Below are 233,519 nucleotides of genomic sequence, written 5' to 3'. Positions count from 1 at the left end.
AGTCAGAATTATGTTGAAATTAAAAAAAAAAAAATCCTGGAAACAGAAGGCAAAAGCTGAAATTTAGTAACTGTCACTAATGATTCCAGATTGGATTCTCTCATGCATAGCCTACTAAGCCAAATGAAGGTGCATAATAAAAAATGTCACTGAATTGAGAACGTTAATTTTTCAGGAGGTGTTGAGTTGGTAGTTGTCTTTTTTTATATATTTAGCTAGGAACACATATCAAAGCATGTCCTAAGTTATGTATAAATAACTACACCTTTCCTCCATGCAGAGAGAGCATGTCTTACAATTTGCACTTGTAAAATTTAGGATGACAGAATATATACAGTATAAAAAGCAGAATATGGAAGAAGGACTGTTTTGATTTTTAACATAAAAACTTCTGTCTACAGAAGAGAGAAAGAAACAGAGCTTTTTAGGGGCACTCCTAATTAAAGCAGGCCAAATAATAAAGTGTACAGAATTAGAAGTCCTTTTTACAAAGCAATAGAGAGAAAAGATTCAAAAATAATTCAAAAAGTATCCAGGAATACTTTTGGGATTGGATACTTTTGATGTCCTTGGGGGACATCAGTGGGAAATTTCTGGGTATGTCTACTTGGGGTTATTCCATTGGATTAGTTTAGTCATTCACTGAAATTACAGTAATTAAAGAGGTTAAACAGAAGTGCACACATACCACCTTTTTTTTTCCCCAGTCAAGGTGCTTTTCTCATTAATCATACAGTCTCTGTAGCTCTATGTCTATACATTAATAAATCCTCCAATATTCCATGAGGCTATTCCATTGGTTTTTTTCTAATGGTGAATCCCAGGATGCCTACCAGAAACTACAGAAATCTGGAAACTGGACTAAAAAGTAACAACTCCTGTGATTCCTGTGCTGGCATCTGCTGATTTTGCCAGCATCACCTTTGACCTGCTGACAGGCAGAGCAGGGGATGCTGCCGAGCATGTCCATCAGAGCGTACGCACATTGGCAGGAGGGCAGCTGATTGGTTTGGCAGTGCCATTTCATCAGGTTTCTGAGGACATGGCAATATTGTTAACAGAGAAGAAGAAAGAAAGAACTGAAAAGCAGTTTTTCTGGACCCGCTGCACATGATATGGGATGTACTTGTTGACTGAGCCAGCTAGCTGAGCTCCTGGGATAGGTGGTTGTCATACTACGACATGAAATAACTCACGCATGCACACTAAGATCAAAAGAGCAAAAGAAAGTAAGTTTTATTTCTGACTTTGCAATATATAGAATTCTAAAAGTGACAGTGGATTGGAGGACGAAATTGCTACTTCTCCAACCACACTAGTCAAACTAACAGTCTATTAATTTTCTCTTCTTATAAAGAAGAATGTAAAACGATTATTATTTACATGACAGTGCACGAGAAACTCTAGTAGAAATATGTAAACATCAGAAGGTAAAGAAAACTTTTTAAAGAATTTCAAAACTTTTAAAAGAACAAAGCAACAGTGGTGAAGCAAAACTCATATGTCTGAGCCTCCGAGCAGATTATCAGGAAAGTAAAGGAAACTCCTGAGAAATCTGTGTCCTAGAAGTCACCTAAGTGTTGCAGCACCAGAGCAGCAGCATGAAAGTTGTCCTCAGTGCAGAAGAAATAGGTTGCCCTTGCTCTTTGGGGTGCTGGCTGCCCCCACTTACTGCCTGTTAGTAGTTAACCAGGTTGGGGCTGGCAGATCAGCTTCTGGGCTTGTTGCCATGGAAGATTGAGATGTTTCTTTGAGCAGTGCTGCTCTACCAGGTGTATACACAGGAGGAACTGGCATCTCTTCAGAAAGCAGAGGAGAGAGATTTGTGTCCACTGATTTTTGGGAGCAACTTTTCTGCTTCATTTGCTCTGACAGTGCCTTCTCAATGTTTGGGTTAGTGACTCGTAGATGGAACTAAATGTAGCACCTGGGAAGGGCAGGACTGACCTCTGCAGTAGTCCATGCATATGCATGGCAGGGCATTAATGATTACTGCATCTATGCCTAGATTTACCTCAGACAACAGTAGAGTTTGAAAAAAAGAGTTCCCATGTAGCTGGCACAGACATTACTTAAAAACATGAAATGCTGCCACCCATTTCAAGGGCTAAAAAAGGAATAGAAAACTTGCTTGCTGATATTCTCGGTGAGAAAAGTAACATATGAAAAGGCAGAAAATACCTTGATGAGGCTTTTGGAAATGAAGCCTAAGGATGGCATGTAACTACACAGGCTGGCAGAGACAGTGGCAACAGAAGCTGCTCCTTAGTAGGCTGGACACTTCAGAGAAGTTCACTGTGATCTTCCCTTCTCCCTACATCTACTCTTGTTTTAAAATCCTAATTCAGCTATAAAAACCTTTCGTTCCACTTCCTCTGTGGGATGTGCCCATGGGGAGGACAGTGTGGGAATGCCATGGGAAACTACAGTTGTTTATCATAAGGCATTTCCCCAGAGTCCTCTGCACCCCAGTGCAAATGAGCACATGCCCATCACCTGTCAGTTTGTGGTTGTCATCTCCCCAAGTTCTGGAAAGTTCCCCATTCTCATTGTTTCTAATGGTTCCCTCTGTAAACCACTCCTTCCCTTTTCCCTCAATGGCCCAGTTTATGTTACCCCATCCCTGTTCCTCCCTTACACCCTCTTCCCACTGGATCATTTGTACCCTAGGCACTCCTTCCCTCCCCAGTTATATATTCTGGCCTCTCCTTCCCCAGGGCTCACGGAGTCTGCTCTACCTGAGTGTGGTTGTCTCCCTGCTCCTATTTCTGCCTCCCTACTCTGTTGATCAATCCTCAATAAACCTGCTTGGATTCCAGCAGCTCAAGAATCCTTCCATCTTCCTAGTGGGGATTTTAATTGCGCTATCCAGGCACCCATTGATCAGCCAACTGAGGGTCATCCCAGGGACTCGGTCTGGGGTATCCTATATTCCTCCACTTAAATGAATGAAAAAAGGCTCTTTATACAAATTCTGATCCCAATCCCACATATGTAAAACAAGATTAACTTGGTTGACTGTAATGGCATCAGTTGGGGCATACTTTACTGAAACCCATCAACAATTAGATCACTTGGCTTAAGTCAAATGCATAAATAACAAAGGTATTTCTAGTGCTTTCTCTGCAACCTGGTTTCATTTGGCTATTCCTGGAGTTAATGTTAGCCCTGAGTTCAAAAAGACCTGGATTTCACCCAGAGGTGTTCCATCAGCATAAATTTGGCCTAACTGATACCAGAATAAGCTCTACCATCTGAGTGAACCATGCAAATATCTTTCAAATGCAAGTTTGGGGCTTTCAGTGCACCTGTCTAGTACTCTGCTGAGGCTGAAAGGGAGCACATTTTACCAGTGATGGGAAAACAAGAAAAGGGAAACATACTTGCAATTCCAAAATAACTACATGGAAAAGCATTGCTTAGAAATAACTCCACACACATCCTTGCATATGTATCCTTTGTCTGTGAGCAGGGCTAACTTGTAGTGAACTCCTTGATGTGGGATTTTATTTTCAGACCACTGCAGACGGATTTTTTTTCAAAGCAACAGCTGTACTATTTACTGCATGCCACAGCTGTTTTTAGAAAGAATTGCCACAAAACATAATTTAAAAAGGACTTTCATGTAACACCCACAAACTTCTAAGTATCCTTACCAAATAGTACATATTTCTATCAAAAAGCTCTATTCCATTTTTCTAAAATAACAGTATTATTATATAATTCTTTACTTCAGTAGACATCAATGTTCTGTTTTTTTTCCTGTATATTAATGGGAAGGGAACAAGAGGTTGCTTTGAAGCTAGACTATCTTGTCTTTATCTGTTATACTTATCATGTAAAATAGATGCAGGCTACTGTCAGGTACTTGAGCAGCTTTCTGTGCACATTTTGAAACTGGTTTGCCCAGACAGCTGCATATGAAACAATGTGTGGGAAAATCAGGGCCCAAAACTCAACTAAAGACATATCTGGACCGCGGGCCCTACCATCTTTTTGACATAAAGCAGCATCGTTCTATTTTTAGTGGAGCCTGTATTTGTAGATAAGGGTGTGGCCATAGGGGTCCTCAAACTGCTATAGCTGAGAAATTTCATTTGGAAACTAGAATGGGAAAAATAATCTGATATCCAACTTCTTTTTGATTATACTGAATATTAGTATAATCATGAAATGTGAATCTAAAAGGTAAAAAACAGCTGATTAAAAAAAAAAAAAAAAGCTATGTCCTTTGTTTCCTACTCACAAGCATCTCTCTGTCCTGAATCCTGGGCTAGAAATCTCTTTCCATAGAAAGTTTTGCATGAGACCCAGTCTGGTAGCAAATCTGCCTTGTTCTCTGCACATGAACAAAATACACTCTTCTTAGTCTTTGTTATGACCATAAAGAAAAAAGGAAGTTATGCATTTAGACACTCAACATCCATTTTAACCCAGATCTAACTGTAATCCCTGATTATTCAATACCTTCAGATGTGTGCATGCAGCTTCTAATGGGTGAATTTATGCCAGTGCCATATTGAGCAGCACTGCATTTCCCTGCTGAATTGCTATGCCAGTTTTCAGCTGTTGAAAGGACACAATTTGAGGTTGAACATTCTCACTGTCTCTGTCTGTCTGGAGTGCCCAGAACTACAGTTTTTTGTGTGCTTTTCATGGTGAAGTATGGGCAGGCCACTGACTGCAAGAAAGTCCTCTGATTTTGTTCTTTTACACTGTTGTGTCCAAAAAAGTGACAAAATACAGAGGACTGAAATTAAATCAGATTCCTCTGCCTTTAGTTAATCAAAGCTGTAGATAGGCCTTGAAAAGGTTGGAAGGAATTCCAGCATCTTGTCCTCCTTTGTTTCATTTTTTGCAGATGTGCATGCCAGCTTTTTTTTTTCTTTTGAGATAAATGCAAGCAAATATATGTGCATATTATCTACAATGTTATTTTATATAACTCAGTATTTACCTATTGTTTATATACTGTATATAAACACACAGAGAATTTTCTAGCAGAAAAATTTAAGATGACAACTGAAAAGCTTCTTCTAGGAGAAACAGATATTTTCAAAGATGTGAAAGCACTATGTCAGGGAGCAAAGCTCTAAGCAATGTATGTCATTTTCTCACAGACCACTTTCCTTTTGTACTCCCTCCTTTGCCTTTATTGATGTTACTTCACCATAAAAAACAGTGCTCTAGGGTAGACCTCAGAGCCCCAGTTCCTACCAGCCTCTTCCTTCCTTATTCTCAGTAGCAGAAGCTACTTCAGGGTTACTTTGCAATCAAGAAAAGAAGTTTATACAATGCCCCAACTCTGCAGCTTTCAACTGTTCCTCATTTTTCCAGATTAGTGCCTTAATTAAGTCCAAATGTTTTTCATTTTCTCCCTTATGGTCCCTTCTGTGAAACCTGATGCTGGCCATGGACACTGTCCTCTTGTGACCTTTTCTCTTCCTGTTCCTGCTGCTGGCTGGCTTTTAAATTGTGAGCAATTGTAGGAGGGTGATGGTTGCACACTTTTTTGTCTCTTCACACACACAGGGGGCTGTTCACTCTGTTGCTAAAGTCAGAACCAGTCAGGGCTCCAACTTGCTTTTCCCCTTCTCTATGAGGCAGAAGAGAGTGAGAAGAAAACAAACAGATTTTTAGCTGGTGGATAAAGCCATTCATACCACCCACTTGAGTCACTCTCAATATAAACTTTTAATACAGTGCAACAGTAATTTATCACATTGCATAAAATGTATAAATGAGGTTTCTTAAGTCCAGCCATTGATTTAATGATGATTATTTTAAGGCAGCTGTCTTGCAAGTTTGGCCTGCAATTTCACGTGCATTATTTCAGCAAATCGCGTGGGTGCCTGTGAGGGCAGGAAGAGAGCTTAAAATATTCAACACAGAGGAAAGAGTTCAGCAGAATGGAAACACAGAAATTTTAACTGACTCATTTAGAAATTTACCTGTAACAACAAAGTAAAAATTTTGCCAATACAGTATGTCAACAGAGCTGAACTGAAGATAACGGAGGAAAATTAAATTAGCTAAGAATCTGGCCCAAGTGATAAAGGAAAGAGAAACTAAAGAAAACAAAGAAGGGCTTCATCTTTTTCTTGTGGCGTGAGTAGCCCCAGTTACTGGAACTACACTGATGCAAAATTGGTTTATGCAGCAGAAAAATCAAATCATATGTCAATTGGAATTGCGTGACTGATGGTAAACATAAAAATTAAGCATGAAAACCATGGTTAGAGACAAAACCATTGCAATGGGAAAAAGATTACAGTAGCACCCTCAACAGCATTTATCTGCAGGAAATAAAAACAATAACCTCTAACACTTATATTTTATTTTAAAACAAAGCAACAACATGTCTTGCTTCTCAAATAAAACTTTGTATCACTAACCTCATTTCTCCATGTAAGGTGTAATAGGATTTGTAGAAATCATGCAGATGTGTCCACAAAACCTGCAAGAGCCAGAAGATGAATGATGTACAGAAACAGTAATTGTTTATTTTATCCATGCAAGGTTTGTTCATTGTTCCCCTCAGGGAGGCAGATGTGCAGACTGTATGTGCTGAGTGAAATGAGTACCCCTTCCTTTTTGACACCTTTAAAATTATTAGAATTAAATCTATACTTTGCTAAGTGAAATGTTTCAATTTAATCAAACTCTGCTGTCATGACCATACTTACATTAAGAGTTTAAGAGCCCTACTTTGCCCTCAGCTAATCCCTCACATATGAGGTTTTCATGGTTAAATTGTCTCCTGTGTAAGTAATCAAGTACATATGAACTTTGCTGCTAGGGAAATTGAGCACAAGTCAAAATCTCTAAGAATGAATTGCTAAGAACAGCAGAGTTAAGGAAAGGAGGGGAGCTGGCCTCAGTCATCAGGTCCTCCTGATTCTCTCTCTTACCTTGCAACTCACTCCAGTGAAAATCTTAAAGATGAACAATTATCTGCTTCTGTAACAAGAAAATGCATTCAATCTGTGTGCTCCTGCTGCCACTCTTTCACTCTTCAAATCATTCTCATTATGATGTTTTGAAAGGCAAACACCCATTATCTCATATTAATGATGGTCCATGGAGTAAGATGCAAGACCTAAAGGACAGCATCACTGTATGTTTCCAAGTGTCTGGAAAGCGTGCCCAGCAAGAATAAAAAGCACAATAAAGGAACTTCCAGTTAAGAATTCTTTTTTATAGGATCACTGGAAAATGTTGCAATCAAAAATCAGGGAAAGCAAGTAGAAGAGTTCTAATTTTTAGGGACTTCAAATTTTAGGGAGAGCTATACTAGCCAAAGCAGGACTACTATGAATTTTAACACTAAAAATTCACAGAAAGAAGGTGGTAAAGAAGCAAGATTTAGGCCTTTGTGTGATGAACACACACATAAAGGGAGCATGTGAACAAATTGCAACATTGATTAATAAATCAGGCACAGTTCCATAAAAATTGAATAAATGCCTAAAAAGATAGCCAAGAGGTCATGTAGTCCACTGCTTTACCCACTAATAGGAACTATTTCTAGATGACTTCTGACAGTTTCCTCTCTTTCCTAAAAACCTCCATTGATGTAAAATCTGTGATGACCCTACTCACAAACAATATATACTAGCTTTCTACTACTTTACCACTGAAAGTATTACTTAATATTGAAATTAAATTTTTTTGCTATAATCTAATCCTATGGTTAAAAAAAACCTCTCATTTTATGAGACTTTTTATCTGTTTGAGAATAATTTTCATTTTCCATTACAGCTCCTTCCCCCTCTGTTTCTGTGTTGTTTATGCTGTGCAAGTATTTCATTTTAATTCCTTTGGCCATATTTTGCAAATAGCTTAACCAGTTTGTTCTCTTTTTACAGTGTCTATAGTTTCTCTCATGTGGAATAATACATGCTTAGCAACATTTTTGGAGGAATTTACAGCTGTCTTTGATGCCTATGTTCACTTAGCTGCCTGCTCTCTATTAGTTTATTGAAGCCTCCACACTTCTAGTCCATCATCCTCTTTCTTGCCTTTTCAAGAATCATACACCCTGTGACTCCAAGGTTACTCTTGCACATGTAATATTTCACCTTCACATTCTCACATCATTCTTTATTGCTTAGTTTCAAATCTGGAAAATCCTACACTTTCTTAAAACAAGAATTGCCAGTAATTCCAGGAACTCACTGGACATTGGCATTCTGTTGCATTCTTTCACTAAGGAATACCTGGATTGTTAAAATCCCTCATTGATATTATATCCTGTCCCTTGGCTGATTCTTCTTTTTGGACACAAAAAGCCTCAAGTCTTTCTTGTTTAATATTTTGCAATCCTTGCAATCAAAGCCTTCATATTCCTTCCCCCTTTTACCTCCTCAGAGATAGTAAATTCTTCCACATTCTGGATCTCCCAGCACAGCTGTGTACCCTTGAATGCAGGGCAGTTTATCTAATCTCTCCTGTCCTTCCAAGCAAGTTAATACTTCCTTTATTAATATTCCAGTCATGCCACCACTTCAGCACAATTCAAGAGTGTATTGGTGAAGGCAGTACCCATTAATAAGATAAAAAAGTCTTAGTGCCTTTAAGAAGATGCATTTGTTGGAAACCCCAAGGACTTAAAAAACTGAAAAAGAATTAGAGGAAGTCTTCTGAGGAAGAAAGGAACTCTGAGAAGAACAGGACAGAGCACAAAGAGTGCAGCATAACAACAGTTCACATCACTCACCTTGAGGCAGGAGCTAAAATGAGACTGGATGAGTGCTCTGAGAGACCTGAGAAACCACGAGTGGCTGTGCTTATTGGACACCACAACAGGGAACAACAGAAACATTCACTTATAAAGAGAGAACCCGAAGAAAATGAAGTAAGTATGTTAAGAAAGGAATATTTTCCACTACCTACAAGGAGAGAAATATTTGGAGACATGGCTTGTGCCAAATATTTTCCTCTGCTTGGTGCATCAGCAGGACTCTGGCAGGTGTCCTTAGGAAAACAGAGCACATGTTTGTGCACATTCTGCACCTCCTCTGGGAGACACTGTTTCTGCAGATGGCTGTTTGGGTTGTGTTTGGCACCCACAGTATTTCACAGGACAACACAGGGGAAAAAATGGTGGTGTTAAAGGGTGTTAAAGGGTATTAAAGTATTAAGTGATATTCTTACCTGGGGAAGGTGGTAGAAAAGCATGACCAAAAACTCTGAGTAGCCAGAGGTTTACCAAAATAACAACAGGAAATACTGTTAAGCAGAAATAACAGATCTGGGAGAAAAATTAGGATATGAGTAAGCCACTATAAAGCCATTTCTGACACATTTGCTTGAAGATGCAAGAATGCTGAGGACTGCATTCCCCAGCTGTCCCTGCCAGGCTGGGAGGTGCTGACTGCTCAAGTTATCCAGCTCCAAAAGCACCAGCGTGCTCCTATGGATAGAGGTGTCCTGTGGCTGTGGCCACAATGCCTTGTGGCAGGCAGCCCATGGTGGCTCACCAGGACCTGTGGCAGCTTGGCTAGCACATGGATGGTTTTAGGCAGTGGCTTTGGCTAGAGCATAGCTGTGCTCTGGCACATGTGAAGCCAGGGACCAGTAACTTAGGTGTAATGGACACAAACAAATGGTGTCACTGCAGTCATGTAGAGAAGGAGGCTTCAGCCTGAAATCAGGAGTGAAAAGTAACCATGGTCTGTAAAAAGCAGAGGCTGTTGGGCTGACCCTAAGCCATTGTCCCTAAAGACCTAATAAACTTCCTATAGGGATTTGAAACTCATTTTTGCAACTATATTTTTACTTTTGATTTAAAATCAAATGCAAATCTGGGAAAGATTTACAGTTGCCAATATATTTTCTGTACCACAAATAGTCAGAGTGCAAAAACTGGAATTAAATTTCCCCTAGGTCAGTCTGATAAAACAAAACAGTGCAGCCTTGGACAAAATGATTGTCAGGAGCTCCAGTGCATATTAGGCAAAGCACCATTATGCTTTTTTGTACACTCTTAATAAGCACAACTGATCTTTATTGGTGACAAGGTACTTGCTGGCAGTACTTTGTTCCTCTGAACTACTGGTGAGAACAGAAAGTGGTGAAATCCATGAGCAGTGGCCCATGTACAGCTTATTTTCTCACCCTGCTAAGATGGAGTTCTTGTTGTTTGGAAGTATTTTGTTTAAAGGTACTGAGCAGTGATTCCAAAGGCACCATAAAAAATGTGCTTAAAAGGATACGTGAAAGTCAACCAAGGGACTGAATAATCTAAGAGAAGGGCCAGGGATGTTTTATATTGGCCTTAAATAAACAGTGCCATTGTGGGAAGTTAAATATGGTAGCATCTGCCAAAAATACTACTAAAGCAAAAGAGCCTATGTTGGTAGCAAAAAAAATATCTCCCCCTCTCTCCTCTCCTGGCATGAAGCAGGCGTAGGTTTGTTTATGTTGGCTATATAAACTTCATTGCTCCAAGAGAATTATTCTCCATTCCTGAAATGGACTCATTTGAAGATATTAGAATTAAAAAAAGGACAATTTCATATAGTACTCACTGCACCTGAATGTTCTCCATTATCAGACATTGTGCTTGAGCTGACACAGAGACTTGAGGGGGGTGAGCGATGCAGAACTGGGATCCAATCAAGTCATATTTTTCAAGAGAGCCTCATACAGGCAGAGACCCCAGGAGGGTATGCCATTTGAGTCCCAGAACTTAGTACAAGCAAAACAAAAAGGTTTACAACCAACCTGAGAATATGAGACCTGGGGAGCACAATTTGTCCCCTAACTGAGTAAATACAGTAGCTGCATTTTACAACTCCAAATTCAAGAGGTCTTTCCTGCCTGAAAAAGTACCGGTGTGTGCTTAATATCCATTGAATACCTCTGTAATCTGAGCCTCAGCCAGTCCAATGGGCAGGTCACAGAGGAAAAATACCTTCAAAACACACAGAGATTTGCATGCAGAAGGACGGCACTCACGTGTCTAGAGAACCACAAAGGGCAGAAGAGGTACAAAGACTTTGCCTAATGCAACTGCAGCTGAACAGTGACTGGGAATCTGCTTCTTACATAAAGCGAAACTGCACAAACCACAATTTCTCCTCCCTGGGAGCGCAGAGAGCAGTGGAGCTCACCTCCTGCCTGCAGCCGAGTTTTTTCTCCATTTTCTGCAAAGAGAACATTACATTTAATCCAGCAGGGAGGTCCCCACTCAGGTCTCTTCCAAATGCTGCCTTTCAGCTTAATGTTTAATCATTCAAGCTTCCTTCATGCTTTTATGAATACAATATGAAAGGACTGGAAAAAGAACTGTTTGCCTCTAAGATTCATTGCCATCAGATAAAACTATGATATTTATGTAGTGTACTACACTAAAGAAAATTACTCAACTGGGCATTACTCTACTCTACAGTGCTGGCAGAAACTGTGAAAGAGACGTTAAATTTCTGGAACTGCTGTGAAAGACTGAAAAAAATTGTTATTTCAGTATCATGATAAGCAATATATGCATTGAAATTCTATTCCATAAAAGACTGTATACTAACATTCAATCAATAAGACCTTTTGTTTTCTGGTTGTTTTCCCCCCAGGGATTTTATTCAGGTCGTGTCTCAGAAATGAACAATGAGCATGTAAAATTTAAACTTTTACATGAAGTTGCTCAAGACCTGAGAAGACTGAGTGCATGTGGAGAAAAATGCAAAGGATCTTCTATTCTCCACTTAATCATGCTGGTTACATTTTTCTATAGTTCTGAATTGGAGATACACAAAAAGTAAACAGTATTTATAGCATAAGCACAATTCAGTTGCCATCCTTTATGCTTTCAAATGGAAGATGTAAAAATGCCACAGGCTGAAATTTTTATTCATGTAAATATGTATTTTTATGTTTCAAGTGTTTGTCAGGCCAGAAGAGTGTAAAAAATTGAATTTGACAGTTAATTTCTAATCACCTCCTTTATCATCCATTGCAGTGCTGTAATAAATCCTACTTCACCTCTCCCTTGGACTCTTTTTATTCTGATCACTGCGTTTCCATGGCTGTTGTTTTCATATCTCAACCTCCTTTTCTAGGCTCTAACTTGTGCTTCAGGATCCATCATCAGAGTTCCACTGTCTTGCAAAGCCCACAAACACCTAAAATTTAGAAATATTACATTAACAAAAGGAAAGGAGTCTGTAACTGGACTTTTCTCAATGAATTTAGTATATTTAGTGATGTATATCCTTTTACTATGTCATCTTCTGGCTTGAAAATGGTTAGCAACTAATAAAATAAGTTGATGAAATCTTTACAGGATCACTGTGTCCAGCAACAGCCCCCTGGGCCAAAAATGGCTTGGGAACAAGGGCAGCAAAGTTTTAATGGGAGGGAATGGAAATTCTACTTTGCATAAGAAGGCCAGAAGAACTTGACATATTTAGTGTAGCAAAACAAAAGCTGATACAGAATGTCATTGCTTTCTATAAATACACCAGGAGGTTAAACATCAAGGAAGGAAAAGATCTTTTGAAGATAAAGTAGAGTGTTGGCACAAGAACAAATGGGCATAAACTGCCCGTGAATGTATTTTAACTGGAAGCTGAAAGACATTATGTAGCCAGTTGAGCAATCAGCGCTGGGGAGAGCAGACTTCCAATGCAAGTTTGGGGGCACGAGAGGGTTCGTAAGATGGAGTGAGAACAGCTGAGGAAAGGCATTGTGTGATGTGGCCTGGGGCTAGCAGGGGACTGGGCTCCAAGACACAGGGGGTCCCTTACAGCCCTCTGTTCCTTTGTTTTAATTTTTCTCAAAGGTATTTGGAGATTCTGCATGGTGATGTCTCACAGCTGGTAAAGGATATGGCTCAGAGAAGAAAAAAGAAATAAGCAACATGTTTTAGCTCACCAGATGTATGCTATTACTTTATTCCCAATTCACAGGAAATGAACAATCACTTAGTACTGACAGGTACATACTGGAACTTACTATCTTTCTTTTAAACCTTAAAATAATGTACTACAGAAGTTTAGCATTAACCTTAAAGCAGATTTCACATTTTTGCCAAGGTTACTGTGATATCTTGTGAAACCTATGGGGGAAAACAGAAGAAGAAGGAGGCAGCAGGCAGAAATGATATAAATTGTTGCCAGAATGGCTGAAATGTTAGCAAGGTTAAAAAAAAAAAAACAAAAAACCTTATCATCCAAAGCTATTCTGCTCACAGAGAAACCTCTGTGAAAGGTCTCTTGGGAGCTGCAGACGGTTAGGTAGGTCTGATTTTCATTTGGGTGTAACCCAAATTACCTTCTTAATAGACAATTAGACAAGACAAAAGTAATGGTAAAAGCAGCAAGTGTCTCGCTGAATCAAAGGATTACAGTTTGTTAACTGCATTAAGTGGAAGGGGTTACAGCTATATAAGGGTAGGTCCTTTCAGGTCTAAGACAAGGTCAGTGTTGTTTACCAGGATGATTCAGTTTGGCTTTTTACATAACTTTTTTGTGTTTGCCTCTGAAGAGGTGAAGGTTAGGTATGATAGCAAGTAAAGAAAAACTCAGGCCAATACTTTCTAATGTTGCTAGAGATTTCAGCATGCCTTTGCTTAAAAACAGATAAGGCCGGGCACTCAAAGGCAGGCAAGTATCCAGCTCTATCAGCAGCCAGTTTGTCCAAAGGAGAAACCTGAATGGCATCTGAGAGCCAGCAGGCTGCTGCTCAGCGTGTCACTGTGCCCCCTTTCTGCTTTTCCACTGAGCGAGTCAATGCCAGAAGTGACATTGGAAAGTTTGGGTTTTCTCAGACACCCCTTGAACTGGCAAGTCAGGATGATTTCTAAATAGTAAATGGAAACAGAACAATTTAGATTGAAAGGATCTTCTGGATATCACCTTGCCCAACCTGCTCTTCAAACCATGGTTAATCTGCCCAGCTGAGGTTTGAGTATCTCTAAGAGCAGCTATCACAATCTCTCTGGGCAACCTGGCCATTGTTCAACTATTCTTACTGGGATTTTTCCTCTCGTTGTCCAACTGGAATTTCCTGTTCTTACATTTGTCTTGCCTGTTATCTTTCTGCAGCTTCAGGAAGAGTCAGTCCCATCCTTGTCTACAACCATTCCCTAGGTAATTGAAAACAACAGAAAGATTTCTCCTGATCATTTTCATCCCCCAGGCTCAGCAAAGCCAATTCTCTCAACTTCACTTTATTGCCTCTTGCTTCAGCCTCTTGAGCATCTTACTGGCCTTCTTCTGGACTCCGGCATGGATCAGTGTTTCTCTTGTACCAGGGCTCCCAAACTGGACACATCATTTCATACAAAGTCCCTTCCTTTAATCCCTTGATTTTACCCTTCCTGTTACAGCCCAATATGCAGAAGGACCTTTGTTCCCAGAGGGCACACTACTGACATGTTTAACCTGTTGCTCACCAGGACTGCCAGCTCCTTTCCTAGGGAGCCAGCACGAGTCTGGCTGTTCTGTGTTGGGTTTATTCAACCCAGGTGCAGTTTTTGTGCTTTCCTTTGTTGAACTGCGAGAGTTTTGTCATGGCCCATTTCTCCAGCCTGTCAATGTCCTCCTGAATGGTAGCTCTGCCCTCCAAAATACTGATCCCTCTCCTCTGTTCGATATTATCTGCAAATCTCCTGAGAGTGCATTGTAGATTATTGTCCAAGACACTAAGGAGTACATTAAACAGCATCAGCCCCCCTGCTAAGTCCAGTAAACTATTCAACTGGTTATCAGCTAGACTGAACTATTGGTTAATTTTCTTTGAGCCTGGAGATTCAGTCAGTTTATCACAGATCTTCAAGTCCAGCCATCTAGTCCATATCTCCCCACTTTGGCTACAAGGATGCTACAGGAAATAATCTCTGAAATATTGCTTAAATCAAGAGAAATGCCATCCATTTTCTTCCCCTCATGTACAGAGCCAGAGATCTTATCTCAGGAGGCAACCAGGCTATCACAATTTACCCTTAAACAATATAATTTGATTTTTATTCTGAATTTCATGTTTAAGTTCTGAAATTGCCACCTTTTCCAACATCCTCCCTCCAAAACTGTATCTCACACCCAGAATATCACTAATATGATTGGGTTTTATTCTTGAGGCAGGATCAGCAACCAACCCAACACTTTCAAATTTTTGTCACCAAGACTCAGAAGCTGTCCTGAAAATCATCCAGATCTTTGTTCATTAATCTTTTCCAACATGTTTAAAAATAAGGCTAAGCAGAGGCCCATGCCCTTCCTTTATTCATTCATTTTAGTGAGCCAGAATTAAAAGATACAGATAGGAAAGCTAACTTCATTTTCACTTTCCACCTCTATATTTTCCCCTGTGTGTACTTACATTTGTTTCACTAGAATCTATAAAGTCTATTTTCCTCCTTTTACATTGTGCTAGGAAGGATATAAATGGACTAGCACCCTTTTTTTTTTTGAGCTTATGCACATTCTCTTTTTTTTTTTTTTTTTTTTTTGGATGGATATTCACATGACTTTGGCTAAACTGAAGTCTTGCAAGTAACTGTAAGGCTGAACTATCTGCAGGTAATTTTTAGTACCGTCAGAGGAATGCAGTTAACTTCAACTCATCTCCAGTCTGAGTTGGTGCTGTTTGAAGTAGGTCTTCGTGTGGTGAACAGGAAGACTATGAGGGTTTTATTATAGTTGGCTTCCTTTACTGCATTAGCGTTTATATTTTCCCAGTAGAAATCCCCAAATTGAAAATATAGAGGTGTCAGCTAGCACCACTTTATTTAAGGTTGTGTCAACATTTCCTATAAACGTTGTTTTTCTAGGGTTTATAACTAGACCGTAAAAATGTGCTCAATGCAGAAACTTGGCATAGAGGTGTTCAGCCTGGGAGAGAATTTTCACAATTAAAAATTGAAAAGTCCACTCAGCTGGTTTTAACTAATATCCATGTAATTAAATGGAAATTAGTTGATTTAAAGATGCATTTTTACAGCATAATTCAAAGCAAACTTTTATTTAAAAGAATAAATTCACCAAGGGATTATTTCATTAATGTTATCTTGTTGCACTCAGTAATATTGAAAAAGTCAAAATTACTAAGGTATTGCACACTAGGAAATAGTGACTACATTTGCAAGTGTTGGTTTGTATAAGCCTCTTTGCTACACATAAGGAAATATTTTTAATCAGTGGGGCTAATAGTGCATAATATGATGTTTGCACAATATTTCCTATTATAAAATCACATTTTGACACATTGTCAAGTTTTAACCATTTGGGATGATATTATATATTCCAGGTGTATCCCTAAGGCAGAATTTTTTGAAAAAAAATTGTGAAGACAGTTTAGCAGATTCTGGGAACAAGAATTGAGAAAATATTTTGCTTTGTTCATATTACCAAAAAAAAAAAATTATAGCAAACTTTTTTTTCAAAAAGGCCCAGTTTTTCAGAAGTTTGTAGCAGTGCCTCAAAAGGCAGGAGTGGAGCAAAGTGGCCTTTTCTGTTGGGAAATGCCTGTTGCTCTTGTTACAGAAATCTCTCATTTAGGTCCAGTTAGAAACTTTTGGAATAAAACATACTTTGCCCATGCTAAGTAGAGACATTTTAATTTAGGAATTAATATCTCCATACCTCCCATCTTTAGGGCACACATACAAGTTTCTCAGGGCTGCTGGAGTGGATGAAAGAAGATGCTGTTTGTCCATGGACAGTGACTGTACATGTTCTGTCCCCGCACAGCTCCTGCCTGGCACAAAGCTGGTATGTGCATCATCTTCATCATCTTCACCCTGGGCTGAATATACTCCATTCAAAGTCAAAGAAAGTGGATTTCTCTAATTTTGGTTGCTCAAAGTAAAAGTCAGGGATGGGCTGAAAAATCCCTGCCAGCACTGAGGCAGTGTAAACAAGGAATTCTTTGGAGCAGCTGGAAAGAAGGCAAAAACTTGACTAAAGGAAAACAACAAACAGATGGTGGAACCAAAAAGCAGTTACTGGTTAGGAGTGGGAATTCACTGACCAAAGAGGGAGGGGTGTGACAGTGGTGGGGGTCTGGACTCCTCAGGTAAGAAGACTGAGGCTGAGAGTCAGGATCTGGGACTGTGGCAGATATTGAGAGAGAACTGGGCAAGAAAAAAAATTCTTCCTTGAGAATATATGAGCTTGTATCTCCAGTGTTCAGGCTAGGTCAAAGTTTTAGACACATACCTGAATTTCAGAGGATGAAATGTGAACTTTGAGTATGGATCCAAGCACTGCTCCAGATAGTAGCAAGTCCTGAATGGTGACTGGTAAATCCAAGAATTCATCATCTGGATGTTTTTCTCTTTTTCTAATACTTTAAAGACACTAAAACTGCATTATGGTATACTATCAGTGTCATTTTTACATATGCAGTTGATGTGACTGAAGTAAAGGTGTTCAGTCATCCCTGGGGAAGAGCTGCTCCCCACAGCTGGGGAGAGGACAGCATAGACTTCTAAGTGGAAACAGCAGAGGAGTGCTCGCAGGGCAGCCCCCTATAAAGTTCAAGGCAATGCTATGAATAGTCCTAGGGCTCTTGTTCCAGATGTAACCCAAAACTTGGTGTACTAAATGTCTTTCTTCTGAGCAAATAGCAGAACAATGGCAGAGTGAAAGATCTAAGAGAAACCTTTGGTGCTGAGCCCCCCGAGTTGGAAATACTATATATACCAATTAAATACAGCCTGGCTGTTTGAACTGCTGTGTTTTAGTAAGCAAGCAGTATATCACAGCAACACCTGAGGGTGCTGCTTTGATCACAGCCTGTCAGCATTTCCGCTGTGAACTTTGTTTATTAGAGGTAGGCTGCAAAAGATCTCTCTCTGCTGAAATTTCAGTGCAAAGTCTGTCCCAGTCATCAGTTAGGAGAATCAGGAGGATAGAAGCTCATGTAATAATGTCATACTCCTAGGTGGGATTTTCTTTCTAAATCTGAGGCTTTTCTCCTTTTCTGGAAACTAAAGTTTCTATGCCATCTTCAAGGTGCATTAATCCTTACTGCATACTGAAGAAGAAAATCAAACATCTGAATTATTGAGAGAGGTGCTTCAATGGCTGAAAAACTTCTCATCAAATTTTTATCCATTCATTTTGTACAGTTTTCAGGACACAAATGAAGCATTCCTCATTCCTGCTGGACTCCGAGGTGGTTAAACCACATCTAACTGAAATAAAAGACGGGGTGGGGGGAGAGAAGAGAAAGGAAGTGTCACATCCTCCGCTGTGAATAGCTAACACGCTCACAGCTATGCTGAGCCGAATGCTCAAATCCTTCATCTGCCTGCTTTGGAGCAGGCGCCTGGGATCGGGTGTCTCTGCTGCGCTCTGATCAGTGGGTCTCACTGCCGGGTCTCTCCCAGGCTCCCCCGCTGAAGCCGCTCTGCTTTGTATGAGCTGATTAAATATTCAGAGGATGGGAATGAAAAGGCCTCTGCGGCTTGGGGTGGGGGTGCTCATCCAGGAGGCCGGCTCCCAGTCCCCGTGCCAATGAATATTTAATCGCTTTGTACAAAGTGGAAGAGTTTCAAAAGGAATCCCTGAAAATCTGTAGCTTGGCAGCTCGGGTATTTAACCGAGAAAAGTCTTGGGTCAGAGCCCCTTTTCAGTATTGTGCGGGAGAAGGGATTTAGAAGTAAAACCCTGAGAAATGCTTTGGCCGCTACAGTCTTCAGGACACAGCTTCAGGGTCGTTGTGTGAGAGCTGGCTTAGGCAGTCAGAGGAGGGAGCGCTGTCCTTCCCAGCCCAATTAGCCACGTGTGCCCTGCTGGGCTCCGAGCGCTGCGATCCCTCCCAGGCAGCGTGCGAGGAGCGCAAGACGCCCGCACTGCACGGGGGGCTGAACTTCGCCATGGCCGTACAGCTAACCCTGAGCCCCTCGGTGGCTTTTGCACTGGGGCTGTCGCTCAGCAGTGGCGTGATTCACCTTCCTGAGCCATTCAGCGATTTCCTTGGAGGGCGGTGAGGTTGTGTGCTTGCTGCAGGTGAGGGGCTGCCAGCTGAGAGGACAGGCTCTGAGCAGGTTCTCCCTGATGGGGCTGGAGTTGTACTGTTGGACAGCTTCTACTGCTATGTTCTTGGCCTGTGGCTGCCCTTGGGAAAAGAAGAGATTTTAGAGAGCCTATCATCTTTTACTGCTACAATGTTCATGAGGAACAACAAAAAAGGTAGTCTGTTTTATGATCACAGCTCCCTTCACTACATATTTTTATAACTGCAAAGGAACAAGTAACTATGTTATTATAAACTGGAGTCCATTTGTAGTTTGTAACTATAGGTACATATATACATCAAGTAACATATACATAGGAGTGTATACATGCATCTCTGTCGATAAAATTCAGTGCTTGCACAGTCTGGAAGTGATCATGCCTGGCTATCAACAAAGCTGTCCTCCCCAGCACCCTGCCAAACATTGCCATGGCTTATCGTATCACTTCAGCAATCAAACAACAAATTCATTGTGGATGAAACCCCAGCCTGGATTCAGAGAAATATTTACAGATGTGCTTAACTTTCCATGAGTGAAATTCCACCCCTATTTAGTAACACACTTGATTTCAGCAAGATCCAGCTGCTGCTCCAGAGCTGACATCCCTGGCTGTGCTGGTCCTTCTCTGAAGCAGCCTGGGCACATCAGAATTACCTGCAGGTTATTGGGTTTTTATAGGAACTTGATGAAAAGAGGACTAGTTGTTTATTGTGCTGTGGGAGAGAGAAGCAGCAAGACCTGAATAAAGGACACCAGAGGGGCTCCCCGATCCTGGTGCTGGAGCCCACATTGCCCTGCCCTTCCTGCAGCACTAACCCTTCGGGCTGAGCTCCTCGGGAAACTGAGGCAAGCGCTGGACAGAGCTGCGGGAGGGCTCCTGGGCTTCCCAGGCTGCACGTGCTGAAGGGCCCGGCCTCTCTGCCCTCCCGCAGGGCTGCTGCACCCCCCAGAAACGTGACCTGGGGAAGCATCCTCATCTGCCTTCATCCCTCCTCTGCCGGGTCACGCTCCCAGTGTGAGAAGCCGCCCCAGCTTTGGAGTGAAACCGGACCCCGCACGCCCGGTGAAGGTGACCAGATGTCGTGGTTTCACCAGCAGCAGCGGCCCCCGGAGGGGAATCGCCCGCTCGCCGAAACGCCCCGCTCTGCCACCACCCCCCCGCGCAGATGGCCAACCTGGAAATCCCACCCCAGCGCTGCCGCGTGGGAGATGCCGATCGGCCAAATCTGCGGCTGTCAGCAAAAGACAAAACCTCTCCCAAGCCGTGCGGCTGGCGATAAAAGGGAGCGGGCACAGGAGCAGCCCCGCGGAGGCCCCTCGGGAACAATGGCAACCTTTCCGGGAGCCGGCGAGGCAAAGCTGGACAAAGGCTCACGCTGCCCCCAAACTCCAGCTGCTGCCTCAACACAAAACAAGGGGCTGCAAATTTGGTTTCTTTCATCTAAATCCTCTTAGGCGGTGCGAACGCGGAGAGCAGGCGAACACCCTCGCGTGTCACACTCCCTCCCTCGGCCGTCAGTGCACGCAGCCTCGAGTGCCGGGCGACAATTTAAGGTTTATTTGACTTTGTAGGAGCGGGGTGCTTTCCGTGATGGGAGCGAGCAGGGAAACGGGCAGCGAAGGGGCATGGAGAGTATTGACCAGAGAATTTGTGCCTGTCTTGCGCTGTTTTGCCTGGAAAAGGTTGAACTTTTCATATTCTGAAAAGCCAGATGAACAGCACAAGTCATTAGTCACCCAGGTATTTACAGTGTTTTTCCTATTTCCTTTCTCCCATGGCCTCTGTGGTCAGCAGTATAAAATTCCTAGGCACTCCCACCTAAACACAAGTTTCCTGTTTATGCTTTCAGTGGCTTTTATGTTTAGCTGTTAAAACCCGTTGTCTAAAGTACCATAAAACAATATGAACAGAGACTGCAGGTGAGCAAGCAGGGGGGAAAAAAGCAAAGCCATGGCAGGCTGCGCGGAGGCTGGTCTGGCCAGGGAAGCGGGGCTGGGGAACAAAGGAACAAAGCCCCGCGGTAGCCAGGCTGCCGCTGCCCGAGCGCCGCCGGATGCGCCCGCGCTGCCGCCGCTCTGCCGCGGCGACTCAGCCCGAGAGCTGCGCTGGCTGAGCTCCATCACCTCAAATCAGCTGAAAACACCTGATATTAACACTTCGGTGGGTCAGTGGGTAAAAGTCATTCAAGGTCTGCGTTACTGAATAACGTAGAGTTGTTTAATTTGAGTTATGACACTTCTTTTGAGTATTTTCATTACAGTAGCATTGCGCTCACGCTGCTCCTGTTTGGTCTGGCAGCATTTACATCATGTAAGTTCCTCCTTTAATGTAAGTAACGTCTGCTTCATCCTGAAACCTAGGAGAAAAGTTGTCAGCAAGAGCAACGCTGAGATTCTCTGGGGCTGCAGGAAGAGAGAAGCTCCAGCTGACCATCAACCTACCCCTGGAGCCACTGCGAATTCCTGCCCTGCCGCAAGCTTTCCTACACCTTGGTCAGACTGCACAAACATTTTAAAGTTATGCTGACATCAAGAACATCCAGTTTAAGACACTTTGTTGTGTCCACATGAGGTCATAATTTCTGAAGACACAAAATATGGTAGCCGTCACACCATAGATTTAGGTAGCTCTTCCCAGAGCCTTTAGGTAACTTTATACCCATAGCCATATCTATATTACAAGGTAATAATATATATTGATCAACACATTTTTATCAGCCTCTCAAATATGCCAACTGTTCAAAACAACATTATCATTGGCTTTTATTACCATTGAAATAAAAATGAATAATTATAAAAATACAAAATAGACCTTGACCCACCATAAAATTTGTAATTAAAACTAGCATGATTTCTGTGAAAAACTTTTATACACAGTAGCGTGATTTAAGGGCCTTTGTCAATATTAGCTTTGATTTTTTTTTTGGTTGATTTGGTTTACCCAAACACTTACAGCTATTTAAACATTGTTTTGTGTATTTAATTATATCATACATTATGTCATTTTTTTACTACAGACACCCTTGACATTTAATGTATTTAATCCAGTAATTAGTAAAGAATAATTAAGCTTTTACTACTATAACTGCTTTTCATGATCCTGTGTCTTCTAGAGCAAGATAGAGCAGGAGTAGCAAAGTTTATGTTTCAGATACTAAGATTTATTTGCTTTCAGGTTATACATCAGTAATTTCACGGTTTCTGTATACAAAGCAAGGACTGAGATGAAACAAAATGTTACAGAATCTATGTGTTCCCTTACAGCAATTAGCATGAGTGAATAATAGATCCACTGTGTTTAAAACCACAACATACACAGGGAGATGATTTTATGTGCATATATAATACATATAAATACTTATGATCTATATATTGCATAGGTTTTTGGTTTTTTGCTTAGTGAGACTACAAAGGGTCTAACATGTGTACAAAGGTTTCATATGCAATATATGTAACATCATTTCAACAGCTCTGTACTGGCAACTGTCTCATGAGTGATATGTCACTTCACAAGCTTTTTTAAATGCTCTTTTTGGAATACAGATGGTCTTATTTCCAAATATCATTAAATTTTCTCTGTTTGATGCACAGTGGAGCACTGGCCACTGTTCCTTTGTCTATGTTGAAGGTTTGATTTTTTTTTTATTTTTAGCCTAACTTTCAGGCCCTTCAGCAGCCATGCCATGGGAACAGTGTGCCTGGAGCATGGCACAGACTGAATATGTGTTTGCCCACAGTGGGCTTCCAGAGCATGTTTTAAGTGTGTGTTTCACCTGAAAGACATTGGGTTCATCACTCCACAAACAAAAAGAAAGCACAGGAAGAAGGGACTGCTAGGAGACTGGCTTTGGAAGTTGGCTCCTGGCCCAAACTAAGAGGCTGGTGTAGATGCACCAGTGTTCAGGTTTGGATCTTACTGTCATAGTTCCTTCAGATCTTCCATTTAAGTATGCAGACTTCAGAGCAGTGTGTTCCCAAATCTCGTCTTCTGACAACCTCTTTCCAGCCCTGTTCAAATGAGCTCCTTCCTTGCCTTCCCTGGAAGAAGTTTACATACTCTTCTCCTGGTCTCCAGCTGGCATCACTCTCTCCCACTGCAGAGAGGTGGGGGGGAAATTTGAATATTTGAAATATTTGAAAGCACCTCCCTGGCCTGGCTGTCGATGGAAAATTAACTTAGTTGCAAACCAAGCTAATTTGTAGATATGACAAAGCATTACAATAGGAGACACATGGGGGAAACAAAAAAGAGATGGGAAATCTTTGAAGAAGTCAACACAAAGGAAGTACTTTAATGTAGTCTTGATTCTGCAAATCACTTCGGTTTCATGCTCAACATCCCAGAGAGGCATCAGCACCTGGAGTGTGTGTAGGCAGAAGGTAGACAGGGAGATGACTCATTGGTGCAGGAACACGAGAGAGGAAGCCAGAGCATCATCTGTGGGAACCTTTGAAGGGAAAAGAAAGTGTCTCTGCTGACAGAAGGTTACAAATCTTCATGCTTGCTGCAATGTGTGCATCCGACCAACAGCATCATTCTAAGAGCAGCCAAGGAAGCATGAAGAGAAAAAACTGTTTTAAGAAAAGCAATCTGAAACCTGTATTTAATTATACAAGCAATAAAGCTTTTACCAGTGCTGAGGCAAAAACAGAGCTGGCAGAATGTGATCGTTACCTTGCTGCTACTTCTCAGGTGAAAGCAAGCAGAAGTTTCCAGCAGAGTACATTTTGTTTCCACTACAGGTTACAAGTGAGGACCTTCTTGTGGAGGTTTTCCACCCGTACCAGTGACAATGTGCAAGTGTGTAATTCACTGCTCAGTCTCTTAGAAGTATGGCATTCCCTTTCTCTTGTCACAGAAGTTCTAGTGCCAATAAAAATATAAAATAGGGCATAACAAATCTGTTATTCTTTTGTCAGGTCACTAACAGCTGTGTTCCTGAAAGCCAGAGAGTTTTCAGCAGCCCTGAGGGAGCCAGGCAGTCTCCAAGTTGGAAATGCAGGGGAGGAAGGAATGAGTGGGTTTCCTTCTCGAGTGCTCGGTCCAGATGGGGACCCTGTTCCTCATGGTGGTGCAGCTGCCTGTGGTGGCTCTTGCAGGCAGAGCTGTGTCTGCCCAGCTGCAGCTCCAGAGCTGAATTGTCCCAGGTGACTTGAGGCTGCCCTGCCAGTGTCTCACCTGGGCCATGGTGTCCCTGCTGTGGCCGTGCTCCCCTCCTGTGCCACCTGCATTTCTAGAAGCAGTCACTGCACTGCAAGGGGTTGTGCTGACCCAAGCAGATAGGGGAGAGGGAAAGCAGCATCTTCTCTCTGGCCCATATTCCCTGCCAGGATAGAGGTCACCCAAGAGAGGTTTCTGTAGGAGGGAGGAAAGAGGTGAGGGGCAACTCTTAAGGAGCAACCCAGCTCATGCTGCAGCCAAGACAACCCTTGCAGCCATGGAGGGAAAGCCACTGCCCCCATGCCCAGGCACCTTTATAAAGAGAGCATTCCCCCACTTCCTTCTGGTGCTGCATGAAATCCACATAAATTCAAAAAGTTTCCTCTCTCTTCTCTGGCTCATCACAGAGCTGGTCCTCACAGCACCACACCTGGAAATTCAACTTTAAAAGACAAGTGTTTTCTGTACCACTGACACTCAAAAATGGAATACCAATATGGGTCTGGACACAAATCTGATCTTCCCTGGAAATGCTTGGGCTGGGCCAAATTTAAACTGCAAAAAGTAAAATTGCTACATACATGCTCCCTGGCTCACGTAGACATGCTACTCTTTCCTCCCTGAATTTCACACATCTCTGATTAAAGAGGAAACCAGAAGTTCCACTGTTTGCTGTGATTATGGCTATTATATTTGCATTTGACTCAACTGATATTATGGGTGGTCCAGCTCATACACAAAGCTTGACTTGTTGTACCCTTGAACTACAGATGGGTGGATCTTCTGTAATGAGACTTGAAGCCAGGTGGACACAGATATAGATCACAGGCCAAGTTGGATTCAAATTTGCAGAGAGTCACAAGGCTTTCAGCAGACACGGACCAGTTTCTGCTTCCAGGTGGGAGTCAGACTAAACTCTGGCTTCATCTATTTTTTTGGAAATCCCAAAACAGAGCACAGCTTAGCAGTTTGAGAAAAGTTTGGCTTCATTCTTACAAATTTAATAGCAAAAAAATCCATGCAAAGGAAAACTGCACAAAATAGCTTCAAGAACCCCTGAAGCTAGGACTGTTGAGATTAATTTACTGTCCCAGATTACTTCCCTAGTGTAAGTACACAGTGATTTCTGCTGGTCGGCTCCCTTGAAGTCAGTAGGAGTTTTGTAACACGTTCCATTGCTGCAGTCACTTTCCATTATCCATGGGTGGCTTCTCTGTTGGCAGATAAGCTGCATCCTGGGCCTGAGCCAGCTGAGCCAACTCCGTGCAGCTCGGCTGAGATGGAGCTCTGAGCTCAGCTCTGGCCCTGCACACCTCTGGGTGACCACGGAGCAGACAGTGGAGCTGGCTGGTTTGATCTGCTCCGAGGGCAGGGAAAATTTCAAAGGATTGGGAAAGGGGAAGGACAGTGACAGAAAGCAGTAACAGGCTTCAAACAAATAGTTAAAGTCCTTCGAAAAACAGTTAATGTGGAATGGACCTATTTAGAATTCACTCTTCACTCACTATTGGCTGAGTTTTTCTAAGTGGAAGGAAAAGATCTGTCAGTACTTTTAAACCCCAAGGAACAGGGAAGGTATTGCAGAGTTGTACCTCCCTGTGGGCACCAGCCAGCCTCATCCTGCCTGGGGGAGAATGCTGCCTGCTCTCATGCCCACAGGCAGGCACTGCCCCCTCCTCCCCCCATTGATGGGTGTTGGCAGGCCAGACTCTGCTCCTGCATGGTTGCCTAATTTACACAAATGTACCAACCTCAGGCCTGAGCTTTCACTTGCAGTTCAGGCAGAACCCTCAGAGTAAAGAATTGATCCAACAGTGATGAATCTTGCTTAAACGAGCATTTTCTCCTTAGTCTCTTTCTGATGGAGAGAGGAGAAAGAAAATGAAGTGCAAACCCCATCTATTTACCAAGTCCTTGTTGATTCTAAACAGCTCTAATATGTACAGTTCTGCCTTTAAAGAGGACACCACATACACTATATATACACATTTATTTGCACACAGCCACAGGTTGCATGGGCAAGTTATCTGTGGAATGGTGTCTTGGAGCTCTACCAAGTCGAGGAGGAATGTAGCTACACAGATTGAGGGGAGTTCAGAGGAGATGTTTTGTTAGCTCATCCAGGAAAGAGTGCTAACATATACTTGGGATGCTGTGAACAGGGAAGGTTAAAAGACAGTAAGCACAGAAATAAAGGCACTCAACCCATGAAAAACATATTAAATAGTCCATTTAATAATTGGTCTTTATTTTTAAGCAACAAAACTGGTTTTTGTGGAAGTCCCCACTCCTAGCCTCAAGTCCCCTTGCTTTCAGAGATTTTGTGTGGCAAGGGAGCTGTCTGTAGCAGCACAGCATGGACATATCTTTCATGACTGGCACAAAGAACCTTACCCAACAATAACAGTCCCCCAACAATAACAGTGTAGTATCTTCTTCCCTCTGTAATTTTATATCACACAAGATTTCGCAAAGGTGGAAAACTGCTGTGAAAAATATCAACCCCTTTTAGCCAGTTTGGAAATTATGTGAATGCACAAAGTTCCCTGTGCTAGGACACCTTCTCTCATGCTGTATCCACTGAGCTTGCAGAAGCTCTCAATTGTTCCCCACTGAACTCAGAGCTGAAATGCCAGATCTGCACAAAGGTCCATTTTAGGGCCTGTTCTGGCTGTTTCTGTCTCTCAGCAATGGACAGCTGCTGACACTGGCTTCTCCTCAAATGCAACAGTGTGGTAAGAGAGGAAATCCATTCCATTTAGTTCAAAACAGGAGAAAGTGCCCCTAGAAGTGATCTGGAGTTGTCTTTGGGTCCTCCAGGTGCCACTGAAAGGAGCTCTCTCCCAGCACTATGCAGTACCCTCAGAGCTGTCGCTCCAGAGCTGTGTGGGGCCAGAGGAAAGGTTGGGACATGCCCAACACTCAGGCACACAGGTAGGCATGAGCCTTATGGGGCTTTCTTTGGTCAGGACTTCAGGTCTCATTCTGCAAGGCTACAAGAAACTCCAGTAGAAATTCTGAAATTACCTATGAGGAGCACATTGCTGCCCAAAAATACCCAAGAGAATACAGAGAGAGTGGCTTGGGGCCCTGTGGTGGTTTCAGCAGCAGAGCCTGGTGAAAAGCGGTGTTGAGCGTTTTTGCTCTACTGCTTTCTGTGCAGGGATGTGGGGACACCAAATTCTAAGAAAAAGGGTGAGACAGAAGTGTCCCCAAATCACAACAGCAAACGTCATTCTCACAATAGTTCTCCAAATTCAGTGGTTATAAAACAGAATGCAATAAATTCTGAGCAACCTCACTTGGCTGAGAGTGCATGGCTGATGTCAGATTTTTTGAATGGAAAGATTTAAATCACCTCAAGATGAAAACTGCATTAAGGATCAGAGAGCAGACAGAATCCCTGTCCTCTCCTCCTGAGCAGATTTCTCCTTGATATATGGCTCCCAAAGTATAAAGAGCAAGAAGTTGGCCAAGTAAAAATCAGCTCAAGGTGTGTGGGATGAGAGGTAAAAGAGTGTCAGACACAGATACTGCTGGAGATTTGGCAAGGTCTCATATCAAGCAGAGTGAAAATTTCAGACATCAGCAGTTTTGTCTAAACCCACTGTTTTGCATGTGGGTTTTACAAACCAAAGCTTGTACAACAGATGTCACAAAACGTCCCAAGACGTATCTAAGAGACAATTCACAAGCAGCTCCTGCCTTCCTAAACATTTTAGGGATTTAATCCGTAATCCAAGAGTTTGATCTCAGGCATGTAAATGTTTGAATTAAATGCTTGATTTGGATCTGGCTCCTCATTCTGTCTTATTTCTGCTTGGGTTTATTTGGAATACAAACCTTCAGAGTGTGGATGTGTCATCTATTTTGTTTCTGCTGACTTTGGCATGTGAACATATCCTGCTCATAAAGACGACGAAGCTGATCCCCACTGTGGCCAGCTGGATGTATCTCATAAGGGACTACCTCCTGTTGAAGTAAATTGTTTTTATTCCCCAAACAGAAGCCAGGAGATTTCCACAATATTGGAATGCCTGAAATCTCAAAAAAAACAGGTTGTCAGAGCACTACACATAGGGTCTGGGGAGTGGTGGCCTGCTGAATTAGCCTTCTCTAGTTATGCAGGACCCAGAAATTTGTACTGCATATAGGTTCATACTAACCAATAGTGACAAAATATGCCAGAACCCACAAAAGGAAAATAAAATAAAGTAAAATGAAATAAAATAAAATAAAATAAACCAAAACAAAACATCTTATTTTGTATGCATGGACCTGCTGCAAGGTGCTGGATCTGCCTAGATGTCTCACAGAATGATGTGCACACTGGTAACTGGAGAAATGTTCTTTTGGGTATGGTAAATGACAGCTATGCACAAACCCTGTGTACCCAGAAATAGAAAATGCCATACTGAATACATTTATTAGTTTTATTTCTGCCTGTACTGTTACTGTTTTATCCCAGCCATGTAGTTATTTCAGACGCTAACAGGGAACAGGCCACTTCAACCAAGGATATATGGAGAAGTGGGAAGAGACTGAAGCTCCAGCCTTGTTAGGTACTGCTGATTCTCAAAATACTCATATTCACAGACAAAACCTGCATGATCACCTTGGGGGGTGCCCGTGTGCTGTAACCCAGCTGTTGAATACTCCCCAAAACCCATGGAGGTGTGTGGAGCAGGAGCAGCTACACATAAAACCTACACAAGAAAGGCACTGAAAGTGGAGAAAACTATTCTGCTGTAATGTGACTTTTGGGAGTCTGAAAGGGAGCTAGGGTAGGTAGTGTAGCACAGGTCTACACCACAGCTCAGTGTGCATTAAAAGCAATATAACCACCCATCAAATCCACAGGCCAGTCAATGTATTAACATGTTCTCCTCTTTTAAATTTTTTTGCTGGATACAAAATGCTCTTGGCCCCTGATGGTAATGGCCTGGGGAGGAGACAAAGGCTTAAGCCCATGTACATGTAAACCTGTTCATCCCTCTGCTGCTTGGTGGCCTCACTAGCCATTAGAGGAGCTCAAACAAAGTCTGGACGAGTACAAAGGATCCAGATGAAATTTTACTTACCACGTATTTAAATAATTACTTCTATAGCAACATGATTCACTTTTCCTTCTTTGTAAAATCCCCCATGATGTACTCCTATCCACTATCTGTTCCAGAAGCCGTTGCATCCTCTTTTTAATGAGTATCAGATGCATCCTTGTAATTTGGACCAGCTTATCAAGTTCAGGCTTCTGCAACCCAACTCTTGGAAATATGTCTCACATTCATATGAAAATTACACTGAAATCAAAACCACCAAAGGAATTGGGCACAGTGGTCTAGCGCTATGTTTGGAACATGTGCTATTCAACCAAAAGCAGCCAAACAGAACCTTAACAGGTTTTGTTTGATGTTTAGTGGGAAGGTATGTGCCAGACTCAGCTGTTTCAATGTGTGCCCATACATTAAATGGCCCCATCTTTTCCTAATCTGCCAGATCCCACCTCCTCTTTGTCCTCTTCTTTGATTTCTTTGGAGTGAAGGTGTCAGTCCTATGGACTGGGGTCCTGGAAGCACAGAAACATCTGAAAACAAATAAGCCTTTCCTATCTCCATTTTGCATCTAAATTCCCCCTCTGCATTGAAGACCCACTGTGAATACAGACATATGTTTTTAAAGAGACACAGTTTTGTCTTGCTGATCACAACACAATTAGAAAGCTATTTGGCACATACAGGAACTTCTGTACTAATTTGGCACTATCCCATCCTACTACTGGCAGCATTGGTTTTGCTCCCTGTTGGCGACTCTCCTAGATGTCTTACAGCTCCTGGAAGCATCAGCCATGCCTATTCAGGGAATAAGCTGGCAGGATGCTGACACCTTGTGCAGTACATCCAGAGCAGTGTGGCTGTGTGATGTTGGCTCATTATCAGACTCCACCACTGGATCTTCTGAAGGGGTATGGCATTACAGAGACAGGTGCATGGTTTGTATTGTGAAAGCCAGCATGACATTTCCCATTAACTCAGCTTCAATTACAAGGTTTTATTTGAGTTACGCTTCAAAGTGGGGTCCTATGTCAATTCCTCATTAGCTTTTTTTCTTGAAGATCTTAAAAGAGAAAGTGTTTCCCCCTTTGGTCTCACTTGCTTTAATAGGAAAGGACACATCCATCTGCTGAGTTATGATGCTTCAGGTTTCAGAGGTTTCAGATATCCTTGTTGAAGATCCATGGGAATATGGGTCTCCCTAATGTAGTGCACTGTCTCCACCATTCTCGTCACTTTCATCAGTAATGAGAAAACACATATTGCTAGTTCCTGTGTGGCAATTCTGGAAGAGAAGAGCTCATAACCTTTACAAAAGAAATTTTTTCTCATGATTACTTGGCCAGTGACTACTTTCTTCTTGTTGTTTGGATATTTTAGCTGTCCCACTAAGTCAGGACTCCATGCCCTCCAAGCAAACACACATGCAAAACATGAAATAATCCAGTGTGGTGAAGCCTTTGCATGATCTACTACAGGACTGAGCTGTCCTCCTTGGTGCTATTGATCTTCATTCTCAGCAGTCCTTTGAAATCCAGCCTCCCTCCTGGTTTCCAGGGTTATTTGAGCTACTTTCAGAGGCTTTTCACTGCCTTTTTCAGAGTACCTTAGAAGAGGGGAATGTAAAGCTGCTTTCTCTTTCCTAACCCTTCCCTCTGTTTCCTCAGTCCCTCTGTGGTGTCAGTGGCTATTCGTGCCTCCTCGTGCCTATTGGAACCTCCATGCAGGTCTCATCAGCTCCAGAAGCCATTCTCAATGTTGTTCACACCAGTCACTCACATATCATGACCTATCAAAAAAAGTACAAATATTGTTGTTTTTTTTTTTTTTTTGCTTTTTTGAAACTTTGAGAGTCAGAGTTTCAATTTTGTTTATACAGTATGAGAAAAATTCACTTCCTTCTTTCAATGAAAACTTTGATTTTCACACAGTATTACTGCCAATGAGAAAGAACACAGCAAACAACACAGCAAACAGAGTTGTTTGAGGGGCTGCTGCTGCCTCTCTGGCTTCAATCCACTATGCCAGGCCACAGAAAACATTTTGGCTCTTAACATCATTTGCAGCCACTGTAACTTGTGCAGTGCAAATATGGCTTTTATAAAAGGCTGGTGTTTTTCTAATCCTGCAGAATACATTAAAAACTTTTTTCAGTGAATTCTACAGGTTTACTCTACCCTACTTATTCATGGTTCTCTTTGTCAGCTTTAAAAATGTCATCTCGTAAATGCAAGCTTCCCTTTTTCCTTGTTTTCAGGGACAGGCAGAACAAGAGCATCTGACTGGCAAAGATGTTGATCCCCTATGCTCATGAAAATGTGGGAGGAATTAGGTCCTTCCTGCAGATTTCACTACATTCTCCAGAAACTAAGCTTTCATTTAAAAACCTAATGAAGTTTAGCCCTTCTGGTAGCAAAGATAACCATGCTTTAGTTTGCATTTTGCAGGGGTTATCTTGTGTCAAAGCCAGAGAAACTACAACAGAGCCAGAGTTATGAGCTTCCTCTCTTTATCTTAAATGGGAACTAGGTGTAAAGCAATGTGTCAGGGATATTGGTGCACCACAGACCTGGAGACAGAGAAAAACTTTGCTGAAGAGAGGCTGTCTGAGGGGTTGATCCAGTCTGGATGGGGGGTTCCATGGGATTCTGCCATCTCCTGCCTCCTCTCCACTCCTTATTGCTCACTGTCACTGCTGTGCTGCAGTTTCTTCCCCCAGCCCTTCCTTTCATGGCTCCTTCAGGAGCCCTGACTAGCACTGTTTCAGTTTTCCATATGGGTTTATGCGCCCAGGCCACAAGTATGACAATAATTAACAATATGAGAGGCCAACAAGAGGCCATGATCCTTGGTGGAAAATGACAGAGGGGCAAATTTTGGCAGAAGTACTTGGAAACATCTTGAAAAGGAGCAGCAGGGTCAATGCTGATGAGGAGTCTGTGTGCTCAGACACCCCTTATGTCAACCCAAACCTTCCCATTCTCCCAGCTTTCAGTACATTGCCAGAAGGACTGGCTGGCTCCTAGACACAAATGACCAACTTCATCATCCTCAGCCCTTCTTCTCACTTGGGAGCCATGAATTATTCACAGGTTCTTTTAGCAGGTTCACATTGTACATGTGGCATCTGAAGTCACACACAGTAATGAGGCTGATGAGCCACCCCTGTGAGTGCACAAGTGGCTACACCTGCAGCCACGTCTGCACACCAGGGTAGGTACATTCTTATTCTCTTAATGCATCCCCTCACTGCAGCATCTCAGGCAGTTGGGTTTCTTTTTTTTTTTTGCTTCTGCTGCTTAGTGTCTTCACTGAGCTGTTCACAATAATGCTCAGGTCTCCTCTCCAGAGATTACAGTTAATTCAGAAGCCATCAGTGTGTCAGAGTAGTTTAAATTATTTCTTTCAAATGCATTACCTTTTAGTTCAAGTTCATCTGCCATCATGTTAGGACAACCACTGGTGGCATTGGAGTTGTCTGGTGTTTCAAACAATCCTTTGCAGATTTTTCTTTCTGATCAAGCTTTTATCCGCTGCGTATTTTGACATTTCATTGTTCACCAAATTCTTACTGTTATTAGGAAATGCAGTACTTAGGAAATCCACTGAAACTATGATCATAGTCTTAAGACATCTGTCTTCAGACATAAAAAAATCTATAAAAAACTAATGGGTACATTCCTTATCTCAAAGTCCATATTTTTCTGCTGTCTGCTGTAAACAGATCCTCATAGAAATGAAGGAAATCAGTGTCATGTGTGTACAATATAGTCACCTGCACATGGATAGATAAAAAATAGTCCTTACAGACATCCTTAGGGTGCTTCGCTCTGAATATTTTTCAGCCCCCGGCTTCAGACACTTATTTCCACTGCCAGCTTGTCTCTTTAGCAGTTGTTAATCCAGGACAAGATTTTGCCTCACCTTCCAGACTTCTTTCATATTCTCACAGGCAGAATCCTATCGGATGCTTTTCAACACTCTAAATAAATTATATCCATCATCTTGCTTTAATGTACTATTTTTTTTTTAAACTCAGAGAAGTCTATGAGTTTAGGAGAAGTATAATTTACTTCTATGTATGTCATGCTGGTATGTTCTTACCAAATTATAATGATTCTTGTGCTTTATTAATCTAATTATTTTCTCAAATTTCTACACACTAAAGTATTTGATCCAAAAATTATCCTTAGCCCCATTTTTAAATGTGGGCTCCATATTGAGCACTTCTGCCTGTGTTGGTGCCTGACTTTCTGCTTTATGTGGGGAAAATTATCTAAGCTTTTAATCACAAACTACCTTCAGATATTACAGTAACCTCAGCAGCTCTTGCAATTGACTGCAGCAGAGAAAGCAGCATACCTTGAAATGAGAACTTTCAACTTTTTTTTTTTAAAGATTGTTTTCAGATAACTATCTTATTACAAATCTCCTCCAGAGTTTTAACAAATCTTGTTATAATAATTCACTGGCTGTTATGCATAAGCTGCTGTGACACAGTCGTTTCCATGAATGACTTTATTGGGAATATTACTGCAAATGGAGGGAAAAAAAAGCTCTGTGGGAACTTAAACTCTACCAGCTAGACTACTGTACTTAGCTATGAGGACTGTTATTAACCCAGTTACAGAAACATTTACTTGAATAATGAATGAGCTATTACTGCATGCTGTAGGCTGTGAAAAAGAAAAGCTGAAAGTGTTCACACAGAACAGTGGAGGACAAACAATGAAAAAGGAAGAATTTTGTCAAATATTTAATTTTTCTTTCAGGTTAGTTTTGGAAAGGTATTGATTGACATCCGAGGACAGTGATCTTCTTCCCAAAGACTAAGATGAAAACAAGTCCATATGTGAAACTGCACCTTTGAGATGGTGGAAGGTAAATTAGCCCTCAGAAACAAAAGTCCTTATTTTTTCTTGCCTGCAGAAATAGACCCTCTTCCCCCTCCCTCACTTAATCCCACACAGCTCAAGGCAATTTTTTATCAAGCTGCCAGGCACACCACAGTCAGGCAGTGCCAAGGCACTTGCTGGGCAGTCCTGACCCCCACCAGGCTTGAGCTCCTGCTGCCTAGAAAGGTGCCCAGCTGCACCACAGCATCCCAGCTGGCCACAGAAAATGGCACAGAGGACACAGAGTCATTACAGAGCCAGTGTGAGGAGGGACCACTGTCCCTCTGGTCACACACCTCTCTGAGGCCTCAGGCCATTGGTGCTTCCATGCATGAAGCTGAGAGTCCCCCTGTGTACTTTATGGCCACCTCTCTGGACATTTCTGCAAGGTCTGGTTCTTTCAGCAGGGAAAAGGATTTATAGTTGGGGGTTCCATAGCCCAGACAAAGGACAAGGTGAGTAGAAGGTGAAGGAGGATAAAATGACACCTCCCCTTCTGGCTCCTTCCTTGCTTCCTTCTCGCTACCTTCTTGTCAAAAAAAAAAAAAAAAAAAAAAAAAAAAAAAAAAAAAAGAAAAAAAAAGTGAAACTATTTGAGTGCCTCGAGCTGAACTCAGAAACAGTTTCAGGGTTTTCAAAACCACATTTCCATGTAAATTTACTCTTCCTCCAAGAATTTCACCACCTTGTCCCTCACTCTTGGTTTTATTTTCTGACTGGTTATGGTGTGTTGAGAGGCCAGCAATAAGTCCATTGTTAACACTGCTCAGCCTTCTGTTTACTGGAAACAACTTTGTTCCTCTGTAGGGCTGCCCATGAACCATCTTAAGATGTTTCAAGCTCCTTGCAATCCTGTTTGAACCCTGCCTGCCTTTACTTTTTGACATATCTCCAATCATGTTATTAATACATTTTTTAATTACCTGTTTTTGTAGAATAGTATTTTGATTTAACATAACTGTTAAATTTTTCCCAAGTGAAAATGTACTGTCATTTGTTATTTTTCACTAGGCTGAATACACATGCTAGTTTTGTGCTGATCAGCTAGGAAAAAACTTCTCCAAACTTTAGGGGCATATGTAATTTATCCTTTCCCTATCCACATGGTAATAAAAAATCCTGTGTATTTCCTCATAAATTCACTGAATCTCTTGAAGGCAGACTGTTGGCAAAACAATGCAAAAAAACTTTTCCCTTTTTTCAATTTTTAAAAATTATTGTTATTTCTACAGCTACTTTTGCTGCAAGCATTTAATATTTGCAATCATTTTGTATTTCTTGTATTTTTTTCTGTGGGGCTGTTTATATTTCTTTTTGTGGATGCATGGAGGAGGGATTTTAATTTTCTGGAAGATATCTGGATGGCTCCAACCACCTGTTCAGTCTTTCTGCTTGGCCATCTGGCAGAGGGAGCTGCCGGGACCCAGCCTGTGTGTTCATACTCTGACAAACAGGGTCCCTGCTCTTCTCACAGTGGGAACCACCCTGCATGTCCCAGGGCCAACTTCAGCTTCATATTTACACTCTCAGAGCTCACTCCTGTGATGAAGCAGAGATGAGGATTCACCAACACAAGATCAGATGAGATGTGCATGGTGAGCTGAGGAGCTGCACTGCACATCACTGGGAATCACCTCATCTCTTTGAAACCTCTGCTTTAATAGACATTTTTATTGGCTTTGTCCCCCAAGGTTTTTTTCCTCATGTCTCCATTCATCTTGCCACCCATAAAAGAGTCCAGAGTTTGTACAGAGACACAAAAGTCATTTTAGTAAGACTAGATTGATTTCTACATTGCAGTCATGCCAACAAACAACACAGCTAATACAATGTCTGAGAATAAAGCATATTTGGACTGCTTTCATACTTTAATGAAAAGTATTTTCCACTGAGTATCAACACCAAACAACATTACCTAGAGATATGTTAATAATAGTTTTGTCACTTACTGGAAGATTAAGATTTCACAATTCTCACAGAAGCACAGCACTCGATGTAAATTCCTCTTAAACCTCAACAACAGTACTACAGAACTGATAATTTATTTATTTTAAAAATGTCAGCAGGGTATGACCACTGAGACGAAACATCTCATTTTCAAGAACATCTTCAGGGATGATGGCAAATTACAGGCACTCACAGCAACGCACGCGGCATCAGAGAGTACAGTGTATGATCAAATATGACAAATAGAGGACTGTTGGGTTTTTTTTATAAGCAGAACAATATATTTGCCTAAAAGACAGATAAATTGTGATAGAATGTAATATTCTGTACTACGGTGTTCTAGTTCAATGGCTCTGAATAACTGAATAAGGAATTTTGTTTAATTTTTATTTCACAAATTTAAACTCTCTCATTCTCACAGCTCTCAGTCTGTGTTAGTTATCAAACATGGTCTGATATTGCTCTAGACAGAGAAATAATAACCTAATAAACAGCTAAACAGTTTTATACAACTAGATTTTTTTCATTTCTCCCTCCCAGGGATACTATCTTCTTGCTGCTATTTTATATGAGATACTGCTGTGGGGTTTATATTTTCTTTCTTATGTAAAGTTGGTGGTTTTTTTCAAGAATTTTATCATCTGTTCATCTTGGTAATGCTGGTGTTTTTTTTTTTTTTTTTTAAGTCTCAGACTCTCCACTGTGTTACAAAAACTATATGGTGATCAAAACACCAATGAGACACATGAAGTTTCTTTTGCTGAAATAAAACCACAGATGGCTTTATAGAAAAAAAATCCACTTTCCATCAGAACAGCAGTGGTCTGGAAATTGCCCTATAAGTAAATATGCATCCAAAGATCACAGAAGATGAAGAAATATTTATGGGCTCAGTGTAAGATTTTCCTGCTTAAATATATCATGCTGTACTTTTTAATTCCTTTTTGCAATACTTTTTCTGTAGAAAGATGCCTTTAAAAAAATAATAAGAAAGAAGTTCCCAGTGCTGCACAATTCCCAGATACAGACACTACCACATGTTTTAAAGGCTTTAGGGTCAGACACTCACCTGGTTTAGGTCAGGATGGCCCTGCTGACTGCAGTGACAGCTCATATCAGGCGGGGCTTCAGCTTTCACGATTTCCATGAAGTCTCTGTAGAGTACAGTGGGTTACAGATTTAAATGCTTGTAGTTTTGTTGATTACACGAATGTTTCCTAAGAACCTGATGTTGAAACAAAATGTGTTTCTCTACAGAACAGATGTTTCTCCATGTTTAGACACTGCAGTAACCACAGCATGGGAAAAAAAACTTCATCTTTCTAAAGTCTCACTTGCCTCATGCGTGGGGCCTGGGCACAGCCTGCCCTGCTTCCAGCACATGCATCCTCCCTGAGCTCACACATTCTGTGGGTGTGCAGGACCAGGGCACAGGAGCCGGGACAGCAGCACAGGACCGGGGCTCAGGGTCAGCCCTCCCTGTACACCCCGACACCTGAGAACACACACAAAGCTGTGCTCACACACACTGACACAGCAGCCAGTCTTCAGAAGCTCCTGACTGCTCAGTTGTCACTCCTTCAATGGGAAGCTATTTTAATTTCTGGTGGCCAGGGCTGCCCTGAGGGAATGGCAGGTGCTGGCAGCAGTGCCCGGTGCCAGCGGGTCCCAGCCCAGTCCCACTGCAGCAGCTCCTGCCTCCTTCATTTGTCACCCAGGCAGACCAAAACTCCTGAACTGTAGTCAACCCAGCACTCAGCTGTGGCATAAATGACTCAAATGCTGGGATAGAAATCCAGGAAAGGATAGGACTCACCACTCTTCTGGGAAACTTCATGCTGTTTTACTGGGGGAAACGTTTCTTCCATGTTCCCCTAGACTCCCTTCACTGGGAGAGTTATTTAGTACTAAAAACTACTTCTTTACCACCTCCACTCCCTATCCCAAAACAGGAGCAATGATTACTACAGAATGTATTTATAATCCCTCCAGTGTTCTGCCCCTGCCATGGGCCTTGGAACATTCAGAGTAGCAGTAAGAAAGTCTCAGATTATTTTTACATCATTATGAATGGAACCAGTCTGTTATTTTCCTCTTCATCCTGTGCTACACAGGTTGCACCTTGGCCACTTATGAGCTTTGGCCTGCAGCCTCTGGAGTGCTGGTTCAGCATGAACTCCTGATGTTTTCCCTGCTGGGAAGCTTGAGATGATCATCTGCAATAGTCCTCACAGAAAGTGTAGGTTAAAAACCTGTTTCATGAGTATTTTGTGTCTCATGCCCATCCCATAGCAAGGTGAACCTTGTTCCCAGTTCTCCTTTCTGTCATGTGCAAACACAGAGCACTGATGGCTGAGAAAGCCTTTGGCTAGAACCTTAATTTCAAAGCAGAGGACTGACTGAGATAGTGTGTGTGCACCTGGGAACATGACAGGATCACAGTATGAGCTGTTTCCTCCAGCAGCCACCTGCAGCAATTGCCTCCTTCTCCAGCCATAGCCCACAATCCTTCAGCTGCAGCTTGAAACCTAAGCAGAGAAATCTGGGTACTCAGCAGAGCTGAAACACACACCACCATCTGCTACAGCTGCATCCCATGTCCCCCCAGTGAGCTGGGGTTTAAGGCTGAGTCCTGAACATGCAGGTGAAGAAAATACATTCCGGACAAACGTGTCAAAAGTTGGATCAGAAATCTATATCCCAAACAGGATAAAAGGCAAGAAGACAGATTTCTACTCCAGACTAGGCTAGACAGAGAGACGTAAGAAAGAGAATAAATCTGTACAAAAATTGGAAAGAGTACCAATATGAAAAAAAGAGACGAGCAGAGGTATTCTTAGCAGCGCCAAAAGAAAACTGAAAATGATCTTGCAAAGCTTGAGGCAAAGGAGCAAGAGCTTTTCAGCAGTGTAAAACATAAGGAAATAGAAGTGAGACACTGTGGATCCAGACTTTGCCTCAGTTTCCCACAGGGGTGATGAGTTTAATCATGGGAGGAAAAGACAAACGATGGTAAAAAGAGCTGGAAATCATGGTGGAAACAAAACTCAAGGAGTTGAATGCACTTGGTTCAGAGAAAGGGTATGATCTCATCCCTGCGTCCTGAAAAATACTGGCACAAAAAAAGGCAAGACGGGTGCTTCAGAAGGAAAACAAAGTACTCAGATTAATTCTAGACTCATTAGTCTGTCTCAGCAGTGTTCATGGTTTAAAACAGGTTCTGAAGAAAATCATAATTAAAGAAAAGTGATAACAGGAGTGATTTTAAGATAGCTTCTGCCAGAGTGCCTTAGATAAAACATTAAATTTATCTAATAAAGAAAATACTCCATACAAAGTCTCTGGGCTTTGCTAGGATATTTTACTATAGGTCACATGGAAATCCTTTCTTTAAACTGGAAAAGCTGGGGTCAGTTGGGAAAGTGAAAGGTGAGTAAAAAGCTGGCTTAGAGATAGGAGTGTGGAGGAAAAGGAGACAATGAGTAATCCTGCAAGAAATATGGGGCTGGAGGGAGGTTACTAGGAGAGACTCCTAAGTCCTAATATTTTGATAATGACCTTGTCAAAGCCATTAGAACTGTGCAGATGAATTAGCTGGTGACCTAATGTTAAGGAACATCATGAATACAGAGGAATAGTAGAAAACCATACAAAAGAAGAATTATATGGCCCTCGAGGCTAGAGTAAAGGGAAGGGATGAAATCCTACAGTACCAAAAGTGAGGTCATGCTCTTGGGAACAGAAGATCTTCATGCAGAACCAGTGCTAGCTTCCAGCTATGGAATTTGCTCAGTCATGCCAGCATAAAAAAAGTGTTATCTCTCATTGACTGGAGTGTTAAGGAGTCTCCAAAACATCTTTAAATTATGGAAAAAATTTATGAGCAAAGCAAGAGGAGGTGACATTTTACACTCTGCTCCAGGGTGAATGGCTGCCCCATCATCATCATCTTCATAAAATCCTCCTGTGAATGAAGCCTCACACACAGGTACGTGTGGGACAGCCACTGGAGCTCCCTGTGCTGGCCACTGGCTCCTGACCCCTGAGGTAGGGCAGCCTGTCACATTCTCTGGCTGGGCACCAGGCAGCCTCGGGCACAGGAGACTCGAGGGTGTCCAGGCTGCAAGGTCTGTCTTAACACAAGTTTCTCAACAGTCCTGTTCAGGAACAAGGGGTTTGGAGCAGGTTCAGAAACAACAGATGGTCAACCTCAAGGGACTGGTTTTGGAGGCAAGCACTCCCAAATCCCTCAGTAAGAAATAGCAGGAGCTTTTTTTTTTTTTTTAATGTGGACATGGCAATCTCCATTCCTTGGCACCTTTTTTTGGTCAGTTTTCATATGCCATGGAGGGCACTGGGCACAGATGACTTTTTGCAGAGCAGTTTCTCTTGAGGCCCTGTGAAGCCTCAAGGAGAAACACTAGCCAAAGAAAAAAAAAGCAGAAGCCAACTCTAAATTTGTTCCCTTGCCATGTTGCTCTGCCACCACAGACACAAGCGCTTGAATTCAGATCTCAGCATACATGCTTGCAAATTCACAAATGCATTTCCCTGAGCTAGAGGTACTTTGCATAAACTGAATGGAGGCAGTTTGGATTAACTTGGCTATAGATCCAGCACAGACACAGAATTTGGGTATTCTCACACAATAGAGGAAAAGGAGCCTCTTTTAGCTTGCTGAATAACTACTGACTAGTATTTTCAATAATCTTTACAAAGTGTCTGTAATTATTAAATCTGACTCTATAAGCAGTGGATAAAGACCTCTGAAAGTTTGAAATGGTAAATATTCTAAATATCAAGTTCTAGCAAGGTGTGCAGATAGCCAGTTCTGCATGTGAATAAGCTATTAAGGTGTTTATAAAAAGCCAGAAAATAACCTACCCAAAAAATCTCTCAGATCAGAGAAATAAATGTAGTGGCTATTTTTCAGCTTTGAAGGAAAGACCATCATAGGTCTATCCAATTTCCACATGTTAAGACCTCAAAATTACAGTCAAATATGACTTTGGAGTCAATACTGCTGCAATAAAAGGACTTGTCGATAAAAAATGCACAGAAAGAGTTTGTCTGAAAAACAGGAATTCTGATGACATGGTATCAGCAAGGAGCTTGGTAAAAATCCCAAACACATCTATAATACATGGGCTGAAATCATGGTTTAAATTTATTGTTCAATTACAGCTTCAGGCTCTTGGAGTTCGCTGCTGCCAAGAAATATATATGACATTAAATTATGGAATATTTTCTTAAATATTTTAATACATTTGAGTACTTGTAACATTTTATTTAAGCATATTATTCAGAGAACAGAAAACATTGCTCTTTCCTAATTAAAGGTGTGAGTCAGCAAGACCAATAAAATGCTTACTCCAGTGTTGGAGAAAACTCTGAAGAGGGAGAAAAATCCTATTAAAAAGTCCCCTATTATCCTGGCAGTGCCTGCCTGAGTGACATCTCAATGTATTTTTGCTGAGTTAAGCCTTACAAGGCCCATCCACTTATGGCACAAGATTTCATTTCACCATTAATTTATTTGATTTGTCAAGAGATTAATAGGCATGTGAGATGTTAGTTAAAATTTCAGAGCACCTTGTGAGGCTCTATCAGATAGAGGAAGGCTATTATTAGCAGGAGTGTAGATGCTATCTGAAGGGTGGAGTGTCACAAGGTGTGAGGTGGGACTGGTCACCTTAGTTGAGAAGGGCTGTGCAGACACAGGGCAGTGCCTTCCCACTGCTCTGGCCAATGACCCCAGCAGCAAATTATCAAAAAAGAACCAGATAAGAGACGGTATCCTAACTCCCAAAGAGTATTCTGTCAGGGTTTGAGGTGTTTTACTTCCTGTGACACCTGCAAGACACACTCAACCTTGTAGCTCTGTAGAAGTAGGAGGGTTAGCAGACTAAAAGTTTGGTCTCTCACTTCTAGGGTTGGACTCACACCTGAAGAGCTGAGCAGCTGGAGGCTTGGGCAGCTGCCTCTGGACAAGGCAGGTCTGCTCCTTAGTGCACTCATGATCTGTCATCCAGAGCAATGGAATCCAGTTTTCTTTCACCTTTTCTGTTCTTTGGAAACCACAGCAGACAAAGAATGCATCCAGGCCTCACCCCTGCACGCTTTCAACAGGCTCTGAAGCAAAATGTGAGAGGTAGGAAGAGCCCTTGGTCCTGTAACTCAGATGGAGCTCTGTAGAGCAGCAAAGGCAGTGCAGAGGATTACAAAAAGATTTTCACCTTTACTCTAGCTCTTCTAATTCCTGAATGGATCAATCATTAAAGAAGCTTTCATGATTTTTCAGATGGTTTCAAATGATTTGTGAGTATCCAACTTTCTCCACTGCATTCAAGAACCATTAAAGAGGCTGTCTCTGATCTGAGATTTGTTATGTAGGAATGCAGTATTTAAATGGGGATTACCCTCTCAGCTGCAAATTTTTAATAAAATTTCTAATAAAATTTCTAAATGACAACATTACTGTCATTAGTAATGAAGTAGATACAATTATTGCTAAGTGAACATTCGATACATATTAATAGCATCTCAGTCAAACATGCGAGAAAATTGCATTCCAGAATGTATCCTGCAGGGAACAATCTCTCACTGCCATGATGCCATATTCCCATGTTGTTCAAACCCATACAGTTAAAAGAATAATTCTGATAACTTCTGACAGGTTTGAGAGAAAAATATTTTCAACAGCCTTCCACAAATCAAGGGTCTTATCTCTTGTGAGTGAGGGGTAAATCCACGAAGGAGTTTGGCTACTGTAATGCTCTTCTACTCCACAGCCTTTCTGATACTCCCTGTCTCACTAAGTTTGTGAAGTGGGAACACTTCAAAACAGGAGATGAAGGTCAGAACCTCTTCAGACAATGACAGCATCTGAAATCAGATTTCTCATTCCTGGAAGGTCCTCCCAGCACTAAAAACCTGGTAAAACCAGGTGTCAAGAGATAACAGGGTCACCTGGTTCTCAAGCACTGCACAGCTGGGTGCTGAGCCTCTGGAGAAGGCTCCCATCTCTGGGCCATGCCTAGGCAGGGAATGGGGACATTCCCAGCCAGCTCTAATGGCACCTCTGCTCTTTCCTTTTGCCTTGGTTTAGGTATCTCCCTCAGAAGCCGAGAACTAACCCTTACATGCTCTCTCTAGGCTGCAAGCAGGCTGGATTTAACTCTTGCATCCTGTTCCTAGTCCCAGTCATCTTATTTTAAAGCATTGCCTAATTTGAATCAACTAAAATGGCTTTTTTTGGATGGCACCATAGTGCATCACTGAGCCCCACAGCCTTTCACATCCACCAGTGTCTCATCTGTGTTGTAAGAACTGAACTCAGCTCCTCTACCTACTTTCACAGGTTATTTAAACCAGAGCTATGCTCTTTAGTTGCAGTTACCTGCTCCTGCTAAGGCAGTAAGTGCCTGGTTGGTGTTCGAGGTCATCAGCCCCTGTGCACGAGCTTGTATCTCCTCTTGGCTTCAGGGAATAGTCTCTCCACTGTGAGGGTCACACACAGAGATGGTGATGCTCTTCTCCACCGCCATCCTTCCAGGAGATTTCTGAAGTGAAGCATTGCTACTGTGCAGATCTCCTGGAAACAGCTGTCTGCTGAAGTTTGCTGTGTCTTCAAATATTTAATGAAATCCTTATAGAAGCTGCGGCTGAAATTAAAGCTGAGGGAAGAGTCTGGTAGGATTTGAAAAGCCCAATTCAGTGAGAGCCATGAGAGCCTCTTGAAGCAAAGCCCTCTGAAGTGGTACAGTCATTGCTCTGGATGAACATATGTTTGCCTTGTCCCTGTAGGAGTGGAGCACATTCCCCACCAACACACAGTCTCGTTGTTCTGAAGATGGATTTTCTGAACATCAGCAGCTTGTCCAAATGCTAATCCTGAAACTATTGAAGCAATTCTCTAAAGACTATTATTTTTCCAATACATATTAGAGTGTTATTCTGAACACTGTTTTTCTTTTCATCTATCCACAAAACCTGCAAGAGATTTTCCTATTTAGGGCGTGAGTCTGCACCTTTGAATTTAGCAAGAATGTTGGTATTTAAATAATATAAATCCAGATTTTTTTAAAAACATGGTACATAAAATAGGACTTTTCCAACAGCCAGAACTTATAAACATCATGTATTTTCCCCTTTTTAAGGGGAGTGGCATAACAGTGTTGCCAGAAAAGAAATAATCCCTGCTCTCTTTCCATTTCTCTCTTGTACACACATATTTATATTGAATGTCAAGAAAATTACAGCATAAATTACCATAACTGAGAGTTTACAAATTGCCCAGAACTATAAAAATGTTGGACTGAAAACAGTCAGAAAGAGCTTCTGACTCTTGAGTACTGACCATGAGCACTACAGTGGAAGAAGACAGACATGTAGCTTGCAGTAAGAGACTGGCATTCTCTCTAGGGAACTCTCACTCTGTGACTGAAACCATCCCAGATAACACATATCCCAATGACAGCATTGTAGCCTTTGTGCATTGGTTCTTACCACATCCTGTGTCTCCTCTTTGCACTATGTCTTGCTTCCATTACATCTCTGTTTCCATCTTCAGACATCAACATTGCATGGGCGTAGTGTGGTTTTAGACTGCCCTTGTATGTCCTTCATTTCTTGCAGGGAATACCAACACATTTCTCCATAATGTATTTTCTCAAAAGTTTTATCTAAGACCAACATATTTATGTTGCAGATAACAGATCTGAATTTTTCAGAATCAGCATCAGCAGAATGTGTCAGAATAAGGCAGTGAATACCTTGGCATACCTGTATTCCTTTCCCCATACCTGCAGGAAAGGAGTGCCTTCAAGACACTGTGGCTCTAATTTACAAGTGGCTTTCAGAGCTTCTGTTTCACATGTAAAGCAATGACTCTCTTAATCCTGAATGTTTTCCTTTAGTCTTACAAATGTTGATAATTATTTGGAAATTAGAGCAGCAGCAGCAGCAAATTTTTATGGGAAAATTTTGTTCAGGATTTGCTTACTTCTTGAGGAATATATGTGCTAATGTGGTTGCTTTCCCATAGAACTCACAAGGAGGATTCTGCTTAAGAAACTAATAGTCTCTTCTAGAAGTAAATCTGCAGAGAGTAAAGTGACCCATGATGATTCATAATTTTCTGGGAATAAGCAACCCAAGACTGTGTCATCAGAATGGGAAAATATCATAAGCACAGCAGTTTTGCTAGCAGCCACCTGAGGTTAAATAACTTGCTTGAACATCATCCAGACATCCTGTCATGGATGTGAGGTCACCATGGCAAACGATAGATGATAATGTGTGAGTTCAAGGACATAGCTGAGTTTTATATACTTTGTTCCTGGGTCAAAAATATCTCTGTTCTTTATTGATCTTGTTATTATCCCAACACAAAATAGGGAAATAGCCAATACAATGTATTTCTCAGAAGAAAGGAGAAAAAAATGAGGAGCTTTCATGCTTTTTCTTAACTGAGCAGTTCAAACACCTCTGCAGATTTTCCTTTGAATTTACTGATTTTTTCCTTTGAGCTTTTTGCAGGTGGAAATTTTCCTGGGAAAAAACAGGCTCCTAAAGAGAAGTAACCGCATTGTTGCAACAGCTGAAACCTTGGAACTCTCCACAAACATTTTCACAGGCTGAAGGAGCAGCCAGGCAATAGGCGTTTTCAAATTGTTGCTATCTACCTTAAATCATCCAGAACAGCCCTGTGTATTCCCAGTTTTTGGCCCGAAGTGCAGGTTTCTTGGGCCCCCTGGAATAGCTCCAAATCCTGACTGAGATGACGGTGCCAAGGCCTTAAGTGCTGCAGCCCTGCTTCTATCGCTGTGCAGAGCCAGGGAAGAAAAGCGATCTGGGTCCTGCCAAGCAGACCACAAACGACTCGCTGAGCCCATTGTTGTTTTCTTTCCCTTAAAATAGGGGTTCTCTTCTTTTCCTGGCTGTGTTTTTTACCGGTATGTGATGCTGACTTGTTCCCGAATGTGAAAGGAGACCCGGGTGGGCTGGGAAACTGCAGGGGCCAGAGGTTTGTCTGGTGAAAGGGAAATCTCATGCTTCCTTTCCCAGCCCTGATGGAGCTGGCAGCCATCTCCAGTAGCAGGTAGATCACCACCCTCCTGGGGGCACACCCCACATCTGCAGTGTCCCAGGTTAGGCCAGTCCCAGGATTCCAGCTTGTTAGTGACCCCAGTGCCAGCAGCAGAAAAGGCTCTCCTGGGGTGCACATCCCTCCTGACTCATGCCTCATCCTGCTTTGCAGGACTCCTTGGAGTGCAAAAATGGCGTGGGCTCTGTCGGGCTGGAGGCAGCCAAAGAGAAGGAAAGCATCAGGGGCAGTAAATCAGTGCACGTTAAAAGTTAACGCCATCAGTCAAAAGCCTCAGAGATGGAACATTATCAATCTTTGAAAGTTATTATGCAGAAGCAAGCTGCTGAGTGCATCAATATTTTATAGATCTTAAACTATTGAACAGTTATTGGAGCTGAGATTTAATCTCTTTCAGCCTGACTTGAGAAAACAACAAAAAAGGGGGTCATAGTGAGAAAACAGGCATGAACTGGTATGATGAAACCTTGGAGTCTATCCAGAGAGTCCATTCTTCTCCCATACTGGTAATTGCTGTAATTCACTGACTTCAATGAAGTTACTTTTTATTGACACCCAAAATAAGCTGGGAAAAATATAATGCAAAGCTCTTGATTAATCTTTGGAAGGTTTGCAGTATTTGAACCTCATCATCTGTGTTGCAAGGTCATCTTCTGTGTGGTAAATATTTCTAGTGCCCTTCAACTGCAGATGTAGACTTTATTTTGTCATAAAACCAAAGGAACAGACTTGAGGGCCTTTAGATGTGCCCTAAAGTTCTTTCCACAAGAAAGGAAAATTTTCAAAGTTTTCCTGAAGGTGTGTTTTACACTGTAATTATGACCCTTTTCCTCTCCATAATAGCTTTATTTGCTGGGTAATTTTTGAGAAATATTGGGAAATGCCCCAGTGTGGCTTTCCAAGTGATAAGACAGAGCTTCTCCCAGCTGCACATAAAACCTCATGCATTTTTTCTCCTGCACAAACAAGGATGAACCCACTGAACTGCAATCTGGACTTTGCAGACCCTTTCCTTTTGTTTGTTTCCTGCAAACCCTTTACTTTTGTCTGTTTCCTGCATAGCATGGAAAGGACTTTGCTGATGGACTCTGGACAATTAAGATTTGCTGCCTGCCTCAGGAGCAGCTGCTGCAGCACTTCCACCCCCCACAGGTGCCCACCCCAGCTGCCTGCAGGAGGGTTCTGCCCAAGGACTCATCACAACGGGATCAGGGCCCTGGTGCTCTCAGGGTACGTGGCAGGTGGAAAGTGGAGCTGCCTCAAATGGAAACACAGAATCCACTGCTTTCCATCAAGTGGCCATGGTTTGCCCTCCCTGGAAAAGTCTCTCCTCCTTTCTGGGAAGGGAAGAACAAACCCTGCCAGGCCATGCTGTCAGAACCTCTGACTCTTCTCTGCCATGACTGAACACTGCACATGCTCATAGCACAGAAAATGGCCTGCCCTTAAGCACAGCCTGACAAAAGTATTTTCTTGCTTTCTCATTTTTGTTTTTTTTTTTTAATTGTTCAATTTTGGTTGGGTTTTTTCCCTAAATCTCTGTGTGAGACACAAAGATCTGCTTTCCTAGAGTCGCTTTATAAATTAGTTGATTGGCTTTGACCCTGAGGTAGAAAGGCAAACTTCTCTATTAATGTTAGAAAAGAGTCTCATTCAGGTTAAAGGGAGGCTAGTTTCTAGCTTCTCTTTCTACTGAATATTGCCACAGGTTTTCTAATGCAAAACACTGGAACAGATTTTTGAGGTAAAGGTTAATTTTTTTTTTTTTTAGGAAAAGTGTCCCTTTTTGTTACTTTTAAGGCTTATCAGCAGCCTTGGTCATACTAACGAGAGGTGCCCATGGAGCACTTGTACCAGCACTGACTGGAGAAACACTGGGCATGATTAGACTCTGTCTGTATGATAGCAGTGTAGCTTAGACCCCATTAAATTAAATTAGACTTCCTATTAAATTAAATTAGTCTTCTCTTTACTTCTTGGGCTTGTCTGACACAAAGAAAATGAATTGCTGTAATTTACATGCTGCTTTGGCTTGTACCATCTTTCAGCTGCTTGACATGTAAGATGCACACATTTAAATCCATGTAAAATAAAGTAAATTAAGGTGGATTGAAGGAAACACAGAACTATGCAAGATTTGGTGATTTGTGTGGGAATTTGTCCTACGAGTCTCAGTCTTGGCAAGGAGGGAAGCCTTAGTGGCTACAGCAGGATTCTCCATCCCTGCCCTTTGCTGCAGACCTAACCCTAGTGCCACTTCTGGGTTTCTTTGGTTTCTCTGAGGGATGTGAAATGGTTTTTATGGATTCTACCTCCCTTCATCATCCTCTCTTACTCCTACCCCTAAGGCAAACATGAAAAAACACTCCTTTTCCTACCTCCAAAGAAAAACTTGTAACATTTCAATCACTCATTAGAAATTTTTGTGCTTGTTTCCCTCCTGTGTATCAGTGAAGCTGGTTAAAAAAAGAGACTACTTCATTTTGACTTTCTGCCTGCCCAATATAACTCTCCTTTTATGCAACAGCACAGCATATTATTAAGAAATATTTACTGTATTTAAGCAACAGTTTCCAAGAGCAGCTGATATAGAAGCAATCTGTTAAACTTTAGGCTGTATTTTATTTTTAAAATTACTTCTTCACAATGCAAATTCTGACTCTGGAAATTTCTTTCTGATGCTTAATCAGCCCCTGGGAAACACTTGCAGCAGCTGTTCTTTTGAAGCTAGCACACCAGACCAAGCTCTGTGTTAGATAAAGAATGTTTCTCATATCTCCATTCAGAATAGTCAACATTTAAAAGCTCAGCTAGATATCTTCCAGCTTCAGCAGTGCTAGTGAGACTAGAGTCAGCCTGTGCCTTCAGCTTTTGTACTTTCAGACTTCCAGGACTTCAGGGGTTCAGTACTCTATCATACACCATTTGTAAATTTGCCTTCACCCAGGCAAGATAATGACTGGATTTTGTATTTTCTTGGCTTTTTCCTCACATTCTTTCTTTCTTCACTTTATTCTTTGCTCACAGACACCTGCTTGCTAATGTCTACATATTAGAGGGGAACATCTTATTTTCTCCATTCCACCTTGAATGTATTCAGAAACTGTTCTACATGATGCTGAAGTTCTAAAAAGCCTCAGACTTGGGCCAGAAGAAATTCTACATTGCTGAAATTTAGCTGCTGAAATTTAATCTGAGAATCCTGCTGAATTAAGCTGAAATAAGCTCAATATCAATGGTGTTGGAGGGAACTCAATTTTCTTCAGAACAAGTCCCTGTCTGTGTAGGGCACTCCTGGAAAGGTGCTACAGTTCTGCTCCAGGGAGCTGAAGGTACTGCTTACATTGCAGGATCCTTTCTATTATAAATTCTCTAAATCAGTGATTTTTCATAAGAAAACATTAATAAGGTACAAAAGATACATCAATATGCTAGCACAAAATAGAAGTACTTTGTTTCCTTGTATTGTGCTACACTCTTTCATTGTAAAATCATAGTTTGATTTTATCCAACACAAGGTTGATTTACCTTTTCTGCACGTAATGCAGATTTTTTTTCACATAAAGATGGCATTCAGTAATATTGATTTCTTACTGTTAAATATACTGTCATGTCAGAGGGCCATTATCAGCTCAGTGTGTCTTTATCAGAATGGGCCAACATTGTCAGTCCTAAATGCAGCGATATGAGTAAAACTAGTTTGCATTTTAGAAGTGCAGAGTGTAAAATCCTCTTCTGGTATTCACCTGGAGTGGAGATGTCCAGCAGAACAAGAGCTAAGGAAGTTTTAAGACTCTCCAGACTCGCGGCTGGGGGAGTTTCAAGACAGGTGGATGTAATAGGTTACAGATGCCATGAGATGTTAACTCCTGTCTTAGGCTGTTTGGCTGGGGAGCTGCAAGGTCTGCACTGCCTTGCTCATGCATGGTCCTGTAGATAACCAACAGCCCTGGCCCCTGCATGCTCAGAGCAGAACCAGAGCCCCTCTGTGTCTCCTCTACAGAGGAAGATAACAGCCATGGCTGGTGAGAGATGTCAGAGGCAGCAGAGGATGCCACAGGGATGATAAAATGGGGGTCATGACAGCCGGACACCAAAGCCTTTGACTGCATGGCAGGAGCTGTGAGGACACTCCTGGCTGTCCTGTGTGGTGGGGTGTGATCCCTATGCCCTCCCTGTCCTCAGTCCTGGACTCAGCTCAGCAGGAGTTATGCCATATAACATCTGCTGTTATTGTGACATCAAAGAGAAAATGAAAAAAGTAAAATAGGTACACAGCCCAAAATATATTATAGCCAGGTTAAAATGGTCAGTGAAAGGTTTTGTGTTTGACCACACATGTTCATAGAAGTTTGAGTAATAATGTGCCAACCTCAGGCCAAGAGGTTGATAGGAGGGGAGAGGATTGAAGAGCATAAAATGAGCGATCATGCACAGGTGGACAATGCAAAAGACAAGATCTCAGAGACTGCAAGTAATGAGAGAAAAATATATGACCTCAGAATTAAAGCATGAATTGAAGCACTGACATCTGGGAAATAAAGATCCACATAAATATGAGGTGGCAAATATGGAACAGTTTGTCCCATATCCTAAGAAACAATTTGCAAGTCTAATGAGTGGAGTCTTTTGTGTACTGCTACACATACTTTGGGCTCAGCAACTTATAAAGCACCTAAGAAGTCTTCCCTCAGATTTTTTTTTCCCTAATAAGACTTCAAAATATAGTCCAGCATATTTGTCACTCAGAGCTTTGGTATTATGATGTCATACACAGTTTAAGGAACTGAACCAAAGAAAGAAAGAAATTTAGTAATATATACTAATCCTGTAGTGTTTAGGACCTTGGCAAAAATATCATGGAATATGTGCTTTTCAAGGCTCCTGGCTTGGGCAAAGAAGCCCATGCATGTTCATGAAAGCTCTCTAAAAAAGCCTCAGGGTCACTGCAGCATGTGTTTTAAACTGTCTCTAGTCCCCAGTAATCTATTTTCTGGTTTCCTTCCAGGCCTCTTCATTGCTATCTCCACTTGCTGCAGAAATCGAGTACTTGTGTACGTGGGAGGTGTGGTGTAGCATGGATTTATCACGCCAAACAGAGCACTCCTTATTGGAGGCACACTGCTAATACCTCTGAAAGGCTACAGGGCCTGTTGGAAGGGCCTTAAATCATCTGCTGGTATTTATTTCAGCTCAAAGTTATGCATGCAACATAGTCATAAAAAAGGTGGCTCGATGAATCTTTCCTGCCCTGAACTTGCACGGCACCTTCCAGCTGACCTGCTCTGGCTCAGACACATGGCACAGGAGCTCTCCCATCCCTGTGTTCCTCCTTCCTCCTCTTCTCAGGGGAGGAAGAATGACAACAGGAAGCTCTCAGCTGCAAACCTGCTGTCAGTATCCTTGGAGATGTGTGGTGCCCTGGCAGGGGCCCAGTGGCTCAGCAGTGCCTGGCTGGCCCCTGCCCTCTCCTTGGCTCAGTCTTCCCGTGCAGGGACACCAGCCCCAGTGCTGGATCCCGCTGGCAGCCCCCAGCCGGGGCCCTGAGCAGCAGCACTGCCTTAGCTGAGCTCGAGGGGTTTGCTGTTCTCACCTCACACCACTGCCCAAAACAGTTGTTACATCTCAGCCCAGATGCTTCATTTCAAAGGCAAATGGTGATTCCTGTATACATTTGCTTTCTCAGCTTGTCAAGCACTTAAGTGCCTTTCATCTTGAAGTATCCTAAATGATAATATGCACTTATATAGCTTAAGCTCCTCTAATGAATGAGGTTCTTCATAAACACTTGGTAATTAGGTCTCACAACAGCCCAAGGAGCTGGGAACAACTCTTTGTGGTGGTGCAGAGGGATGAGCTGAGGCTGTGAGGAGACAAGCAGGGTTCAGGCTGTCAGCTCAACTCCCAGCTGAGGTGCTGGGAGCTGTGTCTGCACCGAGAACAGTTGCCTTTGTGTCCACGAGGAAAGAGCACAAAAACCGAACTTTTCCCCAGAAATTACTTCCCATATGAATGAGGATAGTGAAAACTGAATTGTTTCTGCTTCCTCAGTGCCTGCCCACTAGCTTTGTCCAGAGCCTGTGGGGACCCAGCCCAGCCCCTTGCCCCAGTGTTGATGCTGTTGGTGGTGGGACAGGGACCCTGGCACTGCTGCCAGGTCCTGCGGGGCAAAGGTGCCGGACTTGGTCATCACAGACTCCTGGGAAATTCACGCCCATTTTGACTAGGGAGTGACAAGAGCTTTCTAGGCAAGAATCAATTGGCTTCAGACATGTTCTTGAAGGAAACAACAGAGAGAAATGTTCATATAGCCAAAGGAGCATTTCTCATCAGAAAACATTCCAGCCAAAGGGAAAAGGAAAAGCTGTAAACAGGTCTGGCCAATGACTTCTCTTGCTCTGGCTGGTTTTTTTTACCTTTCTCAGCATTGGTGTCATCTGTCACTGGCAGCTTTGCTGTGGGAATTTCATTTCTCTCTATTTTGTAGCACTTTCAGCACAGAGACAATCAGGAGTTGTAAGTATCACAGTTCTAGCTTTCAGCTAAAGGAAAGGACCTCTTCTGCAAGGTCTTTCATTGTGTCTTCCACAGTGGCTCTTCCAAAGATACAATGAAATCTGCCTGCTTGAGTCAAAGAAATTGGCACTGCTCAGACACATGCAGCTGCTACTTTTCCTCTAGTGAGTTCTTATACAACTTTCAGATACTGAAGTACCCTTTGTGTGTGATCTTCCTATCTCTTTGCTGCTGCCACTTGTTTTTTAACCAATCCATAGGATTCACGCATCCTACTGAGGTATCGTACTGTAATGTTGTTGCCCTCCTCCTGTGATGCCCATGAAGACATAAATCAACACATTTCCCACTTTTCTGAGTCCTGAAGTTACCTGCTCCAGCAGTACAGCACTGTGTGTTTTGCCTTGCCAATGCAGTAAAACCAAGACAGCAATGAAGCATTATAGGAAAAATCTGTCTCTGGGCTTTTTCCAACTCTGCTGTGAGTTTGCTGGTGCTGTCAAGGTGTGTTTTTGATGACCTGTCCTGCCTGCCCTCCTGCCCCGTGGGGGTGGTCTCCTCTTGCTATTTGATTGTTCCTTGCTGCATCTTTCAATTCAGTTTGTGCTTTTTTTCTCATGCCAGCTCCCCCCTTCATCTGCTTCCCTCTGTGCTGAGGGTTTTCCTGCCCTCTCAGCCCTGCTCCCCATTTCTGTTCAGCTCAGCAAGCTCTGGGCCTGCCTCAGTCCCCAGCAGGAAGGGACACCAGCCCTGTCCTCTCAGCACACACTCAACAGCACTAATGTTTTCCTTTGCCTCCTTTCTCTCCCCTCCATCTCTCTTGAGGCAAGATCTGTCTTTCCTTACACCAGAGAGTGTGAGCAGAGAGAAACCAGACTCAAGGCAAAATTCCCATTAACTTCAGTGGGGGCAGGATTTCACCTCAAGTGTTTCATGTTCTGGGCACCGGACAACAACATGAAAGGACTCCACGCTTGTAAAACCTGAGAGGCCGTAGCCATTCAGGCCAGGAAAATGCAGATGCAGTTCCTGCTGCCCCCTCCAAGCCCCTATCCACAGCCACACTTGCTCCTCCAAGACCTCTGAAGGTCGTTAATCTCTCCTCTTAGCTGTTTATTGTTGCCATGTTGGCAGCTATTACTGAGTGAGGAGTTACCCCTGCACAGCCTGAGCTGGGCTCTGACTGTGGCTGCTGCTGTCCAACAGCACCTAGAGCCTTGTTGTCTTTCAAGTGTGCCCCCCTTCAGCCCAGCCTTCCCCATCTTGTTTGTGTTATTGCTACTGATGAGGCTTTTCAAGCTTCTTTGGCTGCATCAGTCATGCAGGCTCCTCTGGCTTCCTGGGACATCCATTTCCCCAGCACTCCTGCATCAAATCAGTGAATTCCTGAAATTTTGCTATGTCTGCCTTGCTCTCCACTTGCCTTCTGATGATCTGTCTTCAGTTTTACCTCCACTGCTGCCCTGAGTACCAGCTGGCGCCCATGAGCACCCTTGTGTCTCAGCAGATTGCCCCATGCCTCGGGGCTGGTCTGCCACTCAGGCACTGTCCACTTCCTATAGTGGCTTTAACCTCAGCCTCCTTTACTGCTGCCAGCCACAGATCTATCCCAGCATTGTGATGCTGACAGCCTGTTTGTCAGCTTACCCTGGGCTCTAGATTTTGCTACTCATTGGTCTCTTGCTGAGCTGGTGTTCTGTCCCTGGGAGGATTGCTGCAAGAGCATGGTATTTCCAAGCAGACATCTCTTCTTGTCTGTGCAGGTTTTGCTCCTGGCTCTTTACTGTCACTCCTGCCTTTCACTTATTTTGTAGGTACCCAGGGGAAGAGGTCTTGTGCTCAGATTCCCGTGGTATTGAATTATTTGAATTTTGCTGCAGTGCATTACAACCCACTGTCTGAGAAATGCACCTTGCATTTCATGATCTCTGTTCTTGCTTGAATGCCTTCCATCCAGCCCATTTTTTTAGAAAGAGAAGTAACAATTTAAGCATGGCCATGTAGCTAGTGCCTTTAAAATGGAACAAATCAGTTCTGACTCTGTTTTGGGCCTGGTATTTTCCTGACCTGATCGCTCAATGGTCACACTATTTGATGTACATCTGCTGAGCATCCTATTTTGGCAGCCAGAGATACTCACTGGCTTGCCTGAGTGTCCATCTCCTGGTGTCAGTCTGCTGGGACTGCTGCTCTGCCTATTGCTATGGGCACAGATGGTCTCTTACCAAGCAGCAACAGGGAGTTTCCTTGGCACTATTCCTTCTACAAGTGACCATGAGCTGCTCTATTCTCTACAGCAGCTGGAGCTCTTCAGTACTTTGTTAGATGCCTGGACATTTCCAACATGGTTTCATCATGTGTTTGTGAATACCATATGTGTTAAATACTATTTATTTTCCTCAGAGAAATGTAGCTTTGGGAGTTGTTTAAAGACAGTACCTTATTTTCCGCTGTAGTACTAAAGAAAAACAAAACAAAACAAAGTAATTTAGTTGCTTAGTGTAATTACATATGTCATCAGGACCTCTCTGGGATACTAGCACTGATCAAAACCTACAAGTTGAGTTAATGGACCTAAAGAAAACAGAGGAGAGAAACTCTTCTCTTGGTCTTGCTCTACCCAACAGTATGCTGGGACTCTGTCACCAAATGCCCAGGGCTGCTGAAATTTGCTCTGCTTTGTTCACAGTCGTCCTTCTGTGGCAGCAGGCTGGAGCTCTGGTTGTCCCACAGAGACTGAGGCTTCCAAGGTCTCCTCATTCCTGTCCCTAGGGCTTTCCAGAGGGAAGATAGGTGCTTGTCTGTCCAAAAGGTCAGAGTCCTACTTTTGCTGGGGCTTGTTGATCAGTGTCCTTCAGAAACCAATAGACATCAGATGCAGAGGATTAGCATCGGGCTAATTTTGCTCTAATGTTCTCCTCCTGATCGTTGTGCTGAGATTGCAGAATGCAGACACATGCTCCTACAGACTTCTTCTGTCACACAGCTCTGTCTGCAATACCCCCAAGATGCTGGTGCTGCAGCACCTCCCTGGCTGGCCAGATGCCCAGGGGCATTTCTGCCAAGTTTTACTTGCCAGGAGCTGTGTCGGCACTGCTAGGCAGCTGAACGGCTCGTCCATCTCAGTGAGCCCATTACTGCACCACAGGAGGGGCATGCTATTCCTACACTATAGGTATAATCCTGTTATTTAGCTATCATTTTCAATATTCAGTTCACCTGCTTTCAGTGGCAGATGCTGTGATTACCTGGGAGTTTTCTCCCTGCCACATGCAGCCCCAGACTCTGTGCTGGCACTGGAGGATGAGCGATGCCTGTTTCTGCAGACCTGCCTGTCCTTTATCACTGCCCTGTGAAAACAGATGATCTGCAGCTTGGCACTCATGGGTGCACCCTGTGGAGCAGGGCAGGGAGACCATCTCCAGCTTCAGCCACATCCTGGGCTCTCAGAGGCTGTGATTCCAGGAGGATTGTTTAGATACTGCCCAGAGTTCCACCCATTCTCTCTTCTCCACCAGAAGCTGTGGCTGATCCTAGTGACAACAGCTCTGTCTTAGCTGTCTCAACAGCCACTTTCATCACCTTACTGGTCACACAATGCATTTGTGATCCAGCTCTTGGTGGCTTTTCTCCACCTGATCCTGTTGTTCTGCAGTGCTCCATTCACCTGGCAGCACCCACAATCAGAATAGGGGTTTTTCCAGACAGTTCAGAAGAGGATTTCTCTGGTGTCCCATATCTGTTCTGTCCTTGTGTCCATTTTTACCCTGGGGCTGTTTTGTGGCCCTTGCTATTTTGAGGCATTTAACTATGGTTTAGAACTGTTTCTTTCACTGATCATTCCAGCAAGCTGGAAGCACATATTTCACAAATGACCCTGTCATTAACCAGGGAATATTTAGTCACCAAATTCATAGGTGATGCCAGATTTCTCATCTGCATAGTATAAATCTCAATTTTCCTCTTGGGTAGTCTCATCTGCCTGGAACAGGCCATTTGTCTGACACTGTTATCCCCTTGTTCTGTAGTTTGGATATTATTCTTTGCTGAAGTCTCATTCACTCCTTGTTATTTCCTGTGTCTGTTGAGAGCAAGAGCAAGATGTTGCTTGAATGCCTTTCAAGAGCAAGAAAGTAAATAAAAAAGCTTTACCTCCATTTTTGTCTTTTCATGGCTATGGCCATGGCTCTGTACAAGCATTCAGGTTTTGCCCCCACTTTCCTCCTACTCAGAGTACTCCTGACTCCCTACCTTCTTTATCTACTCTTGGAGTCTGTTTGTTAATCCTACAACCTACTAAGAGCACGTCTCAAGGCTGGGGCCAAAGCTGGGAAAATAAAGGCAGTGATATACAAAGTTGTTGCACCTGTGGCAAACATGGAGCCATGTGCACAGAGATTGACCTTTTGCTGCCTTCTCCAAAATATTCTGCCTTGCAGGCTGTTTTCCTCCCCCAGCTTCCAAGCAGGTTCATATATCCAATGTCTAGCTCAAGACCTCCTACCAGCATGACCTCCTACCTTGAAATCACTCATTTTATTAAAACATTCCTCCAAAGTAGTCTGGATCTGTTTCACAAACAGGGAACCGCAAATTCCAGAGTTTCAACTTTTTACTCAGGGGGGAAAATAAAAAAAAAAATTAAAAAAAAATCTTTATTTTGATGAAAGTAAGTGATAAGAAGAAGAGGAAGCTTTGGATGTTCAGGCAAAACAGCATATTCAAAAGTCAGACATTTCTGATTTCTAATATGAAACAAGGATAACAACATTTCCTTGGGCAGAGGGTGGGGGATGTTAGAGGGTGGAAGGGGTGGTAGGAAGGGAATGCTGGGACATCAAGAAATTTGGACTTTGTAAATATTTCATAGAGTAAAAGCTACTTCCATTAGGTTCTTCTGTTTACTTCATCTAGGCAACACAGGTGCTTGCAGATCCCACTCCACATGCATTGCATGTCTTGTATTAGGGCAGAACCTGGCTGTTATTTTGAATTAACAGAGTTCTGTCTGTCTTCTGTAATGAGGAGAAACCACAACTTCTTAGAAGCATATTTTGGAGAAGTAAATAAACAAGGAAGAAAGAAATTGTGACCTCTAAGGCAGTTCTAAAGTCTCAGTGGACAAGAAGACTGAATACCAAGTTTCTTTAATTTTTCTTATGCATTTTTCTAAGTCACAAAAAAAAATTTACAAATTTAAAATAAAAACTATCAATAACAAAAAGAAAGAAATGTGCTTGAGACTGAAGGATTTGTGTCAGCATCTGGACTTGGGGCTTGAAAACTAGGTGGCTGAGGTCATTCCACTTTATAAACCCAGCTTATGAACAGTATACACAGCCTATGAACAAGTGCAAAACCTGGAGTCACATAAACAGTGTATTTCATTCCTGAACATTGAAATAACAAAAAGGGCAGAGCCAAAGGGTTCCTTTCAGCATATGCACTTTAAATATATGTGGAGGGCCTATGTGGCACAGAAATAGCAACACTGAGAATACAGAAAATGAGACTGAGCAATATTTACATTACCTTTTTTTTTTTTTTTTAATGGGGTGAAGTGTTAAATTTGTTTAACAATAGGCTGTTGTGGTCAAGGATATGGGCTCCATCACCTTTCCAAAGCTCTCTGAACAATTAAAACTAATAAAATGTTTTCATAGAAACAAATTATTATTGTAATCTGAAGCCAGTTCTCCCAGTAAACATATTTACTTGTTAAAATAAATAAGAACACCCTTGCTTTATGGTCAAAACTGAAATAAAAAATTAAATAGACTGTTCCTTCAAATCTTTGGCACCCTTCTCTCTCATGCACCTTCTTGTCCTGGCCAGGAGGTCAGAGCTACCTAGCAGTGCACTGGGATTAATTGTGACAGCTCTGTTCCACCTATGACTCTATTAGCAAACCTGCTCTGATCTCAACCTGAAAATGGAGAGCTGTTTCTGCAGCCATGTGTTTGCCTTATGCTTTTTGGTTGAAATTAGCAATCACAGGAAGCTTAAGGGCAGCTCTACAAGCACCAAGTTCTTCACTGGCTCAAAACCCAAAGCCCCTGTCCCTCAAATCCAGTGGCATTTCTGAGACAGCTGGGTCTGAACACACCAGTGCAATGTTCTGCAACAGCCCAAGGGACAAGGAGCCTGCAGAGCTCTTAGGGGAGAAATAGCAAGAGGACCAGAAATCAAAGTGCCAATGCCTCAGCCCTCGCAGCTCCTGTGCTGCACAGGCTGGTTATCTCATTTCAGAGAGTACGCGGCAGAACTGCGGAGAATAAAGGATGTATGATGCAGATCAGAGGTCTGGAAAAGCATTCGTAGGGGGAACCTGCTGTGGCTAGGATTTTCAATTTCAGAAGTGAAATTATTCCTCTTTTATATGGCTATAATGCAAATCTGTGAAATTATGAATGGTTTGGGGGGGGGAGAGGAAACTAAATGCTATTTGTCACAACAGAATTAGAGACTGCCAAAGGGCTTAGCCAACAGTAAGTTTAAAGCAATCAAACATCAGCCCTTTTCCTTACAGTCCTTAATTACTCTCTGAAATCTGTTGTCACATTATATGGCTGAAATAATAGATCAGTGAAAAAATAAATAGCTTTGTCATTTGAAATTGAGCACTACCATAACTGGTATGTATATCTATGCATGATGAGACCAATGCTTCAAACTGAATTACTTTTGCAAAATTCCTTAAAACACTGTTATAAAATGGGAGGGTACTAGGAATCTCATTCTGTAGTTGCCCCTTTCTCCATGGAGCTCTAACATGTCATAAAACACACTTGGGACAGGACTAGGGGCTGAAGGGGCTGAGTCTGATCCAATTTCCTAGTTCCTGTGCTCTTAAGAGAGTTATGGGCAGTTGGCCAGGCAGTGTGAACATCTTCATGGTAGAACTCTGAATATAGAAACTACAGTCTTTGGTAGCTTGGAGCTGTGAGGAAGGAGTATAAAGGAAGTTCACACCAGCAGACCTGATTCCTGGGGACTTGGACACTATCCTTCATTGGGCATTTGCATTCAAACTCAGCTTAATTCACTAGTCTGAAGATGAAGGAACAGTGATGATGGTATCCTTTTGGGAGACACTTATGACCTTCACCTAGCTGATGACACAAACTTTTTCAAAGGCTGTGCCAATGATTTGCATGAATCACAGCACAAAATGTTTAGGTTTGTTCCACCAAAAATTCCCACAAGGCAATATTGATCTGAGATTGCCCTTAAAGTAAAAACCTGGCCATTTAGATTTAAAAGGTCTTTGTCAACTTTGGGAATAATAATTAGAAGCTCTTTTCCCTTCTCTGACCCATGTTTGTCTAGTTGCATAAAATAACTTTGAAACAGTGCTGTCTTTCTGTCAGGTCGGACCACAGCTCAGATAGCAGCAGTTCTGTGACAAATAAACCTCTCGGGAATCATGGACCAGAAAGCAAATGAGAGATCATAAATAGGCAATGGATGAAAGTGTGTTACCAAATTGTGATAACTTTCAATCCTGGTAGTGGCACCCAATGGACAGCCAGTGTGATTTCATGCTAGTCTGGGCCTGCAGATTTTACAGAGAGGGCCAACCTCTGCAAGGTAAGTTAACCTAATTTACATACAGTACTGTTAACTAGGGCCAAAGACAAAGCAGAAGAATGGAATGACTCAGAGAACTTTTAAGTAAAGAGAAAACCTTTGACATGTTGAGGACTAGTAGCAGTCAAAATCTGTTCTTAGCTGATGGCTATGCTAATTTCATGTCATACACAAATTGGACCAGCACAGCCCAGATAGCCTTGCCTTGGTATATGGACAAAACCAAGGACTTATGATGTCACAAAAGCCACAAGGCTTTATCTTGATTGCACTAGTTCTTTGGGCCAGGGCTGATGTCCTCATTGTGGGGCAGGGATGAAAAAGCTGGACCTCTGCTACGGTTTCTTGGTGCATGGGCAGAAAAACCTATTCTTGAGCATGCTCATTTCAGCTCAGTTGTACATGGCCCCTAAGTCCAGCAGGGGAAAAGCCTTGGGCAGAAAAATAAACACTGTTCAGTTAATTTTCTTCAAAATACCAATCTGTTTTGTGATCTCATACATTCATAGAAAAATTTCTGTAGGTTTTTCATACAATTTGTCACTTGAGACCTATATTTTCAGTCTTGAATCTTGCCAGTCATTTCAAGAGTTTCAGCACTGAGAAAAACATCTTATCTCCATAACATCACAACAAAGGAGTTACCTCTTCCAATTTCAGACTCAGTCTAACAATTTATCAGAGCAAATCTTTCATAAGATTTCTGAATGATTTATTTTTCCTGTCATGAAAGTATTTTCTTATTCACAGGTTCAACATTTCTGCTAATGTTGCATTTCAGACGCTATCTGCATGGTGGATGCTTCCACTACCTTTTTCCTTCATGCGTGGAAATTAGTGACAATAGGAACTTTAGCTATTTGTGCTTTTTCAAAAAAGGTACTTGTACAGAAAGAAATGCCCCCCTTTTTTTTTTTCCAGTGTAACCATGAACATACTTGCTTAATGTGTGTTTCTACTTTGCTCATAAAATGTATATGCCTTCCCTGGCCAGAAAAAACCCTGATGGAAGAAACTCTTCAGAAGGAAGGAGGTATATTACTGTAACTGTTGAGTTCTGTAAATGTGCAATGTACAATTTTGGCTCAATTTTTAAAATCTGAATAATATTTTAATTTTGCCTATTTTTCTCCCATAATCCTTGTTATGACAGCTTGCATATTTTAATATTATGATTTATTTCCTTCCCATTTCTTAATATTCTCCGGAGACAGCAAAACAGCTTGACTACCATTATACCCAAATATTTGATTGAATTGGTTGTTTCAGTGACCTAATCACCTAATTGCTGAGGTTTCATTTCTGTGATAGAAATTGTCAGCGAGTTTGGAAGATCAGTTTCATTGCTGGAGACTGGAAATAATCTCTTCCAAATTACATAAATAGTTGAACAATTCAGGCAAAATATGCCCTAAATGTACATCCAATGCAAACTTTGGCTTAAGCAAGTTGGAACATCATGTCTGTTTTTCTTTAAATTCATTTTTACAGAATACTAGGGGTCTACTTGAGTTATATTTTAAGATTAAGACATTATTAAAATTATACTTTTTGTGTGTATGCTCAAAGCCACATTTATGATTTTTTTCCCTGAGCGTAGTTTTATATTGCTTAGATTAAAGATAATGTTGCAAACTGCTCATTTTTAAACAGATGCAATCAATATCACAATCTTCCAACATCTGCAGTGCAGAAACAGAGACAACCTGGAGGGTTGAGGCTTTCCAAAAGGAAATATCATGAAATGAAAGTGAATTAATATTTGGAAACTACATCTCATATATTTGTCTTAAAGATGGATTCTAGATAAAATCTCATCAACTTTTCTATTGCTATTTAAATAAAGCATGTTCTTTAATGGTTAATAACAACATCACTCCAAATCTATGTATTAGTATATGCTGTATGTTTCAAATGGATTTTATAATTACTGGTTGGTGAGCATATATCAAACCTGGCAAACTAGACTAGTGCTCACTCAGCTCCTTGGTTTGGATGGAAAGAGACCCAAAACACGTTCTTGAAACTGAAGGAGAAAACCTGAGGTGTGGCACAGAGCAAGAGCAGAGAGCAGATGTGCTCCATAAAAAGGTCCTTTGCCTGCTCTTCTAGTAGTATTCGCTTTTTAACGCACTAATGTCTTTGGAAGTGGTAATTTCATGGCAAATCCAAGGATGTAAATACCCAAGTTATGTTCCAGCACTAACAGCAGAAAAAAGCCTTGTCATAGTGCCAGGAATTCTCTTGGAAACTTTGGGTGAGGACTTTGGGGAGGTAACTGCTGCTGAGGAGAAGGAGGAGGTTTGTGGCTCTGTGGCGAAGGCGCTGCTTCCCCAATGCCCACCAGCCTGGCCTTGGGGGCTGTAACATCAGACGTTCCCAGCAAAGCCACAGGGAGGGCATGGCAAACTCAGCGTCTGAACACGAGATCCTGACTTTAACAGCTCCGCTATTTATGGGGCTGTTTTCCATGTGACTGCTAGGAGATCAAAGGCTGGCCCAGTGGAAGGCAGCCTGGCTCCCTGTGCAGCCCTGGGCTGCAGTGGGTGGTGTGGGACGAGAGGCCTGGGTTCATACCCTGTGCGAGACGTGAAGGTGAGAGAAGAGTCAAGTCCTGAGAAAGAAGGCACACGTAGAAGTGGAGCAGACATTGCTACTCAGCATCACAGCACGTCTGGGGCTTGGTTATGTACCATGAAGAGCTGTCTGGGAGCTCAGCTGAGCTCTGCTGGCTGTGGGAGCAGTGGCAGTGCTACCTAGAGAAGTGCAAGGCACAGCACTTCTGAAACTCCACCTTTGGAATTAAACTCACTGCAGCATTAAAATTTCACAAAACATTTCAGGCTTTGACATAGTTTGACATAGGATTTTAGGGTGACCTTAAAAGGGTGAGGCTGGAGTCATGTGTCAGGCAGGTGGGTACTTCTCAAGATCCGCTGTGCAGCCCACTCTGTTGCTAAAAATCTAAACAATTATAACTTAGATACAGCCAAACAGATATTGGATTGTTCTCAGTTTTTGTGAAATAAATTCACTGCCAGACTGAGACATTGTATGCCAAGTTTCAGACTGGAGTGCATTTTATGGCTGAGTTATAAACCCCTGGAAGAAGGTTTGCAACGTAAATGCTGACACAGCCAGAGCTGTAACAGAGTGAACAGTATTGCAATGATATCTCATTTACCTCTAGCAAGGAGCATATAAGAAAAACTAAATAATGTATTCCTGCTGCTACAGATCATTTAATCAGTAAAACTTTTCTCTGATTTTATTTGGAAAGCTAAAACGACAAAGGTTGTGCATCATTTAAGCAAGAGTAACAACAGTCTGTATATTCCTCTGCACCACAAGATTTACATATGTGCATGTGATAAAACACATATTTATTTTAAATTTGTTAAAAACTATTTTACATAAAAGGAAAATTTAGAAAATTTGTTATGCTTTAGAAAAGCATAACAAAAAAGTAAGTAAAACTGCAGCAACTAATTGCAAATGACTGCAACCATCACAAAAGGCACATACAGGTGACTGCTGCACATGATTGAGGTACCCAAATAGTACCTGGTGCTGCCTTTTTTCCAGATATGAACAATTTACAGCAGAAACCCCAGAAATGCCCTGCTGTAGCACGACATCTGCTTAACTGAGCAGGAAAGACTTGCATTGAGCTAGCAAGTTGAAAATGGGAGGACAGTCATTCATAGGTAATCTGACAAGAGCAGTCTGGAAATTTTGGCCCCTGGCTGCCAGTCTCTGCCACGACCCACAGATGCAGCACATCTGTTGGGGATGTACATGCTGCAGAATTTGCTTGACCAAGTTGTCTCTAGGTTGGTCCTGTGTAAGAATCAGTGTCTGTGCCTTGGCATTCTGTACTGTGACCTCTCTGATGTCCATTACAGGGTGTGGTTTGGCAAGCTGCACTGCAGAATAAACCTTCTAATTCTGAGAAGTGGTTTTTCAGGCACCTCTGTCATTTCTGGATGAAATACATTCAGCCTGCTGGAGCAGACAACTAAGTCTAACCATGCAATGTACAATGTTTTCTCCTGTATTTTGTAAAACTGAAATTACTGAAATAATATTTCAGGAGAAGATTTTGCTCTCCTTTCTCCAGTGTGCTTTGGCAGTCCCCACGCAGTGAATAGTTTCTCCAACTTCAGAGGAATGCCTCTTGGATGAAGATAGGGCTCACAGTGAATTAAGCTGGCCTGCTGCTGCTGCAGGAATTCAGGAACATGCTTTTACACATTATACAGGAAAAATTACACAAATATCCAACAACAAATATATACTGTTGACATTGTATCCAAGAAAAACTATTGTATACAAGAAAGAATGTGTCTGTCTGGCACTAGCTGAAACAAGAACTGTCAAAAATTTGTGGTCTGGGCTCTTTTTAAGTCTTTGCATGATGAGACTGAGCACCAGTTTCTGAGCTTTTTCCCTGTATTGGTCCTCTTCCCTGTCCCCTCGCCAGCAGCTCTGCACAGTTTGCTGAGCATCCCCTTGAGCTCTGAGATTAGTGATACATCCTACATTTTTCTGCTTAGGCACAGAGATCAAATTGAAAAACTCAGACTGATTTTCTTTTTTGTAATTTGTTTATTTCTCTGCCTACAAAGCAAAGGCAGTCTTTTCTCTGTAATTTACCGTCCACCTCTTTTTCCACTAGGTTGGTTTGGTATTTCCTTTGCAAACCTCAATTGTTGGCATTAAAAACTTGGCCATTTCAACTCCACTGAACTAAAACTTGGCAAGCAGATTGTCAGCTAACATTTAATTTATTCTTCTAAAATATCTTGCTTTTTATGAGTAATCTATGACCAGTCTTTCTCCGTGCAATCCTCACAAAACTTCTAGGTCTCCTGAATCACTGGAAGCAACTGGCTTAAAAATGCTGCTGACTCCCCTCACAAACACATAAACCAGAGACTGCAGAGCCCAATTTCTGTACCAAAGTTGAGTTATCATTCTGTCTGTCTGTCTGTCTGTCTGCCTGCCTGCCTGCCTGCAGGTAGCCTATCTTAATGCTTCTCCATACCAGACCAAAGTCTCTTGGCAGGGAAGGTAGACAGTCCTCACTGAAGTCAGAAAGGCAGAGAGGCAAGAAGGAACAGAGTAAATCTCTCCTGGTGCAAGGTCTGGGCTCTGTCACCTCAGTGCTCTGGCAAGGTGTTTCCTGTTAGAAAAAGGAGCCACAGCATAAAGGAGTTTCTACTTCCAGTAATATACAGGAGACTGTACCAACTAATTAAAATGGTGGGGTTAGGGTGTAGAGAGGCCCAGATGAAGCACCATAGGAGCAAAGCTCATCCTAACCTGGAGCAGTAGCTTGAAGCCAGAGGAAGGAATAAGACAAAGAGGCTGTGTTGTAGGGCCAGGTGAGTTAGGAAGTGGGAAAAGCCCTTTTACCACTGCCTGTAAAGGTGAAAGTGTAAAGTGCACTTCAATGCTGATAGTCAGGAGTGAAGAAAGGTAGCTCTGAAAGCTCCCTGTGAGCACAGGGAGGAGCAGGTTTCACAGAATCACTGAATATTCTGAGTTGGAATGTACCCACAAAGATCATTAAGTCCAACTCTTACATGAACGGCCTGTTCAGGGATCAAACCCATGACCTCGGCATTCAGCATCCTGCTCTTACCAGTTGAGGTAATCTTAGTGATGAGAGACAGTCCTGACCTTTCCTGACCACCAGGACATCCTTCAATGTGTGGTGTCTCCAAGTGTGAGGTGACAGTCACTCAGCCCTTTTCCTGAATGGGTAAATCACAGAGGTATCCCAGCAGCATGGGGAGCTCACTTTATAGGGACAAACCCTCTTGTGGCCAGCCCTGCTGCCATGGTCAAGTGCAGCACATTTGTTCAGAGCTGGCTGGTAATTAAAACCTGATCCCAGGAAGAAAAAATATATATATATATATAGCCAGGAAAAATAAAATAAGTGCTTATTTGTCAAAAAATCATGGGTGGAGTAAGGTGGACCTGCTCAAAGGGGTATAGCTTAGCATGATAATGTTTAGATTTCTTCCTCAGAAAGCCATGGAAAGGCAGGTGCAGGTCCCATGTGCCCCATCTCTGACCTCATCACCTCATCAAGGCTATGGGGTTGGTGGGAGTTGGATTCACTTTGGAAGAGCAGTAAGAACAGGGGAAAAGCTTCTTGACCATGATCTTGACACAAGATTCCTGGGAAATGTAGCAGACACTACCTGATTCCTGGCAAATTGCACAAACAGGTAATAGGAGTTTTTAAAGGAAGGCCTTTTCTATAATTGTCCATTTTGAAGGGGAAGGAGGTAGTCAGAGCACTGTGGTTTAACTGCTGGGTAGCAGCTGCATTTTTGGTCTGCTAGCAATGAAAGGCTGCTTGGGTTCATGGTGCACCTTAAGCACTCCCTGATTGACATGGGAAAAACTGTTCAAAGCCTAGTATTCCAGGATGGATGGCATTATTTTTCTGAACTCAGTTGCAGGGTATTCTCTTGGGATAGGTGGCATACCATCTGACTCATCTGCTAGTAGGGTGTGCTGCTAAGTGACCACAAGTTAAATAAACTTGAATTCCTCAGTCATGACTGAGGGATAATGAGGAAAGTTCCCTTCAGCTCTGCAAGTAGCTTCTGCAGGTGTTGGACATCTGGAACTCCCTCAGCTCCCAAAATCTATTAACCGTGGAGAAGAGAACAGACTGAGTAGATTATTGTGGGTTTGGATGAAAAAAGAAATTAGAGACATTTCTGATGAACAAACACTGCTTGTAAGTGCTTGATACAATCTCTTTTCCCATGCTAAATGGCTTCTTTCTAGAAGTTACCACAAAGTCTTTGAATTTCTTGAAAATCATATAAGCAGAACAAGTCACCTGGTCAGGACAGTCCATATAAAACTGTCAAATAAATTCTCAGGTATGTGAGACATTTATTTCTTCATATGTCAGGAAAACAGAATACATGTATAAAGCCACATGATTCTGGAAAGATAACTTGTGCTGAAATTCAACAAAGTATGTTATTTTTAGTAGTTGCGGATCATAAGTGGACATTTTACAGAGAAACCTACAAAAGCTAGTTGTGCTTTCTGGTAGTAATTACCTCCCACAAATATGACTCACTTCTGCAGTTTAAATGCAATGGTTTAGTGTCCCAAAATCAACAGTTTTATAAATAAATCTCTGAATCACAGACTGAATGCCTGAAGTGTTTAAATATTTCTTACTGGCCTGGGAAGCAGTTTGCATTTAAGATTTTTCTTCATAACAAATTCCCAGTGAGAAGGACTGACACTGAAAGGGACTGAATACAGACAAAGTAGAAAGGGTGCAGTGATATAGGCTGCTCCAGAGGTCTGGAGAAGGATAGCATAAACTAAGTTTTCTCAGTCTTTAGTATTTCTGCTAACAAGAAGTGGGATTACCAAGGTAGATGTGAATACGACCCAGGATGGAATCAAATTTTCCTGTTTCACAGCATCCTCTTCTGTGGAAAGTGTACCAGGAGCTGGGGTCACCTTGCTCCATGCAGAACTGGGGGGACTATTTCAGGTCTCCTTGGGGTGCAGATCATCTCCATAAAAAATGAGGAATGACCATAAAAGAAGAGCCCTTTCCTCAAAAAGCCAGCAAGGTTAAAAAAGAAAATAATTTCACTTTCCAAGATTTTTGGATTTTATATTGTGAAAACAACAGTTAATACAATAGCTAATAACTCCAACTAACTTATAGTTAGGTTTTTTTTGTTTAAATGACATGAGGTTTTTCGCTTGGTTGCGCTCAGGTTTGCCTCCTGCCTGACGTTTAGCACAGAAGCGCTCCTGCGGGAGCGCGATCGCTGCCGTGGTGGCGCATCCACGGTCCCGCTGGGAATGTGCTGCACGGTCGAGGGAACAGAGCTGCATCACGCATCCTCTGTCCCGCCTGCTGCTGCTGCTGCTCGACATCAGCTTTCAGCTCTTTCTGGGTTCGCTTCCTGCTCTGCAGCTGTTCCCGCGGCCGCTCTGTCTGCCTGGAATTGGCAGGACACGGGGAAACACATCGGCTGTGCGGCAGCCAAGGGCCGGCCGCTGCCAGGGCGCGGGGCGGCCGCCGCCGGCGGCCGAGGCTCCCCCCGAGCCGGCTCCCCTCGCTCCCCTGCCTCCGCCAAGGACCGGGCGGGCCCGAGGCGGGGAAGGAAGGACCGGGCGCATCCCCGAGCGCCGCCGGAGCCGCCGCACGGAGCTCCCGCCGGGGCCGCGCTGGCAGCGCCTCCGCCGGGAGCAGCGCACGGAGCGCTGCAAAAGGGTGGAAAAAGGGAGAAAAAGAAGACCAGTCTCATCTGTGGAGCTTTACCCAAAGGAAAATGGGCTCTCTCAGAAAAAAAAAAAAAAAAAAAAAGGGAAAAAAGCATGATTTTTTTCATTGTGTCTTTTCGAGGATTCTTCTAGTTTCACTGCACATTAAAATCAGATTTCCCCCAGTTAAACAAGAAAAAAAGAGCAACCAACCGACCAGCCAACCAAAAAAACTCCAAACCCGCCCCTTCCCGAGCTGACATTGCCATACCAGCATGGCTTGCTTGACTAGAAGTGACCTAAATAATACTAATCTGATCAGATAGAAAAGCAGGAATATTTATACATGTACACGTGTTGAAAAGCCAGTTAACTTGGTAAACAAAACCACACAGAAGACAAGAAATGTAGCTATATGGTTGAAACCTATAAACCTTCTATCTTTATTTAATTGCAATCTGTCAGTTAAAATCACTACTGAATGTGGGCTTTCTATTGAGAAGTTATGTATCATAAGTGACAGCACAGAACATGCAGTCTTTTTCATTTATATTTAATTAGAGGAAAAAAATTACAGAGAAAAAGGAAAATGCAAGAGATCAGGAGGCTAAAGAAATAGGAGCTAAATAAAAGAGAGAAAGAAACAGGAACATTTTAGATGGATCATCCACTAACAATTAATCAAAGAAAAAGTTCAAGCCCAGAGTCTGCAGCCTTATCTTGGCTAAGGAGTCTCAATGTGATCTACAAAACAGCCCACTTATGAGTAAATGCATTCACCTCTTGGCTGACTCATCCTCAGACATTTGCCTTTCTCCTTTATTTATATTTCAGCTGCTACAAAATCTCTAATGCTTCTTCAAACCCACCTTTGTTGTACACACTGATCGCTGCTGTTTCTACTGCATGGCCACTCAGAGACCTGCTGTACCAGCCCCAAAAGCAGCAAATTCTCCACCTGAGAGTTTAAAAAATATTTTGGCAATAGGACAGTGAATTTATTTTCTGTCTCATGTTACCTCCAGCAACTGGAGAGTGATAACTTTCTCAGGTTCAGTTATGCCCATTTACATTTATTTTGTCTAGAAGTTGATGTTCCTCTGATATTATGCAAGCAAATATTAGAACAAAGCACATCATTACAATTATTGTGAGGATCCATTTTTGATGGCTGTGCACAATATAATCTAATAAATTGCATAAATTCCCTACAGTGATTCCCTGTGAGCTTCAGACTCTGTGTGTTTCCAGCCACTGCAACACTTGATTTCCACAGGCTGCCTGCCCTGGTGCAGTCAGCAGGCACACACTGCGTAAGACTTTCTGTTTTCATGCAATTTTAAAAAGTTCAAGGCCTCCTGGTTCTTCTGCTTAGAGTTCTACATTATTATTTTGCATAAAATACAAGTACCTTGAAGATAAGCAATAGATAAGGTGGCACCATTAACATAGACTTTTTTGCCTTTTTTTTTTTTCCCCAGAAAACATCAGGAAGGGGGACTGAGGTACTAGACAAGAGCAGAAACTTGAAAGTAGAAAGTGTGAGATCAAGAATTTCAACTAACAAGAAAAAAATTGAAACAACAGAGGAGCAAGATAAGCATGAACTTGCTGGCTGATCACAGGATTAATGCAGCCGAGACAGGATTGCCCTGATAAATTACAAACATGATTATAGGATGCAAAACATGATCATAAGATATAGAAAAGCACTGGCAGCACATAGGAAGAATTCAAGCCCTTGTCCAAGGCATTGGACACCTCTGCTGACATCTTTTGAATAACTAGGATGCTCACACAGAAAAATCAAAGTCAAATTGGGATAGGTGCAGAGTGAGGCTATGAGGTTAAGCATTTTATTTTATGAGTAAACTACCTTATGAGACTACAAAACCCATGGCCAAATAAAGCCAGAGAGGAGATATAATTGCTATCTTTAAATCTCTCCTATTCATGTTATTGATGCTAAGCAAAAAACAAACAAACAAACAAACAAACAAAAACCCAGAAAAAAACTAAAAAACAAAACAAAACTCCCCAACCCCCCAAAAAAACCACCGAAAAAAAAACCACAAACACATACAAAAAAAAAAAAAAAAAAAAAAAAAACCAAAAAAAAAAAAAAAAAACCAACCCAGGCACAGATCCAGAAATGAAATATATCTGCAGAACTAAATATGTTTGAAAACCCACACTGACTTCTGAACAACACTCAAGAGTGATGCAGGCACACCAGCCTTCCCAAGTCAGAGATCTGACTGGCCCAGTTAGCATAGAGATGGAGAGTAAGTAAGAAGAGTTGGCAGATTACTGGTGTCTGCTGTGCTCAAACTACCTCCATATCCCTGCCTATTCCTACCCCTTGGTCAGCTTTGCAGGGTCTGGAGCCATGGGGACACTTCAATAACTTGCAAATGCTGCCCATTTACTGCTGAGTCCCTCTCCCAGAGGGAAGCAGGTTTCTCTTCAATAGCTTGGGAAAAGGCTATTTATCCTATCTTTCATCCTGATTCTACAAGGTGGAAGTAAATGTGGCCTAAAATATAAACACCCCAAGGCTTAGCCCCTCAGGGAGCAGGGCTCACATACAGCCTCCCCTGCTGCTCTTGCCGAGGATAGCTGCTCTGTCATCCCCTCTGAGAACAAGCGAGCCGCCAAAGGTCACATTTCTCTTGAGGGACAGCGAGTTCCTGCGCAGGTTGTGCCCCAGGCATAACCAGGCACAGCCCCCTCTGTCCTCGCCCGCTCTCTCCTCCCTGCTGAGAGGCCAGGCCTAATTGAGTTCCTATTTTTGCCCTTGCTACAGAATGCCCGAAAAGGAAGAAAATTTTCTTCACAGTGAAAAGATGTTTCAAAGAGAAGAAATGCTGCCTGAGCTGCCTGAGCTCAGTGGCTCTTATGGTGCGCTCCCTATGCGTGTTCAGACTCTTGCTGTAGATGCTCCAAGGCTTTCCCCCGGAATAGTTTCTCTCAAATGCTCTGTGTAGTCACTTCTCTCCTGCTTGAGATCACAGCTGTGAAATGCTTCAAGTGGTGAGAGTGCTGTCCCATCTCTGGCTGCAGTGACAGTGGGGACAGCTACATAAGCCATGGAGGCAGGACGCTGGCACGTTGTCCTGAGAAAGCAGTTTGAAGCAGTGAGGAAAATGGAGTCTGATTAATGCATTTGCAGGGCAAAAAATGGACAGTGATTGTCCTTTGTTTCTCTGTTTGTGACTTTGCAATGTGGATTGATCACAGTGCTCTGAACTCAGCAGATTTTCTCCCTGCAAGCAGTGGGAAACATTGATGCTTTATTTACAAAGAACTGCTGGAAAGCCTGTTGCATACACGTATCAACAACTATTTGCTTGGATGGTTTTGATTTAATAAGGTTTTGAGAAGCATATGGAGAAAATTTCTGTTGTAGTGTGTTTGCTCTAGCAGTGAGCCAGGCTGATGGGGCAAGTTCTGAGGAGTTACAACGTGTCCAGGTGAAGTGGCTGCAGGGATGTGTATTTGTGTCTCTTTGTGAGCTCTGGGGCTTGTGGCTGGATTGTACCTTGATGAAAAATTCAGCCTGAATGTAGGCAAGGCTCTGAGTAGAACTTACATTTGCTAAAATGTTTTGCTCAAGGCCTTGAGTTTTATAACATTTTTTATGATATTTGCTCTTTGGAGCAATACCTACAATATGTTCATTTTCCTTTTACTCCAAGCTTCAGCAATCACCCTAAAATGGTGAAAATGGCTTTATGTAACATAGCACATCTGGCCTGGAAAAGGGCAGTTCAAATATTCTATATTTGGGTTGTGATCATTATTTTAATGTAGGTCTAGTGAGGGGATTTGAAGACAGATAATGTCTCTAAAATCTGAAAAAATTTACCTTGTCCTTTTATGGTGTTTGTTTTAACTGACCTTTCTTTATTTCCAGATTGTGGGAAAAGCCCTTCAGACTTGACACACAGAAGAAATATGGAATACAAGCGAGGTGTGTCTAGAGTCTGCAGGGACCCAATATACCCTGCACTAACTGTTAAACAAGTGTCAATTTGCATCCCTCGAACACCACAACATTTTGGCTACATTTGAATATCTGATTATTCACTCCTTTACAAATAGTTTCTAATTTTATGGTGTGCAGTAACGAGTCTGAACACACAAAAATCAGGTCACTGTTATTCAGATATCCTTTAATTCAAAATAACCCAGTACCTAATGCAATTCACTTTAAATAGTACATCCTCAAAATATTGTTTTAGAAGCTTCCTTAAAATTTGTTAAGGGGCTTTTCTGCTTCCCTATTGAAATTTACAGCGGTCTGTTCACCAAGGAAGAAACTAATCACAGTCCCAAATCTAAAAAGTCTCTACACACACAGTTAGCCAAAATGAAGTAAGATATACCTGTTAAGTCTTTGCAGGAACTGGATTCAGATAGCCATAAAAGAGAAGTTATAAAATCCAACTGTGTCATCCAAAGCACAGAGCAAACAGAAAAAGTCAGACCATTTAGTAACTTATCTCAATTTAATCAAGTTGCAAGCACATGAAGTGCACATTTGTCAGCCAGCACTGTGATTTTCAGATGGGAGGCAAACCTTCAGGATTATTCCAAACAGTTCTCACAAGTTATTTAAAAGTACATATGCATTATTTATAGCTAAAGTATTTCTCTTGTTTCACTTACAATGAAACTCACATTTGAACTCTTTATTGGCTTAAAAAGCATTATTCAACCTGGTTAAAGAACTTTCACAATGCAGACTGGAAAACACAGCACACTCATGGCAGGGCAGGTAAATATGAAGGACAAATGCATAGATAATGTGAAAGGCAACACTCACATTGGGAAACAAGGAGGAACTGAAAGAGAAAAGACTGGGAAGTAAGCAGAAGAGGAAAGGAGACAAGAATAAGCACTAACAACCTGAGTCAACACTAACAAGAAAAGACTCCCTGAAGGGAAGAGGTCCCTTCCTCATGACTTTTCTGTTTATTGATTCAAATGGAAGTAGATAGATACCACACTGTGGACCTGTTTTCTAATTAGCAAACAAACTGAAAGCTATAATTAAAATATCTGATTTAAAGAATGGTTGAAAAGCAACCTTACTCTTTTGACTATGACCTATTCAGTCTGCTTTGAGCTTTTTAGGAGTTCAGTATCAGAGTGGAACATATGGAAAAAAGTAACACCAGCACAGTTTTTTCTCATAAGCTAAATAATAGGGCATTGAGTAGGTAGATATCACATAAGTGGTAGACAAAACCTTGATTTAGATTCTAGAACTTGTAAACACCCTACACATTGCAATTTTTAGTTACTGGAAATCAGTATTATATCTTCAGTCAGGGAAAAAAAAAAAAAAAACCCAAACAAAAAATTCCCAGATAATTTTAGGGTACAGCAATGTGTCAAACTTACTCATCAAAAAAGTCACAGTTGACATTGCTTTTTCTTCCATGTCTTATATAGGAAGGATGCTTTCAGCACGCTGTAAATCAGTTGCATATCCAATATCATTAACCTTAACACAGTCTCCCAAGGTTTTGAAGCTCTGCAGTGTCCCTGGTCATGCTCACAGCTTGCAGCAATCACGACTAGGTTGCAGACATACTCCCACCAGATTTTCTGGATCCAATGAAGCCACAGAACATATGTGTTTGCACTGATCCCACGCTTAAGCTCACCACAGGAAAAGCTGCTCAGACTTGCTCTAAGCCTGCAGTTAAATGGAAGAAGACAGACAACTTCCAGGGCCTGACCCAATATCCACCAGTTTCTTGTGGAGACTTGGCAAAGACAGCATTAGCCTGTCTGTCAGGCCCCTTGGTGTTGGTGTCCAGCACACCCAGCTCTGAGAGCTGTTTCAAAACCAGGAGCAATGTGTCTTATTTAAAACCTGATGGTTTGTGAACTTACACTCCAAATACTCCAAATACTCCTGAACTTATACTCCAAATACTGCTAGTTTGTGAACTTATACCTCCATGTACTCCCATGGGAAAACAGTGAAGTATCAAACTCAATATCTAAAATTATTGACATACTGAGTAACCTGTAAAGGAAAACAAACACATCTCTCTAATCACAGCAACAAACAATTGGTATTGCTTCTGTGAACATTAATAAGGCCATTTATTTACCAGTAGTAATGCAAGTTTTACAACTTTTTATTGGTGACAGCAAAAAAATAATAGGGGGAGGATACAAGCACAATGAAGAACAGAAGAGATTTTCACTTTGGTAGAGCACTGAGGAAGCACATACCAGAGCCTCTGTGTATGTTACATCAATAATCTCCCTATTTGTTAGTGGTGAGCTGGATGCTAAAAAGAGACTTAACAGAGAATGGACCTAAGACACAGTGCTGTATGCCAAGTAATCTTCACTGACTAAGATCCCAAAATTATGTCATCTTTACATATCTTCAACATTATTATTATTATAGTTAAATATGTCAGTATCCAAAGAGCATCTGATAATACCTTCCAGAGAGACAGCTAGGAAGAATTCAGTGAGTCAGGTGGTCATGTTTTTGGTTTTACAGTGATGCTAAAGGCAAAATTCATTTATAAAAGGGAGAATAAAATCTACACTTTGAAGTTTTGCAAATACAGAGAATTTTACTGGTAAAACAGGGAAGGAAAATAACTCTACATTTCACCAGCTAAGCTCCACTAAAGGTAAAATTGCTGGGAGGTTACATATGTACATATTTCTTCTGCTTTTCAGCATTTTTACTGGTGGATCAATCGAGTGTTTCTTAGTGGTCTAATTCCATCCCTGCTTTGGAACGTGCTAGAGTAGATGGATCTTTTTTTTTTCTTTTTTTGGACATCCATGTGCTAAATTTGTACAAATAGCTACAACTTCTGAAGCTCTGCACAGAAAGCAGAAAAGACAACCCAATAAGATGGTGAGTACCAAATTTTAAATAAGCTTAAAATACAGGGCTTCTCTATATGGTCAAAATAATGTATTTTTGCTTAATTGCTTGATAGATACTGATGAAAAATTTTGCTGAACTTCTGACTTGAAAAAGTCAGGCTGCAGGATTTAGCCAGCAAAGGAAACTCCTGTCCAATCAGGTAAAATTTCAACCAATCAACAGCTGAAATTATAGCCAACTAAAACCTGCCTCTTATAATGGAAATCCCAGACATCAGTAATTGCAGGTCACCACCAGCTCTGTCTACAAATGAGTAATTTTATTTTCATCCATAGAAATGAATGGAGTTTAGGGGAAAAAACTCTTACCTATTAAATTCAAAATACAGGCTTCACTATTGCTCTGGTTTGGTCCAGCCAAGCAGCAACAGAATTCCCACCCGACTTGTTTGCTGTGGTTACACAGCCCTGTGTTATTTCCACTATCTCACACACTGAGCCAGAAGAACTTGGAAGATGAAAATACTTTTGCTTTCAAATATTTTCCTTTTAAAAGCAGAAAGCTAAGTGCAATTCTATGAATGCATTATTATTTTGGAAGCACTGCCGAAGTCAGGAAATTCCAAGTCAATGCTATATTATATTCATTGTGCAGATGTACCACTTTCTGTTCCTCTTTTCCTTGTTAAATATAACCTGTTATAGCGTATTTTTTATTACGGAACGTGCAGTGGGACAGTTTCTGCAGTAATGATGGAATCTCCACCCAGGGGAGATTAGTTACATCTGAAAGTGGATGGGCAAAAATGAAGAGTAAAAAATGGCTGAAAGCAAGCCACTGTGTGCCAGAAAATGGAGCTCATATTCCATAGGACTTTCACTTTGAGAGATTCAAGACACAGCTCATTTTCAGATAATTATCTGGGGTGTGTCCCTGATGTCTCACTAACCAGTAGCTTGGTTATTTTTTTTGTAACACTCTGTGTCAAAAAATTGTACTGAAAATTCTGGGAATTATTACGAATTCAAATATTTGGTAATTCTCTTGTTCTTTATGCTTCACTATTTTGGAGCAGTTGGAACTCAGGAATATAAAGTAATAGATATAATTTTATTATATTTTACATATATATATATATATATATATAAAATTATATAATATATATATATAATTCAAATGAGAAAACAAACAAAAAGCCACCAAAAAATCCCCTCAAAAAACAAAAATAAAAATCCAAACAAACCCTAAGAGTTCTCAAGCGACTTACACTGATTTACAGCCCCACCTGTTCTTCTCAGACATAGGTTATCCTCTTGCCTCAAGGCTCTGCCTAATTGAGGATCCTTAATTACCAGCTCATGCTGCAGGATGCCTTCCAACCCGACCTGGCTGCCTCGTTCTGCTAACAGGGTGCCAGTGGTGCTTTCCCTGGGGGATGCACAGGGGGGTCCCGGGGCTTGGGGCAGCAGCGCCAGGCAGGGGCACCCACCCGGCTGCCTGAGCCGCTCCGGAGGCTCTTGGCTGCCAAGTGCACACCAGGAGAGTTTCCAGAGAGCTCTGGCGTATGGCTCTGCTAACCAGGCAGGAATTAAATACTATAGAAGGCATTTGTGTTGCTTGCCATTTCATGCCTCGCTTTAAGCAGTCCTTTGACAACTAAGTTCTTTTGCTGGACTTTCTCCCCAAAGCACAGGTTTACTTCTCCTCCTGTCATTTCTCTCAGCTTTTCCAGGTATATGCCAGTGACACCCACTTCCAGCCATCCCTCTGCAGAGCTGGCTCCTGGCAATTTGCCTACCATTCATTTTTGGGCAACAGATTTATTTCAGCTGTGTCACTCCAAAAAAGGTCCACAACTGCTTTTTCATTTTTACTTCCTTGAAGGTCAACTACAGGCTAATTACCCTCAACAAATTGCATTGAATCAAGCTGATAATTATATAAATTGTTACAAAATACCAAATACACTGAAAACTAAAATTTGGATGCCATGTACATCAATTCAAGCAAGAAGAAATGGAGACCAAGCACCAGCAGTAGTGTGTAGAAGAAACAGAACACTGACGCTGGCAAATCTTACAGTAAGGCCTACCACAGACAGTTCTGTAGGTACTTAGTACTGACTAATTGATCACCCCAAAAATCCTGTGGATTACATCAGGGGGATTGATGCTGGGTCGATTCTGCAGCTGCAGTTCTTGGGTTCCATGAGTAATGGGGCCCTCCTTGTATATTCCTTGGGTATTCAAAAGAAGAGGCTATGGAAGCACTTCAGCCCTCCTCTTTCTTTCCTTCTCTAACTTCCTAAGATCCTCAGCTGTAATTAGGACTCCCAAGAGAGAATACGTATTGACTTATGCTGACTTGACTCAGCAGAATGTGGTGGAGCATCATCTCAAACCTCCCTCTGCTCACCTCAAAGAGCCCTGATTTCCAGGGAAGAGCTTCCCCAGCCTCTCTAAGTGCCTTCTGTAGATTCCCACTCTGGGAGCAGTTGGATAAGCAGTGCTGTCAGGTGAGGAGGGAACATGCTCCTGGTGATGGATGCATTGCCAGCAAGCAGAGCACTCACCACTGGTCAGATGGACCCTGTTTAGAAAACACGTGGTTAGAGCCTGACAGAGCAGCACTGAAAAATTCATAATGGAAAATGAAAACAAGGTGATTACCTTTAGCCTTGTGGAATGTGATCTAATTCCTAATGGGAGAGGCAAAGAAAAAAACCTGACACTGTTCAATGTATATCTTAACCTCTAAAATGTCCTAACATATAGTCAACATATATTAATTTTTGTGTTTTATTGTTATATTTAGCTGTGTCATTATTAAATCACTACACCCTCTTATTTTCTTCATAACCCTAAGCCAGTAATTTGTTAAACTCTTTGACTCTTTTTAGACAGGAAGGTTATACTCAGCATCTAACGGAGGAATTTAGCTTTTATCTGATACTGCTTTGCATCTTGCTTCAATATGTTTTGATTAAATATGGCAAGCTAAAATATTCTTTCTAATACTGGAATGATGTTTTTCTTTTAAAAGGATCCCAGATGGTCAGATAACAGAAGACAGGTCTGTTCACTGAAATTAATAGTAACTTAAGAATTGGAGATTACTAGTCCTTAATATCAAATAGCATCTTCTAAAGGGAAAAATAGGAAAATTACTGCTACATACTCAACCTGAAACTTGGTCATTCTTTTCCTTGTTAAATATAACCTGTTGTGCTGTATTTTTTATTATGGAATGTGCAGTGGGAATGCACATTCTCAGGCTAGGGATTGATGTCTTGATATTAATTGGTGTCTGTATTTCCTTTTTGAGATCATATCTTTAACTAGAACGTAGAAGGGTTCCACAAAGCCTGCTGATGGATTGTGGTCCAAGGAGCAGGAGTCTTCCCATGCCTTCAGGAAGTAAGGGATCTCTGTAATGAAACAGCATGCTCACCTTCCATACACGATCTAGGAGAATACAGGGAGAGCCATATGGCATGGCCTAAAATTAGATATAACTTAACATAGTACCTAATTTCAAGGCCACAGAGCCGACATCTGTTGGAACTGGGTGTAGCATGAAATGTCAAATGCAGATTTAGATCCAAGAAGGACTGCAAAAGGGAAGTGTTTTCGACATTCTTTTAATTGATGAAGAAAAGAGCTTTCTGATGAATTTGTTAAGATTCTGAGGGGGAAGAGCAAAAGGTTTGGAGAAACCTGTATTTTTTCCCATCAGGAAAGTGGAATAAAAAGTATCTGGAACTTTCCTGCTACCTACTCCTCCACGCTACTCCCCAGCAGAGATGTGTCCTCTTAGCTGGTAGTTAACAGTATAGTAGAAGTTGTTGGAACAAGAAAAGACCAAATGAATCCTCAAACACTTTTCTTGGTTAAGGAATTTTCCATTTTGGCTAGTTTCTCAAAGTGTTTGGGAAGACTACTCTGATGAATGAAATGCATCTGACATGATGTATGACCTTCCATATATTGTATAAGTCAAAATCACACCTAAGCATCTGCCCAGGACTGCCTTCCATGGAAATTCCAAGATCGTCTTCAGAGTAGGGCTTGCATAACCTGGATCATTAGGATTTGGAAACTATTTTGAACATGGAGGGAAGATACATTAACCCATTGCCAAGCGACACACCTTCTCAAGCTGCAGGAAGAAAGGGGTAATGCAGCTAACATATTATGGGATAAAATTAAACTCTGTGACTGAAAAGAGAAGATTTAATATTTCCATTCTGTAATGTTGCCATCCAGCTGGATATAGCTGCAGCAACTGAAAAGAACATTGATCCTACAACTGGAAACAGTAGCCTCTTCAGGCACTTCAAATAAATGGGAGGAGGGCTAGGTCTGCAGCTGCTGGCCCAGTGGAGCATTTTTAATTTGGACTACTGCTGTTTTCAGTTTGCTAATACATGGGGATTTGAACAGCAGCCTTGGCTGCAGTGGGAGTAATCTCCTGGGAAGGATGGGGCAGCCAGATGCGGGTATAACCAAGGGATCATGAATCTAGGCCAAACCCATGCCTTTGTGACCTTCCTAATCTTTAAAAATAGCTTTATGCATGTGTGTATATGTACAAAGAGATAAATTGTAGTAACAGATATACACTATAAATGTTATCTAAAATTATTTTGCATCTTTTTTAACATTCTGAAAGGTAAGAAAAACTAATGAAGAAAAGCACCTTGAGCTCTGGTGTAGTAGGACATGACAGACAGCACTGTGTAGCAAGCAAGTAAAAGAACACACAGCTGAACTTACATGAAATATTTCCATTTCATTTTATCCATGAGCTTTACTCTGGTACATTTGGTGATTCCTGGCTGGCTGGGTACTGTGTCTATATTTTCTTTTATGTATGAAGAACGGCCTGTTTGCTAAGTTTGGCATTTCAGACTAGGTAGTCACAGCAATGGACAGGTCTGTCTGTTTGCTTTTTTTTCTCTGATTTTGCCCAAGTCAACAGAAAGCACTATTCCCGAGGAAAAACAGGCTGGGAAAAAGGCACCAAAACAGTTTGCTTAGGATTCATACCAGCATGCATCAGTTTAAGGAGAATGGAGACCCAAGCAATGCATATGCCCTTAAAATGCAGTTACAGAGTCTGTAAAACAAATGTAGTGCATTACTGTTCAACAGAAAATGTGACTGTGATTTGACTCAGATTAAGACTAGGCTGTAGTTAGAATGTCTTGAAATAGAGTCTGAAAAATAGTTGCCCATAAGCTACCTGGCAAAGGGGAAATTAACAGGAGTTGCAAACATAATTTTTCAGACCTGCTGGAATAAACATTTAAGCAAGAAACAATGTCAACATAAAAACATTACAGAGCATATAAACACTATTTAGGAGCAGAGCATTATTTAGGAAGCAATCAGCAACTAAAGATAAAGCAGCCTAAGGTGAAAAATCCAAGGTAGGTACAGTCCTGGATTCATGGTGAAGAACACTATTGAAGTGAGTTTATCCATTTTGCAAATTAATGTAACACCAAAAATTAGCAATGAATTTTTTGACATTATTTAGAATAAACGGCATGGCACCAAAGTACTGTTGTTATTAATACAATTAAGCTAGCTTCTTCTGTCCTTCTCTGAAAGATGCTGCAATGATGAATCCAAATACATCTGGCTGCAGGAACAAACTTTGAACTTTAGAATTCCACATGTCTGCAGAATAAGGCCTCCACAGTTATTCTCTCTATGTTAAGACTGCCCAGATGTTTTATAAACATTTGTGTGGATATCAAATATTTATGGGGGGAAAAAGCAATTTTTTTTTCATTCCATAACAAATACTTTTTTCCCTTTGGTGTTCTGTGAGATATGATGCATTATATGAAAATCCACAGATGATGGCCTTGTTATGAAACAGTATCTAAATGTATTTGACAAAACAGACATCTGTTGCAGGTGAGACAACAAATTCTAGGACTTCTCACCCCACAAAACTGAGAGTGAAAATTAGAACAGAGGAATGAAGTAATTTCCAAAGCCCCAAATACCTAATGACAGGAATATTTACCTCGTTGATTGGACTGATGTCAGGACTAAGAGATGGGTTGGGATTCATCTCATTGTACTTACGTGCCTGTGAGATGTGCCAGGCTCTACTGACTAGATCCTCACTAACTACAAAGCAGCTGGAAGGAATAGCCCACAAGTAAATACTACGTGAGGCAGCTGAGTCCCACACATGGTCACCTTCCATGGTCACTAAACAGGAATCAGTCATCACCTGCAAGAATTCAACTGCTCAACTGAAGGCCTACCAACAGCTACTGAAATAGGTAGATAATCTTTTAAATAAAACAAAATTACCTAAAACAAATCAAATTCTCATTTTTTTTGCATCAGATAGTGATGCCTTGTGAGGGCTGACCTAGAATAGAGGTTAGACGGAGTTAAAGAATAAAGCAGGTATTTATTAAAAGGCCTCAATGGATACACCTTGGGCAGTACAAGAGCCCAGCCAGGGCTACACCCAAGATGAACACAAAATGGTCACAAAAAGTGGTGGACTGGTCACAAAGTCTCTCACTTTTATAAGTTCTGGTCCATTAGCATATTGGAGTTAATTGTCCAATTATAGCTTAGCTTATGAAGTTCCATCCTTGTTTTTCTCTCTTCAGTACACATTGTTTATGCTCTTGGGCCTGAAATTTGGATAATTTGTCCTTGGTCCCCACCTAGAGAAGGAATTGTTTTGTATACCTACTCTGTGAAGAGAGCTTACTATTCCCTAATATGAAGCTCAGGACTACACACTAAAGCAGTACAGAATCTGAGAAATAGAAAAGCTAAAACCTGAGGCATCAGTAGCTTTTTTGTATTTGCAAAACCATGGTCAGTCAAGATCTTGGAGACACCTACAAAGCTCTGAATTACTATTTTCAGCTTCTACCTAATTCTAGGTAGAATTCTATTCTTACTCAGGATTTTTCAGGTAAATTCTCTGGGCATGTGAAGAAGATCTGCTTCTGGTATTCCCTAATCTGCCTGATTCTTCACAGAACCTAACCACCTGCAGATCTTTAAACCTGGTTTTTCTGTACCTAACTGCTCTTCAGCAACCAATTTGGGCTTTTCAGAACAAGCCCAGCATGCACGAAACATTGGGTATGATCAATCTTTAATATGAAATCCCAGTAGTCACCAAGTTCCTGCAGGATATTAAAAACCAAGGTTCAATTATATTCTCTTTTAATAAAAATCTAAACCATTGTCACTCAGCAATGATGGAAATTCACCTTCCTAAAGAAAATTCAGATGGTCTTCACATGTACTGATGGACGTTTTTGGTTATGAAATACTTAGAATAATAATGGAACTAGAGAAATATTATAATCTAATGGCCATAACATTTATCTAAATGGTGTGGAGAGTGTTTTAAAGTTCTTAGCTTAAGATGACACAGGAGCTCTTGTCCCTTTTACAGTACTTAGTCATCAGTAAGAGAAAATGAAAGCTCTTCATAATATCTAAAGCCCAGGGATTTAAGATACTGCCCACCATAGATATCTCTGTTCAAATCTCCCCAGGAAGAACAGGGAACCTAATAAAGTGAATTTTCAAAGCATTTAGTTCATAGAAACCTGTGGACCACCTGTTCTTCTTTAATAATTGCTCTAACGCAGGCTTTTAATTCTTGGGGACAAAAAGACATTTTCTAGATGATCCCACATAAAGTCTTTTTAGAATTTTTTTTTTCCACAAGGGAAAACAGAAAACCTTATTATTTGGATGGATCCATACTAGGCTTTCCTTTTTGATAGCGCAACCCAAAATTCTTGATATGCATAGCCTTACATGAGTATCACAATCCCTGTCCAATTCTGTATCAACACATGATTATTCTTGCACTGAACGGCTGTTCCCTGCTCCAATACTCAACTCAGATATAATTACACTAGAATTTTACACAGCTCTGTAATTCCAATAAGTTTGGTCTATGCATCTGAGTTTCAAATATATTGCATTTTAATCTGAGTTTCAAACATATTGCATTTTAACACCATATGTTTGTAGCTATCAGACAAACCTTGCCAACCCTGAGAATCAGACCAACTATGCTGAGTGCACCAAAGCTTCACTTCACATTCCAGAAATTAACCATTGCAATATCTGTTTCTCCTTATGGTGTTGGCTGATGATTTGTTGAGGTCTCTTAAGCAAAATGAGACTTTCAACTGTATTTATTTGTTTGTTTTGTTAGACTCTCATACTTTTTTTTTCTGTTTTTCTTTATGTCAATTCTGTATATTCAGAAGACACACTGCAAGCTCCAGAACAACAGCTTTCCTTTTATGCATTAACAAACATTCCTTGGAGAAACATTATGCACTTAAAGTGAGGAAAAACAAGAAACGAGAGATAACAAATGAGTTACGCCTAACATTAGAATGTGTTTCAACTACTAAAACCCACAGATATAAATGAGGAGACTATGCAATGCAATGAAATAATTAAGAAATCAGTATTAAGTTGGGATTTAAGGAGCTGTACAGACATCATAACAAAGGGAATAACCCCAACAAGAGCCAAATGAGCAATTGCACCAAACTGTGAGACATCAAACAGCAAGAGGGCTGGGGAGCAGAACTAAATCAGAAATAGAGTGGAAGTTACAGAAGCAAACAAACATGACCCATATGTAAAAATATTCACAACACATTAGTGTTTAATTAGTATAAAGGATAAGAACACTTAGCAGAGTCATCATAAACAAAGATGAACGGAAAATGTGCTGCTATTAAAAGCAGGCAATCTAACTTTACTACAAGTGTAAGTTGATCAGTCACAACTTTAGATGTAATTTAAAAAAAAAAATTCTATTTTGAAGTAGAAAACAAAGTGTTGAAGTAGACATTCTTATCTGAAGTTCCAGGTATTTTGAAAACAAACAAAAAAACCCCACAACTGTTCACTATCCACCACTTCTACCCAAATTTTCATTCCAATTCCATTTTGAATACACGAGATTTGCCTTTTGGATGAAGAATGTGAAATGATCTTTTCAAGTTTTTTCTCAAATCATTTCTTGCTTGTGTGAAGGCTCTGAAGTAGAGATCACAATGAAAGCTAAAATTAGTATGAGAATGGAAGAGTAGGTCCTTGTTATGTTCTAATACATTCATTTTTTACAGCATACTAACCTGACATAGGTATCAGCACAGGTTAATTGCTTTCAAGAGAAAAACAATATGCAACAAGTAGGGCAAAGGGAGAGCAAGAGAAACAAAACGGGTTTGAAGGCCTTTGTGACCTTCACAAACACTTTTTCTTAATAAGGAAGATGTTAGAAAAGTCAGTTGCAAGTCTTTATAGTTATCTATAGCTGTGTACTTATTGATGATTTATGGCAGAGTTACACCCTCACACTTACATCTTTCAAGTGGATACAATCTCCCCAAGTTGTGCAAAGACGTGACAATTTATTAGACCTCATAAGCTTCAAGCTTTAAATGAACAAGTAAATTCATGGTAAAGTATGAAAACAGAAAATAAAATTATGAGATGAGGAAAGTGAAAAAAAGGTAATTTCCCATGATAAATATTTACAGTCTGCTCTAAATGAATGGGAAAATTTCAAGAAGCTTTACCATTTTTTGAGACTGTACAGCATCCCAGAGTACACCTTCAAAACTTATTAGGTTCATTTGGAAGCATAAATAGAAATTGTTAGACCATCTGAAAGGGCACTACACTTCTATGTTATTACCTCAACAATTAACATTTTATTCAAGATTAGTTCCTCAGCTGCAGCAAACTGTGTATTTCTGTGTCACTGTTCTCCTAACAAATCTTTCAACTACAGTTCCTATAGAGGAGTAAAAGTGCATTTAACAAAAATCTAAAAGAAAAAATCATCAACTGAAAAATAAATGGTAGGAACTGAGATTCCAAGAAATACGTGGAATTGAAAACAAAGTTTCACTAATGGAAATCAGAAAAAAAAAAGAAGATAAGAACCTCCACAAATCAGAAATGAAACAAGAAATAATACACAAGAAACGATACTGAGTTGTTTTCCGCTGTAATTCTCAATTCATTAAACTAAATGAACACCCTTAAATCTAGAATACTCAAGATACGATGTGAAATTTCATAAGCATCAATAAGGAGTAGGAATACAAACAAAGGATTGATTTGTTTTATTTAATGATACTTAAGAGATCATAAATCATAACACAACACACAGGAACATTTTTAAGATGGGAAAAACTGTCCGTAAGAATCATTACCTGTTTTTTTAAACACTCATACAACAGTGTGACTATGGAAGTATTTTAATTCTTGTCTTCAAACAATGGAAATAAATTTCAAAAAGGTGAAGTACAGCAGCTGTGCAATCTCATGTTTTAACTACAATATGCTTATTTAGCTTGTCTAAATTCCCATACACATTGCTACTAGAAATTATTATGGATGAACACTGTCTCAGAATTCCTCCTTTAAAGAGATATCTTCCCAAGACTGCCTCATTTAGGAGGATGCAGAAATATACCTCTTCTCTAAGATTTTGCAAATGAATACCTTAATTAATTCCTCCATCTTTGACTGACAAATCAGACTGAAAGCTGTGCACCATAATGGAAAACACAATTTTCCATTCTTGAAGCACAAACCAGTTTAAATTACATATACAACATGCTCACATACTGCAGAACATAACAAAGATAATAGAAATTTTAACTAGTTGCTTTGCATCCAGGATTAGAAGAATGTATTAGGTAAAAATTCTTTTACAGTGGCTGCACCCTTAATTTAGCACAGCAAATGATGGGAAATTTGTATACAAAGATGTGAAGTGCCCAGTTGCTCAGATTAAATACAACAAAGTTTAAAAATCAAACCCCAAAAACCCAACATGTCCATATATCTATTTATGTATCTATTTACTTTTCACAATTGGAGTTATCAATAACTTTATACAAAACATTAATCTCTGATTTTTTTCTTTAATTTTCTAGATCTCCCTGGTGTCAAAGATAATGTATACTAAGGTTGCTTTGGTTTTCTCTTCTCATTTATCCAAATTATAGCAGTGTACAGCTACCAATGTTCGTGCCAGTTTCAGTTCTGCTCTTCAGAAACTAATGGGCAGCAGGAGGTGTCACCAGTTTCTCCTAGCTGCTCGGAAACCTCAAGAGATTCAAGTTCAAACAGACACTGTGGCTCTTGGAAAGTGAGCACAACACCAGAAGACTGTTTCTCTTCGCATTCTGTTAGGAAATATAAATTGCCCAAAAGGAAGAGACAAGAATTCTTATCCAGAGGTGAAAAGTGACAAGACTCAATGAAAATAAGCTCTTCAAAGTTGCTTAAAGAGGGCCTGGAACTTTGTGTGGGCATGCAGGAGAATATTCCTACAAATGTACAAATATGTTTACAGATGTTATTCATAATTTGCAACTATCTTCTAAGAACATGACTAAATTTAAGGAAGTAAAAACTTTGCATGAAAACCTGCAATCATATTTTGGTTCATCCTCAAATTCATCCACAGAATGATAAAAAGCATCTAACAATTCCAAAACACCTTAAGCACTCATTTGCAAACAATTTCACAGCCACAGGTTATCTTCTGTGCAGAAACTTTACAAGTGGAGATGTTGAACTAAAAACAAAACTCTGCCTTAAAATTTGTAATTTGCTCACTCAAAATTTGAGCTGACAAGTTTCATTTTTATCTTACAGGTAGTTTCATGTTGCAGTTCTTAGCCACCCTCACATTTGGGCTTCAGTACTCCCAGCTGATGCCAAATCTAATGTTTTTGAATGGCTCCTGTTAGTCCATCAAGCACTTGGTACTGTTTGATTAGCTTCTTTCATCACCCTTAGGTAGATCCTTATTAAAACGTTGAGGTCAGCAGCCAACCATGACTGAGTAAAGACACGTATGTAAAAACAATACACCTAAACTTAAAGGATTTTTTGAGAACTAACAGACAAATGATTGGTACCTACAACCACTGTTTTCATATAAGTATGCAAAGCCAAGGCTTGGGGGTTTTTGAGGGTACAATTGATTAAGAAAATATCCCTTTGGATCTTTACCTAAATCTGCACCCATTTTAGCCCAATACTTCTTTTCTAAGCACTTCTGATTGTCCAGACTTTTGTGGGAGCTTCAGATGCAAGGTATGCCCATAAACTGGCAGTGTCCAATAGTTCATTTCCTATAGATGTGTTATGCTGCTTCCATGAAATGAGAACGTGAATTCTCATTCACAGAATGGGAATTCACAGAATATGAATACATCACATGTGGAATAGGACAATGGAGAACAGCTGAAGGCCTCAAGTTCTCTAATATATCAATTTCTTATTGAAAGTATCCCATTAAGAGAAATGCTTTCACTGAAATTTAATTTAATTACATTTAATTTCTTTAGATAAAAGAGTTCCCCAGAAGCACAGAACTATAAATTCTACAGAATCATGCCAAGATAAAGGAAAAAAAAAGTGAAATAAGGAAGCCTAGAAGCAAACTTAATAAATTATTTTATTGCCTGAAGTGAAAAGCAAGAGTAAATAAATAGCACAAATGTTTGGTGATTTTAATTTTTATATACATTAAATAAGTTTATTAAGTACAACAGAGATTGCTTATTAATTATCCATGAAAAATTCCTCTCTTCTTTTTATTCGTTACGGCACCGAATTTTATACCTCTCCTCCTCTTTGCAGAACCGGGAAGTGTGACTAAGGGAAGCCCGAGCGCGGCAGACTTCACGCACGGTGGGAGCGGCGTCACCGTGGTCCAGCTGCTGGTTCTCGCTCGGCCCTGTAAGAGCGGACGCCGGTGCCGGTGAGCCGCGGGCGCGCCGGCAGCGCTGCGCGCCCCGCCAGGTGCGGGCACGGCGGGCCGGGAGCGCGGCCCCGCGCCGGGACAGCCCCGCGGGGCGGGGGAGCCGGGCCGCGCCGCCGCGGCCCCGCCGCACCTGGGGGCGGCAGCCGGAGCCGCACCTGGCAGCGGGGCGGGCGCGGGGCCGGCCCCTCGGCGCGGCGCGGCGGGACTGCCCCGCGAGGATCCTCCTGCGCCGCCCCGGGGGCCGGCGACCACCGACACCCCCGGCCCGGCTCCGCCCCGCTCCGCGGGTCCCCCCGCGCTGCCGCCGGCGCGGGGGTCGGGGAGCCCGAGCCCCTCCGGGCGGCGCCGCCGCTCCCGGTACCTGCGGGCGTAACTTTTCCCCCGCCGCCGTTCAAATGCGCTGCCGTAAAGCGCCCGTCTCCCGTGGCAACAAGGTTCCGGGCGAGCGCTAGGTGTAGGAAGGTGATGTAAAAGTAAAACCACCCAGTGTCGTAAACCAGGTCCGGGGGGGAGGGGAGGGAGTGAGGGGGGCGGGCGGGGGAGGAGGTGACTGGAGCATTTAGACACCAGCGAGCGGATCATGGCGGATGGCCCCAGGTGTAAGCGCAGGAAGCAGCCGAACCCGCGCCGCAACAACGGTCAGTCACCCGCGGGGCAGCGCCGCGGCCGCGCTGGGGCGGCGGCGGGGCCGGGGCGGGGGCCGGGCACAGCCGTCCCGAGCGCGCAGAGGGGAGGTCGGGCGGACGCCAAAGTAATTCCCCCACCGCGGCTCGCCGGGAGCGCGGCTCCCTCCGCACCGTTATATCCGCTACCTGCAGCCTCCCTCGCCGCCGCCTCCCTCCTCCGCCTAGCGGTGCCTCCGCACTCCGCCGCTGTCCGGGACCGTTACACGCTGCTTCCCCCTCAAGCCCCGCGACCGCCCCGCCGCCGGCAGCGGGCTCGGGGGCCCCCGGCCGCGCCGCCGCCCTCCGGCCCGGGCGGGGACGCCGAGCCCCGCGGGGAGCGGCGGGAGAGCGGCCGCCGCCCGCCCGGCCGCGGCAGCCCCAACTCCGAAACTTGTTACCTGCGCGCTACCCCGGGCGGAGCGGGGCCTCCCCCCGGCCCCGCGGGCGGGATCGCCCCGCCGCCCGCCCGGGAGCGCCTCTGCCGCCCGCCGGAGTTTCCTCCCCGCTCGCCCGGCAGCTGGCCGGCTCCTCGCCCCCGGCCGGCGCTCGCCTTTCTTGGGGCGGCGGTGGGGGACGCCGGCCGTCCCCGAGGGGGCACACCCGGGAGCACATGCGGGGGAGGCACCGCCGCCGCAGCGGGCGGCGATTCGCGCGGGGGCAGCGCGGCCGCCCCGGGCCGGCGCCCCCGCTCCGCGCCCGCCCGCCCGCTCCGCGCCTCCCCGCCCCGCCGAGAGTTGGTGCCCGGCGGCGCCCCGCGGCCGCGCTGCCGCCCCGCCGGGCCGGTGGGGAAGGGAGGGCTGCGCCCGGGCGGCGGGGGCGGGCGGCGAAGTTTCTTCCCTTCCCTCTGGCTTCGGAGGTACCTGTTTGTATAATAATGGGTGGTAACGGTTTGGCCGGGGGCCCCCGCTCCGCTCTCCGTGCGTGTGTGACCAGCTGCTGCAGTCTATATAAGGAATTACATTTACATTTCAAGCTTAAGGGCTGCTGTGGGGTGGTGTTTTTTCCCCTTTGGTACGTGTGTTACTTTAAGATGCAATGGGAAGGTACACGGCGGGGGGAATAAAGGCTCGTAACACCCACTCTCTACTTATTTTCTGGAAAATGGAGAAGTAGTTCGGTCCTCGTAGCACGACTCTTCGGAATAGGATGTAGAGTAGGCGATTTTGTAACCCTCCTTGGCAATTTTAGGTTTTATGTGGCATTTCCTGTGCAGGGTCACAGATAGGAAGGCTTTGCCTGCGATCTGAGATGTTTTCATATGCAGTGAACGGTATCCGAAATAGATCGGAGACACGATCGGTGCTTCACCTCTCTAATCCTCACTGTTCGGGGCATAACGTGGTGATAAATGACGTCCTTTCCAGGGGCTAACGGGTTGGTTTGGTTGCGTTGAATTTAAAAAGGTTTTCTTATTTCTGCTGTCTGCGTTTGCTAGCAAGTATTCTTGTTTGCACGCTCATGTTATTAATTCCATGTCTTGGTGTAAATATTTATATTTGGCTCATGATTCGGCTGTGTTAAAGGTAAGTTTGGAAAGTGCTTTTCTCTTTACCTTATTAAAAATGTGGATGATCAGAGAAAGGGGCTTTTCTTGTTGCTGACGACAACATGTGTGACATGTGAGTCTGAACCACCCAGCGTCTGTGCAGGAGCTGTAAACATGTTTACCTGAACAGGAAAGAAAATGGATTTTTCTCTTAAAGATCCAGAGATATGAATACCATACTCTTAAAGCATATCAACAGATGACTTGAGAGAGAAATTTTCTGAAAACCTGGCTTTTGAAATCGACGGGGAAAAATAGATCCTTGATTGCTGCAGCAAATGGCAACTTGTGCAGGTAGAAAAAAAAGATGGTGTTTAGTTTTCTCCTGCATGCATGTCAGCCCCCTCCTGTCTGCTGCTTTCGTTCTCAAGGGAGGGATTTATTTACCACGCTTGCTGTCAGTGTTTTTCCTTTGTGCTTAATATTAGAAAACCAGATTTAAGGCTGTTTGGCACAAACCGTTTTGTCTGCAGCGTGTATCACTTGCAGAAAACAAAAGGTGTATAAGATGTGGTATCGTTCCAGGTATCTTTCATCTTCATCACTTTTGGACCTTTTTGCTGCACCCACTTTATTATAAAAAGCCTCTGAGTCTTTATCAGCTAGTTCTGTAATGTAAAATGCAGTGTGTCTTGGTTTAGGCTGGTTTTGGTTCCTTTTACTGAGGAATTAAAACCAACTTAAGTCATTGTGCATTGGAGCATCAGGATCGGTTAGATAATAGAATCTGGATAATAGAGATTTCTCAGCAGTGAGTTTATGTTTGACTTTCAAATATTTACTGAAGAAAATGCATAGAAAAAAATGTTAACCCTTTAACCTTTAAAATGAATAATTATGAGGCTTTTTTTTCCCAAAGTCGCAGAATGCACTTGGTTCTTATAGGTATCTTCTGTTAATGAGGAATGGGCAGAGGGGAGATGCATAAGCAACTGGCTTGTTTGTAGTATAAAAAATAAAAGCATTTTTATGCTGTTTCCTCTCCATGTTCCCACAGAATATGAGATTATTACAGAGAGATTGCACTAGACATCCAGTATGCCAGTTAATAATACTGGACTATGGCATTGAGTTATTATACTGTAAACTTTTCTTCTTTTTATCTCTTGTTAAACTTAACACAGCTATTCTTACACTGTAAACTTTTGCTTTTTCTTTTTTTCCTCTGCTTTCTCTCTGTGTTTGGGAGTCATTCTGGCACATTAACTCTCACTGGAAAGATAGTCTTATCATCTTAACTCTGGAGCTGGTTCCTTTTCTACCTTGTTTATTGGTCCCTACAGGAGGTCAGCAAAGAGCAGATTGGTGCTGCCATTAAAGCCTCCACTTACAAGGAAATCTGGCACTTCCTACCTGAAGGAAACTACCCTGTGTCATTGTCCTTAGTTCTGGCCAATACACAAACAACTTCTACAACAGAAGAGTTAACAAAGCGTTGAGATAATGTGATACAGCAGAAACACAAGCACTGGTTGGGAGTCTCTCATCCTATCTACTTCTTTCCCTTCTCTCTCTCTTTTGATAGAAAAATGAAGAGGAGGAAAGAGAGACACAGTTTGGGTATTTTTTGCTGGTCATCTACATAGACATGCTCTTGTGAGACTCCTGTCTAGACTTCAAACAGATTCAATATCAGCAAAGGTTTTCTTATTTTGAGTTGGTTTACAGTCAGGATTAGTTGCTTTCTTAGCTTCTCTCATGTATGTTATGGGTTTATCTTAGTTCTTATTAAACAGCAAAACTAAAAGTGACACATCTTGTTCTTCAGCAATGTTGTGAGATAAGTAAAACAAAATATTTAAAACTTTCCTTCCTAGAGTGTAAAAAGATATCAACCTAAAGTATAGATGTTCTGAAAATAATGCAAGTATGCCTTCAGGTTTTCAGATGCGTGTTTAATAGTAAAAAGAGGGAATATATGAATCTGGGTAAATTCTGCATGCTGTCAGGTACATGTGAGGAGAAGATGTAAGCCAGCCTTGGTCACAGTGAGTTCATTACTAAAAGGTTATGTGGACTGACTCGTTAGAGTGCTATTTCAGTTGTTTTACGGTTGGTTCTTCACTCTTTTTTTCTGTTAGGTAACAATTTCATATAAAGTTTTGCTACCAGCTAAGAACTGTAAGAAAACTGTGAGTCCCTTTGAATAAGGCAAAAGCACATTTCTTTTATCTCCAAGGTGTTAACTACCGGCAGGATGTCAGGTGCTAGTGACACTTGGGATACAACATTCCTGGTTGTGCCTGTCTTCTTTTGCCCACTTGCCTTTACTTTTTTGCTAGGTATCATGTTTTCACTCTAGTGTTAATTTAAGTGTGCAATTTGGGATTTTGAAATGTAGCCTGAGTTAAAATTCCAGGCACAGTGAACAGGTCTACGTGGACATTTGAATTAACTGTTTGAGACCAAGGAAACCTTCTCTCTTTAAACAAGTGGTACTTCTGTTTTAGTGTTAGCTACTGAAATATAATGCGAGTTCTCTTAAAAAGGTCGCTATTTCTTCATTTTTCTGTCAGCAATCAGTGCTTGTTATTTTAACATTTGTGAAGCATTTAGCATTTGTCTTAAGGTAATTAATTACTTGAGGCAATTGGGGTTTTTTTAAGGTAATTTGTTTCCTGAAACAATTTGCCTTGCCTGTAGGGCTCTGTACATGTGCTGCTGAAAGGGTTAATGAAAAGTAGCAAGAAGATGAAACTTTCCTTCTGTCATGGGCTTCCCACTCATAGAAATCACTCAATGTTATTAGTTAGAAGTCTAAGGATTTGACTTCTTTGAATTCAGTCCAAATTTTCTGTTGAATATTTTTAGTTACATCAGATAGACTCAGTTGGGAGGGGTTTCTGTGGACTTTGGGCTTTATGACAGATCCTGTTAATTGGTGTTACTGACTTTGGTTGGGCCCTTGCTCTCTGTAAGCAGCTCCTCTGTGGACAGAGCAGGAGGAAGGGGTTCTACAGCTGTTCCCTGCTTCCTTCCCCACTGAGACTCCAGTTGTGGTATTAACCTGTAATTTCTTCTTACAGAAGCTTTCCAGTGCTGGGGGGAGAGGCTGAAGTACTCTGAAATCAAAATATCACTGTAATGCCTTTCCTCATGTGGAAACATCTGTTTTAATAGAGTTTAAAATGCCAGTGAGGTATGGCAGACGCTTTTGACATGCATGGGACTCTGTATTACTATGGTAAAGAAATAAAATTAACTTCTATGAAACTTGGGTTGTAGGTTTTTTGCTTGGGGTTTTTTTAACTGATTTTTGATCAACTGCTCTCTATTGCAAAGCAACTGCTGAAACTACATTATTTTGCCAAATGCCTCTTAAGCATCCCTGAATTCTTAAGCATTCTAAATTCAGTCATTATTATTTACCAAAAATATAGGCTTATTGCTCTCAAGTCATTAGCTGTTTGTAGTCACTTCAAAACCATTTAACTAATTGATATTGCAAGTTGATTGGAGTAGGTGTGCTTTGTCAACTGTATACCCGATCTTTACCAGTACATACTGTGTCTCTGGAAATCTACCCATGATAGGTTTCAAATACCCAAAGCTAGAGGTTGAAACCCGAAAATTACTCTGTTTTTATGTAGGCTTTCACACCATATTTCAAAGTACAGTTCCAGATTAACTTTCAGCTGATTAACATCAATATTCCTGAATTTTTGGTGGTTGTTATCTACAGTTTTCAAGAGCACTCACAGATAGGATCTTTTCTGTTCTGGGCAAGTAAGCAGAACCCTGTCTTTCATTTGTGGTCTCAGAAACATTGGTGCTTCATTCTGGCCGCTATAATAGGCCTGTTATTTTTGAGAACTAAATTCTCAAGTGACTTACCCAAGGTCACACAGGAAGTCCATAGCAAGACTGAGTCCCAATCCATTTTTAATCCTCAGGACTGCCCTTGCATTTGGCTTGATCTAGAGCCTTAAAGGGAAAGAATAGTTTTGTCATTTGGTAGTTACTGTTCATTTCAGCTTAGTTGTTTAAGTTCTTTCATATTTATTGGAATATTTTTGCTTTCAGCAAAGAAGTGGCGAGATGCAAAACTAAATTGTCTTTAGCCATTTTTAGATGGCATTAAGATAGTATTTTCACTGGTGATGTTTCCTGTCTTCATAGTCTATGTAGTGATGTGCCAGAGAAGTAGAATGTTGTCTTCTGGTATTTTGTACTCCCAAATCTTAAATTCAGTGATGGAAGGGTAGGCAAAAATATATCACATCAGGAAGGAATTAGTTAAAGACTACACTGTTAACTTCAACACCCCTGCTGGGAGGTGGAGGGTTTTAAGGAGACTGCTTTCTTGGAGTTTAACATATGGGCAGAAAATATTTCATCAGGTGTTGGTTTTGTTGTGACAGTAAGGACTAGAGAAGAGTCTCAGTGTATTACCGGTATTTCTAATAATCGAAAATGGTGAGTAAATAAAAAAGCATCAGCCCTCCTCAAAACAAAACTTGCCCAGGAATGCATAAATATGTGCCAGGCCTGATAAGTTGGCTAAACTGGGACAAACACATGCAAGTCTAGGTTTTACCACCACAGCTGCTTGTCACAGGTGGAGCTGTGTGGGAAGTGGCTGTGGGTGCAGGTGGGTGCTGCTCCTGCCTGGGCAGTGTGAAGCAAAGGTGGGTATGAAGAGTGTTCTCATATCTTCATTTGTGAAGATGTGTGGTTAGCTCCAATCATGAGACACTGCAATACATCAATTAGGGTAGGGATTCTTTCCTGCTGAGGGAAATGCTGTTTGAAGTCTTTAGTAGTTAAAAAAAAAAAAAAATGGACAAACCCCCAAGCAAAGTTTGGAGAGCAGAGGGTTGTATGCATGCGTGCTGCAACGCGTGTATGAAGGAGTGTATGGAGTAGGCAGGGGTGTAGTCTGCTTCTCACTGAAGGTCTGATACCTGATTTGATGCACTTTACTGGCCTTCCAGGGAGGAATATATTTGGCTGCTGCATGAGAAGATCACAGTGGTAAATAGCTTTAAACTCAGTAGGCTGGGTGATGCCTTGAAATACTGGAATCGTTGTTGAGTTGTGTAGGGGGTTTCATGAGTGTATTGTTTTGTAACGCTTTCTATTTCCATGTTATGTTGGCAAGTTTTTTAAACCTTTTATGAGCCATTAACTCTAATACTCTGAGTTGATTCTTTAGCTAATTATTATGTATTTCTCAGTCTTGATTTGCTTTTCTGGTTCTCCAATTCCTTGCATCTTATTTTATAGTTGTTGGAAAGAGTAACAAAAGTTTGATATTTTAAAGAATTGTCCACAGTTGCAACTTTCTAATCTTTGTGACCATTTCTTTCAAGGAAAGACCAGAGTTGTTTCGTTTTTCCTATTGAGCTACAGTTTGTTTATTTAATAATTTATCTCTTTTTTGCATAGATAAGTAGTATTCCTGAGTGACAGTCAAGGAGAATGGGAAGCCCAGTCAAGACCAGTGAGACTTGATGGATAAAATGCTGATTCCAGTTAAATGCAGCATAGTTTTATAAGTCTATTTCAGTACTTTTGAGAAAAAAATACTACTTCCATCACACAGTATGTAAGCACCTTTCAGGCAGTAAAAATGTATGTACTGAATTTTCCTGTATCTTGGCCTATACATCCAATTCCTTGTGAGAGTACCCGGCAGCTTACATTAATGTGTTAGCAGGATAGGCGATGGTAGAGTAGAAAGAAGAAACGTATTAAATTTTTATCTGTGGAGTAGCGAGGCAGGATTCAGATGTTTCAGGTGGATAGTGCTGAACATATTAACCATGTTTCTTTAGACTTGTACATTTGTCCTCAGAAAGGACAATAGAGAATAAAGGAGGCCTTTTTACTTTGCCTCACTCTGATTGTCTGAGATGCCATTACTGTAATGTAACTATATATTTTATTTTAACATGCCTTTTCAAAGCAACAGAAGTTAACTAAAAATATGCTTTCTCATTTTTGAGAAGTCAGTACTGTTTGAAAGCAGCCTGTTTCAGTTCTCTCCTTTTCAGCTGTCATTCCCAGCTGTCACAATCTCCTTGATGTGAGGACTTTACCCCTGTTGTTTAAAAGCAGTTTGGTTAACAGCTGCTGTCACCCAAAGGTTAAAACCTGAAAATGGGCATCCTTTATTGGTTTCCTTACAAATATTTGCTTTCTGTTTGATAGAATCTTTCTTGTTGCTCTCCCTTCAATGTGTTCCATTGTTCCTATTTTTGGAGAACTGTGTAAAGCAAATGAACATGTCTAATGATGACTGTATTCTTAATTATAACTGAAAAAGAGAGTGAAAAAAATTCTTTGCTGTGATGACATTGCATCCTGCTCAGTTAGGATCTGTGAATATGAGTAGCAGTTGTTCTTCAGTGAAAGGACATGTAAAATTACTTCTCTAAACACCAAGAACTCTCCGTGATATGGGAGTGTATCAGGAGGAAAAGAAACAACTGTTCCTTAACTAACTGCATAGTAATCTGTACTTCTTCTGATGCAGATATCCTCTCTTTCTGCAGCTCCTCTGTTCTTTAGCTTCTCACAGGTCAAGTGATAGATCGGGAACACTGAGGAGCTGGCAAGATCATTGGAGATAAATTAGTTATAAACCTTGCCATTCACCATGATTCTGAGAGTGGTTTTCATGGACAGCACTAGAAGTAAAGGGGTTAAGAGTCTGATATGGCAGAGAGTATTTTTACCTATGAACTACTGTGCCTGTCCTTGTTAGGATCAAATTCTAGTTGGGCCAGTGATGCTAGAGAACACCTTCAGTTACTGTGATATAGAATGTTTTCATTATTCCAGCAAATATCCCTTTCCCAATTCTGTTTGATAGGCAGCTGACAGACAGTGAGGGCAATTTTCTGTTCTATTTTGTAGGCATCCATCCACAGATGGGTATGTGGAAGAAAGCAAAATGATATTGCAAAATATCACAGATGTGGCATGATTTGAAAAAGGCCTGGGCAAATCTATTAGGTCAAAAGGACAACCTAAAGAATAGAGAAAGCAGGTCTTAACTACAAGACATAAGTTAATTTTTGTTGAACTGGTAGGTCCCTAAAGAAGCAGGTTGGGCTTTTTATTTGTTTGTTTTCCTAACACCTTCCTCCTTACATAGGGTAACATAATTTTTTATTAATGCCCAGAAGCATCAGGGAGATGAGTTGTCCCTTTTCCTAAGATGCACTTTTCTTCAAACAGTTTTTCTTAATGCCTTGAGGTATTTTTGCCTCGTGTGCTTCTAGGTATGTATCAGATTTTCCTTCTTCACATCACCTAGTCCATTTTATCATTCCTCTTAAGTTCCTGTAAGCTATCTACTGTAAGTCATGTTAAGTCTTAGACTGGAAAAGGAGATAGTGTTCAGAATCTGTAACCCGTTTAATCTTCCATCCTGTTTTGTTTATATCTTTCCATAGCCTTTCCTTTTCTTCATAGAATTCCTGGCACAGCTATTTGGTTAAGTCAAGCAAAATAGAACCAGTCACACACTACTGGATTCATTCTTATGCTGCTGTTCACAGGAAGAGCCTAGGTACAGTTTGCCTGGTAAAGAGCATGAGGTGGTGAATAAGGGCTTTGAAGCAGATTTGGAGCTGTAATGACTGGCTTCCTTCCCTGCTGCTGTCCCTTCCCCTTCCTTGCTAAGCATTTTCATTTGAAATACTAAGGTGTGGTCATCAGGCATATCTGTTCTCAACTTCCAGTAATTTTTTGCTCACTGCTGAGCTGTACCATAATTACATATGCAAATGTAGTATTTTTCCCCCCTTCTTACCTTGTACATGTGGGAGAGGAAGATAAGGTTGCAGAGTATCATTGGGGATGTGCTGCCGTTGAGGAGATGCTGCAGATGGCTGCAGAAGGAGACAAGTACTTGACCTGCAGGACAAGGCTCAGTAGGGGATTTCAGAACTTCCATGTCTGAAAGGCAACAAGAAAACAGTATTCTTGCCAACTTTAAACTTTAGATGGGAGCAGATTGTAGGATGACTTGTTATAACAACCTATTTTGATAGATTCTAGCTGCTGAGTGCTGAAAGTAAATTTGCATTTCCAGTGCAGATTTGTTTTGTAGACATATCTATATCTACATCTATATATATGTGTGTGTATCTGTAGTTATATCCAATAATTTAATATATTAGACTGGCCTGAATGCTCCCAGTAGTAACACAAGATAGACTTCTGTTCATAAGTGTTGTAATGATAGTAAAACCACAGAAACTAATTCTATGTAACAAACTATTCTGACAACTTCTGACCTTCATGGTAAGGCTTACCTTGTACATTTTCCAGATTTGGAATTGACAGATATACTGTATTCCTGGAACACTAAATATGATTTTGAGCAAATATTGGAAGATAGAATAGGTTCTGTAGTGTAATCAAAATCTTGGGAGACTTTCTGCACAATAGTGAAATAATACCTTAGAAATGAGAAGCAGAATTTAATTGGTAGTTGTGGCTTAGGAAAAGGGAAATAGTTCCAGTGACACATCATGCAGTATAACATGCCATAGTTCTCTCTGTTTCACCACGTGATTAATCACGCCTGCATAGTTCATGTGGTAGTTACATCATGGAGTCAAACACCTTAGAAAGATGAGCCTGGCTTTTACCTCAGCATATGAGTGAATAAAACTAGTGGCAGACTTTCTGTTTCTGTGAACTAAGCCAGTTCACACAAGGAGAATTTTAGCTTTCCGGCTGTAAAGGATACAAATAGACTTAGTTGAATGAAAATCATGACACACAGCAGAGGTTTATGATCCTGACAGAAATTCTTACAAGATGTTTGATGCAAACTGTTGTCTGTGAATCTGATGCTTCAAAAAATGTTTTTGGCAGTACTGCTTGTGACAGTGCTAAGATGCTTTCCTTCAGAAGTGAAATAAAATAAGGTGGTTAAGAACTCCAGCAAATATAGGCATTTTCTTTTAGTATGAAGTTGCAAGCCTTCTCCATTTATTTATGTCACGTGACTGTAAAAAAAAATTTAAAAGCTCCTTGTTATGCAGTACTGTACGCAAATCAGTTTAATTGCATTTGCTTTTTCATATGTATGGTGTCACAATAATTTGGCGTATAGAAAATGTATACAACTCTTTAAAAAAGAGCGAGTTCTTTTCTGAGCCAGAAAGAAAACAGAAGTGCTGAAATCTGAAGCTTGTCAAATATCTTGTTCTAATAGTTTACAGTTGCCTATATTTAACTCTTATTTAATCTTCCTAACTTTTGACAATATTTTCAAGCATTTTGAAGGTCTTGTGTAGCAAATTCTCAGAATAAAAGTGTTTGACTTTTCAGAGGTTCCAAGGTGCTTGCTTACTAAGTAAAGTCTTCCAGGTTTGTGCCTTAAAGTATCTTAATAGGATTCTAATGAAGCTTTTTATCCCTTAAATATTTCCCCAACCTGTCTACCTTTAAAGAATTTGTATGTCTTCCTTCAAGCACAGTTTAAGTAGGACTGTCAATCCAATGCGTGTCTTGTTCATTCTTGGGTCTACTGTTGGAACACTTTGTAGCTGAAGTGTGTGCGCGCATGTGCAGCTGCATGAGCTGTTGTCCTGCCTTTTCCTTTTGTCTGTCAAGCTTCTGGCTGATAGCAGATTAGCCATCTGAATGTGGGCAGCAGAGAGTAATGGGCTGTACAGAATGCCTGGGGCTTCTTGCATACAATAAAATGACTCCATTATAAAGCAAAAAATGACAAGCCTGCCATGGAGGATGTCTGTACTGGAGATGGAGAGAGTAGCCTTTGGTTGTGATCATGTTATTGGGTATAAAATAAACTTAATTTTTTTCAACTGTCAAAAGTATTCCTAGGTGCTTTACAGAGCAGTGCTGACAGTTCTAGCAGGAAAATACTTATGAGCTAAATTGGTGATGTACTATTTGCTATTCCTGATTGCTCTATATGTGTGGGGGAGGGAAGGGAGTAACAGCATGATGGCTCAGTTTCATTTTCATCATGCAAGTGTGTGTGGTTTTTTCCTTTCTTTTAATTTTTTTTATCTGTAATGTTTTGCTTAGTTACAGGATTACATAATCTGCCCTGCAGAAGTGTGTTAGGTTTATTAAGTCTTTTGGAAGATGTGCTAATACAGATTTGAAGGAAATTGGGCCAGGAGCATGGCTGAGACACAGGGAATCCAGATGCTGGAGGAGGACATGAAATATAAAGCTGTAGAGAGTTGGCTCAAGTAGACAAATGAGGCTATGTACAGAAGCATAGTAGCAGGAAAACTAATGAGGAATCTTATCAAGTTTTTTTTGGCAGCTATACTTACCCATTGTAAGAATACGGTGTTAGATAATCAAGAGGATTTTTCAACAGCTTACTGCGTCAGTAGGCAGTAGTGGCTGCTTGTGCACTTGTAACTTCCAGTTATAGCTTTCAAGGAGATTGTTTGTTTTATGACATTCAAGCTCTAAAAGGTACTGTCCCCCATAAAAAAAAACAGGTGCAGTATATTAATTGATGCTAAATAGAAGATCTTCCTGGTTTGCATCTGCTCAGGAAATTAAGACAGCTTCTGATATATATGAGCTTCCAAACTAACTGGCAAGTCAGGATAAAAACCATTTGGTATATAGAATATGGATATATTGTTAAAACATGGAAAACTTGTCCTAAAATACTTAATTAAACAAACCTCTTAACTGACATTTGGTGTAGTTTGTCTTGCTTGTTGTGGTCTGTTCAATATGTTGCTGTGGTTACAACTGAAATGGACTCTGGAAATCTATGCTTTAGCAGCAAAATGTATGAATTGCAACTTTTAATACGTAAAATGGGAATACTGTTTGAACAAGCTTTATTTTTCTCATTCTGTTAGCTGCTGCCGGGTCTCCTTGTGACTGTTCTGTATGTGGGTACTGTTTGTTGTAAGGATTGTGTCCTTCAGCTACGTGTTACACACCAACTTTCCCCAGTCTCTTGGATTGATTTGCCTTAAGCAAAAACCCTTCCTAAAAATTTCTGCTCCCTTCCTCTCCTCCAATAAAGTCTGCTGCCCATTGCCTCCTCCACCCTCTCCCAAGGAAAAAGGAAACAACCAAAACTGATAATACCATAGAGCTCCACAAATGCTGCTCCCTTGACAGCAGAATTAGTTCTCTTTACATACATTTTTATTTTGCATTCAGAATTTATTCTACAATAATATGTTATTTTTATGGTGCTGAAGACTGTAGCTACTTAGCAAGGAAGCTGGTGATAAAACGAAAGCTTAGTTAACTACCTCTCACAATGGGTAGTCTGTAACTGGTGACAAATACAATACATTCCAGACTAATTTGAGAGATCTGTGGGGTTTTTCTTGTCTCCTCTTTCCTTGCCCCATGTGATTGCTGTGGTTTACAGTAGGAAGCCACTAGTTTCTGCAGTCACAGATGGAAAGGGAGGTGTATTCACTGGTAAGTGATGTAAAGACATCTGAGTAAGAATAAGAAAGTGAACTCTTAGGGGGGAAGGAGTTAGCTGCATATTTTACAAATCTTTCAACATCTGTGACTAAACTGGCACTCTTGAACGCAGTATGTTGCACATTAATGCAGCTTAGGAGAGTTGCATTTATGAATATGAATAAAAAGATCTAGACCTGTTCTTGTCTTTTGTAGGGTTTTCATAGTTACGTGTTGGACTGAGAAGGGTATTGCCTTCGACTGATCAGGCTGGCATGGCTACAGTGTTGTGCTGTGGCTGGTTTTCAGGACAGATACAGGAAATTGCAGAAGAGCAGAGTGGCAGAACAGCTGAAAGTTCTTCACTTAACCAGAAGAAAATGTGGAAAATGGGGGTTTCATTATGTTAAAAGTATTTAGGTACAGAAAAAATATTCTTTTGGTGGATAGTTTTACTTGTGGTTTTCGATGTTGTTTAAGGTGTAATGGTGGCACAGCTGACTCAAACACCGTATTATGAGGAAAGTTTGCAGATATGAAAGGATCTGTGCTAATATATTCCAAACATCTATAAAAGAAGTCTTGTGATGGGGTATATACCACTGAGGGATGGGGTGTGTGAAACCCAGTGTCCTTGCTTCCTAGAGTTGAATGATTGCTCTTCATTAGTGGCAAGTGATATGGTATGTCAGTCTGTCTGACCAAACAGTACACTGTTTCTAAATGTCCCTTGCAGACAAATTCACTTAAATCAGGACTTTTTGAGGACTTTGAGTCCTGCTAGTACCTGTTAGTTTGGAAGTCAACATTTGGTTAACTACTAAATACACTAGTAAAGTATAGTCCTAGTATTAATAAACAGGATTATCCCTCAGTTATAACAGTCTTTAGGTTGATGCTTAAGATCTCTTGGTAATTTTTTGTTGGTAAATACTAGAACAGCGGATTGGAATCCTGAGTTTAGGATGTGATAATTAAGAGCACCTGCTGCAGAGTTATGAAGTGGCATGTGGCAGAAACTTGTAAATCCATGCTTTTCAGGTTTACAAGGTAACCAGTTCAGAATATTTGTTGCTAGATTTACCTCAAACTACAACATATTCTAAAACTATGCAAACAGGTTGTCTTTTGCTGATTGGAGTAAGGAGGATGCGTAAAGGGCTTAGTGTCTCCTCTGTAAAGTAGCTAGTGTACAAACTATGAATCTACAGAAGGCCTTGTGCAAATAAAAGTGCAATGCTTGTCACAAAATGAGATGCTTAGAAAATACAGGCCTGGAAGGTGCCTTCTTGTATCCTTCACCTTGTGTCCTCCCCTCAGTTTTCCTGTTGTGGGTCCTGGGGCCAGCCCTTGCCTTAAGCTATGACACACACAGTGCTATGAAAATGTGGAAGCTCACAGGTTCACAGTGATTTACTCCCTACTTCAGCCTAGAACCATGCAGTTTACCTGTCTTTTGTCTATTGCTTTTCTTAGGTAGAGTGGATTTGTTTCTGCAGTAGACAAGTTAGGGTATGTGAAATATTGTTTGTTGCCATCTTTTCTATGTGTTGTAGGCCCTGTGTGGATCCTGGTGACTCCAGCAAATATGAAGAAGAGTCTTTTAGATGTGCTGTATAGACAGATGTTGTAAAGCCTCATGTTTTTCTCCTTATTCTGGAATTGAGTAGTTCTTAAAAAAAGTTAAATGAGTCAGTGCAATGTTCTCGTTCCTGGATGAAGTAGCGAATCCTGTCATGCTTATCTAGTTGTCCAAGAGCATCAAGATTTGAAGATGTGCAGAGCTACAGTGTATTTTTGCCTCTATTCTTCCCCCTCTTCCAAGCAAGACTGTTTTAGAGATGGGAAAAAATGCTACCAAAAAAGCCAAATCTATGTCTTTCAGCTTAAATAGGGCTTATGATTATCTCTGCTGTAATAATAGGTGGTTTAGGTTTCTTGGAGCAAATAATGCAGTTCTGGAAAACCTATGTGATTATTAGAGAGTACTTCAGTGGGCAGTCTCTGATACAGTTGGGAACTCTTTAATTTGGGTAACTTGCAGAGACTGAAATGCAATCCTCAGCTGATCAGCCTGTAGCATATGAGAACAAGGAGTGTCAAGTTCTGTTTTGGAGGAAACATGTATTCAAAATCATTCAGGTTCATTCACATTGCTTGCCCTTAGATTTCCTTTTGATGTTGGCTCGAAATGGAGTTCTGGAAAACCATGCAGCCAAAAGCATGTTGATATTACTGCCTTGGGTGTTGTTGATGAGACTAAGCAATACCTCTGATTCTATTTCTTTTTGTTGTTATTGTTTTTTAAGGTTTTGTTAACTGAATCTTGCTTCTCTGTACCTCTCGGATTCCCAAAGTATCTCTTAGCCATCACAGCCATCTACAAAACTCAGAATATTCTGAAACTAGTAAGCAACTGCACTAACATGACAAATCTGTTTGCTTACCACAGCATGATAGAATAGGAGGGATTTCTGTACCATCTTGAACACAACCTGCCAGGCATTAGGAAAGCAATGTGCTTTGTTCACAGCAGGGGACAGAAGGGATTTGGAGAGAAGTGAGGCCTGCATTTCCTTGTGATGCTTGTGTTGTCATCCTCATGTGAGAAAGACTAAGGGTTTTTTAGTCATCTCTCCTGTCTCAAACCATCTAGATGTGTTATTTTTGTTGTTTTTCTCCATTTCTGCAAGCGAGACACTCATGGAAAGCCTATGTCTGTGTTTCCATTTAGGCTTGGGGCTCTGGAACAAAATATTCAGTCTTTGAGATCATGTCAATCTTCTACTTTTAATGGAATCTTAGTTATTCATGTGGGAAAGGTGCAGATGAAGAAGTCATACTGAGCATCTGCAGGATTCAGAGGGCCTATTTCCTTAGCCAAAAAGAACAAGCATATTTTGTGCTTTGAGAGGTATTTTTTCCCCCCATTTGTCAAAAGAATAAAGACTGACTCATGTCCAACGGTTATTTAAATTGATGCCCTAGTGTTTGAGATGAGAGCATGTAATGCAACTAACTCCTGTCAGTTAATGGTGTGTGTCCCACTAAACTCAGCCCTCTTGCTGCTGCCGTGAGAAGCAGCCAGTGGGGTGGTCCTGTGTCTGCTGTTACCTGGTTGTATGCCTTTGGAAACTGTGAGGAATAGAGGCTGCTTTTTGGCAGATGCACTGACAGTGCTTTGGCATAGGAGCTAGAGGTGGTAGTAGTAGGAAATGTTTGTGCCTTACTCTTCAGCTTGGGGAAGTCTGGGTTGCTGACAAAGTGACAGAAATGTGTCTGATTGCCAGCTATGGTGAGCCAGCATCCTTAAGGAAAACCACCTCCTGTAATAAAGTGAGGTTTGAGATTCTCTCCAGTTAAGACATCTGCTGATGTCTACTGGTGGCAAAATGCTGTATTATTTGTAAGACATAAAGAAACAGAGTTGTTCCTAGGAAAGCACTGCCTCAGAAATGCCACTTTTTAGGGTGTAGACCTCTTTGTTGGCAGTAAAAACAAATAACAACTTGCTTGCTGAACTGTGACCTGTTTTGGAGTGACAGTCTTGCAGCTTGCTGAATCGACAGCTGGGCTTGCCACTGTGCTGCCCGGAGCTGAGAGTGAGCTTCACAAAGGCTTTGGAAGAATACATTTGTTTTCGTTCCCTGTTGTTATTTCTCAGCAGGTTTTCAGTTGCGGGCTCCCCCACTTTTAGTAGTCCTGAAGCTTCCCAGCCTGCTACTGTTTCAAGTTAGTTTCTTGTGTGCCTTCTTTAAATATTCTGAATGGCAGATGGAAGACTCAAATAATATTTGAGAAACTAAGAAAATCAATGATAAGTTATTTGATAAACCTTTTTGAGCTCTCTAGTGTAGCTAATTGATTTAAATGTGACTTTTTTTCCAGTTTGAATCAACTAATTAATTTCTAGTTGGGTAGAAAAACCTGTGGGTTTGGTTTTTTTTTATGTAAAGAGGGGAGGATATAACAGGTTTGGTCAGACCTTCTTTCTAATAATAATTCAATATTCTGCAGATGAATTGTGTGAGTTGAAATGAATCTGGCTAAAAAGGAAAATTATCCATTTTTCCAGATGAGGAGGTGCCAATTGTGAGGATTAAATGTTCATGCCAAAATTATATTATCTGAGCTGAATGTTGCTGAACATGCTATGACATATTTGGCTGGCATAAACTATATGTCAGTGTTTGTGGTGGTGGGGGTTTAAACTAGTTCATTTCAAATCCTAGCAAGCAGCAGCTGAAACACTGCTGAATGACCTTTGACATAGGGACCCATGAATGCCCCAAGTATGATTTCACTTTCACCAGGTTCTTTGTGAATCTGAATGCTTGTCAAATCAGATGTGTGTTTAGACCTTTTCACTGAATATGCTTGGAGGGAAAGAACAAAGCCTGGGGTCAACTTGGCATAATCCCTGCGTTTATCTTTATTCTATTATAGCAGCTTGTGGGGGATGGAGTTACTATTTTCTGTGAGGTGAAAGTGCAAGTAGAGTGTAGGTAGGCTATCTGTCTTTTCTTCCAGACTTTCCCAGCAGCCTGACTGGTCTCCCATGATTTACTTGTGTTAATGTATGGCTGACTAGGCAGATTGCTGGTTGAACCATGTGCTTTGCTAGTTTTTTCTACCCATCACTATTCTGTAGCTGCTGCGCCTACCCACTGGTGTAAACAAGCACCTATGGCTTGTCCTGGGTAGCACATGCAGGAATGGCTCTGTGCTATGAAGTGCTTTGTTCTCCCCAGTGGACATGGGAGTGGAAGCAACATGGGTTTTCACATTGCAACTACTTTTGCTTCAGTACAATTTTTTTTTAAATTTTATTTTAAGAGATAAACAGCTTCATATGGTACATATGTATTTTTTGCTTTTGCAGGCTATTAGTCACGCTCAAGTAAGGAGTGACTAAGTCTGTTATTAGCCATTCAAATTGGGAAAGCCTTTGTCTCTAAGGGAAGAACCGGAGAGTTCTACAAAATGATTGCTATAGACTTCTTGCAGTATTTTTAGATTTTACTCCTCTGGTAGATTCACTTCACAATACAGGATTGTTTCTGTGTGGAGCTGGAGTGGTCTGAATCTGTAAACGAGCTATTGTGCGGTAAAGTACAAGTGGGTGGAGGAACTACATGACAAAAGGCCTAGTTACCTTTACAGTTTGTTCGCTGTACCTCATACACTTTGTTTCGGAAGAAAAGCACTATTCAGCGACTGGAGGATAAGGAGGCAGCCTTTCACACGAGGCTTATGGGAAATTTCTCTTTGACTTGGAGGTTTTCAGCTTGTGTACCCTTCACCTTCTGAGGCTTTCCCTGAAACAACTTAATGTGTCTCTGGACCCTGTGCACCTTATGGGGTGAGCACTTCCAAGTCTGATGCTTTGGCCAATGTTTTCCACCTCAACTCATGCACTTGTTTGGTTTTTTTTCTGTTGGATTTTTAATTACATTTTTAAACATTTATTTTTAAGGAAAGAGTGTGTTCCCTTGTTTTTTTTTAAAGGCTTCCAAAGTAGGAAATAACTCACCCTCATTAACTTCAGAGATTTAAAGAATATTAAACATCAAGGAGATATGTCTTTTTTTATCTATATAACTAAACTTGTTAAGAGTAATTGTGAAATCCTGAGTGTACTTCTTTAGTTTTTAAGCTAAACTTTGAAGCTCATGTCCTCAGCAGTTCCCTTCTGTGTTTTTTTTATTGTTTACTTTCTATTTTCATAGCTTAGAGGATAAGTACTTAAAAAGCTGTTCTTTATGCTTGAAAACAAATATGCTTCACTCAGCATCCAATTTTCAGATTTAAAACACTTTTGCACAAATAATTGCTCTTGAGCTGGATGTTTTGGGGGTTTGGATTTTTTTTAAGGAGAATTGTGTTATTTCAATCCATCTTTGAAGAGAGGAGATGCTCTGGGGAGACCAGGACACTGCTTCTCTTGCCTGACGCATGCAAGCAGGGCATGGCTGAGGACAAGCAGCTGCCTCACACTCTCTCTGGACATGAACACCCAGAGCTGGCTCCTGCTTTCCTCCCAGAAGCACTGGAAGGTGTACTCAGCCCCACAGGTCACAGCCCTGCTCATGAGTTGGAACTAAAAGACTTCAGCCCAGTAAACTAATTTTAAAAAGTAGTCAAGGCCTGGACTTGTACCTGTGCTAGCTGTGTGGGTTATGGAGGCAGTAGCCACTGGCAGGAGGGCAGAAGAGATATTTAATCATCTCTCACTGCTTTAAGGAATATGCTGAGTGCCTTTGTTTGACACTACCAACATAATTTTGCTCAGAATCTCAGGCTGAGCTGCATGGTGTGCTTTTTTGCTGGGATCCTGACCTGTGTACCCTCTCCCTGTCACAACCTGCCTTGGTTTGGATGTTGCACTTACATACCTGAGTGCCATTAGCCTGCATTGAGGAGCCTACAAATCTGCCTGCAGTGTTCTTTGGGGCATGCTTAGTTCAATTGTATAATATTAATGACAACAAGAACTTGCATTTTAAAACCCCTTACTGTTGCAGGCTGTAAACTACCAAGTTACAAAATATGCCACAATGCTAACTGTTTCTCAGTATAAGAAAACTGTGAACAACTCCATCATAGTTGAGTGAAACTGATATGTATTTTTCAGGGCTGTTATGAGCTCTCATCTACTAGTCTTGGGTACTCGTAAATAATACCAGAAAATCCTTTGCTTGTATAATCAGAATGAAAAGGCAAGAGTCAAATGTTCACTTTTTCAGTTTCACATTTTTTAATTGGTAAGTCAAACCTTCTGTTCTTAAAATACTACTTATATGTTATGTACTAAAAGCTTTTCTTTTACTTCTGCTTCCCTCCTCTTCTGTCAGGCTATGAAACTACATGCTGTGCAAAAGTTTCTATTTTCTTTATGTTCTCTGTTTCCAGACTGTTTTAAACTTGAAATGTTAAGGGAGGTTTTCTAGTAACTAATGCTCCCACAGATTCTCCATTGGTTTCCAAGCCTGGTATGTTCTCTTGGGGTTCTTTTGGGTCTAGTGGTGTGAGGCTGGGATTTGGAGAAGCATCTCTACCAGTTGTGAAGTGAAAAGGCTGAACTGGAGAAGCAGTGCTGGAGGAAACAAACCTGCTGTTTTGTACCTAGTTGCAAAGCTGATCTGATTTCACAGTTGATCTCAAATGCAGCCTAGTTCAAGGAGATGGCTATAGACTTCAGTAATACCAACAGCTGACTATTCAGGAATGTAAACTTGTTGGATTTTACATTTCTCTTACTGTCCCAAGTGCAAGTGCCTGGGGGAATAAATGAACTCTAATGTGCTTTTAAGGCTAGTTTGAATAGTTGAGGCCATAAAAGCACAAACAGATGTGCATTCAAAGCCACAGTTCCTGGCAGAATAGCTGACCAGAAGCTTGCCATGTGAGGGTCCTTCAGCTCATCTGCACCTGCAACTTGCTGTGCTGCTCCAGAGTCTTTGTGCTAATTTGGGAAGTCTTCCTTCTGAGGCCTGGAGCCCATTGGCATAAAGCATTCCTTCAAACTGGACTGAAATCTATATTATACCCTCCTGCTCTAGTCTTGAGCTCTTAAACAATGTAATGTGTTGAACGTGTGAATCGCCTTACCTCAGAATGGAAACGGGTGGGTTTGTCCCCAGGTTTCTGTCTGGGAACAGTTGAGGTGAGTCCCCTTGAATGTCTGGCTACTGACAGCCCCTAGGGTTTTGTTTTTGCTTTGGGCTTTAGCTAACTGGTGTCATTTGGTTATGTTTTGGAGTGATTTGTTCCAAAAGGAAAACTAAAAGTTTCTTCACCTGTTAATTTAAAACTGACTCTGGTCCTATCTAAGTAGCAACTACTGAAGACTGAAACAAACCAACAGCTCCACACTGCTAATACTGTGGAATTGTTTTCCAGAATTTTTATTTGTTGGTTGGTGTGATTTATTTCTTGAAGCTAGTCCTGTCCTAATAGCCAAGAGAGGATCAAAAAAATTACCAATTTAGGTCCTTGGGCAAAATAACAGAGAGGCTACTTGGGATTACTTGACAAAGTATTAGATGAAGGAAATAATATCCTGTCAAAGTTTTAGGGAAAGTGTTAGGTCTGGTGGTCATGTTGAAAAAGTAAAAGCGAGGAAGGAACAGCTTTTGTCAGACTTCAAGACAGCAGATTAATGCAGAATCACTGTCATGTTATTTAGAGCAATATTTTGCTCCAGTCTTCTTGTGACTGCTGCTTGAATCTGTGCTTCAATATCTTGATTTCTTGACTGAAAGTCATTCCTGGTCAAGGAGGCAGGCAAGCCCAAAGGAGAAAAAGAATTAATGAATTGTAGATAGAGTTTTCACTCACACTCTACCCTGGAGAATCATGTTTGCCAAGAAAGCTGGGTGTAGACAAACACCTCAGTAGGCCAACTGTTGGCATCTCAAGGGTTAAGAATGTAGCCTGTGCTTTAGCTGCTTTCACTCTTCAGTCCTTTCCTCTGACTGTGATACTAAGGAACTGAGAGAGAGAGAGGGATGTTAGCCTGCATAATTGTCAAACAAGTGGTCCCAGTGTTATTCTATGGGCAACCAATTGATGCAATCTGTGGCTCTGTCAACAAGTGGATCTGTTATCTCACAATTGGGAGAGATTAAGAGCAAGTGGTCAATTTAGGGCAATTCAGGGAAGTGGTGCTTTGTTGTCTTATTGCAGTGTCTGAGCATGCCCTAACTCAAAATCTAGCTTCTGTGTCTTAGGAGTGTTCTGGTGTGGGATTTTTTTGTTTGGGGTTTTGTTTCATTTAGAATACATTATTTTCTTTCACTCGACCTTTATTTATTTCATTTTCTAATTTGTAAGTCCAGTGCTATATATGTATATGTGGCAACTGGGAAAAGTGTGACACAGCTCTAATAAAAACATACATCCATATCAGCCCTTCCCTATTCACACAGTTCATGAATGAGGCATGTTTTCCCTGAGCAGGTGTGTGCTGGAAGTCATTCAGATGTGTTGCTATTTTTAATGACAACTTTTGTAGGGCAGAATCTCTGCCTCCTTATGTATATCTACAAACTATTTTCTTTTCATGCAGACTGAAACTTGTATAGAATGTACTCAGGACTTCAGCTCGTTCTATTAGCAGGCTTTCTTATTGACTTCTCTTTACCCCTACATCCTTCTTCAGAAAAGGTTTTTTTAAAGGGCTCTTGTCCCAGGGGTTGCTTACAGCATGTGTATGTTTGGCCTATCAGCATGCCTATGTACTGTGGCTGTATAAATTGTAGGGCTGGCTCACAGTCTTGGGCACCTAAATTTAGATGGCAGGGTGTGAGCTCATTGCTGTGTTCCCATTATAGTCTGCAGAGACCTAGCCAGTGGACCTGAAGAACTGTTCAGCTGACTGAACATAGGTATCTGCTTTAGGATGAGCAGAATATACCATTGATTTTAGTGGGAACTTAAGCAGCTAGTTGATACAAAAATGCTTGAATCTAGGTTTTACTGTCTGTGAGCTGTCTCACCTTAATGCTGTTTTTACCTCTACCAGTCGAAAAACTGTTTTATGCTCTTTCACTGTTAAAACTCCCTTAGTGAATTCTGTCCTTTATTACTTTTTTTTTTTTTTTGAAAATAATAATAGTGGTTTAAATTTGAGTGCTAAAAGCTACATCTTGAAGATGTTACCTGTCTAGAGCTTTCTCTAACAATCTAATCTTCAGTTCTCTGGGACTCATAGACTGGTATCTTAGTTCAGCTGGGAAGCAGGCTACCTGCCATCCCCCTGCCACGCGTACCTCCCTTCAGAACATCTTGGTATCAACCCGTCTGACTCGAGTCAGGTTTCTTGTGTCTCCTGCTCCTCCTTTGCTATCTCAAAGTGTTATGAGGAAGCAGCAATGAGGCTCTGCTGTTTTCTCTTGTTCAGTTGCACGTGCTGTCATAGATGGTCACAACTAGCTTTTAACTCAAAAGGTAATTTCTGTTGATTACTTAAATAGTGCTTTTGTACTGAAATGGTGATCATAAATGAGACTGAGGCATTGGAGTGGGGAGGTTGAATAACAGGAAAAGCTGCTTTGAATTGAGATGTATCTGTGAAGGACTAATTTTTTTTTTTTTAATAGCAGTGAAGTTTTCAGGGCCTTGAGTTCAATGTGATTAGAGTAATTGCTAGTTGTTTCAGATCAAGGAAGAATCTATTGTGTAGCTGAGCAACTTAGACAGAAAAATGTCTTTTCTTACTTCCTTCTTCTTCTTCCTATATAGTAGTAGTTGCCTTCTTGAAGGTTTCTTCATAGCCAGAGTGCACATCTTGGATTTTGCTATGTCCTCAATATTCAGAGAGCTCACTAACCACAGGATGCATTCAGTACTTAAAGACTGAAGTGGCTGGGGAGGGGGGGGGGGTGCAGCACAGATAAGAACTGAAGAATTGCACTTAAACAAATACTTTTAGTTAAATCTCCCACACTGTACAAAGTTAAAGCTGAAATTGTTCCATCTTTTAATGTTCACGCTGTACAGTGTTGTTTTAGTCTTTTCGACTTCATTTATGGAAGTGATTTATGTTATAGATTTATGTTAGAACAGGAGTAGGTGTGCACCGTTCTAATAAACTAGGGGACTGGTGGAAGGCAGAGTAGGCATCCTGTAGCCTGTAACTGGGTCTTTTAAAATCTCAGATTCTGAGATGAAGTGATAGGATTGTTTGAACCGTCCCTACAGGTGTAGATTTCTTAAGATGAGATTAAGAGGGTTGGTATCTCAAACTTCTTGCTGATTTTTTTTTTTTTTCTTCAGCGTCTTGTTTTGCTAATATAAAAAGAGGCAGACTGACAAGTATCTTTTCTTCCTTTTCTTCTCTCCCATAACTGTATCAATGTAGGATCTATCTGCTTTGAAACATCAGTTTGTATCTGGGTTTTTTTTTGTGTCATAGCTTCTACTTGAGAGTTAAAAATTCCTATTAAAAATTACAGAGAAGATAAATCTATATGCATAACTATATTAAAAGTTTTGCATTAATTTTTCCAAATTTCCATTGAAAAGAACTAATTTAATTTCATGGACTAAGCATTATATTAATCTATTTCTGTAGGAATTGAAATCTCTTGAAGTTGTACAAGAACCTCTGTTAAAAGTCATCACATTCCTTCAATGATCTGGAAATGTGATATTTGAGTGAAAATGATCTATGCAGTGTTTTCTTCTGATCCTTTCATGTGAGTGTGAATTTTAAGAAGTCTTTAGGAAATACTTAAGAAAAACCCAAAAACATATTAAAACAAAATATTTCTAGCTGTTCCAAATACCCTTTTGAAGAATTCAAATCCATGTGTTTGATAGTTAAACTTAGGAAAAGTAATATGTAAGAAACTGGTGATCTGAAAATAATTTGTCCTATATGTAGCAGTAAGTGAGATTATCTACTCAGAAGGAATGTTCACTTGCTAACTTTTCATATTGACCTTTTGGGGATTTCAATCTTGAATAGCTTCAGGTAGAATGTAATTATAGCAAACACTAGAAAGTCTTTCAGGCTGTAGTTGCTCACTGCTGCTAATGTGTGCATACCTTTCGAAAGGATGGTCCTGGAAGACACTGAGGTTCATGGTCACCAGCTGATTGTGAGCTGAAATGTCTGCTTGTTGACAGGAAAATGCTAAGGAGGTAGTGTTGCAATTGTTTATGTCGCTAGTGAAGCCCAAAGCTAGAGTATCATGCCTGCTTCTTGTACCAGCTCTTCAGAGTTGTTGCCAGTATGATATACAGGAAAGAATGTGTCTGTGTTCATATTAAGAAACAAACCAAAGTCAAACAAATATTAAAAATCCAACCCAAATTACCACCACCACAAAGAAAACCCCCCCAAAAACCAGAACACCAAACTTACATTAGAATTTCAGCTAAAAGGTTCTAAGATTAAAGAAGCCTACTTTGAGTTTACCTGGAGGAAGAGTAGGAAATGTTTTGGTAAGTCTCACATCTCAGAGGAAGATGTGAAAGCTGAAGTTAGGGAGTTCTAGCAGGTAAATGTAGATGTCTGTTGCTTCTCAGCAGTTACTTCTAGCATAGCTTCTTCTATGTGTCAGATCTTAATGACAGTTAAATTTGGGGAATTTACCAAATGTCAGTGTGTGATGCCCATAAATGAATTTTTAAAATGAGCTTAATAAGCCTTTTAAAATAGTAGTTTCCTTGTTAAGCTGGAATCACAGACTTGTGCTGGTGGCTGAAACTTTTGTTCTGTGCTGCTCAAGGTGGCAGACTAGATCATCATGCTGGTATCTGTTCTTAACCCAGGGATGGAGGGGGGCACACAGTTCTTTACATGTTTGGAAATTGATTATAGGCTAGATATAAGATTTCCATATTTGTGTTCTGAGAAATGCTCCCAAATACTGATTGCTTAAGAAAAGTTGGGAAAAACTTCCTCAGATGCAGTTTAGTTAAGGTTACATATATGCAACGCATCTCTAAGCTTGGAGAATATATGCAGCCTTTTCCACAAGTATTCATTTGTGTGATAATTTGACTGTATGTCTTCTACACTTGATTTAAAATGAATATGGCTGCATCCCTCTCTCATGGCAAAACTACATTGCATTGAAAAGGCTGGTGGGCAGCATTGGTGTCTGGAAGAGCTTTCTGCAGATAGGGGAGCTCTTAGGGGTTATATGCCCCAAATGGTGAAGTTAATTAATAGCTAATTCTTACACCAACTCCACTACTGAGTTTTGTGTGTAATCCAAACAGTTGAAGAAGGATGTTCATGGGGTTATAACACAAGAACAGCAGGTAAAACTCTCAGACAGAGCTGTAGGTTACATTACTTATATGTTCAAATATCAGACTTGTGAGTTTTTGAATGATGCACCTGGCCATACTTTGTCTGGAGGCTGTGTGAAGCTAGGTTCTCTTTATTGCTCACATGTGCATCAGCTGCTCACAATAAGTTGGAGATGCTCTTGGTCTACACCTGATATCCCAGATTTCTTTCAACTAGATTGTTGTATTGGGAAGAAACATAGTTACACTCAACTATGTATTGGGTGCTCTTGGCTTCTAAAAGCTCAACAAGGAGTGAGTGTACTGTTAACATCCTTTTGTTACAAGATATATTTTATTGTTTACCCCTCAAGATGTTTGAGCATTTTTTAAAGTCAGCTTTAAACATGGGATGCTGTTGACTGGGGTGGAAGGGGAAAACGCACTATGATACTGTCTATGATCCTTTCTGCTGTTTATTGAATGGAGTAACTGTCAAAAGTGACTGTTTTGATCCTTGCTCTTGTGCTGATGCACCTTAAATCTCTGACATTACCATTGGAAAGGCTTTGATTGCATTTTTTATAGCACTGTGTATGGCTAGTAATTTTGATTTATCTTCCAGAAGGGAAGAAAAGTAGTTGTGGTGTTTCCAGTGGATGAGTAAAGAGATAGGATCTCTGCTGGTCATCAGCATAACTGCAACTCTTAATTGCCAGCTATTTTGCAAAGCAATGATGATGGTGTGAAATAGTCATCTTTTTCCCATTCTTCTCTTGGATGCACTCTTCTGTAGGCTCTTGCTAGTACATTGTAAGGCAGTAAATAATGGTTGTAACCTACAGTGCTGCAGTTCCAATGTTTGCTTTTTCTCTGAGGTGGTTTTCTGCTGAATCTGTGTTCTCTTTGATTATCTACCCTGTGCTTCAGCATATCTAGGGTGGTGGGTCTTCTGGAAGCACAGCCCAGCGTGACCCTTAATTGCACAGCTGGCAGAGGGCACTGGTGTTGGCCAGGATCAATTTTGAAATGCTGGCAGCCCCAGGAGCCTGTCTGCTTTCTCTCTTGGGCGGGAGTTGTTTGGAGGACTCTGCTTAGTAAACTCCAGGAGATTGCACGCCATGGATGAACCAGCTTTACTGGATAGGAACAAAGAATATTTCATAACTTTACTTAATAGCATCCTCCTGTAAATTAAACAACAAGGGGGTTTTGGGTAGAAGAATTACCTGGGGAGGAATATCCATATGCAGTGCAGTTCTGTAGCTCTTGACTGTAGCTCTTTGCAGAAGGCAGTGAAATGCTACAATGTCAATCAGTCTCTACAAATTACTTTGCTGCAAGCAACATCGTTACTCTGGTTCAGAAAATGTGTTTTTTTTTTTTCCTAAAGTATTGAATGGAGCAGATTTTCTTAATCTAGTCTAGCACGAGCAACATGCTTCATAGACTTTCCACAACTACATCTTGCTCAAGTTGGAATCTCTACAGGAACGGTATGGTACTTGAATGTTTTAATTTTTTTTAGTTTTGGGAAACTGGTGTTCTCAGCTAAAAAATTCTTTCAACAGTATAACCCAAAAATAACTTCAAATTCTGGGTATTGTAGAGATTTTAATGTATTTGTTCTGTTCCAAGTGTAAGGACATATGTGGCAGGAAGTTGTTTTGGGTTTTGTAAGTTGGTTAGTCTTATATCTTCTTTTGAAGGATGGGGTTGTTCTGGTGCACTCTTGATGCAGTAACATGTATAATTGAACTGAATCGAGGCCAGCAGTCTCTGTTGGTATAATTACAGCACTATATGTTGGTCATATACAGGGGCAAAAGCCCATGTTCTAGAAAACCTCAATTCAAGTTTAGAACAGGCTGTGCATTTGTTTCATCTCAAACATTCTTCGGAGTTAACTTACTAGTTCTTTGTGTCTTTGTATTTTTTTCTCCTACTTTTTGCTTTCCTGCTATGCTTTTTCACAGTTTCTTGTTTATATTTGTTTATATTTGTTTATATTGCAAAGATAATAAAAGATGGATGCTTTTTGGGTTGGGGTCCAAGGGGACCTTTCTGCTTGTGTGAGGTTGCTTCCCTTTCTTTCCCCTTCTCCCTGCCCACTTAAACCCCCTCCTTCTCCCCTTTGCTCCAGTCCCCAGACTAACTGGGGTGTTCAAGTTTATCTCTAGCAGTGTTCTGAATTCAATTTCTGGTGAAATAGGAACAAAGCTTCTGCTAACCATGCAAGTGTAGAAAATCTGTGTAAATTGATAAATGTGGTGAACATAACAATTACACAAACATGAAACTCAGCCTTGGTTTTCTTTTAGGATGGTCCTCTGAAGTTAAACTTATGTTTTTGGTAAGGTCAGTAATGACTAGAACAGTCCTGTAATGATCATGTAGAGTTATGTAGTATTTGTGTGTGAAGGGACAGGGACATCTGTATTAAGTAATTTTTTGTTGTTGTTGTTGTTGCAATGGGAATTTCTTTCAACTAATTGAGTACCATCTCATTAGTTTGAACAGGTCATAAAAATGTTTCTTTTAAAGTAAGAAGCAAACCTGTTGCTTTCAACTTCATCATTTCAGTAGGTTTTTTTTTGCTGCCAAATAACAGCAGCAAGTTCCTCCTGCTGTGCCGTCAAGATAAAAGTTCAAATATGAGTCCTGGCAACTGAAATCAACTGGTGAGTCCTGGTGACTGAATTAACGGCTAACAACGTTATCATACCTGCCAGTGATTTCCTTTGAGGTATATCAACCAACTTTTGGTAAAGAAAGAGTCCTGCTATAATGTCTGCTGGAATCTGGACAGCTGATCGCCATTTTCCAGTGGTTGTTTTGAACCACCAAAGTAGCATTTACATGATAATGGACAATTTCAAACCTGTATAGTTTACACTTTAGTAGAGCTGTTAAGTCAAGTGAAGCAGCTGTAAATGAGTCCAGCAGTTTTTTAGGTAGGTTCGAAGAGTTCCCTAAAGTTTAACTTCTGAAAGTGACCCATAAGGAATTTCTTTTAAATGCTTAGCAATGTTTCTGATACCATGAACTTTTAACAGATTTTCAGTTTAGAAAGCAGGCGGCTGTCAGACATGGTTTGGAAAGTTACACTTTGTTAAGAGAAAAGGAAAAAAGAGACAAAAGTTTTATTTGCATGAGACTTTCCTTTCTTTAAAACAGTTAGCACTACCATAGATCCAGCCCTCTGTGTCACCAGCATGAGAAGCATGGAAGAAATGCAGTTTTTGTCCCAATGTATAGGAGTTTGGGAAAAGTCCCAAGAAGAGTCTTTCTATTTGGAGCTCTGAGGAGCCCCAAAACCAAACAAAACTCAATCACCTCCTCCCTCCCCCTCAATTTTAAATGTGGTTGGAATAGGTTAAACAAACCACAAAGCAAACTAATGCAAAGATGTCTGACAGTCTGTTTTGCAACTTATTTCAAAGCAAGATGTGTGCCATTTAGCTGGTTGTAAGAAGCTGTTCTGAGTCCATTATTTTGAGGTTTCAGAATCTAGGTATTCACGTTTAGGAATAAATTGCACTGGTATTAATTTCACTGTTTCTGATTCCAGGGCCCACATACTATTGTTACATTAATAAATAGCACAACCAATAAATATATTGCGTATGGCTAGAGGCATTGTTAATAGCTTAGCTTCCACTGTTACCATGGAAGTGAGATGAGAATGAAGAGCTCAACTTGTGTTTTGAAAATGAGAACACAACTTTGCTGCTCTACTTTTACCTATCCAAACCTGAAAGTTGTTATGATGTTGAGTTAGTGCCTGTGTGGGGATTGTCAAGCAGCTTGCTGTTGAATTCTGTTTAAAAGGACAGACTTCTTGAAATGTTGCAATACTCCTATGTTATATATAGCATAGGAGTATTGCAACATTTCAAGAAGTCTTGAAAGAACTGCATAAACATGTTGTGGTGCCTTCATCCTTTCCTTCCAGCCTAACCATGGAGTGAGACAGGCAATATCAGTAATTGTCTTTTGTGTCACGAAAAATCTCAGTAGAAAGGTCTACCAGAGTTCCAATTGCAATCCTGAGAAATTGATCTTGTTATGTTTTGGCACTTCTGTGGTTTTTGTATGGATTTTTGTTCAGCATCACAAGAAGCACCAAAGGACTGTTTTTCAGACAATACAAATGTGGACATGGGTGGCCTCCTTGATATTTTGAGCTCTTCCTCCAACTTGCTCCGCTTTAATGAATGCTAGTGGGGACAAGGAGAGATCAGACCACAGGTGAGTGAAGGTATGTGTGTTTCAGCTGGTGAGCTCTTAACTTTTTGAGCCGTAGGAATGATACTTAGGCTTATCTCGAGTGGGCATTCCTGTGGTTGGTTCTTCTATTGTGCTCTAAATGCTTTTAGTGGTATACTTAACAATTCAGACAACCTTTCTGCACAGAAATGTCTTCAGAAGCCAAATTTTGTAATTTACTGCTATTATTGAAGCTCATAGCTTCCCATTAGAAAAAGGGTATGCAATTCTGAGAGTAGCATATCCCAAGGCAAGAGTATTTTCTACAGATAACTGCTTGGTCTTGTGTCAGGACAGGAACATCTCTTTTGGGGCATCTCAGAGCTAGCTTGCAGCAAGGTCAGGAAGGTAGGCACTGTGGTCTATTGTTATTGCCCTAGTAGTGCTATGTAGTCACTTGGGATCAGGACAGAGCTGGCAGAGTAGGGTGAACATTCTCAATCTGTTGCTGCATGCTGATATGTCTCGCTGTACTGCAGTTCTGTTTCCTTATGCTCTGTGCCTCAAATAGGGGTGTTCTGAAGGTTTGCAGAACAGAAGGGTTTATGCTGTTTCTTGAGCATTAGGCTGCCATTGTATTTGGACAGAAACCTTTGAAATGCAGCCACCTGTTCAAAGCTGCTTTTTGAAACCAGTTATTTCATATTTCCCCTAGCAGATATCGAAGCAGATATCTACAGCATTTTCTTATGCTATGAACTACATATTGCTATGACTTTAGTCACTGTTTCTGTAAGTCATCTATGAATGAGGAAATCCACTTTGTTAATGCCTCTAAATTTGATCATTCTTGTAGGGTGCAATTACTGTGCATTTCAAGTTCTGAAACTTAACAGCCTGTTCCCTGGTATGAAAGCATCCACTTTTTTTAGACTTTTCTCAACCATTATTAAATGTACTGGGAAGTAATTTATTATTTTTCTTCAAAGGTGTCTGGCCAAGATGTGGGAAAAGTTCTTATCCTGATACTGAAGCATGTCTTGTAAATTACCTGTTCATTGACCTGTGTGAAACAAGATGATTCCCATGGAAAAGCTTTTAGCGTGATCTCTTGTGATTGTCATACTTGCTCTGTTAATATAAATCTTTAATTTTCTTCGTTTTGAATAAGAAAAGAGCTATCTGCTGCTATATGCAATTGACTCACTTTAAAGGCACTATTTAGAAGGGAAAGAGTTTGGCTCAGTAAAAAGATTTAATTGTGAAGTACAGAAAACTTTTCTGTGAAGCTGTGGATGAGGGATATGAAGTTGATGTTCCAGCCATCCATCGATACCTCATTCCAAAACACTTCAGAGGAAGTAGGAACCAAAGACGAGACAGTAGTGTATTGGAAATTCACCCTGACTGCATTGGTTTCAGAGGTGTTGGCAAGAGGCATAGCCAGGTGCCTTGACTGATGTAGCTATGCCAGTAAAACTTCCCTGAGTCACTTAGGAGTTTATATTGACAAACTCTGATTTTCCTGTAACACACTTGGAGATATTCAGATAAGCCAGTAAAGGTTGTTAGATCTGTCCTTTAATTAGTGCAGATCATCACTTGGCTGATTGTATCGAACTGGCAAAGCCCTTCAATTACAGATTTCATGCTGCAGAGTGGAATGGGATTCTTGAGGCCCATGGAATATGGGTTTCCTCACCCATGAATCTGAAGGATGGTGTAGCATGACCTCACTTCTGTGCTGGTGCATGGTGGCTCCAGTGGTTGTCTAACACAAGAACTGAAGGCTTAACCTCTTGTAATTTTGGAGAACCAGGCTTTTCTCCTCAAGCCTGATTAACTGTTAATTCCTTATCAATTTAATTTCTGCTGTGTCATGCCCTTTATTTTAACAGCCATGACTTACTATATGGGCACCAGTGTGTTATGCTGAGTTCAAGTAAAAGTCTTCCCTTGGTCATGGCCGTGTTTCGGTGTCAGGCTCTGGCTGCGAGCGGCGTTGGGTTACTCACGAGAGGAAGGGCGTGGAGGAAATGTGATACAGCTTGACAAATGGCCTGTAACCCTTTTAGCCTGAACCTGCCAGAACATACACACATAGTCAAGGCCATATGCTGCTTAAAGATTATTTTATATATGAAAAGAGAAGAGCAGCTGGCAGACATAGCTAATACAAGGGAGTTCATGGAGTTGAGATGTCCCAGGCCTGAAGCGCCAGGCCTCTGGGAACCAGCCTAGTTGCAGGAGAGATGACATGTCTTAAGGCTGTGTTAATTCAGGGGGAAAAAAATCAGTTCTAAATTTTGGGGTTTTTTCTAAAAGGAGCATAGGACAAACAGGAAAAAGTAGCAGAAATTGTACTTTAAGTACAGGCAGTTGGTGCAGTGCTTTTTTTTGTGGAAATAGCTGACAAAAGCAGAATGAAAAGACACCAATACAAATGTAGAGACCCATAACATGTTTGACGATACAATATAAAGCCTGTGTGAAAGAGCAACCCTGAGCAAGATTTAAAAGCTTTGGAATAAGATCTTTTCTACTTCTTGGCCCACCTTGGCTTTGTATTTTTCTCTTGTAAACCTCACAGTTTAATATTTGAGTACTGTCATTTGTTGCAGCTAATAGTAAACCAGTCTCAAGACAAGCAGATTCATGTTCCTAAGTCTCTTGTAAGGACCTCCTGTGTCTGTGATGCATTGAAGAAATAATACTAATATTATGACTATAATACTAAGCAATATGACTACCTCAAAACTCAAAACTAAGGTGTTCATATAACTGTCAGTAAACACTGTCTTGATAGTCTGTAGGCTTTATTGAAGTCTCAGTGTTCCTATGACAGCCTCATTTGCCATCATGCTAGTCAAAGGGCAGCAAAGGAGGTGATTTTATCAGGGGGTGACCAGAAAAGCAATGGTAGAACGAGCCATGTTCTCAAAAATATTTATTGTGTGCATTTTACAACCATTTCCCCTGCTCTTACATGGGCTGAAGATGTTTCTGTGTAACAACTGGTTTTTTATAAGTTCATCCCTTACTGTTCCCACTGGGCCTTCTCCTCAACTGTTATTTGCTTCTGTCTCATACTGTGAGTGAACAAGAAAAGTAAAAAAATTTTCCAGTGTTTGGAGTAGAGTCAGCCAGGAATGGCTTGGGTTGTCTTCCAGAGCAGGCAGATGTGCTGCAGTGAAAGGAGTACACAGGGAAAGAGGCATGAAAGGAGCTATGGCAGACTGTCCTGTGGGATAAGGGATGAGGTACACTAGTTTCATTTTAATTTAATGTGAAATGTGGGGGAAGGCTGAGGATGGGGATTGTAAGCTCTGTGTTACATAAAGGTATAAGATTCTGGAATTTAGCTTTGCGTGGAGGAAGCATTATGTAACAAAATAAAATATTAATATCAGATTTTTAGCAAGGAGACAAATTTAAGTTTTAACACTTGTCATAGTCAGCTATATTAAAGCCACTGGATTTGTATGATTCAGAAATCTAAGAACTGTCTGCTCTGTTCAAGGGAGTCTCTCCCTGTGTGCTTTCTGTATTTCCATCTCTTCATCTTCCATGCATTTGCTTCCCCTCTGTTGGGAGAGAGACATGTTAGATAACTTTTATGGATTTGAGGCTGGCTTAATGCACACAACTTGGCAGTAATTTTTGTAATTGTTAACTGTTGATGATGGCTTTCTCCTCCTACTGAAAATACATTTTATGGTTGGGTAAGTTGTGGAAAAATTCACTTAAGTTTTCTAGCAGTGATTTTTAATGCTCCATTTGCTGGAGGGGCAGCCAAAGGGGATAAATCAGTTTGGCTATGAGTTCCATGTTGCATGTGTTTTGCTAGCAAAGGTCAATGCTTACATTTTCACTTCAGAAGTACTTGGAACTTGTCTTTGCTAGACCTCTGGAAGAAGCAGTTTGTTAGGCTTCATTGCCTATTAATTAGGAGTTTAGTGAATGGTTAAATTACTTTGCATGTGAACTATGACTCTTTTATGACCTGTTTAAAACTAATTAACACACCATGCTTACTTGAAGCAACTTGTGAGTTTTGACTTTGAACAACAAAAAACCAAGCTTGAGCAACTGCCTAACTCCTTCGCTTGGACTTCAGTCCATTTGAAAAAACTTCCCCTGAATCAGAAGTATAAAACTAACACACTTTTCTCTTATTGTATGCATGCTTTTTCTTTCAGCTACAACCAGTTGCAGTAAAATACTTCATTATATTCTACCATGGGAGGGATGGCAATAGCAGCACATGTGGAAGTTTGACCTTTAAAGGTCCCTTCCAACCCAAACTGTTCCATGATTCTGAGTTCCAGGTCAGAAGTATATAAAATGCCTGACACACCATCTTTGCCAAAAAAAATCCCAAACCCAACAACACGCACCAAAAAAGGCCTCCAAGAACACACACCAAAAGAAAACCAAACCCAAACCAGCCCTGTCGTTAAAGAGAACTTAGAGCAAGAGCAGAGGTATAAAGTACTTTCAATAATGCTGCTGGTTGAGGTAGGCAGTTCTTTGAGAGATTTTCATCACATATGGTGGTATAAAGAAATGTAATTTGTAGTAAGGAGTAAACAAATTATTACTACCAAACTTGAAATAACAGTTGGTAGCATTTAGTTTTGTTTGCTTTGGTGTTTTTGTTTAGATTTTTTTTAACTTGTATGTTGTCTTTTTGTTTCTTATACTGATCAGTTTTACAAGTCATGCATAACATTTCAGGAGCAGTATCAAAATACATACCTTCAGTTTCTTTATCTAAAAATGTTGTTCTTTCCTTTTAGGCAATCCTTAGCCTAAAGAATGCCTGCAAATTACTTTCAGTATCAATGGCAGGGATGTCTTGTATCTTCTTTCCCCTTTCTTGGTGGCTCTTTAGAACATACAATTTAAAATAGATCTGCTTCTGAGGCTTTCCCAAGCTATCTGTCTCTATTAAACATTGGAGAGTCAGTTCTAATCACTAGCTGTGTGTAAGCCTGAGCTGCCCTGTGTTAGAACATGCGATTGTGGCACGCACTGCCAAGAAGAAATCCCATTTCCAGTAACAGGGTGGCAAAAAGTCTGAAGCCATTGCCGTTAACAAAGAACCTGAGGGGATGGAGAAAACACTGGGTTTTGTCTTGGTGTTTGCTTTTAAACATTCTTCTGACAAGAAGTGTAAGTTTGGAAAAAAATGATGCTGGGTTTTTTTCCCCCTCCCAAGTCTTGAGAAGTAATTCCAGCTTCATTACCATCAGGCACCTGGGATCACTCTTCTATTGCTTTATTACAAAAAAGCTCCACCTATATTATACCATTATACCATTATACAACTATGTGAAATATTGTGGGGATTATGGGATTTAAAAGCAAAGTGTGAATATAGGTTCAAGATCAAAGTGTAATTGTACTATTAAGTAAATGCTGAAGGGTCATGGTTTGTGCTTCATAGTCCTGAAAAGGTAAGTAAAAGATTCTTGGAGTAGGGCACCAATATGTGCATCTTCAGATTTAAGAGCCCTCCAGTGGCTAAGTATATCTTTCATTTATGCAGATGAAAATAGTGAAGACTAATATTGTTTTATAGAGGTGGTACTAAATACATTTGTATGATATCCTTTACATTTATGTCTGTTTAGGCTTCATCCTATTTAATGCACTGTTGTATTGCAAAAGAGAAAAGTGGCAGTAGAGTTTTTTTTGTGGGCATCTCCCTCCTCCCCAAACCCTTTGTATTTGTTTTTGTTGGTTTAGGGTTTGCTGATAAAGTGCAGCACTTACCAAAAGCCCATTAGATAATTGCTTCTTAAACAGTGATTTGCATGTATTGTTTCCTTAATGTTGTGACAGTCATGCTGAATCTTGTTCACTGTAAGAGTACTGCCACTGCTAGCCAAACACTGAGTTACTGCTGGGATAGTTACTTGCTGTAGTATGAGGTAAATTTCCCTCTCATCCTCACTAAGCAAACAAAAAAAAATTGCTTGGAATTTCTTGCAATTTTCTGTCTTCTAGTCTATTCTGAAAACAGCTTTACATTTTCTTTGCTGTGGTTTTGCTTGTGAGTGTGGGTTTGGGGACTTCTTTTGGGAACTTCTGGGTATTGGAGATCAACAGCAGAGACAGCTGGCTGATTGCTCCTATGGTTATTAGCAGGCAGATGGAGCAAAAAGCATGTCAGTCTTTTTGGCACTATTTCAGCTACACTTGCCCTCTGCACAAAGGACTTTTGTATTTTCCATTACACTGAGGATCCTTGTATAGCAAAACAAATCATGATGGGAAAATTAAGTATATGGGATATTTGTACCCCTTGTGACTCTTCACTATTGTAATCCTTCAGTGTTCAGCTTGTGATAAACTTCACGTTGAAGCCTTTGTTTTCTCCTAGGAAGTAGTGCAAGGCCTCAGCTTGTGTCTAAGAGTAAACTCCACAAGATCTAGAAGCCTGGAAATCCAGACTGTGGCTTCTTCATGTGTCCTGGGGAGTAACATCCTTTTTATATCACTGTGAACCAAACAGCAAGGGGTGCTGGAGGAAACTGTGAGATTGTTTTAATATCATTAGAGGTAGGTAATTTCTGCTAATTAGCCAGTTATTTTGGTTGCCTAGAAGAATAGAAGGAAACTTACAAATTGTGGGGTTTTTTCCCTTCAGTGTGTTTGAAACTCTGAAGACTATTATCCCCACATTAAAAAGGTAAAATTAAGATAGCATTGTATCTTGAGGAAGGTGAGACTTTTAATTAATGGTCTTCAGCATACGCTTTTATCACTTAAGACCTAGAAACTGACACAGATTTACAAGAACTAGAGAGTGTTTTCTGACTATAATAAAGAAAAAAAATCCCAGTGTATTTCTGACTTTTATATAAAATTAGATTTGTGAGGGTGTTTGGTACACTTTTTTGGCTGCCACTGTTTTCTACATTTTCTGTTAGAAACTTTTAGTGGGATCAATGACTACTCACCCCTTGCTGAAAGCTTTTTTACTTTAGAATTGTGATGCCCCTGAAGGATATGGGATGTGCTCAGGACCTCTTTCACATATGTTGACTTGTTAAACCATTTCTTAAAGAAACGTCCTTCTTTAAAGTTTCACAGCTGGTCAAGGATAGGCAATCTAGGAACAACTAATCTTTTGGTTTTTTTTCATGCTAACTGCATCTTCATCTCACTGAATATATCTAAAATCTCATTGAAGCATAGGAACTTCTGTCTGGTAGACAAGAGAACAGCATCTTTGGACAGTTGAAGTTTTTTGGTGGTTTTTAGTTGGGTATGCTTATATCTACTTTTCTGTTTCTCTGCAGCATTTAATCTGATAAAAATTTTTGTTCTTCACTTCTTTATTGCACTTGGGATTCTGGATCTGTACTTTCTAGGACAAGTTAGAAAACAAAATCAGAGGTTTTTCTTTCACCTGTTTTCTGAGGTGAAGTAGCAATTGCACGTATGTTGAACAGATAACACTAATGTATATTAAGAATGGGAATTCTCTATATGTGTTTGTGTTGAATGGGCTTTGCTGGGGAATTAAAGGCATGTAGGTGCATTGCTTCTGTCAACTTCTGCATGGCTGTGGAAGGTGTAAAACATTTTAAGTAATTACTGGGCAAGCTGCTCATGCAGTATGGTTTAACTGAGTCTTTGGATTAGAGACATGTTTTCAATAAATAATTGTAATACACTTTCTATTTATGTCTTTCATTGCACAAGATGTAAAATCTGTAGCGTGTACAGAGATTCAATACTTGTTAAAGCAGCTTTGAGCCTTTGTAGATGATGTACTAAAGAGCTTCGTCTTCTATGGCAGTATGAGACTTTATATTTTTTTCCCAGAGTTCTTGGTGATGATCCTCACATACTACTGTGTCTATCAGGTGCTTTAGGGGCTGAATAATTGTAGGCTGAAGAGGTTTTATGTTGTGTGGATATATGAAAGTAGTCACGATGTCTCAGAAAATCCTCAATTAAATTACATTATTATTACACCGAATGAAGTAGAAGTTATGATTTTGGTGTTGAAAAATGATAATTCATGGTGTATCTAATGTTGAACAATCAAAACTGATATGCTTAAGGATGAAACATACTAGTTTCATGAAAGCATGGTAAAAGCATGAGGAGGATAAGGGGGTTTCTTTTCTTGTATAATCCTGTCTCAGAGTATGGAAGGATATGTGGTATTAAAAAATAAGCTTTTTTTAAAGTGAGCATAACCAACCGATCATTAATTGCCTGGATATAGTTGAAGAAATGAATGCCTGTCTCATATTGCACTCCTCTTCAAGAAGCTTCACCAGGTGCAAAGTTGACCTCAACAAAGCTAGTAGTGAGAAAACCTGGCTTTTTCTACCTAACCACCAGTATTTCTACACTGAATCTCACTACTGTTTTGTTAGTCATTTTTCCACTTTCTGCACTAATGTGCAAATATGGCTAAGGAACTTGCTGCTAAAGTGAAAGAGGTGACTGCTTTTAACCTTGCTGGAACTGTCTTCTCTGAAGGATTTGGAGGTTTGGCATGTGTTCTTGTAATAAACATTGATTGTTTTCCCACAAGTTACATGCTTACTCTTCCTTGCTACCCTGAAAGATTAGTAATGAGGAAGAATACATCCACTTTATGGAGGAAAAGTAGATCTCATCTTCATTTTTTCCTACTGTCTTTGACTCCAGTGCTGTAATCAGCTTTGAATGGAGTAGTTGTGTTCAGTTCTTGGTGCTGTCTAGCTCTGGTAATCAGTCTCATTCTTCTGAATCAATAATAAGCAGGCTTATTATTAATAAATTAAGGCTTTAAGACTGCTTGATGGTGAATGAAGAGCATGTGGTTGGTTTTGGTTTGTTTGCTTTGTTTGGGGTTTCATTTTTGTGGGTATTTGTTTGTGTTTTTTATGTAGACCATCTCCCACTCACTGTGCCTCTCTCACTTAGAGCCAGTTGAGGTCCTTAATGTTGTCAGCAACATGCAACCCCTTACAGCAGATGCCTGTTAGGCATTAGGTTACTATGGAAAATTCTGTACCATAATGATAAGCTGCCTTCTGTATTTATCAAGAACATACCCATCTGATGTTTAGGATATTACCTGCTGCTTTTCATGCATTTTTTGTGATTTTTATATAGTCTTTAAAAGAACTTTGTAGGTTAATGTGGAATCACTTGTTTGTTTTGTTAGTAATCAAGGACAGTCACTAGCTTCTTGCTGTGGGGCACATGATTGAAGAAGTTCCATGTGTCTATTTAAGGCCAACTTTGAAGACTTTCCCTAGAATTAGATGGAGAGCTCTTCAAAGGCTTGATCCAAAGGGGTTTCATCTGTTTTTAGAGTCGCTTCACATTGAAGTTATTGTCATTATAAATAACTCACTATTTTGGATATACTGCTTGTTCTGTGGGTTAATGCAAGTTAATATGGTCTTTTTAAGTAGTATGGACCAAATGACATTATTTCTAGAGTCTTTGAAATTGTCAGAAACTTCTTAGCAGAATTTAACACCTGATGTCCTTTTAAATTTCCAACTTCATGTTCCCTTTAGGCAAATAACGTGACCAGAAATGAGAATTTGGGTTTGGTGAACTGTGTTTTGTAGGCTACCCTGATTGCTTCTCAGTGCATGGATATCATTGAAAGTTTAGAGAAAAAGTGTAGGACATGTAAGAACTTAAATCTACTCGTGGAAAAACATGCAAAAGATGTTCCCAGACTGTAGAGAAAATGCTAACTCCATACTGTAATTGTACTGTTAAGTTCAACTCAACATGCTATAAAGTCATGGGGGAATTAAATTTTTTGTGTTTTTTTAAGGGTTTGATGGACTGGAGCTGTTGAGACCAATCCCTCAAGAAGAGCCATTGTGAAAATTGATTATTTTAGGCCTTTCCCAAGGCTAGTCTTTGTTTATTTTGTCTACTTAAAAGCCCTCTAAAGTACCTGAACCAGGTTATTTACCTGATAGTTTTACTAGTATTAAATCCAACTGTGATACTAGAGATGCCTGATATAGCAGGAACACAAATTATCAGAACATACTGGCTAACTCCATGAGAGCAGTTTCAGAAGAGAAGTCAAAACAACTCATCATTTGAGTAAATCTTGAGTTGGAGTGAGTTCCTCTGGGTTTTACAGATGTTTTGTGGTGTACTGTATAACTCTTCATGGTGAGCAACTGTGGACTGGGGACACAACCAGAAGTAGTGTTATTAAAAACTGAGAATGCTTCTAAATTAATCTCACATGAGGAAAATAATAATTTGCAAAGGTACATGTTACGGTATTTCCTGAACAAAGTAAATTTGAAAGGCAGCTTTTGTCAGTATAATTAAGGCTTTTGTGGCGTTACTATATATAATTCATACCTGTCAAGACTTTAAAACTAGACCTTCTTACTGACACCTCATCAGAAATGCTCTGGCTATAGTAGCATGAAAATAGGCACATGCAGAAATGTGTGAACCTCTTTCTGTGTCTGTTTGTGTTAATAATCTCTTCTCACACTGTTCAGGATGACAAATAGTGACAGCATACTGAAACAGACACATTATTGGAATAATAATGATGAATAGCCTTAGATACTTGCTCTATGAAATCTGTTAGCTATAAAGCTTTTAGTATGTGTAAAGGTCATGGAAAGTTAGGCAGTGAAGTTGTTCAGAAAGTTAAAAGAAATACTCAGATTATCCAAGTTCTTCAAGCTGTAATAGTTTGTGTTTGTCAAGCTTTCAAGTACCATCTTGAGGCACTTCAGTACATGAAAGAAAAATGCTTCTGCAGGAGACTGTGTAGTCTCACAGCGGAATTGTGTCCCCTTGATGTAGTGCTACCACCCATGGCTGCAGAGACTCCCCAGTTTCTGCTTGTCCTTAAGGCTTCAGCTCATGAATGAAGTTAATGCTAACAATTCTCAAGGATGGTTTGAAACTGTAATTCATGGGGGTTTTTTTCCTTCCAGCTGGTCTTCTGTTCACTGAACTCACCGTTGTGCTTGGGAATTTGCTTTTGCACTCTGGCATGTAAAGCAGCCAAAGCAGTAGTTTCTACAACAGAAGGGATTGTCTTATTGGCACAAGAAACAGAAAGAGTAAGTGATTATCCACCTAGGATAGGAGTGAGGCTGGGAAACAGGACAAATTAGACATGTTCCCTATTCTGAGAGGGTAAGCAGATTGCTGAACTAATTACACTAGCCTGTTAATTACATTAGTCCATGTCCTAATGCTTTAGAGGATCTGTATGTTCTGGGAAGATAGGTCTCCTACTGAAGTTAAAATAATTTCCCTTATGGTGGGTCTCCTGTGGGGTCTCAGGTCCTGCCAGCAAACCTGCTCTGGCATGGGCTTCTCTCTCCACAGGTCCTACTAGGAGTCTGCTCCAGCATGGGCTTTCACTGGGTCTGTCTTCCTTGGGCATCCACCTGCTCTGGTGTGGGGTCTTCCATGGCTGCACGTGGGTATTTGCTCCACTGTGGACCTGCAGGGGCACAGCCACCTCACCATGGTCTTCACCATGGGCTGCAGGGGAACCTCAGCTCTGGCACATGGAGCCTCCTCCTCCTCCTTCTCCACTGATCTTTGTGTCTGCAGAGTCGTTTCTCTTGCATATTCACTCTTCTCTCCACTGTTGATTCCAAGCAGTTTCCCCTTTCTTAAAAGTTTTATTCCAGAGGTGCTGCTGCAAGGGCTCAGCCTGGAGCTGGCTGGCATTGGCTCTGTTGGACACAGGGGAAACTTCTGGCATCTTTTTCTAGAAGCCACCCCTGTAGCCCCTCACTACCAGCACCTTGTGATGCAAACCTGATACAGACCTGTATCTTGTGACATTCCTTAAAGAAAGTTTGAAGAGGGGACAAACCTGACTTTAAGCAATATTGACAAGACCGTCATTCTGTTGAGGAAAAAGCTTCCCAGCAAAACTAATGCTTCCTCCACTTAGTTTGGCTTGTCCTTCCAGTGGTCCAAGAGCATTATTTGCTGAAATTGTTTTGTTTATAGTGATCCTACAAACTTGTTGACAAGTGGTGTGTATTTACACCACATTTAAAGTGAGAGAAGTTTCAAATGTGCGGTGTAGTAGTGTAATGGTGTTGGGACACTGAAAGGATTGTGTGGAGACAGCCTTGATCTGTTAACTATGTTGTCTTGGGCTCTCAGCTGAGAGGTATGGTAACTAATATGATTGTGTGTAAATGCCAGTAAGGGTCCTTACAGAAGTTAATTAGCACAGAAGAGCATGTGTTTTGCAGGCTGAAATAATTCATTGTTTTTGGTCTTGATAGCTCAATTTTAAATAGTGATGATTGGTGACTCCTAATTTAGATGAGATGCAAGAATGAGAGGGCAGAATGAAGGCTAATACTTAAATTTAGATACTGAAATTCAGACTGATATTTGACCTTTCTATTTTCCCCACTTTTTTAAACTGCAGCATTCTATTTGTCCTAAAAGTTGAAAAGTTTATGTTTATCTCAATTTTTATGTTAGCTTTGTGGTGATGTGTTGGTGTTTTTGGAGATTGGCAAAGGAGAACATTTCTGTAAAAATAGCATTTGACAAATATTAACTGATATGAAGATACCTGTGAGACTTCTGTTAGTATGTGTTGGCATTAGTGATTAACCTGCTGTGCCCACCTCTGTATGTAACTGGGTTGCATTGTTCATGGGGAAGCTGGAGATTAACAGAACAAAATGTGATTATTCCCATATCTTATGAGTTCAGGATGTGATTTTGATCTTGAAGTGGTGGTATTTATTGGCAGTTGACTAAAGTTCTGATTTTGTTGGATAGCTAAATGTACACTTTATAGGTATTGGTTTCAGTGATCTTTGCAGGTCCCTTTCAATGCGGGATGCTCCATGATTATTTGGAAAGCTGTTCATGTTTGGGAGGCAGGGGGATGTATTTTAGTACAGACTTATAAATGTATTACTTGTTGTCTTTAATCATCTACCTGGGCATCTTCTTGGTTTAGGTAACCTACACTTGTATCTCTAATTATTTGGGTCTTTCCATTTATCCTCCTGAAGAGTTCTACTCTTAAGTGTCTTCTTGCAGTCATTTAAAGTTTAGAGCATCATGATGAGAACATTGTCTCCTGTAGCCTGCTGTAGGAACTTTTCTCTTAAAAAAAGCAGGTTTCCTTGCAGAGAGAAGTATAGAAGCATATATTAATCTTGTAACAGTTTCAAATAGTTCCTGAAGAAAGTATCGTGAGCTACAACTTAACTGTTTATGTTTCAAGGAAAAACTTAAAAAGAAATGCAGAACAGATATTTTAGTATCCTTCCTGAGCACTTGTACTTATTGTACACAAGTAAGTGCTGTTGCACTTCTCTTATTTGACTGGAGAACAGGTTGAAATTATTCAAAACTATTTGTAAAAAAGCATAACTAACTCCCACTGTAATAGGGAAACATAAACAGCTGCAGTTTGACCAAGCCTTAAATTTTACATGTTTTGTTTTGATGGGTGGGTGGGTGATAAAACACAGCATGGAGTAGATACTCAAGCTTTGCAAATGTTTCATATTAGTATGATAGTTTGCAGTCCCATACCTTGTGAAGATACTCCTGTGGTAAGATTGAGGGGTGTTAGTTTTGGTGGGAGTTTTTGTTCTTACAAATTTTAAGTATTTTTCCCTCTTTACTCTTCAGCTGTGTCTATAGTAATTACCCATTCATCCGTATGTTTGTGCTTCTTTCAACTGAATTATTGGTCTCTTGCAATGCTTCCAGATACTGTCTTCTTATAACACAGCAGCTGCACAAAACAAAACAGATTTAGAAGAACATGTAAAAGGTTACATTTAAAGAAAAAAAAAGGTGCTTGCTATTAAATAGCTTTAAAAAAATTGAGAGAAAGCTAAAGAAAGCTAGTTTTCCTTGTAGGTAACTTCCCATGCATCATTTTAAGGGTGCAAGCAGATAATATAATGTAGTAGTCCAATGTAGGTTTAAGTGTTGAATGTTTTCTCTTCAGTCTACTGCTAGTACCCATGGTGTGTAAAATGTAAAGCTACTGGGCCAGATTAAAGCATTGTATTCTGACTTCCAACATCTCCCTCCTTATGAAACACAGTTGAACACTATGGCTGAATAGTGCTCTGGATTACTGATGTAAGTCTGTACTATGTCACTGTCAGTTTGGTACTATGAGGGTTTTTAAAACATCCTTTCAGTATGCATTGCATTTCTCAGTGTAAACTCTCATCCCTTGTACTAGCTCCCTGGTTTTTTTTTTTTGCTTTCGTCTTCCTTGGCAGTGTGTAGAACAGCAGCAGGAAGAAGGAATGGAAGCTGTACAAATTTCAGTTGCTGAAGAAGTTAAAGAATGTCCTTGTAAGCTATTGAGAAGGGCCCTGCTCTTGCAAGATGTGTGCAAGTGTTGGTGCTAATGGAAATTGCTGTGTCCATTCCTGCCCTGCACAGCCTGGCATAGCAGCTTGTGGGTTTTGCTTTGTAATCTGCCTGTTGCTGTGGGACTTCTGCAGGAGAAGGTTGATACATTTCTGCTTGTGGAATTTTGGTTATAATTGCTTGTCACTGGTTGGGAATGGATTGAATGTACAGGTTGAACACCAATTGCTCTAGATGATTTCAGACTGTCACCATCACAGTGGGTTTTTACACATTTCCAGTTGAGCTACAAGTGAACACTTGTAGCAAACCACTCATTCTTCTATGGAACAGGCTTGGATGCAGTTATTGTATTCATGTTTGGTATGTGGAAATATTTAACATGTGTAGTCTGTCAGAAAGTTAAGTATATTCTAAATTCATTGTTAGGAGAGAGGCAAAAGTTTACATTGTGTATCTGTGGCTTTAATGGTTCATAGTTGAAAATAAATAGTAAAAAATGAGAATATTTGGCTTAAGTTTTGTATGCTAAGGAAAGAGACTCTGCAATGCTGGTGTTACACTGATGTTAAAAAGTGTGAAAATAAAGTTGTTCCATGTTCAGCATGATGATGGCATTAATTACTACTACTCTACTGTGCAGAGCAACAATAACCCCTGCCAATCTCCTCTGTATGGGAGGGACAAATGGGTGGGGAAGAATGTCAGACTGTTAACATAATTTTCTAGTCCATTTCAAATATTTATTGAGCCTGTTAACAAATACAAAATGAGCTGGAGTCCTTGTCAAAGAGAGGACTTGACTCCTTTTGTTGCCCTTGTGCCGTTAGGTAATGAAAAGTTACACAGGAGTGGGTCAGAAAGATAAAGTTCCACGTTCCATGGTCCTAATGGCTCTTCATACTACATATTAAACACTTCAAACCAAAAAGTAAACTGAACAGGCTATATTTAAAACCATAATTCCACGAGGTTTTTTCATGTTCACATTGCTGTTGAGGACTTTCCTTTCTTCCTACCTCTGACATTGTAAATTAGTAATTTTGCGTGTTTCTAAAAGGCTTGGAACCAAGGTAATTTCAGATGAAAAGTTGGGATGATTAGCTAGGGAAAATAATCCAAAAGAAGAACAGGATTTTTGTCAGATGATAAAAGTTCTGAACTTTCTTCCTCCTCTTTGCTTCTATTTGTGGTTTTCATGCTACATTTTCCCATTCCAAATCAATGTTTCTGTTCTATGGACAACATGTCAGTGGCAGCAGTGACCTAGTCCGTGAGCTCCATGGACCTTCTCCTATGTTACATTAAGCCATGAAGCTTTCTTTAAAAGTATTAAACATTCAGTGGGCTCTGACTGCATAGACAGAAACTGTTATTTCATAAATATCGGAAGAGAAGTGATATAGCTGTTTTAGTACAGGTTCTATTTTGGAGAATGTGTGATGGGCTCACACTTTCTCTTTTGTCCCCTAGTTTTCTACTGCTACCCTGAAGAGGTAAAAAATCCCAGATGAGCATTCAGTTTTAGTGCATCGATAGTGATACTACTGAACACGAGAAGCTTTGAAATTTATGAAGCTCATGTTCAAATATAATAAGCAGAATTGCCTGAAGGCTGTATGTGTCAATTAGCTAGAAGATGTGGGGGACAGTATGGGACAGGACTGTGAGCAGGCAGTGTAAATACCATTCTTTCCTCTTTTTTAATTGAGAGTGCTCTGATTTTGTTTGGATTGGCTTCTCAGAGATCATAAACTTGTCAGAGTCAGAGGAGATCTTTTTGCTCCCAACTGTCAGTGTAAATTTTTAAAAATTACTTCTTGTTTATTTCTTTTGGTCGCTTCATCTCTAATGTCTTGTAAGGGAACACCAGTTTTCAGTAGACACTACTTCATAATGCACAGGCTGAAAGGGAGCAGTACAGTATTCTTTTTCTGCCCTGTCTTTCAGGAAACAACTTCCTTGTGAGGAAGTTTGTGTATACTGTGTGTGGGGTTTTTATATATGAGTTACCAGATCTCTGAGTCTTGTCAGCATCTTGTTTGCATAAATTGAAAACAAGATATTTGCAGAGTTTCCCTACAGCTGTTCTCTGTCTGTGACTGTAAGAAGCAAAATAAAATAAAAAATCTATATTTAAAACCCAACAACTGAACTCATACAGGCAGAATTTATTCTCCCTGCCATTAGGCTTTGAGGCAGACTGCTCTGAGAGCATGTCTCTTGTGAGGTGTGTTAAGAGATATAGAACTTGTGAATTGCTATTTGTACTGATGCAGGCTGCACTATGTAGGTTTTGTTATGTAATTAGTTGACCACATACATCGAACCATAAACATCAGTGTGTTCTGTGACCTACATACTTCCCCAACATGGACACTTGTGCAGGGGCTATAGCAAGTTAAATAAGGCATTTCAATAGAAATTAAAAAGGTCAGGTAGAAGAAGGGACTTAACATCCTTTATAGGTAAAGAATGGTAGCTTTTCCAAAATCCTGTTATACACTTAAGAAGATGCAGATATAATCTCCTACTTTCCCCTCCCTCCTGTGTCCTTTCTGAAAGCACTCCTAACCTCTGGTTGCAAAATGCAGTTCTATTATGAACTTACTTTTAAAACTTTATAAAATGGTTTTATAAAATGTCCAGTTACTGCTTTTGATACTCTTGAGTTATCCATGTTCCTCCTATGCAAGTTGAAAGTGAAAACCCCCAGCTCCTGAAAAAGGATCATGCTTTCTCTTCCTCCTTTGAATTAATTTAGGGGAAACCCTGGTAACTAAAACCTTAGATTCTAACCCCACTGTTTTTATTTCCTTCATGCTTTCATATTAGAGATGGAAAGTAATTTTGCAAAGCTATGTCCAGTTGAAGACTTCCAGCTTTTTAGATAGGAACCAAATCACTCAAGAAACCACTATCAAATATGAGGTGCCCATGGCAGTAGGTAAAGAAGCATTACTAAATATGTGTCAGTATTTAAATAGTTAAATGGATGCATCGAAACATGCTATAATGAATAGTAAAGAACAGTACAATACAGCTGAGGCATACATTACACTAATTTTCTGATTACATGACTGTATGCAATTATTATAACTAATAAATGAAAGTGAAATGTAAATGGGGAAGAAGAATAGATAGCAAAGTCATATTTAAGTTTAAAAAAAGTTGAATTTTAAACAACTGACTTGTTACTCTGAACTTGGAGACAAAAACTTCATGGAGATGTTTAAAACATCTTTGAATAAGAACCTCTGCATGAGCAAAGGTTTAGTGCCAAACTAGTTAGGATATTTTATATTAAAAAAGAAAGGTACTAGAGAATGATCATCCTAGCTTACTCAGAAGGAATTATTCGAAATTCTTATTTATTGCCTATCTGTGAGTAAAAGAAGTTCTTCTGGCTTCTAAAAATAGAAAAAAATTTAACTTTGTCCTACATCTCCATTGTGTCCTGCTTACTTGGCCCCTGAAAGAGAGTGAAGTTATCATAAGCTGCCTATAGTGTTTACTCCTGTCTGTTAAAATGCAGTTTGTATTCTTGTCAATTTTATAATCATACTAAATTCTAGATTTGAGACCATCATAAATTAACAACATACTTTCAGTCTTCTGTCCTGACCTAGAGGCTCTAACTAACCCTCTTGTATTCATGAATAGGTACAACCTTGAAGTTTTTTTGGGTCTGGATTTTTTGTGGTTTGCTTTTTGAGGGTATGTGTAATAAATAGTTTCACCTATTCTTAGTTCCATATCAGATGTCCCATGGCCTACATTCAAAACCTTAGAGTTGGGATCTTGCTATTACTTGTGCAGGAAGACCACGGGATGATTTTGTGTGGGACTTGTGTCAAGACCTTGGATGTGGCCAAAGGTTGTCTGCTGTCTTTGTGGTGTGGTACTGCTTTGGTGTGTCAGAACAGGGCACCCTCTGCTCTGTGCTCTGCAACTGCTTTATCCCTGCCAATGCCTGGTAATTTCTACTGAACCAGCTTGGGCAGCCTCTGTTTCTTGCAGTAGTTGATGAACCTTTGCCTGTTGTGCTTGGAAAATGCATGCTAAACTTAGGTTAAAGCATTTGCAAAAATGGAAAAAAAAATCTGTATCCTTGTAGGAAAAGAAAAAGATCCATTAGTGGAGAGTTTCTTCTACAGCAATGCAATTAAAGGCATACAACAGAATAGGTGTACTTTGGTCGACTTTCAAACATCTTTTTTTAACACTATTTTGGTCTCTAAAGCTTCTCTCTAATTTTCTTGACTGGAGACCATCTATCATTTCTATTGAAACTGATATGCTGACATAATTACCAGCGTTTACCATCAAGTGAATTGGTTTGCTTATTCAGTGACTTAGCTTGAAATCTAATGGAATTTTCTTTTAATAAGTAAGAAATTTAGAAATACTCTAAATGAAAAGATGCATTTCAGAAGTGAGAGGGAAAATAGCAATGCACCTTGGTGATACCAAGGCAGCTTGGAAAATCTCATAGAATAATGTTTTCTTAGCTTGTTTACCAGGCAATTGAGAGAGTATTTTTCCTTAATCTGGAAATTATATTGGAGTTTTCTGCATGGTAAACATTTCTTGCTGCTAAAATGGATTGATGAATAGTAGTTCTGATAAGGATTATGGGGTTTAATGAATACATTATACTTCTTCATATTTCTACATTCAAACAGCTACTGAAAATCTTTACCTGAGACTTCAGCATTCAAGCCTTGATTCAGAATATTTGAAAATGTAAAATTCAGAGTTTCTTCAGCTTCAAGATATCCTGTCAAAATATTGTATATTTATTACCTTTGATGTATAATGAATGTTAAGACTTGGCTGTGAATGTCTTTAATTTTATTGTCAATTTTACTTAAGATTGCTTTGATTTGAGTAGGGTTGTTTTGGTTTCACTTTTAGGATGCGAGTAATCCTTTCACATTTTGCCTCATGGCTTGAAGGAACCAAAGGAAACTATTAAATGTATGTAAATAAGAGACTGAAAACAGAATTCTGTAAAATTACAGTAGATAATAAATGTTTAAAAGTGATTCTTGTTTTATAGCTTATGGCTCTTGCTAAGATTTTTTGTTCTATAAAGCTGTCCCTAGAGAGCTTCATATATACATAGAGACTTGTGTATCATCTCTGTTAGGTGACATCACCTTATACTCTTTGACAGTACAGTCAAGATCTTGAAATCTCTTAGTTATGTATCTGATCATACAAGTGTTGATGGTATAAGGAACCAAAAATTCGGTTTCAGTCATTGTTGTTTCCCATCAGTCAAGCCTGACCTGGATAGCATTGAATGGAGATGGACATTCCTGTCGATATTTCTAATATGAAATTCTAGTTGCATATGTCAGTAGGAGATAAGATTTTAAAATTTTTAAATTTTTAAAAATTTTAAAATTATGAATTTAAAATAAAGAAAATGCATCATTAATACATCTTCTATGCTTCTATTAAAGAACAAACTTATCTTAATCTTCTATCAAATGCCCAAACTTAACCCAAAGGAATTTGTTTGCAGGAGCGTTTCATTTGGTTGTAAACATTGTTGAGGTCTCACAAACCAAAGTATCTTATAGCACAGTATGCAGTGGGGAAAAATTATAGTGTATTTAATTAGGTACTTATAGTGGAGAATGCTGCACATAAGTGAGCTGCAGAAGTGCAAAAATAAAAGCTGTGATTGCTGAAGGGGGGTGATACAGCTTTCACTTCAGGCTGCTGTTGTGCTCTTGCATTATTATGCAAATAAATGCACATATACACAATCACATTGTCCCCAGCTGAACTTTGTTGTCCCCTCAAGGTCACAATAAAATCATTGCCCACAGTGATTGTATTCACAGATAATATGATGTGAAGGATCTGGAAGTGCCTTTTAAATTACACTGCAAGTTTGGCAGATTCCAGAAAGACCAAAGAAATTCTTGGTCCTCCTTTAGAGAAGGTGATAAGTTTGTGCAAGAAGTTGCCAGTATCTCAGTACACAGTATGACACTTTCATTAGACAGCAGAAATATCATGCACAGATTGTTAGAGGGCTTGCAAGGGAAAGTGTTTTTGACTTGTCCTAAATAATGTAGTGAACCCAAATGAAGATACTGGAAATAGTGTTATTGAGGAATTACTCTAACAGCAATCGGGCTACACTTCATTCCTCCAGGAATGTTTCAACTGTCCAAAACAAGTCCTTTGTAGTTGTGTTGAAGGCCCCTCCTTACCCCCAACTTGGATGTTTGTAAGACTGTTCCTTAAACTGAAAAGAAATGGAAAGGGGCAGCCCAGAGTGGTGTGATTTTTCTTGAAGCCTTGAAATCACCACATAACCTGCAAGTAGCTGATTTATGTGAAAGATCAAGAGAGTTTGTGTGATTAGATGATATAGTAAATGGAAGTACAGAAAGAGGAAGATAACCTTTCCTCATAAAGTTCAAATGGTGCTCAGCATTGGGAAAAGGAAGTATATTAGGTTCTAGCAGGCTTAATCCAAAAACACTAGAGAGGGCCAAACCAAGAGTCTGGGGAACAATTTACAAGGTTCCTGAAAACTATTAAAGCCTGTTTTTTCAAGCATCTGAAACAAGAAGCTTTCTGTAATACTAGAAACTGATTAATATATGGAAGTGGCACTTGAAGAAAATAAGGTCATGGAACAAAAAAGCACTGCCTTTAGGTAAGTGTGTTCACAGCACAGGAGGTCAGACAAGTTCACTTCAGTCCAGCCTTGCTCTCTTGCAAAAGGAAACTGCCTTGGAACTGGTGAAGAGTTTGGAGGTGGGGAGAGTGAGCAGCCCCTTAGGTAACGTGTAGTCTTCCTTATGGATGACATGAGAATGAAGTCACTGAGCAATCTTGGGCATTCAGTACATTTATGGCTCAGGACTGTGTCAGTATCAGAGCAATTGGGAAGGAGGGTACAGCTTGGGGATGAGTCCAGAGTTCCACACGTGAAGGTTTCACTCTTGATTTCTCTAAAAGTGTTACAGGGTAGGTGGACAGGAAGGATATACAGTTGATATGGTTAGCCCAGACCTTTGTGAAAAGTTCTTAAATCCTTTAGGCAGAGAAATTAATTTAAAATTGAGGGTACTAGAAAAAGGGAGTGGTGATAAAATGCAATACTCACACAAAGGCAGAAAACTCTTGCTGTTCAGTAAATTATCTGAAAAAGGGTGTGGAGAGCAAAAAAAGTAACTTTGCAAATGATGTGAAGTTATTCAGGGTAATGGAAACAGGGGTCATGTTGAATTGCAGAGAGATTTCATGCTAGAATAGCAAAAGGGAGAAATGAAATTCAGTGTTTTAAAAACTCTTAATACTGAAGCAGAATACTTGTCCTATGATAAAGGACAAGTAGCTGCTCTGTGATTCCTAATATATGCATCAAAAGAACAGATGGTTGTCTCATCTTTCAGAGAGACTAAAATCTTAACATTATACATAAAACTTTTCAACAGAAATTAATGCAATAAAAGGAATTGTATTGTAGCAGCTAGAACAAGAAAATAGATATTAAACCTAATAATTCATATTAAAATAGATAGTAAACCTAGTATTTAAACGGTGGGGATTTTTCTTCTTACAGATTAGGCTGTGTTTTAAGCAAGAAGTTTATGAGAAATATAATCAGCTAAAAAGAGGTGGAATGACATTGGAAATGGCTGATAGAGTATAGATACAGGTAAAAATAGAAAGCAGATTTGGAAAACAATAGACAAAATTGCCGTTTCAGTCAGGCTGTTTTTTTCTCCATATTTTGGAACCAAATATTAATGTGTTTTAACAACTGATTGTGAGATCAAGTATGTAAAATCCATTTTGTAAAAGTACAAAATCAACTGATGTAAATTGTGTAGCTGTTCCCCACAATAAGGAAAACTTCATAAGCATAGTAAGAATTGGAGAGAGGGAACTGGAGTGAAACATGGCAGATATTCTGGTAGCAATACTCCTGACTTCTCTTAGAGTTTTGATTTTTATTTAAAGCATTTATTTGAGGCAAATGATCCTGGATACTGCAGTTGTGATTAGTTTCTATCTCCAAGGAAATCAATACCATAACACACCATTAAACTAAACCAAAACTGCAGTACGGGCACACTGAAAAGGTTTTTACAGTTCATTATATATCAGATTATCATATTTACCAAATTACATAAAGAGAAAATATCAACAACATTTCATCTAGTCTGTAGCCAGCATAATCTAATTTAAAATGAATATGATACAAAAAGCAGTACAGAACAGGAAAGAGCAATAAAAGGAAAAATTACAATCTAAGGGGCAAGTGTAATGCAAGGAGGAAGAAAAATCCTGCAATATAGTTGCTTTACATGGTTGCTACTACCACAGAATTACTTCTCTTGTAAGAAGAACCAAAAGAGCAGATTAATTCACTGTCAAGTCAAATTTTCCCCCTGAGACTACATATAGCATTAAAAATGTGAACAGTGGATTTTTAGCAACTCTCCATCTGAACCAGAGTGCAGCAGACTCCAGAGAGTCCATCTAGTTGCTGTAAATTCTTTCTTTTTCAAGACAAGACATACCATTCTTCAATATTCCCTCTTCATGAGAAAACTTCTTTTAAATTATATACTCTGTTCAGTCGTCAACTGCAGGAATGGAATTTTTTCTTTCAAATGAAACACACCCACTCTAAATACGCAATATGTGTTGGATTCCAGCCTTTCTTTGGGTTTCTTTTTTATCTTAGTTCAAAACTTTAAGACCAAACTTTTCCATTTAGCTCAAGAGGATGCATGTGCATGTAAAAAAGGAGAAAATATGTCAGCAATTCTGTTAATTTATATTTATTCTCTAGAAGTGATTGACAGGTTTTGAAGTTTATTTTGGACAAAGGGCTACTATGTTTTGCAGAGCAATTCATCCTTAGTCATGCCATTGATATGCATATAAAGTGAGTCACCATCACCTGTTCTTTATTCCCAATGTAGAAGAGTTCCGTGTGTAACGTTCATTTCTTCTTGGCTTTTGGCAGATATATGGATATTCTGACTCAGAAACAAGTACTTATATCTGACCAGAAAAGGATTGTTTTTAAAAGCTGCTGTTTTTTTCCTGGTAATTTTTCTTGTTAAACTTTAGCAGCTAAAGAAGGTTTTAATGTTTTAAGTGGGTTGTGAACATAATTTACCACTTTGAGTTTAATTAATTGTTGATATCCGAATCTTGTCAAATGTGATTTGCTTTGAGAGAAGCATGACAGCAAATGGAGAACCTGCAGACTGTAGTCTAGGATTTGGAAACCTTGTCCTATTAAAAAAAACAAAAAGAAAGAACCCTTGAAGCGAGACCCTTTAAATTCCTGTCCTTCTTGATTTATGTACTCTTATGTCTTAAACAGTTTTAACTTTTATTGCTCTAAGTGAATATTCAGAGGTTAAAAAATGGCAAGCTATATAGTTAATTTGGATCTCGTTACTCTGTTCTGTCTTCTCTCCAAACAGAGATTCTTCACTGAATGTATGTGCATGTATGTGAATGGGTAATTGCTTATAGGTTCTGGATAACTTGCATTTTTTCCACGTAACTCAGGTTTCAGTGCAGATGTGTGGTATATATTCAATGGAAAATTAGTCACAGCAGTGTTCTACCTTATTGTTCCATGTGCTGCTTTGAATCTTGCAGTGTAATGTTCAACAGTATTCAGAAATAAAAAATATTTCTAAATAGGTATTTGTAATACTTCCCAACTGTCTCTTTTCACAATGTTGCTTTGAGGTGCAATTGTAAAGGGAAGGTTTTCCATCAGTTTTGGGTGACTTTTTTACATTCTTAAATATTTCAGTGCTTAAACCTGCTTAACTTGTGCAATACCAAGAACAGCTCCTGCTTGCATACGTGCAGCTGATTATTTAGTAGCTATTTGAAGAAAATTCAAGTGGATATCTGAAAAAAAAATGAAGAAAGTAGGATAATTCATGCAGTTTAAATAAACTTGGTCTGAATTACCTGCTTGGTGTCAATAGAGAATCTGTAGCAAAGACAGGAATAGCATATGGTTTTATCAGCAAGAGATTGTCTTGCTGCAATTCTGGTGTTATTCACAACTTTGCAAGTTCTGCAGTATATGAACCAAAGATGCAGCAGTCACTGACAGTTCCTCATTCTTTCCCAGCGTAGATGCATCTTCTACACTGTAGGGTAATACGGTGCTGTTGAGAAGGGCCGCATAAATAATGGTTTCATATGACTTTATTTTCATGTGAGGTGGGAAAAGTGGAATTTAAAAGCCTGAACTGATACCTTTGCACTTTCATTCTGTTAGCCTGTATGCACTTGATCAGCAAGTTGTGAACTCTTGAATTCCCCATGAAGCTGTGTGGCCTGAGCTGTTGCTGCTGGTTCCACTGACTACTGTGGAATAGGAGGAGGCATGTTTTGCTAGCAAGCTGTATAACCTTTGCCAAGGGAGAAGACAGATAACAGTTAGGAGTTAGGCATTCCATTTGAAAAAATTCTGAAAAGCATAGAAGCTTCTCCTTTTTCTGCAGCTCTGAGCATGAATTTTTTTTTTCCCAACTTGCTTTCATACCCCATACCCCTCCCTGCTCTATCTTTGGATGTTTGTCTCAGTCTTATTCATGATGCCCAACTGCATTATTCAGAGTTCCTGTCAGTCACACTCTCTTCACTCAGTCTGTACATATATATTCATGGAAGCTTACCTGGTTCCCTTCTCCCTTTTTTCTGACTACCATTCTTTATTTCCTTCCTTGGACCTCTTTCTTAATTTTTCTCATTTTTGCTCTGTTCCATCTTCTTGTGCCCCCATCTCACCAGTGTCTATCAGAAGAAATGGAAAAGAGCTACATGGATGTGTCTTCTTCCCACTGCCTTTCGGCACCTGTGATACTGTCTCTGTGTCTCCCTCCTTTGCATTCCCAGTTTTCGAGCTCTGTGGTAGTAACTGCCTTGTTCCTTTCTTCCTGTTCCCAGTTTTCCCACTTTCTCAGCATCCTCATTCTCCCTCTTCACCCAACTTCTTGTTAGTCCTTCACCTGACATTTTTCTTACTGTCTCTTAGTCAATTGCCTGTGTTCCATGATTTGGTTTTCCATTGACCCTCCCTCCAGTTCCCACTGTTCTTGCCAGTTTCCTGCAGCTTCCCACTCACCGCATCTGCTACAATCTACTTTTTTCCTTTTCCTCACTTCGTTCATGCCCTTTGCATTCTAATCACATTTTCCTTTCTATGTTGCCTAGGAAGTCAGCACAGAGTAGTTGAAAGCTTAGGAGAAACTTTCTGGCTTCTGGATTGTATTTTCAGTGCTTACCTAATCAAAGAGCTAAAACTGTGGGGAAAATTCATTTTTGAAAAGACCAACTTTATCCTTGAAGTCATGGTTGTCAAAGAAAGACTGTAAAACTTTCTTGGTGAAATGCCTAAACTTTTTCCAGTACTACTGTGGCAGTATTCTTCCAGATAATGTCAGTGCACAAAAGATACTCAGTTATTGGGGCTGGTTATATACTGTATAAATCAGTTGGGTGCTGGAACTTGGAAACTTTTACTCTGGGGAAAATGGAGCATAGAGACCTCTGACAATACTGAGGGTGTTGAAAAGACCTATTGAGACTTGCTATGTGGTGTTATGGATCTCAACTTTTTAAATTGTCATTAGTACGTACAAATTTCTTATTCCTGCAGTACCTTGAAGATGTATTTTAGAGGATGAAAACAGTAAAGTGCAAATTCCTATCCTGTAAATTGCACATTGTTAAACGTATCAGGCTCCTTCTACTAAACGTACAGGTGCCACCATGCTCAAAGATGAGGCTTCAGTGTGTGTGCACATGTATTTTGCTCAGGTTTTTAAATGTTTTGTGTATCCAGGTTTCTTGAAATGATTTTAGCTATTTTATGACAGATGAGCTCCATGTTGAGTATGTGCTTCAAATTAGACAATATGTCAAAACTCTAACAAAGTTGGCTGATGTTACTTTTTATAAGAAAGTGAAAACAAAGTGTTTTAATAATAATTTGAATGTTGAGCAATCTTTAAATTTCATTCTAGCCTGCATAGTTTTAAACAGCTCTTGTGGAATAACAATAAATATCTTGGTTCCTTGCTGCACTGTTAGAAGAAGGAGCTATCCCTTAACCATGATGACGAGGTAGTTAAAGCCTCTCTTCTGCCTCTTGATCACAGCTGTCCCTTTGCCCTCCCACCCTTACCGGTGAGAGTCAGCAGTTCCACCAGAGCCAAACTAGGGAAGTCTGGTCAAGGATGCAGATTTTTGGTGTCTTTTAAGATAGAAATTATGCGTCAAAACTGTTGCCTTGTTTTCTGCAGCTTGGTCATCAAATCTGGTTATAAAGACTGTGTGCCCTGAATCAGATTAAGGATCTGGCTGTGGAGTGTCCTTCACTGGTTCTCTGTATAGTTTTTGAGGTCCCCCTGGGAGGGAGGGTGTGCTCATACCTTCTCCTTCCAGAAGGCTCCACAGAGATTCCCATGTGATGGAGGCTTTTCTGCATGAAGCATTCTGGTGTGGGCTTTCCTTTTTCATGTTTAAGGGCTCCAAGGTGACCAGTAGCTCTTTACCTCCATATCAAAAGGTCTTTTCCAAAACTATTCTGAGCTGCCAGTCTTTCACCAAAACCACCTTAGAACCTGAAGGCTTCTCAACACAATTGGATCCCTGTTGGTCATTCAGAAAGCGAGGAGAAACCTAGCTGCAGCACAATCCCCATTCTCACACAGGCCTGAAGACCCCCTTACCACGGCATATGCTAGAGAGCCCATGAACTGGATTTAAGTAGCCTTGGTGGATCCCATGCTCCTTGTCTGTCCCACCTGCTGCAGAAATTGAGCGCTGCAATTTTCCATCTTACACAAGTCTTCCTAGACTCACATTTCTGGGCAGAGCACCACTGGATATCATCCACCATCTCCTTGGACACCTTCAAGGATCAGTGGGTGTTGGCAGTGCTGCTCTGCTTGGCGTCTCCTCATAATTCATCTTCCAGCCTCCAAACCCTGACAATTATTTGATTTGCTGTTCATCTCTGACAGATGAGCTCTTTGGTTTTGCGGCATAAATGGAGAAAAATGTAAAAGAAACTAACTGCAGATGCTAAAAGAACATTGTGAAAAAAGGAGAACAGCAAAGTATCCACACTGAGCAGAGTGGCTCAGTGGCTCCAGTAACTTCCTGAATCAAAATGTCTACATACAATAAAAGTAAAACAAGATTTTATACATATGCTCTGTGGAATGTCTTCTATATGATCTAGTATGCCCCATTTCGTTATTCTACAAAGTTTTCTCATCATCCTTCTGTAAATGCATTGCCTTTCTATTTAGATCTTCTGGGCTTTTCTTCCTTTTGATTTCTGCTTTTTAAAAAATTGTTGGTTTTTGCTTATAGGGAGAAATTTTACAGTGACAAACCGATACTAAAAACATCTATTTTGTATAGTAGTAAATGATCTGAAATGCTGCATACTTTGTTTTTAATGGCTAACAACCGATATTTCTGCCTGAACTGTCACACACTTCATAATTGTTTTGTTTAGTGTGTTAAAGTAGGCAGTGATTTTTATATGCTTGGAGTTTGAGCTGTGTCAACATGAAACACCTGTTGTGATCTGAAAACATTCTCAATGACTTAAGCACTGAATATGTGGATGATTGCAAAGATTTTCATTTTCTGTATAATGATACTGTATGAAAGTTGATTTGCATGTTTAACTTTTTATTTTAGAAGCTTCATTAGCATAGTGTTGGGTTTTACCAACAGCCCATAGCAGTAGTCGAAAGGCATTTGATGTGGTTGTTTCTGTATGCCTTTATTGGAATTACACTTGCTTTTACCCAAGTTTCACTATATGTAAAACTAGTTTAGCATCTCACTGCTCTGATTTTTAGGTTCATCTCCTTAAATTCAGGGTGTTTGTATATGTATTTGGATTTTTTACGTATGTATTTTTTTATTATTATGTCTTTTTAAGTATCTTAATTTCTGAAAGTAAAACTGTCATCCTTTGACACATAGGGGAAAAAATCCCAACCCATTAAGGTGCCATTGCATAAAAATACTTCGTAACTTCTGCCTTTGATATGTTAGAATTGTTCAATTTCTGAGATTCTCTGCCTCTCTACTAAGGCTGTACAATTTACCTATATATTTTTTTTTCCTCTGTCTTCTTGATTGAAATTTCAGTGAATCTGGGAGAAAAAAACCAACTTTTCGTGATGGTAGTAAGAGGATTTTTGGCATGGTACATAAGCTGGAATTAGATGTTACAAGTGGAGCAACAAACAATCTTGAGGAAGTAGATTATTTGATTTTTCCTATTTATAAGTTTCATGCTGTTTTAAATTAGGTACACCTGTAAAACGGAAAAGGAATGTATTTTAGTGCACTTCCTAGAGAAAATACAGAGCGTTTTTAATTAGTCATGACTAGTCAACTTAATCTCTTCTGTTCTGCTTGGAAAATTTGCTAATTTTGAGGTTTTTTTGACACCACTTATTTCTTCCTTTCTGTTTGCACTGCTTTGACCTGTAAAAATCAATACTCTCTTTCCCCAGTCTTTCAGTGTTTACTTTTACATTATGGCACTGAAAACATGACCCCTTGAGATCCTTCCTGCCTAGCATAAGCTGATATGGCACAGATTGCTTAGGGAAGAAGAGTTAGAAGGATCCTGTTTGGGTTTGTGTTTTGTTGGGTTTTTTTCTTTTCTTGGAACAGCTTCAGCTTGTGAAAGTTGTCAGAGTTGCAGTTTTACTTTGCCAAGTGGCACTTTGATTTAAATGTAAGTCTGGAAAACAGCAGGAAGCTGTGGTTAAAAATAGCTGTAAGTATTTCCTTATCTTCTAAAGTATTAATTGACAAAAATCTATACTGCCCTCATCTGTTCTTTTCCTTTCAATTCTTGAACATCTGCTTTACCAGATTTTCCTTATAACAGCAATTCCAGACTCTCAGATTTAACCTTAGAACTAATCTCTGACTAATTATTTAAAATAGATATTAAATGTATGCTGCATCTGGGTAACATGTTACCTTGTAAGAACAAGATTTTGTTTCGTTTCTTGGGATTTTTTTTTGTTTGTTTTTTTTCTTGTTGCTTATTGCTTTGTGAAAACTTAAGTCTTCATGCTGGAGTTTGTGCTATTTCTTCCTTAGAATTCATGTCTCTTATTAAAAATTCCTTTTTGCTGTGGAATGACTTTGCAAGGTTTATGAAGTGAAATTTGAGCCAATGATTTGTCTTAAGTTCTGAACACAGTGTTCTGTAAGGTTTCATTATGAGTTTTTATTTGCCTTTTAACTGAGAAAAGGTATCTATATGTTGCAAAAGGATGTGAAATCTGTGAATTTAAGGTCATGAAAGAAGGTTTTGATATGGCTAGTAATGTACCCTTAAGGATACACTGCTTGGAGTTCAGGGTTCTCAAGTGCAGTTTATGTGTATTGTTGTTAAGATTTAGTTCTCATGAGAGATCTGGTAAGTGAGATGTAGTCCATCTTAAATATTTAAATGATACAAATTTTTACTAGTAATCATAATAGCTCTTAAAATTTCAGGAGTCGTCAAAATGATCATTTTTAGGTGTCCTTAATATCTCTCAAACTGAATCCATAGCTGAAAAACCACTCTGTTCAACAGGATTTTGCTACTGAACCTCAGACATGATTGCGGGTCTCTTCAGCATGCTTTCATTAACTGCTTATAATCTTGGAATATCGTCTAAAAAGAAAAATAATAAAACAACAAAGCTTTTAAAAACTGTGGAGAAATGGCCTGCAAAACCTGAATTAGCCCAATTAGCATTTGAGAAAAGGCTCAGTGTAGTAGTTTTTAATTAAATATTAAATTCTATGTGCCTGTCACAGTACTTTGATATTTTGTTAACCTCTTTCAATTCTGTGGGTTAAAGTAAGGGAACTGTAAAGACATGACCTGGAAAGCAGGTGATGGGAAAGAGAAGGCTCTGAGGAAAGGATCAAGGAGCAGGTTGTAGCTCCTTGCCAGGGCTGATACAGACTGAGGTTATTGGGAAAAGAGGAGTGTAAATGTTTGCAGAGGCTTTTAAAGTACCAAAGACTACTGTACAGGTAAAGCTTTGTCTTCAAGCTTTTGCTTTCATTCTCATCTGTCTCCAGGACTTAATGAATAGTATCTTTCAAAGATATTGATGCAAGGTTATTTCAGGTCTCTGACTGGAAACTCTTGAGAGACAAAATAAATTTGCCAACATTACTTGCAGTGTTGAGGAGAGGTACAAGACTGAGATCCTGTTTGACACTGAGTTATTGCAGTTGTTATGCAGACCAGCTAGGATCCAAAAGATGAGCCAGGTCACCAGCTGCAGGAAAGAGTATATGTAAAATGTGAAGCATGGCCACTGCACACCTGGAAGAGTAGTGGTTACAACGGTCTGTAATGTACAGCTTTCTATCACATCTGTTTCTCATTCAGTGGTCAATGAACAGAGCTTGCTCTGGCTGTGTAGCTGCCACTCAGGTCACTTTTGTGGAACACTTGGTGTTCACAGGAGGAGCTGCACTCTGTTAAAATTCTCACCTGCACATGTATGTGGCTGTCAAAATGATAAATACTTTTGAAAACTTGAACTACCAAATTATTGAGCGCAAATTATTGTTTTGTGTTGGGGTTTTTTATTTAATTTTTAAACCTGGTCTTACTTTATCAAGTGAAGTCTAGACTTCCTATTGTCAGAGTGATGTTGTGAAGATGTTTAAGTACATTGATACGAAGAATCACAGGATCATGAAATATGTTGATCTGGAAGGGACCTATCAGGATCATTGAGTCCAACTCCTGGCCCTACAGAGGACACCCCAGGAATCTCACCATGTCCCTGAGAGCATCAACCAAACTCTTCTTGAGTTCCATCAGGCTCGTGCTGTGCCCGCTTCCCTGGGGAGCCTGTTCCAGTGCCCAACCACCTTCTGGGTGAAGAACCTTTTCCTGATATCCAGCCTAAACCTCTCCCACCATAGCTTCCTGCTGTCCCTTGAGTCCTGTCACTGGTCTCAAGAGGGAAGAGATTGGTGCTGGCCCCTCCATTTCCCCTCATGAAGATGTTGAAAATCAAGTGAAGTTTCCCCTCAATGTCCTCTTCTCCAGGCTGAACAAACCAAGTGATCTCATCCGCTCCTCTGGCTTCCCCTCCAGACCCTTTAGCATCCTCAGGGGCCTTCTTTGGACACTCGTAACAGCTTAATGTCTTTTTTATATTGTGGCACCCAGAGCTGCACGTAATACCCAAGGTGAGGCCACCCCAGTGCAGAGCAGCACAATCCCCTCCCTTGCCCAGCTGGCCATGCTGTGCCTGATGCCCCCCAGGACAGGGTTGGCCCTCCTGGCTGCCAGGGCACTGCTGGCTCAGGTTCAACTTGCCATGGACCAGGACCCCCAGGTCCCTTTTCATGGCACAGCTCTCCAGCCTCTCATTGTCTGTCCATACATCCAGGTTTGCTCCATCCCAGGTGCAGAATGCAGCACTTTCCCTTATTGAGCTTCATAGAGTTGGTGATTGCCCAGACCTCTTAATTTGCCATGGTTTCTCTGCAGGGCCTCTCTGCCTTTGAGGGAGGTGACAGCTCTTCCCAATTTAGTGTCATTGGCAAACTTACTTAGTATTCCTTTGAGTCATGAGGGAACTGGTCTGAGGATGGTTCCTTCTGGAACCCCACTAATGACACCAGCCTGGTGTCACTGTAACTCTTCATGCCTGACCCACAATCCACTTGCTCACCCATCGTGTAACAGGGCTGTCCTGCTGAGAGCTGGATGCTTTGTCCGTAAGGATATTGTGAGGGAGTATCAAAAGCTTTGCTGAAGTCCAAAAGGGTTACATCTACTGGCTTTCCTAGATCAGCTCAGTGGGTTACCCTCTTGTAGAAGGAAATCAGGTTCAGCAATCAGGACTTTCCCCTCATGAGGCCATGCTGGCTGTGGCCAGTGACTGTATTGTCCTTCAGGTGTTTTTTCAGTACTTCCTTTCCATGATTTTACCAGGCACTGAAGTGAGACTAACATGCCTGTAGTTTCTGGGGTCCTTCTTCTTCTCTTCATCAAACTTCCACCTGCTTCCATCCAGCTGGGACCTCTCTGGATTCTTGAGACTGCTGGGAAATCATCCAGAGAGAACCAGCCAGTTATTTGAGGATTCTCAGATGAATCCCATCAGGCCCCCTAGATTTGTAGTCATCCAGCTGCAGCAGAAGATCCCACACAATTTCAGGGTCAACTGGGAGCTGAACATTCTCACAGTGATGCCTTTGCAAATTAAATCTGCCTACCTGTTTAGTGAAAGAGCATTGTCTGTCTTGTACATGGAATGAGAAGTCCTATGAAAAAATAACAAGTGGTTATGTGAGTGAAAAATGTAGTATAGTGTCATAGGGCCTCAACTTGAATTTGCAGGAGCCATTATTTTCCCCTCAGCTGTGCAGTCATCTTCCTTGCTTAACTTCTGATTATGTCTTTCATGTAATCTATGCTGAGTGATTTTGATGTGCTGAGTCTGCTCTTATCTCTTCTACAATGTTCAATGCTTTTCAGATTAATTTCCCCAGCTGGGTATTAGTCCAAATATTGATGTATCACATGCCATGCAGAGGGCATCTGCCACTGGCTTTCAGGATTCAATTTGTAGATCCTAAAACTTTCTTCAGGATGATACAGATGACTGTATTACGAATTCAAGTTTGTTAATACTTTTCCTAGATACTGTTAGCAGAATTCTTGAAAATAACTTAGTGATCTGTAAAATAATAACTAATGGTTTTACTCCTTCAAATTTTCCTGTTTCTATCCTACATACTCCAGAAATTGTACACTTGTAGCAATACTGTTTTATTGGAAATAGTATTTTAATTTGTCCTGCAGAAAAATTTTAAAAATCAATTTCTAAAGATGACAACTAAGGCAGGGAAACGAAGCACTGACCTAAAGAAAAATTATTCAGGGTAGATTCAGAGTATTAAAAAGACCAAACCTAAACCTTAGACCTGCTTTAGCTTTTTTTCCTTTCATGTGCATGATTTTCTGCTTTACATGTCAAAGCTAGCAGTTATGCCTGGTCACATGTCCTTTAAAATTGGGGAATTTAACACTTGATCAAAATTTGAATATATGTTTCTGGATTTGACAGTATTTTCTTGACACAGTAAAAACTCTTTAATACAAATAATTGGGGGTTTTTCTTTAAGCTGCCAACTATTTTTAGCTTCTAAAATTTCTTTATATCCTTCCTGGGGTATGGTTTGATCAGCTAATAGCTCCAGCATAGCAACTGGTTACACTAAGTATCTAGGATGTTTGACATAGTTTTAATAAACTAGAAAATGTTCAAGTAGCTTTCTACATGAGCAGGAAAATAGAAAAGTTCTTTTGCCATTCTGAAAACAGAATATTAATAATGTTGAGAATCCAGGAGCACTTCTGTCCAGACCCACTGGAGCTGGCATGCAGTTTCTTCTTTGTGCTTATGTGGAGCTCTCTCTTCATTCCAAAAACAAGGACCAATGTATTTAGAGCAGTTCTGTTGACTACACAAAGGCTGTTGAACACTTTTTTTTTTTAATGTATTAGAGTCTGAAGGTAATTTTTAATGTAATTAAAAGGTTAAAAATTGGACAGAATACCAGTGAGCAAGACAGCGTGGATTTTATTGGATGGATAGAGGAGCACTTGAAAAGCTGCTTGCAAGTTGATACCTATCTTGCTGCCATTTAATGTCTTGGAGAAGATCCTCAGTTAGCTGAAGACCTGAAAGAAGCAGAAGTAAAGAACATTTTACTTTCTTCGTCCTGGCATACTGCCTGTTATCAGGGGAGTTTTTCCACCTACTTGTTCACCCATAGTCTTTATTTTCTTCTGCTTTGAAGGGGAGTAATAACATGTCTCGGGCTTTAAGGATTTCTCATTCTTATAGCAAAATCTAGGAACAAATAACTGTGAAAGTTTGCGAGGAAAAGTTCTTTGCTGTCATGGATGGGATGCTGACACCTATGAAGAGGGCAAGGGAACTGGCAAAGTAGTGCCACAGCAAACCCCTTCTGTTCTTGCCCTCCAGTGAATATCCACTGTCACTGCAACAACCCCCAAAATTTGGTGCTTTGCAGTGTGATCAGTTGGATGATCAGACAGTTTTCCTCTTAATTATCTAATGCAACATTGTTTTTCAGGTATGTTTTGTGATGCTTTATAGTTTAGCTGTAAGACACTCAACATGAGCATTAGCAGAAACTATTGCTTTTATTACTGCATCTGTTAGGGTTTGCTGTCATAGTCGTGGCATTCTGAGCGAGGGTAGGACCACTTTTTTTTTTTTTTTTTTTTTTAATACTGTTTACTTCATTAGGTCTAATTTAATTCTTTTATCAGTGAAAAACTCAGCTGGCAACAATTCCACATATTAAATCTGGCAATTGGATCTTTTTTCTTGGAATCTAATAATACAGTCGTACATTAATTTTTCCCAAAAATGCTAATATGAGATACTGTCCCATCAAGAGCCACAGACTCTTTCAGTCTACTCTTAAAGAATATTTCAGAGGAAGGCAGTCAACAAGCTAAGTATCAGAGTTTCAATATTGAAATTTTTTTATATCCTCCCCACACTTGATTTCAAATTATTATTTTAAGGATGTTACATTCAGATGTGGTGGTGATGCCTTAGAGAACCTAGAAATGAAACAACACGTTTTCTAGATAATAGATAATGATTTCTAGATAATGTAAAGGCTGATCTTTACTGGAGGTCTCCAGGGGCAGATATGAAAAATGTCTACAAAACACCCACCCCCCTCCAACACATGGTGAATACAGTTTTATAAGTTTAGCAAATTAGCATAATTGACAAAAATCACCAATTAGAGACATTAGTAGTGAGGTAATTCCCCCTGGTTCAACCCTCTCTGAATCTTCCCCCCTGAGATGGGAACCAAACTTTGTTTATAAAAATGTGTCTTGAAGAGCTGGTTTCAGCCTTGGTTGCCAGGGAGAGTCAAGATGGGATAAGGGCCTTTAAGCCCCCCCCCAGGGCATGGAGCTCTGTTTTGTCTTTCTGCCTATGGAAAAGGTAGAGAAAAATACTGGGACTGTGAATACAATAAAAGGCTACAAATATATGTGTAAAGAATACTGAGAATATATAAAAGAAAAAAGGCAAAAATCAATTTGGCTTCAGTGGTACAACTGCTATTAGTCTATATAATAACAAAATGCCTCTCTCAACATTGAAACAGAAGGCATAAGATTTCTGTAACAGTAGGAAAAATTTCTTCACAGAAGGGGGATTAGACATTGGAACCGGCTGCCCAGGGGGGTGGTGGAGTAACTGTCCCTGGAGGTACATAAGAAAAGAGTGGACATGGCACTTGACACGGTGGTGTCCAGTCAAAGCTTGGAGTCCATAACCCCAGAGGGTTTTTCCGACCCTTATTCTGTGATTCTGTAATTAAGGTCTTTAAAGCTCATGAATGTATTTTCTATTGTAGCTACAAATGGTGAAAATCAGAAGACATATATGCTGCTGTTTTGAAGTTATGCACAGCTCAAAACACCTAGTCACTCTTCCGTTCTGCTTAAAGATACTTCTGACAAAATGTTGAATTTCCTTATTTTAGTCATGCACCTGCTAATATTTACCACTTCTATTTCTCCTTTACTCATTGCAGAAAATTTTGTCAGTGTTGAAATGAGTTCTCTGTTAGTGAATGCACAACTGCTCGTAAAAAGTGCTATAAAAACTGTATTTTTATCTGTTTAAGTGATAGACACAATTTACTTTTGAGTTTGAAATTGCCATCACACCTAAAGACAGTATTGTGGAGATATTTGTTTTCCTAACTACTGAAAGTTAAAATATTTCTTCTGGTCTCTTACCTGTGATTCCAAAATTGTAATCATCATGTGCTATCATGATTTGTTGTCTAAATTTATGGGCATATGCATGCACATGCGTTGTGTATTCAGTAGGTGGGCTGCACAGCAAGAAGAGGGTATGCAAGGCAACACGTTCAGCCATTCCTGCAGAGATGCTCTGAATCATGAGTTGGTGCTGATTTGTGATGATAATGTTATTGAGATACTCTCCGAAGATAGATTAAATAAGAAAGATCTAATGAGGTTGAGGGAGGCAATTTTGCCCCTCGGCTTTGCTCTGGTGAGACCTGCAGTGCTGTGTCCAGCTCTGGGGTTCCCAGCACAGGAAGAAAACTGACCTGTTGGAGTCCAGAGGAGGCCACCAAGATGATGGGAGGGATGGAGCAGGTCTCCTACAAGAAGTGGCTGGAAGAATTGGGATTTTTCAGCCTGGAAAAGAGAAATCTTTGGGGTGACCTTATAGTGGCTTTCCAGTACCTGAAGGGAGCCTTTGAGAAAATTGGAGACTTTTTACAAGGATGTGTAATGACAGGACAGGGGGAATGGCTTCAAAGTGAGAGAGAGTAGGTTTAGATTAGGTATTGGGAAGGAATTCTTTACTGGTGAGGCACTGGCACAGGTTGCCCAGAGAAGCTGTGGATGCCTCATCCCTGAAAGTGTTCAAGGCCAGGTTGGATAAGGCTTTGAGGAACCTGGTCTAGTAAAAGGTGTCCCTGCCCATGGCAAGGGGTTGGAACTAGATGATCTATGATTTGGTATAGAGGATGTTACATTACTGGAAATAAACTAAATGGCACAGCTTGAAGAGGGCTGTTGATCTGTTGACTGCCAGTCACTGATCCTGGATGAAGAATTTATTTTGTGGTATTTCTTATCAGTCTATTCTTAGAATCTTTCTGAAGTTGTTTTAAGAGCTGAAGCTAATATGTAAGCAATTTTAAATAAAAAATTTAATTTCAGGTGGAACCATGCAGAAGTAACTTTTCACTTCTTCTTTTTTGATTTCTAAGATTAATTCATAGTTTCAAGTTTAAAGTTGATTTTGTGTTATGAAAATTTTTTTCTCACCTTCAAACCTGTCTCTCTGTCATTTGTTTAAATATGACTATTTCAACTTGCTTTTAGAGAACAATTTGAATAAGGTTTCTCTGTACACAGATTTTAGTTAACTAATGTAGGGGAGGAGAACTTGCCATGTAAGTACTTCCTGAAAAAAAATCCTGTACGGGAAATAAAAGGATATTCTTCAGAACAATTTTTAGTCTAAGTAGACAAGGCTACCATATGTGTACAGAACAAACTCTAGGCTGCTAACTAATAAAGTAAACACAAATACACACTTGCACATGTGGATTCCAGACTTTTTTCATCTAAGCCTGTCTTGACACTGCCATCTCCACCTGTCTTGGGATTTCTTGAGCCATTCACTTAAGGGGGAGAATTCCTTCCTTCCCACTCTCACTTCTCATGTGTCAGCAGAAGCCCAGGAGCTCCGGGAAGCTGGAGCCCCAGGCTCTGACCTTTTATAAAGCTGGCAGAGATCTGGGGAACTTTGTGTTCTGTCTCAGCACCCCCCACCTTGTGATGTGTGAGAGTCTCTTTTACCAGTTGGGAAGAGAAATTTGAGACTCATTACCACTTACCTTATAAATGTATGCTTTTCTTTGTTTTTGGTCAAATATGAGCACCTTTATGTTTCAGAATAGTTATTAAAAAGCAAAGGTGAAGAAAGTTGTCTTTCTCTGAAGAACATTTTTCTAAGTTCTGAAAATAAAAGCAGTTTATCATTGTGCCTTGCAAACCTAACATGGAGGGAACCTGTGAAATTATTCGGATGAAGTAACTTGAAATGTAGGTGCTATTTAAAAGTTGTAATCATGTTTACTGTCTGAAATATTTTACAAGGTTTAATAAACAGGAATTTTTTTGATAGATTAGTTGAAGCTCTGGCATACGTGCAAGGTGAGACTTCATCTGATGAACTACTTCTAATACTGTAGTGCTTTTTTCTTCATACAATGAAGTGTCTTATGTTCCTCATGAAATCAGATTATATAGATCCTAAAATACTTGACATCCTTGTTCAATTTTTCTCCAGGAAGCAGTACATTAAATTTGAGAGTACCATATTAATTGAATGATATTTCCTACAAATAATAAGATTTTTGTGGTGTCTTCAGTGTGTGAGGTTAATAATGATTGTTTAAAATTGAAATAGGTATAGAAATCATCCTTTTTCATTATATATTTTCATCTTAGGCTAATTACTTCTTGATGATGATTTAAATATGGACCTGGAAAAGGGAAAACATAACCTGAATTTTAAAAAGGGAAAAAAGAAAGACCTCAATGCTTAGCACATCTATGGAGGAGATCCTCCTGGAGACTATGCTAAGGCATATGGAAAATGAGGAAATGATTAGTGACAGCCAGTATGGCTTCACTATGTGCAAATCATGTCTGACAAATTTGGTGGGCTTGTATTGACAGGGTTTATGGCAGTGGTGGATAAAGGAAGAGCAGCTCTGTCATCTACCTGGACTTGTGGGAAGAATTTATCACTGTCCCATGAGACATGCTTGTCTCAAAAGTGGGGACAAGCTGGGTCTGATGGATGCAAGAGTCAGTGGATAAGAAACTGGCTGATTAGTCCTACTCAAAGAGCTGTGGTCAAGGGCTCGATGTGCAAAGGAAGAGCAGTGGTGGGTGACATTCCAGGGGTCACCACTGGGACTGATGCTGTTTGACATCTTTGGCAGCAGCGTGGACAGTGAGATGAGCTGCATCCTCAGCAAGACACTGAGCTCTGTGGTGTGGAGGTCCTTCCACTGCAGGGAAGGGATACCATCTAGGGGGACCGTGACAGACCTAAGAGGTGGGCCCAGGAAAACCTCATGAAGTTCAACAAGGCCAAGTGCAAGGTCCAGCACCTGGGTTGGAACTAAATGATCTGTAACGCCTCTTCCAATCCAAACCATTCTGTGTTTTTATGATTCTCAATACATAATTTCTAAGATAAAGAGTAGGAAAAAACGGCCCTGTCAAATTCCTTCTCAGCAGACCTACCACCTGCACCAGTGTGTAGCTAACTCAGAATGACTTCAGAAAGCAAAATGAACCTTTCCCATGGATATTTTCTGACAACTGGCTCATCTTTTCATACTATTGGCAAGAACCACACTAAGACATTCTGTCACTGATCCTTTTTTCATTGTTCTAATTCCTTTGCTCAGCAGGGTAAAGTACACGTTGTCTTGGAAATTTCTTGCTGGTAAGCTGAGAGAAGATATACTCCCTGTGGCAGGACAGCTGAGCGTGGGCTGCTGTGTCCACAATGCAGCCAATTGTGTAGGATGGCTTCTGAGTAGCCCAGGTTAGCCTGTGGATTGGAGAGCAGAATTCAGAACTGAAGATTAGGTGCCCCTTTTCATTCTGTTGTACCTAGTGGCAAGTTAAATAAATAGATAATTTAGTAACCCTGATTCATTTTTCTAGGGATTTGGTAAAACATTCATTTTACCTGGCACATCATCTGACAGAAGAAGTGCAGACACAGACCCAAAAACAAAGGAAGCAAGATATTCTAAATCCAAAAGGAATTTGAGCACTTCTTAGTTACATGCCGAGTAGGGAACACTGGAAGCAAGCAAAGTAAACTTCAGAAAACAAAAATTGTGATTAAGGCAGTATTTTGAGCTTGAGAGGGATCCCTTTCCTTTGCAGTATGTATTTCTCTTAGAGCACATTAGCAGCTTTTGCAGTATGCAGGTATTCCTGCAATCACTGGTGCAAAATGCGGTGAGAAAGCACCGGAGGCTTCCTGAAGAGAAGCATTGCAGAGCAGTGGCCAGTGATCAAGATAACGTTTTACATGAGTGCAAAAGCTAAACTGTGATCATGGGTCCATGCAAGTCTGAGATCTTGCAGATCTTACCTGGACCAAAGACTCACCTACATTAAAATTTCCAGGCATCTATCTTCTGCTCTTACTGTAACCTGTGTTTTTGGAAAAAAGTTCTACAGTTTGATTAGGGGTCATGAGTTTCTAAAACTCATATTTGCATGACCTTCTGAAATTGAGGAAAATGACTTTATAAACTGTTATTTCTGATCAATGTCATAATTTCTAAGTAAAAATTTTCTTTTAAAATAGTTTTTCAGTGTTACAACAGCAGCAAAGAAGCATAAGAAAAGTGATGTCCTGTATTACATTGATATTAGGATGCTCAAATCTTCTTTAATTTTTCAATATGTTTTAGACCTTTTGCTTCTCCCACTGTTAGTTTCTAGCAGTTCTTGACTGGATTAGGGACCCAAGCACTAAAATGTAAGGGTAGAAATGCAGGACAAAATTAAGCTCCCTACACTGACAATCTTTTTTTGAAAGAAATGGGACTGAACACTCCCTTGACACTAGTTATATCTCTTTTAGGCTGAAAATTGGTCTGAAGAGGGTTTGGAGTGGCAGAGCTTGACTTACAAGAGAGTTCTCTGCCAAGTATGGTGCCCATAGCAGAAGGGTGAAGCCATTTGGAAGCTTTAGGAGCTCTTAGCTGAAATTTCGGCCTTTTTTCTTTCTATTTCTTAAGCTTACTTTTAGTTACATATTCTTTTTTTATTCCTGTTTGCTTGCACTACTGCTCTGAATGAGTTTGAAACAGGTAATCTGTATGTCTACAGCAGCATGCCTGCACTAATGAGCCAAATAGCAGGATGGGTTTGCCTGGGCCTGGCACAAGCTGGGACACCAGTGAGGGTTTTGGTTTGTCGTTGCCTTCTGCCAAGTCAAGTTGGAACCTGATGGAGCTCACTTCTGCTTGGTGAAGAGCCTGTATACAAAGGTAGGCCCCTCTCTGCAGTATGCAGCAGGCCTTAGTTTTCTGCAGGGCTCGTTCAGTGATGGTAATACTGTCAGCCTTGTGGAGTAACTCCCAATGTGTTAAACCTGGCCATGTTTGCTCATCCCTCTCATACTTTCTGCATGTGTCACTCACTGTTTCTGCACATTTAAGGAAGTTCAGGCATCTCTTCCCAAGTATATAAATTGCAATGTTGGCAGAGACCAGGGGTAAAACTGAAAGCCAAATGGATTTTGTAAAAGGGAAGTTATCTCATACACGTTGTCTTCATACTACATTGTATTCCTACTACCTCCTGGGAGAAGGTTCAAGTACACCTTAACCCTGGAAGTGTCTTTTCTTTCAGGTTATGGCCAGGTGTCTTCTCCCAGGTATTTTCTTCCTTACGTACCTTGTCATAGTCACCTGTGCATATGAGCTGTTAGCATTTTATATGCTGAGATCTGGGCTAGTCCTGCTACATTCATTCCACTTAATCTTGGAGAGAAGTAAGCACTCCTGCAGGGCAGCCCATCTTTCCTGAAGCAGGTGGCTGTCAGGGTACACTAAGCACCCATTAGAAGCACTAAATATATTCCATTAAAAAAAAAAGTGTGAAATTCTTCATTTGTGTAGTCACCAAAGAAGAAAATAAAAAAACAAAACATAATTTCAGATGTTTACTACTCATTCCTCTGATGCCATATCCATGGAGCATGAGTATTATTAAGGTATAATTGATAACATGCAGATATCAATCTGCAAGATCTCAATCCAGATATTGCATCATGACTGGGATGCATATACATTTCCTTAAACTATTTCATTCAATGTAATTTGAATTATCTATTAAACTCTAACAAATGAGTAAGCAAGTAGGGTCAGACATGAGAAATTAAGCAGGGCTATTCACAGGCAGGTTAGAAGACAAGACTGTGTTTTTTAAGTTTTGAATTCCTTAGGGTAATTCAGTATACATTAATTCAGTATATAAATTAATTCATAAAATTAAAAATTATTTTACTGTAGTGTGATGGAAGAGCTGTGCTTTTGATCATGTTCCTAATGAAGTGAACTTATGTTCATGTGCAGATTCTTGTTTGTGTATGCCCCAAGACCTTCTTTGGAATGTTATCTCTAAACTTGAATTTTACTAGCTGATATTTCATCCCATGTGGGCTGCCCACCTGCTAGTTTTTAAAGTTTTTATTGTGTAGGTGTTGGTTTTCATTCTCATTTACAGCTCATATAAGTGTAGCTGTCGTGCTGCCTTCATCTGTGTATGTGTACTGTATTCTCTATTTACTGTGTTGTGGTCCTAACATACTCAGTAATATTGTGCTATCATGTGAGAGTTGGGTTTATTTTTAACTCATTTGGTTCATAGTTGAGTTGTATCTTTTCTGTTGTGTTCCTTTTTTCAGTCCTGCTTCTGTTCTCAGACGAGAGTACAAACACAGCAAGGACTGGGGTTCCCCTTGCTGGATTACAATAAAATTATTTTTCCTACAGTTGTTGACTGTCAAGTAGGTTGCAGTGATTTTTAAGGGTGTTAGGCATTTCATAAATAATTGTGGTTATTTATATGTGTGTATGTGTGTAAACACATCTGTATATCTATAGTCTTAATAGAGACATATTTTATAAAACTCAAACTGTATTTTTTCTGTTTTTCTCTTTATAGCGGTCACATCTGATACTAATTAATATAAATAACAGTTAAAAGTTTTTACTGCTTTTCATTGGTTTTGAGGCTCAGCTTGCTTTAGACCATTTTGTTCTTTATGCTGAACTTGATTTTTTTGATGTTGAGAATATGTAGCATCATAACTGGTACCCAAAGGTCACGGGATTTTTCCAGTTTCACTTCCATTATCCTTTCCTACTTGCTTGTGGAATGCCACTGTGGGACTGCAACTTTCTTGATCTCTGATAATAGTGCTGAATATCTTATAACATTTAAATGAATGATATCTATGAATGTCCTAAAACATCTTAAGTGTTCAGACCTGTCACCTCTCCAGTTCATTGTGCTTTGTGAATCCAAACTCTGCCCTTCTCAGTGTGGTGGGAAATGTATCACAATTCTGTCTTTTGTTTATCAGAACTCAGTATTCTTCCATGGTTTCTGCAAGGTTGTGAGGCAGCTGAAAATTATCATGAGGCTCACAGCAACCACTGAAACTGCTCTTAACACTAGACTTCTTCCAGTTACCAGGTTATAAGCTTAGTTGCATATTGGATGAGAAGAAAGGTTTCTGTTTTATTGACAATAGTCTAATGAAGGTATGCTCTCTAATACTAGGAAAAGCTTGAAGTTCTCCCTCCCAAAATGCTCATACAAGTAAGAAATCATGTATAGTTGACTCTTTGTTTCTTCCAGAAAATTCTGCTTGTGAACGTACTGTAAACAGCAAGTAAGAAGCTTTGTTATTATCGAAAGTTGTTAGCATGAAAGCACAGATGAGCTGTCTTATACAGAACAAATAGAAAAATCAGGGGTGGCTTATCAATATATGTATAGTACATATAAGATAGTGCATATATTTGGAGGAAAATATTTTGTTTCTATTCAGGCATAGCTCCATTTGACACAGGTTAAAAAATCTTACAGCTATCTGGAGCACTGGCCTAGCTCTTATAAACAAATAATGGATCTTAAGATAGATGGAGAGTGTACACCTAAGAAAACAGAAGTTTGCAAGCTTTGGGGAATGAACCAAACTTTGGTGACATTAAGGCTGAGAGGGTGTGTTACTTTATGTAAGCTATTTCCTTTTCTAAGTATTCATTAAGGGCTGTTGTGAGGGAGATGACGGTGAACCAGATGAAAAAGCAACATACCTAATGTGAAAATGAACATGTTCTAAGATGCTTCTTGACATCGGAACCTTTTCTACTTCTTTATTGTCTGGAAACTGAAACACTACAGCTTGCTTCTTGCTTTCATGTAGATTTTGCTGTAGTCAAGTGCAATTTTATCACTTCACTGTGTAAGCTACTACAATATGTTTTATTTAAAACATGGAAATCCAGTTAGAAGGTATCGCTGTGTAGAATACCAGTACTGCCTTACTGTAGGGAAAGACTGAGAAGAGTGGATCCTTTACACTGTTTTCTAGGGTTTTTATGGGTGTAGGTAAATGTTTTGATAGCTGTGAAGTTCTTAATTGAATTCTGAAGTTAATTCAGTTTTTAACTGAATTGAACTTCTGAATATCCTTTATGTGGGAGGTCACTCTTGCTTTATGGTGAGACCATGAAACATCAAGAAGATGCAGCAGGGTGGTAAGTTAGGCATGGTGCTGTGGGGATACAGCTGCTGGGCATGGCCAGCTCCAAGTGCAGGTACAGACAATGCCTCCTGTGTCTGTCCAGATGCATGAATACTTAAATATGACATTTTAATACTAGCTTGTTTAGAAGCAGGTACAAAGCAGCCTGTGAACTATAGAAAACAATTTTGGGCTAAATATGATAAATAAGTGAGGCTTAAATTCTAACTGGGTTAAATACCTCAGAAAGGTTTGGGGCGTATTGGGGTCCCCTACTCATGGAGCTCATTTTCTGAAATGAACCACAATGGAGCAGGTAAGGACTACGGCTGTATTGGGTGGGTGAGGCACTATGTATCAGCAGGCCTTGAAAATCACAGGCGAGCCTGTGCGTGTAAAGAGGCAGCAAAGATGGAGCAGGGCCTGGAGAGGAAGCTGTGTGAGGAGCAGCTGAGATCACTTGGGCTGTTCAGCCTGGAGGAGAGGAGACTGAGAGGACACCTCACTTCAGTCTGCAACTTCTTCATGAGGGGAAGAGGAGGGACAGACATTGATCTTATCTCTCTGGTGATCGCTGACAGGACCTGAGGGAATGTCCTGAAGCTGTGTCAAGTGCGATTTTTTAGTTTTGATATTAGGAAAAGATTCTTAACCCAGAGGGTGGTTGGGCATTGGAACAGGCTCCCCACATCTGGTGCTGTGACCGCTGCCTGCCAGAGTTCCTGAAGTGTTTGGACAACACTCTTGGTCTCATGGTGGCATTCCTGGGGTTGTCCTGTGCAGGGTCAGGAGTTGGACTTTAGTGGTCCTTTTGGGTGCCTTCCAACTCAGGGTATTCTATGATTCTGTGAGTATCAAGTTAGAAAAACAAAACTTGTAATAGGAACAAGTGCTCCAATATGTCTCACAGTAACAATGAAGTGTGGGGTCAGTAAAATGAGAACTATTTGGGGTATTTTTTCCTACTAAATTTTCTTTTTCTGTTAGTACTAAATTAATGTCTTTAAATTGTGGTCCACTTAACTATTATAGTGCTTCTGAGAAAAAAAAAAGCATAATTTTTACCATTTTTTGTCTGTGCTAATTGATAAAGAATTGATTTGAGTGTTGTCATATTCATCATTTTATCAAGTAATCTTGAATCGCAGAAAATATGGGGAACAGAGGGAAAAATTAGAACTTCCACTTGTGCAGATATTGTCTTGCTTTTCTTTGTGCATTAATTTCTAATTATTTAAAATCTCAGGAAAAATAGAGAATAGTCTCATATGAATCAGAGTTCTGCATAAGTTGTTTCTTTGTGCTGTTCTTCTGGGAAAACAGAGAGAAGCTGTTTCATATTCGTATGAAATGTTTACATAATACACTTACCCATGCAGCTCTGTGTATTGTATTAACTTAATTTGTATTACTTTATATTTGTAAATAATGCTGTTGAAGCTGGATTTTGTGAGCAAGTCTTAATAGTTTCATTTCTTTCAGATCTGTTTGCAAACTACCACATAATTGGCCTGGTTTATTGATCTCACTGAGATTACGTGTCTGACACTGCACCAGTTAATAAAAGGTTTTGTTGGCTTTCTTTAAACTGAGTATTTGAGAACACACAGCCCTGTTATGCTGTAGAATTTAAATTGCTTATGTACTGGAATATTTACTACCCTCTTTGTTGTTTCATTTCAGAATGACCTTATTTAAAAATGTATGAGGCTATTTATAATCGACTCTGTGGCAGTGATTAAAGAGGTGTGAATAATAGCTTATTGGAAGTTGACAGCTCCTTGTTTGCTAAACTGCTGTTGGAACGTTTATGCTGCTCAGTTGTACCTCATTTTTCTGAGAGGAAGCTGCATTTTGACAAGTGCATAGAACAGGTATATGTGGCTGACATTTTTATTATTTAAAGAAAACATTTTGGGTTTATTTCTTTAACTGCACAAAGTTAATTAATTGCCTACTCTGTGCCTAATGATCTGTCTATAGTGTGTTAGTAAAATAAGAGTGAACAAATGCATTTTTACTTGCAAAAATCAGATGTTGTTCTTTCTGAATAGAAAGTGTAGGTCCCAACGTGTTTGATCCAGCAGCCAGGCATCTGTTTTTCTGATGAGGGTAAGACTGGTCTCCGATGTTTTTGATTTGTGATTAGGATTCTAAATATCTCTAACTTCAGGAGGGCAACCAGGTAATTTTTTTCATTGCTATTCAAAAATAAGAACAAAGGAAAAAAGGACCATGACTTACATATTTGCAAGTTGAAGTAATTCAGTTTTTTGTAACAGCATACATAGATACCAATGAGCTTGTAGGTAAGACTGATAATCAGATAATACTAAGTGTTTATCCATACAGCTGATAACACAAATAACTTTCTGGCTTTTGCTCTACCATCACTAGTATCTCATTCGACCTAGTAGACCCATTTTAAAGGTGAACAGTAATTACAGCCCCTCTTCACTTTTGTGTCTTGGTTTATGGGAATAAGTAGTTTCTTGTAGTTCTGCACACCCATGGTGACCGTATAAAACATAAAACTTTTTACCTTATTTCAGAGAGGCTATGTCAGAATACTGCAGTGACTTTTATGTCCATCTTGAGTTTCGTGCAACAAAAAATTGACAGTAAATTTTCTCCATTACAGCACTGCCTTTTAGCAGTGACCTGATCATAACATCAGAACTGTGTATTCAAAGTGTTTAATAAATGGTGAAGCGATTTACCATTTCATATTGGCTTATTACTAAAAACATGTTACTGATCCTACTGCACTATCATTCTAATGGTACAAGTCACAGTAGAATAACAGAAGGAGTGTATAATTTTGCTAGATCCTTTAAAAATTCTTAATAGGATAATTGGTACTAGCAAAATGCTGCCATACAGATTATCTCTCTGTAAGCATTAGTTCATAAATTCACAGGTTTTATTCCATAAGGCACTAAAATGAGATAGTGCAAAATTAGTATTCAGAGTGAAATTAATCTTCATTGCTTCTGTTCTTAAGAACTAGGTTGGGCTTTTTGCAGAGAAGGGATGTTGTTTCTTAGGTGTGTTCAGATTATGACAATATACTGTTTTCAGCTCTTCGGGTTCACTCAGCTTCCTCAAAACTCTGCTTCAGGTGGCCAAAAATTAATGTGAAGTTCCACTTAGGAGTTGGCTGATTTGTAGTGTTGCGTGTTTCCATTGCGGTAGTCTGTCAAAATGCTTGGGAATTCTCCTGGAGAAAGGAATTTGAATGTCATATGGCTTGAGTTTTCCTCACGTATCTTGATAAAGTATTTGTCAAGAGTATGTAGCTTTGCAAAACAAGCAGAACTTCCTAAAAAAAAAAAAACTATTTGGGATATCAAAGTTCTAGAACTCTGTATGGTTTTCTAAGTGCCTGAAATACTTTGTCTTGCGATTATGTTGTTTATGTATGCCTTATTCTCAAAGCAGTGACCCGAAGATTGTACTTTTTCATCCAAAAACGTATTACCTGAATTTGCTGTTGAGCTAAGCATCATAGAATTGGCTTTGTACTTTAATATATACTATAAGTAGTGTCTTATTTTTTTATTTCCTCAGTATTCCTAACTTTTTTGATCTCCTTTTGTATGTTTAACATCACTTTTGGGTTACTTAAAAATGCAGTGCTGCTGTCCTTTCATTATAGTGGGCATATTGCAATATGACTATTTATCTGAAATTCTTAAATTTGTAAGAAATTTTTGTTTTAAATTCTACATCATCCTGGCCCCCCTGATAGTCTTGTGTCTCAGAAGTCACTGTCATTGTTCAAAATTTCTCGTCAGAGGGAGTTGAAATAATTTCTGTGTTAAGAAAGTTTGGTTCCTTTTGTGGTTTTTAATGTCTTTAAATAGATATGAGTGGTATTACAACATTGTAATGTTAGAGAAGGAGCCTGGAATGAAGCCAGTGTGAGGAATGTTCACATGTGTTTCTGTGCCCTGTGTAGTAAATGAAAAGTTTAATTACCCACTCTACTCCCTCGGTTTTTTCTCTTTCCTTGTGTGGCCTTGAGTTTGTTAATCAACAGACCTCAAAGCGAGCCAGATGATGTATTGTTACAGCACCTTTCCAGCTGCTGCTTTCCGGAGCATGGCGAATACCTGCACTGGCCAAAGCCTGTGGCTTCCTATTAGGCTGCAGTGTTTACTAATTGATCTAAATTTAGCTGGTAAAACAAAGTTGATTTTCACTCCTACGCTAAAGGGTTTTTAAAGTCATGTTGTATTTAAATTGTAATGTGAAGCCTGGTGGGTCTGTTCTAAATTATTTGTTCTTTCTCTCTTTGGTTTCCTTGTCGTCCAAAAGAAACCAATGTCATTTATGTCAGCTGGCAAAAAGATGGGTGTTCTGAAGGCAAGGGTAAACTTACTGACTCATATTTTCAGGGAGAAATATTTATTTCACCTCATGTCTCATGTTTGGCTTAAAAAATAAAATTGTAAGATGAGATTTCATAGGTGTCTCTCAGTTTTTACCAGTCCACAATAGATGTCTCAAGTTTCTACACAGTGTATTTAACCACAAAGGTTCATCCTAATAATTCTCTTTCTTAACATTCATGGAGTTTAGAAAAGTTGTAGATTTAACCTGGGATCCATAGAGCAGTACGGATGTATTTGGCTATTACTGGTATATACAGTATTATTTTCAGCTATTTCATTAGACTTTTTGCCAGGCAGTTCTTCCATAACACCTCTGAGTATTGTACTTCCAGTGGTAAAGTAAAATTAGGGCACAGAGTCTATCCGTACAATCCTAAACACAATGGAAATGTGCCTTTTCCCCCCTATTGCTGCCTTTCCCAGAAGTGCTGTTTCTGTCAGTCAGCCTTGCAGAGTTGTGGGGTTTTTTTCTTTTTAAACATCTAATCTCATCTTTCCACCTTCATTGTGGCTGTTTGTTTTTCATGAGTAAATTGATTTCTTATTCAGTGATGGCTTCTCAGTAGCCTTCTGCTTACTGATTGTGCTTGTGTTCTAATCCCCAGTCCATTTCCCTGCACCCTCCTTTCTCTGATGGGATCACAGCTTCAAAAAAACTAAATTCCCCTGAAAAAGTAGTCCAGTATTGATGTAGGCCCTTCTGCAATTCCAATTGCTCTAGGAGATCTTGTTCATTTTAGTTACACTTGTAGCCATAAAAATGTCTCAACTGGTTTTAGGAGGAACACAAGATTAGATATATATTCATAAAGAGTGTGGGTATGTTCTTGGAAAAATCATCAGAGGTTGGAAAATATACATCCCCTTTTAGAGGATCCAAAAGTCAGGTCTGATCACATTTGAATTCTTTAAATTCTATGTTTTCTTGTTCTATTTCCCTTAGGAAATAAGAAGTTGTAAGACTAGGGATGTTTAATGTCTGAGCTATTAACAGCCAACTCTTCATTATTAAGATTCACAAATGGAGTAAGATTAAAATGTTTTAAAATTTTTTAGCATTATTTTTATTGCTGCTATTCCTTTTCATAGCATATCAGTGAATTGCAGTTGCACTGTTCTGATAGAGCAAATAAGATTCTTAAAAACTAAAATCTGCTCTAGAAATACTGTCTATAAAATTAAACTATTACATACACTAAAGGAGCTATAGGTAACACTATGCCTTTGCTGTCTTCAGTAGCTCTCTGACTTATAATTTTAACCAGATAGTTATTTAAAAATCTCTCCGATGCTGTCTGTGAAGCATTAAAAAAAACCTGTGAAGCAATAAAAAAAGTTTTTCTCCCTTTTTAGAATTTCTGTCTCTTCATAGGAGACCTGATACAGTAAGCTTGAAAATAATTCTAATTTGCCTTCTAAACAAAAGAGTTTTGTAAAAACCACACATTGAGATTTGTTAGGCTTCAGCTGTTTTTTTAGTAACCTTTACAAAGAAAAGTCTGACTTGCAGTAACTGCCAGATGTTTCTTGCTGTCTTCCTCAGTACTCATCTGAAATCAGACACGTCTAAGTTGCTTTCTAATTGTCTTTTCAGTTTGTTTACAAAAAGTTGGCAAAATTATTGTTTTTGACACGCAATAATTGTGTGTCAAGTCATTTACATGAATAAAAATGGGGATGAATAGGGTCTTTTTTTTGAAAACTAGTCTCCCTGTTTAAGCTAGCCTGTAACTGATCCTTTGTTGGATTGGTCTTTATTGCTGTTTGTTTACCTTACATATGAATTTCAATGTCGCACGAAACCGATAAGCTCTTTTAAATTAAAGTCTCAAAATGTTTGACTTCATCCTTGTAGACAGTGAAAATTTGGAGGTGTTGGACTAAATTGAATACAGTCATTCATCACCATTAACAGATCTTGGAACACATGTGCCATGCAGTAAATTCCAATATAATATCTAAAATCTTAATTTTCTTTTATTTTGATATTTTGAATCCTCTTCATTTGCTTTATTTTTTGAAGTATTTTTTGGTTAAGAACCTTTTACAAGCTTTACTGTGCTGTGTGTTGATCCTGTGCAAACATGCATGCATGCTTTCGTAGAAATTCAGTGTATCGTGTAGTTGCATACTGTGAAAAGTAATTATGAATGGTTAAGAAAGGTTTTAGCATTAGCTTCTTAGCTACTGTTCATTCAGCTTACTTTACACTTGTGTTAACACTAACAGAAGAATGTAAAAAAACTCCTTTCTTCCTTCCACTGTTTTGTGCCAACTCTAAATTTGCCCCTCCAGATAATAATTACAGATAATATTATATAAATGTAAATAATAATTATCTGCAGTCTCTCTTATATTTTTTTTTAAGATAGCAACAAATAAGTGAAATATTAGAAGTCTTTTTGCCTGTGGGTTTGGGGGGTTTTTTGGTGACTGGAAAATGCAAAATAGTGTAAGGAGTAATTCACTTTAGAGTTTATGAAGAAACAAATGTGAGGCTGAATGAAGCAAAGCAGCTGAAGAAGTTTCTCCAGAGGTGCAGCAGAGGACACAATGGCTTTTTCTGGATCTCAGTCACATTACAGACCCAATTACTTCAGTTCTGTTCAGTAAGGAAAGCTATGTCTTTCTTGATTCTAAAAATGCTTTCTTGGCCATTGCTTCTTCAAGGTAGATAAATACTTTAAATTAGGTAAAAAATAAATAAGAATGTTAGAAATCCTGGCACTTGTGTCAGTTACAGCTGTTTCTCCCTGTATTGGGTTTGCTTGTGAATTTGACATCTCTTTTGAGAGAGGCAGATTATTTTCTGAAATCATTGAGCAGTATACAAATTTTCAGCCATTGATAGGAATTTCTGTTGCTGGTAGGATTCAGAAATGCAAGAATGAGCTATAATCAGAGGAATATAAAGCTTAAAGGCAAGGGCTGCCTTTTGGAAAGAACCCTGATGCTCAGGAAGGGAAAAGTAGGAGCCCACCCTGGGGGTGCCATCAGCCTCCAGGATTGCAGGAAGGGCAGACAATGGCCTTCTTCCCCTGCTCCACTGCTCTGCCAGTCAAGAGAGACTGTTCCGGTGCTCAGCCATCCTCTGGTGAAAAGCCTTTTCCTGGTGTCCAGCCCAGACCTTCCCTGACACAGCTCCACACTTGTTTCCTCGTGTTCTGTCACTGGTCACAAGAGTGAAGAGGTGAAGAGATCAATGCCATCCCATTGGCTTCTCTTGATGAGGTTGTTGAATACCACACTGAGGTCTCCCCTCTGTCTCTTCACCAGGCTGGACAGACCAAGTGACCTCAGCCACTGCTCATACAGCTTCCCCTCCAGACCCTTCACCATCCTCATGGCCCTCCTTTGCACACCCTCTAACAGCTCGGTGTCTTCTTATATTGTGGCACCCAGAACTGCCAGCACTCGAGGTGAGGCTGCCCCAGAGCAGAGCAGGACAATCCCCTCCCTTGCCCAGCTGGCCATGCTGTGCCTGATGCCCCCTAGGACAGGGTTGACCCTTCTGGCTGCCAGGGCACTGCTGGCTCAGGTTCAACTTGCCATGGACCAGGACCCCCAGGTCCCTTTCCGTGGCACAGCTCTCCAGCCTCTCATTGCCCAGCTTACTCTGCCACGTAAGTTCAGACAGAGATAACATCATGCCATCATGTTATGTCTACTCTGAAGTTCCTGGCTTTGCAGAGTATTTTCTTATTCCTTAAGACTGTTTTGATAGAGTATCATTCTTCAAGGCTAGCAGTGCTGTTTTCTCAGGATGTTATTTCACATTTTAAGGGAAACAGTCTGAAACAGTTTGCTGGAACGTTTAATAGTTTGCTAGTTCATCTAAGTAACTTACATTGAGAACTGAATAAGAATTTTTTTTTAATTTAGGCTAGTGCCTAATTTACTATTTCTTTGTGTTAGAGTGCATATATATAACGTATTTCAGAAAGAGGCTCTTGTATATGTTTCTCTTCATTCTTGCAGCACTTTCTCGATGCTGATTTGAATCTTCATATCTCTGATGAGGAGCAGCTGTAGTGTCAGTATCAGCATGGCTGTGTAAATCCTGAAAGTTTATTGTGTTCTCTTCTCATACCTTCTTTGGGAACCAGACTTCTGTAGAAGCATGTGCTAACAGTGACTGTGAAATATTGCAATAGATAGATAGTGGTTATTCTTCAACATAGGAGCCAAAGAACTGGTTTGTCCGGTTTTTGGTCAAAACATTTGGGTTTAAGTGCCTTTGCAGGGAGATTCAGTAGCTATATGAACAATTTGTATACAGGAATGGAAGAGTGTAAATCCAGATTACAGTTTTAAAGAAGTTAACCCCAGCTTTGGAAGCATCTATCTTAAATTACTTGAACTTCAGAGAAAAATAGCATCTTGCTAATGTGTGCTGTGGAATACATTCATAGTCTTCTAGACTATTTTCAAGAGGTTAGTATGGCAAAATATGTTTATTTCCTTAATATAATATTAGAAATGCCAATTAAGTTTCATTCTGATTTGTGTAAATATAAAAATTCCTATTTACATGTATAAAATCCACTGACATAAAACTTCCCATTACTATTTTAGCAATGTATATAGTCCTCATGAAATGCATCTTTTGAAAATTAAATTATTCCTTAAGCTTTAGGCTTCCATTTAAACAGGATAAATGAGGCCTTTCATAATCTCTTGTAGCCACCTGTTTCAAGAGAACACCAGGGATTGTCTATCCTTGAAATCCAGTAAAATGCTGTAAATCCGTTGCGTGTTTTTTTCATGCTCCTACACTGCAGTAGATTCCTGAGAATGATAGCTGTTCATTATCTTGCAAAGGGAACAAGCCACACTTAGAATTTAGATGGTTCTTTATTTCCCACTTCACACAAATAAATTATACAAATGGTCAGTGATTTCATATTTTAAAAGAATTGAAAATCAGTAATGTGAAAAATCTGTAATGTAAAAATGAGTATTGCAGAAATATAGTAGACAGTCAAAAATTAGAGAGACTTGGAACTTGTCACACCACTCCCAGACAGCAATTTTCTGCTGCCAATGTTTTGGTTGATTAGCTGTGAATATAGATGCAAAAAATTATGTGCAAATCATGCATGAATATGCATAATAAAGTCATGTTAGTCAAGGTACAAAGGTATGTGTAGCAAACCAGATCATCCAAATTACATGCTAAGACTATGTTCATCTACATTTTGATATTCTAGCATCTCTTTGTAATCTTTATTAAAAAAAAAAAAGGGGGGGGGGGAGGGGGAATTAGGAATGTTTGCTATAACAATCTGTCATGATAATAACATATAATCACTAGTTACCCTGAATCCAAAAGTCAGGAAACATATTTGGAAAATTGAAACATATAACAACCTTAAAAGTGCTATATGTGGAATAGGAGTGAAGCCAAAATGTAACTTGTCAACTTAATAGACAAATAAAAAGAAAGTTCCTTCGCCTGTGTCATAAGTAGGGAACTTAAGGGGGAGATACTCAAATACTGCAGTGTTTGAACTTATAGGCAAACATAAGGAAGTGACCACTGTCCATTTAATAAATTACCTCTCTCTCAAGAGGTATATTTAAGAAATTACTTGGAGATGAGGAAAAAATGTTGTGAAATATGAAATGAAAATAAATTTGTACTGTCTAAATAAATGTCTTTTGATAATTTATTAATTTTTATTATATTTATGCAACATGTCTTCAAAATTGCATCATTTATTGCTCTGTTAATTTAGGCATGAGTAAAGAATAATGTCAGAGCTTCACGAGGCATGTGATTAATTTCAGTGATATGTGTGCCACATATAAAATTTTCATAATGCTGAAGACTTTCCTAGTGGCATCTTATGATAGTCATAAAATTTGTGGGACAAGAAAAATTCTCTGTCATAGGCTATTCTTGTGTATAAAATGTGGCATTCTGCTTGTATTTAAGAGGATCTCAAAACTTTAAAGACAAACTGGTATCCCTATATTGTAGTCTTTTTATTATCCCTGAAATAAATATTTACTGTCTATAAACCTAGGTAATGATGTTATATAAAGTAGGCAGTATTATGAAATATATACATATATATAAACATGTCAGCTGTGTCTTCCTGAAGGATTAACCTGGCCTAATGGTATCTGAATTGATGAGGGATTGAGCAGCATCAGGGAGTGGGTTTGGTCACAAGTGATAGCTTCTACTAGCCCAACTTTTTACGTAGAATGCTGTGGTTCTAGCAAATGTGGCTGTCAAGTATTTCATCATGGATTAAGGTAATTATCAAACTGTAATTCAGTTTGATAAGACAACCGTGTTAGAGTTGTGTTCAATTTATGCTGCAGTTGTGACCAGAAATAGGATATTACACTTGTTCAGCAAGTTGGTCAGTATGAGGGAACTTGTATGTAATTTTGGTGTGTGTGGTTTATGCCTGTAGGTATCTTACAATTAGTGCATCCATCTTGCTGCAATCAAATAGGCTCCTCTCACCACATTTTCCCAAATGGTTGGAACACATTGGTACCTAGTTCCAGTTAATGATGAGACAATTTTCTGTGGCTCATCTTTGGTTGGTGGCATTTTTTCTGTGTGCAAGTGTTAATTTCTTATAAATTCACAATAAATATATAATAATAAATAATAATAATAAATCATCTTTAATAATAAATTATCTTTTTAAAAACCTGTCTCTGAGAAAGTAATTAATTGTCTTATCTCCTGAATGCATCTCTTAGCTAATTTTTTCAATATCTTAGAAGTTCTATAAAGAAAAAAATGTCAACTGTTTGGAGGTAAGAATATTTTGAACATAGAGCAGAGTGGTACAGTCACCAGTGGAAAGGTAGTTTTTGAAGAGTTAAGCAGACTATGTAATACATGGACATAATTCTTACTGTCAGCTTTTCATCAGTTTAATTCACTGTTTCCATTTGTTCAGTAAGTGGAGGTACTAAAAGATGAAGGTTTCTCAGATATTTATACATCTTACGCTTGATTTTTATGATCACGGTGCTCAGTTGTCTTGGAGGCAGTAAACCCCTGCAGCCTTCAGACTGTACTCAGCTGTGAGGGGCAGATTTGGGTGTGCAGATTAATTTTTCCAGTCTCCTGAGTAAAATGATAAACAATATAACTAATACTAGTGATGGAAATCTAAACTTACCAGCAATCACATAGGACATGAGGGAAAGGTTTCTTCTTTTTTCCTCTTTGATTTAATCAGGCTGTGACTAAAACATTGTCCCTACCCAGAACTGGTCTCTGCAGTATGTTTTTGAAAATCCAGGGTTTTCTTTTTAAATCATTAACATCAAGATTTTCTATTTAGGCCTGTGCAACTTTATGGAAAAATTGTGTGTTCTATAGAAAGTGAAAATGGACGGAGTGCAGATTTATCAAAGGTTCATGCCTGTGTATTACATAGCTACTCCCACTTTCTGCTTGATATTTGTTTTGTCCAAATGCAGTCACAAATATAAATAGTTGTAAAAACTTCAATGTTGAAGGAGAAGTTTTGTCACCTATATTAAGTGAACACTACTCTGCATTTTCTGCAGCTCCCTGAGGGACAGCATGTGAAATGGGGAGCCCTGAGAGAGAAAAATGTACAGTGGTACACAGCTGCTTCCCTTCTGAGTGTTTAAAGCTGCAGTGAAATTATAGAATTAAAAAAAAAAAGCATATGGTTCTTTCTTCACTGCTTCATAAATACTTCACTGTTTTTATAAATACTTCCTTAAAATATTAAATTTCCTATAAGTTTTTGTAAAGCTTCCTGAGAGCAGCAGGTGACATGGAATTACACAGAGTTAAGTTCTCATTTGTAGAAACCTTGGCTTGTACAGTGGTGATAACAGGCAAAGGGTACAGTTAATTTTCTCATACACCTTTGCCTGTCTTGTTTTGAAGGTTAATTTCTTTCTTATGGGACCATTTATAGTATTTTCAAACCTGTAAGCACCTTGTAGTAAATATCATTTTTCAAATTATGCTGCCACTAAGAATTTTTGTATTTGCACGTAGTGTTTACATCAATCCACAGACTATAAAGAGAGAAAATTTGGACAATAGTTAGCTTTTTCATTAGAAAAATGACCATCATTTGCAAATCCAGTAGAGAATTTAGTATTGCAAGTCCCTTTGTGTCGCTGAAAGACTGAAAGACTTCATTTTGCAAAGCTATAATGATTGCATTTGTAACACAGAAAAGCTGCAGAATAATGAAGAGTCTCAAAGCAGCATGGTGAAAATTATATTTGTCACTTCACTGTAGAAGCCCTAATGAGAGAAATATTTCAAAAGCAGATTATTTTTGTATTATGATACAGGTATTCATGTACAAATCTAACTTTAGGCTATCGAACTTGTAAATATGTGTGTAACTGTGTATCTGTATGTATACATAGGTAAATGTGTGTAACCAAATGTTTCCTGCATTTTTGGACCAAGGCTAAACACCTGAAATGCTTGTCTGTGTGTACTCTTTGCTTCTCATCTCTGCACTCGTGTCAGCTGAATTCTCATTTGAGTGCTGGAGTTGATTTTTGGAGATCCCTGCCCTTGGAAGATCTCTACATTTGTAACAAGTAACACTCAGGCACCAGTGGTGGCAAAACTTCCACCATGTCTGCCCCACTGGGAAGCCTTGAGCTTGTCCTGCATTTTCAAATAGTACACAACCAAACTGTCCTGTCCCAATGTCATTTTGCACGTAGGACTAAGTTACCTGAAACTGACATGGTGATAAGAACAAAGGCAACCAGCATAAAATTTTCTCACTGAGACTGGAGTATTTGCCAGATTTGCTCCAAGTATCGCTTATGTAATCTCAAAGTATAGTGCCAGAGCTGCAGCCATTATCCTTGTTCTGGGGAATTGATCCTGACTTAGATCATCAGACTTTACTACAGACTTTGCCATCAACACTGAGGGTTGGGGTTTTTTTAGTGTCAAATGCTGATGGATTTTAAAACCATAATTTAAAATTGACAAGCAGAAAAATTCTATTTACGTCATTGATTTTAATGTGTGTTGGGTAAGCCAAGCCAAACATCCAGTGTCCCTCTTGGTAAAGTATTTAGAGCACATTTTAGTTCGCAGTCTGCTTGCAAAGCATTTGTTTTAAACTCAAACTTTCTTTGAGTTGACCTGAAGAGCAAATAATCCAGTGCATGTGTATTGAGGTGGTTTATATACCTTAACGCTTATTAAGATTCTTGAATTTTATGGGTTTTAATGTGTTGTAATATTCAATCAAAGTGTGTCAAGCTGTATTTGACTAGAATTCAGTTAAGAGGTGTAAAGCTATTTTGAAAGAGGTTTTTATTAGTTAAACAAAATTATCAGAAGTGTGCTTGGTACATATAAATATTTAGACTTATATTTCTCCAACTATTCATGTATTTATATAAACATGTGTGGGAGATGTAAGTTTGATCCCTTCAGGCAGAGGAAGGACTGAATCCAGTTTCCCTGTTCTTGTGTGAACACACTCATGTGTGTGTATATCTACACAAATATAAATCAACACGAGTCAAACTTTTATATATAAAAGCTAGTTCTGCTCTCCACAGTCATAGCACGTATACTGTTCTTAAAAGCAGAAAGACTTTTCTGAAAATTGCAAGTATGTTCTTAAATTAAATTTTAAATGGATTGTTTCAGAAACTAATCTCTGGCATGGTTTTTGTTCCTGAACAATTTAATTGAGAGTATAATACAGTTTCTTCATTCTTTGCAAGTAATGAGATCTCATTGTGTATTTTTACTGAATTCAACAGGCTACCTAATGGAATGTTTTTTGCTGCCTCCACTCTCCTCTGTAATGCTGCTGGCCATCCCAGGGCTACAGGAAATCTCCCTGCTGCCTGATGGAGGTGCTGACATGAGTGTGAAGCAGCAAATATTTTCACTAAGGGCTGCTTGTACTTGTTTGGGAAATAGTGGCAGTGTTTCCACATAGTCAAGGCAGTTGTCTGGCAGGTAAAATTCTAGATGGATACAAGTTAAGGACTGTATGTTGAGGAAGGGTCCTGTGATGGGTTCTGAGCTGATTGTTACCATTCAGGAATAGCACTTCTGGGTTTACAGATAATAAACCTTTAGTAATGCCAGCTTAATTACTTGTGAAAGTCAAGAAAAGTCTTAGAAATATAGTTGTGTTGTTAGAAAAGGGATAGAGAAGAAAACAGTGTGTTGTAGTGCTGCCATTCTAATCCTAGATGAATGCTGAGTGCAGTTCTAGATTGTCACCTCTCCCCCTGCTGAGTGATGCAGAACAGAAGGTCCAGAGAGGTGCAGCAAAGGTGATCAGTGGAAAAACTTATGCTTGAGTAACAAGAGAACAAAGACTCTTTGCATTGTAGGGGAGGGCAGTGCTTTGTTGTGTATAAATCCATGGACAACACAGAGCACACAAGGAGAGCAATTCAATGGACACCCAGTGGATGCACTGCAGAGCAGGCTCAAAATGAACAGAAGAAACTTATTTTGCCCACAACACAGAGCTGTGAAACTGCTTCCCTCAGACTAATGTGGATGCCAAAATTTTCATGAATTCAAGAAGTAAACAGACAAATTCACAGAAAATTAGGCTCTTAGGTATGAAGACAACACAAGTCATTTAGGAATTCCAGAAGCCAGAAAACTCCAAGCAGAGAATTTTAGTAGCAGCATGAGCATATGCCTTCTTTTTTTCTTGAGGTAATTCTATATTTCTGCTTTAGATGGTAGCATGGTTCTGTATATATTATTGCATGTCAAATGTATATATTAAACTGAGATGAAAAATATGAAAATAACTTAAAGGTCTACGCAGCTTATCAGTGTAGAGTTGAAAGTATGGCATTTCATTCAGGAGTAGTAACAAAAATAATAGTATACCCTAAAATCTAAGTATAAAATACTGAATGCTAAATGACTAGGTTTCAGACTTCACAATATATTTTGCTTAAATATTGCTAGATCTAAATAATATATAGGAACAGATTTTCAGGTGGGCTGACAAAGAGTAAATGGTTTCCAAGAGATGATTGTAGGCTGTCAGAGCAGAAATACATGAACCGGGAATGAACTTCAGAGAGCACAGGAGTTGTTCCAGTTTGTAGAATCAAACCTTTCTCTCTAGGAGTATTCATGCATAAGCATTCACAGCTTTTATTTTTTTTTTTTTTTTTTTTGGAAGAGCTTTTAGAAGTAGGATTTCTAAAAGATCAGAATCTCTCACACCTGTTCTACATCCCCTTCCAGTTCAGTGTTGAGATGCTGAGCTCACACAGCTCAGATGTGTTGGTTATGTGTTCAACATCTTAAAAAATTCAATGGTGTTTGTGTTAACTCACAAACTTCCTAAAAGTTGTGGGGTTTTTTTTGTTCAGTGGAAGAAGGTAGGGTTTTTGGATTAAGTATGGAGAGGTGTACAAAAGACAGCTAGTAAGAGTGCTGGACCAGATCCTTCATAAAAGCCAGTGACCATTGTCAAGTAATGAACAAAAGGTTCTAGCAGGTTCAAAGCAGCCTTCCAGATCCCCGTATTGCACGTTAGGCATTTTGCCTTAGTTCTGTGGAGTTCTGTCCTCTTTTAAGTGCAGTTCTATCCTCTTGCCACCTGATCTGAAATCATTCTGATGCATATTCCACCACATATGTTTTGTTGAATGACATCAACTTGATTGTGTCAGTACTTGTGTAGGGAATGTCATCTTTCATGTCATCTAATGATTCTGAGGGCAGGTCTGGATGGGGGAGTGGTGAGCAGGTAACTGGTGACAGCTTTTTAAGAAGCTTTCCTTCTATTGCCACCCAGGTGGCAATAATAATAATTGTATTTTTGGGGTCTCACCCATTATGTTACGGAAACAATGAATCCTATAGTCTTTCATCACCACAATCTTGATGCTCACCTTGAATTTCTGGGTTTACTGGTTTTGAATCAGCAATTAGCAATTCTTTCCTTTCAAATATCATGTTTGATTTGATTAGACATATGCATCATAGTTTCCCACCTGTATTCAACCAGCAAAATAATATATATCTCCACTTTAGCTCTGTAATGACTACTTCCATCTGAGCACATTTCTTCTTTAATTAGAATTGGGCAATGTCATATATCTGCTTTGCATTTAGGACTGTAAAAATCCAGAAAGTGAAGCTCATTTTCTGCAGTTCATTTTGCAGTCATTTCTTCTTAGAGCAAGGAAAGTTTCAACTGCAGTTAGTCATTTGTTCTTTAAGAACCAGGATACTGTATCAAGAAAGTGATCAAGAGGAGGAAAAGTAATTATGGTTCATAAAATGTATTTTAATTACTATTTCATAATTATTTGAAATGTTATATAGTAATGATATAAAAATTGGTTGTATTGAGTAAATATTTAGTCTTTAGTGTAATTTTTAATTTGTTTTTTGAGGCTTTCTGTTGATCTGTGAAAGTAATGCTGAAATTCATAAATCAACTTTATTAATGTAAGATTTTGCTAAGGTGTCATACTGTACATTGAACAGAATAGGCCCATGTGTGTGTCATATATCATACCTGCTTGTCTGGTGACCTGTCTTCAGTTGATTTCAGCCACGGTTCATGATCTGTAGCTTTTACAGTTATCTTGATAAGACACCCCTCAGTGGTCTGCTGCTTGTCCCCTGTGGCTGATGGCCGTCCCTGGAGCTGTGGTGGCCGAGGGTGACGTAACCTCTCTAATTGTCCTTGCTTTTCACCGAGCAATGTCTCATTGTGGAGACACTGACTGCTTTTGGTGCCAGATTTCTGTGATGCAGGCTGAATTATTTTATTTAGCTAGTCACTACTTTTAAATGACATTAGCTAAAAGTAAATAGTACTGAAGTCTGAAATACTTGTAGCTCCTTCACTGGGAAGCCGTAACTGTTCCAGGCAAGGTTTTATGTGTGTTTTATTTTCTGCATGGAATATTTTGCCAAATTAGAAGCCCCTTGAAATCATCATTTATGTATAGTCAATTTAATTTCTTTCAGAGATTGTAAGCTGTTGTCTCTACATATTGCTTTTGTATTGAATATACTTCAATCTTTATCCAAAAAGGTTTAATGAAATTTATTCCTCCCAACTTCAGCAGCTACTGTGGCATTGAACAAGGCTTGTGAGCTTGTTGTTCTCTTCTTTCAGTGGTGACAGTTCTGAGGAAACATCAAGGACGAGAGGAGAAAACACAAAAAATTATGTACAGATAGGGAAGGTCTAAATTTGGCTCTAGGACTGAACTGAAGAAAGGAGAGGGGCAGGATGATTACCCCTGGAATTGAATGCCAGATGCCATAGTTTCTGTGAAACACGGAGCCAAAACCTGTCTGAGCAAATGGAGGCAGCAGCTTCCTGCTACCACCCATTCATCTTGTAGGGCACCAGGAGCAAATCTGCATTGCTAAAGCTAAGATTTGCAGCCATGAAGGTATCAGTATGATATCATGTAATGGGATATTGATTTTAATTTTAATTAGCTAAAAACACAGTAAATTACAGGGTTTGATTGTTTTTTAAACCATTGTTTCCATTAAAGAATGTTAATACATTCTTTGAAATCAAACACTTGACTTTGAAAGCTGTGCATTCAAAAAAAAGTTGGAAAATGTTGAAATGAAGATTGTTGAAACTGTTTTAATTTGTCTCTTGCATGTATGCATAACGATAAGATCTTTAATTATGTGATCACATAATTTTTTCACAGGAGGAATGCTGCCCAGAGAGTAAATGAGGGGTGTTTATTAAAAGAAGCTGTTGCCTCCAGAACCCTTCCCTTAATTGCTGGAAAGCATAGTAATTTAAGTAGAGGGCTGCAGAAATCAAAAGCATTCTCTCCAGGGTGTTTGAAAGCTCCACAGAAAGACTAGATTTTACTTTCTCATTTTGAAAGAGGTTTTATGTGTTTCTGGAAGATCACTTATTTGGAAGTGGTCTCTATGTTTCTGGTTGCTGTGGCACACGGGCCAAGGTACCTGGGCTCTGGGCACAGCTGCATTTGGCATGAACACAAGTGTGCTTTGAATGTGTGAAACACTGTATGAATGCAAAGGCCTCTGAAAAGTGCAGCCTGAAGTGCCCTGCACTGACGTGGCAATGCCAGGATTGTCAGAAGACTTTTCTGGGTTTTAAGCAGCCAGGTACTAATCTGCAAAATGGAGATAGCATCACCCTTCTACAGTTCAGTTAATTGCATGTTTTGGAGCATTCCTGCTGAATACCATGTAAGGAAATTATATAGAATATAAAATATATAATCATATAATTGTACAATAAATAGTTACAATATATTGCATATAAGCATATGCCATGCATTATAATATATAATATGGAATCCCATTCTGGCTATCATCTTGTAAGGGAAGCTTTGGGAACACTGCTGGCCAAAGGGAATAAGAAGTATGAGCAATCACTTTGCAATCTAAACAAATGAGGCAGAAGGCTACAAATACTCAGTTCACTCCATAAAACTGAGCATTCCCTTTGTATTTGCTATCTCTGCACTAGATGAGGCAAGGATCTTGCAGAAGGAAAGCAGCATATAATAATTTAGTTAAAATTATGTGTAAGGTATATGAGTGGTTTTGTCATTTTAAGTGCTTGACTTTCTGCTGTGTTTGGTTGTGGGTTGCCTGGCCACCCCAAATGTGCTGAGACCTTTTAGATGCAGCTTTGGCAGATTTATTTTCCCCAAAGCATTTTGTGGAGAGGAAAGAAAAAATGTTAGAACCAGATTTCTTGTTTGTCTTGCCTTTTTGACAACTGATTTTTAATGGAAGAAACTAAAATCCCGAAGACCAGTTGTTCCTTGCTTTTTATAAGGAAGGAAGAGTTTTTAACATTTGCAGAGCTGGCACTTGAGTATAGTGAGAATGTATGGAAATGTTTCAATGTGAAGAGAGCCATAATGAATATATTATGTCTGTAATGTATTTGATGAAGAAAGAAGAAACATTTTTTCTCCATTAGTCTAATTCTTGAAGACAAACTGTTTGATCATGGTTATGTTTTCCATAAGACCACTCTAAGTCTAATATAAGGAATGCCATTCAGTTTCCCAAACTAAACTGGAAATTTATTTTTAAAAAATAAAGTATTCATTATCAACATCTGAACTTATCCCTATGAATTTTGATCCCCGCTCTTAATGATCTCTTTTATGTGTGGCAAATGTAAATACATTGCTATTTTATATAAATAATATTCTGCATCTAAGCCTCAGAGTAAAACCCAATCAAAAGAAAATGCTAAAATTATTTTCCACTTCCTCTTGTCTTATGTTTGTTCTCACACTTTTTAAAAGTTGCATTTGCCATTTCTCAGAAGAATAAATTCATAAATCTCGTCTGCTTTGGTGAGGGAATTTGTCTCCTATATTTGTATGTCTTCTATATCACACAGTATTATGGCATCACTTACAGTAGCTATTTTACTTTGTAAAGTCAGTTACAGGATATTAAGTGAATATCAATTTATCAATTGAAATGTACCAGATACTAGTTTTTAGGCAATTTGCCTAAATTTGCTGTTTTAGAAGATGTCAATACCATGACTAGTGGGGAGTCACTACATTTTTCAAATAGCACTATGTAAAATATGGAAACATTGAATGATTGTTTTAAATTGAAAAGGCTCTTTTGTCATTCTCATGCATGTTTTAGATGAAACATTTTTCTCCTGAATTGGAAGGAAATGAGATAGTAGCCTATCTGTTCATAATGTTACTCACTTCTCCTGGTTACATGAATTTTTAAATGACTAAAATATCTACTTTTTTTTTTTTTTTTTTTAAGAGCTAACATCAGAAGAGCGGGAGTCTGGTTTGCTATTTATGTCCTTTAATAAGCAGTATTTCACATGAAAGAATCAGTCTGGCTTCTTGTGAACTAACAGTGATAGGTTGCAGGTATCATAAAGTACCATGATAATGTGCCTCTCAGGTATAATTCTGATAACCATTGAAGGAGTGCTGCAGCCAAATCTTGTTGGTTTATCTGTCTATAAATTTATTCTCTTTCTTAGACTGTATTTTGAAGCATTTTAGTGAGAAGTTCAAACTTGGCATTGAAGAAATAATAACAACATAGATCTGTTTCATAGTTTAACTTCAGTGTAACATGACATTTAAACAGATTGTGAAAGTAATTTTTCTTTAATACAGTTTACGTACAGTTCCTTATATTTTAAGTTGAAGTGACTGTAACTGATCCTACAAATGAAGACTATTTTAATAATAATCTGCTCACATGTGACAGAAGCATATATATTGTCATGTAATCCTTTGTCCAAAGACTCTTGCAATATGTTCTCCAGGCTAAGAAAGTAGACTTATTATCTTTACATGGTACTGGGCAAATGTTACATGAGATTCCCTATCTAAGTGATCTCTGATTTTCCCTTTCACATTCATCCTGCTGAGTCTTTAATGGGTGTAACTACAAGAGCATTTTAGCTTGGATCAGGAGCACTTAAGCCATTCTGAATGCAATCTCATTATTGTTCCTGCTTGTTTCCCCGTGATTCCCACAGCCAGAGCATGGGGTGCCATTGGTTACAGGAGGAGGCAGTGGGAAGCTGGCTGGGGGAGCACACAGTGTGTGTCTGCAGGAACGGGCTGGCTCCGTGGGACCCCGAGAGCAGCTGAGCTGCCTTATCTGAAGGGCTCGGCCTGGGGCCTTGGGGTCTTCACTGCCACAATAATCATAAATGAGACATACAGCAATGCTGGCATCCACATTGGAGTGATCCAGTTGGAATTCTGTTGCTCCACTGTGGCTCCAACTCTGGAGTTGCTCGCTGCCTTCTCTTGTGCAGCCTTATATTGGGTGTGCACAGTGAGAGGTGGTGGGAGCCCAGGAGCTGTCAGGTGCTCCTTGTGTGCCGACATTACGGCCAAGCTGCTCACAAGGCAGTTGCCATCCCCATGGGGCAAGAAGCAATAATGATGTGACCCGATACTGTCACTTAAGAGTATATTGATCAGTATTTTGTTTTTGTCTCTCCACAGTCACCAATTATAACAATGTGGTAGAAGCAAACTCAGACTCAGATGATGAAGATAAATTGCATATAGTGGAAGAGGAAAGTGTAACGGATGCAGCAGACTGTGATGCTAGTGTGCCAGAAGATGACTTGCCAACAGACCATATAGTATTACCAGAAAACAGTGAAAGAGAAGGGAGTACAAACAGTTGTTGGGAAGATGAAGGTATGTTCCTTTCTACTGATGATACTATATGAAGAAAGTTTTCTAAAATGAAGATTCAGTAGAACTTTTTTTGGTCCCTTTATTACTGAAATAACATGTAAGATTCACAATCAAAAAAGAGGTGTTATAACATATTTATTATACCATACTTCATGTTCTTCATTTATTATTTGAAGCAGATTCAGAGGTGCATTAATTCTGTTGGCATTGTTTAACAGGAGGTTCCAGACTGTAGATGCAGCATTCCAAAGGCTGATTGAAGACTAGTTACTTGATCTTGGCTTTTTCAAGTCTTTGCCTGGCAGGTCTCTGCCAGAGCTCCTTGTAAGGATTGGCTTAGCTTGGGGAGTAAGCATTAAACAAAAATCATGGAAAAAACCAATCAGATGTTAATTTCTCTCATTTTCTTTGTAAAACACAGGCAGAAAAAAATAATTTTTAGATTATTAGTTTTAGAATTGGCTATGTAAGTCATAGTGAATCATTATTTTGAAAACACTGGAAAGAGTTATGTTACACATATTATGCAGCAGGTTTAGAAGCTGAAAATTTTAAGGAGACAGGAAATGGGCCTTTTTTTACTGTGGAATCAGATACTGAGTTTCATAATGTCACACAGCATGCTTACTTTTGAGCCAAATTGGGATAAATGCATAAATTAGTGGAATTTACTGTGGAATTTGGCCTTAATGCCCTGAAAGATACAGAATGTTTTTCAGCATATCTGAACTCCAGCCACAATTCCTAGCATCCACCTTTTAACACTGGTGGTTTAATACATGGTGCATGACCTCACATCTGAATAAAAGGAAAGCAGTCATATGGCCCCTAACTGCACTCCAGCTGAGAAAGAGCAGCTGAGAGTTCAAAGAATAGCATCAGCTCAGCCTGCTTTTGCATAGCTGCTACTGCCAAGGTATGCTGTGCTGGGAAATGAGTATTTTGGAGCTAAATTATTAGGTAGGTAATTTTCTTAGTTCTCCTGTAATATCTTTGCTCTCCTGCAGGCTTCAGAAATTGTGGTTACATTAAAGTGGGTTCTGGATAGTTTGAACCCTTCAAGCACAGGTGTAGGAAATCTGAAAAGGGGAAGGAAGAAGAGCACTAGCTCCCAGACATTTAGGATCAAGACCTCTTGGACTGGATGTTTTCTGGAGATGTACCCATCACACAGCATCTCGGGCAACTTTCTGAGGGTTTTCAGGGTTCTAGACACATGATGGCATCTTTTTTGACTCCTTATGTCAAATTTACCATTTTTAACCTTAAAAAAATTGTTTGCTAAAATTCTAAATTCTCTTTAATTTTAAATTCTTCTGTGGTTGAAGATTTGCGATGTAAGCAATGTTTCTTTGCTTTGGAGTTTGCTAATGAATACAAAATTTCATTGGTAGCCAGACAAAAGATTAATCAATTGCCATACAAGCTTGCTTAACAACCACAAATTTGCTCTGTAAAAATTATGTATTCTGAAGCCTCTTTTGTAGCAGTCTGGAAGGGTTTTATAATTTGATGATAATAGGGGGTTTTTTTTAATAAATAGTTGAAATTTCTGGCAATGGCTATATGAGAAAAGTGAGGCTGCATTAGGTTTTATGGAGCTTTGATTTGCTAGGGTAGAATACCGTTTACTCTTTGATAGTTTTCCTAGAAGGAAAGGTATGAACTGAAAATCACATCATCAGCCTTGGTTACATGTTAGAAATATGAAGAGAGAGGTACTGAATACATGATGTCTTGCATACAGGGAAATGTACTGGGGTAGATGGTGTGCAACTATCTTCAAGACTGGTGATTATCTTTAGAAAAATATACTCTAGAACAGTTTTAGTAAGTTGTGTTTCATCAGTAAAGTAGTACTCAGTAGTTCTAGGTTTAGCTGAACTTGACAGAATGAGTTTTTTTGCATATTTATTCTGTTCACGAATTGCTAAGAATAGAAACAACACACATAACATTTCTGTATTAGATTAGTTTCCTTCTGTTTCCAGTCATTCTAACTGAATTTCTAAAAGACCCTAGGAACAGGTGTTTTAAATATAAGGTGTGTTTCTCAAGAGGTTTAACTGAAACAGTCCTATGGGTTTAAAAAAGTTAATCACGTGTATCCTGTACATATTGTTGACAGTGTGCCAGCATTCATGTGTGCAATGATTCTCTAATATGATTTTTCTTTGCTTTAGTTAGAAGTAAAACCTATGCTACAATTAAAAGGAAAAAAAAAGCAGGAGTTAAACTTATTGTATTAATGCTCTTAAAGGAGCATTATTATGTACTATAAGTATTTAGCAAACCTGGAGGTCTCAGGACTGGAACTAAGATATCTTTGAAAAAAATAGAAATATGTTTTATGTTTATGTGCTTTCTGGAATTCAAAAAGTCCTTTAAGTCATCAAATTTTAGGTTGAGCCTATATGCTCAAAAGTGTGTGCTGGCATTTGGTGGGTTGTGTGTGGCATGTTTTTGATCAAAAAGCAAACAACCAGTCAATACTGCAAGCTGTAAATAGTATTTGCTGCATGAATATCAGAAAATTAGCTCTGAAGAATTTGAATTAGAAACTCTCTTGATGGGATTTGGAATTTATTTCCTTCTCTGCAGATAAAGACTGCAGTGGAAATTTCAGTGAAGTTTGTCTTTCTGCCTACAGCCAAAATTTCCACTTTGCTAGTGGTTTCAATTTGATCAGTTATCTTAGCCATGCAGAGATCTTTACTGTCAGCCAATGTCAGTAGTTGTCAGGCATGTTTGCTGCTAGTTAGCACTGTTCCCTGTCATCTGAAAATCATCAGCATTTAACCCTGGGAAGCCCCACTGTGTCTCTTAGCAGTAGCTCATAAGCAGTGATGAGATGGAGAAGCCCAAGAACTTGTTTTACAGCTATCTGGTATGTCCAGCTGCAATACCAGGATGGATATTCATTACCTAGATGCTATTTGTGGAGACTTCTATTTAAGCTGTCATTTAGCAGGTAGCTTGAATTTCCTCTGGAACTCAGAGCTGTGACTTCTGCTTGGTGGAACAATGTCTTGAGGTCTGTTCCCCCATCATCACATCCCACATCCCATCCCATTCTGTTGTTTCCCAGCTGTGTGATAACTGGGCTTCTGAGGGCATGATTGCAATGTCGCCTTTATTTGTGGACCATACATAGCTATAAAGATGTATATCTACTTAATATTTTTCAAATTATTAATTATTCCTACAGCATTTCCCTGTGGAAAAGGGTTTCTCTCTGTCTTATACCCTACTTTTAGCTATTGGGAAGAGACAGTACCAAACAGAGGTTAGGAGTATTAGAATTGAGAGGGGGTTTAACTTCACTAGATTAATCTATAATTCCATAAATTCCTTGACATTCTCTTGGGAAGCATAACTTTTATTTGTACTGAAGTCAGTGGAATTTACTGGAGAACCCTGTATTTTAAATTTCCAGAATAATAACTTACTGATTGATATTGTCTCTGTCATGTAGATCCTATTTCATAATGGAGAAAAATCACAACCGTCAAAAACCCTCCTTAAAGGGTTTGTATTTGTATATTGAGTTTGATTTTAAGAAATTAGATTTTGGGTTTAAATTTGCTTTGAGTCTAGTCATCCATCTTACAAACTCTGAACCAAGTCTGGTACCATGAGCCAAAATTTGAGGGTTTTTTTTAGATGTCAGTTGAAATTAAGGTAATATTTAAGAGCTGCAGATTCCTTTTACACACATTTCTTTTTTAAAGTAAGAAACGTGTTTGAATTGCCACTATTTGCAGATACCTTGAGTCTGTGGGCTTTGGTCAAAGTAGGCAGAATTAAGAAGCTTTTCCTTTGAGGAAGCTGATATTATTTGAGAACTTAAAAGTTCTCCTAGGATTTATCATCTTCCTTCCATAAAGGAGAAATTAAAAAGCTGGGATGATCTGGACTTTTGACTTGCCAACCTAAAGGATTTTTTCCTGCACTGAAGTAAAGTGAAGTAAGGTAAATAGAAGTATAAGTAATAGAAGTGTAACAGTTGTCATTTCAGGTCAGAGCAGCTGTGTGCTCTAACCTTCTGCATCACCTGGAAGGCTTTTTCTAGAGTGTAGGTCTGAAGCATCCAAGGTTTCCGTAATGAAACTGTGAAATAACACTTCAGTCTCACATCTATTGCCATAGCATAGTACTGATAAAGAGCAAAGCAAGCAATGTAGCTCTCCTATGTACTCCTGCCATGAGCCAGGTGCCAACAGAAATGTCAGCACTGGCTTTTCCTGTGGGAGCTTCCCAGTCTGGGCTAACCAATGAACAGCTTGGCCATTTATTGATTTGCACCAGCAGCCTCTAGTGACTTAAAACCTCCACACTGCATCCTTGAGGGCTGCAGCTCAGCAGAGCTGGCAGAGCTGGGGCAGCAGGTTGGCTCTGCAGCGTTGGTTCTGCAGACTCATACTGAGTATTGGAATTGATATGTGAAGCATATCTGCAGTGCACAGTTGTTCTGAAGGGGGAGCAAGTGTTTAAAATCCTTTTTTTTTTTTTTTTTGTTTAATTTTTAAGGCAATCACAGCCTTAAGTGGTTTCCAGATGATTTGCAAGAAAGAGAACACATTAGGTTTCTGTTTGCAGACATTACCAGCAAATTATCAATCATTTCTGAAAACCGCTAATTGGAGAAAATAACATAACTGCATTTGTTTTATGATGCTCTAATTTCTGGAAATAATATTCCAGTGTATCAGATGGTTGCATTTGTAGATGGGATCACTTAAGTAGCTGACACTATTTGCTGGTGAAACACACTGTCCAGAGGCTTTACCTCTCTTCACATAATGGTCAGTGTTTAGTATTGCTTCCTTTTTAGGTTTGGTTTCCTTAAGTATGAAATATCTTTGTAGTTCAGCTGATCACTTACTGCTGAAATAATGTGCCATCCATATTTTTGAAAGAACATTGTGTTTAAATGCACTTCTGAACAATACAGAAGTGGAAAGCACAGATGAAGAAATAACTCAAGTATAATTTAGTTGTTGGTGTACACATGGCTTTTGTTGTTTTGTGGGATTTTCTTTAAATATTCATTCTTTTTGTGAAATGTGCTATTTCAGCTGGAAAAGAAAGAAAGGAAATCCTGGGGCCTGAAGCTCAGACAGATGGAATTGGATGTACAGGTATTTCTTTGTTAATCTGAGTCCCTTACTCATAAAGTGCTATTGAATTTTGGTTAGGTGAATATCATTCCAAAAGCTTTGGAATTCTTCCACCTCTGTTTATAAAAGTGCTTTGATTTTCCATGCTAGAGGTCTTAAACTGTAAACACTGTTTTAGCTGAGGAAAAAAGTCTGGGCATCTTTTGGTGTCCAAGGTCTGGAGGTGTAGGTGACCAGTGACACAGAGCAGCCCTCCCTCCCAAGGAATGACCACAGAGCTCCAGCAGCACCGCATCTCCAAAGGGCAAAACAAGGAAAAGCAATGATCTTACATGTAGGTGTCAACAGGTGGTGTTTTAAACTATGAAGAAATATATAAAAATAGACTTAAGCTAATACTGCATTTTATTATCCACTCCTCTGTTTGGACTGATTACACAGAAGGCAAAATAAAATGTGTACTTCAGTTTCAGACTCAAACAAAAACATATGGTTTGTTTTTTTTTCCATTTCTCTACTTGACAGAAGATTAATAATATCCCATCCAACTTCTTAAAAGTTCATGGAGTGTTTATTTAATGCCCTTACTAGATAGGTAGATAATATCAGAGTAAGTCTTATTTAAAAGCAAACCCACATCTAAACACATTGGTATGTTTTAAACTCTAGTTTCACACATTCTTTTCACTTCCTCTGAAGTCAGTTCTCACCACATAAGTATGGAGAGCTGCAGTATTCATTGCATTACAGTCTACATGTAAGAGACTGCCTCATGTCATAAAAAGATAGTGTCAAATTGTAAATTGAGTATGTGACTTCACACTGAGAGATTAATCATAAAACTTTTCTTTCCTATTAAAAATACACCTCACATTAATAGTGGAGAACATCTGTAATGATTTAGGGTGCTGCAGGCAGAGCTTTCATGGAGGGTTTCACCATGGTAAAAATAAACTCTATGAACAATGTATTTAGGCAAATACTTGGGATCAAATATTTATCATACAAGCATTAAGTAAAATATTTAATTTATTATTTGCTAATTTTGCAATACAGTTGTGCATTGGGTTTTAACTAGAAAATATTGAAGGTTGTTAACTAGATCTGCAGCCATTTTGGTAGCCATTTCCAACATCACAGAACAAGTGAGTCAGAGTTCAAGTTTGCTACATTTATCTGTCCAGGTTTATACTGTATTTAAATATCTTCTGAGTTTGTGCTAATGAACAGCTATAAATAACATTAAAAAATGTGTTTTGAAGGCAAGCACAGGAGCCAAGATGGTAAACAGGCCCTCCAACTACAAGGCCTAAATCATAATTAATGTTACATTTAATATTTTAGGGAAATTGAGAAGAACAGCTAAATCTGAAATGATAAAAATGCACTGAGTTACACAAACTGTGCTTAGTCAAATTTTTAAATATCATTATGCTACTAGTTCTTCCAAAACATGGCATAATCTGGCATATTAAAGGACTTGACCTATGCTAGTATCTGTTAAGAGTTTTTAAAATACTTGGCTAGAGGGAGATTTGACAATGTGAATTACTGAATCTCATTTATGTTCTTTTTAAACTTAATTTTGTATCTTGTGTCTTTTTTTTCACACTTAGTAAAAGAAGATGAATGTGATTCTGATGCAGAAAATGAGCAAAACCATGACCCTAATGTTGAAGAATTCCTTAAACAAGAAGATACAGCTGTTATCTACCCTGAAGCACCTGAGGAGGACCAGAGACAAGGCACACCAGAAGCTAGTGGTCAGGACGAAAATGGTAAATATGTCATCAGTTCAGTTCTTATGAAATCAGTTGTACTCACTACTTGACCCAAAACTTCTGCTGTGCTTAAGAAGATAGCAGTGCATATATACTCAACTACAGAGGGAAAAAATCTAGTTAAATAATTATAAGAGGATAGGATCATCATGCAAAAAACATTGCCTCTTGATTTTGTAAACAGGACATGCACTGGGATTCATTCACTTGTATGAGTACCTAAATGATAACCTAGTCATTGAAGGGAAAAGTTCATGTTTTCATAAATCCATTCAACATCCTTATATGAAAGAACAGAATAAACATTTATTAAATATAATAGACACAAAGCAAAATAGTACAATTTTATATAAGAATAACTTAAAGAGAGTTATAACATGTTTCTTTCTTTTTTTTATATTTTTAAACAAAGCTCCCAAAAGGACCTATTAGATACGATTTCTTTTATTGGGTAGCCAGTCTATGACAGGCTTTTGGGGTTTTTTGCCTGAAAGGGCAGCAGCAGAGAAAAAAGAAGCATTCTTCAACAAAAATGTTTATGTGAAAAAAATAATGACCTGTTGTTATTTTTAAGTAGATATAGTTTTTTTTCCCTCTGAAGAAGTTTCATGCTTAAGGTGTTCTGAGGGAGATGAGAGGTTACACTTTGTTCATTTCTTCGTCATGAAATATTTGAAGACAAATGCTGTTGAGATTGGTTTTGCATTCTGTGTGTTTTCTCAAGTGTTCAGCTTAGCTGGCTTGTATCTTGATTTTTCAAGAAAAAGTAACAGCCTATGTCACTTAGGAGTTGTATTCTAGTTGTTTTAAGAAATGAATATAACTGAACATATAGATGTTGTAGCTGTAGTACTATACTGGAGTCTGAGGGAGAGCAGTGAAAGAAGTAAAGATAGCTTTTTTGTTCTGCTCCTCCAGATGTTTTATGCTATTACAGATTTTACTTTAAAAAGTGCATTCATTAATTTAAGATTTTAATATGTGGTTGCAGTGGCACATATTGTCAAGTTAGTTTTACAGACTTGTCATATGATTTCCATGTAATCATTAAAAATACACATTTGTGTTAATCATTTAAATTGGACCTATCCCAGTAACGTCACTGAGAAGTATTGTGAAAATCACAATGCTGAATAATAGTGTTTAGTGTTTTAATCATTTTGGAACAGAAAATGCCAAAAATGTAGTGACATTTGGTAAAGATGTATGCTTCCTAACTGGGAAAGTAGACAAGAGAAGTGACAGAATCAGATTTTTTGTGATTTTGGGAAACTGTTTTCATTTCTCCATTTCCTCCAATGGAAATAGAGTTTAAATTAACATGCTTCTGACCTTTCCACTGAGTTGTATTTGTGCTGAAATGGAGTATTCTTTATGTCAGATGAATTGAATTATAGATGGTAAAAAGAGAATTGAAGGGAAGCATACTTGGTCTACACATGTGGGGATAGCTTTGTTTTTGGACAGCTCAGCTAAACCAGAAAAAGCAGAAATGGATAGTACAACAAAAAAATCCCTGTGAGTAGGGGTTATTTTGATTGTTACTGTAACAAGTGTAAAAGTACCTATATGACAGAAAAAGTGGTGATTTTTAGTAATAAGGAAAAGTGGTCTGATTGCTTTTCACTGTTGCAAGATCAGTGGCACATTCAGTAAAAATTAAGTTAGTAAATTCCACACAGAATGAATTGCTACTTCACAGAACATATTACCAATCTGTGGTGATAACTGCTGGAAGAGGTCATGAAGGTAAATAATTCAGAAGTACTTTCTAAAGTACTGGTTCATTTAATGAGCATTAATAATTCTTACAGTTCTGAAACTTAAAATGACAGCATGTACAAATGTGCCCCTTGTGCGTCAGAACATAAAATGTTAATCAGTAAAGATCTTCCACTTTTCTTATGCTCAGCACAGTACATAGGTGCATCCTTGCAACATTTGCTTCCTGTTTGACTTGAAGCAAGGAAAAGTAGCATGGTCATTGGAGGATATCACACCTATAAATTGATGCTTTGATCAAATACAGCAAACCCTGCATTTATTTGAACATACCTTTATCGATAAATTTATAAAGAAGTATTTTTTTCAGTCCTTTAAAAATTAATTTTTTAAGGATAGAATGAGTTACTGTGTGGCTAAACATATGCTGGCAAGAAGGGGTGGAGCTAAAACTTCATAAATGGTGACTTCTTAAAATAGACATGTAAAATTAATATTTAGCTTCAATCTGGTTTCACTTTTCCCTGTACTGATACAGAAGTACTTTATGAAAGCCAGCAAAATAGATTCCACAGATCACATTAGACTCATATTTATGGCCACACATTTGATCTCTGTGCTTTCTGTCCTGCAGGCAGTATATTGTAACACATACATATCTGTGAATCATAGAATGGTTTGAGTTGGACAGGAATTTTAAAGGTCATCTAGGTCCAACCCCCCTGAAATGAGCTGGGACATCTTCAGCTTTATCATATTGCACAGAATGGTCTTGAATATTTACAGGAATGGGAGATTTGCCACCCCTCCAGGCAACCTGTTGAAGTATTTTACCACCCTTACAATGAAAAATTTCTTCTTTATATCTAGTCTCCATCTACTCTCTTTTGGTGTAAAACCATTCCTCCTTGTCCTATCAGCATATTGTGCTGACTCTCTCCAAGGTACATTGGGGCAACCATACCATAGTGTGGGAGCTTGCATAATACCTGTGGAAAAAATCTAAATTATCACTAGTCCTTCTCTAAAACAAATGGAGCTTCCAGCAGCTGCATGATTTCTTACAGTAATTGGCGTAAACATAAAGCCTGTTTGTTGCTAGTATTAAGTTTGGAACTGGTTTATTCAAGTCTGGTGCACTGTCTCTCCTGTGTAGGAACACCTGACGCGTTTTCCCAACTGCTCACCTGCCCGTACTGCGATCGGGGGTACAAGCGTTTTACCTCTCTGAAGGAGCACATTAAATACCGCCATGAAAAGAATGAAGATAACTTCAGCTGCTCCTTGTGCAGTTACACGTTTGCGTACAGAACGCAGCTGGACCGCCACATGACATCTCACAAATCAGGAAGAGACCCAGTAAGTGGCATTTGAATTAAGGGTTATTGTCCTCTGTAGCAACGCTGTGGTTTGTTATGTGGGCAGAGCAGGTAAACTGTTCACAGCAGAGCATCTGTGTGCTGATGGTCCAGTCCCAGAGCACACACTCAAGCTTGCTGCTCAAGTCAGGCTTTTTCTGTAGCTGTCAAAGGTTGAGATCTCAATTCCTATTTTCATTCATCTAAGCAGTAGGGTTGTTTTCAGAAGTGCTTTATTACATTTATAGGTAATTTGTTGTTTTTTTTCTGTTCATTGGCTACCACTGCATAAAAATCATGACTTAAATCTAATTTCAAGCCTTTAATGAAACATTTCCTTTTTTTTTTCCATAAGTCTTGTTTGAATAATTCACAATTTACTGTAGCATTTTTGCCTTTAAGAAACAAACCATTGTGTTGCTTGAACTGTGAGGTACAGTTTTTAAATGCAATTAATGCTGTAAGATAATATACAAATAATTAGCATTTAAAATATGGTGTTTCAGTACTAAATGAAGCAACAGAAAAGGCTAAAGATATAGTGAGTTTGTTTTCTCTGGTTCATGGGCTGACCTGAGGGCACGGGTCCCTGGAATATCTTCCATGAGTTAACCATCTGATCATTACAGAAGATCCTGAGTCTCTGTTCTCCTGTCCCTCTTTTTATTTTCTTTTTTTATCCCCACAATGTCCCAACATCCATGCCCAGCACATGCTTCCATAGCTTATCAGAGATGCTCTAAGGCTCAGGAATCAACTGAAACAGTCAGGAATTATCAAGAGAAAAAAACAGATTTTCCACCACCAAGTTAAAGAGGCTTGGAGATGTTTCCTTCAGAGGACAGACTAGAAAGATTCATACTCTTCAGAAACAAAACAGGAGACAAATAGAACAGAAAAATGCAAAACTGAATGTAAAAGTAAAGGTACTTCCAACATTTCTGGTAGCACCAAACCAACAGGCTGTGGCCCAGAGTAAAGGAGCTGCTTTTTTACACATTGGCTGTTAACCTCCATCCTACAAAGTATCACCAAGTCCAACAATTTAACAGGCTTAAAAATTTATTATACATTTTTATACATGAGTGTTCACATTCACTGGTCAATTAAATCGGTACAAGAAGTATTGGCCATCATGCTGCACGGATTTTATTGTCTCACAAGCTTTGGAATAACCTCACCAGCATATTCTGGTGTGGCAGTTCTTTTTTACTCAAATACGCTCCCCATGAGCAATTAATTTCTGTTTCACTTCCTTTTTGGCTTGGCTTGTACTTTAAAATTACTTTCATCTTACATATTAAATTTCTACCTATAAAATCTATGAATGCTATTTATGTAATGCTTTTCTTGTGGGCTACCACATTTGTTTTCAGTCTTTTCAGTTACAAGCCTAAAACCATAAGAATAAAGTAGTTGGGGGAGATAGAAGCCTTTCCCATACTTGCATGCAGTTTGAATGAAAAAATAAAAAATACCAAGTGAGTAAACACTCAGAAGAATTGCTAAAAAGGGGAGCTTAAACTATATTCCCACAAAAATATTTTAATGGATTTATACTTTTGAAGGCACAATTTTATTTGATTAATGTTGTTTCTGTGAAGTATCTGGAACTCAGTATTACACCCGTTCTTTTCTCTCAAGCCATAGCCAGAATTAAAACTACAATAGTTTAGACACTTGGTAAATGTGAAATACTTGTTTGTTTATGTTATTATTGCAAAGTTGTCATGTCTTTAAAATTGGTTGCATATACATGATTACATCATTTATGTAATGGAAAATTTTGTTGTTAGTAAAGTATAGACCTCCTGGCTGTGGATCTTAAACAGCTGCATGTTTAAAACTTGATGTCTTATTCCTAAAGAACTTCACCTGACCATAGATTATTTGGATAACTTCATTAGCTGCTAATGTCCTTCATGTGACAATTTTGTGATTGTTCTGTACAAAGAAGCAACAAGCAAAGATAAAATCTAGCTTAGTGAAGGCAGTGGAAGGGGTACCTGCACACTGCACCTCCTTCTGAGCCAGGGGAAGATATGCAAAACTTCTGCTCCATCCAGCAGAGAGCTGAGAGCCATCCTGCACCTTCTTCTTCTTCTTCTTCTTTCCTCCCTCCTCCCCCTGCTCCTCACGGCACCCTTGGCTGCTCCTACACCACTAACAGTTGGTAGGAGGTGATGCTGCATGTGTCGTCTGCCTTCACATGTGAAGCACCAAAAGAGATGTGTGTGAAAAAGTGTGAAAAAGTGCTTCTTATATTGGTTTTAATTTTTTTCTCATCAATTTATGAAGCACCCGTAGGTAGTCTTTCAGAATTTCACAGTGTCATGCACACTGCTGAGAAATGGCAGTTCTTGGAAACCACGGTCAAACCATCTGTTAAAAAAACCCCGATATACCTGTAATTTCTGTCTTCCAAATAACGTTTGAGGATTCTCATTAACTAGTTTTGTTCTCTGGTGTGAGAGGAGTGGGCTTCAGTCCTAAGCACAGTAAACATTTGGTGCAGGGAGGTATTAGTGGCTAGTTACAGACCTTAATGCTGGTGTCTCTTCTTTCAGTCCTTGAAGAAGTGCAGAAGAATATTTTTTGAATGTTGCAGTTAATTCTTTTATGAGGAGAAACCAGCAATTATGTACAGTGTATTAGAAATATATCACATGTCACAGGCACAAACTAATGTAGCTTTAACAGTGCTGAGATGGGGAAGACCATTTGAATCTGAGAAAATGAAGGTGAAAGTATTACAGGTGGTACTTTGGAGAAGTGTTAAGATTTCTCAGTTACATTTAAAGAAGATCCTTTGAAGTAATTCTGAACAGTATTGCAAGAGACAGCAAGAAATCTGAACAGAGAGTTACAAATATAAGAAGCTAAGGCAAAATAGATTTGGAAACACTATCTAGCAGAAATCTTAAAGCACCTTACAGCTATGACCAGGAAAACAGGAAAACTCATTAAAAATTTGGTAAGTGGAGTGTGGACTTCCATGCATTAGAAATAGATCATTAGATTAAAGACTGGAGCAGAAACTTTTCTGACAGATTGAATACATGCACTGATACTTAGTGTGAATATTTATGTAGTCCAGGACCTGCAGTAACTGTATATATCCTGAGATCTGTTAGCTCGTATAATTCAAGACAAACAGTAATAACTGATTCTCAGCAGGCTTAAGTAAATCCTGACACGGTCCTCTAGACTCATTGGATCATTAAAGTGAAATGCAGTGAGTCAGTCACAGTCTTCTAGAACATCATCTTCAAGGGACTTAGTTAAACAGAGCTGAAAAGCCATGTGAACTAGCAAAAGACAGCTGACAAACCCGGGAATGAGGGTCAGGTGCTAATCGGGATAAATTCGAGTGGAGAACTCACTGCAGAGCCCAGGGGAGGCAGGGAGCTGCTCGTCCTGAGCAGGATGGGAGCAGTGTCTGCTGAGAGGTAAAATCTGCAGCTTAACCAAATGCTTTCCCAAGGGAACTGTTGAATTAGAGTATATGGAAGTAATTTAGATGATCTTATTTCAATTTGTCTTCTGTTAAAGGAGGACAGGGAGTAGAACAGGAAGGATTGATAATTTGGACAGCATATCTCATAGCAGAGAGTTCAGACTTTCATCCAGCAACCTGCACAGCCGCAGGTTCTTCAGATCTGCAGGCATGTCTCGCAGCAGGGTCATCATCCTGTGTGTTATCCATCCCTGCTTCTCCAGCACAGTTCTCAGCCCCTATTTGTCCTGTCTGTGCTCAGGAAGAGTGCTAGCACCTGGTGAGCATCTGCTCCCAGTGCTGCCAAGCACAGCAGGCCAGAGCCAGGGGTAGGAGTTCCCCCCATGCTTTCACACCAGAGGCAGCTGATCCACACCTGCTGGTGGTGGTGAGCAGCCTGCTAGTCCCTAGAGTCCATGAACAGCTCTGTTCATGAGTTTATAAAAATGCTTACCCCAGTTACCAAAAATCTGCAGTGCATCCCAATAGTGGTAGAGTATCGTTTTGCGAAGTGAGCTCTACTTAAAAAGGAGCTGCTGGGTTTTTCTAATAAACAAGTTGTTTGAACAGAAAAATTCCTAGTTCCTCTGTTTTTTGTTGGTAATTAAACTATTTCAACTTTAAAAGTGCATGTAATTTTTGTCCTTAAAAATACACATTCATAGACATATAGAGTTTGTGGTAAAATTAAAGATTTTGAATATATGTGTCACGTAAATACTACATATATTTACATATCTGTCTTTGCTTTTGCTTTTTTTTAAACTAGTATAGCAATAAAGATAAGAACAATTTAGAACTTAACAATAAATGCTCTCACAAGGCAAAATCTAACAAAAATAATCACAGACCTTCAGTGCAAATGGTGAAGAGGTTTGGTGTTGTGTACTTGGGAAACCCCTCCATATTTTTATTTGTTTTGGTTTGGTTTCTCACATTTATTTTGCAAATTAATTGTGACCAAGAGTACCTTTATTGTCACTAAGCTACCTTCTCTTGAGCAGTCCTGTGGCATCATTGTATAGAGGGATCCAAGGCCAACAGTAAGCCCTGGAAGCATGTAAATGGAAAAATCAAGTCAACCGATTAAAGTTTAAACAGGTTTCTATAGACTTTAATGTTTTTCTATCCTGCATGAAATATTCTGTGGGTACTGGGCTTGGGGTTTTTCCCTGATGGTTTTGCTTTCACAAGTAGAACTAGCATTCATCCTGGAACTTCCTACTAACATGTCAGTGTAAACTTCACCTGAATTTAGGAGAAGGGGCAACTATATTTTGAGTTTGTTTTGTTTCTTTCTTTCTCCTGTATCAGATTTATTCAGAAGAAATGTTTGCCTCAGTTTTCACCTGATTTGTAATTTGTTTCCTTTTTCCATACCACCTTGAATCTCTTACAGTTATGGTTGATTCTTTTTGGGTTTGTATGGCATTTTCTCTGATGCAATGTGAAAATACAAAGTGTTTCTGCAAGATGCTGTCCTGTACAATAATTAAGACTTCTTTCTTACAGAGACATGTGACGCAGTCTAGTGGGAATCGAAAATTCAAGTGCACTGAATGTGGAAAAGCTTTTAAATATAAACATCACCTAAAGGAGCACCTACGAATCCACAGTGGTAAATAAATCAAGCATTGAATTGAGTACAAATGTTGCCATTTCTGCTCTTTATAATGTTGATGTAATAGCAGTCTTGTAAGTGTAAGTTTAAAATACTAGTGTTTTCCTTATATTTTTTCCTCTGGAATACTGCAAGCACTGACTACAGCCTTCAGCTGTGTGTGGGAAATATGTAGAAAAACTCAAGAGGATTTACAGTTACAACTTAATCTCTTACAATGAAGGAAAACTTGACTTGTTGCAAAAGAAATGGGGACATCTTTCTGGTCCTTTGCACTTGTCTGTTTTTTCTTCAATGTTTGCAGATCATTCTGTGTGTTACAAGCCTTGCTAGAGAATTTTAATTGATAATAATCAGGACATAAGAAATGTGCATTCCTCCTGCGGCTGTAATTGACATCATTTGAGATTAGTCATATTAAAGTAGACTCAGGACACAATTTATTAGATAAGTTATAAGAAATGTTATATAAGAAGTTAGTGATGGTACAACTTTAATGAAGTTCAATAAAATATGTAATTGTCAAATAGAGAAATACTGGAACACATGATCATGTGGGCTCCATCCTATATCTAGTGGATCACAAACTTATTAAAGGAGCCTTGACTCAGAGCTATACTCTTACTGTTCAATTCACTAGATAAGATTTTTTTTTCCCCTAGGACTCTTTAGGAGGTCATTATGATGTATTTGTTCTGGTAATTATTGTTTGATGAAGTTACGCTGTAACCTGGTTAACTGTTGCATATGCCTTTTCTCTTTTCTTTTTTATTTTTTCTTATGTTTAGGAGAGAAGCCATATGAGTGCCCAAACTGCAAGAAACGTTTTTCCCATTCTGGTTCATACAGTTCACACATAAGCAGTAAGAAGTGTATTGGTTTGATGCCCGTGAATGGTCGAGCCCGGTCAGGGCTCAAGATGTCTCAGTGCTCCTCCCCTTCCCTTTCTGCATCACCAGGTAGCCCAGCAAGACCACAGATACGACAAAAAATAGAAAATAAACCCTTGCAAGAGCAGCTTCCTCTTAACCAAATTAAAACTGAACCTGTGGATTATGAATTCAAGCCCATAGTGGTTGCTTCAGGAATTAATTGTTCAACCCCTTTGCAAAATGGGGTTTTTAGTGGTGGTAGCCCGTTGCAGGCAACCAGTTCTCCTCAGGGTGTGGTGCAAGCTGTTGTTCTACCAACAGTAGGTCTGGTGTCTCCCATAAGCATCAATTTAAGTGACATTCAAAATGTACTAAAAGTGGCAGTGGATGGTAACGTAATAAGGCAAGTACTGGAAAACAATCATGCTAATCTTGCGTCCAAAGAACAAGAAACAATCAACAATGCATCTATACAACAACCTGGCCATTCCCTCATTTCAGCTATCAGTCTTCCTTTGGTTGACCAAGATGGGACAACCAAAATTATTATCAACTACAGCTTGGAGCAGCCAAGTCAACTTCAGGTTGTTCCACAAAATCTAAAAAAAGAAAACTCTCTTCCTGCAAATAGTTGCAAAAATGAGAAATTACCACAAGATCTCACAGTGAAGTCTGAGAAAGATAAGAACTTTGAAGGAGAGACCAACGATAGCACTTGTCTTCTTTGTGATGACTGTCCAGGAGATCTTAATGCACTTCAAGAATTAAAGCACTATGAAACAAAAAGCCCTCCTCAGCTTCCCCAGCCCAGTGGAGCAGAAGCTGAGAAACCCGAGTCCCCTGTCCCATCAGAAGCCGGGGAGAACAACTTGTCTCCTGGTCAGCCACCTTTAAAGAACCTTCTGTCGCTCCTAAAAGCGTATTATGCATTAAATGCACAACCAAGCGCAGAAGAGCTTTCAAAAATAGCAGATTCTGTAAACCTACCACTGGATGTGGTAAAAAAGTGGTTTGAAAAAATGCAAGCTGGACAAATTTCTGTGCAGTCTTCTGGACCATCTTCTCCTGAACAAGTTAAATTAAGCAGTCCTGCAGACAATGATGATCAAGCAGCAACTTCAACTGTGAGCGAACCCCAGAACAGCACAAACAACTCACAAAATCCTGTCAGTACAACGAAATCTCAGACTTTACCAGGGACTTCAACTCTGAATGGTTCACACAGTAGCACGCCATCTGCATCACCACTAAACCTTTCTTCATCAAGAAATTCACAGGGTTACACGTACACGGCAGAGGGTGTACAAGAAGAGCCACAAATAGAACCTCTTGACCTTTCGCTACCAAAGCAACATGGAGAACTGTTGGAAAGATCTACCATAACTAGTGTTTACCAGAACAGTGTTTATTCTGTCCAAGAAGAACCTTTGAACTTAACTTGTGCAAAAAAAGAACCACAAAAGGACAACAGTGTTACAGACTCTGATCCTATTGTAAATGTAATCCCACCAAGTGCCAATCCCATAAATATTGCTATACCTACAGTCACTGCCCAGTTACCTACAATTGTTGCCATTGCTGACCAGAACAGTGTTCCCTGCTTGAGAGCTCTCGCTGCCAATAAGCAAACCATTTTGATTCCACAGGTGGCTTATACATACTCTACTACAGTTAGTCCTGCAGTTCATGAGACACCACCAAAACAGACCCAAGCCAATGGAAATCAGGTACTTCGGTCCCCATATTCCTACATGATGTACGTATGATGTATTCGATCTGTATCTGTGCTGAACTAACAGAAAACTATCAAGGTGAACTAAATAAAAATATAAATACAGCTATCAGGCTTATTTGACTTGATTGTAAATAGGTAATAGATATTACTGTTGTGCCCTCTGCACAGCTAGTTAGCTCAGGCAGCTTGAATCCAGACTAACAGAAACTATTGTACGTGGACAACTCAGTTATTCTCCATATTTAATCTTCTAGGACATTAGTGCTGACTATTTTAAAGACTATCTAATGCCTCTGATCAAAAAGCAAAATAAAAACATGGCTTTTGTTTTTTGCTGGCTCTGAATCTCCTCTTTCCCCATATTCAGAAAATAAACTCTTTGGAACTCTTGGTTACTCCTTTTGTGCTGCTCTGCTTCCTTGGTTTGCAGAGTAGCTGAATTCATCCTACACCGTAATGTCACTTTAAACAAAATGCAGATATATTCTCAATTGAAAGTCAGGGAGATATTTATCTTCATCTGCCATTCCTGTATCCCAGCTTGTTCCTCCCTGGGTACATCCAGATGTGATTTAATTGGGGTCAGACCTCCTGAGAATCATCTGTGAACATTAAGGTAGAGACAGGGCAGAACAGAAAAGTGGCTGAGTGTTTCTACTTAAATCTTAGAAATTGGCAGTCTAGCATTTTATTCAGGCTTCTGTATTGCCAGAGACTGAGGAGCCTTGAAGAGCTACAAGGCTGCTTATATTAAAAGTTTGAGGCTAACATGTACATGCTGCTGATGTCAGTAGAAAATACTGTGCTTTTACAGGGAAGCTTAAAATGCTTAGAAATACACAACAATTATATTTTTGTTTACTTTTTTTTTACTATTTTGTTTTTTGTTTATTCTTTTGTTAACTATTTACTAATGACAGTGTTTGAAGTCCCCTAAATTTTGGGTTAAATAATACTTGTGGTAGTTTCACAAGGAAGAGGGTAGTCAAATATGCAAATTTGAATGGTAATTTAAATAGCTTTTTTGTGAAAACTTCAGCAAAAACAGTCTTTTAACTTCATAAAATCTGTGAAGCAGCAAAAGGTAGGTGACCAGCATTAGCTGAAAAATGCAGTTAGGTGGCAAATTTGCTCTTCCCACTCACTGAAGTGCTTTACAGGTCTGTAATATTGCATTTATTTTATGGTCCCTAAAATATGGCACACCAGCATAGCTTAGGCCTGGCCAACAGTCATATTTGGATGTGATTAAAACCAGTCCCAGTGAGGAAATCTGCATCTGGTTGGTGGCAAAGACTGCAAAGCAGAACAATGCAGTAAAGGATTTTTTTAAATTGTGGAAGTCTAAGCAATTTTGTTTGGCTATTTATGGAATTGAGTGGGAATAGCAGCTTCAGTTTACGTGGGTGACTTTTTTAATTGAAGTTAACTTATTTTTGTAATTTTTCTGAAGGATGAAAGGCAAGACACTAGCTCAGAAGGAATATCCAATTTAGAAGATCAAAACGATTCTGATTCAACACCCCCAAAGAAAAAAATGAGAAAGACAGAAAATGGGATGTATGCATGTGATTTATGTGACAAAATATTCCAGAAGAGCAGCTCATTATTGAGACATAAGTATGAACACACAGGTATGTACTAGGAAAAGACTTTTCTGATTGTTATTTCTTTGGTAACATGTAACTGATAATCTCAACTGGAATGCAGTTCTCAGACAGTGTAGAGAAGTGTAGCAGTCCTTACTATCCGTGCTAAGCTTTCTTTAGAAACCCCTGGTTTTGTATATTTCTTTGACAGAACAGCAATTCTGTCTTTCTTTAAATTTGTTAGACCTAAACCTTAAATAGAAAAAGGGGAGTTTTTGCATCTGGCTTGTGGATAATCATCTGTGAGCTGCAGCTCACAGATGAGGATATATTATATCCTCAGATGAGGATATATTACTTATAAATTACCTTGCCTGGATATAAATTTTGAAAAAATTAAAAAGAAAAACTGGAAAAAAAAGGATCGTGTATGTATTTGATACTGTGCATGAAAAACAGCGTGCCTATCTGGCATGAAGGATTTTCCAATTGAGCCACATTTATAATGCCCTGAAGTTAACAGCTTCAGCTATTCATTAGACATAGAATCTAACTGCTAATGAACACCCTTTTGGCTTTGATTTTTATTTTTAATTTCTCATAGTTGTTCATTTTGGCTCCAGTTCTGGTATCTTTAAGATTATTTTAATACCTCTTGCTCTCTTATTTCCTCTGTGATGTCTTAAAGTAAGAATTCTTTCTTTTATTGGTTAGGTGCCAAATATATATTGGGTTTTGTATTATATATTCCTTTCTTGCTGGCTCTGTTATCTTTTCTTTCCCCACATCCATAAAGTAAACACTTTAGAACTTTTGGCTACTCTTTTCATGGTGCTCTACTTTCTTGGTTCACAGAGTAGCTGAATTATTATATTAATTATATTTTGTATATTAACACTTTAGTGTTATCTCACATATAAAATTAAAAGCACAACAAATTCTTTTTTTGTCTTGATCAATTTTCTCAAGTTGTATTCATTAAGGGTATCTAATTTCATACCTAAGCTGTCCTGAGACCCTTTTAACTCCTCCTTTTCCTAGTAGAATTGTTCTTCCCCTTCCAGTTTTAACTTCAATGTAACATTCAAAATCATAGAATCATTTAGGTTGGAAAAGACCTTTAAGATCATTGACTCCAGCCATTAACCCAGCACTGCCAAGTCCACTGGTAAACCACATCCCAAAAGTGCCACATCTACTTGTCTTTTAAGTACCTCCAGAGATGGTTCCCTGGGCAACCACTGCTTGACAACCCTTTTGGAGAAGAAACTTTTCCTAATTTCCAATCTAAACCTCCCCTGGCACAACTTGAGGCCATTTCCTCTTGTCCTGTCACTTGTTTCTTGGGAAGAGAGACCAACACCTGCCTCGTTGCTTGTTTGGCATGAGATGACATGGATGTGCTGGTCATCTGTGTAGTGTGACCAGAAACTTGATGTCTTACTGTCTTTGTCTTTTATGTCTGAGCTAAGACTGCAAAGTTGGTTTGTGTAACAACTTTAAAAGTTAAAATCAAAATAACACTACTAGGCTCCTGATACATTTATAAAAACTCTAAAAAAAAGACAGTAATTGCAAAAGAGCAGAAACACACTGAGTGAAACAGATTTATTTCATGTCAATGCAAGTTTTGTACATAAAGCATCCAGCCCAGATTTTAGAATGATTTTTCCTTTTTCCTGTATCATGGAAGGACTTGGTACACCAAAACTAATGTAAAAGCTTAGCTGATTTTAAATTGCCATCAATATAGAAAAGTTAAAATGGTTTAAATTTAAAAAAGTTTATGCAAGAAAAATGTCTCATTTTCTAATTTATATTTGCACCTTTTTTGTGCTAGAAGTTATATGTAAGAATATCTTTATCCTCCTATGATGAGTTCTCCTAAAAAACTTACAAATTCTGTAGTGATTGTGACAATGTACCCTTGCACCTTCGTCCTTTGGGCTCAGGAGAGAAACTCAGGCTGATAATGCATGGAGTAGAACATCTTGTTATATAAAATTTAATTGATGCTAATATGTTCACCAACAGCATTTTACAATGAAAACAGCAGTGTGCATTTTAAAAACTTCAGCTACAAGATACCCAATAGTTTGTGCTTTATTTTATAGGTAAAAGACCTCACGAGTGTGGAATCTGTACAAAAGCATTTAAACACAAACACCATTTGATTGAACACATGCGACTGCATTCTGGGGAAAAGCCCTACCAATGTGACAAGTGTGGAAAGAGGTTTTCACACTCGGGGTCTTACTCTCAACACATGAACCACCGCTACTCCTACTGCAAAAGGGAGACGGAGGAGCGCGACAGCGCCGAGCCCGAGGAGATGGGCCCCGAGGTCCTGAGCAGCGAGCACGTGGTGGTCAGGGCGTCCCCCTCGCAGATCGACTCGGATGAGAGGGAGAGCCTAACCAGGGAAGAGGAGGAATACAGTGAAAAAGAGGAAGAGGAGGATGAAGAAAAAGACATAGAGGGACTTCAGGAAGAAAAAGAATGTAGGGAACTACAAGAAGTAGGGGATGCAGAAGAAGAAGCAGCAGTAGAAGAGGAAGAAGGGAAAACTGAAGGTGACAAGAACGATGAAGCTGTAAATCAAGCAAGCAATGCAGAACCAGAAGTTATACAAAATAATGGGCAGGTGTCAGAAGAAAATAATGAATAAAGCTTACATGCTAGGTTTTTTCTATAAGGAAAAAATAAATTGGTAATGAAGTTCCTTCTATATTATACATGCTTTTCATGGAAACGCAGTAGCCTGTATACTGTGATTTCTGTTCACTACTGTGTAAAAAAAAATATATATTAAAAAAATGAAAAGAAAAAAAAAATAAATCCAGGTGTGCCTGAACCTCAAACTTAGTAATTTTTCACAGTTTTCAAAGTTAGGAACAAGTTTATAACATGAAGCAGATTAGAAAAATACAGTGACTCTGGAAGCAAAGATTTAACAGGTTGTAGGAAACCTGATTATTAGACAAGCATCTGGCATTGTTTGTTTTATCAGTATTAATTTTCATTCTTAAGTTGATTAATTTTTAAACTGTACAATTGGGAGAGATTTATATGATTTTTTTTTTTTATGGTAAAACATTTCCTAAATCCGCTTCAGTATTTTCTTATGTTTTACAATGTGAGAACTTCTGCACTACAAAATTCCCTTTTGCAGAGACGTGTAATGCAGTTGCAAACAGTGCTTGGCTACCTTTGTACATTCAACCTAGAAGGTAGCAGTTTATGACATTAGATGTTGTAGTAGAGCATATTATCATTTAAAGTGTATTGTTAGCCTTAAGGAAGAAGATGATAGAAGAACTGAAGTTTCTTACTCATGTGGTTAAAAATGTAGTTGAGAAGATTGTCGTTGAGTTCTGATTGCAGGGACTAACAGTGTTAATACTGGTAAGGACAGGAAAGTTGTCAAAAACAGTGTTTGTAATTGTGTTTTGAGTATGTAGTAACAATATGAAGGATATGATATGAAGCTTTGTATCTCCTTTGGCCTTATGCAAGACCTATGTGCTGTAAGTGCCATTTATCAGTATTACAAAGGCTCTAAGCAGCCTTTATCCAATGCGTGGCCTACAATAACTAGCATTTGTTGATTTGTATCAAACTTCTAAACTGTTCATGGGGAAAAAACACTCAGCCATCAGAGAAGTAAGAACACTGGTATATTTCATTATTTAATTATTTGGTGGTATTTTGGGTTAATACCTGACTTGCAGAATTTCTCTACAATAATTACAAGGGAAATTTTCTAATCTGCTTTATTGCTTTATTGGTTTACTTTAATTTCAGACACATACATTACATGTTATCTGGCTCATAAGTATTTTCAAATGTTAGTTATTATGGACCCCATTTATTAACAATGTTAGCTGATTTTTACCTATCAGTATTATTTTATTTCTTTTAGTTTATAGATCTGTGCAACATTTTGTACTGTATGTCTTCAAACCTGGCAGTATTAATACCCTTCTTACTGACATATGTACCTTTTTAGTTTTAGAAAACTTTTATATTTATGTGTCTTATTTTTATATTTCTTTATTTATTACACAGTGTAGTGTATAATACTGTAGTTTGTATTAATACAATAATATATTTTAGTATGAAAATTTGGAAAGTTGATAAGATTTAAAGTAGAGATGCAATCGGTTCTCTTGCATTGAGATTTGATTTAACAGTGTTATGTTAACATTTATACTTGCCTTGGACTGTAGAACAGAAGAATTAAAATGGGAATGTATTAATTTTACAATTGCAATCAATTCATTTTACCTTTACCCAGTTTTTAATATAAAGCTCTTAAATTTTGAAATTCACTGTGTGACTAATAGCATGTTACTCTGCAGTTTTATTAAGAGATTAGTCTAACCATAAAACTCTCATTTCCTTAGTAAGCCAAATTAGAATAATCTTATAAAACAGTGTTGGGAACAATGTTTAACATTTTTGTGCCAATTTGTTCCTGTATTCATGTATGTATGTTACAAATCTGAAACTTCATTTTTAAGTTCCTTGTTACATCATGGTCATTTTCTAGTTTTTTACCAGACTCCCCATCTCACAATAAAATGCGTCAACAAGTCTGACTTACTGTCATTATTCTGGTAATGTAGAAAGTGCATTTAAATTATTTCTAGGAGAAGTTACTGAGACACAGCTGCAGCTTTGGTGTCAATCCTGGGTTTCAGTGCCTGAGGAGCATAAGGAGCACGGAAGTGAAAGAAGGGTTTGAACTGTGTGCAGGCGCAGGGATTTGCTACATTAGTTCATTGATTTACCAGTATCAGGAGAACAACTGAGTTTTCAAAATGAACCATGTGGGAAGTTCTTTTGGGTAATTTTATTTTTCTGTACCTATCTAATACACTGTTCAATGCTATTTTTCAATAAGACTGCTTTTAAATGAAGTAAGTCCATAACTGGTTTTTTTGACTTAGCAATAAGTTAGTTGTCCATGGAAAGGTTGATGTATCTCTTGCTGTTGAACTTCACAAAGATACAATGCCAACACTGCAGATATATAATTTCAGTAGTGTAAGTATAAAGGCTTGAAATTTTTAATATATATGCATGTTTACAATGTTTTGCCGTTCAAGCAAAGTTTACAGACTGTTCTTTGAGCAAAGTTCTGTTCTTTAATGATCCCTAAAATAGGATTTCAGTTGTTGATATGGGATGTGGGGGGGCTCACGAACATCATTTAAGTTACTTTAATTTCACATACCTAAGTTTTGGGTATTTCTCAATCTTATTATCTCAGCATTGATACATACAGAGGATTTCTCCCATATAATAATAATTTTACTTCCTGTGCATTTTGCTGTACAGTATACAAATACTGCACTTCTAAGTAAACTTCTACCTTCAAAGTATCATTGAGCTAAATATGTGAAAGCTGGTTTGAAAAAAATCAACCATTTATGTTGCATTAATAATACTGTTTTGTAATTATTATTATCATAACAATTTATCAGGTGGTTCAGAATTTCTCACAGGTAAAACTGTCTCTGCTCTCTTTTAGGTAATGAAACACACTTTCTTGAAACTATTTTAAGATTTTAATATTTTTCATATTCCAAGATATCTGTGGTAATAAACCCAGTGAGACATATGTTGAAATGGGAAAATTTTGTCATCTTTAGCAGTAGAACAGAGAATTTTGATAAACCCAAGGTTACTCATGTAACAGCTGAATGTAGAAGGCCAGTAATTTGGATAGCAAGTAAAGTCCAAGCAACTTTTATTCAGGAAATGTCATTGTTTTGGGAGAGAAAATTTATATTCATCATGTACACTATGTTATTAACATTTTTATCTTCAAAATAGATCAGTGCTTTGAGTTTTGCATCTGTTAAGTTCACCGATGCCATTGTGACTTTGTAATGTCATCTGTTATCTGTTTGAAAAACACAGAAACTGTGGTGTATCTTCATTTAGTTGAGCAAACTCATGTGGAAGCCAGAGGTGCTTCGAGGATGCAGGTGCTGTTCCCAGCCCCGGCAGTGAGGTTCCAGCAGTGAGAATGCTCTGTGTATGTGGAGATGTCTGGGCAGCTGTGACAGAGGCCAAGCCCCAGGGGACCAGCAGCAGCCCAGCTGCAGCCATGTGGGTTTTGTGATTTTGTGACCTCTCTAAATTAATGGCAAAGCAGTTTCAAGGACAGTAAGTTTCCTACATGAGGAAAAAAAAAAAAAAAAAAAAAAAAAAAAGGGGGGGGAAACAAAAGTATAAAGCCTTTGGTTCTGTCTTTTAGAGATAAATGAAAGTGGAGAAAGTTCGCTCATGAGCAGTGAACATGAGATGTGTAGTTTTAATGAAACTCCACTGTGCTATGAGCTGTTCTTCAGTCACAAGATGAAAAGTCCATCAGCTGCCCTGTGTGCCCAAGCTGATGTCTGTGCCTGCTTCTTCCTCAGGTTCCCCATGCATCACTTGTCTTGGCACAGCAGTCAGAGAGCAGGCTGACAGCAAGAAAAGTGTCCTTGGAATTCAGCATGGGATAGAGCCCTGCCATTCCTGGAGCACTGGTTTTGTTTCTGCTGCTGACCTTTTTCCAAAATATAACAAATCACCACCTCAAAATTGGTTGTAGTTGCAAAATTGTGACAGTCGTATGTCCTTTTTTTATCAAAAAATATGAGAATTGGAAAAATGTTACAGAATAACTATAGGAAGACTGTTACAGAAATAAATACTAAGTTTCAGCCCTGGGATGGGAAACACCCTTTAGAGGTCCTGAGCTAATAGGAGAAGAAAGAAGGATTTAGGCTGCAGAGAAAACTTTGAGGAGAGAAAGCAGAGAATACATTGAAGATAGATTGAGGAGAAGCAACTGCTCCTTCTCTTACAGTTGTACTCATATGGCATCCCAGTGGTGATTTTGGTGGCATTCCCAAATTCTCCATAGCCACAATGCTGTCCAGTTACTGTTTTTCTGGAGCAACCTCTCCATATGTGTAATCAATAGCACAGCAATATTCAGCAATGCTGTATGATGAGCTTGAAAGTTTTTTTAACGTATTGAATTCCAAATAGATTAATGGATGATAGAAAAAGAAATAAGAAAGTTTTGTCACTTTGGCTAATCTTGGAGTTGCAATGTGTTTCAGTAAATACCTTAAATTTTAGTAGAATAAGGCACTATGGCATATCAACCCAGAACATAACATATTTACCCTAAAAGGCACTGTTGTTCAGACTCAGTAAAAATTGCTTCAACTGCCAACAAGTGTTGTACTCAAACTCTTGAGTGAAATTATTCTAATGCAATTATTGCTGGTAAACCTGAAGTCTGTACAAGCAGCACTTTACTTGTTTGTGCTGGCAAAGTGTACCTGGGATGGTGATGGCCACCAGACTGAGTGGCAATTTGAAAGCAAAGCTATTTCCAAGATAGAAAATATGACACTACTAAAAGCTCAGGTTTTGCCACAGCAAAATGCTACACTGGGGCTTTTATCAGCAAAGCAATGAAAGATCAGGACATGACACTCCAAACCAACATAGAAGTCTATAACAGAGAAATGAAAATATTTCTTAGGGTACAGAAAACCATTAGAGGTGAAGGTAATGGTGTGAGGATGAGAAAAGTCCATTTTGGTCCTGGAGGCTGTAGTGTAGATAGGTGATGGAGGAGGAGAGGGAAAAGAGCTTAATCTGCACTGTGCTGAGCACTTCTTCAAAGTGGGTTCTTTCAATTTATTTACTACCAAGGTGTCAGTCTGCACACAGTTCTCTGCTTGGATAGAGGTTTTGATGTGTGTTTTGCAGATCACAATCTGGTACTTTAAAAAATACTTTTGTTCTTTCCTTGGTAGAATAGCTTGTTTAATTGTTGCTACAGTAATTTCTAAATTTCATCAGGGAAATTCAATATTCTAGTATCTATCAAGTCTGTACTTTGTCATTTATTGTTCATATTTTTCTAGAACAGTTGTTATAATGATATTTGCACAATCAGATTATCGCCAAAACAAAAAAAAAGCACCCACAAAAGAATGTGATGACCAAATTAACTCTCAAAAGTGACGAAAAATTTACTACTTTTGTTTTATTCCTCTGCTCTTTCATGGCTTCTGGTTACTAATCTGTCACACAATCGTCTTATTTGTGTGTATCATGCCTATCATACACATTGTATATATGTTTTCTCTAGGGGAAACAATATATTGTTATATATTCACTGCTTCACAAAAAGTAATCTTCTTTTGACAAAACTGTCAGTAAAAAATAAATAAACTGATAGTTGGAACTAAACATGAAATGTGCTGATGAAAGGAGCACTTTTGTGGCAGTTTGTCCTAGTAGCTTGCCGAATATGAAAGTCTTGTAGTATTAACCTACAATTAGGTAAAGTTCTCTAAGGCCTTACCTCTACACTGGCAGATCCTGCAAAAGATCTTTAAGAATTATGAGAACAGTGGCGAGTAATCTTTATAATATGTACTTGAGAATGCCATTTTGGTGTTTCCTTTGGTTTTCTGGTAAGCCTCAAGTCCTCTGATTCTGCTTTTAGATTTTGGCATTTCTGTACTGGGGACTGTCCTTGGGTTTTACTCATCATTGTGTAAACTGGGGTTTGTGTAATGATCATAAGATTTACATTCTGTGCTAATTCAGGAATGAAGGGGATAAATTATTAAATGCAAAAAAGCCCTGAAACATGCCTGCACTAACTTTGTGTCATTCCTACTGAGCTTCTGTTCTTCTACCTGGAAATCCTGCTTGCTTTTAACATTGGGCCCAAAGAAAGACCAGCCTTACAGCACTTAAGATGGCTGGGTCCTGTTCCCATCTCTTACCCTTCTACAGCTCTCTCTTTAGGCCAAATTCTGCATGGATATCATCAGATCTGTTGAATTCTGTGAAACTTTCTGAATTTTTAATGACAGGTAAGCTATTGCAAAGATATAGAGGGATCATTTTGTTCTTTCAGTGTGCAAAAATAAAGTCTGCTGAACCAAATTGTTCAAGAAATAATTTAATTGGAAAATCATGTGAAATCCTGAAAAAAAACCACAAGGTCTCCCAACAGGTTTGCAAGTTCCTGTGCTCAAAAAAGGGTACTTGGAATCCCACTCCTTTCTCAAATCAAATGAATCTGATAATGGGACAACATCTATGTGGACAGTAGGTCTCAACTTCTTTTGCCCTGGCTGAGCATAATGCTCTCACTGGTCCTCTCCAAACCAGGAGCTGAGCTAAGACTTGTACAGACTCTGTTTGAGCCCTTGTGATCAGAAAAGGCACAACTCTGTTGTTGGAGTGAGGGGGAGGAAGGTTTGACCCTTCTGGAAGTTGGGGTGGGTTGTCCTGCCAGCAGCACTTCTTTGTGAGCTGCTGCCCTGCTGGCCAGGCAGTGTTTGCGGTGGCCACAGTTAAACAGTGACCAGGGCAAATTATCTCAGCTGTGGTTGCAGAGATAAGAGGGGCTTCCATCAAGGCAAGCTGGCTAAGCTGACCTCAAATCAGCTTTTCTTCCCTGATTTAGACAGCTCCAAGGAATGCCTCAGGCACAAGCCAGCAGTCATGCTTTGGAGGAGCTGCTGGCTTACATTGCTCAAGCCCAAAGAAAAGCTGCCCCTCAGTCTGTAAATTACAAATTCTTGAGAGTAGTGACTCATGTTCCCCAAAACATGGTATTGTCTTTAAAATCCTCCTTTTATCTTTTTAATCGGGCTTCTTATTGGCATTCTGGTCTCCCAGACAATCTGTTGTGTCCTGAAGCTTAGGGAGAGGCACTCTATAAACCAAGAAACAAGAAATTCTACCATTTACATTTGTGTTGAGTGTTGTCACCATTTCTGTATTTATTCCAACTGTGATTGTAAGGTGAGTTTTCCTGTCTTAGGAGAAAAAAAAAAAAAAAAACAAAAGGAAAAATTGATGAATGGTGATGTAACTTGAACAGGGTTATTCAGCCAAAGCTGGGAACAGAACTGAACTGAGGACTCTAACATGGGAAAGCCTTCTGTCTTACTTTGGCATGCAGTTTGTTCTGAAGGAGAGTGGATAATAGAATGTTTCTGTGATTTTCAGCAGCCCAGGGGAGCTCAGCCATTAGCAGCTACAACTTATCTTCCTACTCTGTGGTCAGAGGCCAATTCTTCAGCCCAACCAACAGTCTCAGACTTTGTGTCATATGTGGGGTCAGCAGATGCCAAAAAAAAAAAGGGCTCTGGTGGGACTTTTGGCTAGGTGGTTGGTTGCCACCAGCAATTTACTTCCAGAAATGTTCCCAAAAACCAGTGGTGGTTGGGCCTTGTTGCTCCCTGCACAGGCTGATGCTGGGATTGCTGCTGTACATGAAGTGGTGAGGATCTGTCAGTCTGGAAGGAGCTCAGGTTCTGCCAGTGGCTCTTATGGAGGGGAAGGAACAAAAGCTTTGCTGATTCTCTACAGCTCCTGCTGGCTCAATACATCATCTTGTTCCTTGTAGGTTTTTGGTGAAGGTCGCCTGTTAGGGACATGTGTTTTGGCTCCCCAGTAGAGGCTCTGCCTGCAATCCTCAGGGGAGAGGAGTGGAGAGGAAAAAACACCTCAGTGCAGCAAATTGCATGTATGTTTAAAAATACAAATTGTTCCATCCTGCTTTACAGAAATTGCTCATCTCATGATTACTTAGGTCAGTAAAACCATTGTAAGATCCGCTTTTTCACCTTTGCTATTACAGTGTTCTGATTTTTCAACATTAAGGAGAAACTTAATTTCTACTTTACTGCAGTTTCATATTTAATCTAGTTCTTATTGCTTCATCATTTACAGTACTGCATTGTGTACTCTCTGATATTTGAAATTTATTTAGTTCTCTGAAGTCTGAATCTGTTCAGCTCACTGCATATAAAACTAATTGAAAATAGCTGGAAAATTTGATGTAAAAAATTATGCACATATTTTTTCACAAGAACCATCTATAGGTCAAAGACCATTTGTATTCCTTGGTTTTTAAACTGTATTTTCAAAACGGCTGTTCAAGTCCGTCTTCTGCTCCTCCTACTACCCAGTTCTGTCAGCTTTGCCCCACAGACTAAATCCACCCAAACACTTGTGCATCCCTCATCGCTGCTGTGGGTAAATAAGGTTCTCATGCTGTGGCCATGTTCCAGTGACTCTACTGCCACAAGAGCCAGTACTTGAAACACCAGAACAGGAGGCAGCCTGGCTTCATTGTTGCAGTAGAACTGCCTCAGACAGACCATTGCACATGGTCTAGTCATAGACTTCCTTCTAAGCACAAATTTTAAATTCCTCTGGGATGTCTCATGGATAATACCTTTGTATTTCACAAATTAGCCTTTCCTGTAATCCACTACATGAGCTCTCTCCTGTAGCATCTGAAATGCATTTTGCCCATCTTTCTACTTAGGTATGTAGACTCATTGTTTCCTGACATGGAATTTTCTGAGTGCATGTTGATATCCAATTCTTGTGGAATGCAGTCTTTGCTCCCCCAGAAGGTGCACGCTGCCATCAGTGTCATGCAGCTCATGGAGATGCTCTGCTGAATGACCAGCGGTGATAAGGAGTGAGAGAATGCTGCTGTATAATCTGAGGTGCTCTAAATTTAGGATAATTATATATTTCTTAGCCAAAAAAAAAAAAAAGGCAGAAATAAATTAAATAACCTTATGAAATACCATTCCCTTGCTATAAATACCTTGTAACCACCTACCCTGGTTTTTGGCCTTGATCTCCTAAGCAGTGGTATTTGTGAGCTTGTGCTGCATGTCCCCTTCTCTCCATCTTACATTTTGACCTGATGATTATGCTTGGCCAGTTTAGGCAGGAAAGATGATGTGTCAAAAATGTGAAATCATGACTTCTGAAACTTGGCTTCCTAGGGCAGAGGACCAAACTAATGTCCTTTGCTAGGCAAAGGCAGCTATTACTGCATCCCTTACAGTGCAGTTCTGAACTGCACCCAGCATGTGCCACTGCTTGTCCAGCCAAGAGCAGTAGGAAAGGTGAGAGTGGATTCCATTAGTTCAGTCACCCTCTTGTTTATGCTGTTATTTGAAAGGACAAAAGGTAAAAGAAAAGAAACAAACACAAAAGTGCAAGTATTAATGTCTAATTAGTGATTTACTATTGCACTGCCTTTAAACAGGAGACTTGAATTATGGTGCTAACTACAGTGTCTGGCCATTATCCATATGGGACACTGCCAACAGGACTGATACCTTCATCTCCATCACAGGCTAAGAATCATGTTTATTTGCTCATTCTCCAGCCAAACAAATACGGGATTCTGTCATGCAAAGTAGAACTAACCCAACAATGGAGTCTTTGTCTTCCAGGAGGGCCAGAATGGAGTGTGCTGCCTTGAAACCTCCTTGTTTCAATGGAAAAAGTGAATGCAAGTTTCATATGTCCTTCACGAGTGCTGTAACATGGAAGTAATCATGAATTATCTTGTTATTCCCACATCAGCGTGCAGTTCAGTCCAAATGTTTTAGGTGGGTTTAAGCCTTTCTTGCATTCTTGCCATTCTTCCCAAGCATTACAGGTGAAGGAAGAGATGGTCCGTGGACTCTAATGAATTAATCAGCATGCTGATGCTGTGCACTTCTGGGAATGCCAGAAGCAGATGTTTAAACCTCCTGAGAACTATATTTCCAAACTTCAAGTCTGCAATTCAGCAACCATTGCAGTCAGTATTAGTAAATGTTAGTAAATTTTACTGCTGCTGGAAGGGAGAATCCAGCACCCTCTCATCCTCTGCCCTTTCCCAGAACAGCCCCATCAGGACTGATCCATAACAAGTTAACAAGTAACCAGCCATTTTTCCTGAATTATTTTTCAGCTGAATCAGTTCCCCAAGTAACACCAAAGCAAGAGAAAGGAATGTTGGGGGGTGGATTTTCTCCTTTTAGACCAGTGCAAAGCAGGCACTGAACATGTTCTGAAATGTTCTTCACTTTAATTTAAAACTGGTTTCCCAAAAAGAAACAACCTGTGCAGTTTATTAGTACAAGACACATATCCCAGTATCAGGGTTGAGAAACAATTTAGGAAAGATCCTCTCATTGTAGTCAGCAGCAGTAACAGCTCATAGTTAAACCCAGACTACTGGGTTTGCTCTGCTCTTAGTCCTGCACTGACATGGTTACTCTGAAATGTAAGTGAGCAGTGTTGTGTAAATGATCTCCTTTGTTCCGTGTATGTGTGACTTCCAGCTACTGCTAAAAACTTATTTTGTGATGCAAGCAGATCGTTTTTGTTTTGAGCTAAGAACCTCTTCCTGTGCTGTTTGACTTAAAATAGTTCTTCCTTGCTCTCCCACTGCAATGTCTCTGCTTTGCCTGCTGCTACTTTTGCTCAGCTAACAAAGTAGGCTCAGGATTACAGGTATTCTACTTTTCTGGGTTTGCTTTATTCATCACAGGGTTTCTGTATGCTCTGATAGGTACCAGAGTGAAGCCAAGAACAATGTTGCTTAAGATTGGACTGAAGACCAAAAACTGAAGTAAATTACAAAGGTGAACAGGACCCCAGTAAGAGTGGGCTGCTGGCAGCATGTCTCTGCAAATGCAAAAGTGGGCTGCTGAGTTATTGTCAGAGCTACAAAATGTCCTTTGCCCTATTGTGTCAACCCCTCTTTTTTGCTTTCAAGCTGCTACAAGAGCAGAGGGCACAATTAGCTGCATTAGTCGTTTAGCAGATTCAAAATCTGAATGGGTTGGATTTTCCCTTGCTTATAAATGAGGTGCTGGCAGCAGGACATCATCACACTGAGACTGGAAGCTAGACATAAGAAAAGACTTGAGGGTCTGACCCTGGAATAAAGTCCAAGCATCTCTGTTGGGAAGCTACAGAGTGCAAAGGGAAAATTAGGTGCCTGGCATTGCCTTGGATCAGGGATGCACTCAGGTCCTTCTGTCCATGCATGCTCCAAAACATGAATTTCTCCCTGAGAATATGTGTTTTTCCATATGTGTGCTGGACAGGGCTCACTGGACTCCTTCAAGCCCTTCTCCTGCTCATGTGCAAAAAGTTAAATTATTCACATGAGGAGAAGGAACCCAACATCCTATTTAATCCACCTGTTGTCACCTCAGTTGTTGATCAACATAACCTAGCAGACACAAAGTATTTCAGAGCAGCACTGGTGCACAACCTTTCCTTTTATCAAGGATGTTTTCCTCTTTAGACAGTGTTTCAAGACCTGTGAAAAAGGAGAAGGTGGAGAGAGGGCACAAGTCACACAAGCAGAGGCACCAGAGGGAACCTGTCTCTGATCCTGTGGGAAGAGCAGTCCCTTGGCAGAGGAGATGCTCCTGTGCTGTTGCTGTGTCCCAAGGACCAGTCCCTGCATGTTCAGCCACCATGGTGGTGTAGGAGATGAGAAGCACCAGCCCGAGCACAGCGCGTTGTCCTTGCCGAGTGCTCTCGCTCCAAGCTGCTGCACAAGGAACAGGTGCCTCTTCCACCCAAGCTTTGGAAGAATACGCTGAGATGACCTCAGAGCACAGCCTGCAGATCAGGCTCGTTAGGAGATTTTGGGATCTCTCTAACACAAGATGTCCCTCAGCTGGGCAGGAAGGGTGCCTCGACCCACCAGCACTGAGGTGGCCCTGATCACCTGGGCACAGGCACCTCTGGGTGCCTGCTGGAGGGGCTGAGGCATCTCATTAGATCTGGCTTCTGCTGTCTACATCATGTCAGCAAACGCATAGACTGGATGTTTCCATCAGCTGTGACAACAAAAAAGAAATGCATCCACGTCCATTACCTTGCTGGTTGTCATCCAGTCTCCATATTAAATCTCTCCAGCTAAGAGTATGGCTCTGCAGTGTTTTCAGGCCTGACCCCACAAAAGTTTTTATGTAGATATCCAGCAGATGGTCAGAAAAGCTTCCAAAAAAATACCCAAAGATCAACCTTGTTTCCCCTCCCCCTAGGTGAGCAGTGTGCTGCCCTACTGAAAAAAAATGAACAATTTTTGTGGGCATCTAAGTGGGTCTTGGTCCCTTTCTGTCAAAGCCCAAAGGCAGAGCTGCCAGGGGAAGCAGACAGGTGCCTGCTTTTTCCCCCTGAGCAGGAGCACATGAGGTGGAAGGCAAAAGTAGGGATCACAAACATCACATTTGGGATGGAAACAATGGAACCATTTCTACAACAGGGAAAAAAAATCTATGCTCCAGTTTCCCTATCTTTATAGAAAAGGTAAGTCTAAATCATTATCCATAGGCATGCTGTGGGATCCAATTTCTGTAATGCTTATCTGGTGAAGCACAGGGGCTCTAGGAGAGTGAAGCTGCTGCCCTGTGGATGGGGCTGGAACATTGCCTGTGATATGGAGGTAGCCTGGTGCTCAGTTCCAGATGCCCCACGCAATAGGGGCTGTCCTGTACTTACTGCTCAGATCCCAAGCCTCACCTGGAGGGAAGACAGACCATGGCTTTCCTGCACATTTGCTGCAACACATTAAATCCTGCCTCTGTGATGTGGCTCTCCCATGGCTGTAGCCCCCCTGGGGCACTGGCTTGAAGACATTGCATAAAAGAAGGCAGAAGGACATCTCTGGGCCTGCTTGGTGTCTAAAGTCTGACAGCCCTGCTTGACTCTGCCCCAGTAAGGTCTGCTTCAAGCTGCGTATCATTTTTTGCAAAAGTTCTATTTTTCGTGTGGGGACTTGCATCTCAGATATGTTAACTGTTTGTCAACAGTTTGTCAACTGTTTTTTATTTGTTTGGGGTTTTTTTTAAAAAAAGTACAGCAGAGAGGATAAGTATCTTGTCCTGTGAGAAGATGGGTAATGAAAGTGTTGGTGGAGCACTCTCATTATTATGTGTATTATGTGAGAAGAGGCAAATAATGCTTTTCTTTCAAAGGTGGGCTTGCCATGGTTCTTTTTTCTGCTGGATTAGGCAGGCAGCAGGTTTGTGGAGGTCAAGTCTCTCCTGTCTCTTGGGTTAGTACTAAGGCAGAGACCAACTGGACAGAAAAGGAGCATGGCAAACCCTGCTAAAAATGTGGAAGAAGAGGCAGGTCAACCAGGCAGAGAGATGGGAGACATGGGCCTCTGCAGCCCAGGCTGGGGCTCCTGGGGCCTGGTGGACAGGGTGTCCAGCTGCTCTGATTAACCCCGTGGTCCCTGCCCATGGTCATCCTCCAGCTCATGCTGGAAACTGAGGCTGTCTACATGCAGGATAGGAAGGGTATTTTCTGCCTTTTGCTTTGTATTTATTAATGCAATTAGCTCAATATTTATTTATTAAGGTACAAAGCTTGCTTAAATTCCAAATGTTATGAGAAAAAACACCATGAAGAATGAATTCAATATGTATTCCACATGCTTGTTACTGCAGTCAGGTGAGAAGGGTTCATGTGCATGTAGTCTGCAGATCTAAAAGGCTTTTGTTCTTGATAACCAACCTTCTCTGAGACACAGTGAGCTAAGGAAAATATTACAGCCAGATAAAACTGGATGCAGTCATACTTGAGCATTATTTAATCCTGTTGTGCAATACCTCACAGTAAAACCACCAGTCGTAAAGCAGCAAAATTATTTATCTTCATCTCACTGAAGAAAATCATCCTTGGAATCAATTTCGTGTTTCACTTTTTTTTTTTTTTTTTCTGGTGTTTCCCAGTGAACTAGTGCTGGACAACTTGTTCTTGAGACAGGAAACTCTGTCTGGACATGATGGAGGATGTTACAACTGTCCCAGCAAAGGGGTCTCAGGCTTGGTACGGCTGTTTCCTCAGCTCACTCAGGAAGAATTTTCTCACTCCTTTTAGTCTCACAGCCTTTTACTTTTTGGTGGTGGTAATCATGATTCCAAGCTGAAAACCTTTTCCATTGGTAGTGGCATGCTCTCTGGAAAAGTTGCCACTGAAAACTCTGTGTGTTGGGCAGGTAGGTCACAGGATTATTTTGGTAATCTGTGGCAATGCCACCACTCCTCACCTTCTAGGTGTTGTTCCATTCATCAAGCAGTGTTTCCCTCACCCTGTTTCCTAGAGGAAACAAAAGTGCAGCAATAATAAGGATATTTTAGCCTTATAACTACAAAGACCCATATGAGAATAAACTGTCCAGAATCTTGCACAAAAAATGGAGACAAAGGGTACCTGAAAATCTGGAAGTTGCCCACATTGCTTTAGAGATCACTGCCAGCAGCCTACATCTGTGCACCATATGAACAAGTGAGAAAGTGTCTTTGAGAAGGGTGTAATGTTGGTCCTGTGTCAATAATGGATCTAGTCCAAGGTACTGAAGCATCTGCTCTATATTTTGGTATTTTATTTCTTACACTTGTAAGGATATTTGAGAAGGTGAGTATCCACACCAAAAAGACTGCATTTGAAAGAAAAGCTAAGATGTGTTCACCACCAGCCAAAATGCTTGCTATGCTAGGAGGTACTTTGGACTCTCCTTCAGGCTACATGTCAGCACTGGAATCATCAAAATGATCACCATATGTAGGTCTGTAAAGCTCTGAAATCAGCTGTGCGGAGAGCAGCTCTGGGATGGTTACTGCTGGGTGGTTAACTGCCAGTGCAGGAGAATTAAATAATTATTGGCTCCCAGTGTGACTCCTATACACTGTTAATTCATTACCTGCAGCTTAATTGCCAGGAGAGTGGAGCAAGTCTCTTCCTTGTCTCAGGGAGTACCACCAAAAGAGGTTTGTCAGTGGAGCCCAATCAGACAGGCCCACAGGCCATCCTAGATGTGAGATAAGTGCACGTGGGATGTGGGGCTTGGAAAGCAACAATTTAATCCATACCCTGTACGCTCACTCACAGAAAATATGGATTTCTACTGTGACATGGAAGGGAATGAACCACAGCCACAGTTCATCCTTTTCTCTTCTGCAGCTTCTCACTGACCCAACAAGGGGAATTTTCTTTTTCTACATTTACAACATAATTTGCTATGCCTTGGGAGGGGTGAGATGCTCTTTTGTGTTGGGATGTTCTCCCCAGCAGTAGCAGCGGAAGGCAATTACGATGCTGGTGATGTGCTCTCCTTCCCTGAAGAGTTAATGAATTCCATCCTTCTATTGTTGCAGAGTTTCCCCAGGACCTGCAGCAGGGCAGGATCCTCCACGCTCTGCAAAGGGTTTGCTTCCTGGTAACAGAGCAATCCATTAGCTCTTGTAGCTGTTGTTCTTGAACTGAAAGCTCTGTGCTCTAAAGCCCAGCAGGAAGAGATAATTAGCACTAAATTGTGTATTCTGGGCAAAATCCATCCACTTCTGCCAAGATTTCACAAGGCCTCAAATACAGTGGAAATACATGTGGGGTGGATGCTTTTTGCATAAATGTGGAAGGAAGTGTGCATGATTGCCCTCTTGGTCAGCGCAGCCCAGAAACAGGATCTAGGGTCGATGGGGTCCGTGCCAGCTCCACACCCTGGGTGAGCTGTGGGTTTGGTGATGACAGCTCCACCAGGGGATAGGGGGCAGTGCCTGCAGGGACAAGTGGCTGCAGTACCATGTGGGGGGAAAGGCCCCTCTCCCAGCCTTTCCCCTTGTTCTGCTGCCATCCTTGGCCTTCTTGTGTGCCCTGCTGAGCACTACATTGCTCTTGGTCCTTCAGCAAGGTGGGCTTAAGGATGTCCCAGGCTTCAGTTTGGGAGTCTCTGTTGTAGGACAGACAGAAACCCCAGGCCCTGCACAGCACTGTCACTACAGCATGATGTAATTCTTTATCCATGCACGGGGTGCCCCTGTTGTATGTGCTTTAATAAACACTCTGCTGCTCCAACTCTTCTTTCTCTGCTTCACAGCATGCACAGATGTTCAGATGTTTGGCCACAGGCTTTTGGCCATTTTCCCCTAGGAAGTGTCACCTGAGTCCAGCTGCCGGTCCAGGAAAATGCAGGTCTTCTGTAGGTCCTGTGTCATACCTGGCAGGTGCACCCTGAAGATGCCCATGTTGGAAATGCCTCCAACACTGCGTGTCCAGGCCGTGTCTCCAAGGGCCAGCAGTCACTCCTCAGACTGGTGCTGTGACAAAGAACCATTGTGTCTCCTGTTGGTTGTGATGAATGCTGGCCAAACAACTCGATCCTGATGGGAGTCTTCCAGGACTTTGATCTGAGGAAGCTCTGGCTCAGGCAGATAAAAGGTCTGAAAATGCTCTAACAGGTGTAAATTTGTACAGTCCTGCTGTACCAAACCTTACCAAACGCAAGCAGAGAGTGGAAGACATCACATTTCACATCACTGGTTTATAATGGGTAGAAAGAGGTCAAGTTTCTGCTAGACAGCTAAGTTTTAAGTTTTCCTCATCTTCCCATTTCCACACAGAAAATGCCCAATTCATCAGCCTTTTGGCTAGGATTGCATCTCCTAAAATTTTGGGCTTTCATATGGAAATCTTTGGGCCTTGACCCTCCATTTTCCTTAACACATGATGCTGTGAACTGGACACCAGACTATGCAGAGAATGCACCGGTGCCAATTAGATCACAATAAATTCTTCTGTGTTTTACATGAAACACACTCACAGGTGTGTGTGTCCCAGGCTGGCATTTGCCTTCTCTTTTGTTGTGGGCAGACAAAACCAAACATTCAAACAGTTGCTGGATCTCTGCAGACTGTGGGTCCATTTCTGCACTGCCTGGCAGGTCACTCTTCATGAGGGCCACAGGTTGGGCTTGTTTGTTGGTAACTTTTGCTTTTGACATTTCCCTCTTAAGTGTTTTTTACTGGCATCTATTTGATTTCTGACCATACCTCAGGGGTTTTCAGAATCAATTTGGATTCAAACCTTGTCTTCCTGTGGGAAATGGTATAAGATGACTTGTGGACAAGATGATCATTTATCTTAGTTTGGGTACTAAAAGAGTAGTGAATCTTGGCTACACGGACTTATGCTTGACAGGCTGGAGAATTAGTTTACTCAAAAGGCTTTAACACTTCAGATAAATTACTATTGGTTTCCCTTCTTTATCAGATGTCATAATGATATGGATATTTAGATTAAAAAATGTAGAGATTGCTCACTGCATTGTGAGCTGCTCCCCTGTCCCTGGCTACAACCAGTTACTCTAGAGCTGCTTTTATTCTGCCCCACCTAAGGACTGGCTGTGATGTGGCCTGGAAGTTCAGTTCTGTGCTAGGTATTCCATTCAGGCTACTGGGGCAGTATGGGAGGGGTGAGCACTGCCAAGGCACAGTGGGATCTGTTGGAGCACCCAGCACAGAGCAGTTCGCTTTGCATTGTGCCCAAAATGCTCAAAACAACAAAGGGTGAGTTTGGCCTGGTGTGCAATCTCATACAGCTTAGCAGATCCTGGCGCAGCCAGGTGAGCACAGCCTGGTTCACCCCACAGCCTCAAGGCTGAGTCCCAGGCCAGGCCTGGGCAGGGGTCACTCTGCCATTCGGATACCCCAAAAATATGCCACTAAAGCAACTGGCAAAGAACTTTCTGGCATTCGGCTGTCAAATGTATCTTGATTAGGTCAGAGTGTGCTGTGAGGTTTCTTGTTTTCATAGGTGATGCATGATGTTAAATGCCAGCTATGGCTTTCATAATAGCTTTGGACCACTGCCTTTGCCTAGTCTGTGCCAGATTTGTGACAAACCTTGCTTGAACATTATTTAATCCTCCCAATATAATAATGAAATATTGACTTTTTTTAAAAAAACAAACAAAAAAAGCAGCCCACAGTCTGTTTTCCAACTACTTTTACATCTTTCTTGATGTCAAATCTAGACTTTTTCCCACTAGTTTCCATGCAAGTATGTTTTCAGGAAGTGTGTTTTCATTCTCATTGAGGAAAATGAATTAAACTAAGAGGATGTACAAACACAAGTATCCAGCAAAAGGTTACTGCTTCAATCCCAGCAGGGCTATTTGTGTAACATTCCTGCGAAGTTAGACATTGAGTTTATTATGGAACCAGGATTTTTTGATTTTCTTTTCTATTGAAAGCCATAAAAAATGAAGTTATAGGAGACTTTGCTTTGGAAAAGCAGTAAGAAAGAGGCAAAGAAGCTTGGCAGCAGACGTGTCAGGTGCTGTAACCAGGGAGTGCTGTTAGTTCAAAGAACCTGAGTGTTACTAAATAGATGGTCTTCCAGCGAGGTAAGAGCCAGCACAGATCTTCAGAGCTATTACTGTGGCAACGTTGACTTCAAAGGTGCTGACTGGCCTTGCAAAGTGCTTTCTGTGGAGCATCAGATATGGGACTATTGCTGAATTTGTAAGGACTAGAAACCTCACATCCCTTTGAACATATGATGCCGACTGCATCTTTCATTATTACTAAATAGATCTCTTTCCAGTTACTGATTGCTGATGGTGCTGGGTGGCTCTGGATGCCTCAGAAATGTGCTAAACTTTTATGAAGATTTTTTGTTAATTCCTATACCTATATGCAACTTCCCTTCCCCCTCCATTTCCTAAAATAATTCCTGTGGGATTAACAGCACCTACGTGTTGGATTTGCAGCACTTGCTCTCAGATGGACTGTGAGTGTGTTCCACAACATAAGCAATTCTGCTGCAGAAAGAAAAGATGAGAAAAGGGACTTAACTGGGTCCTTCATGGCTTCTAGAAACACCTCAGTCTTCAGACAATAATCCCCAAATGAAGCAGGTGAAATTAGTATGACAAGTAAGACCTTCCGCCGGTGACAAGATTTGTCATCATTCATATGACAAATCCTCATGAATGAATGTATGAATAAGGGAGATGGCAGGTCACTTTAACACCCCATCTGTGTCCTGGTTTCTGTGAGAAAAAGGTGCTGCCTTTGCCTGGATCCCTGGGATGTTGCTGGATAGGCTGAGCTGTCCCCACGGGGGAGCCTGCCTGGGAAGAGCAGGTGATGATGTAGCTGTGGGCAGCAGCAGCTTCAACATGTCAACAAATCTTCCCTCAAAGCTCAGAGTGATCTGCAGAGATCCACCCTCACATACACCACTGGCTATTTGTGCAGCAGAGGTGTGCCTCATTCCTTCCCATACCTGAGCTCCCAGGAACAACTCTGGGTTCTGGCTGAGAACTTCTCCCTCCCCTGCCCCTTCCTTCCTCCTCCCTCCATCAGCTTCTTCCAGCCATGCTGGTATTTGGAGCTCTTGGAAGGAGTGGTGCTTTCTTTAATTCTCATAACCTTTTCTGCCTGAAAATTAGAAAAAGAAAGAAAAAAAATTAATGCTTTGGGTAAACACATGAAACTGTTTTGAACCCCAGAGCTAAGCTGTGTCTCAAAATTAATTATATTTCTCTATAAAGGAATGCAGTAGGCCAAAGGACATGGTGAAGTAATACATTATGGGGAAGCTGACAGAAGAACATTAAGTTTGGGCTTAAGTGAAAAATTTTTTGCTTTGCTGGCTCTTGGTATAGAGCCAATAACAACAGAGCAGGAGCTGTCTTGAAATGACCATGGAGAGCAGGTGTCCTGCAGACAGTGTTAGAACTACTGAAAATAATACTCTGAGTTACAGCACTTCTGTTCAATGTCTAATAATAATAATAGTTATAATAATGATAATAATGATAATAATAATACTACTTGCCCTTTGTGGGATGCATGAGCACCGAAATAGTGTTTTATTAGCAATCACTTTGCCTCCCTGGGAAGAGTCATAGGGGACCCCCTCCACTCCACACAGAAACAAGGAAGTGTCTTTTGTTTCAATGCAAGTTTTGGGGTTCACAATATGCAATCTGTTGAAGAGTCAGGAGCTCAAAGCTACCAGAATTAAGAGATTTTCCTCTCTCCAGAGAACAACACAGGCATCTGCTACCTACCAGCCCTTCTGACAGCAGCTCTTTTATCCCCCATTTTACACGCTGTTTCACTGCAGCAAGTTGAGAAGCAGCACAACATTCCCAGAACCAGGAGTTGTGTCCCCAGTGTCCAGGGGAACAGGGACTGTTGTTACAACCCCAGTCTGTGCTGCCTGCTCCACAAATCCAGGAGAAATGTTTTATTGTGCTTAAAACCCTTTCACTCTGCTACCAGTCAGTGAAGATCTTTTCATTAAGTAAAAGCCCTGTGTACAGATCCTGAAGGGAGATGAGCACCTGGAGGCCTCTTGAAGCCAACAGGAGTTGCTTGCAAGGGCTAAAGACCTCTCAGGATTTTACTGTGGGAGCTTAACAATCCACCCTCTGGTATGCTTTTTATTTCCCCTCAGTGTCTGTTATTTTAGACCCTGTACTTGCTGCAGCATGTGTTTCTCCTCCAGAGTCACAGCATACAAAACTGCTTTGATTCCTGATACAGCTTCAGCTGGCTCCTCACACCACGCTGCTGAAAGATGAATTAGAAATGGTTTCTCCATGCTGCAGGCATGGCCCAGTGCACCCAGCTCACCCCCAGCCCACTCTGGCCAGGCAAAAGGAGTGAGATGAAAGACAGCACCAGAAACTGCAGGGGCAAGGGAAAGCTTTCCACTCAGCTTAGGCTTTGGTGGCTTTTTGCAACAGTCAAACCAAAAACATTAAGTCCTTGTACTGGTAACAGTGAGATTTGTACCTGTATTTATGCCAGGGACTGTAGCACTACATGAGAGGCAAGCTTTCTCCCTAAGTACATAACCTCATTGCTGGGTAGAGGCAGGAAAAAAAATTACCTTACTTCATGTAAGTGAAGCTTAGACATTCCTCTGAAACGTTGAACACCAAATATTGCTAGGGAAGAGCCCCTAGGCTGGGTTGTTTTTCATGAATGGTGTGGCAAACCATTATTTCTGAAGAAGAAAAGGGCTCACATAAGCAGATATGCTGCATTTAATGGAGGTTATGTAGTATCAAGTGACTGAAGGGAAAAGATGGATTGGTATCTTGGTGGTTAATGTTATGGGGGGTTGAAAATGTTATTGATATGGCAAATTTTCTCTGAAGACGAGATTATTAAGTAAGTCTGGTGCTAATTGCATGACAGAATTGTAATAGTCATAACAAGATCCTCTGTAACATTTTTAAGTGCTCTTACAGATGATATTACAAATATACAGAGTAAAACACAAAAAGTTATTCAATTTCATGTCACCTGTTTTTGTTTTCTTGGGTTTTTTTTTGGTGGTGGTTTTTTTTTTTCTTTTGTTTTGTTTTGTTTTTTTACTGGAGAGAGAAGCATTATAACAGAAACTTATGAAGACACATCATTTTTGCTAAGAAATGAACTGAAATTATCTGCTAATGTGGGGGTAAGGGGGATAGCATGGCAGGAGAGATGTGGTCAGTGTCAGAAATAAAAAGGTAAGGGGGAATGCTACATAGGATAAATAAAAAGCCCAGAGAGACATATTGGAAGAATAATTACATCAAAGCCAGCCGAGTCCAAGTGTGTGTCACTGCTGAGGGCAGGGCAGGGCAGGACGCAGGTGGGGTGCTCCAGTTTCCCAGGCAATAGATTCATCTGTGACAACATCACTGAAATCTGCCAAGACCAGAGCATTGTTGGAACTTAAAAGTCACAAGCTTCCCCAATTCTTCTAATCTAATATGCCTTTGAGCATAAGATGCAAGAGGGAGGGGAGAAAATGGGAGGAGTCCTTTGAGTGGCAGGTGCACAGGCAGACGGAAAAGCCTGAGCTGGAGGGAGCAGGAAAGGTTTCTAAAAAGGTGACAAAAATTTCTGAGAAAATGAAATCAGTTAGGACCAGAAGAGAGCTGAACTACTGCCTCTCAGGGTGAATTGAAAAATCAAATCAGGGCACATTAACATATAAAATCTGTGATGGAGTGAGAGATAGTGTGGGGAAAGGAAAAGAAAAGCTGGCATGAGGAAGAACAGGTGGGGATTGAGGATATGCTCCTTTCCCTTGTGTCTTGGCTGTATCCTGCCACCTTGGTGGGTGTCTGGTCTGAGTCAAAGAGCAACAGCAGGATTCAAAGTGTGTGTGTCAGGTATGGGGTGATGCTGGCAGGTGCAGAGGGCAGTCAGAGCACAGCATCACCAAGAGGTGACGGTGCAGGCAATGCTACTACTGCCAAACCACAGCCCAGGGAGGATGTCAGAGGGGAAGGGATGCTGGTGGCTGGTGAGGAATATGAGAAGCCAGAGGCAAAGATCACAGCTGGAGAGAGGGTAAGAGAGGCTCTCAGGAGGGAAAGCCTTTTCTGCTAGGGCAATCGTCCATGGGGAGGGCAATAGAGGGGTTCTTCACAGGTCAGACTAAGCAGCTTCTTTCCATCTGCTCATAGAAGATGAATATGGAATATCCAAATCTCGACTTTGCTTTGGGTCCTCTTGAGTCTAATGCTGCTTCCAGGCAGCTGGAGGTTTCTCTGAAGCAAATGCAAATACAGGGAGGCAGTGGTGGAACTGGACTCAGTTGTGGGAGGTCATCAGGAGACACCAAAAGGAAGACCCAGCAGAAGCTGGGCAGAGATAATGGGCAGGAAGGAAAGCAGCTCAGATGCAGAAAGTGCCATTTCCCTGGGAGCACAACAATTAGGGCAGGACATGAGGAAAAGGACTGTGGGAAAGACATCTCTTTCTCTGTGGTAGGCCACAGACAGCAAGAGAGATTTATAGGGGATAGAAAAGAATAGAGAGACCATGAAGGAAAACTGAGGGAAAAAGGAACCAGGCTGGTGCCAGGAGCAGACTGAGGCCAGCAGGGAGAGGGACTGGCAAGAGGGACAGGGCTGGGGAGGCCTTTGATCAAGAGCTTTAGGCTGAAGGTTTGGGCTGAAGGAGCTGTGAAATCCTGGCAGATGTTGTGCCCTCATGTTCTGCCTGTTCTAATGGGTTCACTGGCTGGGCAGGAAAAGGCTGCCTGCAGCCAGCATTGTGCCACAGGCTCTCACCCTTCGTTGCCTATTAAAGCTTTTACAAAGTACCTGTAGGTAGGAGCAGGCTTCTTCCAGAGCCACTTACTGAACAACAAAAGAGAGTAGCTTTAATTTCACCCCTTTTTGTCATCAGCCATAGTATCTGCAATATCAGAACAGCCTTAAATAGGTGTTTTGGTAATATTTGAAATGGCAGATGAGACTTAAATAGGTGTTTTGTGTAGAACAACCTTTTTCCTTAGCAGTCTGTGCAGTGAGGATTGGTGAGCAAGTTTCATTTCTGCTTTCTACCTCTTGTAAATTGATGCATTTTAGACTCAGGCCTCTGGCAGGCTGTGTAGGAAGAGCACTGCTCTCAAATGTCTGTGGGCAGCTCTTATGAGAATGAAATTGTGCCCCTTTTGTGTGACACTGCCCCATAATTTAAAAGTAAAATTCCATGTAACATGCTTTAACTCATCATAGGTAAAAACCCAACAGGAGACGTACTCCTGAATTTTCAGTTAAATCTCTTTTCCAATAAAAAATAACCTGCTACTTTCAGGGGCAGATTAAAACTTCGCTGAAGTTTACACTTCTGCACAGTTGGAAGGTTGCTGGATAAATTCCCCAGGAGCATCCCTCCACCTTCCATCCATCACAGTCACTTGACTGAGTGGTGGGAGGAAGAGCTGGGGATGACAGGCTGTGGGGAGAGCTGCTGAGAAACTCACAGCAAAACCAAAAGCAATGGGAGAGGAGCCAGAGGGGACAGAGCAGCTCCCTCTTGCAGGGCCGAGCAGTTCTTTTTGCTGGAAAGCAGGAAATGCCTCAGCTTCTGCAGTGGGACTGGGGTTCCTTGCAGTATTTCCAGCCCAGTCCCTTTGCTGGTTCCTCTTTCATGGCCGATACTCTTCCTCATGGACGTGCTTCTTCTGTGCAGCCCGGGGCCCTGGCTGCTGGCCCTGGTAGCTGTGGTGGCCCTGCACCGCCACCTCCAAGAGAGGGAGTGGCAGAACCTGGGCCTGGAAGCAGAGCCAGAAATAGGGAAGGCGGTATCTGAATCACAGCGTCCCAGTTTAGCCTCTCCTGGTCACATGCCGTCTGCTCCCTGACAGCCCCGCACTAATGTTACAGACAGCAGCAGAGCCTGCTCCAGCACTGTGCCTTCCAGTCACAAGTGGAGTCATGAGCTGGAAAAAAAGCAAATACAAGACAAAACTGCAACCTCTTGAGGAAAAGATGAAGAAAAAGAAAAAAAAAAGCCAACACCTGATGGGGATGGCTGTAGTGCTCTGCATCATCTTACATAAAAGCTCTTTCTCAGCTGTCCCAGTTTGAAAGTGTGGGTGAGGGTTTAGTCATGTTAAAACTGGCATCTCCGAGGCTGCTGTCGTTCGTCACATTGCTAAAATGAGGTTCAGTGATACTGGTAATGATTGGGGTCCAGATAATCAGAGAAGAAAAGAGAAAATGTTGTCAGAAACAGCAGAGGCACAGGCAACAACTATAATGAATGTATCAAACTGGGTGTTTGCATTACAGTACATTTTATTGATGCAAATATGTTCTGCAGCACCATTTCTTGCTTCTTTCCTTCTAGGGTGGCTGCATTTTGGTCAGCATGCTCTAACCCAGGGCTGGTGCCAGGCACGTCAGGGCACTGACTCTATTCCGAGAGTGAAGCTGAGGCTGGACACCAGGGATCTGCTGCCTTCCAGTTCTCAGGCTGGGTCTCACACAGCACCATGATAGGCTGTCCCCATGAGGCTTCCCAGCATCCCAATCCTTTGGGACTCACCCTGCACATGCCCTGGCCATGGGCCATGCCTCCAGGATTCCCAGAGGGAAGCTCCGGTGCACAGACAGGGACAGCCATCACATGCTTGTGGGACCATTGGTGACCGGGACGGGACACATAAGTCAGTTCACAGTGAGTCTTGCCAACCCTGGGCAGACAGCAGAGGCACATCTCACTTCCAGCTGATCTTGTCTCTCCCTCCTTGCCTGTACAGTGGTGAAGGTGGCACAGGGCTCCCCACAGTGTTTGGTCATGAAGACAAGGCAGTTCTTTTGCACTGGCTCTTCCTAGTCAAGGGAGCAGCAAGCAGAGCCCACAGTGGGCTGCTCTCCTATAGTTAAGAAAAGTCAAAAACCCCAAAAGGAAGTGAAACCACCCTTTCTAGAACATGGAAATGCTGAGGAGGTGCTTCATGCTCCAGCAGCCCAAGGTTTGAAGGGCAGCAGAAATCCCCCGATGTGTCAGCAGTAGGTGAGGGAGAAGGGGCAGCACTGCAGACATCAGAAGGAAGCAGCTGGCAGGCAGCTGAGGCAGTGAGGAGGAGCTCCTTAGTCCCTGCAGCCACCAAGGAAGGAGACAAGAGACAGGGAGTGTGTCCCAAGACATGGAGAAGGGCACAGTGAGGGAAGACAGCAACTCACTGCCAGTCCCAAACACCCAAAGAGGAGTGGAGTGTGATGTGTAAGAACTGCACCATAACTACCCTAAGACAGGTCAGGAACAGCCTTCATCAGGAATCTCTGCAACAGTTTTTCCCCATTTCTACTGTAATCCTGCAATTCCGCTGTTCTGCTTGTAATCTCCTCACACAAGGGATTCTAAGCAAAGCTATGGAGTGTGTCCACAATGCAAAGTTTTCAATATAAGTCTCTTAATCTTTCCTGAAAATTGTATGTTATAATACAGTGAAACATTTAGAAGTGAAGAGGCACCTAAAACATAAAGCATAACAAAGGCTTTAGGTATAGTGACAAAATTGCAAGGACATGGGCCTGAGATCCTAAGGCAAACCAACATGCAATATATCTTAAAAAAAAAAAAAAAAAAAAAAAAAAAACCAAAAGTAAGAAAGGCAAAGAAAGGGGCCCCTGGAAGGAATACTTTTTGCATTAAGAGATTATATGTAATAACAACCAGCTGGAGAATGAAAGATCTCAAATTTATATAGAGATTGTTGAGCTACTCAGACTCAGCATGCCAAGAAGATAAACCTTTCTCTTCCAGGTCAAGTTACTGCCAGGTAAATTGTGTCCAAGCTCTATTTGTAAGAAGCAACAGTGACCTCACATGGCTTTCTAAATTATTCCAGCAGATTTTGATCTCAGATCTTGTTATTACCTTGATGAAATAATCTAAATTCAAATCAGGCAGCCAGGTCTGAATGCCAGAGCACTTCTGTTCTCCTGGAAATGAAACTTCTTTACATGATGGGAAAGTTGGTGACATGTGATGGGAGATGGGAAATACTGTTCAGCCCTTGAAGGATCCTGACAGACCATGGACAGGGATGGATCCAGTTATCAGATACCTATTTTGCATCCAATATTTTCAATACCGGTTATCTCCTTGCAGCTGTCTTGGGATGGTGAAGGAGTGATACCTCAGCTTTGATGTTTCCTACTGACAATTTTTGGGGAGCACTTTTGGGCAGCAGTGTCTATTTGAGAGAAAATTTTTATTTTCACAGCTCTTTTGATACAACAGGCATTTTATTTCTAAGACATCAGTAACTGTTCAGCATAGGCACCAAATACAGGAGCTCCTGCAAGAACTCTCTCTCTGATCTCCATGGCCCTGTTAAAAAGCTCTTACAGAGCCTGGGCCAGGATCCTTACAAATGGGAAGGAGCACTGTCCCACACGCTGACCCACAACAAAGTCAATGGCATTTTCCTATGGGATGTGCAAGGCAAAATTTCCTACTAATGTCATATAGCAGTACTGGGGGCAGAGGCTTGCTGAGCA

The 233,519-nt window shown here is 40.1% G+C and overlaps 1 protein-coding gene and 1 long non-coding RNA gene across 5 annotated transcripts; one reads left to right on the top strand and one right to left on the bottom strand.

The window, feature by feature from the left end:
* Window positions 1–87,884: 87,884 nt before the first annotated feature.
* LOC128791514 (uncharacterized) lies at window positions 87,885–89,528 on the bottom strand. Of its 3 annotated transcripts, none has more exons than XR_008432065.1 (3): window positions 89,275–89,528; window positions 88,573–88,659; window positions 87,885–88,184 (listed from the first exon to the last, which is right to left on the bottom strand). It is a non-coding gene; the product is annotated as an uncharacterized LOC128791514 (long non-coding RNA). The 3 variants fall into 3 exon arrangements; XR_008432064.1 differs by lacking the exon at window positions 89,275–89,528 and adding an exon at window positions 89,024–89,240; XR_008432063.1 differs by lacking the exon at window positions 89,275–89,528 and having other exon boundaries at window positions 88,573–88,999.
* Window positions 88,768–208,644, top strand: ZEB1 (zinc finger E-box binding homeobox 1). Of its 2 annotated transcripts, XM_053949220.1 has the most exons (9): window positions 88,768–88,849; window positions 184,549–184,749; window positions 189,828–189,890; window positions 191,486–191,647; window positions 194,529–194,731; window positions 199,739–199,844; window positions 200,636–202,446; window positions 203,908–204,088; window positions 206,158–208,644. In XM_053949220.1, the coding sequence occupies exons 1-9, from the start codon at window positions 88,792–88,794 to the stop codon at window positions 206,709–206,711; spliced, it is 3,339 nt and encodes a 1,112-aa protein (XP_053805195.1). In that variant the 5' UTR covers window positions 88,768–88,791; the 3' UTR covers window positions 206,712–208,644. The 2 variants fall into 2 exon arrangements, with proteins under 2 accessions (XP_053805195.1, XP_053805202.1); XM_053949227.1 differs by lacking the exon at window positions 189,828–189,890.
* Window positions 208,645–233,519: the final 24,875 nt, after the last annotated feature.

This window comes from Vidua chalybeata, chromosome 1 (genome assembly GCF_026979565.1).
Source record: "Vidua chalybeata isolate OUT-0048 chromosome 1, bVidCha1 merged haplotype, whole genome shotgun sequence".
NCBI lineage: Eukaryota > Metazoa > Chordata > Aves > Passeriformes > Viduidae > Vidua > Vidua chalybeata.
The sequence above is the reverse complement of the archived record's forward strand: the minus strand, read 5'-3'. Positions and strand labels throughout refer to the sequence as shown.

Coding starts and splice junctions, on each gene's coding strand:
- ZEB1 (XM_053949220.1), top strand. CDS start 88,792: ATGGCGGATGGCCCCAGGTGTAAGCGCAGGAAGCAGCCGAACCCGCGC. Junction 184,750..189,827: donor CAGTTGTTGGGAAGATGAAG/GTATGTTCCTTT, acceptor GTGCTATTTCAG/CTGGAAAAGAAAGAAAGGAA. Junction 199,845..200,635: donor GCACCTACGAATCCACAGTG/GTAAATAAATCA, acceptor TCTTATGTTTAG/GAGAGAAGCCATATGAGTGC.